We start from the raw sequence: 262096 nt of genomic DNA, 5'->3' as shown, positions 1-262096 counted from the left end.
GGGCTCATCCCTCTAGTTAACTCATTTTATTATTATTTTTAAAGATGTTATTTATTTATTTGACAGAGAGAGAGAATGCAGGAGTAGGGGATAGGGGAGGGCAGATGGAGAGGAAGACACAGGCTCCCCACTGAGCAGGACCCTGGGATCATGACCTGAACCCAAGGCAGACACTTAACCAACTTAACTACCTAGGCGCCCCTAGTTAACACATTTTAAATATATTTTTCATTCTAAATGGGACTTCCTGGGAGTATTGCAATAATATTAAGAATAACTCATATGATGGAAATTTCAGAAGCTGGAATGGGGAATGAATCAAACCAAAGACAAATAAGCCCCTAGGAGCTCTCCAGGTTGTACCACGTAGTTCTTCACCCCACCCCATTAACCCCAGCTATGAGTTTCCTGAGCTCAGGGACTGGGGCTGTCACGTTCAGTGCCTAAAAATCAATAAATATAGGGTGAATGGATGAATGAATGATCCTTGAAACACAGGACTGCCCACTACTTCTTTTAGTCCTGACTTACCCCAACAAATGCACCAACTATTCCCAGTGGTGGGATTTTTATTCCCTTTTGATAGAACATTCCTTTCCATCCCCTCCTTCAGTGAGCTCTGCCAATTTTCAAACAAGGTCAGAATGAACCATGCCTTAGTGAATGATAATGGACTCCACCATTATGAAATATGGAATAAAGCTTTCAAGACCATCTGGAGAATGAAGAACAGATTTGCCTGTGGCAATGAATGCGAGTTACCACAGATAGTTGAAGCAATCACCAAAAATCCAATAAAACCAGTGATATCTTGAGAAACATATACCAGCTTTTCAAAGATCTACAGATACATGGGTGAACTCTTGGTTACAAACCAAAGCAGTGTAAATAAAAAGGGATTTCTTGGTTCATACAAATGAACATTCCATGGCTATTTCAAGCTTCGGAAATGCCTGGATGCTGGTAATCAAACAAGGTTATCATGGACTTTGTTTAAAAAAAAAAAAAGTGGAGTCATTTGCTCCCACCATGACAGCAAACCAAGATTTAATTACAGTCCTTAGGAATGTGACTTTTTAAAGGTCAGTCTGAAATTTCCAGATCAACACTGGTAAGGTGACCTGCATGATAAAAACAAAACAAAACAAAAGCAAAAAAACCCTGCTGGGGCGCCTGGGTGGCTCAGTCAGTTAAGCATCTGCCTTCCGCTCGCTGGGGTCAGATCTCAGGGTCCTGAGACTGAAACCCACTTCAGGGACTTCCTACTTAGTGGGGAGCCTGCTTTTCTCTCTCCCTCTGCCTGCCACTCTGCCTTCTTGTGATCTTTCTGTCAAATAAATCAATAAAATCTTGAAAAAAAAATGCAACCCTGTCCAGACCTTGATTTTTATAATACTCACCCAATAATACATACTTCCCTAAACTGGAGTTTAGTGCTGCCCACTCTTCTCCAAAACAATACAACCCTAAATCTCTTTCAACTTGTATCTCCTCCCTCTATCCTGTCACTTTACCCAATCTGTTGAAGAATCTTTTTGACTCATACAGCTTCCCACAGTCCAGATTTTGCTGATTTTCAACATGTTTCTTTGTGCCCTATATTTCCTGCAAATATGTAGCTGCTTCCATAGACTGAATTAGACTCAGGTTGGGTCTTTTGGCAAGACTATAAGGAGTCTTCAGCAAGACCACAGGAGGCACACAATGCCTGGTTGTCTCACTTTTTTATGATGTTAAAATCCACTGATGGAGCACCTGGGTGGCTTAATGGGTTAGGCTTCTGTCTTCAACTTGGGTGATGATCTCAGGATCCCTGCTTCTCCCTCTCTCTCTGATCCTCCTCCCCACTTGTTCTCTCTCTCTCTCTCTCTCTCTCTCTCTCTCTCTCGCTCTCTCAAAAAAAAAAAAAAAAATTTTTTTTTTTTAAATCCACTGATGTGTAAGGCCCACATCTATTAATGCACTGAGGGCTGGTAAGTGAAGATATTTTGATTTAAGAGTTAGCAAACCCTTGTTATGTGGGCTAAATCTGTCCAGACTTCTCCTGTTTTTATAAATAAAGTTTTATGGTCAGGAAATGACATAAAGGCACTGAAAACCAGGATCCAAACTTTCTGGATGCAAGGGGCTTCTGGTCCCTTCTGGAGTTCTGGAATCTTCTTGAGACAAGCCAGGTTAGGTTACAAGTTCTCAAAGGTCACAGAACCTACAGACTTGTATCCCTCTCCTATCTCAAGGACTCTCCCTACACTGTCTCAGCTTCTACCCACCCTTCCTAGAACCTCTCTCCCTTCCTCCTGAATAATCGTCCCAGGGAACTCAAACTTTTGGAAATCGAACCTAGGGCAGCAGACTGCCTTAAGTAACTTCTCACACTCCTGTAGCTCAAAGTTCCTCTGAGGCAGGAAACCCCGAAGCCTGTCTACCTTTTCAAAACAGGGAGGGAAAATCCCAAGAATAAATAAACAAATGGCTGTTATTCTAATTCTTCCACAACTGCAAAAGCAAAATACATCATCTCAGTAAATTTTCCCGCCACACCTTATTGGCTAGCCTATGCCAAAGAAAGGGTTATTCTGGAGGGCTTTATCTTTATAAAGTCCCCCCTTTTTGCAAATAACGGAAAAATTACTCAAATTAGCTGAAGGAAAATGGGGACTCTATTAAAAGGACCCAAGCACAGGAGCAGTGTGACTTCATTCATGAGGAATGAGATCCAGGACTGGCACAGGGACTCTGAATCCCCTCAGACTTCACATATCCCCATCCTGCCTCTTGGTTTGCATTGGCTTTCTTTGCAAACCATCTCTCCTTGTTTCTCTGCTATCCTGGAGGTCCCAATTCTCTCTCTTCTCAGTTCAAGAGACCAGAAGATATTCACTGGTATCTCTCAGAGGCCGAAGTTTCCAGGTGAACAAATCTAATTGTTCCACAGTTGGTATTTGCAGACTTCCCTTCCACGCACCTCATCTTGGCCAAAACATATTCATATAGCCACACCTAGCTGTAAGGGAGGCGGGGTGGTCATAGGCTCTGTGGGATCTATTACTAAAAGCAAGAAGGGGAAATAACCACTGGAGATAGCCACCTCTGCCATGCTCCACATTGACTGCTTAGCTATTTAAGGCAAAGGTGGGTATGGCACTCCGAAGGCCAAAGACACCTGATAGCTCTAGCTCATGCAGGAAGCTATAACCTGTGAAGAAAGAGAAACCAACACTGCCAGGAAATAGACCCAGTACCTTGCTTTTGTTGAACAGATTCACAAACATGAGACTCTGAGATCAATTTTTTGCAGCTGTATTGAAATATAATTGACATATAATGTTGTGTAAGCATAAGGTGTATAATGGGCTGATCTGATATTCTTAAATATTACAATGTTATTCACTCATGAGAAGGAAGGAAATGCTGCCACTTGCAACAATATAGGTTGACCTTGAGGGCATTGTGCTAAATGAAATAAAATGGTTGTAGAAGGACAAATTTGGGGGGCACCTGGCTGGCTCAGTCCATAGAGCATGTGACTCTTGATCTTGGGATGGTGAATTCAAGCCCCATGTTGGGGGTAGAGCTTACTTTAAAAAAAGAAAAAGAAAGGGAGGAAGGAAGAAAGACAAATATGGTATGATATCACTTATATGTGGAATCTAAAAAAGCCTCTTAGAAACAGAAAGTGAAAGTGGTTACCAGGGGATTTGGAGAGATGTTGGTCAAAGAGCACAAACTTCCATTTAGAACATGAGTAAATTCCAGAAATCTGATGGACAGCATGGTGACTATAGTTAATTCTACTGTACTGTATTCTTTTTCTTTTAAGATTCATTTATTTATTTTGAGAGAGAGAGAGAAAGAGAGAGAGCAAGTAGGGGGAGGAGCAGAGGGAAGGCAGGGAGAATGTCAAGCAGACTTCCTGCTTAGCCAGAGCCAGATGTGGGGCTCAATCTCAGGACCCAAGAGATCATGACCTGAGCTGAAATCAAGAGTCTGATGCTTGGGACACCTGGGTGGCTCAGTCGGTTAAGTGGCTACCTTCAGCTCAGGTCATGATCCCAGTGTCCTGGGATCAAGTCCCACATCGGGCTCCTTGCTGGGTGGGAAGCCTGCTTCTCCCTCTGCCTCTGCCTGCCTGTGCTCGCTCTCTCTCTCACTCTCTGTCAAATAAATAAATAAAATCTTTAAAAAAAAAAAAAGAGTCTAATGCTTAACTGACTGAGCCACCCAGATGCCCTTAATAATACTTTACTATATTCTGGAAAGTTGCTACAAGAGTAGATCTTAAATGTTCCCACCACAAAAGAAATGGCAATTCTGTGATGCAACGGAGGTGTTCTCAGATTGGTCTTATCCATGTGGCCAGACTACTTCCCCAAAGGCTGTCCTAACTGCCCTCTCTATTAGCTGATGATGAGGGTGCCTCTTTCCCCAGGCTCACAAGCACCATATGTCACCAGTGTTTTCAAGTTTTACCAACCTAACATGAAAGATGGCTCTAATGTGCATTTCCCTAATTACAAGTGAGTTTGCATTTTTTTCTTGGTTTTAAGCTGGGTAAGTGTACTTCCTGTTGTTGCTTTGGTCATGGCCTCGGGCCATAGCAGTCTGTGGTATCCTGTCAACTCACCTCCCCATGCAAGGCCTGGGAGGGAGCCCAGCTCTACCTCTCAGTTAAAGCAGCTGCACCATTTCCTACGCATTTGTTCAGCCCTCCTAGAAATCAATTTGCCACCTTTAACCCAGCAAACCCTTCTGTCTTACAGAAATAATCTAAACTTCAGAGTTAAACATTTGCACAAAAATGTTCATGATAGCATTATTCATAATGAAGGAAATTTTTATAACAATCCAAGTAGCCAACACTATTTATTTATTTTTTATTTATATATATATATTTTTAAAGATTTTATTTAATTATTTGACAGAGAGAGATGTCACAAGTAGGCAGAGAGGCAGGCAGAGAGAGACGGGGAAGCAGGCTCCCCACTGAGCAGAGAGCCCGATGTGGGGCTCGATCCCAGGACCCTGAGATCAGGACCAGAGCTGAAGGCAGAGGCTTTAACCCACTGAGCCACCCAGTCACACCTAACCAACACTATTTAACAGAGGTTAGGCAAAATATGGTACATTGCAAACCAAAATCTATTAAAATGATCGTTGTGAAGACTTTGGAATGGGGGTGTCTGGCAGGCTCCGTTGGTGGAGCGTAGAGCTCTTGATCTCAGTGCTGTGAGTTTGAGCCCCACGTTGGGTATAGAGATTACTTAAAAATAAAATCTTAAAAAAAAAGACTTTGGAATGAAATACAAATTATTCATGTTATAAAATATGGATAGAGGACTGCTCCTGTTTTTGCATTCCCTGTCATATCCTGTCTGTTAACTGCCCTTCCCCCCAGTTGTATGGCAACCACCCTGTTCCTTCTAATCCCTGCCTGCAGGAGTGGGCATGTGGGGCAGGCCTAGACCATCACAACACCCTCTTCCCCTACCCACACTGGTTTGTCCAAGTGCACGAGATGGATGGCAGGCCAGTCAGAGTCTCAGCATGATATTTGGTATGTGGCTACTTTATTTTCTTCTGGAATGAAGAGTTGTCAGGACCACAGAAACATCTTCATGCTATTAACCATTCTTCACCCCACAAAGAGAGAGCCCCTTGGATGCTGAAGCCAAGAAAGCAGAGCCAGTGTCTGGAGAGACACAGGAACTTCACATCACCTGAGCACATGAATCTCGCCATTTCAAAAGCCAGGGCACTTCCCAGTTATTGAACCAAAAAACCTCTTTTTTTAACTTGAGCTATTTTGAGTTGAGTTTTAGTTACTTGAAACTAAGTCTGGACTGACACAATGTGCATATGAAAAAAGATGAGAAGAAAAGGCATGGAAGAGTTATTGTGTTAAGGTAAAGGAATTATGGGAGTTTTCCTCTATATTTTCAATTTTGTTTGTAATATTATATTATTTTTATAATTTCAAAAATGTTGTAACTTCATAATTTCAAAAATTTAAATTTTAAAAATTTTAAAATTTCCAAAAAAATGATTTAAGGAAAAAAAAAAACAGTTCTATCCTCTCAGGGCCCATTGCAGTTGAAAATGACTATATCTCAGTCCACAAGTTAGGTAGGTTAAAAGATCAAAGCAGTCTTCTAGGAACTTATGACTCAAGGTCACACAGCTGAGGGGCTGAGATGCAAATTCTGGTCTGCATGTTCCAAAGCCAGTGCTACTAATTGAGCCTCTTCCTCATTCAAGAGAATATCATTAGTGTAAAGAAAATATATAATGATTCCACTCTATTTGATGACACACTTCTGTAATAACTGGCAGTTTAGGTAATTAATTTTTGTTATATACATTAGACAATTTAATTTTATTATATATATTCATTTCCTATCACCACAAATATAGTGGCCTAAACCAACACCCTTCTTATCTCATAATTCTGGGGGTCAAAAGTCCAAAATAGATCTCACTGGGCTAAAAACCAGGTGTTGGCAGGGCTATGTTCCTTCTGGAAGATCTGGGGGAGGCTTTCTGGGGAAGCTCTGGGTGGTCGTTCTGCCTACCATGACAAGTTATATAACTATAAAGTTTAAAACTTGGAGCATGTACCAAAAACGTCCCCACACAGTTCCTCCATCTTCCTAACATCATCACCAATAACATCTCTGTAACTCTTCCCAATCAAATTTTCCTATTTAGTCTTTCACACGGTTATGCTTTTACCATTCTGTGTCTGACTCCTTCACTTGATATAGACCAGAAGGCTTTTCCTGTGCTGCTGCAGGGTCTTTGCAATTTTCATTAGCAATGGCCGTTAATATTCCACCAGATAAATATGCTGTGGTTCATTTAACCAGCCCTCTACTGTTAGACCCTTAGGCTGATATTTAGGATGTTTCTATCTTTTGAGTCTTATACGCAAAGAGGCAATGAACAACCACACTCATACAGCCCTTCCTAAGCTTGTGAATTATTTGTTTAGAATAGAGTCTCAGAGATAGATTTATCAAGCCCAAAGGAAAAAAACCCTTTGACACCAACAGCCAAATGACCTTCTCAAAGGATATAGCGATTTCACTGGCTCCTGTGAGAAGGAGATTGCTTGTCTCACTGTTGACATTCCAGAGCCATGAGTTCAAAGCTGTTTCAAAAATGTCATTTGACTCATTCTCTATGTCCTGTTTGTACCCTAGGAAAATTTGCTCCCAGTCACCCTGTTTGAGTTAAACCTGGGGCATCATGATTGCTCAGGTGTGTTTTCCTCCGTCATGACTAAAATTAGCCTGTTCACTAATTCAACCCTTTTGTCCAAAGACACAAGAATTGAGAAGCCAGTTTCCCAGCAACATTTTTTTAATGGTTTCATAGGAGAGACGTGTGTGTGTGTGTGTGCGTGCACGTGTGTATTTTTCATGGTTTCCTGGGACAGACAGCCCCAATCCCCACTACAACAGCTGTGGAGCATATCTGGAACCTGTCAACATCTCTTCCTTGTCTCTTAGAGCTGTGCCTAGCTGAACCTACCCAAGATCCTCAGGCTGCCTGACCTCCTGGTCCTTGCCAAGCATGTGGTCTCAGGCTGCTGTGACAACATGGAGAAGTAAAGCCAAGTTGCTACCTAGATTTGGGACTCTCTCCAGTCCGGAGTTGAAGCTTTTTCTGAAAATGACAGTAACACGACAGCAATACTAACAACAATCATCACTATCTCCCCAGTAATTGCTGAAGTCTGGGCTGTGTGCTGAGTACCATATACAGATCACCACCTTTCTAAGAGTTCTAGAAGGTATCTCCAATTTAGTGGTTTTCAAAGACAAGGAAATCGAGGCTTAGAGAAGTTATGGAACGTAGACCACACAAGGCCACACAGCTAAAAAGTGACAAAGCCAGAGTGTGAGGCTAAGTTTTCTCTCACTCTGAGAAAGATTCTTAACCACCACATTGGGTGGTAGGGTATGCTAAAAATAGCAACCACATACCGCCTTAGTGTGTTGCTCATCAAACCCTGTGTCTTAGGGGAAAGCCACCTGGTGCCTTTCTGTACATTCAAAGAAAAGAAGCATGGAGGGAAAGAATTACAGAGATGAGGAGGAGGGGTTTGTACATTGCCTGCACATTCTTTTGCTATCTGACCTGTTTTCTCAACTGGGAAATACCATGAAGAAATGAATGTGTACTTGGGTTCAGGATCCTGGTTTGTCTTGCAGAGGAGAGGACCAGGCCTTGAACTCTGGGCTCTTTGACATTGCTGCATGCCTCTGGTGTTTCCCTAGCTCCAGGCCTGGACCAAGGAGGCTGGACCAGACAGAAACACAAATGGAAGGCCTTGGCCAGTGATTCTGAGTCAGGGTCTCAGAGCCAGAAGGCTACACCCCCAGAAACAGACATCTAGCCTCAAGTGCCCTCAGGCCAAAGTCAATTTCAAATAGCAGTTTGAAGTGGCGACTTCCACCCTCTGACCCTTCTGAATCCCAGCCTCCCTCCTCCCCGCTGCTGTCTCTCTTCATCCTTCTTGTGCCACCTGCTCTACTCTTCAGCCACAGATCTGTCTCTTGCCGTTGCTGCCGGTGGTAGGAGTAGTGGGGGCAGAAATAGTCACAGGAACAGTGGTAGTAACTGCAGTGGTGGGAGGTGGTGACGGTGGTGGGAATGAGAATTAGTTCCACTATTAGGTATCCAGGCCTTCCGGTGTCCTAGGCACTGTGCTGAGCACTTTACCTGCATGCTTGTATTTCATCTTCACAACCGTCTTGGGCAAAGGTGGATATTAATACTCCCATTTCAGGGACAAGGAGCTGGGGTTCTGAGATACTGTGTAATGTAGCAGAGCTGGGATTTGAACCCGGCCTATCCGCCTTGAAGGCCGATGCTCTTAGTGGCCCTGTTACTCCCTTTGGATGAGAGATTGGTTTCCTCCTGACTACCAGGCTGTGTGCTAGCTATCTTGGGCCTTGGTCACAAGCTCTCTAGGTTAGTTTCCTATTTTGATAAGTTACCACAAATTCAGTGACCTAAAATGAGAATTTTTTTTTAAAGATTTTATTTATTTATTTGACAGACAGAGATCACAAGTAGGCAGAGAGGCAGGCAGAGAGAGAGGGGGAAGCAGGCTCCCTGCTGAACAGAAAGCCCGATGCGGGGCTCGATCCCAGGACCCTGGGATCATGACCAGAGCTGAAGGCAGAGGCTTTAACCCACTGAGCCACCCAGGCACCCCTAAAATGAGAATTTATTATCTATCTTACTGTGTTGGGGGTCAGAAGTGGATCTTATGGAGCTGAAATCTGGTGTGTCAGCTGTGCATTCTTCCTGGAGGCTCTTGGAAAACCCATTTCCTTGCTTTTCCAGCCTGCATTCTTTGGCTCATGGCCCCTTCTTCCATCTTCAAAGCATATCACTCTAAGCTCCGCCCTTGTACTCACATCTTTTTTTCTGACCCTTAATTACTTTGGGTCCCACCTAAATGATTAGGCATATTTTCCCATTTCAAGATCCTTAATCAAGTCTGCAAGGTCCTTTTTGTCACCTGAGGTAACCTCTTCATAAGCTCAGGGATTAGGATGTGAACATCTTTAAGGCACCGTTAGTCTCTCTACCAAACCAACCAATGGCCAGTTTCTGCAACCCAAAGTCAGGCAGGAAGAGAAAGGCCCACTGAGTGAGCTGCACGCACCTCCCCTCAGATGCTCCCTCACCAGGGTTCATGGAATTTGAACTTGGCCTCAGTCTGAAGAAGGATGTGTCAGGCACAGGGTCAGAATGAAAGGAGAGGGCTGGGCACCCACAGGATTCAGAGTTGAGCAGAGTTACAGGCAACGGAGAATGCATTCCATCCAGTTTACCACAGCAGGCTTCCCCCACAGGTTTTAGACAGATCCTTGCTAGAATACCTCCTGGAACAGGAACCTCACTCCTTCACAAGACAGCCAGTTCCATGGCTGGCTGCTCCACCTGTTAAAACTTCTTCCTTAACTAGAGCTTTCCTCCTCAGAAATGGGCCCAACAGTCCTGGCTCTACTGAGGCCGAGCAAACTCTCCCCTTCTGGAGGTGAGGCCTTCTAGATCAGTGAAGAATCTGAAGGGTGTTTCTGCTAAACTGAAGGCCCCAGTTGCATCTGGGTTGTGTTCTGCCATCCTCTGCCGCCATACCTTGGCCCTGGGAGCCATCAGCATCCCGTGAACCCATGGATAGTACCTGTCTGGTACCTACCAGATAGTAAAGGGCTCTCAAGGGCAGTGCTCTAGACTGGTGTCCAGCAAGGTTCAGCCTTGACAGAGAAGGGCAGAGGCAGGTTTGGAAGGCCAGCCAGGAGCCCCAGATTCCTCTCTCTAAAGCAGTGGCCAGGAATGAGAGACCAGATAAAAATTTTATGTGGTGGTGTTCCGCAGCACCTCCTACTGCTTGAGTCCAAACTGAATGTCTACTTCAGGCCACTTCAGGCCTGATGTTTCCTTCCTGCTCACATTTAAGGCCTCCGCTGTTGCCTCTGCCTTTCCCCCACGTCTCTCTCTCTCTCTCTCCTCTTCCCTCTGGGCCCATCCTGGGCTTCTGCCATTTGCCCTCCACTCCCTTCCTCCTTTTTCCCCTGCTCTGGTCTGTGTTGCAGGAGGCGCCCCCTGCAGGCTGCAGTTTGCAGGCTCCCAGATCAGCTTTGGCCAAGGGGAGAGGCCCTGGAGGGAGGCATTGGGGAAAGGCCAGGCTATTTCTCCCCAACAAAAGCCTCTGACTGCGTCTCTGCTTTTGTTCCCTGGTGAGGAACAAAATATATATTTTACAGGTAGCATTGACAGGATTTGCTGATACAGAATACAAAAGAAGGGATCATAGACAACTCTGCTTTTAGACTCGGGAAACTGAGAGAATGCACTTACCATTTATTAAGATGGGGAAGACTATGGGAGGAAGGAGTATGGAAGGGAAGGTCAGAAGTAAGTCTGTCTGTCCAGGGGCACCTGGGTGGTCAGCCGGTTAAGTTTCCGCCTTCGGCTCAGGTCATGATCTTGATGTCCTGGGATCGAGTCCCGCATCAGGTTCCCTGCTCCGTCAGGAGTCTGTTTCTCCTTCTCCTTCTGTTCCCTCCCCCTGCTCGTGCTCTCTCTCTCTCTCATAAATAAATAAAAGTCTTTAAAAAAAAAAAAAGGCAGTAAATCTGTTTTGGGACATGTTGAGTTTGAGATGCCTGTCAGCTCACCAGGTGAGGTGTCAAGCAGGCCATTGGGTATGAGTTAGTCTGTCTTGCTGGGAGAGGTCTAGGTTGGAGATGGAAAACAGAGAGTCATCAGAGAACAGCTGGTGCTTAATGTCATCAGACATTAATGCCTGATGATCACCTGGGGCTTTGGTGCCAACAAGACAAGAGAGGTCTGAGGACTGAAGGCTGATTTAGACATGAGGAAAATGTAGAAGCAGCAGAAGACAGAGCTGGGAAGGTGGTGTGTATGTGTGTATGTGAGTGAGAGAGAGAGACTGAACGACCCTGTGGGTGACTGCTGTCTGTGTCCTGCCTGTCTCTAGGTTGGGTAACTCTGGGTTTGTGTGACAAAGGGAAGCCACACGGACTCTGAACCCATAGGCCAAGCTCCAGGCCAGCAGCAGGAATTCAGTGAGCTTCCCAAGATGTGTTCATAAACTCAGTTCATTAATCCCTCCAAGAAGACCCCACAACTTGAATTCAGTGTAGTCCCCAAGAACACCCTGCTGTCCTGAGCCCAGTCACCTCCCCTGGACATCCTGACAGTCAGAGGCAGCACGTCTCCCAGGAAGCCCCCTGCTGGAAGCCATGAGTATCCAGAGAGCCTCAGCAGCCTGAACGGATTGCATTTCCCAAAAAGGCCCCATAGCCTCAGTGCAATCCTTTCACGAGGATGTCCTCAGAGCCTAGGTTCTAAGAATTTCTCAAGGGTTCCTGCAGCCTGAGTCCAAAACATTCCAGAAAAAGTTTTTTACAGTCAGAATCTCTCTATGCCCTATGCCTAGGAACCTCCCACTCCATGGCCTGATTTCCAGAGTTCATGGTACCCTTGATCTCCATTACTCCAGGCTCACCCCTCAGGCTCTAAGTTACCAAAACCCAAGTCGTTAGGGCAGCTGAAGCGAGGAGTCTTTTTCCTCAGTTAAGGAAGGAAGCTGGGTCTCTCACCCTGCTGGTTACCTTGACAAAGGCCTCTGTCCTTTGCTGGCAGTCTCGGGTCCCCACTAGGAGATCCTCTGGGGTACCCACAGGCAGATCAGGATACAGGCTCAGGATGGCCATAAAGAAGGATCTCAGGCAAGGAGAAGGATGAGTCACCACCCTAGCCGCTCTATCTCTGTCCCTCTCTCTTCTTTCCCCGGTTCTGCAGAATTGCTGGGCACAACTTCCAAGTCATGCTTCCTGAATGGATTCCAGAGTGGGTGGGAGAAACAGGGGAGAGGATGTGGAACAGGAGTCCCAGATCACCCTAACAGAGACCAGCGTGTTTGCAAGGAGCTGCCAGAAGCCTCTGATGTCAGAGAGCTCTGCAACACCACCCCCCAGGAAGAAAGTTTTGAGCTGAGTGGGCCAAGGGCTCTGCTCTCAGTCTGCTACAGAGAGCAGAGAAATGCTCATTCAAAACCATTCCTGACCCCCTTCATGCCTGGATATTTAACCTGATCACAGCAGGGACTCGGACGGATTTTTAGCAGGTAAGGACAAGATCACAATTGATTTTTTGTTTTGTTTTGTTTACATACGGGTTTTTGCAAGAATCCACTGGCTAGTGACCTGGGGAATGGTCTTGAAATGGGGAATCAGAAGTAGAGAGCACAAGTAACAACGAAGAGGTTGTGCTTGCCCAGGCCAGAGATGAGGAAAGATTAAACGAGGGTAGCAGGAGACCTGCTGGAGGAATAGGATGTGGGAGGATGTGTTAGGAGGCAGGATAGCCAGGTCTTGGTGATGGTTTGCCTGTCTAGGGAAAGGGTAAGCATTTAGTTAGCAAATACTTATTAGGTATCTCCTATAGCCAAAAACAGTTCCAGGTGTTTAAATATAGGGTTTAAAAAAAAAAAAAAGGAAGGGAACAAGGTCTCTGTCCTGGTAGAGTTCACATTTGAGGGAATGACTCCAGGTTTCTTCCTCTGGTGCCTCGGTGGTTGACGGGGCTTGTTACTGAGTTGGGGACAAGGGCAGAGGAACTGACTCAGACCTGGAGAGGATGCTGAGTTCCATGTTAGACATGGTTCATGGGAGGCCCCTGTGGAATGACCAAAGAGGATGGCCTTGTCGAGTGGAGGCCAGAGCTCAGATGGGAGGTCTGGCCTGGCAGGAGGTATAGGTTGGGCACTGGTTGCACACGAGACTGTCTAGGGCAACAAGAACAGTGAGCAGAGCTCTTGCAACCAAACTCTGAGGAACCCCAGCCACTAAGGGCAGGGCAAAGGGAAGGAGGTAGAGGAATGGTCAGAACTGGGAGGATCATAAGAACAGGATGCCACGGGGCGCCTGTGTGGCTCGGTTGGTTGACCAACTGCCTTCGGCTCAGGTCATGATCCCGGACTTCCAGGATCGAGTCCCGCATCGGGCTCCCAGCTCCTTGAGGAGTCAGCTTCTCCCTCTGACCTCCTCCTCTCTCATGCTCTCTCACTCATTCTCTCTCAAATAAATAAATAAAATCTTAAAAAAAAAAAAAAAGAATAGGATGCCATGGGAGCTGTGGGAAAAGCCAGCACAGCCACCAAGAGGGGCAGCCATTGCATGTGGTCACTGGGGGTTACATCAGAGGAGCCATGGGACTGCATCTCGGTATGCTGGGGAATAACAAGGAATGAGCAAGCAGAGACAGTGGTGAGTCCTTCTTTCACACAAAGTTTGGCCAGGAAGGTGGCTTCTTCATGTCCTCAAAGGAGAACCATGACAGGCACAAAGGAGAGCACAAGTAACTCGTTCAAGGTCAAGTGGGAAGGTCAGGTGAGGAGCTTCAAGGGGCCAGAACGTACTCTGTTGTTTCCCTGGCCGGCTCCTGTAGGCGCTATCGAGCCCACCTTCCAGCCACTCTGCCCTGCTTACCTCCAAGGAACTTCTCTGCCTCAGTAGAAGGCCACATGACAGAGACACTGGGAAGAGCTCAGCTTTCAAAGTTGGCCAAATTAGAGTTAGGTTTGCAACTCTACCTGGCCACTTCCTCACCGAGTAACTATGGGTAAATTTGTTAGCCTTACTCAGACTCAATTTCCCATCTATAGGTGTCTTTGCAGATATTCAATGACACAACATCATGAATGTAATGAATGCCTCTGAACTGCATGCTTAAAAATGCTTAAAATGATAAATTTTATGATATATATGATATATATAACTACATAAAAAGATTAATAATATAATATACCAAAAAACATTAAAGGGTATACTTTAAATGGGTATATGGCACAGTATGTGAAATCCATCTCCATAAAGATGTTAAAAAAGCATTAATGCGCAGATTGAGTTAATACCTGTGAAGTGTTATTTAGAAATTGTGCCAACTTACCACCAAAGTTAAAGTTTATTTATTTATATATACTACCCTTTATACAGAGAGTTTAACACTATATTTTTTTATTCTAGGTGTTATAATCAAAGGGGCTAAGACCTCCAAGAAGAAAGAATTTCAAAGAACATCTTGACAGGTCCCTCGGATCCTGAGTTTGGTCCTGGTTTTGGAGGTTGTTGACCACCACCAGCAAAGCTCACATGAGAATACCAAGCTCTGGACAATCCAGGCCTAGGCTCCAGAGTCTTGAGAGACTGATTAAAAAACAGGAAAGCCAGGGGCATCTGGGTGGCTCAGTGGGTTAAGGCCTCTGCCTTCGGCTCAGGTCATGGTCCCGGAGTCCTGGGATCAAGTCCCGCATCGGGCTCTCTGCTCAGCAGGGAGCCTGCTTCCCTCTCTCTCTCTGCCTGCCTCTCTGCCTACTTGTGATCTGTCCCTCTGTCAAATAAATAAATAAAATCTTTAAAAAAACAAAACAAAACAAAACAGGAAAGCCAGTTGATTCACTTACCAGTGGGCATGCATGGAGGGTCCTGGGTCAGGGCCTGCTGCTCGCTGGGTGCCTAGCAAGAAAAGAGGAAGAACACAGGGTGCTCCGTATTTGTCCGCTACCTCCTTCTGACAATCACATCCAGGTTTCATTGGCCTGATTCATTCTATCATAGTAAAAGAGAAGCATAAGCAAAGTAATGCATTAAAAACTTTTGACATTTTTTTCTTTTCTCTAATTTGGCCTCCTATAAAGGCCAAAGTTACATTTGTTTTTGTGAAACACCTGTATCTGCACAGTTTATTATCTCATTAGTTTTTCAAGATTTTATTTTATTTTATTTTTAAAGATTTTGTTTATTTATTTATTTATTTGGCAGAGAGAGAGAGAGAGAGAGAGAAAGAGAGAGAGGCAGTGAGAGAGGGAACACAAGCAGGGGGAGTGGGAGAGGGAGAAGCAGGATTCCTGCTGAGCAGGGAGCCTGATGTGGGGCTTGATCCCAGGACCCTGGAACCATGACCTGAGCTGAAGGCAGATGCTTAACCGACTGAGCCACCCAGGCGCCCCTAAGATTTTATTTTATTTTTTAAGTAATCTCTTCACCCAACATGAGGCTTGAACTCATAACCCCAAGATCCAGAGTTGCACACTCCACCAACTGAGCCAGCCAGGTACCCCTATATCTTCACAGTTTAAAAAGTCCAGTTGGGGACACCCGTGTGGCTCAGTTGGTTAAGTGTCTGCTTTCGGGTCAGGTCATGATCCCAGGGTCCTGGGGTCGGGCTCCCTGGTCATCACGGAGTCTACTTCTCCCTCTACCTCTCCCCACGTACTTTCTCACTTGTTCTCTCCCTCTCTCTCTCTCATTCTCTCATATAAATAAATAAATTTTTAAAAAATAATGAAGAGTCCAATTGTTGTTCAAAGTGTGTCAGAAAAAACATCAGTCCCCCCACTCCTGCTTTCTTACTTTCCAGAGGAAGCCCCATTTTCAACTCTCTTCATGGGTGCTATTTCTTTTTCATATCGACAGCTTCCTGATATTGTACAGATGAGAAAACAGCTGTAGGAAGTTCAAGGAAGGGACCCCAGTTTTGATGGTTGCTCTAACAGAAATGCAAATACTACATCCTAATCTCTTTACCACAGCTCATTGGTTCATATTGCTCTATAGATTGTAAAACATTTTCTCCCATATTATACCATTTCTTTAAAAAAGAAAACTATCACCCTCTAAATTATGGTAAAATACACAAAATATAGAAGTATCATTTTAAGTGTTTTTGAATGTATGGTTCAGAGGCATTAAGTTCATGCATATTGTTGGGCAACCATCACGGTCATCCATCTTCAAAACCTTTTTATCATCCCATACTGAAACTCCACACCCATCAAGCAATAACTCCCATTCCTCTCCCTCACCCCATTCCCGGTAACCATTATTCTAATTTTTTTCTCTATCAATTTGATGGTTGCAAGCACGTCATATAAGTGGAATCATACAATACTTGCCCCTTTGTGTATGGTTTATTTTAAAAAGTATAATGGTTTCAAGGTTTATCAATGTTATAGCATGTATTATAACTTCACTTCTTGTTTAGGCTAAATAGTAGTCTGTTGTCCATAGATACAACATTTTTTAAAAATTAATTTATCTGTTGATGGACATTTGGGCTACTTCTACCTTTGGGCTATTGTGAATAATAATGCTGTGAATATGGGTGTACCAATATCTCTTTGAGTCCCTGCTTTCAGTTCTTTGGGGTGTATACCCAGAAGTACAATTGCTGGATAGTTTGGTAACTCTATGTTTAATTTTTCGAGGAAGACACCTCTTTGTTCCAACAATAATTCTGTGATCGAGATAAAGCAGGTCCTAAGACAACTATTCCCATCAACAAGGCAGGACACTTGGTGACTTGCCCACCCGTGTCAAAGCTTGTTCGAGGGTGGAGCGGGGATTTGGTCCTCTTGCTGTAAGTCTAGGTTTCTCTCCACCATGTTGTGTCCCATATTGTATTGGCTTTCATCAGACGAAAGCACCCAACCAGTGGTCTCAAATAAATATTTCTTTTCCTCCAGAGAATGAAAAAGATTTTTCATTCATATAGGCTACCACCCTTTGTTTGCAATCATCATTAGCATTTGCCATTGGCACATGAACTCTCCATTACAGTTCCCAAATTAGAGCTCATGTCACTCCCATGTAGACCAACTCTGTGAAGGGATATAGGGAGTCTCATCAGCACTTTGGGAAAAAGAGTATATTTGCAAAGATTCATGCCTATGCTGTGTTAGCCTTTATGTCCAGGGGCTCTCTTTTGGCTCCAATTTTGGGTCCCCTCTACTCTGGAACAACTACTTCAATAGAACCCATGGAATTGAAATAACAATTTTCAAGCAGTTGCCACACCCCAGGAACTGCACCAAGGGCTTTGCACGTGTCATTGAATCTACTAGTGACATCCCAAGAGATGGGAAAGATCTCCCTTTTCTAGATAAAGAAGCAAGGCAAGAAGAGATCAAGCTACTGGCCTGAGAGAATGCCCAGGATCTGATGGTGCCAATGCCGCGTCACTATTTCCCTACCTCACAACACCTCCTTCCCAAGGACGTGGTTTCATACCCTATCTGGCCACTATGTGAAACATCCTAATCTAACATCATGAGATTAGTGGGAACAGAAGGCTTTTGGAATGGATGACTTTTTCCCTCTTTTCCTGCTTCAAGTTCAGACTTCATTTTTAATTGGTAGAATTTCCTCCTTCTGATTTCCTTAGACCCTCTTCTACAGGACCAGACACTTGAGTCCTAGTTATTTGTGCCTCTTTTTAATTTACATTCCTTACGCAGGGTAATAATAAGGTACTAAGGAGCCCCCATGGGTCCTGGTATGTAATAGGTGACCATGACCTTTAGGTCTCTGGGCTAAGACCTGTGTTCCTGTTTAGCCAATTCTCACTGATCTATGTTGAAAGAATTAATAAGTACATGAAAATAAAATTGGCACTCAACAATATCTTTTTGTCTTCTGTCTACCCAATTATAACTCTCCTCAGTGTTCTCTGCTTCAAAACAGTAGGGGCAGGGCATGGAGACAATGGGGGTGAGGAGCTGAGAAGGTGAAAGGAGGCAAATAGGATACAATTAAAAGTTCAAGTCCTAAGTTGAAATCCTGATTCAGTCATTTGCCACGTGGCCTTGGGCAAGTCACTCAAACTCTGTGAGTTACATTCCCCTCACTTGTGAAAAGAGAATAACAACCCCTGGCTCCTGGGGTGGTCTTGATGATTAAATTACATCATGGGTGTGAGGGTGTGAAAGTGAGAGAAGTTGCCAGTACGCAGGAGACAACAGAGGAACATTTGATGGGTAAACAAGTGAATGAAAGACCCAGAAAAAAGTATACAATAGAGAGTCTATTTAAAGAAGTGCAGTTTTTAAAAATTTTCGTGCTATGCATATTATCTTTTAGGGCTATAAATGGCATTAAGCAATAAACGAGGTATGTCAATGAACAGTTATGACTCACAGTAGAAATGCCAAGCCTTTAAAACCTAACAGCCAATTACTGGATCTAGCATCAAAGACACACCAAAGGACTTTAAAAAATCCTTAGTCTTGGATATGACAGAGTGGCTGTGTGTGGGATAATGCCCTTGATGCCTAATAAGATTCTGAATAATCTATGGACATTGGGTAGGGTATGTGCTATGGTGAGTGCTGTGAAGTTTGTAAACGTGGAGATTCACAGACCTGTACCCCTGGGGGGGAAAAAAAATATATATATGATTATAAAAAATAAAATTATTAAAAAAAAAAGATTCTGAATAATCACAGTGGAAAATTTTTCTTTTCCATAGCATCAAGTGAGAACCCTATGTCTTATATCTGGATTAGGGCCAATCAAGACATCAGGGTCTAAATGATTTTGGTGATCTCAGCCCTAAAGATTGTAGCCAAATCCCAAAGGCTACATACAGTCTCTTAGTTCCTCCACTAAGGGTCTAGAGTTGGTCTAGACCCCTCCAACCTGTTCTCTGAGGCCTTGGAGCTCCTTGCTGCTGCTGGTCCCTACCCTTTTCCTCTGGGAGGAAACCCCCCAGTCTCCCAAACCTAAGCTGGATACTCAGGCCTGACTTCAGCTGGGTTCTCCATCCTCCCAGCCTGAGGTGCTGTCCAGATGCTGAGAGTTGCGAGCCTCTGCTGCCTCCCAGAATACCACAGGCGCTGTCCAGCGTGGGATCTGGGAAGGGTCTCGGAGCTTAGGCAGCACCTGCACGGCCCAGGACCCAGAGCCTCTGAGCCAAGGAGAGCCCATGCAGGCCACATCCATATGCAGAGAAGGAAACTGGGGCCCAGAGAGGACAAGGGCTGGCTCAGGGACACTTAGCCCAGCAGCAGACAAAAGCAGGTTTTCTACCTCGGAGTCCAGCACTCCTTCTGCGTTGCTTCACTGTGGGCTCTCATCCCCCACTATACAGTATGACACGCTCATAGACCAGTGTCCTTTGGACACATGCCTATCATTGACAGTGGTGCTCACTTATACAGCCCTTTACAAAGTGGTTTTTACTATTATCTCATTTAATTCATACCACTATAATGTGACTAGCTACAGTAATACTAACATCATCAACCCCATTTTCCAGGTACAGAAACCAAGGCACAGAGACGTATATAGGGGACTGGATACACCAAGAGGGGTGGGTCAGGGAAGGCTGCCCAGAAGAAGAGACATCTGAGCCAGACTGGTGAAGAAGATGTTGACCAGGAGGGTGAGGGAAGGGGAAGGGCTCGGTAGGTAGAGGGACCAGCAGGCACAAAGGCCTGGATTTGTTGGGTGGGAAGAGAGAAGTGGAGAGGAAACACAGACAAAGACAGAGAACAGCATGGCAGGATCATGAGGGTGAGGTCAAAGTTGTGGGCAAGTAGAGACTGAGGACTGCCTTACACAGCCGTCCCCAAAGTCTCCCTCTGTGGGAAGATATCCAGTAGTCTGGGGGCAGCAGATGGTCTGTACCCCAGCCCAGAGTGCCTTGTAGCAGAGCTTGCCTGAGCGTCTTCCCCGAGGGTGCTCCAGAGAGGGCATGGTTCACTACCCTGTGAGTCCCCCTCAGTAAGAATGATATTGATCCTGCTGGGGTCTCCCTCTTCCCTGCCCCGGAGCCTAGTCACCGGCTGCAGTCCCATCATGATAGAGGCTCAAGGACCTAGCCTTCTGTGGACTGCACAGGGAAGGGATGGAGAGGGAAGAAGGATGGTTGATGAGGGGCTGAGCAGGAGTACATGTTGCTGTGTTGAACTTGCCACTAGATGGGGTATAACAAGGGAATGAAGGGCATCTGCATTCCCCTGAACATGCACCGGGCTCTTGACTCCACTCCCAACACTACAAATATGCTGTTTTACTTAATCCTCTAACCTGCATTTTGCAGTTAAGGAAACAGACTCAGAGAGGTGAGCCGATTCTCATGACTGATTTCTGGAAAGTAGACTATCTTATTAGCCATCAGAGTAATAAAATAATAATACGCCATTCTTCCTGCCTCCAGAAATAGAGGAAGGGACCACTGAGCCCATCCCTCAAATCTAATAAGTTCTAAACAGCCTGGTTGCTATCTCAAAGCTCCAGGCAGAGGAAATGAACATGATTGTTTTTATTTTCTTAAAAGATTGTATTTAATTATTTGAGAGAGAGAATGAGAGAGAGAACATGAACAGGGGGAGGAGCAGAGGGAGAAGGAGAAGCAGAGCTGAGCAGAGAGCCTGCCACCGGGCTCAACCCAGGGACACCGGGATCACAACATGAGCTAAAGGCAGACTCTTAACCAACTGAGCCACCCAGACGCCCCCATGTGATTGTTTTTAAAGACATCTGTGGCAGGAGGTAGGAGGATACCTAGACCAGAAATACACTGTACTTGGATATGCTCAAGCTAACGTTTATGGGTTCTATGACCTTACCTACTGAAAGTATCATAAACACCTTTTCCCAGGGCTGCCCATTCTGACGTTAGCCTGATGACATCATCCCTTGATCACCCAGGCAAATTATTATAGAATGCCAAGGAATCCGCTGGGACCACAGACAAAAAGGGGTCGTGAAGGAGCTGGCTATCACAAGAATGCTGGAAAACCAGAATGGAGAGGACACCAGGCCCAAATAATGAATGCCCAGAATTATAACCTAGGGTTTGGAAACATATACACCCCAGGCCAGCCATGTTCCCTCTGTCCCTACTCTTCTCTTCTAAGCCCTATCTATCCTTGAAAGCCCAGCTACGGCTTCGCCTCCTCCAGGAAGCCATGTGTGGCCACCCCTTTCCACACTGATCTCTAGGCCCATCCCTAGATTCTCAAAGGGCTTACAGGCTGTTGAGCACAGCATAGCATTTCTGGTTACTAAGCTCTGCCTTTTGCAGCTGCGGTCATGTAACATTTGGCTCCACCACTGAACTGCAAGTTCTTAGAATTAGCTAGAAAGTTTATGTTCTCCTCAATTCCAGGCACACTGTAAATAGAGAGCTTCCTTGGCTTAATGATAGTGTTACATCCCAATTAATCCACTTCTGTAATTTGAAAATATTGTAAGTCAGAAATGCATTTAACACACCTAACTTAACGAACATGAGTGCTTAGCCTAGCTTAGCCCAGTAGCCCACAGTCGGGCGAAATCATCTAACACACAGCCTATTTTAAACTAAAGTGTTGAGGGGCGCCTGGGTGGCTCAGTGGGTTAAAGCCTCTGCCTTCGGCTCGGGTCATGATTCCGGGGTCCTGGGATCGAGCCCCGCATCGGGCTCTGCTCAGCAGGAGTCTGCTTCCTCCTCTCTCTCTCTGCCTGCCTCTCTGCCTGCTTGTGATCTGTCTGTCAAATAAATAAATAAAATCTTTAAAAAATAAATAAATAAACTAAAGTGTTGAATAGGTCCAGTAACTTGTTGCACACTGAGCTGAGAGTGAAAAGCGGAATGGTTGAAATGTATCAGTTGTTTACCCTCAAGGTCACATGGCTGCTTGGGAGCTGTAGTGCGCGGCCACTTCCCAGCACTGTGACAGAGAACTAGCCCGGGAAAAGATCAAAAATTAAAATTTGAAGTATAGTTTCTACCGGATATGTGTTACACTTTGTACCATCATAAAGTTGAAAAATCATAAGTTGAACCATCATAAGTTGGGGGCCATCTGTAAATATTTATTGGCTTGCATACACAGTAAGCACTCCATAAATAACTATAGATTTGGTGTCAAATAGATGCTTAATCAACACCTATTGGTTTGGTTTATAAAAGGTGCTTGATAAATGCCTCTTAGTTTGGTACATAGTAGGAGTTCAATAAATGGCTGGCTTGACCTAATAGACTTTTTTGGGGTCTCTCCTTTCCTCAAAGATTTTACTTATTTATTTGAGAGAGAGTGAGAGAGTAGAATGGGGGGGGTGCGGCAAAGGGAGAAGGAGAAGAAGACTCCCTGATGAACAGGGAGCCTGATGGGGGGCTCGATCCCAGGCCCCTGGGATCATGACCTGAGCCGAAGGCAGACGCTTAACCGACTGAGCCACCTAGGGGCTTCTTCTTCTTCTTCTTTTTTTTTTTTAACGTAAGCTCTATGCCCAATGTGAGGCTTGAACCCACTGATCCTGAGATCAAGGGTTACAAGGCTCCCCAGGGTCTCTTCTATGATGAGAACTAGTTAGGCTGATTGGGGTACCAGCCAGCCAATAGAAAGCTGAGCTGGGATAGGAAAGCTCCCCAAAACAGGCCAAAGTAGGGAGTGAGCTGGTGGGAAAAATCCAAGCCAAGTTCTTGAGTGGGACTCACAGTCAGGTCTGGAGGGCCCAGATACAAATATCAGATTCTAAGAGGTACCTCCAATGACTTTCAACAGCACTTACTCAGGGCTCTTCCCTAATTTCATCTCCCAAAGTAGCCCTGCCCTGCCCTGCCCTATTGATTTCAGGAGCACTACCCTATTTTATTTCATTCTTAGCATTCACACTACTTGGCATTATCAACATCACTACCATTTCCCGCCACACCCAGCACCCACTCCATCTCCCCACTAGAATGTATACCCTAGGGAGATTTTCTTATTCATTGATACTTGCCTCATTCCCCAACATAACCCCATCCTTGCTGGAAGTGTGCCAGCACATAGTAGGTGGTCAGTAAATATATCTTGAGTGAATGGCTGAATGAACTGAGAGAAGCCAGAAGAGAGGAAATCATCAGGAAGTGGATTCAGACAGATCTGGATGGGAACTAGCAAATGTCTGGCCTTTGGCTGTAATTGCCCATAGGCTGTTTTCCACCTTCTTTTGTGGGACTGCATGTGCCAATGATGGTAGTGTCTGGTTGTCTTAAAGGGACAGAGAGGCTGAGGGAAGAGACGATCAGCCTATCCCTTGAACGTTTCTTCTGACCTCTAACGAGGTAATACAATGGCTCCCTATCTTATTCTTAGGGAGCCTTATAGGATTCTCTCTAGTGGACGATATGAATATATCTCATGAAGTACAGCATGCTCATTTTGTTATGCAGATGATAACTAGTAAATCTTATTATTCAGCATATGTTCACTTCCCTCCCCTTGCAGTGGCGTATACTTACTTCCCTGCTCCCTTGATGCTGAGCTTGGCCAACGTGCGTCTTGCTTTAGCCAATGATACATTATTGAAATGATGTAGACAGGGGCTTTCTATATACTTGTACACTTTGGCTGTGTCTTGGGCTCTGGTGACCTGGAAAGAGAAGCAAGTCCTAGCTAGCTGCTGTCCCTTCAGCCAGAGTCCCAAAATGAAGGCCCATGGAATAGACCTGAACCGAAGCCTGCAGTAAGGAGCTGGGCCCAGCTAACCTGCGCAGAGCAGCCCTGCCAAGGCCAGCCCACACCCGTCAAATTGCAGACCACGAGCATGAGAATAGATGCTTGTGATGTAAGCCACTGGTTCCGAGGCTGCTCTGTTCTGTAGCACTGTTGTGGAAATAGCTGATAAATATGTAATTCATGCTCACGGTAGGAAAAACATGAGAAAATATAGATAAGTAAGAAAGGAGAGATATAAGGCATCTATGAGTCCATCATCCAGAATACACACTCCTAACATTATGGCACATGGTGTCCACTATTTATCTATACGCTGCATCCATGGGGACCTACCTGAGGCAACTTTTGGTGACCTGTTTTTGCAGACCAACGTATGATGAGCACCTTTCCAAAGCCACAAACATTACAGTGTTGTCTCGTTGTCTTGCCAACCCCCTGCAGGGCAGGCTCAGAAAGGCAAGCTGATTTGCCAGAAGTCACACCTCTGGGAATCCTCCCAGTCCCCTGTGACTTTCAGTTCAGAGCTCTGTCCACCAGGCAGGTTTCCTCTTGGGGCCTCATTAACATTTTTGGCCCCTGGCAAGGTCAGCTCCTAAGGCAACAGTAACAAAAGGAAACTTTATCTTATCTGGAAGGAGAACAGGAGTGCTTGGTTCCCCCCCATTCGTAAGATTCCAAGGGCTGGAACGGAGCACTGCTGCCGGCTTCCCATCCCGTGTGTCCTGGGGGATTGCTATTTCCTCCCTGGGGTAGAAGGACACAAGGGCAAGTGGTCAGGGAGTCTTTTTTCAGTGGAGCCTGCAGCAGGCCCATAGGTTTCCAGTGTCATGTGGGGGAGAAACAAAGCTCTCGGTGTGCTAATCAGTGAGAATGGAGCAGAAGGTAGCTCCGGTTCCTGTAGGAGGGCCAGCCTAGGACCTGCTAGCAAGAACCTGGGAACTGCATTCCAGACTACAGAGAGCTTCGGGGTGGAAGCTCCATAAGGGGTGTCTGGGTGGCTCAGTCGGTTTAGTGTCTGTCCTCACCTCAGGTTATGATCCCAGCGTCCTGGGATCTAGCCCCACATGGGACTCTGCTCAGCGAGGAGTCTGCCTCTCTTTCTCTCTCTCTCTGCCTGCTGCTCCCCCTGCTTGTGCTCTCTCTGTCAAATAAATAAATAAAATCTTAAAAAGGATGGGAAAAGCAGCACAGGATGACCCCATCAGAAGCTACATTCAGGGCGCCTGGGTGGCTCAGTGGGTTAAGCCGCTGCCTTCGGCTCAGGTCATGATCTCAGGGTCCTGGGATCGAGTCCCACATCGGGCTCTCTGCTCAGCAGGGAGCCTGCTTCCCTCTCTTTCTCTCTGCCTGCCTCTCTGTCTACTTGTGATCTCTGTCAAATAAATTAAAAAAAAAAAAAAAAGAAGCCACATTCACCTAAGCCAAGGGCCGGGACTCAGAGATGGCAGACTTGCCTTCTAGTTGTATGGCCTCAGTTTTCTCATCTGTCAAATGGTCGCAGGACCAAATGCCCAGGGGCTGCTTTCTTCTACCATAACAAAGCAGGGCTGCTGGGAGGGTGGTAGAGTGAGGAGTGGGACAGGGCTGTAGAACCACAGCTGGAAGTCTGCTCCCAGAACCCTGAGGGGCAGAGGCGATGGGGCATGCTGGCTCAGGGAAAGAAAGAGCCTAGATTTGGGGAGATTCAGGTAGAGAAAGTAGAGCCTACAGAATCCTCGAAAGTTTGCAGAAAGTAGGCTCCAGTCACAGCTTCTCCTGTAATCAGGGTTTTCACTGGAGAAAGCACTTTATTTGTATTTTTCTTCTTAAGTTGATTTTCTGACCCTGGGTGGTGAGGGAGAAAGAAGGAAAGAAAAGGACAAATAGAAACAGCCTACTGGGTGGAATGGGGCCAGTGGAGGTGGGTGGGAGGGAGTGCCTCAGACACCAGATGGGACCACTCTGGCCCCCACCCCTGAGAAACCAGAAACTTTGGCGCAAACCCAAGCGATGGTGGGGGACCCTTGCCCCCAAGCCCAGTGGCTCTGATGGCAATGACAGTAAGCCCTCCGGTGGCTTCTCTAGCTGAAGGGCTTCCTTCCCGCCTCCTCCCTTCATCAGGTGAGTCCAAACCTCTTTACAGGAGGAAGAAGAGATGGGAGATGCAGAGACCTGCCCTGTGACGGAAAGACAGCCTCCGCTTTGGAGCCAGAGAGAACCCACTGGAAATTCCAGCTGTGTGACTTTGTGCAATTTACAGATCCTCTCCAAGACACGGTGTCCTCACCTGGGAAAGAGAGAAAACACATTTATAAAAATGGAAAGTATCTCACATTGTGTCTGGCACATCCTGGGTAATAAGTATCACCACATGGGCCCAGAGAATGAGTGGCGGGGCCACTATAGAGCCCAGGCCTCGGAGCTCCACACCCTGGCCCTGCTTCTCTCGTCTCGTTGGCAGCCAGGGGCAGCTGGTGCTCTTAGCCCTGGCAGGGAGGGTAGCTGCAGGTTGAGCCTCCTGGGAACCTGCCAGGCACAACCTCCCTCCCTAAGGATTCAGGTCACCAAGGCCACCTCTCTCTGAGGCCTGAGGACAGGGGAGTCACTCTTCATCCAGGCAAGGAGGCAGCTCTGCGCAGGCAGCCATGGGCCCTCTGGAGTCAGTACTCCCACCAGGCCCCAGGAAATGCCACCAGGAGCCTGGCCTGGTGGCTCCTCCCCAGGGACCCAGATCTCCACAGCTCCACAGATCTCCAGATTTCTGAGTGAGCAGGGAAGAGGGGTTCTCTTCAGAGAGCTCCATAGCATACCCGGGTCCCTCAAGCCTCAGCAAAGCTTGAGAGGACAGTGGGGAACTCAGGTTGCAGCTGTGGTGATCCGCTGCCCAGCTGGGAAGCCACCTTCTAGCTCTTTCCCTCCTGTGTATAGTTCTTTCATCTCGACATGCCAGCCTCTAAAGGACATGTATTTCCTTCCTTCAGGGCCCAGCCACATTTGTCCCATCACCCCATCTCTGGCATAATCCCCCAGCCCCTGGCACAGAGCCGGATACATGGTGCTCAGCAAATGGGTGTGGAGTCCAGGGGAGAGAAACTGAGCTGGAATCTTGGGGGGGTTCTTCAAAGGTACTTCAGGACTCAAAGGACCAAAACGAGCAAGGAGAGGTTGGCTGCCAAGACATTTGAGCGATTCAACCTCTACCTTGACTTACCTAACAATATAGATTGCAGTACTGTCTTTCTGTCTGTCTGTCTATCTATCTATCTCTTTATTTTTTTTTGAGAGAGAGAGAGCGCACAAGCCAGGGGAGGGTCAGAGGGAGAAGCAGACTCCCTGCTTAGAAGGAAGCCTGATGCGGAACTGGATCCTGGGACTCTGGGACCATGACCCGAGCCAAAGGCCGTGGCTTAACCAGCTGAGCCACCCAGGCACCTTAGGTTTCAGGGCTTTAAAGAAAAAGCAACCTAGATACAATTATACAAGGGAAAATGTACTGTTCACCATGACTTTGTTCTCATTATAAATATAATGCTTGTCCCCTGAAGAACAAGTTCATGTGTAGAAAGGAAAAGAAGTTCTGTATGGGCATGGTATGCATGTGTATGTAATACCACTGTTAATATCTCAGCACATAGACTTGGAGTCATTTGCTAAATATAAACCTTGTTCAAAAGTGTACATCTATGGACATCTGGGTGGCTCAGTGGGTTAAGCCTCTGCCTTCGGCTCAGGTCGTGATCTCAGAGGCCTGGAATCGAGCCCTGTATCAGGATCTCTGCTCAGCGGGGAGCCTGCTTCCCCCCTCTCTCTGCCAGCCTCTCTGCCTACTTGTGATCTCTGTCAAATAAATAAATAAAATCTTAAAAAAAACAAAAGTGTACAGCCTGAAGTGAATTCTGTCAGCCATCCAAGGCCCTTAGTGATTGCGCCCCTGAGGCAAAAACAGGAGGAAGGGAGATTTCTGCCATTAGGAATCTGGCTCCTTTGGCATGCTAACCTTAGACCCTAAGAGGCTTTGTGGGTTTGGGGCTGGGGGGTAGAAAAGGACAGATGACATCCATCCCCCAGGCAGGGGAGGGAGGGACAAGTGGGGAAGGTGACTTCCCATGAGGGTGACAGGGAGTTCCTAGTCATTTAACACCCACCACATGCCAGGCTGGAGATGGCCAGCAGATCACAGGGTGCAGACCCTGCCGGTGGACCCCTGCCGGTGGACCCCTGCTGGTGGACCCCCACTGCTGAGCCCCCACACACCTACCCACTGGCTGTCCACACAGCACCCCAGGACACCGCTGCCAGTTACTCACGTTGCCTCCTGAGTTGCTAGACTCTTTCAATACGTTCCCTCTTCAGGCCTCACGGCAGCCTGTGATTAAGGCAGAGTCCCCATTTTTACAACGAGGAAGTCAAGGCCTGAATGATTAAGTCACTCCCCCCAAAGCACTCAGTGGGAATCCCTGGAGCCAGGATTCAAATCCCGTCTGTTGGAATCCATAGCCTGAGCGCCCCATCTCTGCTCAAGCCCAGGGACCTCGAGACGGCCACTGCGGCAGCCTCTGGGAGCTCCAGAGCGCTTCTGCGGGACTCCTGGCTTCCATTTCCAAACCACTCAACTGACGCCAGGCCTGGTGCTGGGCCTCAGATACCTGTAGGTCCCTCTCCTCACAGTGGGGCACCCCATCCCCACCCTCCACTGTTCCCCTCCCCGAAGGATCAGGAAGCCGTTCACAGGCTACAGACCAGCTGGCAATGGGAAAAGCAGAACAGGCCCCAGAGTTGCCACTTCCTTGTCTTGACCTCTTGTCTGGCCTGGGGCCAACCAGGCAGAATGGGTAGGGAGGAAGGTTCTTGGGAACTTTCCAGTGACACCTAGAGGAAAATGCCTTAGCTTTAGGGGAAATTCCCAAAAGAAATTGTTCAATTAAATCAACTTTCTGTGGCCCAGGGCCATCCCGGACCACGACCAGCTCGCCGTATGTGAGACAGAGAGAGGTCACACTGGGGCCCATATCTTGGAACGCCCTGGGAAAGAGGATACAATTAACCTATTTCAGTCATTTTCATTCTAGTATGAATGAGTTCGATGCATTTTCCCAGAAGCTAAAGGGAAAGCTTAAGCCTGAAGGTCTTATGGTGAGTAGGTCCCAATCTGGGAGACTCAGACAGAATGCAGGTTCAAGCCCAGGTTCTTCTACTTGGAGCTGAGTGAACTGGGGCTAATAACGTCTCTCTCTGAACCTCAGTTTCTTCATCCCACAAGCGGAGATTTGTAATAAGTCCAAGGTTGTCCAGACCATGCATAGCAACCCCTGAGTGAAGATGGACTTAGTCATGGTGTTTGCCTACCTGCCCGCCTTCTTCACGGGACCTCAGGCCAGAGAAGGTTGCCACCTCATAGGTGTTCTAGAACAAAGCCGGAGAATAGCCCCAGTGCCCTGAGCCTCAGGCCGAGTTCTGAGTGACCTGGCTGATACTGAAGCTGGATGCTAGAGCAGGGTTCCAAGTGGGTTATCTGGGACTGGCCTTGACTGTTCTTGCTGCAGAGTGGCCTGTGGATGGACCCACTCTGAACACCTGGATCTGACGTGAATGTCAACATCAGCAAAATTGTCCTCACAGAGTGGGGCTGAGGGGACAGGCCTCCCTCACCACCCTGGGACAGCCAGGGATCTGGAATCCCAGGGTTTTTGCCCCAACTTTCCCCCTTGGGTACATGACTCCCCCTCTGAGGTCACTACAAGCCTTTAGTAGGCGGCGGGGTGGGCGGGGGGTGTTCCTTCGAGTGAGGAAAGGGCAGGAGTGGTCACAGACCCTAGGCCTCCACAAGGCAGCCTGGCATGCGGGGAATTTCCTACCGGGGCCGGAGGTAGGTGGTGGTGGGGGGTTTGGCAGAGCAATCAGAGTGACCACTGCTGAGCGCAGCTTGGTTGCCAGGCTCACTCAGCCCTTGCCCAGCATTTTCTGTGGGTTCTCAGATGTGGACAGACCTCCAGTTTCAGGATCAGGATCATGGGAGACAGCTCAGGGCTGCCGCAGAGCTGGCGGGGATAGGAAGTTGGGGAGAATAGGAGCCGTTGTCCGAGGGAGACAGGGGTTTGGCTCTACATCCCCTCATGTGTTATTAAAGAAAACAACACAGAATAATCTGACTTTAAACAAATAAACCCAGTATGCCAGCCGCAGGCCAGACTGTCCAAGTGAGAAACCCAGAAAAAAAACCTGGAGGTCACCATTCTAAAGATGGAGACATTGAGGCCCACATAGGTGTCAGGACTGGCTTGACCTGAGGAACTGGGATTTTAACATCAGTGTCTCCACTTCCCCATCTATTGTAATTTCCACCCCATCTGAAGGATGGCAGACCCCACATCCCTCCGGTTTACACGTCCTCTGCCCCCTCCTGACCACAGTCCCCATTCAGAACCAGTCACCCAGCATCAACAGAAAATAAAGCTATTGTCTTTGGATGTTAGGATGACCAATTTTCTCTCTTTTCAAAGACTCTTCAGTGATAGATTCAAAACAAAAATCACTTAAAGACTGACTTCTGCTGGGAAGCCCCACAGAGCCTTGTGTATACCTCCTGGACGAGTTCATGTGGTTTGAATAATGGTTTGCATACTTGGTCTCTCTGGCCCCCTGGCCCATAATCCCCTCGAGGGCCAGATGGGGGTCCTGTTGGGCACTGAGCTTTCCCAGCGCTTGCTCACAGTAGGCACACGATAAACATTTGTTGAATTAAGATGGAAATGCACACAAAGGGTGTCGAAGGTGCTATTTTGCTCGTAGTGTGATAGGCATGGACAGCAGGGGCCAGGACCCCGGGTGTTGCTCACAACTTGGTCCCATGAAGTGCTTCAGGAGTCAAGTATTTGAGGGTCAAACAAAATTGCTCAGTTCTCAACCGGCAGACAGAAGGAAAGTGATTTGCATTTCCTGACTGCACTGATTTTCAGGAGGGCGTTCATGACATACTCAACACTGCATGCTGTGAGCTTAAATTCAGAGAACTGGCTGGGAGGACGATGTAGCAATCTCACTTAGTAAGTTGAAGATTTTCCTCCCCTCAGACCTCTGGATTCCACTTCTGACCATATACGCTAGAGAAACTTTCACAGACGGGCCCAAGGAGACAAGAATCCGAGCATTCAGTAGGGTAATGTTTGTAAAAATAAAAAAGGTCCATCTACAGGAAAAAGACTGAATTGTGGGTCAGTTCAGGTCCTGGAATACTATATAGCAATTCAAATCAACCAGCTAGACCCACATGTGTCAAGAGGTAAACAAATGTTTGTCATGCCTGGCAGAGTCAATGGGACACAGACAGGAATTTGAACCAACAGGTCCTGCTGAGCCCTGGCTTAGCACACCTCCCTGAGACTCTGCTGCTATCTGGGGGGTGGGAGCGCTCTTCCTGGACCAGGCCCCTTATCTAGATTCTTACAGGCAAAAAAGGGCAAGGCAAAAAGCTCTTTCTGAGTCTTTTGGACCTTGTCTTTGGCTTGAGATAATCCACCTGCCAATATGGCACAGTTTGGGGAGGCTCATTCTGAAATCCTTCAGTATGGTTCAGTCAATTTTTCAGAACACACTTGTGTAGCCAATCCCAGCCAAGCCCCTGAAGACCCCTTGTGTCCCTGCTGGGCACCACCAGCACCTCTCCGACCAAGGGTGAGTCCTGATCTGACCCCACAGATGAGGGCTGACCATTGTCTACTTGATGTAAATGTGAACTTATGCCATGTTACCCTCATTTTTAAGGGGCCTCTCCCATCTCCCTGCCTCTCTAGCCCTTCTCTAAACCTCTGTTTGACATGGTCTGTCCCCAGGGGCCTCCAGAAGGCCAAAGCAGAGGCTTATTTTCTTTAGTACCCCTCACAGGATTCAAGTGGACCAAGAAGGCTGGAGTCCAAGATTGCTGGTGAATTTTCTGGGCCCCAACCCCATGCTAAGAAAAACAAGTCTGCATTCAGCGGGAAGGCAGGCTCACCCCACCCTGCTATTTGGTTTCCCAAGGGAGGTGTTCCTGCTTCCCTCTCTCTTTTTGACCCCTGCTCCACTTCCTTCATTTGGAGGACTTCCTCCCCCCTTGGGCCAGGCCTCACTGACCTTCTGTCAGCACCTCCTCTGAGGGCCAGGGTCTGGGCCGGAAGCCTGGGAAAGCTGCCCCCTGCTGCTCTTCTGTGGGACTGGAGCCAAGCCTAGGGCAGTCTGCTTTGAGGTTGGTGTGAGCTTGGGAGTGGGGAGGGTAAGATCTCCAGGCAGACAGAGGGCCAGGTCCTGTTCTGGGATCAGCTCTTGACACCCAGAAAGCCACAGGGCCTGGGAAAGGTCCCCATAGGCCTGCCTCTGACCTACCCCTGTCTCACATGATGAGATGCAGACCCTTCAGGGACCCCCAGGCGCACACATACACGCACAGAACTCACGACTAATGCCAACAGCAGAGACCTTCTAAGGCTGCTTAAAACTCTGGAATGTTGTATTTATAGATATCATCTTTGTTTTATCGTGTTTTGTTTTAGATTTTAACTTCCAAAGTTTGTTTATCCAGTGCTTTTCCTCCTTCCTTCCTCCCTTCCTTCCTTCTTCTTTCTCCAAGAGAATGTTTGTTGACCATTTAGTCAAGTTATATACCCATGTGGGACAAACTAGGCCCCTTTACAGTGCCATGTGGAGAGAGCGGGGGTAGAGTTGATATTTTCCCCAGTCCTACACCTGCCCCAGCCTGGCTCTGGGGTCATCTCTCCAGCAGGCTGTGTGGCTGGATCTCACGGCTCCCATCATAGTTCACTGACCTCCAGTCTATGCTAAGGTCAATTGTCCAGACTGTCCCCCGGGCTGACAAGGTAGAAGGTGACTCCCAACAGGGCAGGCCTCCTGGATCAGCATCTATTGGATGTGAGCTCCTCCTTGGTTATCTATGAGAATACCAGCCTCACCCACACAGCTGTTGCCAATGGCGGTCTTTATTTAGGGCTGAGTTTTGTCCTCCCCTTACAGGGACTCTTAGATGGCACCTCTCACTGGGGTGAGCTATTGCCTTCCCTTTCCTTCAAACTCAGGACTGTAGAGCCTGAGGAAGAACTTGCTGGAAAATGGGGAGAGGCATAACAAGAGGGCCCTGGAGACAAAAGTGGATGGGGGCTCAATGCCCCCCACTGCTCAGGGGCCTGGTTTGCTGACAGGAATGGGGTCAGAGTCAGCTCTTCTTGTAAAAGCCCATGAACTCCCTGGAAGGGGGCGTCTGCCTGCAGAAATGCCCTTACAGTCCACATACCACGAACACACTTCTTCTCACCACCTCCCCATCATGGACACACTTCCACAGTGCAGCCTCACACACCCCACACCCCACTTTACTCCTACCCTTCTCCACCGCTCTCACCACACCTAGCAAGGATCTTAAAAATCCAGTCATTTTATAGATCAGAAGACAGGCGGTAGGAGGAGAGACCTCCCCAAGGTTGCCTAGGAGGCATGGCCAAGACAGAGCAGGAACCCAGGTCTCTACATGGTTCAGGGAGCTGTGTGTGGCGGATATACAACACCCCATTTCCTCCCCCTGACCTGTGTGACCTTGGGCAGATCACTTAGCCTCTCTGAGCTTACAGTCTTCATCTATGAAATGATAGCATCCACTTCAGTGGACTTTTCTGAGGAGTCATGTGGTATGAGCACTTTCCTTGCAAGCTACAAAGATGGTGAGGGAATGTAGACAGTCTGAATTCTGACCATTTTCCTTCTTTTGAAAGTTCTTCTGCAAATTACATTGGGAATACATGTTGCAAATATTTTTTTCCTCTTAGGTTTTTAAATATTTTTTAGTGCTATTGTTTATTATATAGAAGTTTATCATTTGAATGTAGTTAAATATATCCATCTTTGTCTTTTTTGTATCCTGCCTCATGTTATAAGTGAGGAACATTTTATAAATGACAGATTCTTCAGACAAACGCAGAAAAGATAAATAGATCTTTAAAATATGAAAATAGCCTACAAATTCTCTCATAATAAAATAAATGTTGAGCTATCATTTTTCACATTATCAGATTAGCAAAAATCTGGTATTGATAACATAATCACATTGGTGAAGTTGTTGGGAAACAAGCACTCTCATACTTTCCTGGTAGAAGTATAAATTGGTATAACCTTCATCAAGGGCAATTTTGCTATATTTGTAAAAATTAAAAATGCACATACCATTTGATACAGCAATTCTACTTCTAGGCATTTACCCTCAGATATTACACATGTATGAAATGACACATGCGCAGGGTTGTTCATGATAGCCTTATTTGTAACAGCAAAGGAAACAACTTAAATCTGTTTTTTTCATTCAGTGGGCTACCATGTAATAGTAACAAAGAATAAGCAAGATTCTTTTTTATGAACTGATATGAAAAAAAATCTCTATATTGTTTAGTGAAAAAAGCAAGGTGTAGAACCATGTATATATGTTAACATGTAACACTCTCACCCCCACAATGGAAACAGACCTCCACATTGTGGGAACAGATCCCACAGGTCACTGTCATTGGGGATGGGGCTCACCCCATGCTGAGGATACTCAGAAAATGTAATGTACAGCGAGCTGTTTGGCATTATCCTACAGCAAGAGGTTAAGGACCCAGCTCCCAAAGTGGTGAAAATGAGAACCAAGACTCCCCAGAGCTGAGTGACATCTGGAAAGAACCAGACACAACCATGAGAAGTCGAATGTTATTATATTTCCATATATCGTATTTCCATTAAGTCAAATGAGTGGAATCACTTGAAAGCTGAGTGGAAGAAGCCTAATGACCAAAAGTTTTTGGCCATTCTGTGTAAGTGGGAATCAAGAATTGCTAAAGAGAGACAAAGAAGTAAGGCTCACAAACCTCGTGACCCAGACCAGTCCTAAAACCACAATTTGAGTTAGTCAATAAAAAAAAAAAATTAAGTGAAGGGGCACCTGGGTGGCTCAGTGGGTTAAGCACCTGCCTTCGGCTCAGGTCATGATCTCAGGGTCCTGGGATCGAGCCCCACATCAGCCTCCCTGCTCAGTGAGGAGTCGGTTTCTCTCTCTGTCTCGTCTGCTGCTCCCCCTGCTTGTTCTCTCTCTCTGTCAAATAAATAAAGTCTTTTAAAAAAATCAAGTCAATTTTTATAATAAGAATTATGATTGAGATATTCCTATTCCTACCAGATCAATAGCTACTGCTTGTTAATATTTTTACTTGTGATAACCTATGCTTTGCAAGACCACAAAAAAAAATCCATTATTTTGTCACTTTCATTAAAATCTTTTCTTCTTGCTTCTTTTGTTGGATGTATACATTTCATATTTGTATGTGACCCCATGAAATAAGGCTCAGATTAGTCACTTTATTGGTTTAAATGACAACTTAGTCTTATTTAATGGAGGACTGTAATATAGCTTTTCCTTTTTACAAAACTTGTGATTAGATGTATATTCTGAAATTGAATAAAACAAAATAATAATCAGGTAGTAAAAAGAGAGCAACCATTTGTATTAAAAAGGGGGAAGAATACCCTTATGGATTATTATATTTGTCCTCTTATGTAAAACTTTATACACAGATTATATATAATATTGTATACAAATGTATAATCTCTAGAAGAATTCACAAGTAACTAATAAGAGTAAATACTTGCTGGAGAGCGAATGGAGATTTTTCTCCATGTATCTTTTCATACTTTAACATTTTTGAACCATGTGACTGTTACTTCACCAATTCAAAAAATGTAAACATGCAGCGTAAAAATAGTGGCAGATTCCTGAAACCCAGTTCAGAAGATCAAGCCAGACTCTCAGGAATTGGACCTGTAGCTTTTGGTTAACCAAGATCGTCTTCGCGGAGACCTGGCCTGTCATGGAAGATCCCTGAGAATCCGCAGAGCCTTTAGACCTTGGAGTTAAGGTCCCATGGCTTATGCTGCGCCACCTGGTGGGCTCGGTCAGACAAGAGTCCAAAGCACCCCTCTAAAAAATCTGCAAGGATGCTCCGCAGATACAGAAGAGGGACCGTAACATGGCATTGTGCCCACAGGCTGGGTGGCTCCAGTGAGCACACAGCTGTGTGTCTGGGTCTTGACTGGAAAGAGGCACGGCTTCCCAGATTTCTAGAACCCCTGTGTCCCAAGGAGCCACTAGAGGCAGGCTGCAGGAGCACACAGAGCATGGATTTTAAAGTTAGGCCTGGGTTCAAACCCTGATGCCACCATCTGCTAGCCTTGTCATCTCACATGGCTTAACCTTCTAGGTCCTCAGTTTTCTCATCTGCCAAATGCGTACAGGTATACCTCAGATAAAGTCTGCACACAAACCTAGAAAGATGCCTCTGCATAGCAAGAATTTGATAAATGTTAATTCTCTTCCCCTTTTGTTACTTCTTCATAAATTTACTCCCCCTGACCAAAAGAGGGTAGTCTGACTCCTGGGAGCTTACTGTGACCACATTGCCAGGAGGATTCAACATTGGAAAGACTGAGGGAAAAGAAATCTGTGCCTCTGGTCTTGCTAAACACTTTGCTTCCTTCTTTCCACCTTCTTGCTTTTTAACTACCAAGGAATAAATTCTGGCCTGGCTGGCGAGGGGAGGGAACTCAGGAGGTGTCCCAGATTCCCACAGGCAGGCCTGATCCAGTTCCAGTCATTCCCCCAGGAGGCCTGCACACTCCATTAAGCACTTCCTCTGGCCGGGGAACAAGGCCCAATCCCTGCCTTCAGGGAGCACGCAGTCTGAGGAGAGAGCCAAATAGAGCAAAAAATCACAGTGTATGTGCAGGAGGGTGAGGGCACCCAGAGAGGCACTGAAGAAAATACTAAGTTGGTCATTTGCTCTTTTGGGTTAAGATACTGTTTCTAGAGGCTCTTGATAGCATTGAACTAAAGAGCCCACTAGCCTCTTTCCCCTTAATTCAGAGTAGCATTTTAGCATCCCTCCCAGGTCTTCTCAAAGATGGCAGAGCCCCAGGGAGATGAGACATTAGATGGAAAACATGTTGTTCGAGGCTGTGGGTAGGAATGTTCCGAGAACAAGGCAAAGCAGCCTGGGAGGGGTGAATACTGGGTTCCAAGCTGTCTGGCAGGGGGAAGACGCCAGCCTGCCTGGAGGAAGAGCCTCATTAGAGGAAAGTGGGTAATACCAAGGTCACCTGTGCCACACTTCTGCCCTGGCTGTTCTCCGTACCTGTGGCGGCAGAGGACCTTCCAGGAGTCAGACACTACGGGAAAAGAATCCTAACCTTAGGCATCACCTCATTCACAGGTGAAGAAACAGAGGACCAGCATGGGGAGGGTTTTGCCCCAGTCCCAGGTGGATGACCGTGACCTGCACCCTGAGTATTTTCCCCATTGTGTGGTGGGAAGCACTGGGGCTTTGGAGCCAGATAGGACTGGATTTTGACCAGCGCCCTACTGTTCATTCATTTGCTAAGTGGTCTTAAAAAGTTCATTCTCCTCTCTGAGCCTTGGTATTCCTCATATGTAAAACAGAGACAATAGTTCTTCCTTGGGATTGTTATAAAGACTAAAGATGATATCTGCAAATCGCCCTGCAAATCCCACACATCCCTTCACAGGCACAGGACAGGTGGGACCACTGTTGCCAGTGCTTCTCCCATTCAACTACACCTGGCACAGATAGGTAGGAAGAGAGCCCGCTTTGCACATGGCGATGGTCATGGTGGGGTCATGGAGGTCCGGTTGGGTGTGGGGGGTGCAGGTGTGCCTCATGGCTGGACGGTGAGACTTGCTAACTAACCTGCCTTGCATACAGGCGACGGATTGGGGGGGGCACACGCCCAGCGCACAGGGTGGGGAAACCCAGGAGAAGGCGTGGCGGACATAAGGATAAGGGGTGTGGCATCCTTATTCATATTAAGGCACTTGCCAACAGCATGCTTGGCAGTCAGCAGAGCAGTTGCCAGGGGCAAAAATACCACAGGGAGTCTCTATTCCCCTCTTCCTTCTGCTCCAGTTTCCTCATTTATGTTCTTATTCTTGTTCTTTTACTGTATGACATCAGTGAGAAGCATCGTTGGAGCAGCAGGAACAGCGGTCTGAGTGCAGCGTAACGCACACTTATGATACTAGCTCACACGCATCGGTTCATTTCCTCTAATCCTCACAGCCCCGCAAGGAACATGTTGTCATCCCCATTTACAAGAGGGAAAACCTGAGGTTCAGTTCCTTGCCAAAAGTCACCTGACCAAGAAGGTGCAAGAACTGAGCTTCAAACCCAGAGGCCTGGCCCGACCTCAAATGCAGTGTTTGCGCACCTGAGGCTGACATCTCCTGCTTGGGTAGGAAGGTTCTTTCCAGGGAAGAGGGGCAGCTATGCACAAGGGTCCGCAGGTTTGGGAGTCTGGACTCCTGGGGATGAGTGGGTGCATGCTTGGAGTAGGGGAGCCTCAGTTGCTCCCCAGACAGTTTGCGCTGGAGGCAGCCCTGGAGGAGTAGAGGGCATCCCAGCCGCAGAACATTGGAAATAGTACTGCCCAGCAGGAAAGGGGAAGAGAATGAGGGAGACATTAGGTCCTTCCTGATATCTGTTGCATTTCTCTTGGCAGTGACCTCAGTTCACCCCCATTAGTTTTGGAAGAAGCAGGCTCTATGGCTCTGGGTCTCCGGCCTCAACAGATCACCCTAATGCATCCCCAGTCCCCAGCAAAACACACGGAGAGGGTTCTCGGGGTCTTCAGAAAGAAGCCACCCCACTTCTCTGAGAAAGCTTCCGTGGGTAACTTTTCTATCTGGTGTTTACGCCTCAGGCTTCTGTTTTAAAAAACTCCCCACATAGGAAAGGTGGGAGGCCACAGGGCCCTGTAATACCACCACACCGGCCCCCCGGCCGCAGCTGAAGTGGCAAGAACCCAGCAGAGACCAGAGCAGTAAGGTAAACAGACACCACAGCTGCTCCCCTCACTCCTGGCCCAGAAGAGTCAGCCAGGCACCCAGGCCAAGGCCCGGTATTTTCAGCCTACGGCAGCGTCAGCAAGGTCTGAGAGGCATCAGCCATATTGTATTTCATGTGACCCAGGCACTGGGCCAGCCATGGGGCCATGGGGAGCCCGCCCTTCGTCCTTGCCTCAAGCCTGGGCCCCATCTCCCTTTCTGCTGGTTTCCAGAGCCAGACCCAGGCAGAGGCATGTGGGAGGGGCTCTGGCCAGGTCCACTAAGCCCCGAAAACAGATGGCAAGAGGGACACGCAACTCAAGAACGGGCTTGGGCAACCCAGCAGCCCTACTCCCTACCCATCCCCTCCATAAACATCATGAGAAGTGTTTCTCTCTGGGCACTGCACAGGGGGTGGGTGACTCACTGTCCCGGTTTGCCTTGGATGCTTCTGGGTTTAGCACGGACAGTCCTGTGTCCCATGAAACCCCTTGGTCCTGGGCAGGTCAGGACTCCTTTTTGAAGATGCAGAAGTTGAGGCCCAGGAAAAGCCAGACCTTTGCCCAGGTTCATGCAGCTAGAAGGGGAGGAGCTGGCACCGGACCCCTAATCTGTCCAATGCTTCCTGCCCCCTCCCCACGCCAGGCCTGCTTCCGGCTGGTACAGCTGAGTCCAGGAGCCCTGACTGCTCGCTCTTCCTCCTCCAGAACCCTCCCATCCTGGCCTCCCCTCAGCTGTTCATTATTTTATTTTTCTCGAGATGGCATCAAAATCACCTGCAGGGCTCGTTAAAGCAGATCGTTAGGTCCCACCCCCAGAGTCTGTGATTCGGCAGGTCTGGAGTGGGGCCTGAGAACCTGCATTTCTAACAGACCCCAGGGGACGCTGTGAGAATAGCTGATGTATATCCCAGCTCCGATAAAGTCTCACAAACCCTCTGGACCTCCCCATGGCTCACCGAATAAAGGCCCAGGTCTGCATTCAGTGCCTCTGGGATCCAATTTCCATGGTCCGCTCAGCTCCCCTCCACACCAGGCCCCTGCCCTGATGGGCTCCTCCTGGTTCTGTGTCTTTGCTCAAGCCACTCCTGGCCTGGCCCCCACGGCCCCTCCACAGACACAAATCCCCTTAAAGAAGCTGAAACTCTTGGTTTCGGCTCAGGTCATGATTCATCAGGAGATGGAGCCCCGCGTGGGACTCTGCACTCACTGGGAGTTACCTGTCCCTTTCCCACTGCCCCTCTCCTGATCTCTCTCTCAATCTCTCTCTCAAATAAATAAATAAATCTTAAGGAAAAGAAAAAAAAAGGCGCTGCCTATTTGTAATGTCCCCTCCTCCAGATGCCCCCAGGGCTCCCATCAGGCCCGAGGAAAGACTCCCCCCCAACACCCGCTCAGCTCACAGCTTAGCTCCTATTTCATCCTGCCCTGCAAACAGCTGTCCCTGTCACTGGTCTGTGGAATTCTTGAGGACACGGACTTTTGTCATCTTTGTCTACCTATATTTGTTAAATGCATGTGACCCCAGAAGACAGAACCAGGATGACAAATGGATCTTCAGGGAGACCAGGTTGAGAAAGAACTTGTAATAAAGCGAACGGTTTGACACCAGCTCTTGAAGTCCCACCGGCAGAGTGTGAGTCCCCTGTTGCCTCTGGGTTCCCTCAGTGAGGTTGAATGAGCATCTACAAAGTTGCTCAAGTCCCTGGTTAGGCAGGTACTGATCACTCCAACCTCCTTCTCAGGCCCCTCTCTCCCCAGGGCAGCCTGCCAAGCCCACTCTTCCACATTCTAGACCCTCTCGAGACTCCACAGGCTGGCTGGCACTTACCAGAGGAGAGTGATGGCAGGCAAGCATGAGTTTATGTCTGTGGCCTTCACGGTCTGATTATAAGACATGACCAGTGGTGAGGGACCCTGCTTCAGGCCAACATACCTCCCTCTTTTGATTATGGCCTCCTCAGAATGATTAAACCTTCCTTGATGCACCTGTACCCACTTCCTTCACCTCATCCACACCTGTGTCTCCAGGTTCAAGGGCTAGGGTAAGCAGCTTATCTATGAGTAAGCTGAATATCTATAGGTTTGCTCCCTCTGGGGCTCCTGGGGATCAGTGCCTAGCACCACACCAGGCGTGTCTGAACTCTCAGTCGGTATATACTTACGTCCCATGCCTGCTCAAACCCTTTCCCCACCCATGATGCCTTACCAAGTACACACCCATGGGCGAATGTCCTCTTGCCCTTTCCCATCTGCTCCTGGGAAACATCCTATACAACCCATTCCAGTCAAGGAGGCTGGGATTGAGGCTTCCTACCCCTGCCATCCCTGGGGGAAATTTTACTGTTTGAATCAGACAAGTTCGAAAGACTCACTTGATTGCATTTTGGCTAAGTAAACTGTTGTAGTGCTTTTTGTTTATTTGTTGGTTGGTTGGTTAGTTGGTTGGTTGAAGAGGAAAGAGGAGGATTTTCTGGAGTCTAGACCCATGGCTTGGTGGGGCATATCCAGGAGCAGCACTGATTGTAAGAGTTGGGTGAGGTCCACTATTTGTACCATTCAAGACAACCCTCCCCGGCCTCCTACCCCATCAGGAAGTGCCCATCAGTCAGTTTGAAAGGCAGCAGCTTGGTTGATTGGAATGGCCTGAGAAAGCCGTGACCCAGGGGACCCAGCTGGAGAACACCGGGTCTCAGCTCGCCTTCTGCCAACCTCCAGGTCTCATAAACATTCTCATTTCCACTCCTTCCTGGGGCTGGCTGAGGTCATGACCTTCTGAAAGAACGCAGGGTCAGCCGGCCCAACTGAAATCTCCCCTCCCCGTGTGTGAAAGGAGATACGTCCAACTGTGAACACATACAGCCCACATCCTTATGACTCAGCAGATGTAGCTGTCCTCAACCCTGTCCCCTGGAATGTCAAACAGACCAGCCTCAGAGGTCTGATGGCATCAGAACAGATGCAGCCAAGCCTGGGCCCAGAGGTACTTGCCCCATGAGTCCTTTGGGACAATACCCAGACATCCAGATATACCCACACAGAGATGGACGCACACACCCAGACACACCTAGACACACGAGCAGATGCACACATACAGAAAACTCAGACACAACCAGTGATATGTGTACATACGCACATCTAAATACACCCACAAGGAAACATGCACACACACAGATACCTGGGAACACCCAGAAACACACATGCATGTGTACACACACACACACACACACACACACACACACACACATTCTCTCTCTCTCTCTCTCTCTCTTTTTCTCTCTCTCTCCCAAAGGACTGAGTCAGAGTCCGATCTGTCCTCCATGCTTAACCTTGAATGCTTCTCCAACCCTCACAGGTGGCTACCAGCTCTTTGGTAACTTTCCAAAGTCCAATCATGGAAAGGCATAAGGACAAGAAATCAGAACACAGATCCATACCTTCTTTTCCCTTCTCTTACAGAAACTTATCCATCCTTTAAGGTCAGATGAAAGTCTGATGCACAGTAGGCCTTCAACACCATTGTGCACTGGACTGGGCATGCTGGGAGAAGGTGGCTGCCCATTCCCCAGTCCTCAGAGCTCTGTTTTGGCTTCTTGCTGAGGTCCTCCATCTACACTTGCCATTTTGGATCAACCAAGGAAAGACAATCTCTTCATTAGCTCCTTCCATTAATACCTACTAAGCCCCCACAGACACTACACAGAAAACAGCAAGTGGAGAGTCCCAGTCCTGCTCCCATGAAGTGTATGGCGTGCCAGAGGAGACAGACAGCAAAACCTCAAGTAATTATTTTTTAAAGATTTTATGTATTTATTTGTCAGAGAGTGAGAAAAAGAGCACAGGTGGGGGAGCAGCAGGCAGAGGGAGAAACAGGCTCCTGGCTGAGCAGGGAGCCCGATGGGGGACTCGATCCCAGGACTCTGGGATCACGAACCGAGGTGAAGGTAGATGGTTAACCGACTGAGCGACCCAGGCGTCCCTTAAGTAATTCTTGAAGTAAGTCGTTGTTATGTACTGAATGTGTCTCCCTCCGTTCCCCCTGAAATTCATATGTTGAAGTCCTGAGCTCCAATACCTTCGACTGACCCTGTATTTGAAGGTACATAACCCTTATAAAGAGGTAATTAAGGTAAGACGAGGTCATATGAGGGTTCCTAATCCAATATGACTGGAGTTGCGAGGTTAGGACACAGACATGCAGGGGGAAGGCCAATGAGAGAGGCCTTAGAAGAAACCAACCCTTCTGACAACTTGATCTTGGACTTCTGGCATCTAGAACTATGAGAAAATGAAGTTGAGTTGTTTAAGCCCACACCAGTCTGTGGTACTTTCTTATGGAAGTCCCAGAAAACTAATACAATATTTAATTAAAATGAATGAATGTCGTGAAGGTGTAACATGAGGTTATAGAACCCGGACCAAAGCTCTACTGGAAGTGGGGGAGGGTCACAGGAAGTGTCATTTAAGCTGGGACCTAAAGAATTAGAAATTAATTCCCAAAAGGTAGAAAGTAGGTGGGGCTTGGACAGAGGACAAATGCTCTGGTCCTGAAGAAATCGAGAAGGAGGCCCTGTGGGGAACACAGTGAGCAAAGGGCTCAAAGGCTAAAGCAACAGGCATGGGCCTGATCATGAGTCGCATCATGGGCCATGTTCAGGATTCTGGGATTCAAGATGAGAGACAAGAGAAAGGGGACATACAGAGGATTAGTTTTTACTTAAAGAAATGCTTCTGGAGTTACCTGGCTGACTCCATCGGTGGAGCATGCAACTCTTGATCTTGGGGTCATGAGTTCAATCCCCACGTTAGGTGGAGAGATAGGAAGGAAGGGAGGGAGAGAGGGTTGGATGGGGGAAGGAACTGCTTTTTAGCTAAAGACACAAACCACCATTACTTTTTGAAAAGACGTGAGCTGAGCACTGGTGGCTTTGCACCCAGCCATCGAGTGAGGGAGATGGCTCTGCCAGTCTATGCCTGCCAAAGGAGATCCGTGGAGAAGGAAGGAGGCACAAGTTCAAACTTCCCGGCTGTCTCCCTTTCTCCCCATGTCAGTGCAGGTCCTCTGGGAAGCAGATGCCAGGACAGAATCAGAGGTGCAGGAGATCTGGGTGAGAGGTCACCTAGGAAAGATGAAGGGCAAGGGAGCAGGAGTGGGCATGGGGGAGTTTCAGACCACTAGGAGGTCTGACCCCAAAGATAAGAGAGAGGGAAGGAAGGAGGGTTGGATAGGAAGGGGTTCAGATTGCCATGCAGCTCTGAGAGAGTCTCAGCCAGGGGCTGGGGAGCCCCAGAACAGGGATTAGTGGGTCCCACCCTAGATTAGAGTGCCCTGGTTCTAGAACCTACTGTTACCCTCATCTAGCCCCCAGCCCTGCCATGTTCAGTCATTGGCTCAGTCATCAGCCTGGGGAGAGAATAGTCTGGTGTGAATGGTCTGGTGGATCCTAAAGGTGCTGGGGGGCTGGGGGGCTGGGGGCTGGCCCCTAACAGTGCTCTTTCCTACAGGCTGTCCCTGAAGGAGAGAGCCTCGTGGCCACCTCTGCACCACCCACATCTCTCTCCTTCCTTCCTCCCTTCATTACTCCCATCACTCCCTCCACCCTGCCTTCCCTCCTCAGATCTTTAGTTATCATACCACATTTTTTTTTAAGATTTTATTTATTTATTTGACAGAGAGAGATCACAAGCAGGCAGAGAGGCAGGCAGAGAGAGAGGAAGGGAAGCAGGCTCCCTGCTGAGCAGAGAGCCCAATGCGGGACTCCATCCCAGGACCCTGAGATCATGACCTGAGCCGAAGGCAGCGGCTTAACCCACTGAGCCACCCAGGCGCCCCATACCACATGTTCTGAATGAAAACACAAAGCAGCACGCTCAGTGCCTGTTTCTGCTTCTGGCCTCCCAGCAGGCCCCCTCCAGAGAGGGGAGAGCTGGGTGGCCAGCAGAGAGCCTGGTGTCTGAGGAAAGGCCCCCATGCTCCCCGCTGTGTTTAGTAGATCTTTGTTGAGTGTGCAGAATCAGGCATCATACGGGTTTGTCAGAGCAGAAAAGCTGAGCAAGAGCTGCATCCAGCCCCCAAGGGGCCTTCTACCAAGAGTCTAGGCTACCAGCGTTTGATGCCATCATTGGCCATGGTCTTTCTTTTTTAGCACTTCTCGAAGTTGACTATGGTCCTAGAGTGCAATTAAATTTAAATTTATTTAAAATAAATCCCTTAGGTTTGCCAAGTTCTTCAAAGCTGACAAATCTCCTTTGCAGAATTGTTTTCAACAAGCCGCTCATGACCATTTCACAGATTTACAAAAAAAAGACCAAGGTCCAGAGACACCTGGCTGGCTCAGTTGGTAGAGCATGTGGCTCGTGATCTTGGGGTCATGAGTTCAAGCCCCACGTTGGGTATAGAGATTACTTAAATAAATGAAATTAAAAAAAAAATAAAGGCCCATAAAAATTGAATGACAAGGGGCACCTGGGTGGCTCAGTGGGTTAAGCCTCTGCCTTCGGCTCAGGTCATGATCTCAGGGTCCTGGGATTGAGCCCTGCATCAGGCTCTCTGCTCAGTGGGGTGCCTACTTCCCTCCTCTCTCTGCCTGCCTCTCTGCCTACTTGTGATCTCTCAAGTTTATTCCTCCCCTGCTTAAAAAAAAAAAAAAATTGAATGACAAGATCAAGATGCAACAGATGAAAAATGGCAGGACTTAGTCCAGGTTTTTGTGCTCTGAGTGGTGAGATATTAGGACTGATAAGAACCAGAAAGGGGAATTGAGGAAAGGCACAGGATCACCTTCTTTCAATTTAAAATGAGATAAAGAAACCCAAGTGCAGTCCTGCCCAGGAACAGGGGAATGGCCCAGATGGCTTTTCAGATCCTGTCAAGCTTCTGGGTTTAAACTCAGAGATGTGAAGTCACCCAGAGCAAGAGGTGGTGAGCTCAGTCTACTTGGGCTCGGAAGATGTCCTCGGACCAGGGTCCTTAGGCAAACTCCAAGGGGAGGTGATGAGTGAGGAGGTGGAGCTGGGAGGGGCAGGGGGTGTTTTTTGCCCCTTTTCTTTAAAATGGGCATATGAGGGGCACCTGGGTAGCTCAGTGGGTTAAAGCCTCTGCCTTCGGCTCAGGTCATGATCTCATGGTCCTGGGATCGAGCCCCACATCGGGCTCTCTGCTAAATGGGGAGCCTGCTTCCTCCTCTCTCTCTCTGCCTGCCTCTCTGCCTACTTGTGATCTCTACTGTCAAATAAATAAATAAAATCTTAAAAATATATAAATAAAATGGGCATATGAATGGGGTGCCTGGGTGGCTCAGTTAGTTAAGTATCTGACTTTTGATTTCAGCTCAGGTCATGGTCTCAGGGCCATGAGACTGAGCCCTACATCAGGTTCTGCCCTGGGCGTGAAGCCTGCTTAAGATTGTCTCTTTCCCTCTCCTTCTCCCTCTGCCCCTCCCTGCCTCGCTTGGGCTCTCTTGCTCTCTCTCAAAAATTAAAACAAAATGAGACTATGAACGCAACCCAGGACTCTCATAGGGTAGCAGGATGAACTCTCATCAAAGTGCCAATAAAAGAACAGAGAAAAGCCCATCCTTGAGTTGCAAGGGGCAAGGCCCACCCAGGGGTAGTCACGATGCAGTTTCATGTCCCGTCCATTCAAGCATCGGTTGACCTGACGGCCATTAAGGTCTTCCTTTTTTTTCACCTCACTTCCTCTTTTTAATTATTTTAATGTAATATTTGATAGATGCAAAAGAGTCGATACCTAATATGTAAGTAAAAAAGCACAATAATGAACTCTCAGGAGTCCACCGTGAATGCAGTGTTGGCTAGAACACTGCCAACAGCGTAGCACCCGCCTTTGTGCTCCTCCCCGTCTCAGCTCAGATGAGCCCCTCCTCATCTCAAGATGAGCTTGGCCTTGAATTTTGAGCTGTGTCATTGCCTTGTTTGTAACATACGGTTTTATCATATTTGCATGTATTCCTAAACGATGTATGGTATTGTTTTTGAGCTTTGCCAAAATAATATCATACTGTATGTGCTTGTCTGGGATGCTTTTTTTTTCACTCCACAGGGTGTCTCTGGAACGGAGAGAAGAATGTGGGTTGGGGGTAGGCAAAACTGCAAAACTGGGCTTAATCTAGTTCTCAAGTGCTCAAGCTGTGAGATTGCATGCAAATTTCTTAACTCTGTTGAGTCTCAGCTTCCTCATCTGTATAAATGGGGCTCTTGTTCCCCTTATAAGGTTATGAAGAGGATACAGTATAAGCCTGCATATGAAGGGTTCCTCATATGTCCTTGCAGAACAGGTTTTTAAAAATTACTGTGAGCTTCTATTGTTTTCTTTTCCTCTTGTTTTTCTTCTAGCTCAGCGGTGGAGATCACTGATTCACAAGGGGAAAAATCCTTACAAAATTACTTCCCCCTAGATAATACAATCAACTGTTTTTTAGATTAAGAAGTGGGAACATGAATTTTATCCAGTAACTGAAGACATTACTAAAATATGTACTTGAGCTATATATTATGACTTGCAAATGGATGGAGAGGGAGAGAAAAAGAGAACTAGTGAGAGAAAGGGAAAAACAGGGAGAGAGAAGCTATGAGTGTGTTTCTGCGCTTTTGAAATGTCAATTACCCATTGTTTACCGCTCTTCAATTGCTCCCATCCCTAAGCCCATCAAGGTTTGCTTAGAATGGGATCCTCTCAGCTGACCACTGAAGAAGACATTATTCTTTGGGGTCCAGCTTCCACGAACAGAACAATGATGGGATGACATCGAGCTGGGAACCAGACGGAAAAAAGTTCTACAAGCCAGTGTCAGATAAAATTCCTTGTGATATCTCAGTCCTCAGTTTAGCTCTTTTCATATATACCAATTTTGTCTGTAGAGCACTGGGCTTGACTTTTCTTTCGCAGAGATTCTGTGGTTCACCTCTTATGATATGGTCTGCATTTGCTTCCCAAATAGGGTTTTCACCAAATAAATATGTGAGTGGAAAAAGCAAAAGTGATCTAAGATCTGGAGTCAGGAAGGCTGGTGAGATTGACATTAAAACAGAGAGCACTCAAATATTTATGTGTGCATTTGTGAAATATTAATGCAGCACCCAGCAAAAATACAGAGGCAAACACTCTGGGGCAGGGCTCCCTCAGATCTCTTTGAAGACCTGCCTTTTCAACCTAGCATAGCTTTCGTCACTGGAATATTCCATTCGCCTCAGAGTACACTGTGGTTTCTTTCAGCCTTGAAGTGTCAGCTGGCCAACACAGCCTTCTTCAGAGCCAACCCTACATACCTGGTTAGGGTTCCCATTGCCAGCTGCTCCCTTGATCTTCCCACCTGGAGGGCACCCACCATCTGCCAGCAGAGACCCTGCAGGGACTGAGCCTCTGTATGGGTGCGGCATGGGCACGTGGCTTCTTCTGGCTGCTGGACTTCAAAGGCATCCTCAAAGCGCCCCCCTCTGTTCATTGCCTTTGCCCTGTGCTTCCCAAGGGATTTGGGAAACCTAATAGGGGCCATCAAACACCAGAGAGCTGGGCTAAGGGGACTCGGGTAGCAGGGCTTGACTGAGAAGAAGCCTAGGAGGAACTGTCTGTGGGCAGGTGGGAGTCCTGGATTGTGGACCCCCTCAGGGCAGGCAACATGTCTGTCCTGTTCACTCTTCTAACCCCCGCATCTAGAACACTGCCAAGCACATACTAGTTCCCTGACTGACTTGCAACCCATGGAGATGGACTGATGTCCCCACTTAGAAGCAGTGTCCTTTATTCTGAAAAGATAGAAGCATGTGTGACAATGTCATCCATTTCCAGGAATGAAGTACAAAAAGCAGGGCACAGTAAAGGATTGACGAGAACATGTTTAAAATGAGGCAAAGTGAAAGGTCCATCCTCTTAAGGGTGTACACAGTTCACTGGACTGAAGAAAGGAGCACTATGCTAGGAGTCAGGAAGTCTTGGCTTTCATCAGACATTTTCACAAATGTGCTGTGTGACACAGAACCAGTCACTTCCTCTTTCCAGGCTTTGGTTTCCTCTTCAGTTAAATGTAGCAGCTGGGCCACACACACCCCAAAAGTTTAACGTTGGTCACTGTTCTGCTTCCCAGCAAGAGGTCAGCCCCCTATCCTCTACCACACATTACTTCCTAGGAGCTCCTACCGATCCCCTGTTCAGGAACATTCTCCATTGACAGATGTGCCCTGCCACAGCCCTTCACAGGCCCTGGGGTCCTGGACCTGGTTCCCAGCCTCAGCTGTCCTCCAGAAGCTGCAGTGAGGCACAGAACTGGTTCTGCCCGAGAATGCGGGACACCCAGGAACCACAGGCCAGCAGCAGAGCTTCTTCAACACACTGACAGCTCCCTTCGCTTTCTTCCCGGAAGGTTCTCTGAAACTGGGCTGCCTTTCCATTCCCCTGGAGCCATTTTGCTCTGGATCCATGCACTGACTGAAGGCAGTGTGGCCCACTCCCTCGAAGGATGTGCTTCAAACCTGCTGCTGACTCAGCCTTTCTCCCGGACCCTTTCTTTTTGGCCCTTTTTCCTTTCGCCCTCTCTTCTTCCTGGCTCATTTCCCCCCTCACTCACCTCCCAAAACTTCCCCTTTCTTCCCACATACTTTCTCAGTCTCAATGCTTCACCCTGATCTCTGGCTTCTAAGGCCCTTCTCTCAGGCTTCTGGTCAGTGTCACCATTCTTTTGGCCTGGAAAGCAGGGCCCAGATTTCTACATCATTAAGGTTCCCTTACTTCCAGGATCCAGGTAACCCATCTCTTTTTCCTCTCCTTTCTCCCTGTGGGTCCTTCTTTGCCCTTCTCCATCCACATCTTTCAAAAAAAGTCCCCTGCCCTGGGCACCTGGGTGGCTCAGTTGGTTAAGCATCTGCCTTCAGCTCAGGTCATGATCTCAGGTCCTGGAATTCAGCCCCATGTTGAGCTTCCTGTTCAATGGGGAGTCTGCTTCTCCCTCTCTCCCTGTTCCCCACCTCCCAACTTGTGTGCCCTCTCTTATCTCAAATAAATAAATTATATCTTTTAAAAAAATGCCCCTTCCCCATCTTGGTCATAGTTGGCAGGTGTACTTATTTTCTAGGGCTGCCCTAACAAAGTAGTACAGATGGGTGGCTCAAACAACAGGAATTTATTTTCTCACAGCTCGTGAGGCCATTAGTCCAAGGTGTTGGCAAGGTTGGTTTCTTCTGAGGCCTCTCTACTTACCTTGTAGATGGCTGTCCTCTCTCTGTGTCTTCACATGGTCCTTCTTTGATGTCCTATCTCCTTGTCTTATAAGGACACCAGCACGTTGGATTGGGGCCCACCCCAATGACTTCATTTTAACTTAATTATCCTTTAAAGACCCTATCTCCATATATAGTCATATTCTGTGGTACCGGGGATTGGGAAACACAACTGAGCCCCTACCCACAGGGGTGATGGTAGTAGTGGTGGCCTTATATGCTGTGTCTGTGCTGATTGGGGGGAGGAGGTGGAAAATCTTTAGGGAAGGGTGTAGAAGGCAGGTGCCCTATGATCCAGAGGGAATGGTTCACTGTGGCCTTCTGAGGCACCGTCCCCTCAGCACCCCAACGCTGGGTGCTCCCCTAGAGTCAGGCACCTGAGCTAAAGGAAACCATATGGGGATAGCCCTAAAAGAAGCCAAGCATCAGGCAAATCAGAAGTTTAATAAAAGTGAAAAAAATTATAATACAGTGGGCTGCTTTAGAAGGTCTAATATGTTGGTCAGCCCAACATACGGACTCCATGTGGGTTCTGGGAAGTCACGGGATTGGTTCCTCACACCCTAAGATTCACTCTTCTCACTTGTCTTGTTCCCACGGGGGAGGCCTCTGTCTTTCTGGTGAATTTTTGACCAGGCTAGTTCTGAACTCCCTCATCCTGTGAGGAAACCTGCTGGAGTCTGACCTTTCCCCCATGGTGATGATGTTCATTGACATTGTTTTTTCAAGTCCACACCTCATCCCAGGTTCTGAGGTTGGAAGACAGGTGAAAGCCTGTTTTATGGAGAATAAGAGCTTGGGGACGTTGGGGCCTCCTCCTTAGGAGACGGCCACTGCTCCCAGGGGCTCCTTGCTCCTCCCTAAAGTCTTCTGAATCCTGCAGGCCCATCTGTCTTGCAAAGCGTTCAGGGATACAGAATGCCTGGGCACTGGTAACGACTGGGGACCCAGAGTCTGCGCAGAGAGACCTGGGCCAGCTAGGAGGTACTGCTCCTCCTCCGGGGGTGGAGAGCTTTCCTCTTGGCAATGTCCTCCTCTGCGTCACTCTCACAATTCCTCTGGAAAAGAAAAAAAAAAAAAAGAGACCCAGGGCAAGGGGGTCATGAGAGTCCAGGGACAAGGTTGTGCTGGGCAGCCTGGCTGACACACCTGGGCCAGGGCCTATAAGCCAGGGAGGTGGATATTGAGGCAAAGGCTGTTGCTCTGTCTGGAGTCTTGAGGGGGACTGGGTGGGGGTGGGGAGGGACTTGAAATGGGGCCAGACCAATTGCCTGGAGGCCTCCTTCTCAGGAGGCAGGAAAGCAGGCAGCACATCTAAGAGAAACCAGGCACCAGGAGAACCCAAATCATAATAATAATCAAGATAATATCTGGTATTTGTTATAGCTGCCACGTAACAGTTGACAGGTCTCCCAAACTCAGCCTGAAGAGAATGGGGGGACAGGGGTGAGCCACAGGGACCTCCCCAAGTTCTGATGGCCGCTGCCCCACACCCACTCTGCTCTGACTGGCTCAGGCTGCTCTTCTTCTGGCTTTTGTGCTCCATCTTTATGAAAGGGGAAAAAGAGTAAAGTGTATTCCATGGCTGAACCAGAGTCAAGGCAGCCATCCTGGAGATCACAGTGTCTTTTTTATTCAGGTCATATCAGTCTAATCAAAATTTTTTGAAGATTTTATTTATTTATTGGTCGGAGAGAGAGCACACAAGCACGGGGAGTGGCAGATAGAGGGAGAAGCAGGCTCCCTGCTGAGCAAGGAGCCTGATGCAGGACCTAAGCCACATAGGAGACCCCAGTCTAAACAAATTACTAAAATTTATTAAGAGAGGTACTAATTCAGAAAGACTTCAGTGTCTCATAAATAATCCGTTGTTAGATGTTCAATTTTAAGGGTGCCTGAACAAAAGAACTTATCATCATCATTATTTAAAGGAAATTTCCTCTGAGAAAACTGTATAATAGATGTCTAGGACCCAAGCCTTCCTTTTCCACTTGTAGAATGAGGCATTGAGCTGATGGCACTGAATGTTTAAGTAAAAAGAAGGCTATATTTAAAAATGTGTGCACAAGGACAAAAACTAAGAAAGAAATTTACAGGGATGTCTGGGTGGCTCAGTCATGAAGCGTCTGCCTTTGGCTAGGTTATGATCCCGAGGTCCTGGGATCGAGCCCTACATCTGGCTACCTGCTCCACGGGAAGCCTGCTTCTCCCACTCCCTCTGCTGTGTTCCCTCTCTTGCTGTATCTCTCTCTGTCAAATAAATAAATAAAATCTTTAAAAAAATTAAGAAAGAAATTTACGTTCTTTCAACTAGTCTCTGGTCCTGTCTTCCCATGGCCTCCATCATATCAGAACAACTCACTTGCCATGTGCCTTCCCGGAGCTTTCTCTCTCTCTCTCCTTCCCCTGGCCTAAGCCAGTTGAAAATCCAAGGTCAAGATTAACTTTAGCCAAGTACATCCTGGACCAAGCCTGGCTATAACAATAAAAATAACTCAAGCTCTGCTGAATAGCAATTTTTTAGCATGAGTCAGAGCCAAACAATGAAAAAGTAAGCTAGGGGAAAGTCTGCCTGTCATTAACAGGGATTTTCAGAGGGAAAGTCCAGTCCCCTTGAACAGCAGGTGAGGAGAGCTATCAGAGAAGGGACACAGCTTTGCCAAAGCCACACAGTTGCTTGGGGCCTCTGGTGCCACAAATCCTCAAATCAAGGGTAAGAACCAACAAGAGCTTCGGCTAACGAAAGTCGACCCCAGGACCTGGCGCAGAGGGAGGTCCCGGGATGCAGCCCAAGCACTGCACGTCCTGGGACTGTTCAGGGTTGACGGCCCCATCCGTCTTAGGCAGCTGCCCTTGCTGTGCCATTCCAGACACTTCTGGGGCCTCCCCACTTTGATGGAGCAACAGGGAGCGTCCGTCCTGGGGACCTCTACGGCCGAAATACTAACTGCATTCAAAAGCACTTGGCACTGCCTTTTAGACTATGGGGAGATTTTACACAATCACAACTGTGAATACACACTGAGCACTTCTAATGCCAGGCTCTAAGGATAGGTCCTCATTTAGTCCTCGTGACTACTCTTCGAGGTAGGAACTGTTGTTAACCCCATTTTACACAGAATAGCATTTTGGCACAGAGAGATTAAGTCATTTCCTCAAGGTCACACAGCTAGTAAGTGGCCAATATGAATTCTGAAAGTCTAGTTCAAGAGGCCACGCTCCTGATCAGAGTAAGTTCATTTTAAATGTACATGAATAGTTACAAGCTAGTCAAATATCATCTAAATATTATTATTGTTGTTGTTGTTGTTATTGATGGCAATCATAAAGCAAAACAGAAATGGACAAATTGAAAGACAAATATTGAGCTTCCATTCTACAACAGATCTTTGGATTGTCAGGAATATATTTTGGGTTGACTCTGGTAGTTGCATTATTCAGAGCCCTCAAGGTCTCCAGCAGGCCACAAGTCCTCAGGGAAAGACTGGGGCAGTAAAGTCCCTTTGATGTTCCACTAGGCAAAGATTCAAGATCCTCCAGAAGCCCATGCTGCCCCCTTGGAGTGCTCCCCTTCCAGGACTGCCCCAGGGGTCCCCCTGAACACGCGGCCTCCACCAATCACACAGTGCTGAGGAGGACAGAACAAGCAGAACCGGTGGGAAATAGCACCCACATGATCCCTTCCACCCCCGAGCTCCAGGCCACCCCAAAATCCTGCCCAACAAGAGAACACTGCATTTCCCTACCAGGTCCTCATCTGGCCGCAGGTTCACCTTCTTCATCAGGGAGCGGGTGAGGTGGTTGCACAAGGAGACGATGCTGAAGGAGAGCTGAGGGAGAGAGGAAGAGAGAGGGACTGCCAGTTGAGACTGTGCAAAGAGACCCACCGGGGTCCCCTGCTCCCCACCCCTTAACCCTGACACACCTTCCATCGCCTGCGAACATACTGCTTCTTGAAGTTCTCCAGGTTGACCACAGACTCCCTGCGGACCAGGGCTTGCTGGTTGTCCACCGGCTGGGAGACAAAGCAGAGTTTGGTGGCTGATGTTGGGCTTGGGTCGGCAGCCACCCCGCTCTCCAAACCCCCAGCCACATAGCATCCTTGGCCTGACTCTGCCACCTCCCCCAGGGCAGGGCATGCAGGGGGACATCGCATTGAGGCCAAAGGTTGCAGATGTCTCAGCTGTTCCGGAGATGCCCCTGGGGCCCCTGAGCTATATTATAACACAGCCAACACACACTCTGGCTGGGCAGGAGCCGCGTCCCCCCACAGTGGAAGAACGGGAGGCAGGGCCTTCAGGCATTGCTCACTTTGGGGAAGGGTCACCGGACAGCAGTCTAGGATGCCCACTGTGCGCTGGGCTGTCACTGGGCTTAGCAAAATAGAGGGCAAATAGAACACCAGGACTCCATTCACAAGTAAACTGAAGGAAACAGGGGCTTCGGCAGGGGAGAGGAAATGGGATGTAGAGTTGCCTTTCACAGCCTGGCCGGTAAAGCTCAGCTTAAATCCTGACTTCTCCAACAAGCCTGGCCTGGCTTTGCTAAGCCTCAGTTTTCTCATCTGTATTATGGGGATAATTGCTTTATTAAGGTAGAGATGACATATAAAAAAAACAGGACATGTTTAATGTACACAATTTGATGAGTCCATTCCCCCTTAAATTCCTCCCTTCCTGTAAAACAAGGTTTTCCTAGATCAAAAGACAGCTTTCAGAGGTTCTATGAACCTCCCAAAATGGTTTGCAAATTTCAGTGTGTAAACTTGTACATGAATCTTCCGAGCAGCATTATTCATAATAGCCAAAAAGTAGACACAACTGAAATGTGCACCACCCAACGAGTGAACAAAATTCCATACAATGGAATATAATGCAGAAATATTATTCATAATATAGTTGACCTTCAACAATTCAGGGGTTAGGGCACTGAACCCTGAGACAGTCAAAAACCCACATATAACTTTTGACTCCCCCAAAACTTATCCACTAATAGCCTCTTGTTGACCAGAAACCTCCCTGATAACATAAACAGTCAACTGACATGTTTTGTATATGTTTTATGTACTGTATTCTTTAAATAAAGCAAGCTTGAGAAAATTAGAAGGATGAGAAAATACATTTACAGTGCTGTACTGTGTTTAGAAAAAAAATGTGGACCCCCGCAGTTCAAACCTGGGTCCACTGTTCTGACAGATGCTACAATGTGGATGAACCTTGAAAATATTATGTTGAGTGAAGGAAGCCAGACACAAAAGGCCACATATTGTATGATTCTATTTTCATAAAATGCCCAGAATAGGCAAATTGATAGAGACAGAAATGAGATTGGTAGTGGCCAGGGCTGGAGAGAGGGGTTGCTGGGAGAGGATTCTGAGGGGGTATGAGGTTTCTTTTTGTTGTGACAAAATGTCCTGGAGTTGGATGGTGGTGATTGTTCCACAACCTTGTGAAGATACTAAAGACTACTGAATTGTATTCTTTTAAACGGGGAATTTTAGGGTATGTGAATTGTATCTCAATAAAAAATTTAATTTAATGGGTGTGTACAGGCAGGCAGTTCTTCCGAGGAGAGTGGATAGATTTCATCCATTCTCGGAGAACTCTGTGACCCCAAGAAAACGAACTGCCGGAGGTGATCCATAGGGGCCCATCCAGCTTGATTTTTCTCTCTGCTCTGACAGCCTCCTCACAGCAATGCCTCATGTGGCTTCCCAGTGAATGCTGAGTGACGTAGCTCGTGGGTTCCTGAGCGCTAGTCTTGTCTCTCATCCATATTGGAGTACTCCTCCATTCTCGATTTCTCATCATGGCGCTCAGCACTGGGGAAGCCGGCACATAGGGCTGGCCCACACAGCAGGGGATCTAAAATGCAGCAGGAGGCGCACTTTCCATGTCCACCCAATCCCTGCTCTTGGAAGGCCCCCATGTGTTTCAAAGCCCAGTTCAAACACGTCCATTCCCCAAGACAGCTTCCGAAAAGCAATGCCTCCCTCCCCGCCATAACCGAAACACAGGTGGGCTCCCTCAGTATTTCTCCCCAACCTTGACCAGCTCTGCAGTGGGGCCATCTCCCTAGCGAAAAACAACTGGAGGGCACAGAAAGAATTTTCTTCATGGTTTTGTCAGTGTCCTCTGCCCCACCTCCTCCCCATCCTGAGCATACACCGGTAGGTGCTTAACAGCTGTATCCTTAGTTTCCCCGAGTTGCTGAAGAGACACCTGACACCTGCTCACTCCTACCAATGACAGGGGCAGGCACCTGGATCAGAAGCCATGACAGCATGGCTCCCCAGGGCTCTGCCTGGGAGTCAGCACAGCTCTGTGGGGGTCAGGGAGCAAGGAGGAAAGTGTGCATACTCTTGACATTGGAGGGGGGATGAGAAAGCCAGGGGCTGTTCACTCTCCCGAATTAAAACTCTTTGGGCCAAAGAGTGAGGAGGAATGAGGGGAGGGGAAGGAGAAAGATGGAGAGGGAAGAGATGAGAAGAGGATGAGGCCACTGAAGGGACCATGCGGCTAATCTCTCCTAGCTCTTCCCTTAATCGACTCTCACCTCCTGTGCTGTACCTGCAAGCCCAGTCCTGGGTCTAGGTCTCACCTGAGGGCAGAGCCTGACTTTTCCCGGTATCAAAGCCTTCCAGCAGCTTCTTTCCTGCACTCTTGATGGAAACCAACAAGCTCACCAAAATCCCCAAGGCCTGTACCATCTGGGTCCTTCTCCAAACCTGATTTCCTCCCTTTCTCCTTTCTCTTGCTGTGGCTCCTCCAGTCTGCTTGCTGGCTCAGGAACCCAAAATCTCAGGGTCTTTGCCCTTGCTCCTTCATACATTCACTTTGTCACTTTGTTCAGTCTTTGCTCAAACGTCACTTCCTCAGGAAGCCTTCCTTGACTACTCTGTATCAAACAGCATCCCAACTGCCCCATACAATGCACTGTACCCACACCCTACTTCTTCATAACAGGTCCCACTACCTGACATTTTATTCTGTACTTATTTGTTTTTTGTTACTCTCTCTCTCTCCTGCACCTCCCAGCAACTAGTATCTGCTTTCCAGGGTGATTTCCTGCCTCCCCAACCCACAGAACATTTCCACCTCTAACTTCACCAATGTCTGCATTCACTTTTGAGCCTCAGGCCTGCCAGGAACCCTTGTACTTTACTTCGAGAGTTTGATGAGGGATCAGCAGACTCTGGGAGGGAAGGGACCTCTTCTTATCCACTTCCTGATCAGCACTCTTGTCAGAAGAGAAATGCCCAAACCCCATGGCTGGAAGGTCAACATATAGTTGGGGGAATCCCTTTAACAGGCATCCTATCTTCCAACTGGTCCAGCAGTGCCAGCCATGGAGCAGAGGGGCCCAACTAAAATATGGGGTGGGGTGACCACTCCCAGGGGCCATTAATGGGAGGTGATGCAATTGCTTCTAGGGCCCAGTCTATGTGCTACACAAACAGCATGAACTCTGAGAAGGGGGCCAGCCAGGCATAAATCTGTCAGGCTGGACTTTCCTGATCAATGGGTCTCCTTGGTTGCTAAGAGGCTCATCACATGCTGACACTACCGTCGAATCTTTGAAAGTCAGAGGCATAAATTCTTCAGTGAAATCTGTTCCCGGAAGGAATGTGGCACCAACACTTCTGATTCAGTGAGGGGTGTTGGGAGGATGGGGCTGTGTTCTGCCTTCTCCTGGCCCTTCCCTCCCTGCGAACACACACTACCCACTTTCCACCCTGAGGTCCTTTGGCTAGAGCATGGGCAATTCTGACCAGACTCCTAGGAGTATGTTTAGTGTCTTGGAAAAATGTCGGGAAAGGAAGCAAGAGGAGAGAACACTGTGGCTGAAGTCAGGTTTTGTTTATGGAGACGCAAATGGCCTTAGAAAAGTCCAGCAGGGTCAGTACCAATGCCCACAGAGCAGAGAGATGGTGTAGCAACTATCCCCCAGGCACAAAAAAGGAACTCTCTTTATAAGAAGAGACACTCCAGACTTTCTCTCAGTATCAGGCCTCCTCTAGAAACCGCAGACAGATTGCACTTCTCAAACATCCATCTGTGCCGTTTCTCCAGCTCCATCCTCCACGTAAAGTCAAGGACACCTGAGCACCCACTTCCCTCTCCAGCCTAGGTCTGTCTGTCTCCAACCCCACCAATCTCCCCAAATCCAGTCTCTCTATAGGTGGCACCTCCAACTCTCCCTTTTGGGGGCTAGAGCCTGGGCCCTACTGGTTCTCACCTCCCAGTCTTCCCAGGAAAGGAGAACGTGAGGCTTCTGAGAGCCTGAGTGTCTGCCTCCTTATGCATGGATAAGCTGGAAGAGCTGTGGAGAGAATGTGTCTCCAAAGGTCGTCCTGTACTGAAGAAGACAATGGAAAGCAGTGGGAATGCCCCCTTTCCTTGCCTGACCTGGTCTCACTTCTCTGAGTTAGGTCTCTGTACTTTTAATCCTCTTTCCAGGACCTTCAGTTTTCTGAGTAATTTTTGGTCCCCAGGAAACGCTTCCAAAGCTCTCCCTCCTGTACTCTTAGAGAAGACAGGAGACCTGAGAGATGTCACAGCCAAATGCTACACATGGACTGTGTTTAGATCCCAATTTGAACAAACCATGCACCACAACAGGACAGCCTCGAGAAAAGTGGGGACATGGGAACATAAAATATCTATTCACACGATATCAAGGAATGATTCTTGCTTTTGTCAGGTGTGATAACGGTACAAGAGTAGCATTAAAAAGAAAGTGCTTAGAAATTCATGCTGAAGATGAGTGAAATAAATAAGTCTAAAGTTTGCTTTCAGATAGTGCAGAAACAGCAGAGTGCAGGTAACATGGGAGATCACTGGCCATGACTAGCTCACTGCTGCAGCTGGGCAAGAGGTATCTGGAATTCACTATACCATTCTGGATATTTGTGAAAATTTCCCATAACAAAAAGTTCAAAATGAAAACAGCCCTTCTCTTAAATCTCTGTAAATCTCCTCTTTTATCTCCATTTTACAGGTCCAGGCTCCTGACTCCAATCTGGGCTCATGCCCATCCCCCCCAAATTCTACATGGCCTCTTCTCCTCAGGCTACAGCTTGGGAAGGAGGTGTTGAGGGGGTGGGGTCCCTCCCTGAGAACACTTCTGCCCTCTGCTGCCCCTCTGACCCTTTCTTAGTCCAAATTCATCTCTACCATTTTCTGGAATACTGGGTACCTCTATTTATGACTCGGCATGGCCTTTCCCATCTCCTAGCTTGGTGGGGGGGTGGTACCATGGTTCCCATCTGTCCCAGACTGAGTGCTTTATTCAGGGGTTGTCTTGTCCTTATCTGTCACCTCCCTCCAGAGCCAGAGCACAATCAGTATTTGTCCCAAAGAACTGGTTCCTTCTGTTCCTCAAATATGCCCACTGCCGGGTCTCCTCTACGGGGCAAAGAATCTTCTCCATGGGCCAAGAGTTTCGCAGACAAAGGAGAAAAGGCCACGGACATTTCCAGAGACAGACAGTGGGGTTGGAAGCAGGCACACAGCCACCTCCCACACGGGCCAGCTATACTGTGTATCAGAGTGAGGTGGGGGTCACTGTCTTCATAATCACATATAGGGGAGGCTGGGCAGTGTGGGGAGAGGGCTCGTGGGGGAGACCAGCTTCTCCTGTCATTATCACTTCACTGTCACCTCCTGCTGCTGCAGACTCACCGGTTGCCATGCTATCTCCACCTTTCCCAACGCAAAGCTGAGCTATCACATGCCATGCACATTGGCCTCAGCCCGGGGGGACAGGTTCCTGCCTTCCCCAGGTGCCGACTTTCCAGCTTCCTTGGGAATCCGTAATCTGGAAGATGTCAGCCTCCCCTCCCCAATAGCCCAGCGTGGCCTTTGCACAACCGCTCAATACCTGGTGAATGAAAACTCCTCCTTCACGGCTGATAATGGCCTAGCAGTGCTCCCCAGGCCCGCCTCCCTCTATGTACCAGTGAAACATTCCTTTCCCGACACCCCCATCCGGCCACCGTCAGCCCTGTCCTGCCCTTGACTCCACTGTTAAAACGCCAGCTATGCCCAGGTGGCAGGGAACCCCGGGTCTCCTCTGGCTGGGCGTTCCACCATACTCCTTGGCCTCTCCCCTTGGCATCAAGTTCTGATGCCAAAGGGCGATAGGAGTCAGACTGGCCAGGTGACAGAGGAAGGTCACAGTCCCCTCTCATTTCCCTGAAAGACTTGGGGGCATTTCTCAGGTCATTTCGATTTGTGTTTACAAGCTCTTAGTTACAGAGAAGGGTCTGCTTATAAAACACCTAAATAATAAATAGCTACCAATGACCAGACATGAACCGAGAGAGGACAATTCCACGACTGTGAGGAAAACCACTTATAGTTCTGACTCCAGTCTGCAGATGACCAGCTGGCTGACTCCAGCCAGGTCTTGTTCTGTCATATGCTGTGAAATGAGGATGTCTGGTGGTTGGCCACTCAGTACCTCCCAGCACGAGCAGTGAGTGGCCGATGCCACGATTCTGGACTAACTACTTTTCCCTCCCTGTTCCCAGTCTCCTTCATTCAAATCAGCATCAACGCCTTACTCCTTTAGTGCATTTTATGTCGACCTTCACAAGGAAGTTTAACCTGAGTTACTCAACTGGGGACTTACTTTCCTTAGCAAATCTGGTTGTATGAGGTCAAGGTCTATTGACATGGCCAAAGGGACCTTTTTATAGTTGTAGTGTCTTATCTTACGGAAAATGAGTGCATTACATCTCAAGACAGGGCAAATAAGTTCTTGGAGAGACTGGAGACAGGTCACTTGTACCCAGTCTCCCAGGTAAGCCACAGGAAACAGGGCTTTGCTATCTTCCACTGATTCCAAATACACACTTTTGCGTCTCCGAAATCAGGATTTCTCTTCAAACCAATGGCATCATATCATTACTGTCGGTCCGAAGTGAAGGCAGCTGTTCCAGGAGATAACCACACCGCTTCTGCCAGACCTCAGGGGTCCCCCAACCTCAGACCATGTGACATCAAATTCTCTGCTTGAGGTTCATTCAGATCACACCGATTGGGCAAATACAGAAAGTACCCCTACGCGAGGACCACCCATCTGGGCTCTTCTTCTCTAGCATTAAGAATGAAACACACGGGGGTGCCTGGGTGGCTCAGTGGGTTAAAGCCTCTGCCTTCGGCTCAGGTCATGATCTCAGGGTCCTGAGATCGAGCCCCGCATCGGGCTCTCTGCTCAGCAGGGAGCCTGCTTCCTTCTCTCTCTCTGCCTGTCTCTCTGCCTACTTGCGATCTCTGTCTGTCAAATAAATAAAATCTTAAAAAAAAAAAAACAAAAAAGAATGAAACACACATTTCCTTGCTTTCCCTTTTTGCACGATGGCTTTATTTCTGCTTGCCCTCTCAGGGAGGGTGTCCCGGCTTTGGTGGGGAGGTCAGGCGGTCTCCTATCACACCTGGCTTTTTTCTTTCTTATTTTTGGTATGTAAAATAACAATGCATCGTATATTTGATGAAAATATGGTTTCTTACATTTGATGGAAACTGTTTCTGTTATAAATATTATATGTGATATTTGAAATGATCTAGCATGATAATGGAAACAGAGGTAGGTTTGCATGGGGTCAAAAATCTCATGTCTCGCCCCAAACCACTTGCCCTCTGTGCCACTATTGGCCATCCCCTCCCCCACCCAGCTCTGCAGGCTGTTGACTAGCCTGGCATCCATCATGGATCCCCAAGACTCTTAGGACGAAGGCAGAGCTCTTAAATCTGGCAAAGTACTACTGGTCATGCCTTCTCTCCAGCCACATCTACACCATCTACCCACCCTATCCTCTCCCTTCCAGCTTCCATGCCCTCTCCACCACCGAGCCCTGGCCCTGACAGCTCTGTTGTCAGGAAACTTCTTTCTCCCTGTTTTGCTCCCCAGACCTCGCCTCCAGCATCACCACCTCAGGGAGGCCTTCCCCAACTAGATCAAACCCCACTACTGGCTACGCACATTTCTTTCATAGCATGTGTTCCACATGCAGTCTTGCACTTGTAGAATGTTCTTGATTAATGTGGGAATCCTTTACCTGACTGTGAACTCCATGAAGGCAGGAGACGAGCCTGTTTTTACTCAACATTGTAACCCCAGTGCCAACCAAGTGACTGGCAGTTGGCACGTGCTCAAACATTATTTGTCAATAGATGCTTGGGTGACCCTGGGCATCTCTGCTCTGGAAGCAGAGAGTAAACTCCTGGAGCCGGGGGCGGTTCCCACTGACTGTGGCCTTGGGCAAGTCAACCTCTCTGTTTCCATATCTCCAAATTGGGAATAACACTTATCCTGCCTATCTGACAAGGGTGTTTTGTGAGTCTGTAAAGTCACTTTGAAATGATACCATCTGGTCCCTCACCCCCAAGCTTCTAGCCCAGTGCTGGGCCCACACTCCACCACGCTCTGTCCCTATAAGCTGGCTGACCGGCTCCTCCAGGGAGATGACCTCACACAGTCCTCAGGGAGGTGTGCTCAAAGCTTGGGGTCAAGAGGGGACCCCTGAGCTTGTGCTTCCCAATCTTAAACTCTCAGAGTTTCTCAGCCCTTTCAGGGCCCCAATGCCCTAAGTACATAAGAAAAGGGACCTTCTTGTCGATTGCTTTTGGTCTTCATTCCTAAAACAAGGTTGGGACCTTTGGCCAGAAGGGGGAAAGGGGGGAAGGGGGAGATGCTGCCCCTTGCCTCCTGCTTGGCACACTGATCTGCAGACAGGGACAGGGCTGGATGGGAACAGCAAACAGCACCCTTCAGGACCCACTTCTTGGGACAATCATCTAAAGGTATGGGGCATTCTACTCTACCGGGCAGAATACATGAACTAGATGAAGTTGTTAACTTTACCTCTGGAGCTGAACATTACTGTGAAGGTGGACACTTACAGCAAAGTCTCACTATTGCTTCCCATAGACCTCATCTGAGGGTCTGTCTTCCTGTATCAACCAGCTATGAAAGACCTTGAGGATGTCACTTTCCCTCTCTGTATCAATTTCCTCACAGTTACGTGGAAACAATAGTAACAACAATGCTACTACCACCCACCTTCCTGCTCACAGAGTTCTTTTAAACATCAAAGACGTAAGTGCTCCTAAGTGAAAAGTCAGTGCCAGTAAAAGGTAATATTTTCTCCATGCATTTTAAATCCCTCCTTCCATAGCAGGAAAGCAGCACACTGGCTTATTGTTATCCCTAAGTTAAGGCAAAGATTCCTCAAGGTCTGCAGTCCCTAAGGCACAGAGGTGGGAAGTGAGATGCGAATGAATCCAAGATCACAAATCAATTCTCGAGCATCCCCCTAGGGCCAGCCATCCTCCCTCCATTGCGGAGGGGTATTGACTCGCAATTGTTTCAACAGCCTGGCCTCTCTGCCAGCCACCCTTCCAGAAATCCAGGCTGGTGAGAGGAGGTGCAAAAGGAATAACTAGCTAGCACCTTCCTGATTCTGGATCTTGTGAAGGGGGTGGAAGGCTCTGCTACAGACACACACCCAGAGGGCTAATTCTAGCTGACATCCTGGCAGGGTGCTCAGAGGCATGCTTCTGCAAATCCTCCGGGATGCATCACGGACTAGATTCTGGTACTCAGGGCTTCAGGCTGGCCAAGGCTTCCTTGCCGGCTGATCTGTCGAGCAGCCCCACTAGGGACTCCCTGGTATCCCTGTGGAACATGGAGCCCAGGCCATCTGTGTTCTTATCCTCCAGCTGGAAGCTGCCTGCCAGTTCCTGGATCCACTGTAGGTCTGCTGAGAGCTCCTGCCTTAAAGCTTCAAACTGTGTCTGAAGATGGTCCAATTTCCTGGCCATGCTTCCGAGGCCGGCCCCTGTGGCCTGGAGGTCTTCTCGAAGGAGCTTCTTCAAGGACTCCACTTTGCGGAACTCATACTTGAGCTGGGATAGGTCGTGCCGGGCATTCTCGCTCTCCTCTCGGTACCAAGCTTCCTTCTCGTTGTATATGGAGACTAGGGCCTCCACGTCATCCTGGATGGTGTTGTGGGTCCCTGCCAGGGTATGGCAGCCCTGGTCGACCTGTGCCACGTCCTCTACTACACGGGCGAAACGCTCGAAGTTGACGTATGTGTTATTGGGGGGCATGCTCGAGTGGCATTTGAGGGTGTACTCTCTCAGGCGCTTGGTCTTCAGCTGGGTGGGCTCTGTCTTCTGCTGTTCCTGGGCTCTGACTTCTCCTTTGGACTAGTGGGTGTTTGGATAGAACAGCCAGAATTAAGTTGATGCCCAATCCAAAGGGCAGTTCAAGGTGCAGGCAGAAGGCACACAAGCAGCCTTGTAGTCATTTGCTGCATGCATCAGGCCACAGGGAGGACCACGGTGGGATGAGCATCCCCACGGACAATGACAAAGATTCAAGACCACAGGGGTGCTGCCCACATGCTCACCTCAGGGCTGGGGGGACAGGGATCTATGGCCATTAGAGAAGGTCTCCACACACATAGCATTGAGGGAGCTCACACAGACAAGCAGGTGATAGTCAGAACTCTGCAGGCATCCGCTCAAAGGCAGGAGCAGACAAGGCCATGGCTGACTGAGGGAGGCTGAGGGACTGCGCTCCTTCAGGGCTGGCTGGCATGCTGGGTCTCAGCAACTTGGTACACTAAGCCCGAGGAACTTTCTCACTCTGGGCTCAGGGCCCACTCCAAACCTAGAGGGCCCTTGGCCTTCCCCATCCTTTAATGGGCAGATGAACCTACTCCAAAGCATTCCAGCCCTCCCTGACCTCCATCTTCCACAGGACCTACCCTTGCCCGTCTGCTTGCTCAGATCATCCTAGCCTCTCCTTGAGATCCAGATGAGTGGGACATCTGGTGATGCCCAGGGAGTGCGCATCTCATCAGTTGGCAGAAGTAGGGCCATAATCCTGGTCTCCTGATTTGCACCCCAACAAAGTGGGGTTTTTTTGTTTGTTTGTTTGTTTGTTTGTTTGTTTTTATAAGTAATCTCTACACCCAGTGTGGGGCTTGAAGGCTTGAACTCCCAAACCCAAGGTCAAGAGTCACATGCTCTATACCTGAGCCAGTCAGACATTCCTGGGCAAAGTGCTTTTAACTAGTATTTTACTGTAATGTGCCTAGAAAGCAAGACCCTCCCCAGACTAGTGGCTGGAAGGCCAGTTACAACACAGGTTAGGTGGGGCGTCACCTTCGCGCCCCCACCTCCCCAGAGGGAACAGCCTTGCACTGAGGATGACTGCCTGTCCTCCACACTAGGCTGCCATCTCCGAGCCCTGTCCCCTAAGGTTTCAAGGCGCAGGAGAAAGCTGGCTGACTGGTCAGCATGTCATCCTTTACTCAGAGCCCCGAAAGTCAGAAAGAAAGAGGTTTGGTTACAGAATTGAGGTTTCTAATTGTCTTTGCTTTCTCTCTACAACTTGGGAGTCCTGATTTCTGCTTTGAGAATGACAGTGACATGTCCTCCAAGAAAGCACACTTTGTAAGACAGCCCCAAAGATAAAGTGTTTCAAGGGAGGTTTGTGAAGGCTTCATTTCATAAGTCACCCGAACTTGTGAAATATTAACTTAAACCTATGAACCTATTTGAGCAAACCCAGACTATTTAGCACCCCTGCCTGGCTTTCCTCTATCTATGCCCAAGGGTGGGTGTTTCTAGCAAAGGTCTTCCCATGGGCCCTCTGCATCTGGCCACCCCACCTGGCCCTGGCGATGGATTGCGGACCTCCTCCTGACTGGCACTCCACACCATGCCCTTACCGTGATCCAGGGGTGTCGGAGAGCCTCTTGGATTGTGAGCCGTTTCCTGCAATGAGGATCAGAAAACAGTGACGATCCAGGAGGACAGAAGCTGAGAGCAACGGTCTCCATCTTCACTCTTTGTTAGACCAGCCCTGTGGCATTCTTTGACCACTGCCATTGAACCAGAATGATGAGGAACGCAGAGCTGGTTGGGGAACTGGTTGAACTCCCTGCATTCCAGACAAAGTGGTCCAGGCAGACCCCCTCCGTAGAGTGACAGTATATAAACCCTCATCTTTGGCCGCAAACTCAAAGGGCCTAACAACACACTCTATGAGACTCACAAGTGCTCTTGTGAGCTGAGTTCTACACAGACCACTAAGCCTCTGTGCTATTCTATTTGCTTCTCAGATCCCTTCTCAGCCCTTCCCTGCTCTGGTAGGGATCTGAACTAGCACTGCCATTCGATGGGGAAACCAGGACCCTACTCTTTTGAGGACCCCATTCTGGCTCTCTCTGAAGTCTGTGGGACCAAGAGGACATGGCCTTCTAGAATCTGTAGATCTCATTCCTGTCCCATCTAGTCCATGCTCTGGGTACCCAGCATCTTACCATTCCCTGCCCACCTCCTGCTTTGACTCTGTAGCTACAGGGCTCTCCCTAGGCCCTAAGAAGGGGTAGGATTAGCATGTCTCCTATTTTCCCACTTACTGACACCTCTGAGTCCGCCTCCCCCCCCAACTCCCATCTGGATTGGTTTAGAAACTCTGCCACTTCCTTTTTCAAATCCTAGTTCTAGGTGCCTTTGGGACAGACTGGAAAACATAATGTGCCCTAGAGAAATGCAGGCTGACTTCCAAACACATGTGTGTACGTGCATGCACACACACACACACACACACACACACACACACACACACACACGCACACAGACTTATTTGTATTTTGGCAGGAAAGAAAGCAGAAAGACCTGAGCAAGCAAGATGAATGCCAAGTCTCAGCTAATCCACGCTTCTCAGCACTTGCCCAGATTAGACAACGGTGGTGAATGTGGCAGCCCGTGGCAAAGTAGGGACAGACTGACATGTCTTCAGGAGAGGGGACAGGAGAAGATCAGTACCTCAGAAACCCATGCCTTTCTCTGTTATCTTACCGGGTCTCTTTAACCAGAAGCTTCCGAATGAAGTCCTTGGCCAGCTCGCTGGTCTGGCCGAAGAATTCCTCGTCAAAGTCATAACTCACGGCTGTGATATTTGCTAGCGTTTCCTGCTTCGTGTCTCCCAGGAAAGGAGATGCTCCACTTAGTCTGAATACAGAGAGAGGGAATGTGTGACTACTGTAGGTGAGTAGAGGGAGTCAGGGCTGAGGGAGTGAGGGAACCCTGACTCATACTATTGCATGGGGATGGGAAACTGCCGGAGGCATCAGCTGCCCCCTCTGGGCAGCCAGTCAGCACTTTCTCGACTAACTGAGTCCGACTCAATCTACTTCATGGAGCTCCCAGTAAGTACGTGATAGAAATGTGTCCCAGGAACTTGGAAGAGGAGGGGAGAAAACACAGCGAAGACTCTTCATAATCTCAACAGAATAAAACAGAATATAACAGAAGACCAGACGAAGGTCTGGGGGGAGCACAGGACAGAGGGGACACCCAGTGCAGGCTCCACGGCGGAGCTGACATTAGTATCAGCTGTGTCTTGAAGAATGAAGAGGTTGTCAGCAGTCAGGGGAGATGAAGTCTTCTAGACTAAGGGAGCAGCCTGAGCCAAGCCTGAGAGGTGTGGAAACAGATGGGCCATTAGGGCGGGAAGGGTATGTGAGGTTCCTCTGCAGGGTTTGTCAAGAATGTGTCATTCAGATAGTGACTCCCAAATCTACTGTTTCCTGACTCATATTCCAGCTTATGGGATATGTCTCCCTAGATGTGTCATTGTCACTGTGCCCTAAGCTCCCTCCATGAGCTCCCTGCCTTGATGAATGATGTCACTCCACAGATACTCCCAAGCTAGAACACAGGGCTCACCTCTGACCCGCCCATCCCTTTCCTCACCACATCTAACCAGCCTCAAACTCTTATTGGTTTTACCTACTAAATATTTCCTGAAGGCCATCCCTATCCCCACTGTCACTTTCTTGGCACAATGGCAGCAAGGTGCACTGGGAAAATTTTGCTATTCCAGACCTGGATTTGAATCTCAGCTCCACTACTCAATAGCTATGTGAACCTAGGTAAGTTATACAACCTCTCTGTGCTGCAGTTTCCTTCTCCATAAAATGAAGAAAATAAAAGCCTCCACTTCACATGATTGTTACAAAGAATAAATAATACGCTGACAATGCTCCAGGCAGTCTTGCCCATACTAAGTGCTCTGGAATCAGTGGCCATGATTTCTGTCTTTGAACACAAAGAACCTTCTATGTCTCCCCATTTTCTACAGGATCACATCTAAACTCCTGAACAGGACATCAGAAGTTAGTCCCTACCACCTCCTCAGTACACTTCACCACACTTACCAGGCACACTGTTTCCTTCCTCAGCAGACAGCCCTTCCCTCCCTTTCCACCTGGAGAATTAATCTCATTCTGTATAGCCCAGCTCAAATGAATCTGTCTCTCCCTCATTAAATCTTCCACAGCCCCAGCAAACCAGTGCCTCTCCCAGCTATGTCTCACAGAGGCGTGTTCATACACCCAGAGTGACTTTGGTCCCACTGAGTGCGACTTAGCTGTGTGGTGTCTCTCCCGACACGGGAAGCTCCAGGCAAGCAGGGCAGACCTCCTTCATGGCAGCATCCTGAGTGCCTGGCCCAGAGCCCACCATGGAGCAGGCACCCAAGAAACAAGAAACTGTGTGGGACTCAAATGAGCTGCAAGAAGGCTATGTGCCTGGTACACACTCAAATTCCTCAATATTTCAGTATGGAAATCAGAGTTTTGAAAAAAAAAAATCAAGGTTTCAAGAGCTGCGCAGAATCTGGAAACATGGAGCAATGGATCCAGTTCTCCTCTGTGTCCAGTTCCTCTGGGGCTTTTCAAAAATACTGATCCCTAGGGACTCCTGGGTGGCTCAGTCCATTAAGTGTCTGACTCTGGATTTCGGCTCAGGTGATTATCTCGGGGTCCTGGGATGGAGCCTTGTGTGGGGCTCTGTGCTCAGCTGGGAGTCTGCTTGAGTCTCTCTCCTCCTCCTCTACCCTCCCTTCCCCCACTTGTGCTCTCTCTGTCTCTCTCTAAAGAGAAATAAATAAACCTTTAAAAAAAAACCTGATTAAAAAATACTGATGCCCAGACCCCATCCCTAGCAATTCTGATGTAATAGCTCTGCAGGGGGTTGAGGGCAGTGGTAGGTATTACAAGGTCTAATGTGCAGCCAGGATCGCGACCCTCCACATTGTACAGAGCTCCCAGTCTGTGGGCTGCTGGAAAAGTCAGAGAACTGGTGGACAGGGGTTCTGGATGCTAACGCCCCCACATCACCTCTGGCAGCCGCTAGACTCTGACCCAGTGTGCCCTAAAAATAGCACGTCCCAGGTGCGTGGTCAGGGGCAAAGTGTGGGAAAGCCCCGCTGGAATGAAGACCTACTAATCAGCCAGAGCTGCCCGGGGAGTTTGCATGTGTCCGCTTCCTTAACCCGCACAGCACACCCGCAGGCAGGAAGTTTGAGATTCCTATTTTCCTGAGGAGGAAAACAGGACCAGAGGTTAAGTATCTGCCCAAGGCCACACAGATCGAAAGTGGCAGGTTCCCTGCATGTGGGCTACACAGGAAATGACTGCTTGAGCAACTTCATACTTTGGGGCTGGGAATGAGGCTCTGGGGAGAAACGAGAGAGGCTGTGAGAGCCGGGGAAGGCAGGGGAGACCGGGGAGAAAGACTCGGGGTCAGGGAAGGCATGGCCGCCAGAGGGCTGGACCAAGGCTTCTGGGTGAAAGCTGACTTTCTCACGGACATGCAGCCCGGGTGAGGCCGAGCGGGGGATGCTGGGAGGCAGTGGAGATAGGGACAAGGCTCAGCCTCCACGCTGGGGCCAAGCATCTGAATCGGAGCTGAGAGCACAGACCACGAGGTGTGAGGTGGGGATCGAACACATCTGGCTCAAAATAAATGAGTAAATGGGGAAAATCATTAAATTCAGTCTGCCTGTCTGCCTGTCCCTCTCTGAGTCCTCCCTGGTCCCCTCGATCCAAGCGAGGTCGGGGTCCCGGCATCAGAGATACTTACAGGATGTAGGTGATGACGCCTATGCTCCTGCAAAACAAAGAACAGGCCAGTCAGAGCCATGCGGCTCTGACCCCAGCCCAGCAAGGGACTCCCCTGCACGGTCCCCAGGGGATGTGGTCACCTGCCCCTTCATGGAGGCCTAAAGATGCCATCTCAAGTCCATGGCCCTCTCAGTCCCACTCTTCAGCAGCAGCCTGGGATGTGTGTGGAGTCACTGAGCTCTGGACATTCAGGCTAAGGACCCAAGTTCAGACTCCTGAACTGGCAGGCTGTGACTGGGTAAGTCCCTTATCGTCTCTGAGCCTCTTTCTCCTCATAAAAGGAGCATAATAACTACCTCACAAAACTCTGGAAGGATTTTAGAAAACCAGGCAATCAAGGTACTTGGCCCCTATCAGGCACTGTTGAGTGAAATGAGTTCTGTCTGTGCAGAAAATCCTCTACAGTAGCCCTGGGCCCCACACCGTGGTTAGAGCCTAAGAGGCTCTGGGCAGTCACTTGGTTGATTAACAGAATGAGCTATTGTTACTATTTCTTTATAATGACTACGCCAGGCCTCAGGGCTGAGCCTGCACCTGCAGCCTCGCCTCTCCCCTTGTCCCTGCCTCGGCCATGTTCTAAGTGGCCTCAGGTCTGGGCCTGGCTGCCTCCAGCTGCCAGGGCCGTGGGTCCAGCACACATGGAGCAGCCAGAGGCTCTGAATGTGTGGAGAAAGGGGTTTTCATGGTCGAGGGGGATGTCAGCCAGAGCCGGGGTCTGAGGCCTGCTGACCTTGAAAGAATCCCTAAGGCACTTAGGTGGCCTGCACAACTTACCACATGTCAGCCTCCAGTCCCAGGGGCTCGTAGTTCACAATTTCTGGAGCTGAAAGAAGCCAGATTGAAGAATCAGCAGGAGAATGAAGATGAGAAGATAATGCTAGAGAGAATTTTAGGGTGTTTGGTGACAAATGTCTCCCTCCTGAATCCTCACTAAGGAAAAATCAGAGCAACAGATGGAGATAATTCTGGGTCTAAGAATCTTGAGAATTGAAGTTGCCTGTTATTCTGGTGGGAAGCTCTTACACAGAGGCCTTGATGCTGGTGGAGAGGAACACCCTGAAGAGGAAGCGCAGGGTAGCGTGAGGAAGATGCAGGAAGGGGAAATGGGGCCTAGCAACAAGGCCTGCTCCAGAACTCTCTGGTGGAAACCAGGCAGGTCAGCACTGGAAGGTGATAATGAAGAAAAGAAGGCAGAAAGGGAATCCAAATCCCTGAGTCTGGTCTGAAAGAGGGGTACCTCCCTACTGAGGAGAATGAAGACATTCTGGGGCCAATGAGATAATGAGCCTGAGGTGCCCCAGGGACATCCAGACAAAGATGTCCTGGGAACAGGAGAGGGAGGCAGAGCCGTCAAATCTGAAGTCATTGTACAGGTGGAAACAGGAGATACGTGGATGATGTGGTGACCAGGAGTGGGTGCAGCGTCTAGGAAAGAAGATTCTACCCACCGCAGAAGAGGGCCGAGTGCTGCGTGAAGGTCAAACACACGAGCACTTGGAAAGTGAGTAGTGTCTAGAGAGTGATGGGATGGTAGACGTCGAGATAAGAGTGTAGATGACACCATAAAAAAAAGCTTGGCCATGAAATGGAGGAGAAAGAGAGGTGAGTAGCTAGAGAAGAGAGAAGGGCTGAGCCTGTCTGATCATAATGGAAAAAAGGGAGAGAGCAGGAAAGGCTACGTTTGTTCATCTAGAACAACAGCAAACCCATGGCATCTATGGGGTGTGCCCACCTTCCCACCACTCTACTTCAAGACACAAGGAAACACTTTTCTGGCTCTGCTTATTTGTTAGCTTCTTAAAAATGATGTCTTACTGGATATGATGTAGTCACCTGCCCCCCCAACCTAACATTATGCTTCTAGCGTTCATTCAGGGTTCATCCGTGGTCTTTCTTTTTCACTGCTATGTAGTAGTCCACTGTGCGAACATATAGCGTCTTCTCCTCAGTGATCATTTGGATGGTTTCCACTTCTTTTCTCATCAGAACAACACTGTTATGAACTTTTTGCACACGTCGCCTCACAAACACGAAAGACTTCCTCTCGGACAGTGATTCAAGGGGCAGTCTGAAGACAGTCACTGGTCCAGACACAGTGGTACAAAAATTGGGAGTAAGCATTTAGAAACCCACAGAGCAACTTGACGTTGCCATGACATTCAAATTGTGATAATTTTTCTAGGGGTTTATTTTTCCAGTATCTTACTGAAAAAGCAGTCCCGGACAGATTGAAAACATTTTTTTTTTTTTTCAGTCTTTCACCACAGAGAGTTTGAGAAACACAACTCACTTTCCAGGCTTGTCTGCTTGATATGCATATACACTCAATTCTGTCCTCTGTGTGCTTTTATTGGTCCATTTTCTTCTGTGCTTTTCTTCTTCTTTCTTGTTTTTTTTTTCTTTGATAGTTTTTTAAATTAATTTTCCTATTGTTTCTTCCTCTACTTACATTTTTGTAATGGCCACCCTTGAGACTTTGGGATGGCTATCTAACAAATTCTAACATAAAGCAGTGTTTTGACCTTCTTCTAACAATACAAGAACCTTAAAACACTCATTTAAGCCCTCTGTCCTAACATAATTTTCTTCCATTTTTAGTTCTTTTTTTAACCCCACAAACATCATCATTATTTTAAACAGAAAATGTTTATATTTGTCCAATGTTTACTCATTTCTTTGCTCCTATTACTTCTTGCATTGAGACTTTCCCTCAAAAGGTCATTAATTCACAAGCACATCTTTGGTAGTTCCATTAATACATGCTTGTTGGTGGTTAATTATTTCATGGTTTGTCTTTCTTGTTGTTCACTTTTGATTTTTTGTTTTTTGCTGTGTTTTGTCTGAATCATTTACCCTCTTTCTTGAAATATAACATTCCTGGGTATGCAGTTAGGGGTCCTTTTTTTTTTTTTTTGAGTATGTAATTGACTTTATTAAGCAATTCATGAATCAATCAGCATCCCATCTAGCAAGTAAAGAGATGCTCCCTAATTACTGTTTTTTTTAAATTTTTCCTCAGTTCTTGGAAGATAATATTCTATTGGACATTGGTTTCCATTGTTGTTTTGAGAAGTATGCTGTCAGTCTAATTTTTTTAAAATTTGTATTGATTGATTGATTGATTGATTGGTGATCTGTCTTTTCTCTCTGGCTGCTTTTAAGATCTCTTTGTCTTTGGTACCTTATAGTTTAACTGTAATGTCAACTATAGTATAACTATAATGGATTTATTTTTATTGTTTTCTGTTCGATATACATTGTCCTTTCTGTAGCTGGGCGTGCATGATTTTACAACACTTCTGGAAATTCTCAGCCATTTTCTTCAAATGCTGCTCCTCTTTTGTCTTCATTCCCTCCTCTGGGATTCCAAACAGACCTATGTTAGTTAAGCTTTCCATTTTTACCCTCTTACACTTGTCCTCTATTTCATATTTTCATGTCTTTGTCCTTTGGTGGTATTGTAGTTAATTATTTTTCAGCTCTGCCTTTCAATTCTTCAATTTTCTCTTTAGCAGTGTAAACCTTCTGTGTAACTCATTCACTGAATTTTAAATTTCTAGGAGTATATGTTAAATCTCTCAAATTTCTATCTGGTTCTTTCTAGAATTTGCCTGTTCATTTTTGACAGCCTCTTGTTGCTCATTCTTGTGTTTCTTTTATTTCTATATACATTCCATTTATTTTATAGTCAACCCGTGATAATCTCAGTATCTTATGTCCTCAGATGTCTAAGTCTTGCTGGTCTCTCATTGAAATGCTGATAAGCACCTTTGGGAGAGGTCCTCCTACTGAATTCCTCTTTGGCTCCCAGACCCAGCTCTAAGTTCATTTCACTGGCTTTGGAGGTGGGGTTAGTTGTGCTGGAGGAGTTACTACACTTAAACACTTCTCTTATTTGCTATGAGTCCAGAATTTCCTTAAAAAGAATATTTTCCTCAAGAATCCAGTTTTGTAGCAGGAAGGCTTTTGGAAGACTGGATCCACTACACTCCTAGAGGCTGACTAGTTACTTTTCAACACTGTGTCTCAGGTTCAAATTTCAAAGGAATGGCGGGAGGAGGACAAGTGATTATAACCTTACTTCTCAGGAGTCCTAAGTAAAGAAAGTCATTCTAATTTGGACACGGACCTAGAAAAATCACCCTATATATCTGTAAGGTACAAACAAAACCATTTCTGGGCTAGAGCTGGGTCATATGGGCTCACCAGAGTCAACTGTGGGCATCTTTTTCCAACTCTGAATTCAGTGACCGGTTAAAATTGGTAGCTTAAAATTGGTAGCTTAAAATTGGCAAATGCTATAAATTAGGGTTGTGTTTTGTGTTGAGACCCAGTTATTAGACATTTAACAGCATAGCAGTGGAAAAAACCCTCCACAGTTTGGCCTACTCGTCAATATCCCACTCACATGGCTAGTCTGATGCGAACTTCCTACTCCATCCAGAGTGGACAGTGAACCATCCCCAATAAATGCACTAATTCTGGCCCTACGCCCTGCTATAAACGACTGAACCTGGGATGTGCTCCTCCTCTACCCTGACTCTGTCCCCATCCCTCTTCAGACACTTCTCTCATCCATAACACCAGCCCTTTGTCTCTGTTTGACTCAAGGGCATGACTGATCCCACTGACTCTGCCAGAGTGGACATCTTATTTGAACAGGCTTCCAGAGATAACTCCATCATTCACTTTATAATTAATCATATGCTGTCTTGTGTCACTTCTTCCACTCTTGCCCTGAATTTCTAGCTGAACCATTTACTGTTGATTAACACTTGGTCTGAATTTAACCAAGTACATATACGCATTTTACCACACACGTGAATAGAGGACAGCAACTGCTATCTTGGACAAAGTTCAAGAATGGTTGTCTTGTGCCCCGGGTTCAAGTTGATTGTGCCACCAGCTCATTGTGTGACCTTGGATGTGTCATTCTGAGTGTGCCTCCTTGCCATCACTGTGTCCCCAGTATCTCACCAAACATCTGTCATAAAGTAGATGAAGAATAACCATTGGTTGACCTCAACTGACATCCCGTAGCCTTCCAATTCTACACTTGTTAAACTGATGACCCAAACAGATCCTTCTAGCACTGTTACTTGGTGGTTTGATGTCTTATTTCAACAACTAAATTGCACGCCCCCCTGGGGGCAAGATCTTTTTAGAAAGACAACCCAGTGTAACCAAAAGAGCACAGGCTTTGATGTTAGATGTATCTACATTTGAATCTTAGCTTTACAACCTACTCGTTGTTTTGCCATGAACAAAGCATTTGATAGAGAAAATAATTAAATCTGCTTTATGAGGTTGTTTGAAGATTAACTGAGATAATGTTTGTAGGACCCCCAGCATAGTGCCTGGCACACAGCAATGTTCCCCTACCCTGGGGTCTCTGGGTCCTTGACAGCACCCTTCTAGAAGAGCGTAGCACTGGCATGTGTGACCCGAAAATCCAGCAGAAGGGATGATCTGACACATTCTGTTTTCCTGTTTTCCTCCTGATTAGATTGTGGTCAGAAGTTTCCGCCTCCAGGTTTTGGGGAGACCATGCCCTCCCTCCATTTCCAAGACCACTCCATCTCCCAAAGCAGAGAGAGACAGTGGTCCTCGATTCTCATTCCTCTCCCCTCTTCAAGGCTGCCTCTCTAGGACCCCCAACCTGCACAGTCCCAGTCCCATGAGGGGGCTTCTGGGGCCTGAGCCAAGGCTGAGAGAATGAGAGGGAAGACACAGCTGCACGAATAAAGGCCAGGCACACAGGAGAGGTGAGTGGGTGGATCTGGCATTTGGCAGATGATTTCCCTTTTCCTTTTCAGGAAATCAAAAGCTGCTCCAGAGAAACTTGAGTTTATGGGAATGCCAGAGGGCAAGTTAATTTTAAATCTTCACAATAAATTCAATGAAGAGCAGGGGGTGGGGCCAGCTCACAGAGAGTTTGGCTCTGCAAAGGCCTTTTTTGGCCTCCCCCTCCCACTGGGTGCTCAAAGCCAACACCCGGACCCTTACCCAGAAAACCAGCAGGACATTTCCTTCCCGACCCATTATATTTCTAAGGGGGAGGGTCTCCAAGGCACCCTCTCTCAGCCTAGAGACCACAGCCCTAGACACAGGAGGTTTGTTCCCAGACTTTCTCTACCTTTGGATCCCAGATGCCTAGGTGGGAGAGAAGCAGGCCTAAAACTCACCAACAAATTCTGGCGTCCCAAAAATGTTCTTAAATTCAACTCCATCTTCTATTTCATGAGCCAGGCCAAAGTCAATCAGCTTGATGTGTGGAATGGGAATATTCTTGTCTAACAACATAATGTTTTCTGGCTGGAGAACAAAAAAAGAAAAAAAAAAGAAGGAAGGAAAGAAAGGAAGAAAAGACATTAATTAAAGCCCTGTTTTGTGTTTTCACTTTGGGGTTAGGGTGGAGTTTGGTGTTCTTTTTTAGAAGACTCAAACTCTTTCTTGGTTTTGTGTCTTGTCTTTTCCTGTGAACTCAAAAACAGGCACAGCGCTGAGGGCAAGGCCTGGGTTGCACCAAACCTGCTGTTCACAGCAGAAGCGGAGACCTTAACTTTGGTCCCATTTCTTTCTCTTAATGGCAGATCCTTTAATGCAGTACCTCTGTTTCCCGATCTGTTAAATGGGGCCAGGGAAAAACTTGCAGCATTTCCTGTAAACAAAACCACTGCCCCTGTGTGAGGATGGGAGGGGTGGGAGCCTCGCAGTCTAGCCTCGGTTTACACTTGGCTTATTAACCTCTGTCTTCCTGACCACCTCTTTTCCCTGGCTGGCCAGCTTCCTGTTGACAAACTCCCCTCCTCTGGACTGTGTAGCTCACACTTCTCTATGTGTGTAACTAATTTTGGCCCTCTGCAGGACACAGGAAAAAAATGCACCTGATTTCCAGGGAAAATACCAGCTGCCCAGGCTATTCCCAGTGTCACAAACAGCTGTCAGATCGGATGCAACCCTGCGGGTACGTGTCAGTAGGGGGATGGTCCTGCCCTGGCCTCACGCGCCATAGGCTCTCCGTGAGGACAGAACAGGAGCCTACCCTTCTCACTCCCACCCAGCTGCCCAGAGTTCACAGTGGGGGAGCAGGTCGCTCTGCTTCACCAGTCCCATCCCACTCCCCACCATGATAGTCTTAGACTCCATTCCAAGTGGAACGTCCTGAAAACATACATCCGCACCAAAACATCAAATGTCACAGCCGCATATTCATAATAGTCTCAAAGTGAAAACAAGACAAATGTCCATCAACTGGTGAATATGGTATATCCATGTATACTATTCCACCATAAAGAGGAATGAAGGCAAAGAAAAAATAAAAAGGAATGAAGTATTGATATTTCAACACGAATGAATCTTGCAAACATCCCACTCGGGCACCTGGGTGGCTCAGTCCCAGGGTGCTTGGATAGAGTCCCACATCCGGCTCCCTGCTGAGAGGGAGTCTGCTTCTCCTTCTCCCTTTGTCCCTCCCCCCACTTGTGCTATTTCTCTCTCTCTCTGTCAAAGAAAAAAATAAAGTCTTTAAAAAAAGGAAAAGAAAAATTCTTAATGCCAAGTGACACAATCAGTCACAAAAGACCATGCATGGTAGGATTCCACTGATACAAAATACCCTGACTAGGTAAATCCGTAGAAACAGAAAGTGGATTAGTAGTTGCCTGGGACTGGGGGAAAGGGGAGTGACTACTAATGGGTAACAGGACTTTTTTTTTTTTTTTTTTTGAGTGACAAAGATTTTCTAAAATTGATTTCGGTGTTAGTTGTACAACTTTGTAAACTGTACACTTTACATGGGTGAGTGGTAGAGTATGTGACTTATTATCTCGATAAAGCAGTTTTAAATAAATAAAGGTAAATAAATAAATACATGTTTAAGAAAATCAAGTGTCCCTATTTCTCGAAATCCTGAAGAATTTCCCACCTTTGCTCACATTATTTGAGCTACCTAGAAACCCTTCTGCTTGATCTGCCCATCAAAATCCTAGCTGGGCTTCTAAGTCTAACTCAACTCAGCTTGTCTTAAAAGCTTTCCTCAAAGGAAGGAACTGAGTACCGCCCCCCACCCCCGGCCACACACACAGCCCAGAAATGAATTCTCCTCCCCAGTCGCCTTGGTGCTTATTTTAACCTTTTGGTTATGACATTTGTCACACTCTCCTTTGCCCACAGTCCTTGCTGTCACTGTCCTAGCTCCTCTACCGGACCCTCAGCTGGAGGGAGGTTTGGGGTCTTTGCTTGTTGACCCCTGCAGTGCAGAGCACAAGAGACTGGCAGGCTGAGGGTGGTCCTAACTGTTAGCCGAACTGATTCTCAGTCTGGCTGGAAGACAGTCCAGGTGCCACATCCCAAACTTCCTGGCTCCCCAAAGTCTCTGAGACCTCATGTCAGAGTGGCTGGAAACTTTCACTCGAGGAGGCTGGCTGAAGCCTCCCCTGACTTTGAAAATAAATAATACATTCCCTTTTGCTTTTTTTTTTTTTTTTTTAAGCTTGTTTATCCTTTTTCCCCTCTGGAGATTTCTCTCCACTTTATTTTTGAAAATGTGTCAAAGTCCTTTCCCAAGGCAAAGCAGGGTCTTTGGCCCTGCAGAAAGGAGAGTAGGGACAGGGGAGGTCAGGAAATAGGACCCGGACAGATGGCCCCACTCCAGTACCCCCAATATAGCCCTCCAATGGCTGCGCATGGACTCCAAGTGTCCTGGAACCCCATTCAGGGAGCTGTGCCCTCCCCACTGCCCACCATCACCCCGGCGGGTGGGGGCGGGGACTTCTCCTCCCCCCATTCCACCATATTCTTTAATCACATTATTGCTAACTTCCCCTTCTTTCCAGGCAATGGCCCTGAGGCTTGTCTCTGGGACTGAGGGTCAGGGCCCGAGGCTTCCTGATGAACAGTGTGCTCAGGCCGCAGCCCACGCTACATGGGGACGGGAGCTGCAGCGGACAAATGCAGTCATGCCAGACCCCCAGAGATGACCCCCAGAATTATGGAGCAGCAGGAACAGGGTGGGGAACATCACGGAAGAAGGAAGAACCATGTGAGGCTGAATTCTCCCAGGCAGCACTGCTCTGAGAGGTGAGAAGCATCCTTCCCTTATGGCCTCTCACCTCTGCGACCCAAAGTCCGGAGAAACAACCTCTCCACCGGCTTGTGAAAACCTCAGGGCCAGGCCACGTTTTCTCACCCAAGTACTACCTGGCCTCACAAGTTCTTGTCCACCCTGAGAACCTAACACACAGCAGGTGACTTCACCCCCACTTGGAACATTCTTCCTGCACAGTCCCAATCCCCAACCTGCTTTATTTCCTCTTCACATTTCAGTAAAAATAGTCTCTCCTCCAGAAGGCCGACACGTGGGCGCACACATTCCACCCCCCCCGTCCCCATAACACCCCGTGCCTCCCCAATTCTAGCGTCTCTTCCCCCGTCTCAAGGTGACAGCTTACTTCTCTGTCTCCCCACACCGAGCTACAAGCTTCCTGAGAGTTTTGTTCCTCCCCTTGCTACAGAGCCTGGCATCCACCAGGTGCTCAGTAAATGTCCAGGGAGTGAGGACAGCTGTCATTTGGCTGCACTGTGCTAACCAAGCACATGACACACTTTACACCTCATCGAACCCTCCCCCCCCCCATCTTATGCAGTGGATGCCATCATTCCTCGGTTTCAGAAAGAGAAACAAAGACCAAAAGACTGACTTGTGAAGATAAGGCTTAAACCTCTATCTGTTGAACTGCAAAACTTCTATTCCTAACAATAGAGGAAAGGATCTCCCTTCCCTGGGGCTCAAGTGCCCTGGGAATCTCTCCCAGGGAGCAGTGGGAATGCTGCTTGGGCCTGGCAACCTAGGGCAGCCTTGTACCCTGGCACAGCGGGAATGTTCTGCTGGGTGGGCAGGCCCTGGACCCCCGTTCTGCCCTCCATCACTCACACCCTGGCCCATTTGGACCAAATGTACTTTTAGGTTCAGACCTGCCCTGACTGGGAGTAAACAGGAAAATAGCTCCTATATCTGTAGCTCCTCTTGCTTTCGGAAGGGCTTCCTTCTTGCTATCCCAGCCTCCATGAACCCAACCTGATGCCACCCAGGAGGCAAGGCAGGGGCTGACATCTTCTGAACAATTTCCAAGGCAAGCAGCGAACAATAGCTCCACATCATCTTTGCAACCGCTCTCAGGGGTAGGCACTGTCAACATCCCCACTTCACAGATGACGAAACAGAGGCTCAGGGGGCTAAAGCACTGGCCCAAGGTCCAACACCTCATAATGGCAGAGTCTCGGGGTGGGTTTCCCAGGCAGTCCAGGCCCCGCTTGCCACCACATCACCCAATTTGGTTAACTACCTTCAGTGGTCCCACTGACCAGGAGAGAAAGCTCAAATGCCCTGCCTGATATTTGAGGCAATGAGGCTCTGCACTGAGGGTTCCATGCCACCTTCCCAGCCTCATTGCCCCTCATTTCCTTGCACCTGCCCCCTTTCCCCTCCAGGTGGCTACTACCACACCCAGGGAGACAGCTTGGTTCCATCCTTTGCTCGGGCTTTTCCCCTTGCCTGGAATGCCTTTCCTACTCCTCTTCACACTTTCAGGGACTATGCCTCGACCCTGCCTCCTTCTACTGCCTTACTCTTCAATGAAGCGGCCCCTGACCTTGGGCTCTAACCCCCTTGGCGCTGACAATGCTTATGAGCGAGTGGTCCTCAGTTGTAGGCTGTCTCTCATATTGGGACATCGCTGCTCTCCCGGGTGGTGGCCTCCCTGGGAAATTTCAGATCAGTGCTAAGTTTCTTGGCGTCCCCTATGGTATCTTGTGCCCTGCACATGCCCCTGAAATATGCTGACATGCACTGAAAGAAGTGGGAGTTAGCGGTCCTTCTCTTTCTGCCCTGTGGAAGTCCTCCACCACCCTTAGGGGGATGCCCTAGGGCACTCCTCCCCACGGGGCCGCTGTAGGGCTGGGTCAGGAGGGACCATGACTGAGGGAGGATCCCCAAGGGTAGCCTGAGGGCCAGCAAAGCAGCAGCTCCCCCAAGGGCTTTTTCTCAGCTTCTCTGCTTCCCCCTTCCCAAACAGGGTAGGGCACTAGAAAAGATCCCGGGCCTGCGTACTGGGAAATTCCGGGTTCACCTCCACCATACAAGGCCATGTGAACTGAAGCATGCCACTTCCTCTCTCTGGGCCTCAGCACCCCCAGTTCTAAACTAGACGCTGGATGAGATCTAGAGCCCCTTCGAGCTCTAGCCTCTGCAGTTGCAAGGTGGCACAACATCTCGAGCTGGTTGGGCAAATTCCCACTCCTCTGGGCCCCAAGTAGGACATACGAAAGTCTCAGGTCTCCTGTCTCCGGGTCAGGAAGGAAGAAGAGGCCACTGTGACCACAGACTGCTGGGTCTAAGCCAGGCTGCCCTCTGGGGTAGTATGATCCTATCCATCTGTCCTTCTCCAGCTTTATTTGCTTTGACCAAATACTACCCACACACTTGACATCACCTCCAAAGCATGGCTACAAGGAGGGATTCCTACAGGTGCCACCACTGCCCAGCACAGGGCTTGTGGAGTTGCTACCATGAGGCGAAACTGCCCTCACCTGTCAAAACAAACCCACCCAGCTCAGCCCAGGAGGCAGGCAGCTGTGGGAGAGGCTCAACATGCCCCACCGTGTCCCAGTGGATTTGATCAGAGGTGCCTGCTATGGCACTAAACCGGAAGCTGGTCCTCCAGGCAGGACCCATGTGAGTGGGTGATGCCCCCCTCCCCCGTCCAGTATAGCATGTCCAAGAGCCTCTACAGGAGGAAGGCAACCTCGGGGGCTATACAGTAAGGTGCAAAAGGCTTGAGCTTAGAGTCAGGCGGGTCTAGGTTCAAATCTCAGCTCTGTCACTCACAGTGAAACCTGGTCAAAGTCAATGGACCTCTTGCAGCCTTGGTTCCCCGTCTGTAAAATGGGACAATACCTCCATGGCATAGGACTGTTCTAAAGATCCAGAGAGATGGTCCATGGAAGGATCCATGCCCAGCAAGATTTCAAGTAATGGTGGCTATGTCCATTCGTTCCTCTCTGGGATGGAGCAATGACAATAGTCATCCCCAGGAAACTTACTGAATCCCTGCTGAATCACCTGTGCACCACTGTAGAATATGCCCTCTCCCTGACCTGCCTCCTGTCCCACACATCCTCACCCCCATGTCACCCCTACACTGTTCACAGTGTTGAAGCTGCAAGGGCCCTCAGAGATCATTAAGTCCCATCATGCTGCAGAGCAGCTCACAGAGGTCAAGAAACTGCCAAGGTCACTGAGCGAGAAGGAGAGCCCAAGTCTGTTGACCCCCGCCCAGTGTCTTCTCCACATGCCTGTCACTGGGCGAGGCTGCTTAGCTCAGCCAAGCGGGGTACCGGCCAGACAAGGAAGCTGCTTATGAACCTTCATTGCAAATGTGGAGCATGGCCCCAGGAAGTGCTGGGCAACCTGAGCCAGCAAGGATGCCTGCTGCCCAGCCTCTAGGAGTAGGTTTCCATGGAGATGCAGCAAACTCTTCCCCTGGCACCCTATAGATGAGACCACAGTCAGCCTCTTCCCACAAGCCTCCAGTGTGGCCCATGCACAAGGTCCCCTCCATCTGGCAGTCAAGGCTCTCCTACCTCTGGAAACTCACCCCTCCACCACATCCCAACCAACCTCCTAATCACCCTTACACCACCCTGCAGTTAGCTCTGCTGGAATGGCCTTCCTCACGAGCTTCTACCGGTCCCCACTGCCAGCTCTGACACATTAATTCCGGAACAAGTTCCATGACCCCCTCCCCTCCAATACCTCCAACTAGTTGTTTCCCCCCAGCACCTGCCTGTTAACCTGACACACCTCTGGCGGCAAATCAACTGCACTATAATTCCTTGTGTGTCCTCTCCCCACCGTTCTGAAGCCCCAGGAGAAGGACAGGGGTCCTGCCTCTCATTTCTACCCCTTGCACCCAAAAGTGGCTAGCATTGCAATTCCTGCGTGCTTGGGAAATATTTCCTGCCCGAATGAACAACTAGCACAGTCACATATGCATCTCTTGCACCTTCTGCTTTTAGGCAATCAAGATAGATAATGGCTAAGAGCCTTGGAACCTGGGTTCCAATCCCAGTTTGGCCATTTACCAGTCTGACACTGGGAAAGTCACTTATGACTTTCCCAGGTGGGCAGCTGCAGGTTGCTCACCCATTAATTAGTAATGATGATCCAACTACCTCACGAGGGTTACCAAGAGGATCAAACAGGACCTATAAAGTGACCGGTAGCTGTTAGCATTCCCTCGGTGATTATTTCCTTGGCCATGTCTCTTCTTCCCAGAACGAGGGTCTTTATCATCTGCCTTCCTTCTCAGCCAAAATTCTGTCTCCCCCAGCAAGTATCATCTAAATAGCCAGCCTAGTGCTCCTTCCTTCTCCCACCTTCACACGTGTGCAGCAACCTCACCCCACGGCCCCAGTAAGGCCAAGAGCCTGGGTGTTCGTCCCACCTTCCCGACCAGATTGCCCAGTTGCAGAGAGCAGGCCTGTTTTGCATGCTCTGTGTTCCTAAAAGCACCCAGCCTAGGGTTTCTGTATAGCACAGCCTATAGCATTTAGTTTCCAAAGCATTCATACTCATTTGATTCTCACTGTCCAAGGCAGGTACTATAATCACCCCCATTTTACAGATGAAGTAACTGAGGCTCACAGAGGTTAAGCACTTGCTCAAGGTGCCTCAGTAATAAGTAGTGCAGCTAAGGTTCAAGCTCTGGCAGACTCCAGATCCTGTGTGCTCTCCCGTCTCTTCTGTCACCTCCTTCCTCTAGTTGATGCAAGGGAGCCTGCTGGGGTCACCCCTGCCTGCTGCCCAAGTGGGCATGTCCACCTTGGCTCTGGTGCCTCAGCAGCTTCCTATCCTAGCTCCATGTTATTTCCCAGAAAACCCACAGAAGCGGCTTCGGAAAGGACCCCAAACTCGGTCGCATTTGGATTTTTTTTTTTTTAAGATTTTATTTATTTATTTGACAGAGAGAGATCACAAGTTGGCAGAGAGGCAGGCAGAGAGAGAGGGGGAAGCAGGCTCACTGCAGAGCAGAAAGCCTGATGTGGGGTTCAATCCCAGGACCCCGGGATCATGACCTGATCCGAAGGCAAAGGCTTTAACCCACTGAGCCACCCAGGTGCCCCTCGTACTTGCATTTGTTAAACCACAGCTTCTGGCCACACACTCATGGCCTCCTCCTCTAGGAACGCTGCTGCATGGTTCTGACCGCCCATGCATCCTCACTCCCATGTCACCCCTACACTGCTCACAGTGTTGAAGCTGCAAGGGCCCTCAGAGATACATTAAGTCCCATCAAGCTGCAGAGCAGCTCACAGAGGTCAAGAAATTCCCAAGGTCACTGAGTGAAGAGCAGAGCCCAAACCTGTCTGGTAAAGCAGAAGGGAAAACCTACTCTAGCTACCTACTCTGTCCCTAGGCTCTGTGACATGGAGAGAAATAAAAATTCACTTCCAAGGGCATTCCGGACCACTGGCTTTGGGCCTTGGGCCAACTAGCAATGTTGGCCCTATGGTTTGTGCCAAACTAACATTTGGGGTGGGCTTTCCCCACACATCACCTTGTTGGATCCTCACAGCCACCAAGCTGTGGATGGTTGGTGTCCCCATCTAACCAGTGAGGAAACTGGACCTAAGTCAAGACATTCTGAGCCCCCAAGCTGTGCTTTGAGGGGTCCCCTTCTGAGCTAGTTGCCCACTGGAATCCCCTGGGGGACTGCGTTAACAACACCAAACTGGGGAAATCAGTTCACCAGGAGTGAGGGTCCAGTGTTGGTTTTGTAAAGTAAGCTCTCCAAGGAAGTCTGAAGCAGACGGCGCCATGTTTGGGAAACCAGTGCTGAAGAGGACGCCGGCGTCTGACAGACACACGTTAGAATCCCACTCTGCCCTGAGCTAGCTGTATTGCCCTTGGTGAGGTACTCACCTCTCTGAGCCTTGGCCCTTGGTCTGCAAAACGGGAATATTACTGTGGTAAGGTTCTAGGAGCCCTCAAGTAACCTCTTCTTTCTATAAAATGCGCATGACAGCAGACCCTCCCTCACAGGTGGCTGCATGGGTTAAATGGTAAACACATGCCCAGCACTCAGACAGGAGTCTTCATGTTTTCAAGGTGCCCAGTAACCACCAGCTGCCATTGTTGTTACTACACCACTGACAACAGTCAGCCTGCATATAACACGATCCTGTTTACAAAGCGCTCTCACGTTGTGGGCAAAGGCTCAGAGAGCCAGGGAGGTACTGGAGCTGGTGCCTACTGGCCCATGACAGCCCAGGAACTGTGTGAGCCGGCTGATAAAGAGAGCCACATTAACTATATTATTTTAATATTAAAATTAAATTTTATAAACTGATATTGAAATAAGTCAGATGAAAAACAATACTTAAAAGTCATTGCTTCCTAATTTTTTAAATCATATTCTAGTATTCTCTGTGTTTTGGAGGTGATCTCTGTCCCTTATATCTGAATTGGGGAAATCCTAAATAAGGCTATGCTACTGTTCCCCTCTTCCAAACTCTGGTCAGTGGAACGTTGATACATTGAAATTGTGGGCCGGGGTGGGGGGGATATTGACACCATGGAAAGTGGCAGACACTACAGATCAGAACCTGATTTATTATCTTTTTGATTCTAGACTTAAGACGTGCTGGAGAAGATCACTTAATAATGTAGCTGAAACTTAAAAGGGTGCCATGTATGTAGCTGTTGTTTTGTGAATAGCACAGAAACAGGACATATTTTTTTAGTATTCGGAAACTATTATCTAATCCAGCCAAGAAGTCATTCCAGTCATTGACAAATGAGCAAAGTTCTAACACATGTCTTCATTGTTTCATTTTCACCCTACTTGTTAAATTTTGTTAAATTTTGTAGGCAAAAATATCAACCAACATTCTGGTCAGAATTACACTCGGGTGTCAACTGCATCCCTAGGTTGGCTCTTGATACAAGAGTTTGGCAGAACCCAAAGGAAATGTATGAGAAAATTGGCTCTCTGGGATTTACCAAAAAAAGTATCATATATTTTTATTGTTTGTAGGTTGTGTTACAAACCTTTACATCATAAAATTCATGATGTGTGTGTGTGTGTGTGTGTGTGTGTGTGTGTGTCCATACACTTGATTTCTGGAGATCTGGCTGTTACCAGAATACTACTGCACAGAACCTCAGGCTAGGAGATGCTCAACCCCCAATCTTCTCCTCTTTCTACTTCACCATGCAGCCCCCTGCTGTATCTCGTAAGAGTCACCTGGTTGGCTTAATGCTTCCTGTTGCAAAGTATCTGTATTTCAACTCTTTCATTTTTTGTTTTCTTTCTTTCTTTCTTTTTTTTTAAGATTTTATTTATTTATTTGACAGAGAGACACAGCGAGAGAGGGAACACAAGCGGGGGAGTGAGAGAGGGAGAAGCAGGCCTCCCGCCAAGCAGGGAGCCTAATGCAGGCCTCGATCCCAGGACCCCAGGATCACAACCAGAGCCAAAGGCAGATGCCTAAGGACTGAGCCACCCAGGCGCCCCTCATTTTTGTTTTCTTAAAGGTTTTTGTTGTTTTGTTTTGTTTTGTTTTGTTTTTTAAGTAATCTCTACCCCCAACGTAGGGCTCCAACTCACAAGCCTGATGTCAAGAGCTACACGCTCCACCAGCTGAGCCAGCCAGATGCCCCTCAACTCTTAATTATGCCTCTCCGTAGCTTACTATTTGCCACATTTTGTACTTTCCCTCCACTATTTAGAAGTTCAGTTTCCTCAGTTCACTCCTTCCGGGGTTACCCTAAGGGGGCCTGGCAAGAGTGGAAAATGCAGCCAACATTTATTTCTAGGGCTCTAGGCTCAGTCTGATGCATGGGGTTGCGATGAAGGGGCCCAAGAGGTACACTCTGAGGCTGGGGCACAAGCTAAGATTGGCATCTGAGGAACAGGAAACAAGGTCTGCCCCTCAAAATGCACCGAGAAGGTAAGGCAATCAGAAAAGACTTGTATAAAAGTTCCTACAGCAAAGTAAAATACTTTAGAGCACATGTGGGCTCCTCGGGTTAAAATGTAAAGTAGAAAAAAGCATAAGAGAAAATTGTAAAAGTAGTATAGTTACAAGCATCCTAAAATGAACACATACACACACCTGTTCAAAAAGCTGGAGAAAATAGACCAACTGTTAACAATGGTTGTTTTGGAGTAGAAAGTCTATGGGTAACTTCTTTGCAAGTTTCTGTGTCTTCTATGAGCTACTACTTTATGACAGCATAAAAGACCATCCTTCAGTTAAAAAATGCTAAGGGGTACCTTTGGGTCATCCCTTTCCCATGTTCTTGTCATTACTGGCCTACTCTCTCCCAGCTATCCTCTCTGCACTGCCAGAATTTTCTTTCAAAATCAGAAATAAAATCATCTGCATCCATTCATGAAAGGTCTTCTACCAATTATTAATTTTCTTAAGTGTGATAATGGTAGTAGGTTGGTAGGAGCCTGACCTGAATCTTGGGAGATGCCTATAGAAATACTGAGAGTGAAATGTCAGGATGGCTAGAATTTTCTTTCAAATTATACCAACGTTTTTAAAAATCACATATATTTTTTATTTTAATTTTTTATTTAAAATGTTTTTAATTTTTTTAAAGATTTTATTTATTTATTTGACAGAGAGATATCACAAGTAGGCAGAGAGGCAGGCAGAGAGAGAGGGAAGCAGGCTCCCCACTGAGCAGAGAACACGATGTGGGGCTCGATCCCAGGACCCTGAGATCATGACCTGAGCCAAAGGCAAAGGCTTTAACCCACTGAGCCACCCAGGCGCCCCAAAATGTTTTTAATTTTAAAAGTATACCTGTACTATGTGTACATGTCTGTGTGTAGATATACATATATAAAAATACTTTTATATAAATACACATTTTTCTTTTTTAAAGAGAGAAGGAGGTAAAGCAAATGTGCCTCCATGTCGAATCTAGGAGAAAGGTGTAATGGTGGTCATTGTATTCTTCCAATTTTTCTGATATATTTTCATAATAAAAAATTTTGAGGGAAAAAGCCTTCCGTGGTCTGCTTTGACTGACCGTGGTCTGGCCTGCATCTTCACAATCTCACTGTGCTCAATCCCGACGGTGAAATCTCTGCCATGACTCGCCTTTGCTTCATGCTACCAGGTTTTGGTATGGAAACAGCCTCCTTCTTATAAGTTCTACTTTCAAATGCATGCACATTGTATAGCAACTAATAAAATATACATTTTTTAAAATATGAGGAATAACTTATTAGAAATAAACAATGTAACCAGATGAGAAATTAACTGTGTGAAGGAGAAATGCATGGCATAGTACAGACCTTTGGATTGATAATATGTCAGAGGCATGGCCCAAGGAAGTCAGAAATTTATGCTGTTCAGAATCTGGGGAAAGAAAAGCTCGTGGCACCCAGCTTGGCTTAGTGTTTCCTCATTGGCTGAGTTCAAGCCCCAGCTCTGTCACTTAATACCTGTGTTATCCTGGACAAGTTATTTAACCTTTCTGAATCTCAATTGCCTTGTGTGTAAAAAAAAAAAAAAAAGGGACAATACTTTGTACCTCCATGCATGGCCATAAGGATCAAATGAGAGAACAAATGTATAAGCATGCTATATTCTAGAAAGTGCCATAAACATTCAAAATATTATTATCATTCCTATGAAAGCTTGACGAGCAGACCCCATCAAGTCACGAACGTAAAATATAGCTCAAAGGATGATCAGAGCATTGAGGAATTTGGATTTTGGGTACTTTGTTTACAAATTCAAAATTCACTTCTTAATGCTATTTATATAAACCAAAAGCCCCATGAGAGTTCTAGGTTCCTGGCTTGCATATAATTTCATTCAATCCTCATGGCGTGTTCTTTTTGCTGAAAATACGACCTTCCATTTTTGAATTCTCCAGCTGGTTTGGGGTGTAGGGGAGACACACCCATACTCAGAAGGGAAACTCCCAAATCTAAAATAAACACAAAACCACACAAACCTGCCCTCTACAAGACCTTCATTTGTGCTGGGATGGCATGCCAGGGTGAGGTTTCCGGGCAGTACTGAGGGTAAGCCACCATGCAGACGCCATGTCTGAAGGCACACCAGGTGCTAGGTGGTACTGAGGGGCAGTCAGCCCTAGGGTTCCTTCCATCCAGGCAAACACAGGGCAACATCATCTACCTTCACCACCTACAACCACCCACATCAATGGGCCTTTCTGGGGTATATTTACAACACACACTGGCATGGTATTCCCTCTGCTGAGTCAGAACACTTACCCCTGGAAGTGAGATTTTGCTGGTGAGAGTCATGGTTAGCTTTCATTTCAGAAGGTGGCCTCCCCCCTGAGTCCCACCATGGCCATCTCCTAGTAGACAGTGGGCCCTTGGAAAGCAGGTGCCCTATTGCACTGATGTTTGACACTCTACTCCTGGGCATATGAAAGTCCCTCAATAAATGTTCACATCATGGGACTAAAACCTGCCTGTAGCCTCTCTTGCATTTTCCAGGTGACATGAAAGGGCCATGACACATCTGGTCTTACCAAGGCATTCATCCCTTTATTTACTCATTAATTCTTCATGTGTCAGCGACGGTGCTAGATATGAGCAGCAGAAAGTGAGTGAGAGCGACAGATACTCCCAGCAGAAGGCTGTACAAAGGGCAACAGAATCAGAGAGGCAGGTTCATTCTAAGTTATGGTTTGGGAGGTAGCAGGGATGGGAAAGGCTTCCCAGAGGAAGTGGTGCTTCTGCTGGGCCTAGAAGGGCAAGCAGGAAGGAAGTCTATGGCCAGAGAAAAGGAGGAGCAGCAGCTTCCTGGATGGGAACAGCATGAACAAAGGAGGAGAGAGGCCAGAATAGGGATCTGTCATCTTGTTGCCTGGGGCTAGAGTTTTGGAGGGGGTGGGGGGGTTGGGGAAGGTAGATGAGGTCAGAATCAGACCTGAATGTCATGCTGACAATGGGTTCATTTATCCTACAGATGACAAGGACCGACCCATTACAAATTTCTGGGCAGCAGCCTGCCTTGATCTGTTTTCCCAAGACTGCTTATCATATGGTAATTGGTACATTTATTGTTCTCTGCCACAAGGCTGGGAGCATGTCAGCTTTGACATGGAGCCGGGAATGGGGCCTCACCTCTCTAGCCTCTCTAGCACCGTGACTGAACAGGAGGAGCTAACTGGCTAGCAGTCCCAGGAGAAGCCATTCGTATTCCAGAGGCCGTTGAGCTGCCCCTCCTCCATCATCTGCCCCTTCAAGCTAGAAGGTGAGCGTGGAGAACAGGTCACAGGTAGGGGCCTGGAGACAACAGGGTGGCTGTGTTCGTGGGACCACAAGACTAGCCTGACTCACTTGGTGAGGAGTAAGAGAATACAAGTGTTGAGGAAAGCAGAGGCACCTCAAAGAGAATGAAAATCAGGAAGAAAAATATATCTGTGAAAAATGATTTTTAGATGGTGGGAAACAACATGGAACCACCCCCCACCCAACCCCAAGCTACCAGCTGGACTTTCTACATCATCCCCTCTAGCTGGTGGAAAGTTCCAGCCGGGGGCACGCCTACCCACATTCTGGCTCCAGGGATGTCTACCCCATCATGAGGTAACACAGCTACTCATCACTTCCTGGAGTTGCTCAGCTGGGCCTGGGCCAAGAGACCACAGATGGGGCGGAGGGGCCAGAAGGCTCGGCGTCTGCACAGCTCTAAGGACAGGAGGCCAAGATAGGGGTTAGCAGCAGCCTCGCCCTGCGCACATCTGAGGCAACCCAGACTGTCTCTAGGTGGTGGAAAGCAGCCAGACTGAGCCCAGGAGCCAGACATGCCCCAGCAGCCTTCAATCTCAGCTCTCTGCTGGGCAGTTGAGAACTGCATTAGCAGGCCTGTTTTCCTAGTCTGATGGGCCCAAAATCCTGTAACAAGAGTTGTGTTTTCTTTTCCTCTCTGCTGGGAGGGGAAATAACAATGGCAGGTACTATTACAGAGTGCTACCGGGGAGTCCGCTAACTCAGCTTCTCTTTAACCCCTGCGGCAACTGTGCCAGGTGGGGATTATTACCTGCGTTGAAGCTGAACGACTGAGGCTCAGGGGTATCCTGGTATCCAGCAGAATGAAGACCAAACCCCGGCCTGGCCGCCTCCAAGCCAACACTCCCCTCCCCACAGCAGCCACACAAGCAAGTTAAAGACTTTTCTTTTCTTCTTCTTCCTCTTCTTCTTCTTCCTCTTCTCCTTCTTCCTCTTCTTCTTCTTCCTCTTCTCCTTCCTCCTCTTCTTCTTCTTCTTTTATTTATTTATTTGACAGAGAGAGAGACAGTGAGCGAGGGAACACAAGCAGGGGGACTGGGAGAGGGAGAAGCAGGCTTTCCACGGAGCAGGGAGCCCCATGTGGGGGATCATGACCTGAGCCGAAGGCAGATGCTTAATGACTGAGCCACCCAGGAGCCCTGCACACAAGCAAGTTAAACAGCATGAAGGGGCTACCGTCATGGTACCTATGGGATTATAACTCCTCCTACCTCTACCAGACCTGGTAGAGAAAAGACAAAGAGTGAGGCCAGGCTCCTGGAAGCAGTAAAGACACAGAAAACAACAAGTTAACTCTCCTCAGTACTTTCAGGAGGGAGACACAAGAGCAATCCAAGTAGACGGTTTCCCACTCAGAGTGTTACCACTCCGAAGGCCAAAGGCCCGCTCAGGCCACACCCTCACCAGATTAGGGCACTAGCCTCCCAGCTAGGCCCCCAGCCTCCAGGTGTCCCCATTCTATCCAACCTTTCAGCCAGAGAGAGATCCTTCGAAACACACATCCGCTCATCTCACCTCCATGTTCCCCCCCACCCCACTCCCTATTCTGTATCCCTCAGGGTAAAGTTCAACCTCTTTGGTTTAGCTCTCACACCCTTGTGTCTGCCTTCTGCTCTCCTCCTGGCTTGTTCATTCAGTCATTCAGAACATCTACTCTTTGCCTGTACTTTCCTGAACACACTGTGCTCTTTCCAGACCATGTACACTGCTAGCCTCTCTTCCTCCGAAGACCCTTCCCCTTTGGTAACCCCTGCCAGTCCTTCTTTTGTTTGTTTATTTATTTATTTATTTATTTATTTATTTATTATTTTTTATTTTTCCAGCGTAACAGTATTCATTATTTTTGCACCACACCCAGTGCTCCATGCAATCCGTGCCCTCTCCAATACCCACCACCTGGATCCCCCAACCTCCCACCCCCCGCCCCTTCAAAAACCTCAGATTGTTTTTCAGAATCCATAGTCTCTCATGGTTCACCTCCCCTTCCAATTTCCCTCAACTCCCTTCTCCTCTCCATCTCCCCTTGTCCTCCATGCTATTTGTTATGCTCCACAAATAAGTGAAACCATATGATAATTGACTTTCTCTGCTTGACTTATTTCACTCAGCATAATCTTTTCCAGTCCTGTCCATGTTGCTACAAAAGTTGTATGTTCATCCTTTCTGATGGAGGCATAAGACTCCATAGTGTATATGGACCATATCTTCCTTATCCATTCGTCCGTTGAAGGGCATCTTGGTTCTTTCCACAGTTTGGTGACCGTGGCCATTGCTGCTATAAACATTGGGGTACAGATGGCCCTTCTTTTCACTACATCTGTATCTTTGGGGTAAATACCCAGTAGTACAACCTGCCAGTCCTTCTAAACTCAACTCAAATATCACCTCTTCCAGGAACCCTCTGGGATACCTCAGTCTGACTCAGATGCCCTCTCCTTTGAGCTCCCCAGCTTCCCTATACTTCCTCCTATCGCAGCACTTAAGAGTTGTTGAGTTTCTTTCCTGTCTCCTATACTAGGTTTCCTAGAAAAGAGGAACTGAGCCTGGACAGGTCCTTAGTTGGTTTGTGTATCTGTAGAAATACCTAGGCACATGGCACAATGCTTGAAACACAATAGGACTTTCTGGATAGAAAACTGAACGGGTCTTCCCCCCACCCCCCCCCAGGTAAAAAGGTCTCTCTGATCCCGGGTTAGAGGATCTTTATGCTTCGGGGGTCTGTAAAGGCTCATCAGTCCACTAAACTGAGCTCAGTTACTACAGGAACTGATCCTTCTACTTTGACCACATTCTTGCTTTCTGAGCTCCTATGTGGTCACAGTGAACTTTCTCAACCCTGAATACCACTTACCACAAATGATCAGTGCCCCTTGGAAGCAGCTTTGTGGCCACGTTAGAAGATGGGAACAGGGAGGGCAGCTAGCGGTCCCTAGGCTCCAAGACTGATGACCTCTGGGCCAGGGGCCCCGGAGGCTGTGCGGGGCCCAGACAGCCAGCCAACCTCGGCAGTGCTCACCTGAACGCTAACACTTCTGCCTCTTCCTGAGTTAGTTCTTGGTTACTGAAGAGTCCAGCCTTGTGACACGTGTTTGGTTTCACGTTTCCTGTCAGTGGTCTACTATTTAAAAATGACACACCACCTACTACTGTCTGAAAGAGATAAGGTACCTGTGGTCTGAAGAAGCAGCTTCTTGCAGCCAGCCCCTCTGTGAAAAAAGCCTGATAATGCAAAATGAAACCGAGGGACGCCTCCTGAGGCATCGTATTTTTCTTAGATGCTCAGAGTTTTCCATGGCGAGTTGAGGGAGGATGGCCAAAGGGGCGCTGATCCCTTCCTAGCAGTAATGTCAGAAGGGACAGGGCCCGTTCTTCCTAAGACGATTCTTCTCCCACATCCCCTCACTGACCTTGAGATCAAAGTGAGCAATTTTCTTGGCATGAAGGTAGTTCACACCATCCAGGATTTGCTTGATGAAGCTGGTGGCCTCTTCCTCACTCAGCGACTCCTTCTGGGCCAGGAAGTCAAAGAGCTCTCCTCCTGACACTCTGCAAGACACCGGTGGTGGGGTGGGGGCCGGGCCATGGGTGCAGCTCCTAACCATGACCCCCACCATTTGGACATATGGCAGGATCACCTCACCCATCTCTGGGGTTCTGTCTAGCCAGCACCAGGAACCAATTTTGCTTCCATTCACTGCATTCTTCCCTTTGGATCACAAGGGCAGGAACTGCTCTTAGAGAGTCACCAGAAGGATCTCGGGTTACCCTTGGTATTACCTCTCCCCAACCCATGACAGGGGACAGAGGACAGAAACAGTGCTGTGCAGTGACAAAGAGGAACATATGCTGGGCCAGAAACTGGAGGCCCAGGTTTTAGTCCAGCTCTGCCACTGACCTTGGGCAATTCACTTTCCCCCTTCAGGCAGATCTTGGTTTCCTTACCTGCAGGATGAGCAGATTGAGAAAGACGGCTCCTGAGCCCTTTCATTTTACAAAAGATGGCCTCCTCAAAGCTCAAGGGAATCTAGGCATGGGTTCTAGACCCATTTAAAAACCTGACCATGTTACTCTTGTCCTCACCCTCCCCTCTCTTGCACCTTATGGTAGATATGACAAGAATGGAGGCCCACAGAGCAAAAACAACCTCCCCTGTAAATACTAGTTTACAGTGTTTTTTTTCTCCCCCACCCCCCCACTCCTGCCTAGTTTACAGTATTATCAGAATTAGGGATTTGGGGTTGCCAGATAAAATAGGGGATTCTTATTCACTAAATCTGATAGCTCTACTGGGTTTGTTTGTCCTCTGATGGATGCTAGGGTATCCAGCCAGGATGTGCTTCTCTGGGGCTGGGACAGACCCAAGGGTCATCCCAGGGAAAGATATTAGGAAGAGATCTGGACTGAAGTGTCCAAGAACTCAGGATCACCTGGGAAACCTGCTTTAAATGCAGATCCCAGGTCCTACCACAGACCCTAACAAATTAGATTCTCCAGCCCCTAAGCCTTGGAACCTATATTTTTACAATAAAAAAAATAACACTAGTAATTCATATTTATTGAATACTTACTCTGTGCATAATGTATACTTAAGGCATATTATCTCATTTAACCATCACAATACCTTACAAGCTAAGAACTAGTATTTCCTACTTAAAAAAACAGACGCTCAGTCTCTGTGTTTGAAAAAACAGAGGCCCAAGGTCACAGAGCTAGTAAGTGGCAGTCAGGATTCAAACCCAGGCAGGATGACTTTCAACCACTCCATCATACTGAATGTCCTCAGATGATTCTTAAATGGCCAGAATGGCTTCTGTCCCAATTTGGGGACTCACTTATTCCCTACTGCCGAGTTCATCCTAAACAAAGAGCACCAAAATGTCCTTTTTCTCCTTTCTTTAAAAATGTCCAGAAGCACCCACGGAACCACTCTTCAATCTCAGCGTCACGAAAAACAGAACCCCTGGATACGATGGGGTACCAAGAACAAATATACAGCAACACCCATGACGTTATCTCACACCCACCTCTGCATCAGCCTCTCGCTCCGTGCTAGCTAACAGAACTTTCTGCTGGGATGGAAATGTGCTCTATGAACACTGTCCAATATAGCCACTAGTCACATGTGGCTACTGAGCATCTGAGAGGAACTGAATTTTAAATTTTATTTCATTTGAAATCATTTTGATTCAAAAACTGAAGGGGTATAAAATAGTTTACTCCAAACACAACTTTATTGTTTTGATAGGATCGTATTTCACGCTAACCATTACATTGAGAATGAGCTAAATGTGCTGTAAGTGTAAAAAACACACTAAGTTTTGTAGATGGAATATGGAAAAAAGAATGTGAAATATCTCATTAATGATTTTTATATCGATTACATATTAAAATGATATTTTATATATATATAGGAGTAAATAAAAAATGATAAAAATTAATTCACCTATTTCTTTTTACTTATTATTCAAGGTGGCTAGTAGAAAATCTCAAATCACATATATGGTTCATATTATATTTCTCTTGAACTGTGCCAATACGGAGGTTATCTCCTTTAGATCTAGCCATTAGGTTACAGGAAATGCAAGACATAGAGGAACAAGTTGACTAACAGCATGAGGAAGGAATAAGCCAAATCCAGGCTGTGAGACAATCAACGGGACAAATGACCTAGTTTTTTCCAACAAATCAATAGCATCAAGGAAGAAGGGGAAGGAGAACTGCTACAGGAGAAATGAGACAGAAGAGACAAAAGAACCAGATGCAGTGTGCAGACCTCATTTGGATGCTAATTCAAATAAAACAACCATAAAAAGATATCTCTGGGTCAATCAGAGAAACATCACTATGGACTGGAGCATAGATAGCCTCGGTGGTCCTGAGGCCCGACTGGATAATTCTGTCATGGGATAGATACACGATGGCCACATTTTAAAAAACTGTCATCAATGAGAGATGCACACTAGAGTGTTTATATGTAAAGTGACATTTTGTCTGAGAGTTGCTGTACAATATTCCAGCAAACAATCAGCTGGGGTAGGGGCAGGTGGGGGAGTAGGAGTTTTATATAAAACAAGAATGGCAAAACGTTGATCATTCGAAGCTGGGTGATGGGCATATGAGCGTTCCTTACATTTTTCTCTCTACTTTTGTGTATTTGAAATCCACTATAATCAGAAGTTAGCAGTAAACTTCCACAGTGGGGGGTGGGGGCAGACTCTGGGATCTCCTTCAGCTGCCCTCCCACATTATGACCATCATCACCTGGCAGTTCCTCCATAACAGATGAGGAAACCGAGGCCCACAGGAGGGAAGTGGCCATGCAAGGTCTCTCAGCAGGGGAGCGTGCGGTCAAGGCCATGTCCAGGCCCCAGCCACTGTCCAACACCATCTCCTCGGATGAACATGTGGCTGTAGAGGAGCTGCCCTAACCCTCTCAACCATGCCTGTCAGGGACTGGGGGTAATGAGGATGTCTACATGCTCACCTCGTTCTGAAGAGCAAATGGGCTGGTGCGATAAGGAAGGCACTCAGCCCAGTGACCAGCATGTGTCAGCACTCCACCAGCAGGGCTTCCGCCATGAGTTATTGTTTGTCACATGTGGTTAGTGTGGGAGAAGGCGCTGGGGATGCAGTGAGGCTTGGGGAGGGCCTGGCCGGGGGAGTATGGTAAATGAGCAAAGGCCCAGAGACAGGGGCGGGAGTGGGGGGATGCGTACAGGGCATGTATGTGGCAGGAAATCCCTGGGTCCTGGCCAGCCTTGGAGGTGAGGGGCATGCCTGCTGGCGCGCTGGTTCTGTGGCTGCCTAGCACGTCACTCTCCACCTTAGTCTTCTCTCATCTGTCAAATGGGGTTAAAAATATCTCCTCCTGGCAGACAGATGAATGTCAAAAAGAAGACCCTGTTCCTGCTGGGGTGTGAGCTTCTCAAGGGCAGGAGCCATAATCAGGTCCTCATCTTTCTGGCATAAGAGATGCTGAGTCAATATTTAGAGAAAGTGGGGGTGGTGGTAAAGGGGTGAAGAGAGCCTGAGAGAGGCGCCAGTGAGATGGCGCCTGAGAACTTGTCGGCTGCTATAGCCGCACTGCCCCTCTACTCCCTCAGCTGGGCACAGCCTGAGGTGGCTGCCTCAGTGTTGGGATGAGGCTGGTGCACTATTTCTCCAAGTGTCTTGGGGGTGAGGCCATTCTCTGCCCTACCCCCTCCTGGGCAGGTGCTGGAAAGTGGAGCCCCCTCTTAGCTGCTGAAGGAGTAACCCTGAGTCCAGTCAAAGGGCCAGGACGGTGGTCCCAATCCTTCCCTAACATAGATCCAAACTTCCCCTGAGGGTATGGCACGGGAGAGCCCCTGGGCCTGGCTTTTCTTCTTGCAAAACAGGAATGAGGATGGGGTGCCCGGGTGGCTCAGTGGGTTAAGCCTCTGACTTCGGCTCAGGTCATGATCTTGGGGTCCTGGGACTGAGCCCCGCATTGGGCTCTCTGCTCAACAGGGAGGGAGCCTGCTTTCTCTTCTCTCTCTACCTGCCTCTCTGCCTACTTGTGATCTCTCTCTCTCTGTCAAATGAATAAATAAAATATTTTTTAAAAAACAAATTAAAAAAAAAAAAAGAGTAAAAAGAAAAAAAAATACAGGAATGAGAAAAAAAATCCAGCCTATGGCCCCCGGGAGTGGGGAATCTTGCTATAGGGTTGGACAAGTGCTATGAGACCCTTGATGAAGTCCTGGAAGTAAATACCACACACCATATCATCGTCAGGTGTGCCGGTGGTGGAAGGGCATTTGACTCCAAGTCTACTCAAAGTTTGCCACCTGTGCTTCCCCTGAGCATTCTCTCCCTTGAAACTCACATCCCCCCAGAGGGGTAGATGGAACTTCTGTCCTGATTATTTCAAATGAGAAACAGAGGCCCCAAGAGAGTGAGACTTGCCCAACGTCACACAGTAAATTACATGACCAGGATTCAGAGCCGGATCTTCTCAGCCCCAGTCCACCATGTCTTTCTCACCGCACTGTCTCCACATTATAAAGCCTGACTTAGTGCCATGAGGAAAGCTCAAAGCCTCCCCAAGTAGTGGGCGGTCCTCTGACATCCCTGTTCAGCCACACTCGCTTTCGATCCCTCATATCACACTATTGTTAGCTGTCTGTCTCTCTCCCCAGCTACGTTATCTTTGCTTCCACAGCACCTTGTGTAAAAAAGGCATTCAATAGAAGGTAGGTGGGTAAAAGAACAAAGGGGAAAAAGCATTAAAACTCTCAACATGATATAGGATATTCCATATCATACAGAAGTGACACCGTGGCATCGGCAAGAGACCTGTCCGGAGCCCTGTGCCAATGTTCAAATCCACAGCGTCCCCTCTTGCTGGCCCTTGGTTTCTGTCCTTCCAGCCCCTGCTGGGTTCTGTGAGGCTGCTGCCTCGGGCATATCCTAGCCTTCTTACCTTAAATAGAAAGCTCCCTAAGTGTGAAAGAATCTCATGATAATGGGGATGTGTCCTGTCACCCAGAGCCACCGATGTGAAGGCCCAGGCTGGGTGAGGACTTTGGGAGACAATTATCAGCCACTCCATTTGAAGGTGTGATCTGGGCAGGAGACCGGGTAACCCATGGTCTCCTTCGCATAAAGGAGGGAATAGCCACAGGGGTCCTCAGACTCCCCCCGAGAGTCCTGGAAGGGTGGAAGACTGAGGAGGTCACCACGGTAAATGTCCAAGTCTGGACACCCAGGCTGGGGACACTCACATCAGTGCCCTGGCAGCTCTCCTCAAGGTTTTGTTCATTTTCCCCTTAACACAGCTTTTCACAAGGGCTTCTCAGTCCCCAAACCTCTTCCTTGGAGCTCCCTGTCTCCTCCCAAAAGGTCTCTCCTCTCACATCCCAAAGCTCCTTAGCTTAAAGATGAAAAGCAAAACCTAATAGTCTGAGCCTCTTGTCCTATCCTCTCAGCATCCCCAGGATCAGTCCCTTCCTGGTCCGTTGATCTCCCTCCTTGCAGGTTGTTTTGCCTGCTGGAAACCCTTTTCTGACTGTTTCGTGAACGTGCGCTAAAATGACCTGCGTGGGCAGTGACTGAGGAAGGATGCTGCTGGAGCTGCTCAGGCCCAGGAAACAGCACTCAATCTGGGGCACTGGGAAGCACTGCCGACACGCTGGGGTGCTCTGCCGGGTCGTTCTCTCCAATGCAACTGCCCGGGTCTTGCTTTCCATTCGCTGGGGATCCGGGAGGTACCAGAGCCATCAGGGGCCTGGATGGAAGGCCTGTCCAACCTCCCAGGGCTGACTTACATTTTCCAGAACACACTCCACATATGACATGAGTTAATCTACTGAGATTTTGAAAATATTCTTTATGGTATACAGAAGTCAGCTTATATGGTAAAACCGAATCCCTCCCATCTTTGCCTTCAACAGTCCTAACTGGAGGCAGCTGCTGCTAAGGAGGTCATGGATGGGGGAACAACAGCTAAAAGGGACTCAAATCAGGGCTGGGCATGTCCTCTGAGAACCGGTCACTTTTTTTTTTTTTTTAAAGATTTTACTTATTTATTTATTTGACAGGCGGAGATCACAAGTAGGCAGAGAAGCAGGCAGAGAGAGAGGAGGAAGCAGGCTCCCCGCTGAGCAGAGACCACCCCCCCACCGACGTGGGGCTCGATCCCAGGACCCTGGGATCATGACCTGAGCCAAAGGCAGAGGCTTTAACCCACTGAGCCACCCAGGTGCCCCGAGAACTGGTCACTTTAATAGAAAGCAGAGCGTGCCAGGCACCAGACCACAGTTGCTGAGAGGGGCAGTGGGATTGGGGTAGACCCATCCATAAAACCTGCCATTTCAACTGAACAGGCAGGCACTAATACTCATGTTCCAGCACTGGGCAAAACCACTGACCTATTAGGTTACCATGAGGACCGGGCTGCCAAAGGCTGCTGAACAGCCCAACCAAGTCCAACCACAAAAAAGCCCACAAAAATCCTTTCTCTGTCGGGACATCCTCCCTCTCAGACCCCAGTGAGAGCAGTGAGACAGCCTGAAAGAAAAGGAGGAGACAGAGAAACTGTAAGTACACAGAACTGAGCAAGCATGGCAGCTCACGCTGGTGACAACCGGTGGTATGGACAGTGACAGCTCACTAGAAGAGGGCACACAGCTGTCACAGACCAGGAGCCTTGCTGGGAGAAACAGAGACATCTCAAGAGCATCCCAGACCCCAACTCTTAGGGTTCTACAAACAGAGAGAAGCAGGCAATTTCCCCTGCAATTAAAGAATAAAATTCTTTAATTTTAATTTAATTTAATTAAATTTAATTTTATGAAAATGATCCCCTTCCTGGGGACTGATCCGAAAGGATTATTTCAAACAAACAAACAAAGAAACAAACAAAAAGGTGGGAAATTATGAGAAGAAAGTTGTTTCATGGCCGTAAAATCTGTAATGGTTAAAAGCTGGGAAATAAAAACCAAATGTCTAACAATAAAGATACACAAGTATGTAATTCAATGAAACATGATACACTCAGTTAAAAGAAAAAACCCTTTTTGTGAAATTATGCTGAGGGGGGAAAGTAGACCAAAAAATTGTACAATTACAATGATTGTATACAAACAGATAAAGACTGAGAGGAATCACAGAAAAACATAAATAGCTATGTTTGGGTGGTAGGATTATGAATGTAATTTCTTTTCAGATGCTGAAAAGTTTTTTAAAGCAGTGGCCTCGCCTTCCCAGCAGAGATGGGCTTCTCACTCTACTAGGAACCAGTGTGCAAACTGCTTCCCCTAAGCCCCGTAGGATGCCACACCTCGGGCTGTCCACATGGCTGACCACAACTGCAGGACACCCCCAGGCTTGCTGAGTCAGCAGTGGCATTTGCCAGCTAGTGTGACTGGCTGAGAAGACCACGGGAGAGACATGAAGGACGCTCGAGTGAGAAAGGAGTAGCACGAGTGATTTTATGCATTTAAACAGAGAGATGGATAATTTAAGCATCCAATGCAAGAGTATGCAAAAGGCCATCTGCTATGTAAATCTATATCCTGGTAATACAAGGGTTTAGCTCTTAAACTAGAATTATTTCAAATGTCAGGTGGTCCATCCAACTTGTAGGCAGGTGAAGGGTGGCTGCTGCAGTTATGGATGAAAGCTGAAGCTCAGAGGAGGGAGGTGACTGGCCTAAGGTCACAAAGTCAGGGATTACCAAAACAAATGCCACCACCCCTCTGTTAACCGGCAGATGCATAGATGCCTGTGAGGCTCAGAATATTCCCAACACGGGTCTTGCTGCTTGACTGGACACAGCCATTGTGCCACAGTCCAGCTCAAACTCTGTTGTCTGCCAGAGTCCCATCTCCGCATTCCATGGCCACACCTCTGGAGGGACACCAGGTGGCCAACCCCTGGAGTCTTGGTATCACCAGACTGTGACATCTTCCCCCACGAGGCCGGCATAAGGCCATTCCACCTCACACTCATAGCTGTCCACACAAGCCTGTGGACTCAGGTCCTGGCCCCTCCTCTTTCTGGCTTTGGGGTCAAAAGTGATCTGGCCTCTCAGTGTTCTTGTCTGTAAAATGGGAAGAATAAGAGCTTCTGTGTGCTAAGATTGTTAGGAAGATTAAGTAAGGTAAAAGAAGTGCTCGGTACAGTGAATAAAAAGTAAGCCCTCCAGGCTAGTAGGACACTTCCCTCAGGAGCCTGTGAGGACTGAACAAGACGGCAAACATGAGGCACCTGACAAATAGTTGGCTTACCATGGGGGTGGGGAGCTCTCGATACCAGCTATTATTAGGATAATGAAGGCATCAAACAGCACAAATGTGGAGATTTTTTCCTCAGGAGAGGGCTGGAGAAGGGCTCTCTGGAGCCTGGAGCATGTCTGCTTCTCTCCTCCTCATAGAGAAGACCCCTCCGAGACTGCCTCTCCTTCCCTCCCACCACCTTCTTACACCCCATCCCCCACCGTCCCCGCCCCCCCCCAACCACGTCCTCCCCTAAGCTCTCCAGCCAGGAAATGACCCCAGCACCAGCCACTGCTTCCCTTTTATCCCCAGGGTCCAATGAAAGCCAGACCTAGACTCTTGCCCTGTCCCCACTACTCAGCAAACCCACCTACTTTGACCCAGATTGCAGGGCGGCAGGGGGAGGGGGGACGGTAACCAAGGGAAACAACCCACCGTTGACTTCATCCGCTTGCTACTGACCTCTGGGACCTGTGGCTGCACCATCCAGCACCCTACCCGCCCCCACCAGGGGTCCCGGGCACCCACTCACAGCTCCAGGATGAGCACCACGTCGGTGCGGTTCTCGAAGACATCGTGCAGCGTGATGACGTTGGGATGCAGCACCTGCCGCAGGATGCTCACCTCCCGCTCGATTTCTTCCCGGCTCACGCCCCGCCGGCTGGCCCGGCTCTGCCGCTTTTTTATGAACTTGGCCGCGTACTCCAGCCCTGTGCTTTTCTCTCGGCACTTCTTCACAATGGCAAACTGGCCGCTGTGGGGACACAGACCGGCACAGTCTGATTGTTACTATGTCCATCCAGGAATTGACCCAGTTGCCAGCCCCCAGGCCACACTAATTCAGAGTCATGCTGCAAGGGTAGGACAAATCATGCCACCAGCCAGCATCCTCACCTGCCTGTTAACCGTGGCTGAGATGGGGCAGGTCCTGGGCTTCCCTTTTGTTCATAGGAATCCTTCACCTTTACTAGGAATGAATGTTAGTATTGTCATTCCCAGTGTACAGATGTGACCACTGAGGCCCTGGAAGGTTACTGATTTGATGAGGATGACACAACTTCATCATTCCTAAGTCTCAGAACCTGAGTCCAGTATCCACTAGATAAAACCACAGGGTCCAGAAGCTTGTATTATGTCATGTAAAGTTTAAAAAGGAAAAACATAAAGATCAGATCGGCATGGTCAAAATACTAAAGGTAACAGTTAATGTATTTCCATCCTTATCTGGATACAAGTACAAATTCATCCATTTATAACTGTGATATCTCCATATTCCCTATATTCTTATTCTACCTTTGTTCCCAACCTCCTCCCAACAAATAAAATCTCAATGACCTGATCAAAGCAGGTCTACAGTAAGGGAGCAGAGCCAAGATGAGGGTGATGCCCTTAAAGTAAGGACAAGGCCAGAGGACATGCTGGATGGGTTGGTGGAATATTAGTGGAGGCCAGGTGGATGGAGGCAGTCTAACACTGTTAATAACAGTAAGTGGGAGCTCCCCATGGTGAGAGAGCTAATGGGACCACAGAGTTGTAAAGTGTTAGAAAACTGCTGCGTAAGAGAGGTCAAGCGACAAGTGTGAGGTCATCACAAAGTTAATGGCCAAGCCAGGGGCCCATCCCACTGTCCACAAAGCCACTAAGTAGTTATAGAAGTCAAGACCGTGCTAAGTGCCCTTCAGGTTTGAGCCTAGAAATGCTTCGCTCTGAGAACCAATACAGTAACCATGAAATGGTGTCCCTCCCAATGGCAGGTGGCCCTGAGCCAGCTTCTCTGAGTGCTCCAAGGACAGGGAAGGGCAGCAGCCTTCTGTTCGCCATCTCAGTTCAGATGGGCAAGGCAGGTGGGCAGCTCTAAGTCCCCGGAGACTACCCAGGGGTCGCCCCCTTCTGGGGTCCTCTCACTCTTCTTCCATCATTTTCCACAAGTGCCCCATGTTTTCTCACCCACAATACCCACTTCTTAAGACAGAACTCAGAAAGTGTTCAGGTTCAGTTTAATGGCTTAATAAGGGAGCACCATACTCCACAGGCAGGATGTACTCTCTTAGTGGCTCTGGGTAAGAGTTATGCACAATGAAATTCTCCAGATATTTGCCTCAACCTCAGAAAATAGCATCACATCTGAACCACTCCATTCCTAGAATAATTCTCAGTGAGAGAGCCTTCAAAATAAACCTAAGTGGAAAAAAAAAAAAAAAAGTCAAGTAGAGCAAGCAAGGAATAGATATGCCAACACTTAAATAGCATTCTATGGCAACCACCTTAGAGACGTCACCAGACACATATTCCCGTAACTCTCCATCCCCTCATCCTCCATTCACTCAGTGCTGCCTGAGTGTCTGCTCTGTGACAGGCCCTGTGTGACAGAATAAGGAGCAAGGACCAAAGGCACAGACAACAGATACAGAGGAAGCTCTAGGGAAGGAGAAGGTCCTGGGAGCTGGTCTAGGCTGGGCAGGGATGGCTTTATGGAACCAAATTTATATTACACGTCTACTAATTCTAAAGTTTCAGCTATTTATGCCCTGAATATTGGCTCCTAGCTGTCTACACACTAGGGGTTGACGCAGGTGGAGGGAAGCCAGGCCTCTCAAAGCCAGAGTGAACACAGTCAGTGAGATCTCTAACACAGCTGGTCCCCTGGAGCTACTTTGGGCCTCAGGGACACTGGGTCCCTCAGTCGGAGGCAGCAAACACCTGACAAAGCTTCCAGTCCCAGGCAACTGTAAGTCTCAATGTCAGGACGGCCATGTTTTTCTTTTCTCAGACATCTCAGGAGCCTGGCGTCAGCAGCCCTCAGGGCAGACAGGGCTCACTCCTTCCAGCTGACTGATGGGGAAACCAAAGCTTAAGGATTTTAAGCATTTTGTTTAAGCTCACAGAACATAGATGTGGAGGTACAGAATTTTTGTAAAGCTGAGAGAAATATTTCTAAGTCACCTTGAGAAAGCTCCCCCTCTCTGACTTATGAGGGAAACAGAGCCATTTTTCTATATGACATGACTTAAAAATTCCTCAAAATCTCAAAAAAAACAAATGAGTGTCTGCTTTTCCTGGTTGAGTTTTCTCCTTGTTGAGAGCAACTATGGCCATGAGAGGTGACTGGGGGGGTCAGTCCTAATATACAGGCCATTTCCTCCCACCAAAAGCAGGTATTTTGACAGTGGGTGAATAATGAAGCCAAACACCAAACACCACCACTCATCTCCCCTCTCTTCCTGGGGGAGGGTCCTCCATTCAACCTGCCCTCGGGAGTCCAAGGGGAGCCCAAGGAGAGCTTAGGCCACTGATGCCCTTCTTGGTGGACCATTACTGGAAAGAGGGAGAATAGCTCCATGAGGGCCAGCCCCTAGGCTGAGAGGTTTGGGCAGCAAAAGCAGCACTCCAGCGCAGACAGGCCTGGACTCAGGAAACCTACGCTGTCCCCTGGGGCAAGTGGCTACCTGCTCTGAGCATCAGTTTCCTCATCTGTAAAATGGGAATCATGACTTCCTACTAGGGACTCGTGGTGACTGGAAATATCTGCGATGCTGGCCCACGGTCAGGTCTAATGGATGATAGCTCTTCTGTTACCAGTTTACTGCTCCTCTGAAGGTCAAGCTAGAGACACCATGGAAGTCACTGATCTACATGGTCAGCAGTGTGTGGCCAGGGAGTCGGTGTCATTTTTAAAGTCCTCCTCATGATTCTAGTGCATAGCTAGATGCAGGGATATCTTTGTTCTAAGCAGTTAACCAACTCTCTTGACCCTTTGAGGAGTGGTTCTCAACTGGCTGTACACGGGAATCACCCAGGAGATTCCAAAACTGGCTGCCCGGGTCTCATCCCCAGAGATTCCCATCTCCTGGGTCTGGGTGGGCTACCATCTGGGAACTGAGATATTTAAAAACCTCCCAGGTGACTGGTGCAGGCGGGGGCTGAGAAACCCACTTACCACAGTCTTCTGATTCTCTGCATTTTACGGAAGAAGAACCCGTACTGCTATTACTCATTTTATTCCTTGTCCTTTTCAGTATTCATTACCCTCTCCCTTGGTTCTTTGATCTGACATTCAAGGGAAGGAGGATGGGGAGTAAGGGAGGGAGGGAGAGGAGTGTTGTCTCTCCCACTAGGGCCATTTCTGTCTGACAGGTCTGGTGCTGAACTGCTCCAAATCAAGACAGAAGGTGACCCTAGGCTTTGGGGGTACCAGGAGTAGAAGTTTACATTCAGACTCACCCTGGTCACTGTATCCACAGCAAATGCAAAAATCAGAGTGGGGGTGTAAAAAAAAAAAAAATCAGAGCAGAGATGCCTCTCTGTTATGCCCTGTTGACTCATGGATGGGCCCTCATCTGTCCATTTGGATGTTCCAAAGCCAGGGGTTCAGGCCACACAGCACAGAAGTTACCCAGTTAGGCTATGAGGGCAAAGGGTAGGCAGTGAGGGCCTCTCTAGGCCAGGTTAGGTTAGGACAGAGCCACCCGGGGTGCCATCCAGAGAGGGAACAGAGAGGAGCCACTCATTAGCCAATCTCTAATGAAAATCATTACCCATATTAAATCAGAAATTCTGGGAATGCTGAAACATTGACACACACGTGCAAAGCATGCATATTCCAATCCTCCTGCCTCCCCTTTCCCCTCCCCCCCAACATTGCAGTCAATACCCAACCCATGGTCTCACGCTGCAAAGGGCTGGCAGTCTCCTGGTCCTGCCATCAGAGCCTCATGGGCTTGGGCAAGGCACTGCCTTCTTGGTTTGTGGTTCTCCACCTGCCCCCTGAGGTCTCACCTCAGAAAGCTCCAAAGAGCCCATGACAAACTGAACAGAAGTAAAGGCTTTCCCTTTATTCTCCATGTGGGTTCTAGTCAGAGCCCTACCCCCGACCCGGGACAGCTCAACTCCCTGGGCTTCAATTTCCTCCCTTGTCAAGCAGAGGTGAGAAACCTTGGCCTGGCCATGTCACAAGAGAAGTCATAAATGGTGCCTGAGAAAGGACTTTATCATCTAGCACTGTAGAAGGGCAGGAGGCATGGGGCGGAGTGTGTGTGCGCGCGCGCACGTGTGTGCACGTGTGTGTGTGTGTGTGTGTGTGTGTGTGTGTGACTCTGAGCCTGGGGCTGGACTGAAGTCACGTAGCACAGTTTAGTGACAGACATGCAATCCACCAGACACAAACTAGCCTCCATAATTCTGCAAGCACACTCTCCTGTAATTAAGTCAGGAACACACCCCTCTTCCCAGCCAGAGGACTCAGTTCCTCACTCACTCAGCACCCCAGAAAGATGGAGGAGCCTGCATAAAGAGCGAGACAGATGGGCCTCGTTCAGCAACTCAGCAGGGCCCAGGGTGGTACTCCACAAGGATGTCCTATTGTCTGCCCAGGAATCAGATGAAAAGGCATAAACCTAGAACAGTCTCTCGGTGCTGAAAACCATGTTATCTCTCCAACACCAGCTTCTCAATTTCATGAAGAGCCTGGCTCGATCACCCCCAAATTCTTCACTGCCAAAGAAGAACATCCTGAATGTGACCCAGATCTCACACCATTTAGATTTTGTACAGCAATGTGGATACCACAACATTGATATCCAGATTTTCTCTTTATAAGCTAATTTTATATTTATTTTCTCTTTTAATATTTGAAGGTCTCCTTCATAGTTCCATTTCACAGAAAAGGAAACAGAAGCTTAGGGAAGAAACTTGGTGGTTGGGCCAGGGAGCCAGCCCTGAGAGCTGGGCTAGGACACAAAACCACATCTACTGACTCTAGCTTCAGTAGTATACCAAGCAGTGGGGAGAGGGGCCCACTCCAGAAAAGAGGAGTATTTCATCACTGATATTATTTAGAATTGCACAGGGACAGTGAAAATTAAAAAGCAGACTTTTTTTTTTAATTTTATTGTTGGTGTTCATTTTCAAAAGAAAATGCACCAATCATGACCTGCCTCAAGGAGACCAAATCCCCAGCCCACCCACCCCTATCTTCCATAGAAAGCAGCAGCCAACCAGACTTGCTCTGGCACACTGCTAAACATGTTTTGTAAGGTCTAGGAACAGAGCAGACCTAACTCAGTTCCTTTCTCAGTCAACTGTAAAGTGTCCATGAGTTTAGTAATCTGACCCAAAGTCACCAGTTTATTAAGGGAGAGATGAGGCAGGGCTTCCTAGAACGTAAACCCAGGGACGAGATGCCATGTGTGTGGAGTGGTAGTGAATGGGAAGTGTTCCAAGGCACGGGGATGTGGAGACCCGGTTCCTCCTTCTACTTCCCCCAAGGGGTCACTGTAGTTCCTCTTCCCACACTGCAGAACAATGAGCCACCATTCCTTTGGAATTGCCCTGCAAGTTTTCAGGGTCAAGGAGCAGGTATAATGCTTAGATGCTTCCAGTCAAGACCTTCCCAAAGGCAGCCCAGCAGGTGGGGGAACAGGCACTTGAGCTAACATATCTCCAAGGCATGGGCCACGGGGCATCTGGGGGGCTCAGTTGGCGAAGCATCTGACTCTTGATTTTGGCTCAGGTCATGATCTCAGGGTCCTGGGATCAAGCCCCACGTCAGGCACTGCGCTCAGCATGGAATCTGCTTGAGGAATTTGCTTGAGGTTCTCTCTTTCCCTCTGCCCCTCCCCAATATGTTCTCTCTTTCTCTCTCTCTCTCTCTCAAAATAAATAAATTAAAAAACAACAACAAAAAAAGGCATGGGCCAGGAGCACATCAAATCTGTAGTCAGTAGGAACCAGATCAGCCTGATTCCAGAGGACACACACCCCATTCCCACAGCAACAGCCTGTCTGGGGATGGTGTCATGGAACCCCCTCACCTCCCCTATCTGCTTGACCATATTTGACTGTGGACCCTCTGTGGCTGCCCCTGCCTCTTATCTCCCTCCCATTACCAACACATCTAACCCCTAGTCAGGCCACTTCTAAATCCCATGAACAAGATCCTTGTCATTGTCTTGGCACTCAACCTATTCTTATCTCCTCTACCCTAGCCCAGGATATAGAGTCCAAAGATCTGCATTCTACTTCTGGTTCTACCTTCAGTAAATCACATCTCTTGTGTGTAATATAGACATAAGAATGTCCCAGTCTCACCATATTGTAACAAGAATGAAATGAGACTGTGTATGAAAGCACTATGTGAAACATAACTTCTCCGTGCAAGTAAATTCTTTTTTCTTTTCAGCCAACAGACTCTGGTCCCCACGTTCCAACCCAGCCTATCCTTGAAACTGATTCAGCCCCAATTAACTGGATCCTCAGATCCCAGCTTAAAAACAGATAATGCTGGGGAGGGCCATGGCAGATGAAAAGCAGGGTTCCCATGTGATGCCCGCATCCAGGAAGACGGAAGACACCTGGGACATAGTTACTCAAGGGCGAGCCAGGAATCCAAAATAGGGCAAAGAAATATAAAGTTGCCAGAAGTCAGAGCAGGAAGCAGGTCAGAATTCTGGGCCACAGAGATAAGGATAAGGAGCAAAAATTTACCAAAATCCAGGTGGGCAGTGCATCAGGAACTAGGTGGACAAGCAAGAAGTACGAGGCACCCAGGAGCAGCCTCCAAGCCAGTCTGAGGTGAGTGGAGACTCTGGAGTGGACAGAAACATCAGCACCAGAAGTGCAAACACCAGAGCACCCAGAGACCTTCAAATGGCTGTTTCTGCCAGCTGGCAAGACAAGCCTGCGGGCTGATGAACCCGTTTCTCCTCTCTGACCATGTTGCCAATGTCTTCATAGTCTTCTGACATCGGTGCTTAAAATTTATGTGAAGTGTGGAACCCTCTCTCCAATACATCTTGCCCAGAAGCCCAATATGTAAAAAAGATAAAAAGCAGTACTTCTTTTTGGGAGGAGGGACACTGGGAGCCCACTGACTCAGAGCCCACACCCTATGCCTAACAGGCTTCGTAGAACCCCGAGAGCTCCAGGAAACAAAACTGGAGAAGCACCCTGTACAACATGAAAACATGCCCTTTGCTGGTCCCCAAACATTTCCAAACTGTAAGTGGGAGAAAAAAAAGAGAGTGAGCGAGAGATAAGCAGAAAACACCTACGCTTCTCAAAATTATCTAGTCTTTCAAGAAGTTCACTCCACCAAAGCCAAGCTCAGGGTCAACAGTAAGGAATACACAGAGGATAAGAATCAGGGACCAGATCAGGGAGCTGAGCCCTGACCTACCAGTGGCCTCCATCCACAGAGTCACAGGTGTCTGCTCACGCTGGCCAATGGCAGCTGGGTTCGCAGGTTAGCTTACTTGATTCCCTGCAGGCTAACTTCCTTCCTATGGCCTGTTTTGTTTGCCTTTTTTTTTTTTTTTAATCCTATCAGAAAAAAAACTCCTAAAGCATGAAAAGGAAGGAATTGTTGAGCACAGCCAAGTCAAACTGAGGTATGATTACTTTTCAGAATCTATTTTTTTTTTTTTTTTAAAAAAAAGACACATTTATTCAGCGTCATGATCAGACTATTACATTTAGCAATCAACAGCATGGGTGCAAAAAAAAAATCTACATTAAAACCCTTTGTTGGAATGCTTTACACTTTCCACAGAACAGAAACTAAAATAACCTGTTATACAATTAGTCACAAATACAGTCCTCGAGTTTTTTTTGCCCATACACATGAGTATTGTCTAAAACATGTCTTCTTTGTAGCAGCTAGGCCCTGCCACCACTGTGCTTGGCTGAGTTCACAAATCTGTTGTAACCTGTAGCTTCCCTGTCACTTCTCTGGCTCTCCTCTCCTGCTAAGCTTTGTTTCCTGGCAGTAATTAAAACCTTCTGCCACTGCCGTAGCTGCTGCTGCTGCTGGAACCACCATAGCCACCTTGGTTTCGTGGTTTGGCGAAGTACTGGCCTCCACCACCATAAGGGCCAGAGCTTCTGCCTCCAAAATTGCCTCCTTTCATGGGTCCAAAATTTGAGGATTGATTGTTGTAATTGCCAAAATCATTATAGCTTCCGCCACCTCCAAAGTTGCTTCCATCATTACCAAATCCGTTATAGCCATCCCCACTGCCACCATATCCACCACCACCTCGACTGCCACCAAAGCCACCTCGACCACTGAAGTTTCCTCCGCGACCAAAGTTGTCATTCCCACCAAAACCACCTCCACGACCACCACCAAAGTTTCCAGAACCACTTCGACCTCTTTGGCTGGATGAAGCACTAGCCATCTCTTGCTTAGAGAGCGCTTTCCTTACTTCACAGTTGTGGCCATTCACAGTATGGTATTTTTGAATGACAATCTTGTCTACAGAATCATGGTCATCAAATGTTACAAAAGCAAAACCCCTCTTTTTGCCACTGCCTCGGTCAGTCATGATCTCAATCACTTCGATTTTCCCATACTGTTCGAAATAATCTCTTAGATGATGTTCTTCAGTGTCTTCTTTAATGCCACCAACAAAAATCTTTTTCACAGTTAAGTGGGCACCAGGTCTTTGAGAATCTTCTCTTGAGACAGCCCTCTTTGGTTCCACAACTCTTCCATCCACCTTGTGTGGCCTTGCATTCATGGCTGCATCCACCTCCTCCACAGTGGCATATGTGACAAACCCAAAGCCTCTGGAGCGCTTGGTGTTTGGGTCTCTCATTACCACACAGTCCGTAAGTGTTCCCCATTGCTCAAAATGGCTCCTCAGACTCTCATCGGTTGTTTCAAAGCTCAGACCTCCGATGAAGAGCTTCCGCAGCTGTTCAGGCTCTTTAGGAGACTCTGACTTAGACATGACGGCGGTGGGAGGGGAGACTTTAACGATGCTTACTCGGCGGCGTCCACGGGCAGAAAAAGCCAGAATCTATTTTTAAGTATAGCCACATTTTGATGTTGTTGTCAAATGAACCTGAGCCCACAAAACCAAGACGTGAAGTAAGTGAGACCTGGTTTAAGCTGGACTTGGCTATACAGAGAACAGTTTTGACTGAAAATACAGCTCAGTGTCCTCTGGCGTAATCCCTGGTGTAGATTCTAGGCTCTGGATGCCGACATGATGTGGGTTACATAATATAGTGTTGGGCTTGGAGCCTTCCACACACTCACCTCCTATCTCCTCAACCCCACAACTCCCACCATCCATCTGAGGGCCCATTCCTGTCTGCATCCCTTCTCTCATTCATTCCTCCATTCCTCACTTGTCAATCAGTGTCCTGAGTGCTCTAAGCGTAACACATTCCATAACTTGAAGGACTTATAGTCAACCGGGGAGATGAAACACACATTAAGGAAAAAAGAAACACAGCATGGGTGTGTGTAAGAGGAACATGCGTCATGGTCAGTGAGTGGGCAAACAGAAGCTGCAGAGAAGGACAACTACCACCTGACGGGGAGGATGGTCAGGAAGAGCCTTGTGGAGCTGGCAGGATTCGAACCAGGCCTAGCAGAAAAAGCTGGATCCAGACAGGCAAAGGGGAAACAGTTCACCAAAGCTGGAAAAGCAGAGAGGGGGACACAAATGCTGTATTCTATGGAGGCCCCAAGTCACCACCTCTCTACCTCACTTCCTTGCTGGCGAGTGGCCACTTTGTCGAGAATATACATTACAAGGCTATGCTTGCCCTTTCCTCTCCTCTGTGGGAGCGGAAGGAAGGCAAGAGTAAGAGGTCAGCAGACAACGATGTTCACTTGGGCTGGGCCCCCTTCTCACCACCTGGTTCCTGACAATCAGATGTACGTTTGATTTGTGAAAGAACTTCCACAGAAGGGGTCAGCTAGCTCGATCCTAGAAATGTCAGCCCATTGGCCTTCAGAGCCTGGCAAAGCCCAAGAGACTGGACCATAAGAGATGAGAACTTAAGTGTGAGCTCACTGTGCAGAGCAAGAACGGCACAGCCAAGGAAGACCAAAAAATCCAAGATGGCGGAGGTTCTGCCATTCCTGTGGGGGTACAAGTTCATCCTCAAGAAAGGGCGAAATAAGCAGTTTATCTTCTAGAATCCCCTTGAGTGCAGAGTTCTGTGCCTATCCTGTCTTCTGTGAATATTCACCTCCCCGTGGCCCACATCGCTCTGGGATTCTTTCCATAACTCACAGAAAGTGTTAAAGGATTCCCAAGGGTTCATCTGACCTCCTTCCAAAGCAACACATTCACATTTTAACAGCGTCCTTGACCAAGGGGGACTTTAAGGTGGCAGGTTTAGGACCACAGTGGGAAAGTGGAGAAATTCCTTGGAGATAAAAAGGTCTTTCCACTTTCCTAAAATTCACACCAAATAAGTGGCTCTACAGAGAACTGCCTATGTGTGTCTGTGTATGTGAATGTGGGTGTGTGAACGAATCATGACCAGTTATTTCTTGGTGGTTCTCTTCTGTACCTCTGGATCCTATTTTTTTTTTTTTTAGATTTTTAAAATTTATTTGAAAGAGAGAGAGAGAGAATGAGCAGGGAGGAGGGGCAGAGGGAGAGGGAAAAGCAGATTCCCCGCTGAGCAGGGAGCCCGAGGCGGGGCTCCATCCCAGGAGCCTGAGATCATGACCTGAGCCAAAGGCAGACGCTTAACCAGCTGAGCCACCCAGGCGTCCCTGTCCCCCTGGGTCTTAATGTCCTAGGAATTCTTGTTGTAACTTCTTCATTGATACACTCAGTTCCTTGCCATTCTCTGTTTCTCAGAATTTCAGTGAATTTTTTCTCCCAAAGTTCGCTTCCTTGCCATTACTTGACAATGGCCCAGATCACATCTCCCAAACACTCAGGGCTGACTGTGGGCAGAGCACAAGTTTAGGAGTCCTGGCTCTGTTACCAACTACCAAGTTCTCTTCTCTCTTGGGGCCTCAGTTTTCTTCTCTGAGAAATGAAGAGTTAGACCAGATGTCTCATTCAGGTCCACAGGGATGGAGGTAGCTCCATCCCAGCTGGCCCTCTTAGGATTCTCTGATGCAGGTCAGTAAGTCACATGGATCTATCCTTTTGAGATATAGATGGTGACTTCCTAGTTTCCCACAACACAGGGCCCAGCCATGCGCTGAGGCTACTGAGAATTATCAGTCCTGTGTTAACCAAATAAATTTCCAAAGAAAGAAGAGGATTAGGGTTTGGGGCAAGAAAACCAGATCTCAGGCACTCTTAGCAAATGCCCCTATACCATCTTTATATCCAGCAAAATGCTGAACACACCAAAGGCCAAAGGCATGTCTATAGCAAATGATCTAGACCTTAGCCCTTCACGGCTAACCAGCCCCTAAGAACCTCGAGAGTAAGAACTCTCACAGACCCCACTCAGCACTCAGCACACAGCAGGGAGGCAGCCAGGGCTTGCAGAAAGGAAAATTTTTTTCATTTTAAAAAATTTTCTATTTAAATTCCATTTAGTTAATATGTACCATATTATTAGTTTCAGGGATAGAATTTAGTGATTCATCAGTTGCATATAACACCCAGTGCTCATTACATCAAGTGCCCTCCTTAATGTCCATCACCCAGTTAGCCCAACCCACACCCACCTTCCCTCCAGCAAGGGGGATTGTTTCCTACAGTTAAGAGTCTCTTATGGTTTCCCTCCCTCTCTGTTTTTGTCTAATTTTATTTTTCCTTCCCTTCCCCTATGTTCATCTGTTTTAGTTCTTAAATTTCACACAGAGTGAAATCATATGTATTTGTCTTTCTCTGACTTATTCCGCTTAGCATCATACCCTCTAGTTCTATCCACGTCACTGCAAATGGTAAGGTATCATTAATTTTTGATGGCTGAGTAACCGTCCATCTTAGATATATACCACATCTTCCTTATCCATTTATCTGTCAATGGACATCTGGGCTTTTTCTGTATTTTGGCTATCGTGGACATCGCTGCTATCAACTTTGGGGTGCATGTGCCCCTTTGAATCACTATGTTTGTATCCTGTGGATAAACACCTAGCAGTGCAGTTACTGGGTCGTAGGGTAGTTCTGTTTTGAACTTTCTGAGGAACCTCCATACTGTTTTCCAACCTCCAAATGGGCTGCACCAGTTTGTGTTCCCACCAACAGTGTAAGAGCGTTCCTCTCTCTCTGCATCCAAATGGCTAACAGACCCATGAAAAAAAGCTCAACATCACTTGGCATCAGGGAAACACAAACCAAAACCACAATGGGATACCACCTCACACAAAGACTAAAATTAACAACTCAGGAAACAACAGATGTCAGCGAGGATGCAGAGATTGGAGAAAGGAAGATTTAAATGGAGGCAGCAGGAAGTGTGGTGAAGTGATCACCCACAGCCAGCCCTCAATGTAGCAGGAGCATTACTGGCAGAGTCACTTAAAAAAGAACATGTTCCTGGTATTTTTTTTTTTTATTACAAAAGCAGCATGTTCATTATCTAAGAGAAAAGAAAGCAAACACAGAAAAGCACAAAGAGGAGGCTAAAAACCTCCTTAATCACGCCTTCGTGAGACAATCATTGTTATTTGGTGTCTGTTCTCTGGATTTTTTTCAGTGCATCACATAGTATTTTCTATTGGTTTCTTAATTTTTTTAATATAACAGGAATGATACCTTAAGTACTATTTTGGAACCTGCTTTTTTACATGCTTCACTTAACAATATATCCACTTCACATTTTCCTACATAATTAAAAATTCCTTGACTACCTGATTTTAAATGGCTACCTAATAACCCATTTTACAGATAAACTATGGTTTTAAAAGCAAATTCTTAATTTTGGACATCTATTTTACCTCCAACTGTTAATGTAATTAATAACACTGTTCTAAATACCCTTACATATAAATCTTTGTATATGTCCCTGATTTTCTTTCCTTAAGATAAATTCCAGGAAATAGAGTCCTTAGCCAAAGGTTATGTACATTTTTAAGGTTTTTCATGCTGACAAATTATTTTCCAAAAAAGACTGTGCTACTAAGATTCCTAACAGCCATAAATATTGTTAACCCCTGCATTTCCCACTATATGCATCTCGCCAAATACTGGCTCATTACTTTTTTCGGCTTTACCATCTAGATACTCGAAAGATGATATCACATTTGTTGTTTTAACCTGAATGAAGTTAATTAACTTGTAAAAAGAAGGTAATTGACTTGTAATTGATTATTAGTGAGAATGAACATCTCTCCTATGTTTATGGGTGATCTGAACTGCATACTCATATATGCTTTGCTAATTTTTCTACTGGAGTGTTGGCCTTTCTCTTAGTGTTTACGAAAGCTCTTTATGTACTTGTGGTATTCATTTGTCACATACATTGCAAAGATCTTCCCCAACTGATTGAATTGTCTACAGAGGAGTTTCAGGTCTTCTCAGCATCAAGGTGGTGTTAACCAGTTTTTCCCCTTTACCTCTCCCTCCCCCTGTCACTTCAATCACCCAGATGCTGTGCTTTAGGGGCACCATGAAGGGAAGTGGCTTGAGCCCTGGGGTGAAACTCTTCACTTGGTTGGTTACCTAGGGACCTGATTCAGGCTATACCTTCAGACTCACTGAGCAGGCCCAGAAGAACCACCGCCATCTCTCATCCCCCACACGTGCTCCTTTCCTCAAAGTCACCTCACTTTTCCTCCTGGCAATGCCCCCTCCCCACTGACTGCAGGAAGGCATGGCATCTCAGAGTAATGCCATGTCCTAAAGCAGAGTGGGCCTGGTGCCCCCTACAGGGGCCACAGCTGCGGGGTGGCTGGCACAACAGACCTTGAGGGACACAAAGCATCTCTCCTGCCCCCCAATTATCCATTATGTCATTTAGCATCCTTTGTCCCAGGATACGCCTAATGGCTTTCTTTCAGAAATCAGCTCCTTGAAGATGTCTGGCTACCCTGAAAAACTGATACCCTTCCTCATTTCAGAAAATGAAAATGACATTACCTTATTTCCTTCTTGTTATCTTTGTGGTCAGTGATGACCACTGTGAGGGCCTAGATCTTGGGTGTACTTCCTTCTTCCTTCCTTCACACCAGTGGTACTTAGACTTGGGGGTGTTTCAGAATTATCTGGGGAGCTCGTTTAAAATAGATGCCCACTTGTGCTCTCACTCTGTCTATAAATAAATACATATATAAATATAGAACTAGATAGATAAATAAATAAATAAATAAATAAAGTCCTTTTTTAAAATGTGGAGCCTGGGTGGCTTAGTCAGTTCAGCGCCCAATTCTTGGTTTCGGCTCAGGTCATGACCTCATGGGTTGTGAGATCAAGCGCCCTGCCAGGCTCTGCACTCAGCATGAAGCCTACTTGGGATTCTCTCTCTCCCTCTGCCCCTCCCTCAGCTCTAAATAAACAAACAAAGTCTTTCAAATGCAGATCCCCAGGCCTTACCACAGATTTGATAAATCATAATCTTTGGAGGGCTTGTGGCTTTTGGATCTTCTACTTTCATTTTCCAATTCTGTCTATGTGCCTCTTATCCTATGTTGTCTCCAACCGCAACACACATGAACAAGAAGAACTAACTGTAAGTGGTTCTGTGTCACCATCCCTCCAGCAAGAGAAAGACAGTGAGCTGGGGAGCACACCTGCAAAGACGGAACTCGGCCCATTTCACAGCCTCCAAACTGTTAAAGGTCCAAGACAGAACCACCCAAACACTTAAGGTTCATCCCAATAGCCAAGATGATGGATCTCAGAGAAGGAGCCATTTCCCACAGGAATAAGATGGTGACGCTTCCATCCCCCTTCTGTCCCCAGCTCACAGGTGGCCCATCCCCTCTTCCCCACCCTCAGATGGATTTGACTTTAGGTCCACACCCAGTCTCCCACAAGCCTGGAGGTAGGGTGGGTGTGGAGGAACAGGTCCAAGGCCTCTTGGAAACAAGATTTCTCTCTCAACCCTCCTCCCACCCCTCCCTGTCTCCCCAGCAGAAGCCAGAAAACTCTGCTGGGCAAGTGGCTCAGCGTTGAGGCTTTGCCACCTCCTGTCATCACCAACCCCAATTACCAGCTACCCGGCGCCCTCGAGGCTGCCGCTCCTTCTCAATTCCTCTAACTAGGCTGCTCTAAGTCGGCCTGGCACGTTGCCTCTGAACCTAATTGTCAGAACACAGGAAGCGAACGGGTCACATCTAATGTGATTCATTTTTACCTCCGTCAAGCCAAATTGCAATCTAGAACAGTCCCCCAGCCCAGGGCCTCTTCCCTCTAGAAATCCACCCACATGGCCTCCCTCACCAGCTGCTTCAGTGCAGCCTTGTCCTTGCGCATGTGACCCATGCTGGAGTCACAGAGGGCCAGAGGTTAGCCAGCAGTGCTCTGAGGGAGCAGGGGGCTCGGATCTAGGAAGGACCCCCGGAGGACACCAGCCCGGTTCCGTTACTGGCTCTGGAGACTTGGGTGGTTTCTTAAGTTCTCTGTGCCTCTGTCTCTTCCTCAGTAAAATGTTATGACAGCCACCTCCCAGATGAGGATTACCCACATTGACAGATCTAAGGGCTCAGAACAGCTTGCGCCGTATGGTAAACATACAAATATGGAGGTCAGAAATATGACCTCAGTTTTAGCTCTCTGGGCTTCAGTCTCCTCACCTGCAAAATGGAAAGAATACACTTACGTTGCAGGACTGCTGAGAGATCTTAATTAGAGAAATACAAGGAGCCTGGCATAACCTTCTTGCCCGGTGAACAGTTTCTGAATGTGAAAGATGAATAAATCAGACAAGGAATATCCTAATTCAGAGAAGATGTTTTCCCCCATGGTTGCAGGCTGCCCTTTCTTGCCCCCTCAGGATCTCATAAAATCACTTCTACCCTTAGGGAAACAGGCCAACAGAGCAGTCACCCGTCCCCACAAGGGCCCCACATGGGCCCCACATGTGTCCCGCACGGGCCGCAGACTGGCCAGACGGGTACATTCTTGGCTTATCTTGAGAGCTGGCAGATTCCAGCTTTCCCTCCAGAGTAGAGTGAGAAGCCAGGCCACGTCTTGACCCATCAGAGATCAGGACAGCCAGGGGACAGACTGTCTCCCTTGGGTCTTCTGCCACTGTACCATTTCCTGCAGGTCAGGGCTCTGTGGGGTATTCTGCTGGATGCTGGGTCTGGCTGGTGAGCTTTATTTACACACAGAGGAGGGTCCCCGGATCACCAAAGCTCTCTACCTGGGTCCCTGGGTCTCTGTTGGGTGGCCCACCCCCAGAGAAGACCCTGGGGAATTGCCAGGGAGTGCAGGCAAGAGGGCTGCCATTGTCATGACTGTGGCAACAGGTGCCCTCTATGTACGCAACACAGCATTCACCACAGTTCTTCCTGCCCTGGGCTAGTCTGAGTGTCTACTTGCCTGAATCCCACCTGCCATGCCTTCCTCCCATCCTTCGGAGATATAAACTCCTAAGAGGCAATGTCTTGCTCACTGTTGTGTTTCTGACATTTATCAATGCTCAGTGCATGTGAGTTGTGTAACTGAGTCTGGAGTGTAGGCACCAGGGACACCGAGAGGCAGCGGGAGCAAGAGGCAGGTCCCGACTCATGTAAGAACCACAACATATTCGAAGAAGGCACCCTCGCAAATCTCTTTTCTAAACATGCTGTGTGTCTCCTCTCCCGTGCTCTCTGAGGACAGAGCTGTTTTGTCGAGCCCCTCTTTACCTCCAGGATACCTAAGCTCACATGGGGTACACAGTAGGTGCCTCTTTGACACACACTAAACTCAGCTCAGGAGCATTTCATGTATAGTCTGCTGACAACCCACCCAGTCCCCTCTCTGTTTTGTAAGGAACTTTCTCATGATCCCAGCAGCAAGTAAGATGGAAAGTAATTTGGTCAATTCCCCTTCCCCTCCAGCTGAGGAATTATCTGACCAGGCTGGGACCAGGGTCCAGGCGGATCCACAGGCTAGGTGTCAGACCCCACCCTGGCCAGGGCACAGCTGGGGAGTGGGAGGGACCGTCCTGCTTCCACAGCTGCCAACAGCTGCTTCTCACGAACTGCAGGGTCAAACCACAGGGGAGAGGAAGGACCCCTCTGACAGTTGAGGAAACACTCAGAGCTTGTCCAAGGTCACAGAGCAATTCACACAGGAGCGGCCTGAGACCCTGGATCTCTCAGCACCTGTTCTAGGATGGCAAGGATTTCCAAACTTTTTCTGGTAGCAGAGCTCTTTTTCTTTTCATTCTTTCTTTCTTAAATTTTTAGCAAAGTAAGACCTATGACCGTAGCTAAATAAAAAAGAAATTGCACACAAGGCCTTAGAGTAGCATCACGCGCGCGCACACACACACACACACACACACACACAGGAAAGCCCCATAAGACTCAGCGGGAAACCACACACCATACCCTCTACAGCGAACTTCCCTTTACAACGCAGCCTCCTGCTTTTCGCTACAGAGGCAGAGGGAACTCTGCTCCTTGCACAGACACCCCAGCAACCAGGTATGCCTGAGTTTTTTCCCCACGGCTCCTCCCATACTCAGACTCCTGAGGTATCAATATCCATAGCAAAAGAGACCTCTACAAAGCCCCAGGCTTTCCTGTGGCTGCGGCTCTGGTGAGACAGAAGTAGGAGTCCACCTGCGTCACAGCTCATAAAAACATAAGTAACTAATGGTTAGTTCGCTTAGCAGTCACGCAGGCCTAAATTAGTTGAATTAGATTACTTTCCTACCAACTGGCAGAATTCAGCCCTGCTGGGGAAGAAAAAGGAAATTTTGATGCCAACGAGAAGAAGGGGTGAACTGGGAGTGGGGAGAATTGGGGTACTCAGGAGAAAGCCGAACAAGATGGGCCCTGCAGTGGAGGTGTTTTGGGTGCCAGAGGTCAGCATGAGGGCACCCAGAGTTGGCAAGCTGGGACTAGAGGGTGACAAAATGTGTTAGAGGGATGCAGAAAGAAGCAGGGGGAGTATCCCGATTGCTTACTCCTCAGTCCTTCCCTTCTCCAAAACACTTTAAGTTCACATTTTTCAACCACCTCCAAGACTGGCAAAGTTAAAAGTTCTGGTCTACACTGCATTATGATTCGGCTGTTGACCTTTGGATGCTGAAGGTGGGAACTGGCTCATTCTGCTCTCTCTGGATCACTGCCCAGCCATGAGGAAATGCAGCTCGTCACCTAGATAGGACAGTTACCCTCTGAAATGGTGTAATCTCCTTCCTTCCTCCTCCTTCCCCCAAGCATTCATAAGGCACATTTTCTTCCTCCAAAATGCAGAGCAAAGACACAGCCCAGGAAGATAACAGCCTGTTCCAGATGGGGATAGGAAGGAAAGAGGGGCAGACAGTTGTAATCACAGCTCTCAACACAACCTTCCTGGAAATCTCCCTCCCAGGGCCCTCGGCTGCACTTCCTCTCCTTTGCTCACCACTGAACCTTGTACCCCCGAGAACATTGCTCCTCATAGTTTGAACTATGGACCAGCAGCATTAACTTCACCTGGAGGTGGTTAGAAAAGCAGAATTTCTGACCCCATGCCAGCACTACTGAATTAGAATCCGCATGTCAACATGACCTCCCATGTGAGTCACCCACATATTAAAGTTTGAGAAGCAGTACTTTAGAAAAACTTACAGCAAGCCCCCAGTCTACTACTTAATGGAATCCTGGGTACCCGAAAATTCATTTCATCGAGAAGGTTCTGGACCTTCTTGCTGGAAATCTGGACCTAGAAGACTGTTTCATACTTTGGTAAAGGCAGAATGGTGAGCAAACACAAATTAATAAATATCCATTGAATGACTTCTTTCTTGAATGATAAACGAGAAAGAGTAGCATTATGATTTACAAAGTGGCTTTATGTGTCTTCTCTTATTTCATATTCACCAAATCCCTAAGAAGACCCTGGGGACAGGTATTTCTGACTCTGATTTACAGACGAGGAGCCAAGCCCAGGGGTCTTGGAGAGAATGACACCAACAGCCTCCAATGTCACACTTAGGAGCCAGATCTGGTGGAAAGATCACAGCTCAGCACGGACTAACCATACATAGTGTTTGGAGGGAAGGATGACCTAATTTTAAAAAATGTTTTAGTAACAAAGTTCATCAGATTCATCAGAAATTCCTTTTTTATTTGGGCGATCTTGTTGAGAATATGAATCAGCTTTACCTTCCCTGGTAATGAATAAGATCCTATATATGTGCTTTGATCAAATATGTTTTTAAAGATTAACAGATCTTGAAAGGTCTTCAAGTTCTCCCACTGTCATGTCTTCAATAGCATCTATCACAGTAATCTGCATGTAACTGTCGGTAAATATTTTGAATGAATGAATGGTAGATATATAGATGTGGCAAATTTGTCAGAACATATCTTTTCATCTGTCATTGGAGAAGGCTGTAAACTGACCTATAGGTGTGAGAAACTGGGGACTTACCCCTAAAATATGAACTAGATTTCCGATATCACCTTGTTTTCTTTTAATCTGCCTATTTAAAAGGTCACACATATATACATGCTCATAATTCCACTTGGCAGAGGATTATAGTTAAATGAAGTTTCATAGAATGAGACCATAATGTGTCCAATTGTCTCATAAGGTTTGCAGTCTGGCACAGAAGGCAATTTCCAGGAAGGAGCTTCAGGACTATTTTCAGAATTGACAGCATCCTTAGAAGATTCTCCAGTTTACTTAAAAACAATAACAACCGATTGTTCATTATTTTGTAGTTATATCTTGCTCTATTTACAAAGACTTTTCACTCTTTTTAAAAAATAACAGCTACCATTTATTTCCTACTATATTCTTTTTTTTTTTCCAGGAAAAACTCATTTTTTATAAAGATTTTATTTATCTATTTGACAGAGAGATCACAAGTAGGCAGAAGGCAGGCAGAGAGAGATTGCGGGGGTTGGGGGAGCAGGCTCTCTGCTGAGCAGAGAGCCTAATGCGGGGCTCAATCCCAGGACCCTGAGATCATGACCTGAGCTGAAGGCAGAGGCTTAACCCACTGAGCCACCCAGGCACCCCTCTTGCTATATTCTAAGCACCATTCTAGAATATATTAACTCACTGGGTCCTCTTAGTGATCCCATCAGGGAGGTATCATAATTGTCCCATTTACAGATAAGGCAGCTCCTGGAGCTCAGAGAGGGGAAGTAATTTCCTAGTCACACAGCTAGGAAGGGGCAAAGCCGGAATTTAAACCCAAAAGAACTGGCTCCAGAGCCTTACTCCTGACCTCGATGACCTCATCTTGAGTTGGTGGGAAACTGGTAAGAAATGGAGTCAGCAGCCTGGGGAAAGATGATGAGACAGGAGGCCAGGATCTTGACCACTTTGAAAACCAAACAGGACTGAGTTTGATCCATTCTTGAACATCACCAGAGTGTGCTGGGAACTTGGCCATGACAGAGCTATCAACCCAAGTTTTCACTTACTTGTTCCACAGAAACAAATGTCACCAGTGGACCCCTGAACCTGAATGCTCCTTTCTACCTCAGTCACAGGTGATTGGAGACTTTTAGGGCAGGCCTGCGGAAGCAGAGCACCCATCCTGAGACCTGACAGCCACTTGTCTACAGCTGGGATGTGGGATCCCAGGAATCAGGTGGCCTGGGATCTTGTAGCGGCTCCCTTGAGAGAGCTGTCATACTCGGGATAAGTCATAAACTCTCTGAGCCTCTGCTTCCTCTTCTGTAAAATGAGGGTAACCCCTGCCTACAGGAGGCTTCTGTGAGGCTCACAAATGACAATAGAAGCAAACACACTTTGTAAACTGCAAAAGGCCATGCAGACACACGGACCAGCTCCCTGGGTCTCATGCACAGGCAGTGAGCCGCCATTGCTAAGAGTTCGGGTGCCTCTGCCCCCACAGTGCATTTCTTTAAAGTAGTATTCCTTACAGTTCTGGAGCTTTTTAACAGAGAATCATCCAGCTAATGAAATGGAGCAGAGGATGTGTGTTGGTGGGCGGGGGGGGGGGGTTGTGCGCGTGCACGTGCCTGTTGCTGGAGGTGGTGAGGTGGTGGGGTAGGGTTATGGCCAAATCCCTTATCAACTCATCCAAAGCAGGAATTCGTAAGAGTGGGACCTAGGCTGGGAGGCCAAGGAGGGCAGGGATGAATGCAGGGAGGTGAGATGGGGAGGAACCGTCTTTGGGAGAGAAGACTGGGCCTTCCTGCTTTAGGAATACGGACAAACCCTGCTGGCTCTCCTTGGCTCCCGCCAGGTCACATACCCAGATTCTGTTACTCTTCAGTGACTGAGTGTTAAAACTCAGAAGACCAATACCACCAGAGTGTGAAATCAACCCAAATTCATGGAAATGTTTAGTGACTGTGCCCCACTATAGCCAGTGCCATTGCTGGCAGAGACCTAGATATACATTGTAGACTGTAAGGTAAGATCCTTACAGGACATCCAATGCTTCCAGCATGGAACTCCTGAGGGAGTTCCACAACCCGGGTTTAATCTACGTGATGGAAGAGTAAATCAATCATCCTCTCTGGACCTTAGTTGTCTCGTTTTGGTTTTTGTTTTCTAAATTTATTTATTTAGTTAAAGAGAATAAGAGAGTGAGCACGGTGGGGAGGAACAGAGGGAGAAAGAGAATCTCAAGCAGACTCCCCGCTGAGTGCAGAGCCTGATATGGGGCTCGATCCCACAACCCTGAGATCATGACCTGAGCTGAAATCAAGGGTTGAATGCTTAATCGATAGAGCCACCCAGGCACCACTAGTTGTCTCATTTTAAATGAGATGACTGACATAGATCCAGTCTTCAAACTTCTCAACTAGTAAAGCCCAACATGTAAAACCAATAGAAACAGAAATTCTAGGTGTGGAGAAGCCACATACTCAATCCCCCATTCCCTTTCCCCTGTGGTGTCCCTGGTCAGTGGGCAGGGGGAGCCATGGCTCTAAGGAGCACAGCTTGAAAATCACTAGGTCAGATGGACTCTACGTTCCTGTCTATCTCTAGCCTATGGGACTCCGTGATTTATCCTGGGAGCTGGTGACAAATGTCAGGGTGAAGTAGGAGCCAAAGTGATTCTTATGGTCAATTCTGGCAACCAGACTATACAGGAAATTAGTCAAGCTTGGAGCTGGGGGATTCACAAAATTAAACAGATATGGTTTGCAGTGGCCCATGGAGAATTCATCCCTTGGGTGAGCTAGCTTGCCACTGTGCCAGTTCCCTAATCTTTAAGGTTATCCATCTTCCTTACAGAAGAACCCCAAATAATATAGAGAGGTACTCCCCTCTCCATGAGACGGAGCCAAATTCCCTTCACCTTGAGTGTGGGCCAGACTCAGTGACTCATGAACAGAGCATGGAAAGGGAAAAACAGTGACCTTCCAGTGGAGAAACCTGGCTGACACCATCTTAACTGAGTCATCAAGATTAACAATACCAGTGATAAGTCATGCTGATGCCAGGTACCCCCTACTAGCAGGTGATAAGAAGGGTACTTCACCTTTGTGGCATTCTTCCCTCCCACCCCCAGTCCAGAATGTCATGAGGAAAACATCAGACAAACCGAAACTGAGAGACATTCTGCAAATACCTGATCAGTACTCCTCCAGCTCCTCAAGATCATGAAAAACAAAGACAGAAATAGTCACAGACCAGAATTCCTTTGTCCCCTGTATCTCCTGTAAGTCAGTAGTTGGGTCTAGAGGTTTGCTCAGATTCAGGTTTGAATTTCCAGTAAAACTCCATAGGTGATTCTGTGTCTAAGGAGACATGACAACTAATGCACAGTGGAATCATAGAGGAGACCCTGGAATGGAAAAAAGAACCTAATGGAAAGACTAGTGAAAGCCACAGGAAGTCTGGAGTGTACTTAATAATAATGTACCAATGCTGGTTCCTTAGTTTTGAAAACTATACCAGGGGTATGCAAGATGTCATTAGAATTAGATGGAATTGGGTGAGAGGTATCCAGGAACTCTCTGTGCTTATCTTTATAACTTTTTTGTAAATCTTAATCTGTAATCTAAAAAATTTTAGAATAATAGGATCTACCTTATAGAGTTGTGATGATCCAATGAACAAAGGGCATAGAACAGCATGTAATACACAGTAGATCCTCTACTGATACTAATTGCTCTTATTATCACTACTACTTTGTGCCAACCCAGAAAATCTATTTCATGATTCTATTTCATGTTCTATTGTACTAGAGTTCATTTGGTTTGCAAATATTTAATAACACCTGTGACACCAAGACTTGTGGCACATCTTCTGAATAAGGTTTCTGAATCAACTTGGGGGTTAAGCAAAAACTTTTAGTTTTTGTCCAATCTCATTAAAACCAAATTTTTCTAATTTCCACAATTATCAGTTCATAGCCATCTCATTTCATGCCTACTTACCCTCCACTCTGCTGGAGTATCTCAAAGCAAATCCCAGATATAATTTTATGTCATCTGTAAATATTTCAGTATGTGTGTCTCCAAGGCAAGAGCTCTTTTTAAAGAACTATAGCCACAGTACCTATCACACTTTTTAAAATAACAATAATTCTTAAATATCATCAATATCTTGTTGGTGCCAATATTTCCCCTATGGTGTCATAAGGATTTTTCAAAATTTGTTTCATCAAATCAAAATCCAAATAAGGTCCATACATTGCAACTGATTGAAAATGTCCTTAAATCTTTTAATCTATAGGTCTCCTCCTCTCCTCCCCTTTCCCTGCTTTACACACCCACACACTTCTCTCTTTCCATCTCTCTCTTTTTCTTAAAATTCATTTGCTGAATATACTAGGTCTTGTGCCTGGCAGAGTTTTCCAGTTCTGGATTTTGCTGACCATAGTGTTGCTGAACATGTTCCTCTGTCCCCTATGTTTCCTACAAAGTAGAAGCTGGGTCTAGACGTTTGATCAGATTGAGGTTTGAGTTTCTGGCAAAACTGCATAGGTGCTTCCATCAGGAGGTATATACATGCATGGCTGTCTCTCTCTCTGTAACATCAGCAACTTTTGATGACCAACACCTAGAGCCATTCATTCAAAGTGGGGGAGGGAATTCATTTTCTAAAAAATTATCATCACTGGGGCACCTGGATGGCTCAGTTGGTTGAGAGTCCAGCTCTTGATTTCAGCTCAGGTCATGCTCTCAGGGCTGTGAGATCATGCCCCGCATCAGGCTCTGCACTGGGAATGAAGCCTGCTTAAGATTCATTCCCTCTCTCTCTCTCTCTCTCTCTCTGGATTCCTGGGTGGCTCAGTCAGTTAAGCGTCTCCCTTTGGCTAAGGTCATGATCCCAGGGTCCTGGGATCAAGTCCTACATTGGGCTCCTTGCTCAGCAGGTAGCCTTCTTTCTCCCTCTGCCTGTCGCTCCCCCACTTGTGAGCACTCTATCTCTGACAAATAAATAAAATCTTTAAAGATTTTCTCTCTCTCTCTCCTTCTGACACTCTTCCCCTCTGGAAAAAAAAAAAAAATCATCATTCTCATCCCATGATTGGCCTCATGCTGATGCCTTTGCTTGGATGAGACAGCTTTTTAGACCAGTAGAATGTTCTGAGGGTTTGGAGCTCCTTAGTGGGGTATAGGCTTTCAAAGCTGTTACTGCCCCATTGGCATGGGGTCGAAGTCAGAGTCTCTACTGACCGGTTTGGTGGGGTCTTCCCCTCAGCTTTGATCAAAACAATCACATGGTAGGCTCCAAGGTTCAGCACAGGCTCTGGGGGTGCGTATAGGCTCTTTTTCACAGGGTCTCACAAATGCACTGGGCATGGGCAGAACTGCCTCCCGCATCAGCCGAGGCACAACCCAAGACACAACTCTGAAAGCCACACCCTCCCTTTCAGCAGCCACAAGTTGTTTTTTGACCTCACATTCTTGGCTTCAGGGCCAAAATAATGATGACTTCTCTTTCTTTCCTTTGGAACATTAATTCCTTCTACTCCCATAACTCCTTGTAGATGAGGGTTTCAAGAGCTTTCAAAACACTTTCTTACCTAATCCTCCCACCACTTAAGTGTGTAAGGAAGGTGACTAGCAGAGAGCTCCACTCCCCAGGCAGGGAAACTAAGCCCAAAGAGCTTGGCTGGACTTTTTGCTGTCCTGCTCTGGCCTAAGGCCTGCGCTTCAGATCTTGTCTACACCAAGAAAAAGACATGTCTTTGGAGTAAGTCCAATACCCACCCCCAAGGGATCTTCCTACCTGTGGTACCGGAGGAGCTAAGAGGCTCTCAGCAAGACAGGTTCCAGTCAGCTCACAGCAATTTATCCAGCTAGATTTCCCCCAAATAGCAGCAATTGCAAGCACTTGTCCTACTCTCAGGCTGTGTGTGTGATGCCATGTGTTTTGATCAAGGGTTTAGTAAACACAGTCACCACAGATATTGGAAACAAGAGCAGAAATATTATCCTCCCTTGACCTAAATCCCAGCTGCCAGTCCAGAAATACCACACGCAGCTCAGGAAAGCTATGCAGGTGCTGGAGAAAATGGAGAAAGGGATGCCCGAAACAGCCCAGGAGGCGGGAGGACAGCCACGTGCCCTCCCACGAAGGGAACGGGCTTGTACCGATCTGCCCAGAGTCCCTCATGCTTGAGGCCAACAGCAAACACTAGGAGACAGATGGCCAAGGCGGAGGCGGGAGGGGGGAAAAAAACAAGAAATTATCTTGCCCACAAAGGAAGGGAAGTGAACACAAGGACTGGATCCAGGAGTAGAACCAGACCCAGCCCACATAAATCTCTGCAGTGTGGGCAAAACCAACCTGCCCAGCATGGCTCTGCCTGCGCCCTCTCCTGGCATCCCAACAAGAGGGCTTCAGCACCAACTTACACTGGGAGATCCCAGCCCACCATGCGGGTCCACCCAGCTCCCCCACAGCCAGCCCTGACCCCTCTGTTACCATAGCAGCACCTGCCACCAAGGTCTGTACCAACCCCAATCGGACCCATACAGCTTTTGCCAGTTTACTGAAAACAGATCAGAGTCAGAGAATCAGCTCTTAGCAGCAGAGGCCCCAGGCTTTCAGGGTGACTGCTCAGGGAGCAGGAGACACCAATACAACTTCTCTCCTCATATCATGTCCTGGTTTATACAATACATGTCAGCCCCTGACACTCCCCAGCTGAGGATGCGCCATCCCTATGTCAGGACCCTCAAGGGAAGCCACAAACCCCCAAAGCAGGACAGAGCCAACCAAGGAAATTGTCCGAGATCTCCCCGTGCTCAATAAAACTTGGCAACCTCATGGAGCCATGGAAATAAAGGGAGCTTCTCACCATCACCCCTTACTTTACAGATGGGGCCACTGAGGCCCAGCAGAGGGAATGGCCTTGCCCAAGTCCCCTGTTCTCCCAGACAGTGACAGATCCCAGACCAGACAGGTCTCCTGACCAGCATCCCAGGTCTCTCTCATCTCCAGCACGCCTCAGGTTTCAGACAGCCCAGACCTGGCGCCTGCATGGGGAAGGCCAGGCAGCTGGGAGAGGAGAAGGCCAAGTCCAGATTACATCAATCTCACAGGTCGCCAAGAAGGAAGTGGAGACTATTCTTCCTTCCCACCCACACGGAGCCCAGTGCAAACTAGTAGCCTAGCTCCAGGTAGCCACTGAAAATGCAGGAGGCTCAAAAGCTGAAAACCAGGGGTGGGCCCATTCCCACTTCCTCATGCTCATTATCACATGACCCTTTCTCACATATCCCCCAAATGAGGGGAAGGCATAAGATCCCTTCAGCTCACCATGTGGCCAACCCAATGCCCCCAAGTTCTCCCTCAGCAATCCTATCATGGCAACCTGTCTCCTGCTTACACCTGTCCAAGAAGTCTGCCTCCTCCTAGTTCCAGCCAGAGCTTTCTATCCCTCTTTAGGGGATAGAAAGTTGGCAGCCCCCTCCTCCAGGCAGCCTTCTCTGTCTCCTGAAGCCCTTCCCCTGATCTCCCAGCCCTGGATAAAGTTGGTGCAAGGAAGGAAGGCAGAGGTATCATCATAGAAGCCGTGTGCTTGCTTTGTCTGGGATTCCTCCTAACTCCCTAGAACCGTTCTCTGATGGGTCTACTAACAGTTACCTAATTTCAGTGGTTTGCTGTTAATGTTGAAAAGTGTCCAAGAGTAAGACCAAGAGGGTGCCTGGGTGGCTCAGTGGGTTAAGCCTCTGCCTTTGGCTCAAGTCATGATCTCGGGGTCCTGGGATGGAGTCCCACATTGGGCTCTCTACTTGGCAGGGAGCCTGATTCCTTCTCTCTCTCTCTGCCTGCCTCTCTGCCTACTTGTGATTTCTCTCTGTCAAATAAATAAATAAAATCTTAAAAAAAAAAAAAAAAAAGACCAAGAGTCCTACTTCCTGGCACATCCAAAAGCTTGGCACATGCAGGAGTGTTTGATAAATGCCATTTAGCACTATATATCTGGTAGAACCTAAATGACCATCAGTTGGATAAATAAAATGTGTTATGTCCATATACTGGAATATTATTTGGCAATTAAAAGTAATGAGGTTTTTGATGCATGCTAAACATGGATGAGTCTTTTTTTTTTTTAAGATTTTATTTATCTATTTGACAGATTGAGACACAGCTTGAGAGGGAACATAAGCAGGGGAGCGGGAAAGGGAGAAGCAGGCTGCCCCCTGAGCAGGGAGCCCGATGCGGGGCACAATCCCAGGACCCTGGGATCATGACCTGAGCCAAAGGCAGACGCTTAACAACTGAGCCACCCAGGTGCCCAACGTGTACCAGGTGCCAAGACAATGAGTCTTAAAAAACATTATGAGAAGTAAAAGAAGCCAGTCATAAAACACCACATATTGTATGGTTCCATTATATAAGATGACCAGAATAGGCAAATCTATAAAGACAAAATTAGATTCATGGTTGTCTAGGGCTAGCAGAATGGGGAGACTTGAGGAATGATTCTTAATAGGAACAAGGTTTCTATTTCGGGGTGATAAAATGTTCTAAAATTGATTGTGGTGATGCTGTAACTCTAAATATACTAAAAGCCATTAACTTGTGTAACTCTAGATGTTGAATTGTATGGTAGGTGAATTATATTACTTAAAGGGATTAAAAAAAAGAGGAACCATAAAAATACTCACATTACTTTACTGGGTGATGTCAATTAAAGAAGTAAGTATTTATGAAACACTTCCACACACATCTGTCCTGGGTCCTATCCCAGCACCCTGTACAGTCTCTATTCTCACCATCTTACAGATCAGGAAGTTGAGGCTCAAGGAGTTGAGGTCCCATTGCTAACTAGCCACAGACCTGGAACCAAAAAATCAGATGATCTGAGTCCAGGTAAAATCTTCTCTAGGAATGCCAGGTATGAAGAGACTTTGAAAGAAAAAACACAGCTTCACACACAAGGAAAAGCTGAAAACAAACAAAACATCTTCCGGAGGCACCTTGGTGGCTCAGCCGGTTAAGCGTCTGCCTTCAGCTCAGGTCATGATCCCAGGGTCCTGGGATCGAGCCCCACACCAGGCTCCCTGCTCAGCGGGGAGTTTGGTTCTCCCTCTCCCACTTCCCTTGCTTGTGTGTTCTCTCTCTCTGTCAAATAAATAAATAAATCTTTGAAAAAAAAATAACAACCCTCCTCCGCTAAGGAACTGCAGTGGCCCCAAGTTGTCCCGGATGCAATGGAAGAGTACACACCAACATTAACATGATAAACAGGAGGCTGATGTGTTATAAAATAATGTCAAGTAAACATGTGCAAGTGGTACGTCAGTTTGGTTATCGTTTTTTGTTTTGTTCGAAATACCCTTGTGTGGCCAAAACACAGTAGAGAACACGGATGCAAAAATGTGCTGGGGTGATGAATAGTTCAGTGAAAACTTTCCTTTAAAAATTTCCTGTGTTGTTTTAACAGTAAAAAAAAAAGAGAGAGAGAGAGAGAGAAAATAAACACTTGAATGGACACCCCCCAACCAGCACAGCAGAGCACAGTAATTATCCAAACAGGGGTGATCTCCCTGGGGGTCGGCACAGGCCACTGAGCCACAGGGTCACAGAGGGCCTTCCAGGCAATGGGGAGGAGAGGGCAGGACCCCTTTTTTAGTCTGCAAACATCAGCTCAAAAGGAATACAGGGGAGTCAGCCAGAATGTACTCTGTCACTACAGATCTTTCCTTCAGAATGTTCCTTGTGTCCTGAACAGGGGATGTTCTCCTGTCTTCAACTCCGGAGCATACCTCCTCATGACATTCAGCACATTTTACTGGAATTCTCTCTTTATATATTCTTCTTCCTCAAGAGACTGTGAGGTCCTCAGGCAGAGCCAGTCATCACTCATCCTTGTACCCTCAGACACCTGATAGAGCGCTGGACACACAGTAGGTCTACAGTACACATTTTCTGAATAATGGAATTGGCTAGACTCTCTTCATACCCGCCACACTCCTGAGCTAGACTTTCACACACAAATACACTGAACACCACCTCCCGATCAGCATTCCTGCCCGCCGTCCTCCACCCACACATCCCCACGTCCGCCTTCCAGAAATGCTGATATCATCCCATTCTCCCCTGCTCGAGACCTGTTTCCCCCTTCCCATCAAGCCTGGGCACCTTGGCCAGGCCCCAGGGCCCTTTCATCACCTGGCCCCACGCTACCTGGCTTCCCAGCAGGCACAACCCAACACACTCATTCCCACCTCCAGGCTTCCACTAGCCCTCTTTGTCTATCCTGAGATAACTTCTACCTCCTCAGCTCCCACCTCTGCTGAAATTCAAGTTCCAACTCCTCCTGAGGCCTTCCCTGACCATGCCAACCCCTGGGGATCCTCGCCTCTGAATGTGTCAGCTCCAAGCTGAGTACACTTAATAATCTTTTTGTGCCCTTTTCTTTCTGTGTTTGTCTTTTTCCCACCCTCGAACTAGATTAATCTTCTTAAGGGCAGGGCAAGGTTACACTTCATCAGTGTGACCCACCACACCCAGTGTAAGACAGACACATTCTAGAAGCTCAACATTTACTGCTGGTTACATCTCAAAATCGGAAACACAGCCTCAGTTAGTAATGACAATAGTGTTTTTTCTTCCAGGTGGTACAGAGGCTTGTTCTAGGCAGCCGTGCAACGTGGGGCGTGGGTGGGAGGATCTTCACAAGAGGGGTTTAGAAACTTCAATCTATGCCACTGAGAAACAAGGGGAGTCCTCTCTAGCCCCTGATGGCACCCAGACCAGGAGCTTCCTCATCACCTGGAAACTTGTGAGAAATGCAGATTCTCAGGCCCTACCCCAAACCTCCTGAATCAGGAACTCTGGGGGTCAGGTCCAGCCTCTGTGGTTTAACAAGCCTTCCAGGGGATTCCAACGTCCAGCAACATTTGAGAACCACTGGCTCAAACACTTAAGAGGAATATCCTGATATATCAGAAAGAAGAATTCCTTCCGTCTCTAAAGACTGCCTATGGATATAATTTTTAGCTCATGTCTTCCTGTTTACTATTATCCCTACTGCTCCTAAAATCGACAACTATAGTTGGCGAGCATAGGCAGAGCATACAAGCAGTTGATAACTATTATTACTAGTTAGTACTACTACCAGCAGTAGTAGTGACAGCAATATCACTATTACTAACTACTAGTACCAGCAATAACACCAGTTACTGACTGCATAGTACCCTCTGTCAATTTTCCCAGCTAAACAGTAGTTTCCAGGAGTGAGAGGTCGAGTACAGGATAAAAATCTATGAGGCATGGGGTATATGCATTTGTGACCCTTTCAGGATGACCATGTTCCCCATTTGTTTCTCAGTTTTAACCAGTGGTTACCCATCACTCCCTAACCCCAGAGGACAAATGAAGACCAAGGCGGAACTGGCTGCCTTCTCAATCATCTTGACTTGCAGTTTGAACTCTTTGAAAAAAAAAAAAAAAAGATTTCATTTATTTATTGGAGAGAGAGAGAACACAAGCAGGCAGAGTATCAGGCAGAGAGAGAAGCAGGCTTCCTGCTGAGCAGGGAGCCCAATGCAGAGCTCGATCCCAAGACCCTGGGATCATGACCTAAGCTGAAGGCAGAGGCTTAACTGACTGAGCCAACCAGGTGCCCCTGCAGTTTGCACTTTAATCGTTCTAAGTCCCTACAGAATACTTTGGTCTCTAATTTGGGATGCTTGCCCCCATATGTGAAATCACTGGGTCAGTTTGCTAACATCTCCAGTCGGACCCCATCCATGAGGACAAACTGTACATGCTCTCGTTCTTCAGCACCCGTCCGTCCCATGGCAGATTGCTGGGTGGGGTGGGCTTGCGCGCACAGCAGCGGCCCAGCTTCCTGTAATCTTGTTTATAAACTGTGGATGCTTGTCCTGACCTCGTCAGAAGAGGGTTCAAGAGGAGGCCTGCAGTCTGGGGGGAGAATCTGCAGGGAACAGCACTGCCTTGCAGAGTGCAGGGAACAGCATTGCCTTGCAGAGGTGGCTGGCTCCTCCGTCTCCCGGTCTTGGGAACAGAGTGAGAACACAGACCTGGGGCTACTTGGCAGAAGGCACCTGATCTGGGCCCTTTGGTTCAGCCAGGGGTCAGGGCAAGGGAACAGATGAAGCCACAAGCGAAGGGGCGGGGGGGTCCTCAGGAAAAATGGGGCAGGTTGGAGCAGAGGAAACACAGGAAGAGGGCTGGCTCTCGCTACAGCTTTGCACATCCAGCTGTGTGACTGTGGACAGCCAGTCTCTCCCCATCTGTGAGCCTCCTTTTCCCTACCTATACAGCCGGAAAATGAAGACCATCTCAAAAATTCCTCCCTCAGATATCCAAGCTGATGCTACAGCCTTATTGATACTCTAAGCCAGCGCCGCGGATGATGGAATGTTCTGTAACTGCACTGTCCGACAGGCTAGGCGCTAGCCATGTGGGCCTACTGAGTGCCTGAAATGCTGCCTGAGGAACTTAGTTGTAGTTCTATTTCATTTTAATTACTTTCCATTTGAATTTAAATCGTCACGCGTGGCTGGTGGCCCCTGCACCGCACAGCACAGCACAAAGGGAATTCATGAACCACAAGTCCTTTAAAACTCTATCACCACATTGTAAGTGAAAAGAAAAAAACTAACTTAATCTGCCAGTTTTAAAATGCTGTAATAGATTTTTTTTAAGAAAGTTTTTATTTTAAAGTCATCTCTATACCCAACATGGGCTTGAACTCACAACCCTGAGATCAAGAGTCACAGGCCCCACTGACTGAGCCAGCCAGGTGCTCCAAAGATGTTTTAACTTAAAGAGCAGAAAGTCTGAGTGCTCCCTTAAGAAGTCCCAGAAAGCAGAGGCCCTCTTCCTGGGTCCTCATCCCAGCCTTGTCCCCAGCCAGCTCTGTGGGAGCTGGGAGTCCCATGACCAACCTTGGTTTCAATCTTATCCCTCTGTGCCCCAGTTCGTTCTGTGAAGTGCACACCAGTCCATCTGAGTCTTCTACGCAAGCTGTGAGGATACACTGCAAAGCTGTACCCTAAGGAATCTTAAAAGTGCTAGCAAACACATTACAGTCACCACTCACTAGCCATGAATGCTGTCACAACCTTCCGGAAGCCTCACTAAATGGCCCCTCAGCCACTGGGAGGCTGGGGAGAGGATGATGATAATACGGCCAGGGACTGTGGGGAGAGGGTAGAGGTGGGGGGGGGGTGGAGAGAGAGTATCAGGCAGCCACTGATTTATCAAACATTCAACAAATTACAGGCACACCTCAGAGATAATGCAGGTTCAATTCTAAGAGCACTGCAATAAAGCGAATCAAATCACTTTTTCAATTTCCCAGTGCACATAAAAGTTATATTTACACCACACTGTAGTCTACTCACTGAACAACGGCATTATGTCTTAAAAAACAACATATATACCTTAATGAAAAATGCTTTATTGTTTTTAAAAGTACTGTTTTAGGGCACCTGGGTGGCTCAGAGGGTTAAGCCTCTGACTTTGGCTCAGGTCATGATCTCAAGGTTCTGAGATCGAGCTCCGCATCGAGCTCTCTGCTCAGCGGGGAGCCTGCTTCCCCCCTTTCTCTGCGGCCCTCTCTGTCTACTTGTGATTGCTCTCTCTCTCTGTTAAATAAATAAGTAAAATAGAATCTTAAAAAAAAAAAGATTGTTAAAAAAAAAAAGAAAAATGCTTTATTGCTAAAAAATGCTAACCATCACTTGACCTTGCAGTAAGTAGTAATCACTGACCACAGATCAGCATAACAGATATAAGAATAATGAAACAGTTTGAAATATTGCAAGAATTACCAACATGTGACATGGAAACATGAACTGAGCAGATGGTGTTGGAAAAATGGTGCCAACAGACTTGCTCGAGGCAGGGTAGTTACAGACCTTCAATTTGTAAAAACAAAGCATCCTAAAGCCAAGCATGATAAAAGGAGGTATGCCTATATTCCCTGTGGCTTATATGCACTCAGTAAATGGAGTAAGTCAATCAGCCAACAATTCTACTTTGAATTTATCTGACAGTTATCCTGTATGAGTGTGGCACAAGAATCTGTCCTGTTGACTGTGGAATCTCAGCGCCTGAAACCATACTTGGCAGTTAGAAGGTGAGTAAACGAAATAGGCAGATATGCAGATGTCCAAGGATGCTCGCTGTGGTAGCAACTCCATTGTCTACCAACAAGGGCACTAAAGTCATTACGGTCCATCCATAACAGGCAGTACAAGTAGCTGTGAAGAGGCATGTCTCTTTCTCTCTGTCACACACACATGCACACACACACACAAACACACAGAGATCTGGGAAAATGCACAAAACGAAAAAGCAAATTGCAGAACCACCTTCTGATCCCACCTATATGTACAGTCTCATCCCAACTACATTCTAAAAACTACAGGGGCGCCTGGGTGGCTCAGTGGGTTAAAGCCTCTGCCTTCGTCTCGGGTTGTGATTCCAGGGTCCTGGGATCGAGCCCTGCATCGGGCTCTCTGCTCAGCAGGGAGCCTGCTTCCTCCTCTCTCTCTGCCTGCTTCTCTGCCTAGTTATGATCTGTCTGTCAAATAAATAAATAAAACTTTTTAAAAATATATAAATAAAGACTACAGAATGTGCAGACATATGCTTGTCTATGCATAGATAATTTCTGGAAGAATACATAGAAACTAACAGTGGTCACCTCTGAGGAGGGGCTAGAGAGGTTCAGGAGGAGGGGGGCAGGACATTTCCAACGCATAGATTTTTTTTTTATGGATAGTTTTCTTTTTCAACTATAAAAGTTAAACATGCTCATGTTAGAAATCATATCTGCAATGTCACACAGCATATATATGTATATACTGAGGGAGTGACAGAAAAAAATGTTCACGTCATAATGTCTTTGGGGGAAATGGGATATAAATTGTGTCTTTGGTGTGATTCTAACGTCAAATAGACAAAAAAGAACAACACACAGAAGCAAAACCATCACACAGCCGCTTACAGTCTAGACCTTGAAGGCCAGAGGCTCCTGCCATCCCCACCCCTAGCCGATCCACAAGGTGGCAACGAAATCAGTAAGGAGCCTCTCCCTCCACAACCAGAGCACAGGAGGCAGTCATGGTAACATTACAAATGTCCTGCAAAGTGACGCAGGTCCAATTCCTGCACTCTGAGGGAATACGGAGGTGGAGCAAAGCTTGATTGGACAGTCCCCATCGACTGAGACTTCGTTCTTCGTTACTGAGATTTTAGGCTAGAAGCTTCAAGTTGGAAGACCTTAAGCAAATCTGTGTAATTGTAAAAGACCAGAAACTAGCAGCTTAAACTACACTAGGTGCCTTTGAGAGTTAGTGATTGGCAGGAAAATGAAGCCAGGCGCAAGGCTTCCAAGCAGCTGGGATGTCTCTGATTACCGCCAGCAGCCCTATGGAAGCAAATACCTTAGGAAAACAGAAGGGTTTGCTTCGGGAAGGGGCAAGAATTTAAAAGTAAGGAACCTCAGCGGTGGAAGGCCCAGAGATACTATCTAGCCCAACCCTACATTGCCAGAGAAGGAATGGAAGCCAGCTAAGAATGCATTCCTTCTAAAATGACTGCAGACCCAGGAAAGTGCCCCACTTGCAGGCGTCCTGGCAGTGACTGGGCAAGCAGGCTAGATTTGAGAAATTATCCCTTCTAGAAAAATACAGTTGGTTGCACATCACATGGAAACCACAGGAAACAAGGGCCCAGTCCCCCAACAAGTGTTCCAGGCTCACATGAATAAATCATGATGCCATCACAAGCAGATAGAAATCTCCAGCTTCAGGACTAATTAGTCATTTTACGAAGTAAATCCCAGACTCCTTAGGGTGTGGCTGGCAGCTTCCCCAGAAAGAAACACCTTCCAGGTAGGGTTCTGGGCTGGGCTCACAGTCCTCGTGGTATTGCAGTGACATAAATCACATACATGTTTGGTTACCTCGTTTTCCTCTCATTGGGCTCTAGAATAGTCTTTTTTGGTCCCAGAGAACCAGATCCTAGGGAAGTGGGGTTCTCACAAAGACTCCTTGGAGAGAAAAGAGTGCATGGCCCCTCCTGGAGTTTGTTTTTTCAGGGGTATTACCTGAGGAGGTGGAGGTGGAGGAATGGTGTCTCTGACCGACCACCCCAGGCACAAGGAGAACTTTCCCATTGGTCCAGGCCCTGCCATTATCCGACATGATCCCTCAGAGACCTGGGGGCTGCTGGGCCATCACACAATGTTCAACCTGAAAGGGACCTTCCACAGTCGTTAACAGCCCAACACTCTGGTTTTCCAGAGGACAAAGGGAGGACTGAGGAAGTGAGTGACTTGTGCACAGCCATCCGATAATTTAGGAACAAGTCACCCACTTCCTGGGCTTTCATTTCTCCCTACAGCCCTCAGGCCTCTGAAGGAGAGAGACCTCAGGTCCCAGATGAAGCCCAGAGCCCACACCTTCCTATGCCAGGTGAGCAGCCAATGGCCACCAACGGCTATTCATCAAAAACCACAAGCAAAGTATCACAGGGGAGCTCACTCTACTTGAAATATAGACCTGATCCCTCAGAAAAGTTAGTGCCATTAAATAAAAACAAAACTTGCCACCATGGAGGGAGGAGAGAGAATGACCAGACAAGTGAGAGGCATGGAGGAAGGAGGAATTCTAAGAAGAGGCAGTCAGAAAGTATAAGGAGATCTGGGCAGAGGAGGAGAGCAGATGTTTGGGGGGTGGTCAGTCGGGGGGAGGCAGCATGAGAGGGTACCATATGGTCAAGGGCGTTGCCAGCTGCCGTTGGGCAGGAAACAAACAGCCTGGCTGCCCCCTGGAGCCCTGTCATGCCAAGGATACCCCCTCTCCTGCCTACGCCGTACACAACAAGGACAGCATGTTCCAGGTGGGAATTACTCCTCTGAAGTTCAAAAGCAGCTAACACCAGGGCTCTATGCATTTTATAACAAAACCCCCCATTGCCACTCTATGGGGGGCCAAGGCCCACTCAACCATAAGGCCCAACCATAAGGCTTCTTGGGGAGGAGAGGCAGGTGCGTGGGCAAAAGGCCAAGCCTGCAGTGAGAGCACTGACCCCAAAGGTCTCAGACAACTCCAAGAAGAAAAAGGGGTGGCAGGCGTAGTAGGCTTAACAGTGGACCCTAAAAAGATAGTCCACGTCCTAACCTCCAAAACATATATATGTGACCTCATTTGGAAAAAAGATCCTTGAAGATGTAACTAATTGAAGGATCTTGAGATGAGATCACCCTGAATTACCAGCGTGGGCCTTAAATCCAGTGACAGGGGTCCTGATAAGAATGAGGCAGAAGGAGACCAGACAGAAGAGGAGGACACATGGAGACACCCAGGGGAAAAGGCCAGGTGAAGACAGAGGCAGAGTGACGTGGCTGCAAGCCAAGGAATGCTAAGGGTTACCAACAGCTGCCAGAAGCTAGGTGAGGGGCATGGAAACCTCCCTCAGAGCCTCCAGAAGGAACCAACCTTGCCAGCACCTTGATTTTGGACTTCTGGTCTCCACAACTGTAAGAGGATAAACATCTGTTGTTTTAAATCACCTAGTTTCTGGTGATTTGTTATGGCAGCCCCAGAAAACTAATATAGCAGGGCAGTGGGTGGGGAAGCAGGCTGGGGAGTCTCAGGAGTTCTGCGAGATGATGTCACTCATGTTTGTGACTTCTGAGTCACTGGCTCCTGAGGACTTCAGGCTGGCTGGATACAGGGCCCATGAACAGAAGCCCACCCGGCTCTCTCATCATGCACGGCTACCATAGAGGGGCTCACTGCATTTTGGGGTCTCTCCAGAGCTGTGTTCCTGTCCACCCAGCCTAGAATTTCCATACTGGATCCATGAGCCCCCCCAAAACTAACTGGCACCATCCTTGTCCAATGAGTTTCTCAGAGTCCATTATCATAGACAGGGAGTGTAGTTTAGTGGAAAGTGTTCTGGCTTTGGAGTCAAACAGACCTGGGTTTGGGTTTTTTTTTAAAGCCTATTATTATTATTATTATTATTTTGTAATCTTTACACCCACCGTGAGACTCGAGGTCACAAGCCCAGGATCAAGAGTTGCATGCTGTTCTGAGTGGCCAGCCAGGTGCCCCAAACAGACCTGGGTTTTAATCCCAGGGTGACTTGGGATATGAGTGACTGACCTCTCTGAGCTTCAGTGTTCTCATCTGTAAAGTGGAGTAAGTACTCACTACCTCACAGGGCTACTATGACAACTAGAAATAGCCATGTAAGATGCCCAGCCCACGGTCTGCTAGGTAACAGGAGCGCAATAAATGGTAACAATTATCATCATTATTTACATGAATAATGAAGTTTTTCTGGAACATTGGCCTGAGCCCCCCCCCTTGTTCTCATCGCTGTGGTGAATACAAAGAGAACCACAACCTGGGGCTCTCCTCAAGGGCTCCCACTCAGCAGAGCTGGTGAGCACCTACCGTGTTCCCTCTTCTTAGTCCCTCCTTCCCCAGTCACCGTATATGACCCCAGTCCCTTATGTACCTCCAAGAGGCACCCAACACATACTTGTTTTGCGAATAACCAAAAAAAATGACATTGAGTGAATCACCCAACCTCTGAAAACGTTTTTATCATCTGTAAAACGGGGCTAATAGCATCTAACTACTCTGCTGCCTCATAGGGCAAATGTAAAGACCAAACAGAGACAGCAGCCATAGAAGGCCATAGAAGCAAAGCCCCACTGTGCCTGGAAGCCTGCGGAGGTTGGCTCTGCTGGGCCTGCAACCATCATAGCGAATCTGCATTTTGGGACAATGGCAGGTCCACGTCTTAAACTGGGTGTAAACCTCCCCCACGCTTTCTGGCCTGGAGTCAGAAAACCTTGACTCTACTTCTGACCCTCCGAGCCTCAGTTTTCTGTAAAAGAGGGTTCCTTGCCCCTGCGGAGCTAGAAATGTAGCCACGAGGACCAAATGCGATCGTGTATGTGAACGTGTTTTGTAAACTGTTAGGCGCTATACAAACACAGGTGATTATCATGATTATGATTATCATTATCATGTCAGAAGCAGACCCTCCACACTGCTGTGAGCCTCAGAGGAACACAGACTCGTGGGCCAGAGGGAGGAAAGCACAGTTTCTGCTTTCACCCACTCCTTTCAGTTTGGGCAACTTTGAAACCGTCTCCATCAGATTTCAAGGTTCTATATGGCTTTGCCAGGAAACCAAAAATATTCTAGCCACAACCCTGGAGAACCACAAAATAAGCCATTTCTATAATAGGTGCTGCTGGGCTTCAAACAACTCAGCTGCTTAGGACTCAAAAAAAAAAAAAAAAGTTTAGTTTTGTTGTTTTTAAACACCACATACCACAATTCCGCTTCTCCCCGCAAAATACACATTTTTTCTCCTAAGAAAATAAAACAAGTAGAAACCAACTTTAACAGATGAAGTCCAACTCTGAGACATTCATTCTCGGAAGGCAGGCCTTCCTGGGTGAGGGGGGCAGACAGAGCTTTCTCCAGTTATAGTTTGTAGGCAGAGAGATTCCCAGGGGAAGTGGGTGAGGAAGTGGGGTTCCTGGCCAGTCCTAAGGGCTGTGGGGACTGGATCTATGAGCCCAAAGAGACAACCGCTGCCTCAGACTCAGAAATTAGCTCTACTAACCCAATAAAAGACCTAAATAGGCATAAGACTCCTTTAGTGGTTATTTTCATTCACTGGGCTTAAAGAAGTCCAGAAACCAATTTCTCCTCACCCACAGGCCTTGATGCCACAACCTCAAGTTCCAGCTCCTTTCTCCTCAACAATTCCCCCCTGCCTCCCATCTCACAGCAGTCCGCAGACAAAAGGCCCTCTTGACTGGCCAGAAGTAATCTCAAAGGAGGTCTACCTCCCCTTGGTTCTCATGGCCTTATCAGCCCCTTTGGGTCACCCCAGGGCCGAGGAGGGCAGACACATTCAGTCCTGGGGTCAGGGCTGACGCACCAGGATCCTGCCTGTAGCTACTCGCCCATGTTTACACTTGGGGCTGCCTCTTCCTCCCAAGACCCTCAGTCCTGGGTGAAGGCTGCATGCCTCTTGTTTGTTAGCTCATGTACCCTGTGGAAGTTTCTGTTCTCTAGTTCAAAACCCTAAATCGCTTGAGAGGCATGGTGGGAAGAGCGAGGCAGTCAGGCAGACGTGGGTTTAAATCCAGGCCCACCGCTGACTGGCTCTGGAGCTTTGGAAAGGTGACTGTCCTGGGCCTGGTTTCCTCATCCCTAAAGGGTAGCTAGCTAACGTCTATCACACAGTTTTGCAAGGATTTGTACTCAGACATGGGAAGCTCCTGGTATATGATTGGTGCTGAATGAGCAGTGGTTATTATATTAATGGCATTGTCATCGACCCCCCACCCCACCAAACTCTAAGGCCTAGTCCCTCCAGACCTGGCTCTTGCCACTTCCAGCTCCCACGTAATCATCTAGCAGAGTGTCCTATGCTCGGACCTACCAGTTCTGGGCCAAGCCAGGCCTCGCCACTATGGTACACAGAGCTGGCAAACAGAAAGCACTCAGAGCAATTAAGTGTTTGTTTACAGAGAAAAAAAAAATCCTGAAATCTCAAATGACTGGAATTTTTCCCACCTCATTCCGCTTTCATGCGCACAAATCAATAAGGAAACAAGCTTAGATCAGGGTTTATTCAGAAAGAGTAACTTCTCCCTGACAGACTTTTCTCTTGATGACCCAATGTTCAGCAGGCAAAACACAAAGGTCTGAGGTCCTTGGGAGATTCAGAAATTTCCTTCAGACTCATCACAGAAAAATAGTTTATTTCTAATACGTTGCCCTTTTATAATTGTAAAAGCAATATCGGATCCTTGCAGACGGTGTGGAAAATGGGAAAAGTATATGAAAAATCCAAACGAGGAACAATTTAGCCATCTCTATAGAATGTCGTGGGGGATGTTTTGGTGTATTTCTTTGCATTGTCTTCTCTATAGGCCTCAAGCATGTAAGTATCCATTTATTAAAAGTGAACAGATGATAATCTCAGGAAACAAACTGAAGGTTGCTGGGGAGTAGAGGGGGAGGGACAGGGTGGCTGGGTGATGGACACTGGGGAGGGTATGTGCTCTGGTGAGTGCTGTGAAAAGTGTAAGTCTGATGATTCACAGACCTGTACCCCTGAAGCAAATAATACATTATATGTTAATTTAAAAAAAAAAAGTGAACAGATGAATATGCAGGCCAGCCAGTGGCCTCAGGAAAGCAGCGGGGAAACTGCCCCTGAAGGCTTCCTCGTCCTGTTTTCCCTTCTCCCTACCCCTAAACAACTGATTTGTTAATGACACTCCTCCACATTGCAAAACTACATTTCATCTTATCAGGACCTGGTGAACTCTGACCCTCTTGGAGGTGTTAAAGTAGTCATCTCTGCTTTCCATTTTCGTGTCACAGGGTCAATATTAACTAGTTGTGTTGCTAAAACAGGCCCTGGGCATGGCCTCGGTGCCAAACGTCACTGTTTAATCTCAGCAGCAGAGGTCCCAGTGGTACCAGATGCCTTCCCATGCCGCCAAGGGCCCTAGCGCCAAGTCAGTGACTCCTGCCCCAACTGAGCATGTGGCCTCCAGCCTAGCAAGGTTGCCTCATGTAATCATAGTCCAAGAGGCTAGTGCCAGGTGACACACAGATGTTAGATATGGGGGGAGGGGTGCCTGGGTGGCATAGTGGGTTCAATGTCCAACTCGGTTTTGGCTCAGGTCGTGGTCTCAGGGTCTTGGGATTGAGCCTTGCACTGGGCTCCCTGCTCAGCATGGACTCTGCTTGGGATTCTCTCTCCCCTTCCCTCTCCCCTCCTGCTTGTGCATGCGTGCGCTCTCTCTCTCTCTCTCAAATCAATAAATAAATCTTAAAAAAATATATTAGAGATGGGGAAATTGAGGTCATGAGGACTTGCCTAAACACATGCAGCCTGGACCCATCCACTCCACACCAGCACTCTCTCTCGCTGTCCTTTCGTCAACTGCCTTGACATGGAGAAACAGCAGAGACAGAGATGGCAGGTGTGCACAGACCCTCTTTTATCAGACCTCTCCTTGCCAGGTAGAGGTGCTGCTCTGAGATGGTCCCTTTCACAGGGCGGGGGGAGGAGGGGTGTCTTCCCAAGAGTGGCCTGGTCTCTTACAGTGACAATTAAGGCTACATCATGGCATCATCAATTCTCCTGTCTCCTGCTGGGGTCACATATCCCTGCCTCCTCTGGGAAGGATCTCCCTGTAGCTATTGAAGAACACAGACTGTCCGGTAGCCCCAAGGGAGTCAGAGGCTTAAAAGGAAATACCTATAGGAAGGAAATGTGGGAGAATTATGGAATTATGTCAGGGGTAGATCCCTGACAGCACATCTCTGGAAGAAAGCCCCTATTCTTGAGAATACCTCGAGTACTGAAAGGAGTAAGTGTTTCTGTGCAGTAGTAGAGAGAGCAAAGGACCTGGAGTGGAGAGACTTGCATTCAGGTTCCTGTCGCACCACCAACATGCTCCATGGCCCAGACAGGAACACTATCTTGCCCAGGGCACAACATCTTAGTGGCCCAAGTGGGACTTGCATCAAGTTCTCTACTCCAAGTGCAGGGCTATTGGCTCGGATGCCACAAATGAGGATTTCTGCTCCTCTTAACCTCAGCCCCAGGAATGCCCCAACCCCATTCTGGAACTTCCACGGCAACAGGACTCCTCATCGTCTCCTCAGCTGCGATTGATACCTGCACAAGGGGAAGCGCCTTCACTTTCCCTCCCTGGAATCAGATACCGGGCTTGGCTTCAGAGAAGCAGGTTGCGCCACTTCCCTGAGAAGCAGGAACAGGACAGAGGCCATCAGGCTAACCCCAGTGCAGGAAGAAGCTGTGCTGTGGAGCCGTTCTGGCCCACGACAGGGAGAACAAGCGAGCATTCTCTACAGCTGCTGGGGTGTCAGACAGCTCTGCACACTTGGCCTGCTCCCCTGCTCCGCCCCCTCCAGGCAAGAAAACAAAGAGGGTCGTGTGAGCAGGGCTGTGAGGAAAATGATGCTGCATTTCTACCTTCTCTTGGGCTTGTAGACACAAACAAGCCCTTGGGGCTCAGCATGGATTATGGTTGTCCCAGCCCCTGTGTTTGTTGACTGTCTCCTGTGGACCCACCCCTGCTTCAGATCCTGGGAACACTAAGAAAGATACACCTTGGCCCTGGTCCTCAAAGGGTTCACAGTCTGGCTTGGGATACAGAATGAACTTCCAGAAAGCCTTCTGCTTTAGAGCAATTATGTGCGAGGCACAGACTCTAAGGGCTATGGTTCCTCGAAGCTGGAGAGATGGACAAGGCTGGGGGAGGTACCATGAAAGGCTGCAGTAATAGGAGGCATTTTCACTGGATTTGAGGACTCAGGAGAACGAGGGGAAGAAAGGAAGGGAGATGAGAGAGAAGGTGCTCCAGAAGGAAAAAAAAAATTTCACTAAGAGGCTTGGATATGGGGACGCCTGGGTGTCTCAGTTGGTTAAGTGTCTGACCCTTGGTTTCGGCTCAGGTTGTGATCTCAGAGTCATGGGATCAAGCCCCAAATAGGGCTTCACGTTCAGTGGGGAGTCTGCTTGAGATTCTCTCTGTCCCTTCCCCTGTTCTCTCTCTCCCTAAAATAAATAAAATTTTTTAATCTTTTAAAATTTTTTAAAAACTGGGGGGAAAAAGGCTTGGACACAAGAAACAACAAGTGTTAGCAAAGATGCAGAGAAAAAGAAACATTCATGCATTGTTGGTAGGAATGCAAACTGAGATAGTCACTCTTGAAAACAGTACAGAGGTTCCTCAAAAAGTTAAAAATAGAAATACCCTACACCCAGCAATCACACTACTGGGTATTTAGCCCCCAAATACAAAAACATTAATTCAAAAGTATATAGGCACCCCGATGTTTACAGAAGCATTATCTACAATAGCCAAGATACAGAAGCAGCCCAAGTGTCCATCAACGGATGAATGAATAGATGTGGCATCTATATAAGTCAGTCAGAGAAAGACAAATACCACATGATTTCACTCATATGTGGAATTTAAGAAACAAATGAAAAAATGAGCAAAGGGGAAAAAGAGAGAGAAATCAAGAAATGGGCTCTCAGGGCACCTGGGTGGCTCAGTTGTTAAGCGTCTGCCTTTCAGCTCAGGTCTTGATCCCAGGGTCTGGGGATCGAGCTCTGTGTTGGGCTCCCTGCTCAGTGGAGAGCCTGTTTCCCCCTCTCCCACTCCCCCTGCTTATGTTCCCTCTCTCTCGCTGTCTCTCTCTCTCCATCAAATAAATAAATAAATAAATCTTTTAGAAAGAAAGAAAGAAAGAAAGAAAGAAAGAAAGAAAGAAAGAAAGAAAGAAAGAATGAAAGGAAGGAAGGAAGGAAAGGAAAGGAAGGATTCTCAATTATAGAGAACACACTGATGGTTACCAGAGGAGAGGGGGTAGAGGGATGGGTGAAATAGGGGACGGGGATTAAGGAGGGCACTTGTTGTGATGAGCACTGGATGATATATAGAATTGCTGAATCACTATATTGTACACCTGAAACCAATATCACACTGTGTGTTAACTAACCAGAATTAAAAGTTTTAAAAAATGTAAAAATAAAAGGCTCGGACAGGGGAGCATAGCAGCTAGAGTACAGAAAATATGGGAAGTATTGAGACTTTATTTATTTGAGAGAGAAAGAGCATGAGAAAGAGAGAAAAAGAGCACAAGTGGAGGAGAGGGAGAGGGAGAGAGAGAAGCAGGCTCCCACTGAGCAGGGAGCCCGATTCGGGGCTTGATCCCAGGACCCTGAGATCGTGATCTGAGAAGAAGACAGATGCCTAACTGACCAAGCCACCCACACACCCTACATCCTTCAGTTTAATCAGCCAGGCACTTATTCCTGACTCTGTGTCTAACAGATGATAGGGAAGACATAGCTTCGACATAGTCCTGAATCACTTTCCCTGCAAAGAGGACACAAAAGCAGCAGCGAAAAGCTAAGGCAAATAAGTCAGAGCCATATACCTGTGGGCACAGAGTAATCACCCAAGTCCCAGTTAACATCTGGCTACAGGGCAATCTCACATTGACAACAGAAAAGGCCCAACACAGTCATCGGTAAATGAGCGCCTGCTGCCATTAACAGTTTAAGTTCTATTCTCAGTTAATGGCCGTGTTCCTCAAAGTCCTAGGCAAAGTCTTCCCAGACTTATTTTGGGAAGCTCTTGTTCAGAAAGAGCTTCCAAAAGCCATCATTAGTGGGAATTAGGACTTGAGCTAGAATACATACAGGTATGTGTCACTTCACCTAACAGACAGGATCCCTAGAGTGAATTTCACCTGACTCCCATGCCTCCTTTTCCATCCAGGTCCCATGAACCTTTCTTCTAGCTTAAAACCAGCAAAAAGTCCAAACATCTGAGCATGAAATACTTAAAAAGCAATATGTTCTCTATAATATAAGAAGTACATGTTGAATGTTTTTTTCGAAGATACAGAAAAGTATAAATAAAAAACTGTTGCGGGGCACCTGGCTGGCTCAGTGGGTTGGGTCTCTGCCTTCGGCTCGGGTCATGGTCTCAGGGTCCTGGGATTGAGCCCCACATCGGGCTCTCTGCTCAGCGGGGAGCCTGCTTCCCTCTCTCTCTGCCTACTTGTGATCTCTGTCCGCCAAATAAATAAATAAAATCTTAAAAAAAAAAAAAAAACTGTTGAATCATCCACAATCCTACCTTACCCTCCTTCTCCGCCCTGGCCAGGCCTGTGACCAATACCATTACATCAGCTAGCTTAGATTTTTGTCCATCCTGTGTTTGCTATCCTGGACTTTCCCATGGCTTGCCAGCCAGAACCAGTCATCTAGCTTCCAAGGGACCCACCCCCTGCAAACATACCTTGCATGCTCCTGTCCCTTTGGGAAGCTCTTTACTTATTGATATCTGGAATGCCCATCCTCCCTACTCAGCCTATCCGAATTTCAACCACCCTTCAGTGCCCCACTTTTTTCCTACCTCCCAAAATCTTCATCGGCTATGCCAGGTCATGGAGGTAGCCATGTTCTAAACTGGAAAAAGGGGACTGCGGACCAGAGAAGAGGAGAAACGTGACCAAGGTCACAGTGCAAAACCAGAATAGAGACTACAGAGTGGAGCCAACTGAAACCAAACTCATCTGAACACTTATGCTGCGCCTACCTCACGTGGATCACCGTGTGAGGCTCTAGGAAGTAAAACAGAGTGGCCTCCAGACCCTGTGATCAGAAAACTCACCGGACTGTGACCTGGTTTGGGGCAGCTTTTCGTCAAGGGGTAGCACAAAACTCAGTGAAAGCTGACTTGCGGGCAAATAATGACAAGGGTGGCCGCATGTGTTGTGTGAATGTAGCCACTTCCAACCAGCCCATAGTCAGCAGTCAACGCACAGGCAATAGTCTGGGCGGGCCTCAAGAGGAAGCAGCTGGACCAATGCTCCATGCTCGGATGAGAGTGGGTAACACAGGAAAAGCCTGCTACTTGAGTTCTGTGAAGGAAAGGTAGTCACTGGAATGATCCATGCAGGAATGGGAAGTGAGCCTAGAGGCCACAAAGGCATTAGCTCGTGGAATCAGGCCTCCTCAGTGGCTGCTCCATTCCCTCCTCACCCTCCGAGTCAAGTCTCAGAGAGAGGCCATTTAATTGGCTTTTAGCTAAGTTATCACGGCTCCTAGTAGGCAGAGCTGTTTAAGGCCAGCCATCTCATAGGATACCAGCTAGCCAATGAATGGGGTCTCTTGGGGTCAATCGGGGGACTACCCCTGCACAAGGACCAGCCCAGTTCCACTCTACCAGGCAGGGGGCAGTGAGGGGCATGGAGTAGGGGAGAGGGAAGAGAGTAGTTCTAGCAAGAAAGGAATGTTGAGTATGGTAGACACAACGCACAAGCAGGGGTGGGGAGGGCAGGGGGGAGGAGGTGGGGTGCATGGCATCTCAGCAGGGGTCTAGTGTGAGCAAAGGCAAAGAGGTAAGATGAACATAGCCAGGAGAGGATAATACGGAGACTTGCTCCATCAGGAGTCTCATGATCAAATGAGGTAACAGAGAAGCTGCCCAACCCAGTTCCTCCCCATAACGCCTTCAAAACAACTGACTGGCAGGCTTTTAGCAAAATGGATGAACATATTGTGACCATTTGCTGGACACTTCCCAAATGCCAGGCCACGCCCTTACATCTATGGCAGGAATGGGGAAAGTGGTATTTTGAAAGCCGCTCTGAGCTGTTACCGTGGAGAGAGAAGATTCCATCATGGGGGCAAGGTGGGTACAGGTCAGAGATAGCTTTTGTATGGGAAAAAACTTTAAAGGGCCTTTGATTCAGGATTTAAAAAAAAAAAAAGCCAGGGTCCACTCAGGGACAGGTTGTCACAACAAGGAGCTAACTTGTCTGCATCTGAAGGAAAAACGGGTCTCCATTGGTTAGTAAGTATGAAGGATGGTAGCAGATTTGGGCCCCGGAGAAGGGTCCTAGAAGGCCCCAGCATCACGGCAGAGGTCAGGTATCAAAGGAGCAGAGGGGTCTGCTACCACCCTTTAAGCCATCTCTGTGGAGAAATTCTTCTCATTACCCCCAAGCCTTGTGCGAAACTCAGCATACCCTGCAACCAATCTTGGTGGTGGGGGAGGCCCTCAGAAATGGGCCCAAGTCCATGTGTGAGACAAGGTCACAGAGGGAGCCCAGCCTTGTCTCCAAGGAGGAAAGGGTCCCTGAGCACAAGGCCCTGAGACATGGAGGAGGATGTGAGTCCTCCCTGGGGAGAGCCTGAAAAACTAGATGAGGAGGAGGTCTTCCTGTTACCCAGGAATGGAATGCTCATTATTTTTATTTGGACATTAAAGAATGGGACTCCAGAAGGCTGGAAAACATGGAGAGACTCAGACTCCACCATGTGGTATTTCAACAATCCTGTGAGACGGGGACCATCTTAGGACGAGGAAACAGAGCCTACAAGAGTGCAGCTGCCTGAGGTCTAAAAGCTCAAAGTGGCAGAGTCAAAGTCAAACCTGGGCCTGGTGGCTCTCGCACCCTGGTCCCTGCCAGATTAGGGCTCGTCAGTCTCCTGCCCTGAGCCTGTCCTCCTGTTGACACCCCTCAGCTGCCCTTCTCCCCCTCTGCCCTGTCTTCTCAGCTGGGAGAGAAGTGGGGCTCTCCTCCAAAAGATTGGTAGGAATGCTTTGCCTTCTAGAACCGAATTGTAGCTAACCTTGCCCCTTTAGCTTGTGGGTCCTGCCCAGGGTGCCAAATTAGCCTCACCCCGAGAAAAGAAGGACATTTCATCACCCTCCACGCTCTGTGGCCAGGCCACCAGGGGCCAGTAGCTCAGGATTCAAGATTAGGGTTCTGAGGCCTCAGGGTTAGATGCTAGCCACCAAGGGCCAGGGATGAGCAGGGATGCAGTGCCAGCCCTAGAGACACACCAGATGCAGGACAACTGGGCTTTCAGCAGCTCTCCTCTAATAGCCCACAAAGAGTAGGAAACAACTGTATAGACTTCCCTCCCTGTTCTCTGGAGTGGGCCTGAGGGTCTCAGGCAGAAAGAAAATTCTGGGCAACTTGGTACCACAAAGGGAGCACCAGACCAGGAGTCAGAGTCATGGGCTTAACTCCCGGCTCTGACACTTACCACGGCAAGTCAGCCAAGCTCACTAAACTCCAGCTTCCTCATCTGCAAAATGGAAGAAAGACCTATCACCCCATAGGCTGCAAGAGGATTAATCCTGGTAACGAACCCCTGTGGCTAGTGCAGGACCAGATTTAGAGGAGACACTCAATTCCTAATGCCCAGAGTGCCTTTCCCTTCTTCCCACTCCAGCACTCTCTGAGGAAGACAGGATTAACTTAGTCAGTGACTCTGAAACCACCTTCTCCGAGGTTCCTCACAGGCTCTGAGAGGAAGGGCAGGGAAGAGGGACAGGTAGACCTCTGCTTACCCCTTCTTCCTTCTTTTCCATAATGGCCCCTTCAGACTTTGATTGGTTTACAGCCTGACCCCCACCCCATAATAATCCACCTTTTAAAAGTCTTGTTGCGGGGCACCTGGGTGGCTCAGTGGGTTAAGCCTCTGCCTTCGGCTCGGGTCATGATGTCAGGGTCCTGGGATCGAGCCCCAAGTCGGGCTCTCCGCTCAGCAGGGAGCCTGCCTCCCCCTCTCTCTCTGCCTGCCTCTCTGCCTACTTGTGATCTCTGTCTGTCAAATAAATAAATAAAATCTTTAAAATAAAATAAAAGTCTTGTTGCTTAAATAGTAAACTCTACTGAAATAAATCAGGAGTAGTCAATTTTTTTCACAAAGAGCCAGATAGTAAATAGTTCCTGCACTGTGCACCAAGAAGCAAAATCAAGGTATGTGTATAATGAGGAAGAAAACAACATCTACACAAATTTTCAGTTGATGAAATTTAAAATATAATAAGGAGTTTTATTTTATTTTCATTTTGTGTGGTTTTGGTAGTACAGATCTTCCAAGGAGAAGAATGGAACATTTTTGGCAGAGGAACAACATTTTGTTTATCTGGGGTCCCAAGTCAATGTTTCCTCTCATCAAATCTGTTGGAACTCTTCATCTGTAAAACCCATTCATAGTTCCAAGGCCACTCAAACAGGTGGCAGACCAGGTGTAGCTTGAGGGCTCTACTTTTCCATTCCCTGGTCTAGACAATGTAGGAGCCCTTGCAGATTGGAGTTCTTGGGCTCTAAAGGCTGGTGAAGGCTGCTTGGGAGTCTGGGGTAATCCCCCAGAGAGTCACTGAAGGCCACAGCCATCACCCCTGTGGGAAAATCTAGAAGTTTCAGGGTCTCCCACGACCTCCCACCTGCACTGCCAGAGGCTGGGTTGGTTTACTAAAGCTAAGGGGATGAGTATCTCAGGACCAGATTCCTACCACTAGCCTTGCCTCTTCTCCTTCATGTGGGTTTCCTCAGCAAGAAGTATAGGGAAACAACACTCTCTTCTCCTCTGCCCTCAAAAGCAGTCCCCTCCCCAGGAAACTGCTCTGCCAGAGCTCTCAAAAAGCTTTCTTAGAGACCCCTTCCAGCCAGTTTCTATAAGTATGGACAAAGACACGGAACCCTCTACTAGAGTTCTGTGGTCTGAAGATCTTGTGTCACCTCTGCCTCTGAGGGGAGGGAGGCCACAGGGAAGAGCTCTCGGCCTCTGGTTCTGGCAAGGCTGGGTCACATACCTTCCCCAAGCCTCACAGGCATCATTTATAAAATGGGAATGATTATATTTGCCTTACCTGCCTTGTGTTGCTCTCAAAACTTCAAATTATCCAATGACCGGAAATGTAATGAAATATAAACACCATGAAGGAGGGCAAAGTCACAGAGAGAAACCAAGTTTGGAACTGAGGGAGAAGCACAGAAGACCTCGACCACTTTAAATTAACCCCACTGTGAAAACACAAATGTTCCTTTACGAAACTCTGTAAATACGAAAAACACACAAAAACAATGAAAGCCTATCGACAAAGCCACACGGAAATAAGCACCTCCTGGTGACCTGGTAAACTGATTGAGTATCTAGTTTCAACCATTACACAAATCAGTCATAACCTTCGACCTGGTATTCCACCTCTGGGCATACGCCCAGCAGAAATAAGGCAGAGAGGAAAGTAAGCAAATGTGTCCACAGAAACATTTATTTTTAGTAGTGAGAAACAACAGGGGAACTTAAGTACACTGGCAATGTCTCTACAGCAGAATGCTATGAAGTTAACAGATGTATATGGACTGTACTGTGTCTATTTTTTTTTTAAGGCTAGCATTCTTCAAAAATGTCAGTGTCATGATGGCCCTAAGGCACCGTTCCAGATTAAAGAAGACTAGAGGGACGCCTGGGTGGCTCAGTTGGTTAAGCGGCTGCCTTCGGCTCAGGTCATGATCCCACATTGGGCTCCTTGCTCGGCAGGGAACCTGCTTCTCTCTCTGCCTCTGTTGCCACTCTGCCTGCCTGTGCTCACTCGCTCTCTCTCTCTCTGACAAATAAATAAAATCTTTTAAAAAAATAAAATAAAATAAAGGAGACTAGAGATATGACAACAAAACTCAGTGTATGATCTGCACTGGATCTTGCTGTGCAGGGAGAAAATGGCCATATAGCACACTAACAGAGGGGTGCCTGGGTAGCTCAATGGGTTAAGCGTCTGCCTTTGGCTCAAGTCACGATCCTGGAGTCCCGGGATCGAGTCCCACATCAAGCTCCCTGCTCAGTGGGGAGTCTACTTCTCCCTCTCCCTCTGTCCACCCTTCTGCTTGTGCTCTCTCTCAAATAAGTAAATAAAATCTTTAAAAACAAACAAAAATAACACTAATGGAATCATTGACAAAACTGGAATGAGGTTGACAGTGTAAATAAAAATATTATATCAGAGTTAAGTGTCCCGAAGCTGAAAACTGTTCTGTAGATATGGAAGAGAGTAGTCACGCCCTTGGGAGATCCATAATCAAGTCGTAGGGGATAAAGAGGCATCATGTCTGCAAAGTGCTTTCAAATGGTTCAGAAGCAATAACAGATGGTCAGATAGACAGAAAGGAAGGAGAAAGAAGGGAGAGGAGGAGGGAGAGGAGGAGGAGAGGGGGAGGGAAGAAGGGACGAAGTGACAAAATGTTAAAAATCAGTGCATCTGAATAAAGGATATGTGGGATTTCTGTTATTCTGATAACTTTTTTATTAAATTTGAAATTATTTTGAAGCAAAAAATGCTTAAGTTATATGGACTCGGGATACATGGAACGGTGTAAATAAAACAAGGTCGAGTGAAAAACAACCCAACACAAATATCCATGCTGGTGGTGAAGTAGAAAAGAGAGTGTACACTGTAGATATAGGTATATAATGGTTTCAGTGACACCCCCACCCCCAGCTCTTAGAGTTTTCCTAATGCAAACTGAGCTCAATGACACCTACCCCTCAGGGCCAGCGATTTGCCCCGTGTGCCAGCTTCTGACGGAAGCGTGGGCAATGCAGCCACTTTGTTCGAGTGGCTCTGTGCTTTGTTTTCCTAACAATGGGTAATGAAAGCGCCTCCCTCCTTCTTCCATGGCCTCTGGCACCCAGGGCCCTCTGCTGTCGCCTGTCCTCCCAGCAGCCCCACCCTTCAACCCCCACCATGTGTCCTCTTGCCCAAGCCCAGGCCTGCTGCTCCCCAGTCCCTGGCAGAGCCCTAATCTTGGAGTGGTTACCTGCCGTCTCCTGGACTAGACTGTGAGGAGCTGTCCCGCGCAAGTGATGACTTCCTCCTCTGAACAACTGGCACATGTTTTTGGGGTCCCCCTATTAGCTCATGGCCTGTTCCATCTCATTTCATTTGAGGACAGCACCCCTGTGCCCCAACTGAGCCTAAGCTCTTCTGGGGCAAGGCCTGAGCCCCAAGTGTCCTGTATCCATCATGGTGCCCATTGCCAGTGGGTGCCAGGAAGGATCATTGGACTGTGATAATGAGTATGTACATGAATGTATGCATCCACACACCCCACTCATCTTCAGAAACCACTGGCTTGCTCAGGGCGTAGCTACGGCCCAAAGGCTACCTTGCCACTAGCACCAAGCTGAGAGCTTCCTGGGCCTGAAGAAGACAAGCTTGGTGCTAGTGGCCGGGAAGCCTTTAGGCATGAGGGACAGAGTCCACTGTAAAAGTTCTCTGAGCCTCAGTTTCTTCATCTGTGAAGTGGAAATGTGATCCAGCTCATACTGTTCTAGAACAATAGGAACTACCCGGCACAGACATTGATGTGAGAACAGAAGATCTTACCACATGTCAGCCACGTTCACCTTCCCAGCAACAGGAAATATAAGCATGTATGTGATCAGAAAGGCACAAAAATCCCAGCCCAGGGCAGCAGATAGGGCTCTGCCCAGCAAAGTTCCTGGCTTTTATTTCTGTCTTTCTCTGAGTTTTGCTGTGTTGCACAAAATGTAATTTCCCAGTTGACTTCTCCTTCATATGGTAGATCTGAATTTCTTGAGGCAGGTACCTAACATTTTGGAGACTGAGTCTCTCCAACTGTAACATGGAGCAATAACTACTTCACAGGATATGACAAGGATTAAATATAATAATGTGTGTCCATGAAATGGAGGTAATTATTGCATTTTGTTTTCTGCTTGGTGTTTGCGAAATCCTAGACGTTCATGGATTTCAAGGTCTGTGGTACTAGGGACATGTGGCTGAGATTTTCTGCCTCAGATTTAACTCAGGGGAGGTTCCAGACAGCACTGCTGCTCAGTGAAGGGTATCTGGGGGAGGGGAGCCCTTCTCAAGTGTAAAAGGCCTGCTCTGGACACTACAGAGGGAAGCTCAGTCGGGAGGAAACCTCGGTGGGGAGACGGCTACGGGAACCCTTTCAGGTAACACGAAGTATGATGACCTGAGCACTTAATAGGGATGTGGGTCCAGAATAAGGGGTAATTAAATACACAGAAGGGGATAGAGTAGGTTGGGGTGGGTCAGACAGCTTTGCTGGGGAGACAGCATTTGACCTAGACCTTGAAGGAAAGAGCAAGGAGACGTCACAGAAGTTGTTGGACTCTCTGGCCTCCGTCTCACTGCTACAGTGATACTTAAAATAAGAACCTGGGCAGGGAGGAGACAGGTGATAGGGCTTAAGGAGAGCGTTTGTCTTGGTAAGACCTGGGGGTTGCATGGAGGTGTTGAATCACTCTATGGTACACATGAAACTAGTATTACATTCTCTGTTAACTAACTGGTATTTAAATACAAACGTAAACAAACAGAAAACAAAATAAGAGAACCTGCCTTCAAAGAGCGGACAGCCTGGTACACACAAATGTGAGAGAGGCCTCACCTAGGCAGTCCCAGGGCCATGAATGCTACCCTGCTCTCCACGGCCTCCCCAGCCTGCCCAGTAGCCCAGCACCGGAGGGAATGTTAACTCTGAACATATGTGCCTCAAGCAGACACAAAAGAGGAGGGGCTGTGTGGGCATGAGAAGTAGCCCTGGAAAGCACCTGGGTGGCTCAGTGGGTTAAAGCCTCTGCCTTCGGCTCGGGTCATGATCCCAGGGTCCTGGGATCGAGCCCGCATCGGGCTCTCTGCTCGGCAGGTAGCCTGCTTCCTCCTCTCTCTCTCTTTGCCTGCCTCTCTGCCTACTTGTGATCTCTGTCTGTCAAATAAATAAATAAATAATCAAAAATTAAAAAAAAAAGAAGAAGTAGCCCTGGAAAAATAAGAAGGTAGAACTCAGAAATAAAAATAGTTGCTGAGTTAAGGCTGCTAATCTCTCATTGGTTTAACTTGCCTTCTTCAGTTCCTTATGTAAAAAAAACTTTCATCCAAAATAAGTCTCATAGATCTCTATATAGTGCTATAAAAAGATAGTCAATGTATTTCATTAAGCGAAAAAACAAAGTTGTAGATTGCTATGGTCATGTGATCCTATCTGGGTCCCTGTACACACTTGCTTTACTTAGAAAAGTTCTGAAAGGTGACAGAAGAAAAATTATCATCAGAGTCCAGCTGTGGGCATGAGACAAGGCGGAAGGGTGGAGGGAGGTGACTTTTTACTTGAACTCTTCAGAACTTTATGACATTTGCCATGCATTGTTTCTATAATTTAAAAAGGAAATTTTTAATTTAAAAAGAAATAATAAAAGCTCCTTTGCTTCAGAGGTCACCTCAGAAACCCTTTTCCCAAGGACTGAGACAGGTCAACCTAAACACCTGCTATTGTAGTTTCCTATAGTGCTTTGTGGCTAGACTGGGCTATAGAACCCATAGAACCCAGCCTGGGTAAATCTGAGCATTACACATTCCTGGAGGTCTTGTTTCTCTCCCAAAAGAGGTTGCCCTGGCTAAGCTGAGTATGTGATCTTAACCACAGGGAACCCCATCAGGTAACTCGGGTCTGGCAGGCAGCCCTATCAATATGGATGTCACAGGGAATTCCTTCGTGCTGCTTAGGGAGGGCGAGGCTGGAGAACAGTGGCTCCTTCCCTGACCCAAGGCTCCTATCCCTATGAAAGGGGATTCTGTACGTTACATGCCTCGCAGGGTGCCTTGCACACATAAGCCTCCTGTAAGTAACAGGGCTTGTGGCTGGTGTCTTCGCCAGCAGAGAGGAAAGGGGGTGAGGGTACGTGTGGGGTCATGGTGGGGTAGGCTCTTGGACAGAGCTGGGGCTGCAGAAAAAAGTTGAATGAACATATTGATAAATATTTGTCTGTTTATTGAAACCAGCACAGTGTGGTTGAAAAGCTTCTTTAAGCTCCACCTTCTATGTTGCTTAGTCTGTGACCTTGGACAAAATCACCCCCCACTCCATCAGCCTCACTTTCCTTGTCTATAAAATTGAGATTGGGACTAACTTCTTTTTGAGATCCAGTTGAGCATAACGTTTTACGATTTTTATGTTAATGCAACAGTCTAAGTAAAGGAAAGTAATGTAAGCACAAGGAAAGAAGAAAGTGCTGATCATTATAGGACAGACATCAAATACGTTAAAAATAGTTTCTATTCTCGGGCGTACATTCCCAGAGGGAGGGCTTATCTACCAGTGCCCTCCCTCTGAGGACCACCACTCCTTCCCAAATGCTCACCTTCCTGACCCTGACACTGCTACAATACCCTCAGGGTCAAACAGAAAAGACCACCCTGACATATATTCTCCCCACTCACTAGAAACATTTGAATGAGAGCCAAAATGAGTTTGTGCTTTGTGAGTTCTTAGGGTGTGGTAGCCAGAAGAGTCAGACCACCTGTCCCCACCCCCAAGTGACCTCAGACAAGTCACTTTCCCTCTCTGGTCCTAGCCTTAACTAAAAAGGAGGAGTTGGGTGGGTTTTTCTTTGTAAATCCTTCCTCTCTCCCCTATTCCCCTGCTCTACCTAGCCCCAGGTACCAAGGCTGGGAGAAGCCAGAATCTACAGGCCAGCATTACTCCAAGCATTCCCAGAAATAGAAGATGATCTCCAGCATCCCCAGCAGGCTGGTCCCGAAATGGGAGCACAGCCAAGTGTCTGTACTCGGCGCCGTGAGCCAGAAATCAGGCAAGATGCAGGAGCTCAAACGGGGCCACAGCCCAGGACCCTCCAGCCACGGCACACTGTCCTGATCCAAAGGCAGATTCTGCAGCTTTTCTCACAGATGTCCTCTTACTTGTAGGATCAAGACATATAAGGCCTCCGAAGGAATCAAAAACTTGTGCTTTGGGCACCAGACCAGGACCAGGAAGAGAGTGAAAGATTCCTTGTTGGTTAATGCATGGTTTTAATTAAGGTTTCACACGCCTACAGGAAGATGGACCTAAACATGTATGACTTGATATATTTCCATGAAAAGAATGCATCAGTGAAACAAGCACCCAGGTGAAGAAACAGAATGATACCCACCCCCCGGAAACCTCCCTCGTGCCCCCTTCCAGTCACTAGTTCTTCAAGAATAAGCACTATTCTGGCTTTTAGCACCACTGATTGATTTTGCCTGTTTTTGAACTTTACACAAACGGACTTAACGCAGTGTGGACTCATTTGAGTCTGGCTTCCTTTGCTCAACATTGGGTTTGTGAGCATGGACACCAGTGTCAGTCATGTTCACTTGTGCATAGTAAGGACTTGAATGAGGAGTTAAAATCAGTAAGACATCCATGGGTCTAGCCTAAGGTGCTTACCAAGAGCTGAGAAGCCAGGTTTATGCTCTTCCCAAAATCAGAATGACTCAACCCCATTCTTCCTGCAGACTCCCTCCTAGGGGGCTGCAGAGGTGAAAGGCAGGGCCTCGGTGCCCCAATCAGACTTCAAAGGCCAGAAGCTCTTGTTCATTGAACACTTACCCCATGCCTGGCTCTGTGAGGGGCACCATAGACTCAGTAGCTCACTTAATCCCGGGAACCATGGGCTACATACTGTTGTTATTCCTATCTAATGGGTACAAGAATAGAGTCCCAGAGAGGTTGAGTAAGTTGTCCTAAGGTTGCACAGCTAGGAAGGGGACACAAATTCCAATCTTTGTTGACCCCTAAGACCTAACATGGCCACCACTCTGTGCTGACAAGGAGCTCACTGGCTGGCTCTGGCCTCCACCCTTGTCTCCAACCCCACGTACTACTGCTTGCCCACAGCTCACATTTCAGCAGGCTCTACCCCACCTCTGGACCTGTGTCCATGCTGTTGCCTTTGCCTGCATGTTTACCCCTCAGCTTTTAAATGAACAGTCACTTCCTCTGAGCAGCAGTCCCTGACCAGTTGGTCTCAAACTTGTGCCCTATACTCTCACAGTCCCTCCTGCTCTCCCCTTGCACAGCCCTTAACACATGTTATAAAAAGTTATCCCTTTGGGTCCCCTGTTCATGGGGTTATTACCTTTCTTCACCAATGGATCACAAGCTTTAAAAGGACAGGAATGTGTCTGTTTGTTCACCACTGCCTTGGACAGTAGCCGGCACATATTAGCTCCTCAATGGCAAGTTAAGTGAAGAAAAGGAGAGGAGGGAAGAAAAATAGGACTGTCTCTTCTGAATCGGAGCACTCATCTGCAGACAGCTCTAGCTCCAGCCTACTTATGGCTCCCGGCAAGACCTTCCCTCCTCCCTGAGTGCTGGTCTCCTCAGTTTTCAGATGAAGAACCTGGAAGAAAGGATCTCTAAAGCCCTTCTAGCTCATCTGGCCTCCTGACCACAAACCCTAGGAGGTCAAGCCATTCCAAAGGCCTCAGGGCTCTGCAGCCTTTTACCCACACCATGTCAGAGGCGGGGTTGGTGGGGTGGGGGGGGATCCAAAGCATCCAGTCTGTGAGGTACGGACCCACCCACCGGAGAACAAGAGGCCTCTTCCAGCTCTAACAGCCCTGATACACAAAGGTGGGGAGAGACAGGACTAAGAAGGTATAATAGGTGAATTCCCTAGGAACCGGCCTCGACTTCCTTCTTCAGAGCCCCCCACCCCAACAAGGTCCCTTCCAACTCTGCTCTTGGCATGTGCATGGCTGCGCCCACTACCAGGCCGGAGCTCCAGGAGGGCAGGAACTCTCCGTGTTTTGTTCATCTTTGTGCCCAGAGCACTTGGCACAGACCCCTCCATGTAGGATGTGGCTGAGGTGAGGCTACTGAATCAAATGCCATGGGCAGGACCTGCCAGGGTCTGCTGCTAGGCTTGCCACCTTCCCCCCCTGGGAAGGACCTGGGAGCACCACGTCAGGAGAATCACGTGGCTTCCCATTCAGAGGTGGACTCCCACTGACCACCTCCCCACCTCTGGCCCTGTCTTCTTCCTATACCTTCTCCAGGCCCTGGATTGTCAGTGGCAGTCAGCTCAGACAGAAGGCTAAGGACTCGTGCCCCTCCTGGGTCTCTGCAGGCCTTCTCTCCCCCACCCCGCCAGTCAGCCAGGACAAGCACTCCCTGGGCTTGAAGTAATGCACCCTCTTTGTGAAGTAAGCCTCCTCTGGCTTTGAAGCTCTTTCTGTTTTGCCTTTAAAAATAAAAGTAAGAGGTGGAGCACCTGGGTGGCTCTGTCAGTTGAGCATCCAACTCTGGATCTCAGCTCAGGTCATGATCTCGGGGTTCTGGGATCAAGCCTGGCATCAGGCGCCACACTCAGGGGTGGTCAGCCTGAGGATTCTCTCTCTTCCTCTCCCTCACTCCCCTCCCCCACACATTCTCTCTTTCTTTCTCTCTCTCAAATAAATTTTTTAAAATAATAAAAATTTTAGGGGCGCCTGGGTGGCTCAGTGAGTTAAGCCTCTGCCTTCGGCTCAGGTCATGATCTCAGGGTCCTGAGCTCGAGCCCCACATCGGGCTCTCTGCTCAGCAGGGAGCCTGCTTCCCCCTTTCTTTCTGCCTGCCTCTCTGCCTACTTGTTATCTCTCTCTCTGTCAAATAAATAAATTTAAAATCTTTTTAAAAATAAATAAATATTTTAAAATAAAATAAATAAATAAAAGTAAGAGAATATTGGGCCTGAATCCAAGACTTCTATAAAGAGGGAAGGCCTCCTGTTTTGCATCATGGATATAGTGACGGCCTTCAACCCCCACGTTTTTATTCTGCTAGGGATGTGAGGGGGTGGTGAGGCTGGGTGTACTGGTGGGCTCGCAGGAATATGCAAGTGCTGTACTTATTGGAAAAGGCATAACAGGTGTGCAGGTACAAACTGGACTGACCAGACCTTGGCCATGTCACTCTCCAGCTGAGCAACTTTGGGATTTGCTTAAACTCTCTGGACCAGCTTCCTCACATGAAAAATGAGAGTGAAATTCAGACTCTAGGGCTGGTGTTCTGTAATCACTGAAGAGCCATTTAAATATTAGCAGATTCTAGAAACGGAAGGCAAGAAGAGAGCTTTGGGGGGGCGTCTGGGTGGCTCAGTGGGTTAAGCCTCTGCCTTCGGCTTGGGTCATGATCTCAGGGTCCTGGGATCCAGCCCCAAGTCAGGCTCTCTGCTCAGTAGGGAGTCTGGTCTGCTTCCTGCCTCCCCGCTTTGCCTGCCTCTCTGCCTACTTGTGATCTCTGTCAAATAAATGGATAAAATCTTAAAAAAAAAAAAAAAAAGAAGAAGAAGGCCTCGGAACATCTTCATTTCTTTCCACACAGTAACTACTTTCCGAACTCAGAATTCATCCCTGGCTGCATTTGGGATTTAGCCAAGCTAAAAATGCAACCAATAACTCAGATCCTAGGAACCTTCCTGATGAGGCTCGAGTGGCCTCTTACTCAAGACAAATCCATTTTCAGGAGGATTACTTCACCTCCCATTCAGGCGCTGGGCTTATGAAACAAAATCCCGAGAGCCATGGAGAATCCCAAGTGGGACTCAGAGAAGAAAACCAACAGGCCAGGTGTCGGTCCAGAGTCTGGGGAGGGCTTCGTGAGCAAAGGAGCAGATGAAACAAGAATCCTTAAGATTTGCCCTTACTGTCAGCCAGGCAATTCGGAAACCACAGGGCACAAGAATTGTAGTCCCCTCGGCTGGCAAGTCGTTATTTCCACAGAGACTGCTATTTGCAGAGCCACACCTGAAGATGAATTCCTCAGGACTGTTTTTAAAGCTTCCCAGGAATCGCATGACAAGCCCGTGCTTACCTGATCAAGCAATCACTGCCCCAGGAGAGGCGTCCCCTCCACCTCTCCCAGCCTCTTACCTGCCCAGCTCCTCTCCGATGTCATAAAAGTCCTCCACCTTCTGCTGCTTGAACGTCTCCATGTTTGGGCTCCTCATTGAGGCCTGGAGCATACAGCCCTGAAACCAGAGGAAACCTGAGGTCAGGACAGCCAGGAACATCGGCACAGGCCTAAGAGTCTGGGCCTAAAAGTAATCGGCTGCACAGGAGCTCATAATTTAATGATAATCCACAGCCCTAGTTCCTCAAGGACTAGCCTGCCCAAGCCTATTCTCACCAGTGACTGACAAAGTATGGTTCTTATTGATTTCTATCAATTTGAACCTGTTACGGAGACAGGAAAGGAGGCCTCCTTACTTACTTAGATCTGCTCTGAACACGTTCAGAGAAACAGCCCCATGGCCAGCTTCAGTGATTTGTTCTCATGAAATTCAGGCTGGCTGAGAAAAAGAGGCAGCCACAAGGCAGGAAAGTGAGCACTCATCTTTGAGTCAGAAGTTCTGGGTTCGAGTCCCAATTGCCTGAGTAAGTCATTTAAACTGCCACACTTAGGTTCCCCATCTGCTAAACAGGTTTATCCTGTTAAAAATCTGCAAATCATGAAATTATTTTGTAAACTCTAAAATGCAGTGGAAGTGTAAGGGATTTTCATGACCTCAGCTCCCGGAGGGGCTGCGCCACCCAGCTGTAAACTCTCACTCATCACTCCAAGGGAAAGAGGGACAGGAGTGGCGGAACAAATTATAGGAGGCACCAGCAGTCAGGGGCTGGAGGTTCTGATTTCAAGGCAGCCCACAACTAACTCTGTGACCTCATCTCTTGTCAGAGAGCCTCACAGTCCTCATCTATAAAATGGACCAACTGCCCGCCCAGAGCCCCTCAGTGAGAGCCAGAGGACAACCCTGAGCCATGGGGAGCGTTCACCACCCCACCAGATGAAGACTGTTTTCATCCTCCCCTGGGATCTCCCTGCCCCAAAAAGCTCACCCATTCCTGGGACAGCCCCATGCCACCCTGGACAGCACCCCAAGGGAAGGACCCAGGGCACAGTCTGCAAATGACAATGTTACAACCAGGGGCCTGTGGCTGTGTGTCTCAAGAGTCATTAGCACAGGCCTCTCCAAGCTCATTTTGGCTAGTATTGGCAACTTTTCTTCTGCCTGGCAATCAGATACCAACCACACCCAGGGCCCCATGAGCCCCAAAAGACTGTTTTCACCAGGCTGGGTGGAGGCAGCCTCACACAAGGGTGCGTCTCCTCGATGCCACGTAGCTGAAGCTGTTCCAACTCCCAGAGAATGTATACATTTCACACTCCTTCCTCCGGCGCTGCCCCCTGCACACTGTAGCTCTATTACCATGATGCCGCCTGCCTCCCTCCCTCCCACAGGCTGCACACCCCTGAAGTCCCCCAGGCAGAGCCGGCCTGGCTCCTGAGCCTGACTCACAGTCACTTGCCGAACTACTACCTGTTGATGCCCATGGTCCATCAGGCAGCCTCCCTCCTGCTCCGGCTTCCCCAGTGCTAGCCTGAGCCCAGCAAACATGGGCCACAAAAAAGAGCAGGTTCCCAGGGCCCCAGTTCTAGACTAGCCTGGGTATGTAGCAGCTGTCTAACCCACACAGGCTGGCACCCTCTGGGCCTCAGTCCCCTCATCTGTAAACGCATACTTCACACAGCCGTGTGTGGATCCATTTGTGATTGGGGCATAAACTCATAAGCAAATAAGAAAGGTGATTATTACTGTTAATACGTGACTCATCCTGGGCCAGTCTTTGTGTTTCTGCTTCCCACAGCAGTGGAGAAAAGCATTTCAATTCCCTTCTAGGGAAAAGGTTTTGGGATCCTCCTAGAAAGTTTGGCTTGACCAAAATCTGAAGCTATACCCCCTCACTCACACACCCCCCAAACCCCCATCCTGGCAAATTTCCTGAGACTAGCCCAGAGGGTGGCAGAGGACTGCTATCTACCACCTTCTTTGGGGTCAGGCAGGTCCTAAGGGGTGGGGTTACTCATTTCACATACCTAGAGGGAAGCAGAAAATTCCAAAAAATTCTTTTGACAGATAACCCTGAGACCAGTCCCTAGAACAGCAAAGACCCTCCCCAGAGTAGCTAAGATCCTCCATTAGGCAACAGGCCAGCTCCATTTGCTCTCGGGAGCTGAGCTGGATTCCAAGCAGCCCCAGCTCCCAGCAAAATGATGAGCCCCTATGTTGGGCTCCAGGTGTAGCCAGGGGCTAGGAGACAAGGAAGCACCCTAAGGACAAACTAGGACCACCAGTTTGGTCCCAACTAAACTTTCCAGACTTAGCCCCCTCCCCCCACATATCCTATATTCCAGCCAAATGAGACCTTTCCCATTCCCTCAAAACTTTCACCCCCGCCATGCATCAGCTCAAGCTGGGCCCTTTCCATGGAAGGCCCACCTGGAGAGCCCTCCCAGCAAAACCATTCCCTTCCCACAAGACCTGGCTCAAATGCCACCAACTCCGTGAGGCTCCGTGACTCTATTTCTTATCAAAACAGATTAAATTTCCCCTCCCCCTTTAAATTCCCAGAGCGGTCTCTTCATACATATTTAGGGTTAGAGCTTTCAGATTTTGGCTCATAACTGTCTATGTCTAACCCCAAAGGAGAAGGCACAGACCCTACAGGCACACAGGACTGAGCTGGAATCTCAGCTCTATCACTTCTGCACATACTGAGCACAGGACAACTTTTCGGAACTTCAAAAGACTGACATGGAAAATAAGTCTGGACAGTGCCTGTTGGTCACTGTTGGTGACTATGTGGAGCAGATAGAACTCTCAGACACTGCCATGAGAAGCATATTCTGGGACAACCACTTTAGAAATCTGTTGGGCAGTTTCTATGGACATACCCAAGAGAAATGCATGTAGATGTTTTCCAGGATGGTCCATGGTAGAATGTTCACAGCAGCACTATTAGTAATAGCTACAAATTGGAAACAACCCAAGGGCCATCAGTAGAAGAACAGATAAGTAAATTGAGCTATACCCATACAATGGAATTATTCTATAACAATAATAAACTACCCCTACGTGTATCCAAATGGATAAAATTCACAAGCATAATGTTGAATGAAAGAATCCAGACACAAAAGACCACATACTTAAGACCACAAAAGACCACTTAGGCAAAACTCATCTATGGTGCTAAAAGTCAGAATAGTGGTTACCCCTGGGTGGGGGGTTATGTCTGGGAAACGGGAGTTTCCTGGTGCTGGCAATGAATACTGTTTCTTGCTCTGGGTCGTGGTTACATGGATATGTGAAATGTGCACTTATTTTGTATGCAATCAAAATTTTACATAATAAAAAATGAGACTAAGAGCTACATTATGACAAATGAGATAAACATGTAAAATGACCTGCATAGTGTTTGGATGGTTCCAACAAAAATGAATTCCTTCCTTCCTGCCTCCTGTCTTAGAGCCCCATGAGGGCAGTGGTTGTCACATTCTCACCTATGTCTCCCAGTCACTGCTGGTATACAATAGGCACTCCCTAAATATTTGTTGATTTAAATGTAGGGCCCAGCCTCCCTTCTCAAGGTCACTGCTCAGCAGCTTCATCAGGTAAAAACAACTAATAACAACTTAAAGCATTTTCCTAATTATCTCTCCCCAAGAGGAATTTGCATTTTATCAATTTATCAATTTTATCAATTTAGGGACATAAAACTAAAGGGGAGAAATTCCAAGGTGAAAGTATAGTCACCAGTTAGGACCCAGAGAAGGCCCCAGGGCACAGGTACCTTTCTGGCCCTGAGAAGATGAAACAACATGGCAGAGGGGAGGGACATAGCTACAGCTTTTGGTCAGAAGCACAGGATGTCTGCTCCAGACATTCCAAGGGTGAAACCCACCTTCATGCCCACATTTCTCTTAATGGAATCACTAGGACTCACACTCCTGCCCTCAACCCTCATAATAGGCAACCCTTCTGAAGTTTAACACAGATTTCCTAGAACCTCACAAAAGGGAATCTCAAAGGTTATCCAGGGGCTTTTTAGACACCAGCATGAGGAAGGAGAGGCAGAGCATCTCCCCCTTTATCTATACAATAAGTTGGGGCTCTGGGTAAGAATTCACTGGGGGCAGGAGGAGCTTGACAAACCACTGCTATCTGGTCTATAATCCACTCGTTGTTGGGTTTGTTTTTTGTTTTTTTTAAGATTTTATTTATTTAGTTGACAGAGATCGCAAGTAGGCAGAGAGGCAAGGCAGAGAGAGAGGGGAGAAAGCATGCTCCCCGCTGAGGAGAGAGCCCGATGCAGGGCTCGATCCCAGGACTCCAGGATCATGACCTGAGCCGAAGGCAGAGGCTTTAACCCACTGAGCCACCCAGGCGCCCCTATAATCCACTCGTTTGACAAAAGAAGGAAATTGAGGTCCAGACAGGGGATGGGACTTAAAGTCCCACAGCTAGCCCACTCCAGCTGTTCTTGTCTCGGCTTCTGATGACAGCCCCCTCAACCCTCCAGTATAGCACCAGGGTTGGGGAAGCCAGTGGCCTCCAGAGGGACAACTTAGGAGGAAGCCTCCAAGGCTAGAGGATCACCCTGCAGGGAACCCTCTACCCTACTAAATCCTCTCACTCACTGGCCCCAGCTCACTCTCCTGGTCATTTGGAGATCCTCGTCCCACCTCACCCAGTGTCAGTCAGTGAAATGGGACCGTTGCAAGGGGGCAGGCAAGCTTTTCCTCTTATACCTTCCCCCACATTAGGAATCATCACACTCAGGCTGTGAGGAGACTGCCCACAGAAGGGAAGGAGCTCCAGCATTACAGAGCCCCTCCATGCAGTCAAGCCTCTGACCAGCCCCAGTCAATCTCTGATGAGGAAGCTCAGGCCCAGAGATCAGCCATTTGCCTAAGTTGACAGGAGAAAACCCATTTTTCGAACGAAGGTCCAGCTCCACTAGACAGCCTGCTTGTTCACCCTCATGTCTAATAAGGAGGGAAACCTCAGCGGGGTGGTCAGGGTCAGATCAGGTCTCATTCCTGCCGGCTGAAAACTTGCTCCAGACCAGCACACACTCACCCCCAACCACACATACCCTGCACCCCCTGCCCAAGCCTCTTCCAAAGCAGCTGAATTATCAGTGGGGCCACTTTACAGTTAAATCACAACTTGGGAGAAGAGCAGGACTCTGAAAGTACTGGTGAAGAGGCCAAGGCACCAGCTCCCCTTAGTCACCAGGAGTCTCCCAGAAATACCTTACATGGAGGCAGATGGGAAACAGAGTGGGAAACCAGATCAGCAGCCCCCAGCTGCCCTCCACTGGATTCTAGAGTACAAGGTGCCAGGGGCTGTTCTCTCCACCTGGCCCCAGGACCTTCCCACCTGCTTCTGAGGCAACCAGCTAGGACTCCCTCTCTCCCGGGGTGCACCCCCAACCTTCCACTACCTGCATGGCCTCCATGCTCACCTTTCTGGGACTTTTTCTCACTCCTAATGTGAGAATACTAATCGCCACCTCGCAAAGTTACGGTGAGGACCAGCCAGACCCACACATGCCATGAGACGTCCACAATGCCTGGCCCAGAGTCAGGGTCAACTACTGACGACGCCCTCCTATGCCCTTCTATCCCAGCCTGCTGCAAACTTACAGGCTACCCCCATTGCCTCCCTAGTGGCCCCGGGCCCATGACGTCGGGGACCACAGCTTCATTCTGCCACAAGCAAGCTGACTGTGTGTGGAGCAGCCTTCTGGAATCACGTCCTTGTGCAAATGGGAGAGGAGGTGTGCGAGGTTGCTGCAGAGAAGACTAGCCCTCTCCTCCCCGAAATCTGTAGTGCTCTCCCCATCATGGGGGCCCTAAATTGATGAAAGTCTGTTTCCTATCTCCCCCAGATCCTGCCCTGGGTGCCAAGCCTCGGCCAGTCGCTCCCACCCCGTCCCTCGTCCCTAGGGTCAAAGTGCCAGGCTTCAGAGAGCGCCCGAGAGCACAGTGGACAGTCCCGGGCCGGCCACAGCGCCCGAGGACAAGGCCGGCCAAACCCCCCAGACGGGGTGGAGGGGATACGGTGTGAGGGACCCGGGCGGCAGGCTCCGGGAACCCGAGAGCGCACCCCGGAGCAACCTGCCCCCGCCAGCCCCAGCCCCGCGCGCCCTGTGGCGCCCGTCGAGCCCGCATACGGGCGCTACTCACGGCGAGAGGCTGCGCTGGGCGGGCACGGCGGACGCGACGGGGTGCGCGGCGCTGGGCTAGGCTCTGCTCCCCGCCCGCTGCCCGCCCGCGGAACCGCGGAGGAGCCGAGGGGGCGGAGCGGCGGCCTGGTCCCAGGCGCCGGCTGGAGGCGCGCCCGGCGTCCTGGGACAGGGGCTCGGGGCGCCCCCTGCTGGGAGCCCCCTCTGGACTGCCCCGAGGTGAGCGTCGAGAGCCTCCTGCCAGGTCCCCAGACACCTCCAGGAGTGCCGGGGAGAGCCAGCAGCGAGACTCTCCCCGCGTCCTTAGCGTTCTGCCCCTCACAGGCTGTGTGGCCTTGGACAAGTCAACTAAGCTCTCCAAGTCTGATCTGGAAATTGCTTTAAATGAGCCGATGGTAATCTGATACATCTTGGCACAATCGCTCAGAAAATGGTATTTCCTTGTCCCCTCACTCCCGATCCCTTGCCCACTCACCCCACCCCGCTCAACGCACACACCGTGAGAGAGGAAGTCCCACGAGGGAATAGGCCGTTTCCTCCCTCCCAGCCGGGATGCTCTTCTGCGGACATCACCACTGGCTTTCACAGCTGGGTGGGGGCTGAGATGGAGAAGGACACTCCCCTTGTCCCCACCAACCCCCAGCTTGGGAGTGGCCTAACCTCGGAGGCCCTCTATGTCCTCTCCCCCAAGCCTCTGCATGGTTGATGAGTGAAGCCCCACATCACCGTCAAGCCTTCCTTAATAAAGGACTTGGCAGTGGATTCCTCCTCTTTTTCTTCTGCCAAAAATCCCAGGAAGAAAAGAAAAAAGAAAAAAAAAAAAGGAATGAGAGTGGAGCGGGTGATGGGAAGAAGGAAGTGGAAACAGAATCACAGCCAAGACAGAACTTATTTGAAGACAAGAGACTGTTTAGCGAAAGGAAATGGAGGCCCCTTCCCAGAGTTTCCCATCCCTAAGTCACCAACAGGGCTCCTCAAGGGGTCCTAGAGGAAAAGGTCTTTGATTTGGAGTTCTGCTCCTTGGTTCAAAGCCCTGCTCACCATTCCCCACGTATAGTCTTGGGCATGGCACCTGAACTTCTCCTTCATCAGTAAAATGGGGCAAACACCCCCCCCCCCTTATAGTTTCTAATGGAGCTACTACGGGACTGAAATGAAACATGTGCAAGGGATGCCTGGATGGCTCAGTTGGTTAAGCATTTGCCTTCAGCTCAGGTCATGATCCCAGATGTGCAGGGATCCATTCCCACACTGGACTCCTTGCTCACTGGGGAGCATGCTTCTCTCTCTGCCTGCCGTTCCCCCTGCTTGTTCTCTCTCTCTCTCTCTCTGATGAATAAATAAATAAAGTCTTTAACAACAACAAAAAAAGTATAGGATATACCTAGAGGACTTTCACCAGTGTAAGTAACCTCCCCCACACAGACTGGGGTACTGACAAGTACAGATGAGCCCTGTCCCCCAGCTGACCAGAAAGACCAAAGAGCTTCCTTGTTTATAAACTTTATCACATCCCAGGACAGTGCAGACTCTGAGTCTCCTGTCCCAAGAGCACCATGCTACCTAGAGTAATACCCAAGACCAGAGCTGGCTTCCAAAGTCAGTGACAGAGGAGGCCACCCACAGAAGTTTCACCAGTGTAGGGAGACCCTTTATCCTCAGACTACCCTCAAAACACACACATACCCACTTCCAGTTATCTATTGCTATGTAACAAGACACATCAGCCTTGGTGGCCTGAAACAGCAATATTGTCAGGATCACAAATTCTGAGGTTTGAGAATTCAGACAGTGCACAGGATGGCTTAGCTCTGTTCCGCAATGTCCAGGGCCTCAACTGGGAAGACCTGAGTGGTGGGGAATAATTTGCATGGCTGGGAGATAGAATATTCTGGAGGTTTCTTCATTCACATCATAGCCTGGGCTATGATAAAGCCAAGCTGGAATCAGCCAACACTGCCAGAATACCTACATGTCGCCTCTCCATCACTTCCCCTGTGAGCCTCATGCTTAACACCTAATTTGCAAAAACAACATCCCCTCACATGAGGCAAAACTGACATTCTTAGGTTTGATACTTGGCAAATTAGTCGAAGGACATCACAGCAGGAAGGGTCATTTTCAGTCATCCCATCCAGCCTGTCATTTTCAGACAAGGAAACGGAGGCTCAGAAAAGAAAAAGTGACTTGTCCAAGGTCACACAGCTGGTGAGAGGCAGAGCTAGGATTAGAACAAGGCCTCTGCCAGATTCTGTCTGGTGCTCTCTGCATCGTTCTTGCCAAATGCAATTGCCTAGGGAGGTACCATCTGGAAATGCATTTTTTGCTTAAGGTTGAGTGAACGTATCAGACCTTCACCTGAGAGCAGCAACAGGACACTGAGCACTGCACATGGCACCAAGGTGGCAGTGGGCAGAGAAGGAAAGACCCTGAGGGTGATAGCAAGAAGTGCATCTATTCCAGAATGAAACCAGAGGAGGGACTGGGTATTAAGAGCTAAGAATCAAGCAATTCTGCTCCAGCTCCTGCATGCTTCCCACGGCTGGCAAAATAGCACAAATGCCTCACTCTGGCAATTAAGGCTCCAACCTGCAGTTCCCAGGCCCACACATACACCCTCTTCCCTCGTATGCCTGCACAGCCAGCTCTCTTGCCGGGTTGGATTATTGGCTGTTCCTGCCTCCGTGCTTTTGTTTAAGCCACTCCACCCACCCCCAGTCCCATCCTACAAAATCATATCCATCCTTCAAGGGCCCTTGAAGGATGGGTATCCTTATCTTCCATGGATACCATCTCCCTTCCTCTCCAGATGGCTTTCTCCCCAGAGCCCCGCCACTCTTGGTTTGTACCAAATTGGCATTCTCCTTCCCCTGTTTTAGTTATCATCAGTGTCCACTTCCCTTTGCCTTTAGGGCAAGGACAATGTCTTGTTCATCTCTGTACCCAGGCAATGGCTGATAGCCCAAACCTGATAAAGTTTGTTAGATTGGATTGCTAGAATGTAAATAGCACAAGATGACTGTCTTGTTTTCTGTTGTCTCCCAAGGATATCCAAGTCCCTGGCCCTTAGAAATTTTATGTTGGATGGAGAGACGTTTAAGTCATTTCAATAGCTGCCACATAATAGCATTTCTTCCAGCAAGTACCTTCTCCATACCAGGAACTTTACTTCAGGGTGGATGCAACGATCCCTTTCTACAGATGACGTAGCTGAGGTTTGGGAATGTTGACTTGCCCAAGCTCCCCTAACTTGTAAGTAGCTGAGCTCTGCTGTGAATCTGTCCTGCCCACCTCCAAAGACCAGGCTCTTTCTGCTCCCCTGACCCTCCTACACACTGTCTTCTCTCAGTGGAAACTTCCAAAGATTCCAAAATGGTGTTAATACAGGGGTTCTCAGCCCAGGCTGCACATCAGAATTGCCTGAGGGTGTTTAATGATCCCCGTGCTCAGACCGCACCCCTCACCAATGACATCGCAACCTCTGGGAGTGACGTCTGGGCATCAGCAGTGGTTAAAACTCCCAAGTGATTCCAGTGGGCAGGTTGAGAACCACTTTGCTCATGTCACAAAGATCTGGGGAAATGAAACCACCCTCCATCAACCCACCAAACTGCAAACTCATCAGAGCACCTGCTTTGTTCAAGACACTCCAAGGGACCATGGGATGGGTGAGTCACAGGAGCTTGAAGCTTCCACAGGGAACAAGCCCACAGGGAAAGAGGTGACCATGGCAGGCAGCAAAGGGCAATGAAAGTGGTGATATCCTAAAGCACACTTTGGTGCCTGGCAAGTATACAGAGCCTAGCAACCTGTGGACAAGGAGACAGGGCAGGGATTAAGATGCTGCATGTGTTGGCTGGGGCAGCTGGTCCTGGGGACAGCCCAGAGGGTGCATAGTGTGAGGACAAATGATGCCAGGTGCCTGCATGCAGTTTACTTACTGTGTGATCTAGGGCAAGCTTCTTTATCTCTCTGTGCCTCATTATCCTCAGTGGTCCAGTGGAGCTAAGATTTGTCTCCTAGATTGTTGTGAACGTTCAGTTCATCAGGGATCCATGCAAAGGACTTAGACTGGTACCTGCTGCATGGCAAAGTGCTCAATGAGTCTTAGCTCTTTTAATTTTTCCTTAAATGTCTGCTGTGAGCTTCCCTAGAGGAGGAAATGGAATTTAGCCATCTTTTCACCCCACCCTCCTACAGCCTGGCCCAGAGCACGTTCTTAGCAAGTGTCAAATGAAGTCTGGAATGCAGGCTTCTTGACAGTGGGCCCAGAGTGGACTCGTAGGCTATCAGAGCAAGCCAGGAGAGGGCACAGGTGGTTCCTCCCTGGCTGGCTTGCCTCCGGGCTGGAAGGCAGGCCGGAAGCCTCCTCCTCCTGTGGCCTGACTTCTCAGCCCTTCCCAGTCCTGCCTACCCTTCCCTGTGCCCTCTGTTCTCCCACACCCAGCTAGGCAGGGCCAGGGGGTGTGGAAAGGGCCCAGAAGCCCTTCCTGTTTCCTCCCTCAGAAGGCCCACTGGCTTCTGCAGTCAGAGGTGACTGCTTCGAACTTTAGCCTTACTGGACTCAGCAAGGCCTTGACCCCACCAAGAAAGGGGCTGGGTCATGAAAGGCCTTGCCTTTTCCTGGAAGCCTAGAGAATGGGGATTTCCTGGGCATATACGTACACCCATTCACTCTGCAAATGTTGGAGGACACCTCCTGGGGCTGGGTGCCATTAAGGGTAAGCAGAGAATCAATGCCCAGAGGTTTATAATAGCAATGTCCACAACAGCCAAACTATGGGAAGAACCTAGATGTCCATCAACAGATGAATAGATAAAGAAGATGTGGTGTGTGTATATGTAATATATACACAACACACAATCGAATACTATACAGCCATCAAAAAAAAAACCCAAAATCTTGCCATTATGGAACTAGAGGGTATTATGCTAAGCGAAATAAGTCAATCATAGAAAGACAATTATCAAATGATCTCTCTGATATGAGGAATTTGAGAGGCAGGACAAGGGGTCGTGGGGGGTAGGGTGGGAAAAAATGAAACAAGATGGGATCAGGAGGGAGATAAACCATAGGATACTCTTAATCTCAGGAAACAAACTGAGGGTTGCTGGAGGGTGGGGGGGATATGGAGAGGGTGGTTGGGTTATGGACATTGGGGAGGGTATGTCCTATGTTGAGTGCTGTGAAATGTGTAAGCCTGATGATTCACAGACCTGTACCCCTGGGGCAAATAATACATTATATGTTAATATAAAAAAAAAAAAAAAGAATCAATGCCCAGAAGTGTCGGTCTACTCCAGCAGGCATCACGAGGGGCTTAAGGGGAAGGAGAGGCTTGGAAGAAGAGGACCAGGTGAGTAGGAGGTGACAGAGAGGGGAGCACATCAGATGGGAGCAGCTGTGTGCACAAAGGGAAGGGGGTATGCAACCACTTGCCATTTACTGTCCCGACTCCCACCTAGTCAGCATGGGGGTCACACTGTCAGATCATGACCCAGGTATTCGCCATTGCCTTCAGTTTGGGGTAGAGGTTGGTGTCATGTGCATGGAGTTCTTAGAGATGCCCCCCAAGACTGTGCCTACCTTTAGGGCTACAAATTTCACCTACCTGGGTCTCTAGCTTGAGGAGTCAGGTAGGCCTATTTATAGACCTGTTCAGCCACTGTTTTGAAAAGTCAGCTTTCCTTCTCTGAGATTCAGTTGCCTCATCTGTAAAATGGGAGTATCACACCTTTCCCTCAGAATTGATGTGAGGACCAGACAAAATATTTGAGAAAGAACTGGGTACAAATTTCACCTCCCCTCCCAAAACTGATGTGTCCCTCTCTCAAGATAGTCTGTCACTTGTGCCGTATCTCTCTAACCATGTTGTTACCACAACTGTCCCTAAGATATTTTCTTCCCTTCACCTTCATTTATCCAAGACTTAGCTCAATTCTAGCCTCCTTTACTGTTCAGATATTTCCTGGTGCCATGGGCCAGGCTCTGGGCTGGGCCCTGAGAGAAATGAGACACAGGCCCTGCCCTTCAGGATCTCCAAGCCAAGCAGAGAAGCTATCCTGGAAATGAAGGTCCAGAACCCCATGGTTTGGGGCCAGGCAAGAAGCTGGGCAGAGACCAGAGGAGACCAGAGGTGGGAGGGATGGTCCCTGAGCGCTGAGGGCAGTGGCAGGAAGGCTGCTCTGAGGAGAGAGCCCTTCCTCAACGTCACAATCATATCTGCTGAACTGAAGATAAGATTGCACCTTCCCCTGTTTGTTAATGGGTCCTTTGAGTCACTCCTGCCATCCTTCCCACACTTTGCTGGTGGTGTGGTTAGACCCACCATCAGAGGCCTTGGGTGGATCCATGAGGGAAGGATGGGGAGGACAGAATTTCCTCCCCATCCCAAGAGGAACTTCAGGGCCAAACCTGGTCCCAGTCTGCTCCGACTCCTTCCACACCCCTGGCTGATCCCCGACCTCTGTGTAGGCTTGCCCTCCCACTCAGGGCTCGTGCCCTGCCCTCCCTGGTCTATCTCCCTCTCAGCTGAGCCCAGGTCCCGACCCAATTACAAGCAGCTGCATCCGGGAAAACAAAGGCAGAAAAGGCCAAGTCCGGCCATCTATAGTGGTCTCCGTCCCAAACAGAACTGGGCCTCCATCCTCACCAGAACTGCTCTCCAGGATAAGGAACCCCGGGACCCCACGGCTCTTTCTTTCTAGGTTTTTCCAGCCTCTCATGCTTGGTTTCTGTCACTGTCTCCACACAGATTATGCTCATCCCTCTGCTTAGATCAAACCAACATTTATAGAGAATCTATCTGAGCCAGGCACTGTACTAAGCATTTTCCTATTATTTCATTTAAATTCCAGCAAACACTGTATTATTATAATCTCCATTTTACAGATGAGACTTAGTGAGACTCACAGAGTTAATATGTAGCAGAGACAGGGCTCACACTGCACCAGTTATGTCACACCACCAATCTCCAAGTTCTGCACCGAACATTAGGAAGAGCAGAAGTTGGGGGGCTGTGTATGGTGTGACAGAATCACTCACGAATTCCACATCAGGCACAGAAATGCCGGTAGGCTCCTCCCTTACTCTTCCACCTCCCCACTGGCCAGAGGATACAGCTTTGGATTTGAGATAAATCCGGAATAAGAATAACTCTGTGAAGGACACCTGGGTGGCTCAGTCGGTTGAACGTCTTCCTTCAGCTCAGGTCATGATCCCAGTGTCCAGGGATCAAGCCCTGCCTCTGGCTCCCTGCTCAGGGAGGACTCTCCTCCCTCTGCCCCTCCCCCTGCTTGTACTCTCTCTCCCTCTCTGACAAATAAATGAATAAAATCTTAAAAAAAAAAAAAACTGTGAAAAAGAGAACAACCTACCCAGGAAAGCCTCCTGACAGGGCTGTGGAGACCCTCAGGAGAAGTGGAGCAGAGATAAGTTTGGTCCTCTATGAGAGACAGAGGGCTGAAACGATAGCTTTATCTAGAAGTGAAATACACCTCAGCGTGCCATGCTCAGGGAAAAGCAAAAGAAAGAAAGAAAGAAAGAAAGAAAGAAAGAAAGAAAGAAAGAAAGAAAGAAAGAAAGAAAGAAAGACAGACTTTTTTGGCAGTTTGTCCCCAACCTTGTGTTCCGAATGCAGTCCCCAACAAGAAGGCTAGACTAACAACTCATCCAACCCACTTGCACAGTTTGTAAATTGAAAAATAAAGAAGTCAAAAAGAAAGAAAGAAACAAAGAAACAAAGAAAAGAAATCTCCCAGAACAAAACAAAAGGACAAGAAGATGGATAATATGAAGAAATGTTCAGAGGCATAAAGAATAGATCTAGGGAGTCCAACATTTGTCTAAAATGAGTATTAAGAGAGAATTAAAAGGAAGAAATAATAAAAGATATACTTAAAGAAAATTACCTTTTTTTTTTTTTTAAAAAGGTAAAAATCTTCAGATTAAAGGAACCCACCAAGAGCCAAGTAGGGTTAATTGAAAAAAGTATCTATACCAGGGCAAATCAGGGTGAAAATTTAGAACCCTAAGAATAAAGAAAAACCCTAAAAGAATTCAGAGGAGAAAAGCATCTTGTCTCAAGAATACAAAGGAGACTAGCAACAGATTTCTCATTTGAAACCTGTGGTTTCAAGCCAAACTGTGAATGTGAGAACAATATGAAGCAATTTTTTGCAAAATGGCTCAGAAATCTTACCACATCCATCTAAGATGAAAAAAAGAATCACTCTGGAAAATGTAAAAAAAAAAAAAAAATGCCTGGGCACCTGGGTGGCTCAGTTGGTTAAGCGACTGCCTTCGGCTCAGGTCATGATCCTGGAGTCCCAGGATCAAGTCCCACATCGGGCTCCTAATAAGCAGGGAGTCTGCTTCTCCCACTGACCTCTCTCCTCTCATGCTCTCTCTCTTTCATTCTCTCTCTCTCAAATAAATAAATAAAATCTTTTTTTAAAATGATTAAAGGATCCAAGAAAGTGGATGATATGAGATACAAGCAGTAGCTTGCACTGAGTGGGACCCAGAAGAATGGAACACAGCCAGAAAGAAAACAAAAGAATTCTTAAGGGGCTGACACTTGAAGGCTTCTCAATTGACATGGGTTTATATTTCCCTCTTTATCCAGCCAGTACTACTTCACAAGGTCTTAGAATCACCAGACACCTTAAATGAATTGATTCAGAACTTCTGGGGGTGGGGCTGAGGAATGTGCATCTTCAACAGGCCCCTTAGGAGATTTCATATCTACACTAAAATTTGATACCCAAGGTGTATTTGTTTCTAAAGAGAATTATATATGATCATAAAGTATATCTCATTTATTGGCTTTTAATTTTTAGAAACAATGCTTAAGCCAAGAATGAACTAGTTTAACTGTAGTACTGATTAAGATATAATGCTATAGATCTTGGCAGCAAAAAAATATATATAGCTAACAAATTTGGGAAGTAGAAAGGGTAGAAGGAGAGGCATTTGCTCTAGTTTATATTATATTATTTTTTATCATAACGGAAGGCTCCTAATGGAAATGGCTGATACCATTGGGGCAGGGACAGTACAAGGATGAGAGCACAAGGCAGGGAGAGGAAAAGATGTTTTACAACCCAGAACACCTTGTGCCAGAAAGTAAAGAAGTGCTCAAAAATGGATGGTAACAAATGTGTTGGGGACAAGGGAGCCAGCTTGAAGGGGATCCCACTGATCCAATTTGGAATAATTTGATTATTGAAATAAATAATGATGGAAACAGGTTTTAATATGTTGATATAACATATTGAAAAAAATTTTTAATCCATGTGTTCTAATCTGATATTTAAAAATAAAAATTATGGGTCCCTGGGTGGCTCAGTGGGTTAAGCTGCTGCCTTCGGCTTACGTCATGATCTCAGGGTCCTGGGATTGAGTTCCACATCAGGCTCTCTGCTCAGCAGGGAGCCTGCTTCCCTCTCTCTCTCTCTCTCTCTCTCTGCCTGCCTCTCTGCCTACTTGTGATCTCTCTCTGTCAAATAAATAAATAAAATCTTAAAAAAAAAAAAAAGCCTGCTTTTATAAAAATAAAAATTAAGGAACACCTGGGTGGCTCAGTTGGTTAAAGGTCTGACTCTTGATTTCAGCTCAGGTCATGATCTCAGAGCTGCGAGATTAAGGCCCTCGTTGGGCTCCACACTAGGCATGCAGTCTGCTTAGGATTCTCTCTCTCCATCTCCCTCTGCCTCTCCCCTTTCCCTCTCTAAAAAAATAAATTATTAAATAAATTAAAATTAAAATTAAGGGGCCCCTGGCTAGCTCAGTCAGCAGAGTACAAGACTCTTGATATCAGTGTCCTGGGTTCAAGCCCTACACTGGGGGTATAATTTACTTAAAAATAAGTAAATAAAAACTTTCTTAAAAAGTTACATCTGTTAACCTCACAGAGATTTTAAATTTTTATTTTAAAAATTAAAATTAAAGCAAAGGGAGGAAAAGAAAGCAATTATTTATTTATTTATTTATTTATTTTCAAAGATTTGTTTATTTTAGAGAGAAAGAGAGCACGTGCATGAGCAGGAAGGGCAGAAGGAGACAGAATCAGACTCCCTGCTGAATGTGGAGCCCAACTCAGGGCTCGATCTCACAACCCTGAAATCACAACCTGAGCCGAAACCAAGAGCCAAAGGCAGAGGCTTTAATCCACTGAGCCACCCAGGTGCCTCTGGAGAGCAATTTTTTAAAGGAAAATGCCAACTCATAAATGAAGAAGACTTGATGGAATTAGAAAAATCACCACTTCCCCACCGCAGAGCAATGAGTGTTCAGGCAAGAAAGACTCATCACTGGATATTAAAACCGCTGAGTGAAAGATGGTCAGAAAACAAGATATTCCCATGGTTTTTAACTACTAGGCCACAGACTACTCATTACTAATGAAGAGAAAGGGGTCCTCTTACAATGAAGGAATGTGGCAGATACCACTTCAATAATTTGTCCAAACTGAACCTCAGTAATAATGGGACAAGCTGACATCATGTGTTGTGCTGGGAAAGAACATCACCCATTTAGTATTTCTGCCAAAAATGTGGATGCTGAATCTGGTCAAGAGGAAGCAATCAGACAAATCCACATCCTGTGGGACAACCAACCTATACTCTTTAAAAATATCATTGTCACGAAAGAAGACATGACTTCTCTACATTAGAGAGACCGAAGAGATGACAAGTCTGTGCACTGTGTGACCAGTGAGTGGATCCTGGATTTTAAAAAGAAGTTAAAAGGGACATTATCGAACAATTATGGAAATTTGAATATGGACACTTCATTATGTAATCTATCAATGCTCCATCTTCCGAGTGGGAGAATTACATTGTGGTTATGGAAGAGGATGGCCTTATTCTTGGGGCAGCATGTTGGAATATTTGGAGGAGAAATGGCAGTAAGTCTACAGCTGCTCCACAAATGGTTCAGCAAAAAGGAGAATGCGTTTTTGTAGAGTATGAGAAAGTTATTAGCAGCTGATAAATCTAGATGAATTCTTCTTGCAACTTCTTTGTAAGTCTGAGGTTTTCAAACCCAAAAGTTGGAGAAAGTAAAACATAACATTTATTATGGTGATTGGCAGAAAAACTAAAAATACAAATTGTTGAAGCTGGTCGTCTTTGGGGAGTGGGCAGAAAAGGACACTTCTAGTTTTCATTTTATACTTTCTGAACGTTTTTTGCTAAGCTTCGATATTACTCTTGTGATGAAAGAAAACTAGTAATTAATTAATAAAACAAATATGTACAACAGAAGTTGCTCTGAGGATGTAAGCTTGTATCTGTGGAGGCCTCTTCATTCCAAAAAAGAATTAATAAATATCATGTTTAGTGCCCATTAATGTTCATTAAGCTTGTAGACCTATTAATGGTCACTGAGGTTCTTAGAGCTCCGTCTTGCTTCCTTAGTCTCGTTTCTGCTCAATAACAGCACTCATTAAAGGGCTTGCATTATTTTACTAAACCTTACAAAGAGGAAAAAATATTGCTAAGAATATTAAATATCACTAATGCGAAGACCTAGTAGGATGTAAATATCTTTCAGAAATTGATGAAAATGAAAGAATGAATTGAATCATATCTTGTTTCTCATGTCCTATTACGTCCTTTTTTTTTTTTAACCAGGGGGGTCCTTTGTCAATATACTTAGCCCGTATTTTTTTTTAAAGATTTTATTTCTTTATTTGACAGAGAGATTACAAGTAGGCAGAGAGGGAGGCAGAGAGAGGGGGGAAAGCAGGCTCCCCGCCGAGCACCCAGGCACCCCACTTAGCCCATATTTTAGTCTACAAAATAATTAAATAATCTAGAAAGTTTCGCATTTTATTCTTTTAATTCACTTTAATCTGTGCAGCAAAGTGTTTTGCCCAAATCATGCTGATTATCAGCAAATCCCCGGTCGGAATCCAGACCTCTTTCCATATATCCTAAGCCCACAGTCTTGGCTCTGAGTTTTCCAGGCTGTGTGAGTGTGGATAGGTCACTCAACACCTTCCCGCTATTTTTTCACCTATAAAATCAAGTAGTAGGATTAGAGCCCCCATGCTCGCCAATTGTAACCAAGTATTTCACTTGGCGAAATGAAGGTCCAGCAATACTCTGCAACTTGGTAAATTTCACTCTGCAAGGCAACCTCGAGCTTGGCATATGTATTCATTGTATATTCTGACTCATCTGAGCAGACCTCACCCTGACGTAGCCACAGAACACTGATATGACAGCCTCAGGAATCCAGTGACAAGGAGACTCAGATGATGTGACCCAATTTAGCTTAATTAGCTGAATCAAAACAGAAATAACATCATCCACCCCCCCCACCAAAGAAGCACACACTCCTTAAAAGCAACAACAAACAATAAGCTTTGCTATATAAATCACTCTTTGATATATAAATCATTATTTGCTATATAAATCATTCTCGGGGTGCCTGGGTGGCTCACTGGGTTAAAGCCTTTGGCTCAGTCTCAGGGTCCTGGGATGGAGCCCCTCATCGGGCTCTCTGCCCAATGGGGAGCCTGCTTCCCAAACCCAGCCTTCTGCCTGCCTCTCTGCCTACTCGTGATCTCTCTCTGTCAAATAAATAAGTAAAATCTTCAAAAAAAAAAAAATCATTCTCAATTCTGTAAAAATCAACAGATTCACAACTGTGGACCAGGCTAAACATTAATCATGCCTGTGGTTGTTAAGGATGTTAATAAATCCTTGGAAGCCTCAGAGAGCCAGAACCCACTATGGCTTCTAATAGGTAGAAATTTAAACCGAAAGGTTTAAATCTAACACTTTCATTTTATAGAAGGAAGAAGGAAACCCAAAGCAAGGGAAGTGACTTTTACCCGAGTTCATACCTGTCTGGGCAGAGCCAGGATTAAAGGTCAGGTCTGACCCATCATTCAATGGACATCCCTTCTGTGCAATGCCAAAGGCTGAAACCCTGTGTGAAGCTGAAACCCTTCATTATGACCAAGGTCAGCCTGAAGTAATTCATCAAGGAAACACTGTACCATGAGCTGTGGGAGACTTAGGGGGCACCTAAGAAGATAAGAAATAAAAAACAGGCTCAGGATAAACAAGAAAATGAGCAGTGTGATACAGTACTAGGCCCTAGGAGTTTGGATAGAATCAAAGGAAACTTCTCCAAGGGGGGAAATAACATTTTACTTTACTTACCTCCCACCTTAAAAATATACTTTTTAAAATGGCTTTATGAAGGAGACACATGCCGTAAGATGTGTGTGTGCATGTTTAGTAACATTTATTAGGGGTTATCATATTATTAAAAGAAAATATATTCATTGCAAATAAACTTTTTTAAGGCAGAGACAACTACTCTTAAATTTTTAATATATTTGCTTCTAGCCATTTTTATATGTAAATGCACTCCTTTGTTTTTAATTGGGATAATTTGGCATAGATTATTTTATATTTTGCTTTTCCTCTCTTATCTTGAGAATTCTCTAATGGAATGAACAAGTCTTTGAAAACACTGAATCCATTAAAAGAATGTAGTATTATTTAGTTAATACTTTACCTATTGTTAGACATTAAGTTTTACATTTCTCATTATAAAAAATAATGTGACCAGGGATGCCTAGGTGGCTCAATCAGTTAAGTGTCTGCCTTTGGCTCAGGTCATGATCCCAAGGTCCTGGGATCACCTCACATCAGGCTCCCAGGTCAGTGGGGAGCCTGCTTTTCCCTCTCTCTGCCCCTCCCACCTCTGTCATGCTCTCTCCCTCTTTCTCAAATAAATAGATAAAATCTTTTTTAAAAAGTAATATGATTACATGGTTTATAAAGTAAGATTTGGAAATAACGGCCATGGATAAGATGGACCATTCAACAAAGAGTGCCAAGACAATAATTAGCCATGTGGATAAAAAGAGAATTGGGTCCATTCCTTATGTATATAAGTATAAATTCCAAATGGCTCAAAGACTGAAATACTAAAGAATAAAATCATTAAAGTATTAAAAATGAACATAGGAAAAATGTTTTATAACCTTGGAGAGAAGACAATCTTTCTAATTATGACCAAAAAATCCAGGAAACATAAAGTTAAAGATTGATAAATTCAGTCACATAAAAATAAAACAAAACAAGAAACACATGAAGAAGAAAGCACTAAAAAAAAAAAGAAAAAGAAAAATATTCATGGCAATAAAAAATGAGAAAAATCAAAAGTAAGTGACAAACTGGAAAAAAAAATCTTGCAACACCTATCACTACTCTAATTTGTGAAGATCTACAAATCATTAGGAAAAAGATTAACCAGAAAAATGGACAAATGTAGTAAATGGTTCACATCAAAGAAAATACCTCTAACTCATATAAAAATGGTGCATAACCTCACTCATGCTAAGGAAAATACTAACTAAAATTCCACTGAGATAAAATTTTTCACCTGTCAGTTTAACAAAAATCTAAAAGTCGGAAAATGCCCTATTTGGCTACAGTGCAGTCAATGAGGACTTTCATCCATTGGAGTGCAAACTGGCACAATCGCTACTGAGGGCAATTTGTCAGTATCTATACAATGTCAATGCATAGATCCTTTATCCAACAATCCCATTTTCAAAAATTTATCCTAGAGATCTACTTGTAAATGTATGATATGAGGTATATGAATGGTTGTTCATTACAGCCTGGTCTGTAATAGCCAGATAACAGAAATAATCTAAATGTCTATCAATAGGAGGCTTGCTAAATAAAATATGATACATACAATGGAACCCTGTAACACAGTGAAGAATGAGGAAGTTCTTTGTAGATTGTTATGGGAATATCTCAAAGATACACTCTTAAGTAGAAAAAAAAAAAGCAAGGCATAAAATAGTGTGTCTGGCAAGATGTATGCTACAAATTGTGCCCAAAAGGGCACACACACACACACAAACACCCTTTTGGGCACACAGATATATATATATATATATATACACATATACACAGATATATATATATATTTATATTGGCTATTACAGGCATAAAAACTCTGTGGAGCAACAAGAAATTAATAACCATGAAACTTATTGGGGAAGGATGAAAACCGGGTAGACAGGGTTGTGAAGGAATCTTTTCACCATATACTTCAGACCATGTTTTTTGATGTTTAAACCACCTGAAGGTGTTACTCATTCTAAAACTAATTCATGTTATTTATTAATATGTTAATTTAGTTTACATTAGTTAGTAGACATTAATTAAACGTTCCTATGCAACCAAAATTCTGGGAAACATATTTGCAGTATTATGACAGAAAATGCTAAAACCCATACTGTATAGGTTTTTTTGTTTGTTTGTTTTAAGTGAACATCTCAAGGGCACCTGGGTGGCTCAGTTGATTAAGTGTCTGCCTTTGGCTCAGGTTATGATCCAGACACCAGGGATCAAGGTCCACCTGGGGCTCCCTGATCAGTGGGGAGTCTGCTTCTCCTTCTGCCCTACCCCTACTCCTGCTCTCTCCCTCTCTCTCTCACATAAATACATAAAATCTTTTAAAATAAAAATAAATAAAAAGTGAACATGTCAATAGGAAAATGGGCAAAGGATATAAACGGGAAATTTTTTTAAAAATCCCAATAAAAATACGTTTAAATGTTTAACCTTAGCAAAAAATGTGAATGGAAAAAAGTTAGCATTTAAAAATCTTCCACCTAGTGCTAAGATTTTTTTTAAATAATAATACCCTCCCCCGAATAAATAAAATAACAATGCCCAGTATTAATGTGCGACAGAGACACAAACCCCCATTCTTGGTAGGATGTCGATCAGTACAATTCAGAGGGCAATTCAGCAATATATATCAAATGCCTCAAAATTACTCATAACCTCTGGCAAGGTAATTCCACATCTAAGAAGTCTTCCGTGATAATCACCCCAGTCAGAATTAAGTATGGTGTAGCCCAGTATGGTGGCCCAGTATGGTGTAGCATTTAGCGCAGCCGGGTGGCGAGGGCGCCCTGGGGTGCGGGGGTAGAAGGGAGCGCTGCTCGGCAGGTGCTGCGAGCCCCGCGGGCCGCTGAGGCTCAGCAAGCCATGCTCTGTCTTGCACCTAGCTGTTCGGCTGGAAACCTGAAAACTGACACTAAGGAGTCATGCTTTGCTGCCACCTAGTGCTCCCCAAGGTGATTGCACCCAGCTGGCGGGGGAAAAAGGTCCCTCCGTTTAGTAATTTAGCCACCAAGGGGCCCTATTTTCGCTTAGTATACACTATAATAAAGCATTTACTATGTTCCAGACATTGTGTTCAGCACTGCCTAGTAATCCTCTTAACAGCCCTCTCAAAACCCAACTTTACAGATGAGAGAACTAAGGTACAGAGAGGTTAGGTAACTTGCCTAAGGTCACACAGCCACCCAAGTGGCTAAGACCAGAATTAGAGCAAGGTGGCCTGTTGGGACCAGGGACTGTGCTCTGAACCACCTCCTTTGTGAGGGGCAAAGGTCTGTGTGATAATAATAGTACTCGAAGAGAACCTCACAGCCCGTACAGCAACTGCTAGCCCTTCCCCTAGTACATCTGGCCCAAATAAGTTAGCGCAGGGACTGAGTCGGTCTCTGACAGATAGGCAGTCTAACCTGAGTCAGGGACAACCTACGGCCCAGGCCAAATCCAGTGGATTTACAAAAAAATATATATATATTTGTGAAATACTTCATATAGACAAAAAATAGATAAGGAATAACATAATAAATATTCAGGACCCACCAGCAGCATTTAAAAAACTGTTGTCTCCAGTAGCAATGCATCAGTGATGTGTTTCAACCCTTAGTGCACTGGCTTGTTTTCTGCCACTGTATTAACACACAAGGGGCACCAAGTGGGCTCTCAGTGCAATGCGGTTTTTATAGCAATCCTTCACCTTCCTAAAAACAGTCCTCCCCGGTTACAGCTAATATCCTGCTGGAGACATCTGCAGTTTGGGTAACAAAGCAGTTGCTTCGTGGTAGAGCTGAGAAAGCTTCTCGATTATTTGCTATGATCTAACAAGGTAGTGGCTTCCAGTCACAGCTGTGAAGCCTGGGGCTCTGAGGAATTATTGAAAGAACAGGAAGCCCAAATGCTAAGGCAACATTACTTGCAGACCAGAGTTATAAACCTGACCTCCCCTAAACTCCTTAGCAAATCCATGCAGCACAGGACACCAAGTGTCATGTGAGTATGTTTTTTTCCTTTCGGAAAAGGAAAAGGATCAGTTCCCTACCTTTTATCAGATTCTCAAAGAGGTCGGAGACCTTCCAAAAAGGTTATGAATCATTCCTCCAGATCAGGGGAGGCGCCGGCAAATGGCCCACAGGCCAAATTCTTCCTGATACTTGCTTTTGTACAAGCCTCCAGCTGAGAATGGTTCTTTTTGGTTTGGGTTTTGGCTTTTGGGAATGGTTTTCATATTTTTAAATGGTTGAAAAAAAAACAAAAGAATAGTACTTCATGATACACAGAATTAAATGACATTCAGATTTGGGTCCATAAAAAAATTCTTACTGGAACACAACGACAGTCACTCATTTACATCTTGCCACGGCTGCCTTTGGGGGACAAGAGAGGAGCCGAATAGCTGTAACAGAGACACAAAACCTAACAATGTACCATCTGGACCTTTCCCGAGAAAAGTTTGCTGACCCAACCAGAAATGGGACTAGATAATACATCCTGCAAATATATGTGCCTCTACTTTGCACTTGTGTGTAGATGCTGTTGTGATTAAGTACAACTCATCTAAGTATATTACTAATGTAGGGGACATTAGCCAGTGGTACCCTCTTAATGAATCTGGGGAGCTCCCACATGAGGCCAGCCTCTCCTTTCTCCCACCTCCCTGGCACGCAGGGCATACACGAAACCTTTGGCATTAGAGACCTCACCTAGGGCTCTGAAGCTGGAGTGAGTCACATGGAACAGCAGGGAGAGGAGAGATCGTTCTGGCAGTAGCAGAGACATGGCAGTCACATCTAACTTTCAAGAGCAGCAGGACCAGCAGGATGGGAGCCCTACAGCAACGACCCATTTCTGGCTGCATGTCAGTGGTCTCTTCACTCAACAGTTCCTAAGGAATGGCTTTGTCTTTGCTTCTAGCTGTCTAGCCTGTGTGTCTACCCGGCCAAGCCAAGCTCAGGCACTAGAAGAGACCAGCACCATTGGCCAGCATCATTCATTGCCTGCAGCAGAGGGGCTAAAGGCAGAGGTTGGTTAATTACAAGCTTCAAGGGGACAGAGAGTGGCCAGTCCATCTTTGTACCCTCAGTGCCTGATAGTGCTGGGTACTGAGAGGGCTCACTGAGGTATCTGTTGATGAGAGCACCAGGGAGTAAGTGTGTGAGTTGGAGAGAGCATACACTAGGGATCTTGACTCCTTTAGATTCCAGCCACCTGAAACTGGCAACGAGCTTTTCATGTATCAGGGTCTCTTAAGAAGGGACTAGAAAGACAGCCCTCCTCCTTTAACCCTAGCTATGGCTTCCTGGGTTTCCCAGAGTCATTGACTTTGCCTCTCTCTTGCACTCTAGACTTCCGAGGCAGATCAGCCTGCCTTTGGCCCAGCCTTCAGTCCACTTCCACCTTCTTCCTCGGGCCCGAGTCAAGCACCGGTTTACTGGATTCCCCCAACTGCAAGAAATACATTTCCAAACTCTCTAAGTTGTCCCCTTGGAATTCCCCTCAGCAGGTAGTGGTAGAAGGTGTCCCTTCCCTACTCCTCCACCAAAATGGGGGCTGGAACTCAACACAACAACAGCTTTATCCAAAAAAACCTCTTCATTAATCTTCTTATAAAAGCCTCTGTTCTTTCAAAACATATACTCTCGAAGTGGATAAAAGGGTTCAAGAGCCAAGGAAGAAGTTCTCCCATTTTCCCCTTTGTATCCTCAATTAAATTTGAGGCAGAAGAGTTCCATTCTAATAACCTATTCGTTACTTAATGCTATATAACAAATTACCCCCAAACTTAGTGGTATAAACAATAGACATTTATTATTGCTCACAGCTTCTCTGGGTCAAGAATTTGGGCAGCTTAGCTAGACAGTTCTGGCTCAGGGTCTCATGAAGTTCCAGTCAAGATTTCAGCTTGACTGAGGCTGCAGTATCACTTTTAACACGGTTCACTCACATGGTTTGTAAATTGGTACTGGTTGTTGGTGCAATGCCTCAATTCCTCTCCTTGTGGAATTCTCCACAGAGTTGCTCGTGTGTTCTCATGACATGGTAGCCGGATGCCCACGGAGTGAGAGATTCAAGAAATCAAGATGAATGCAACAACACCTGTTATGATCAGCCTCAGAAGTCACACACTGTCCCCTCTGATTCTTTTTTTTTTTTTTTTAAAGATTGTATTTATTTATTTGACAGAGAGAGACACAGCAAAAGAGGGAACACAGCAGGAGGAGTGGGAGAGGGAGAAGCAGGCTTCCCACCGAGCAGGAAACCCAATGTGGGGCTCCATCCCAGGACCCCAGGATCATGACCTGAGCCGAAGGCAGACACTTAATGACTGAGCCACCCAGGTGCCCCCCACTCTGATTCTTGATTAGCCACACCTACCAGCTCTGATTCAATCTGGAAGGAAACTATATAGGGGCATGGAGACCAGGAATGGAGGATCATTGGGGAACACTCGGAGGCCGCCTTCCACAACCTGTTATACCTCAAATGATAATTAGCCTCTAAAACAAAATGAACAAAGTTCAAATAAAGAAGAAACCATACATTTAGTTTGGTTTAATCCAAACTTCTTTAGGGGGACTTCTTGATCTTCAAAATTATGTATATTATCTGGCCCACTCCACATTCATTCCTTATCTACAGATGGGTCCAGGACTCTCCCTGAAGGAAGGCAGGGCCTACGCCAGCTTTTAAGCGTTCTTTCTGGTTCTCAGATTTCTGATTATTATGTAGATACCTTTTAGAGTTGACATTTACCTAAGATTTACAATTCAACGTAAACATTCTAAGGTACATCATTACAAGAATCATCTCTGTTTTATTTATTCTACAAGTAATGATTTAAATTGAATACATCTGGGCACAGTAAATATTTGACATGAAAAGTAGTTGTATCAGAAGAGGCGTCAAAAAATTGCAAGTCATCTGACACATAATCACTAGAAAATATTTTTCTGTCCGATCATTTAAGTGTTACAAATCCTGAGAATGTTATCCACTGAACAAACTAGGTACTGCTTATAATTAAATCTTGCTTGCAAATCATCCGTTAAAAAAAATGCCTTGAGGTACAAATCACCTATGTATTAAACATGAGTCTTTTACATTTTACAAAGAATTTAAACAAATATATCAAACAATTAAAGGTAAGTGGCTCTTAAAACAGTTATTAGTCGGGTTCCAGAACACACTGTTCCACAATTTCCCGTAAGTTGGGGTTTTCCATTGCAGCTGCCACTCGCTCTTTGTCATTTATCTGCTTGTTGACTGCAAAACACAGACAAAAGTTAGCAGAGGGACTGTGTCAACATATAGTGACAGACAAAAATTTCATTAGCCCTTTAAAACAAAATTGAACTCCTTGATAACTTAAAGCTGGTTCACTTTTTCTAAGTTCTAGAAGGGAGATGTACAGAGAAAAATACCCACTAAATTCCTACTACTCTACAACTATTTTCATTTCTTTCTTTCTAGTCTTTGTCCATATACACTATTTCCATATAGAGCAAAGAGTAGATACAATTTTGAAAATTGTTATTTTCCCCCGTTAAGCCTATTTTTTCAAACTACAGGGTTATTTAACACTTAATGACTGAGCCACCCAGGTGCCCCCCACTCTGATTCTTGATTAGCCACACCTACCAGCTCTGATTCAATCTGGAAGGAAACTATATAGGGGCATGGAGACCAGGAATGGAGGATCATTGGGGAACACTCGGAGGCCGCTGTGTTATTTAACACAGCCCAAATCATAAGCCTTCTAAATTAATTATGAAGACTATGCTACATGGAGTACCTTTATATATATATATAGCCTTCTTTTTGGAAAGATTCTTAAAAGTGGCATTATTAGATCAAGAGGTCTGAATATTTTTTTTATGATTCTTATCATTGAATTACTTCCCAACATTTTTTACCAACAACAATACATGAGTTATCAGTTTGCAAAAAACATCCAATACTATTAATAAAAACAAATATACACATATATAAAACAGTAGGTGAAAAACAGCTCATTATTATTATAATTTGCAATTCCTTGATAAATAGTGAGAGGACATTTCCCCATGTTTATCTATTAGTTATTCTGTGAATTTTCTGTCCATCTCTGTTAATCTACTGCGTGTTTTATTTTTTAATGAGTTTGCATGGCTCTTGATATAATAAAGGTATTGGCCCATATCATCTGTCTATAATTTGCTAAAAGCACTCTCAACGTAAGAGTTCAAAAGAGAAATGTCCATATTCTTTTCTAGATCTTCAATTTCAATTTCAAGTACATAGCTCTCTATCCTGCACCAAAGAAAAAAATCAAGCCCTCTTTAGAGTTTGTAAGTCAAGGTCCCTAAAGCTGGATGTCTTTTAGAGAGGTGCAGCTACTCGCCAAAACCAGCCAATACTCACAGGGCCTGCCTCTGGCTCACCTAGAGTCCTACTGAAAAATTACTTTCTTGAAAAACCTATGTTTCCCCACCTCATAGAAGAGCTAATAACTAATTCTTCACTTTTTTGCAAATGACCCAAAGATACTTGGATAGCTGAATACCAGTATCCAAAGTGAAGTACTATCGGAAGTTGTTTTTTAATGGGTCAAGATTGACTTACTGTCTTCCTCTGTTGAGTGGGTTCCTTCAGAAATGTAGATTTCCAACTAGGAAGAAAAAAATATTAAAACCAAAATACTTAGGACACTCTAAGATGACAACTAAAGTGGAATGCACAGTGGACTAAAGAGTCTAGGAATGAAAGCCCAAATAGTTTTCTTAAGATCAATGACTTAGTGACAAATCCCTCCAAAATAGGGACTGAAATTAGTAGATTCTTTTTTTTAAGATTTTATTCATTTGTTCATGAGAGACAGAGAGAGAGAGAGAGAGAGACAGAGAGAGAAAGAGGAGAAGCAGGCCAGGATCCTGGGATCACTCCCTAAGCTAAAGGCAGATACTTAACTGACTGAGCCACCCAGGCATCCTGAAATTAGTAGGATTTTTAATTTTGGTCATCTGTGGAAGGCCTGCAGGGGGTATTCCCATTAATCACCTTCTGTAATGAATACACACAAATAAAATTTTACACAAACGAGATCTCATACATATTTTACTCATGGAATGGATCTCTCTACTCTACACTCTATCTCTTCCTCCCAAATCAGTACTAAAGTATCTAAACTTCCTCTCTGCCCCAAGCCCCAAGAAAAGCCATACTAATAATCTAGTGTAGTTTCTTCCATATTTTTCTCCATACCTACATAATGGAATACAAATTTTATACACCCCAAAGTTGTAAGTTTCTTTTCTTTGCTTATTTTACAAAAATGGGATCACAATATAGTTTTCAGTATCCTCCTTTTCTCATTAACTATTATCTTGCTAAATTTACTTTCAAGTATAATATTGGTTAAGCTAAACCTCCTGGCCCTGCTGCATTCCCCCAGATTAGCTAACCTCTAAGAACTAGACCTTCTGAGACAAACCCACAAAATCCTGTGACAAATAAAGCATGCTATATGATAAAGACATGTCTACTCCCCAGAGAACACTGGAGTGTATGAACTAATTCTTATACAATTATTTTGCTACTTTCAAGAGTGAAAAAAAAAATCATACTTTATTATGGCTAAAAGAGACCCTAGAGATCATATAGAATAGACTTTTAAAAAACAGAACACTTTGGGGTGCCTGGGTGGCTCAGTCAGCTAAGCACCAGCTCTTGAGTTTGGCCCAGGTCATGGTCTCAGGATTGTGAGATTCAGCTCAACGCTGGGCTCCTTGCCTGCTTAAGATTCTTTCACTCAGGGCACCTGGGTGGTTCAGTGGGTTAAAGCCTCTGCCTTAGGCTTAGGTCATGATCCCGGGGTCTTGGCCTCGAGCCCCACATAGGGCTCTCTGCTCAGTGGGGAGCCTGCTTCCTCCTCTCTCTCTCTCTCTCTCTCTGCCTGCCTCTCCCCCTATTTGAGATCTCTGTTTGTCAAATAAATAAATAAAATCTAAAAAAAAAAAAAAAATTCTTTCCCTCTGCTCCACCCCCGCAAAAAATACCTTATGAATTCCTACAGTGGCTAGAGGCATAATACTAACTCTTATTCCAGACAACAAAGGAACAGGTATAAAATCACTCCATATTCATTTACTTTGGTTTAAAATTATGCATGACTCAACTCTGAAAAATGGTAAATAAAGGGGAAAAGTCAGGCATTTACCCTGCTATTTCTGTATTAACTATACTTCAGGGAGACCACCAGTGGGCTTGGTACCTTGCAGGCATAGAAGACTCTAAATCTGAAAGGTTACTTGTGGCCCTTTCTTAGTGGTTCTTCCTTGCTTTTAAATTTTTGCACATGAAAATATGTTCAACATTGTTAGCACCAGGCAAATGGCAATCAAAACCACAAGTTATTACTTCTAACCCGCTAGAATGGCTATAATGAAAAAGACAGATAATATTAAGACAGAAGTGTAAGAACCCTCATACACTGTGGGTGGGAATGTAAAATGGTAAAGCAGCTATGGAACAGTCTAGCAGTGCCTCAAAAGTTAAATCTAGTTAGCAAAAGACATAGCAATTCCCCTCCTAGGTGGAGGGAAGATGAAACATATCCCCAAATGAAAACCTGTACATGAATGTTCATAGCAGCATTATTCATAATAGACAAGAAGTGGAAACAACCCAAATGTCCATCCAGTAATCAATGGATAAACAAACTATGGTATATTCATACAATGGAATCATATAAGGCAGTAAAAAGGGAAGAAAGACTGACACATGCTACAACATGGATGAATTCTGAAAATAATGTTTTAAGCGGAAGAGGCCAGTCTAAAAGACCACAAACTGTATGATTCCATTTAAATTAAACATTGAGAATAAGCAAATCTATAGAGTCCAAAAGGAGATCAGTGGTTGCCTGGGAATGGAGGAGGGTTTCAGGAAATGGGTATGGGGTTTCTTACTGAAGTGATGAAAATGTCTTAAAACTGGGGCAGCTGGGTGGCTCAGCTGGTTAAGCGGCTGCCCTCAGCTCAGGTCATGATCCCAGGGTCCTGGCATCGAAGCCCAAGTTGGACTTCCTCAGCAAGGAGTCTCCTTTTCCCTCTCCCTCTGCCCACCCCCTATTAGTGATTGCTCGCACTCTCTCAAATAAATAAAATCTTTAAAAAAAAAAAGTGATAGAAGTGATGGTTGCACATTTCAGTGAACAAACTGTACACTTTAAACAGGTGAGTTGTGTGAAATGTGAATTAAATCTCAATAAACCTGTTATGAAACAAAATCTTCCTTACCTTATGTTTAAACGGTAAACACCGCTGAAGTTTTACTCTTAAGCACAGCCCTGTAGAGGGAAAAAAGGAAAGACCCCAATTATTTCTTCCCTTATCAATTCCTGAAAAAGTACATACAGCTGTATGTAGGTGTCTCCATACAATACAGTTGCTGGAAACAGCTTTGGCTCAATCCAGTGCAGGTCTCCTTTGAATCAGGAACCATGCTAGCAACGTTAATATATATAGTCTTACATATTCCTCACGGTAATCCAGTGAGCCATGTATTACCAAACCCTTCTACAAATCATGAAACTAAGGTCACAATGTTACTTGCCCAAGTCACTGAGCTAGTAAAGTGGTAGCTGAGACTAAAACCCAAGACCACTGCAAAGCCTACGTCCTTTCTACTACATCAATTTACCTTCAAGCAAAAGTCAATTCACTCTTTTAACTTTATTGAACACTCAGAACAGGCCAGATGATGCAAAAATTTAAAACCAAATAAGAGCCTCTTAAAAAGGACCACAAGGATCTTCTCAAATTTGGAATCTTCTATGCCTGCAATGTACAAATAGAGTTCCCTAAAACAAGATCCTCTGAACTTCAGTTTATCACCCAATGTCAAGTCATATATATATATATGACCTGGCATATATATATATATATATATATATATATATATATATATATATGACCTGGCATATATATGTATGTATATATATATATATATATATATCCCCCAGTTGAGACTTATGAGAAATTAAAACTGAGCCTAGAACAGACCCTCAGTGTGTCCATGTTCCACTTCTCTCCCACCTCAAAACAAGGAAGGAATTTTTATCTAAATCTACACCCCTAGACACAAAAAGATAAGTCAAACTGTTCTTATGCACAGGAAGTGTTTCAGAGTACTTAGAGTCTAAAACACAGTAATTCCATAATAAATATTAGAGAACTCTAAAGACAATATATAGTTTCTGTAAGAAGGTCCCCTTTAGAAGATCTGCCTTAAAACATATCTGGAGGGCTCTTCTCTTCCCTCTGCCCCCGACACTGTCTCTTTAATTTGTTCCCTGTGTATCATCTGAGCCTCCTCATGTGTTCTACTCACTGTCGGTAGGTGTTTTATCCACATAGTAAATAACAACCATTTCACAATTCACAAAGCACTTTCTTGACCATCAATATCCTCAAGAGAGGCAGTACAGTGTTACTGAGATGGATAGTCTGGGTTCAAAAGCAGCTCCACTATATACAAGCTATGGGGCCCTAGGCAAGTTACTTAAGCTCTCTTCAGCTTCAGTTTCCTTATCTGTAAAGTAAATATAATAGTACCCCTACAGATAGGGTTGTTATGAGTGGTAAATAAATTATTATGCAATGTGCCTAAAATAGGACTTGGTACATAAAAAGTATTTAATAAATATTAGCTATTACTACCGTATCATTTTCATTTTACAACCAGGAACCATGATAAATGATTTGTCTGACCAGCAGAGAGCTGGGAGCTAAATATAGACCTTCTGACTCCAAATCCTATGCCATTCATATTGGACCACACCTGCCTTCAGCTATTCTTGTCCGGACTAAGTCAAAACAAACGGCTATCAGCTGGTTTCTCTGCCTTACCCACTCATTCCCTTTGAGTCTTCCTTGTCTTTGCAATTACTTACCAGGATAACTCTAAGTAGTTGACGATCTAAGCAGTCGGGCTGCAATGCTTATCCAGGTGCCTTCTGCTGGTTCGCACTACCTGCTCATAGGAAATGCCTCCCAGATGCCAGAAATAGGACTCTCTTCATTGAGTTTTCCAATCATGTTGATTGAACACAGTTACTACACTAGTATACTAACTTCTAAAAAGCCAAGGGTCTTAACTGAAACTCATATTAAAAAGGCCCCAAAAAACCTGACAACACTTTGTTCAAGGAGTGGACAGATCTGAAGTAGCTACCATAATCGGATCTCGGTGCCTTTAGAGTTACTTTTATTTCATGGGTTTTCTCAATCTTTGTCCACACAAACATGGTTTTTTGATAATTACAATTAGAATGCAAATGCAACTTAGCATTCCAGTTTTTTCATACATTTCTCAAACAGATACTTTGATTCCTTGATCATATTTATCATTTTCTTTTTTTTTTTTTAGATTTTATTTATTTATTTATTTGACAGACAGAGATCACAAGTAGGCAGAGAGGCAGGCAGGCAGAGAGAAAGAGGGAAACAGGCTCCCTGCTGAGCAGAGAGCCCGATGTGGGGCTCGATCCCAGGAATCTGAGATCATGACCTGAGCCGAAGGCAGAGGCTTTAACCCATTGAGCCACCCAGGCGCCTGATCATATTAAATCCCATTATATTGGTGCCATTGCCTTATTAATAGACACCAGAGTTTCTTCCAGGCTTTATGATTACAAATTTACTATAAACATTTTGTACATGTTACTATTTTCTTTAATGGAATTATTTCCTTAATTCCTGGGTCAAAGAGTAGAAATCTTTTCATAAGGACTTACTAATATGTACCCAGAGGCTTAAAATTACTTATACCATATGACCCAATAATTCCAATTAAAGGAATTTATCCTGAGGCAATAACTAGAGATATATGAAAATATTTATGTATAAAGTCATTCATCATAGTATTATTTATAATTGTAAAAGCCTAGAAGTGGTATAAATGATTATAAAAATTATGATATACTGATGTGATTAGCACAAACTTCTATGGCTATGTAATTAAAAACTAATATTTAATGAAGAATAAAAAATACTCCTTATCTATTTCATGCTTTCTATTATCTAACCTTTATAACTCGATACTCTTATTATCTCTACTTTACAGATGAGAAAACTGAGGCTCAGAAAGGTTAAGTAATTTGCCTAAGGCCACAAAGTGGCAGACCTGACAGAGCTGGAATTTTATATTTTTATTTTTATTTTTCTAAAAATTTTATTTATTTATTTGACAGAGATCACAAGCATTTAGAGAGGCAGGCAAGGGGTGAGGAAGCAGGTTCCCCACTGAGCAGAGAGCCCAATGCGGGGCTCGATCCCAGGACCCTGAGATCATGACCTGAGCCCAAGGCAGAGGCTTTAAGCCACTGAGCCACCCAAACTCACTGGGACCCCACTGGTACCCCAAAGAGCTGGAATTTTAGACCAGAGCACACATTCTTTGATGACAGCTGATTTTTACTTCATTCTTTATGCTTTTGTGGAGTTTCCAAATTATTGCCAATAAACACATTACTTTTGTAATGTAAAAAAAAAAAAAAAAGCACAAAATAAATGTTACTTTTTGAAAACTCAATTTGCTAAAGGCTCTTACAGGAACAGACCCTCTTTTTAGGAACTCTTATATATCAAAATATTTTAAGATACTCCCCTTCCATTCAAGAGAGTAGCAGCACTTCTGATATCTGTTGATTCAGAAACTGTGCAATGACAAAAAAATAAGTACACATTCAAAAATGCATTTTCTGGTATGGAATATTAATAACCACAGTATTATCAAGACGCCTGGGTAGCTCAGTAGGTTAAGTGGCTGACTCTTGATTTTGGCTCAGGTCATAATCTCATGGTCCTGGGATCCAGCCCTGCCTTGGGCACCATGCTCAGCAGAAACTCTACTTGAGGATTCTCTCTCCCTCCGTCCCTCCCCTGGCTCATGTTCTCTCTATCTCTCTCAGATAAATAAATAAATCTTAAAAATAAATAAATAAATAACCACAATATTATCTATGGATTCGTGGACCCTTTTGTCCCTCAAGATACAGCCTATATGCTGGAAATCACTAATAGGAATCCCAGATCAACAAGTGAGAAGAGAAAAACAGAAATCACAACAATAGAAGTAATAATAAAACATTTATCTTTTCAGTCATTTTTATAAATGTATCTATTTTTAAGTAGATAATATATTCGCATAGTTCAAAGACTTAAAAATATAAAGAAGTATATAGTAAAGTCTTCCCCCATCCTGTCCCCATCCTGCCCAGTTCCTACCACACTGCCCTTCACAGCTAGTCATTTCTTATGTATTCTTCATGTATACACAATCAAATACAAATTTGTTTTTGCCCTTTTTTACACAAATATAGCAATATTACAGTTGCTTTCATTTCTTAACAGTATGTCAGAAAGATCTTTCCATACCAGTACATGGAGACCTTTTCCACAGCTGTATAGCGTTCCGTTGTTAATAAATATCATCAATGATTACTTCAGCATTCCCCTACTGATGAACATTTGGTTTGAAATAAACTTCTTTTATCTTCTATATTTTTATTTATTTATGTTTTTAGACAGTGGGTGGGGAGAGGCGCAGAGGGAGAGGCAGAAAGAGAATCTTTAGCAGGCTCCACACCTAGTGCGGAGCCTGAACAGGACTCAATCCCATGGCCCTGAGACCATGACCTGAGCAGAAATTAAGAGTTGACATTTAACTGAGTGAGCCACCCAGGCACCCCTCCTTTATTTTCTCTATAACAAAGTAGTATGTATTCAAAGACATCTCTTGTATATCTTACTGCTAACTACTCCAAAGTATTAGGAACACTGCCTCTCAAATAGAAAACCACATCAAAAATACTTTAAAAACAAAACAAAACAAAACAAAACAGAACTCTCCCACTAGGACTGATGCCCATATTGCACTGAAGCCAACAGAGCAGCAAAGGAGAGGAAGGTGATGGCAGCAGGGTTAGGCTGACAGCAACCACTGCAATCTCCAGAACTGGGGAGAGGACTGGCCCACATCCACTCTCGTAACTGTACGCATGTACAGGGAAGACAAGCAGCATGGTATAACTAAGGAGATCTCACGTCTGAAGTCAGGGGACCTGGGTCTGAGCCTCAGCTTCATCATTTCCTGGCTATATGATTCTGAGCAAGGCACTTAAACTCTGAGTCTCGGGTTCCTCATCTGGAAAATTCTCTCACAGGCTGTGAGGGCTACAGAAGATACACGTCTGAAAAGAATCTGTGAACTACAAAGTGTGACACATGACACTAATTGTTATTTGGAATCAATAACAGTAAAATAATTTAGAATTAAAAATATATTTGTATATAAAACCTTACCAATAAGGGTTGCCAAAGAGCAGTGAGGTACTGTTGGCGTGAACCTGATAATAACCAAATAGTCGTCTTCGTTTCTCTCCTGAACCTCCACACTACTTTCTGTTACCACTTCCAGTTCTTCTAAAGTATTGGGCTTCTCTGGGTCCCGGATAGTTCGAATCAAATCTAAAGAATCATCAGAGACAAGGTATTATGTTAAAACATGAATATGCTAAATAAGGATGACTTTGCCAGTCCTAATCTAAACATGGACTCCTTTCTTTTTCTTTAACCAAATATTAACAGTATCTGCCCAGATTTCTCACAGCAGTTTCCACAACCAGTTTCCTTTTGAGAAAACTGTTTTCTTAGATTCTTAGTGGATCATAACCCGTTTCTTGGATCCAACATTGCACAGAGAATAAAAAAGAAGAGTGGGCCGCCTGATGGCTCAGTGGGTTACGCCTCTGCCTTCGGCCCAGGTCATGATCTCAGGGTCCTGGGATCAAGCCCCGCATTGGGCTCTCTCCTCAGCAAGGAGCCTGCTTCCCCCCACCTCTCTCTGCCTGCCTCTTTGACTACTTGTGATCTCTGTCAAATAAATAAATAAAATCTTTAAAAAAAATAAAAAATAAAAGGAGGAGAGTGTCATAGAAGCTCCAGAGGAAGAAAGAAATAACTTGTAGCTTGGGAGACTGTGGTATCAGGATTTATGAAAATTGAATCTAAATCAAGGCTTTAAAAATATCAATATTTGATACTGAAGGTGAAGGAAAGGAAAGGAAAAGAAGTTTAGTGCACTGGGCTGGCTTAGTCAGCGGTGCATGCAACTCTAGATCTTAGGGTTATGAGTTTGATCCCCACGTTGGGTGTAGAGATTACTTTAAAAAAATTTTTATTAAAGGGGCGCCTGGGTGGCTCAGTGGATTAAGCCGCTGCCTTCGGCTCAGGTCATGATCTCAGGGTCCTGGGATCAAGCCCCGCATCAGGCTCTCTGCTCAGTGGGGAGCCTGCTTCCCCCTGTCTCTCTGCCTGCCTCTCTGCCTACTTGTGATCTCTCTCTCTGTCAAATAAATAAATAAAATCTTTAAAAAAAAATTTTTTTATTAAAAAAAAAATGTTTAGTCTGCCTGGAACCCAGCATAAGTGAGTATGTAAGAGTTCAGGCCAGACCATCAAGGATCTTTTACAGTTAAGCATAGGCAATAGGGAATCCTCAAGACGTTCTGAACAAGGGAGGAACAGGGACAGCATTACACTGTCAGCAAGGAACTCATCCACTAGCTGGTAGACTCAGGAGGAAGAGCAGGGCCAGCTGAAAACGCTGGGCCCAAAACAGGCACATGACAATAGTAATGGAGAGGAGGGGACAGATGGAGAAGTAATCTCAGCGTCAGAATCAACACAATTTGACGATTGTTTGGATGTAGAAGACAAGGAAAGGGAAAAGGGAAGATGACTCAGATTTTAACTCTGTCTGGGAGAACACTGACAGAATGAAAAAAGAAAAACTGGAGAACCCAGGAAGAAAGTTGGGTAGAGGCTGGGAGAAGTGGGTTCAATTTTATAACATATTGATTTTGAGGTGCTTAAGGGGCAACCCAGTGGGACATTCCAGCAAACACTGAACTGTGACGTAAGGGTTAAGAGAGCACCAAGGTTAAACAGACACATGAAAAGATGCTCAACATCACTGGTCATCAGGGAAACGCAAATCGGAACCACAATGAGAGATCAGCTCACACCTGTCAGAATGGCTAAAATCAAAAACACAAGAAACAAATGTTGGCAAGGATGTGGAGAAAAAGGAACCCTGTGCACTACTGGTGGGAACGCAAACTGGTGCAGCCACTGTGGAAAACAGTATGGAGGTTCCTCAAAAAATTAAAAATGGAACTACCCTATAATTCAGTAATTCCACTACTGGGTATTTACCCCCAAAATACAAAAACACTACTTCAAAGGGGTACATGCACAACTATGTTTGTAGCAGCATTTTTCACAACAGCCAAGACATAGAAGCAGCCCCATATCCATTGATAGATGAATTTATAAATATATCTGATATATATGCAATGGAATATTATTCAGCCATAAAAAAGAATGAAGTTTTGCCATTTGCAAGGACATGAATGGAGCTAGAGAGTATAATGCAAACCAAAATAAGTCAAAGACAAATACCACATGATCTCCCTCATATGTGGAATTTAAGAAATAAAACAAATGAACAAAGGGAAAAAAGAGACATACAAACCAAGAAACAGACTTTTAACTATAGAGAACAAACTGATGGTTATCAGAGGGGAGGTGGGTGGAGGAACAGGTGAAATGGATAAAGGGTTTGAAGAATACACTTACCAAGATGAGCACTGAATAATGTACAGAATTGTTAAATCATGCTGTACGCCTGAAACTAACATAAGCTGTATGTTAACTGTACTGGAATTAAAATTAAGAATTTAATTAAAAAGAGAGAGATCGCGCACCCAAGCTTGAGTGGTTGATGAACTCATGGGATCCACAAAGAATGGGCAGAACAGTAGTTTTCAACCTTGCGTGAACAATAGAATCATCAGGACTGCTTTAAAAACAAAACAAAAACTGATGTCTAAGCCCTACCCGCAAAGATCCTGATTTAACTGATTTGTAGTATGGGCTGGGCATTAAAACTTTTTAAAAATTCCTCCGTTTGGGGCGCCTGGGTGTCTCAGTTGGTTAAGCCACTGCCTTCAGCTCAGGTCATGATCCTGGAGTCCCAGGATGAGTCCCATATCAGGCTTCCCCTGCTCTACAGAGAGCCTGCTTCTCCCTCTCCCTCTGCCTGCCACTCCCCCTGCTTGTGCTCTCTCTCTCTGCCAAATAAATAAATAAAATCTTTAAAAAAAAAAAAGTCCTCAGATTGCTCTTATGGGCATCTCAATTTGAGAACCACTAATGTAAAGGGAGAGACCCAAGAATACATTTGTGGGAAACACCTAATTTAGGGATCAGAAGGAGAAAGAAAAGCAAGAAGCAGAGATGGAAGTGGGGGGAGGTTAACGACATTAAATGCAGCAGAAAAATTCCAAATAAAGAGAGCAGGAAAAGGTCTTTGGATTTGTCACCCAGAAGATCACCTGTAAGAAAGCAGTTTCAGTAGAGAGATAAGGCAAAAGCCAGCTTGCAAAAGGGGGAAGTGAGAAGAAACTGAAAATGTAGTGCTAGGACTTTGGCAGGGAAGGGAAGGGCAAAGAACCAATAGGGGGTTTAGACAAAGCTAGAACAATGAAAAAAAGTCAGGGAAACTTGATTATGTTTTATAGCCCAAGGGGAAGGATCAAATAGAGGAAGTGAGACTGAAAGTATAGGGGGTGGATGGGGGACTGGCAAAATAAGAAGGGAATGAGACCAAGGATGTGGGAGCCTGGGTTGGCCTTGGAGAGGACAAGATTTCCTTCTTATTCTGGGGTAGAAAAATATGGAAAAAGAGAATGATGGAGAAATGGTGAGGTAGAAAGGAGAACAGAGGGAATTCACATAGGATGAGCTTGATGTTCTCAAGCCTAAGGTTTTGTTTTATAATTGATAGCACTCCTGTAATCAAAAATGCTACTGGGAAAAACAAATCAATCAAACTCTACCTTCTCCCCGACCACTCCTGGGCTTATCACTTGATTAGCCACAGAATTTGAAAATGGAGGCAGGAAAAAAAAGACAAAGCTTTCTCTTCACAAGACTCTATCAACATGGGGCTCAGGGAAACGTGGCCTTTTTTTTTTTTTTAAGATTTCATTTATTTATTTGACAGAGATCATAAGTAGGCAGAGAGGCAGGCAGAGAGAGAGAGAGAGGGGAGGAGGCAGGCTCCCCGCTGAGCAGAGAGCCCAATGCCAGACTGGATCCCAGGCCCCTGGGATCATGACCTGAGCCGAAACCAGAGGCTTTAACCCACTGAGCCACCCTGGCGCCCCAAACACATGGCTCTTTAAAAAGAAATTTGCTGCCCCTCATCCTGGGCATTTTCCCTATAAGGCTCATTTATACAAGCTGCATTATATTCTTTAATATGCTACCTAACCCTGAAATTAAGTCTCATCCCTTATTAAACTTCTCTGGTTTTCTATTGATTTGAGAGATTTAGATTTATTTCTTTAGAAAGATTTGGATTTATTTCTTTAGAAAGAGCAATGTTGCTCTTCTCACATTACTCCCCTGATGAAAATTCTTCTATGGCTCTGCACTGACATTCTTTTTTTTTTTTTCCCCTAAGAATTTATTTATTTGAGAGAGAGAGTGAGTGACAGAGGGAACAAGTAGGGGGAGGACCAGAGGGAGATGGGAGAAGCAGGCTGCCCGCTGGGCAAGGAGCCTGATGCTGGGCAAGGAGCCCAATGTGGGGCACGATCCCAGGACCCTGGGATCACGACCTGAGCCGAAGGCAGACACTTAAACAACTGAGTCATGCAGGTGCCCCTGCGCTGATATTCTTTATACATTTAAATCTTCGGTATCCAGTACTGACCTGGTATCCAAAATAATTTTTGACCACACTTCCACCCTTAACCACACTCTATCCTGAAGCCCCACCTATCTGCCATTCTCTAACATGTTACTTTGTCACCTCCATACTTTTGTTCCCTTTTCTCTGCTGAGTATGCCTTCTACCCTCTATACATCCAGAGCCTACTTATACTTCAAGGCCTAACTCAAGTAACTCTTCCTTAAAGTTTTTCCAGATCCCCCACTCAGAGATTACTATCTCTCCTTCTGAATTTCTGTATCTCTTATTCAGATCAATGGCTTTCTACTGCATAAAACAAAAAATAGTGTATTTTCGCATACACAGGTCTCCCTCAATATAAGCTTTAGGACAAGAATCCTCTCTCTTCCAAAGCTGTATCCGCAAGTGTCCTTCTGTCCTGAGATGCTGTAGACAGAAGTCAGGACAGGAATGTGTCTGTTTTGTGGAGATCATTCCACTCATAATCATCTAGCTGGGCTTAACTCCTGCCTCTAGTAAGAGAGAGGTAAATTAGATTGGCTCCAAAGATCTTTTCCAACGCTGGCCTCCTTCTCCCAGCCTATAATCATTGCCCACATTTTATTTGTATTCTTATGGTTAGATCTTTCACTCTCGGTCAGCAGGAATAGCTTAACAGTAGTTAGAGCCAGTCTTCTTAGTTTACAAAAACAATACTACGTAAGTTCAAAAACAGGGAATCACAAGGCAATTGTAAAATGGTGTAAAGTGCAGAAAGTTTGGAATCAGAAGACATGGGCTTGGTTTTTGCCGTTTCTTTACTGGCAGTGTGACCTCCAGGTAGCTGTTTTAACCATTCTGAACCTTTGTTTCTCATCTGTGCAATGAAGCTGGCCCCAGAGGGTTAAAAAAAATGTATGTGTCTCTGTGTGTGTGTGTGTATTCGTTTTTTGCACTGCTGGTTTGGCTGTAATAAGAACTGTGATAAGAAACTGTAAGTTCGAGGCCTGGGTACAGGGAGCCAATTTTGTCCTCTTCTCTCTGAGACCTCTGCTTTTTTTTTTTTTTTTTTTTTTTTTTTTGGACAAGAGAGCGGCTGTGACCTTAGGCCAGTCCCCATCTCGTTAGTCACCCAGCAGTGCTGGCGGGAGGGTGGCAGGAGAAGGAATGCGTGTCCAAGGGGCTCGGGGACGCAAGGAAGGAGACAAGTAGTGTAGTCCGGTTTGGTTCCTAACCAAGCACCCTAAACGCCTGTTCTGCCCAGAAGTCTTGAAGAGGGCGTGGGGCAGACAGGGGAAACGAAGCGTTTAAGACCTCCAGGCTCAGCATGCCCCAGGTTTAGGAAGAGCCCGGGTCCTAGAAAGATCCACATTCCAGCGTGACTCAGGAACCCGGAGAAAAGGCTTCCCAAGCTTCGGACGAGACCCAGCAAAAACCGGGGTCTGTACCCCCAGCCCTCAGGTGAGATCCCCGTTACCCCCATCTCCACGTACAACGCCAATCGCTTCCCTGGGTAAAATTAATTACCATAAACCTCTAGCGCTTTCTCTTCCATGATCCGGGGCTGCCGGGCAGCTCCCCGCTCAAAGAGGCCGGTGAGCCACGGGACTCTGCTCAGCGTCCAGGAGAACAGCCCGGACACCCGCTCCATCCTCACGCTCCGCCATCCCTGGCGACTGTCCCACCCGAGCCACCGTCTCTCAGCAGCGGGCCTCGCGATTTATCAACTTCCTGGTCTTCAAATGCGCCAAGACCGGCCTAAAGGTCCAGGACAGCAGAAAATAGGCGGGACCCGGCGGAGTAGCGCGGAGGACCTAGGGAAGGGCCCCGCGGAGACTACAAGCCCCGGCATGCTTTGCTCGGTTTCGGCGGGACAAGAAGGAAAAAAAGTTCCTTCCAGCACGTGAGGCGCATTGCGTGCTGGGACGAATGGAACAAGGGGATGTATTCTGGTATTTGTAGTCTATGTCGGGTAAGAGCGGGTAGATAACGGTCTGTTACCCGCCACTGTTTGCCTCATTCATCGCCCTCGATAAGCTGAAAATGAATCCTGAAGAGGTAGGGGAAAGGAGATCTGGATTTCTTTTGGTGGAGGAGCGTATGAAAGGACATTCTACTGTTATATCTCTGAGGGAGCCGCTTCCAGCCAGATTCTTACTTCCTAGTCACGCCGGAAGTGAGTTCCGTTGCCGTGAAACGGAAGGTCTTGGGAGTCTAGTAAGGTTGGTTAGGTGTCGCGGGGCGGGGAGGGGTTTTTGATTTTCCTCGCCTCAGAGGCTTTTAGGCCAGCACCTTTCCTCACTACGAGCTGCGTATTTCTGTCAGTCGCCTTCAGAGACAACTAACAACGAAAGAGCTTTCCTCGTGCCCAGGATATCCGGTAGTGACATACTGGAAATCCTCATCCTAAAAAGAATGTTTTAAGTCCTCTCATGTTCGTACCTGTGATGAATGCCAGGAACAAGGTTGATGATGTTAGTTTTATCCATCCCTCCCTCCAAGCTTCAAACTTTTATTGGCCACTTACTTTGCCAGACTTAGTGTATAGGCAGTGAGAATGCAAAGGTAGGAGGCGGCCCCTGCCCTCAAACAGCTCATATACCTGTGAGGGAACTAATCTCTGATGTTGAAGAATTTGCAATTAGAAACAAACCTTTTGTCACACTTGATACCAAATGTCATCTCTTCTCTATTGAAAAGAAAGTCAGGGTCATTGTGCAGAATTACCCTACGCTAACATATCCCGATTATCTTTAAACTTTGTTTGGCTGATTTAGATTTTCGGCTCACCAGACAGGTGAGTAGTTTGGGTCCCAGGAAAATTGTGTTCAGAGTTTAAGAATTTCCCTGCCATCTGTTCCACTCCACTCCACAGCAATGAAGAGGATATCTTTAACTTCCTTGTAACCAAATTTAGGGCATTTAGGTCTCACCTCCTATGAGGCCTCCCTACATCTCCAAGCATAACTGATACCCTCTTTCACTGAGCTCCCAGAGCACATTACAGCACTGAACACATTGAATTTGTTCATTTACACGCCTGTCTCCCTCAAGTACCTAGTGATCAGGAGCTTATTTCTGTATTTCAAACGCATAGTAGGGTGCCAGGCACACAGTAGATGTTCAATATATATTTCTTGAATGAATTGACTAAACGCTGCCCGAAGAATAAATGGTGAAACTACTGCCGCCTGTTGAGAGACCGCAATCAAAATATTTACTGAATCTCAACGAGAGCACTGTGCTTGGCAGAGGTAGGCGGCATGTAGAGGAGTTTTCAAACTCCTTTATTTCGAACATCTTCTTAAGGCTGTTGGCTACAGCTACCCAGAACACAAAGGGCCTTAGCAATCTGAGCATTCTCTACCCAAGCTAGCTCCTCCTTATCCGCCCCACTCTCCCCCTTGGTTAAGATCTCAGCGTCCGAATGCCGGGCTCGGATTTGTTGGGTAGGAGTTTGGGGCCGCCCGCCCCCGCCCCCAGCGTCCAGGCTCCGCCCCTGAACCCCCGCCCTGTGCGTCCCGCAGGGTTGGTCACGACGATCCCACTCCTCGTTCATCTGGAACGTTTTGCTCGCGGCGCTATCTCTCTATAAAGTTGTTGTTGCGGCTTCCGCCGCGGGTGGAGGAAGATGGCGTCGGGTGGTGGTGGTTGTAGCGCTTCGGAAAGATTCCCTCCGCCTTTCCCCGGCCTGGAGCCGGAGTCGGAGGGGACGGCCGGAGGGTCAGAACCCGAGGCTGGGGACAGCGACACCGAGGGGGAGGATATTTTCACCGGCGCCGCGGCGGCCGTGAGTTCCCACCCTTCGGGGCGGGCGGACGCCCCGAAAGGGAAGAGAGGCTAAGGGAGGGTCGAGGTAGCTGGGCAGAATGGGCCCGTTGAGACCCTGCGTTGGTGACGGTAGTCGCGGCTTGAGAGCTCTTAATGAATGCTAAGATGTTAGGGGCCTGACTCCCAGGTCCCTGGGCCGGACGGTGAGGAGCGAGGGGTGTGGTGGCTTCTCCACCCTGGTCCCTGACAGCGAAGAGACGCCCAGGCCGGCATTTGGCCCTGCTGTGTGTTGACCCCAAGGACCCAGGGAGTGGTTTTGTGGTCTTTTCCTGGAGGCCTGATTTAATAGGTCAAGATAAGGAGGTGCGATGTAGACTTTTCTTTCCCTAACCTTACTGCTCCTAGGACAAATAGTCTTATCTGGAGTGGCTCAGGACAGTGACCCGCCCACAAATCCTTTCATTAGCTCAAAACTTAACCGTTAATTACCAAAGGCCCATTGTGGATCTAGTTTATAAGCGTTAAGCTGACATCCTCTGATCTCTAAGGAAAATCCTGCCAGAAGTCTGTTGAAAAAAAGGCCCTGCCAGATAAATCACTGCATAGATGACAAGCTTTGTCCCTTTTAAATAGATGTATTAAAATGCTGAAGTACCTCTGTGCGATTAAATCTCTAAACGTGAGGAGGAAATGGTGTTTCCCTTAGTTAATATCCAGGTTTCTAATAAGAGGTGTTGGGGGAAAAACTGATATTTATATGTGGAATGTGAAAATCAGTAATCAGTTCTGGAACCAGTGAAGATGTTTTGGTTGTTTTATAAGAATACCGACTCATAACCACTTGGTACAGTTCGTTCCAGTTTGAAAACTTCTTCAGGGCTAGGTCTGTGAATTTATGTACTATTCTCTTTTGGATAATACTTTTTGTAGTAGCTGTTCAGTAAGTAAGTGACTAAATAAAACAGCTGTAAATTCTTTATGCGCCATGTGTCTGAAAAAGGTTGAGGCTTGTATCATTTCTGTCAGAGGTTAAGTTTCTAGGAAATATCTTTGGTGACATCTTTAGAGTTTTCCCTGTACTGTTTTCGGGAATTGAATTCATAATCCCAGTTCAAGAAGTACTTGTTGATAACTAATATAAATGCTTAAACTGTCTAATGAAGTCTCTATTATTCTAAGAAATAACTTTTGCTGATTAATTTAGTCTTTCTGTATCTCACTTAAAACAAATTTTTGGTCTTTTCCTTTGGTAATTCTCCCATAAGTCATGGAGAAGAGCTACTGTTAATAATAGCTACTGGGATGGTAGATATTCAGACCAAATATCTGAAAATAGACACTCTGACATTGAAAGTGACAAGTCACATAGGCAAATGAGGATTTATTTTCTAAAAAGGGCCCTGAAAGGGCAAGGAGTTGTTTTCTAGAGGTTTCTAAAAGAAGTTGAAGAGGCAGTGACTTGCTTCATCAGATTACTTTACAGAGGCGTCAGTACTTCTCTCGTATTAGACTGTGTGAAAGTACTTTGCTTTTAATTTCCAAAGGGAGGAGGAAGGACTCTGAATGAACTTGTTCTACCACAGAAAGCATTATTTTTAGTTAGATTTTGATCCAGGAAAATTGAGTTGCTGGGGAAACTAAAATGCCACCTGTAAGCCATTTTTTGAGCTGCCTGTTCTGATGTTAATCTTTAGGAAGCCAAGACTCCCAAAATTTCTCACTAGTTAAACTGTGAATTTCTTGTTTAAAAGCCATTAAATACAAATTATATTCCAGTAAATGTTTTAGTTGTGAGCCAGTGTGAGAAGTTAAGGGATTGCAGTGCTTCTGTGTCTTAAGGAATAACATTGAAGAATAAGAACAACAGCTTTGAAGGCTTATTTAAATCCACCCAGGTTCTTTTACTTGGGCAAGATACTTAATTACTCTATGTGGTTTCCTCACCCATAAAATGTGAATAATAGCATTTATGCCCACCATTATTGTGCAGATTAAATTTGAATCAGTGAAACACTTGTGAAACAGTTGAGCATTGTAAACTAATTACTGCAACCCATGGAATCTAATAATGGGTTAGAAAAGTTATATTTATTAACTCTAAAAATGGTTAATATAGTTTATCAAAATCAAACTAGTAATAAGATTGATTTAACTAAAAGTCATCAAAGGCATTTAATGACTTCAGTGGTATCTTATTAAGTTTACCTTCATATATTGTGTTTTGTTGGGTGTTGGCGGTAGAGGGAGTGGTATTAAAAAATTGGGAAGCTGAGGCATATAAAATTTAAAATTTATGGTATGCATGTAATTTCCTGGACATTGATGTAACAGCTGCTGTTGTTAATCATCCCATCTGCTCTCTTTTAGGGCCCAAGAGGCTTTGTTACTACAGTAATAAAAGTACGATTTATAATCAAAAGAGCAGCCCATGATAGGCATTTCAAAATCAACAAACCACAGTTACCCAAAAGGATAGACTGGAGTTCAAAGGATTTTTAAAACAAATCTGAGTATTTAAAGGATTACTAATCTAAAACAAATCTGAAAGCATTGCCTTAAGATTGAGAACCAGCTGGGAAATATCTTAAGATGATTCTTAAGAATACTTAAGACCTTACATCTTTCTGCTTCTTACTTTGTGGGCACATCTATAAAAAGGTTACAATTCTAAATGTATTATCTGAATCTTTGACTAGACCTGAATCTAGATACACAGCTTTTTAGTTAAAACTTTCTTAGTTCTAGGATGGATTACTTTTTCTCCTTAATTAAATGAGCGAGCCATTTTTTTGGCCCTCCTAAATCTTAAAATTACATTAAAAAGACTGAATGGCATACATATTTCTGTGCTTCATTTGACTTCAGTGGTCTTACTTGCATACTTCTAACACTGAATGATAGAGTTGAAGCAAGTTCTTTATTTGCCCTCCCAGGAATTCTAATATGCCCATCTCTTTTTAGCAGAATGCCAGGACCACAAGTAGATATGCCCTCTAAATGAAAGAGAACTGCAGAGGCCTTTCTAATGCTAAGAGGAAGGAGGGAAACATTGATACATGATAACCTCACTTCAGATTTTGGCCAAATCTGGTAACTACTACTTCCAGTGATCCATCAGACCAATTAGAGTTTTTTCCCACTACTCTTAATCTTGAATTGAAACTCTAATAATTACAGAAATGGCTAGAAAACATAAAGAGGGGGGTGCCTAGGTGGCTTAGTTGGTTAAGTGTTCAACTCTTTATCTCAGGGTTGCGAGTTCAAGCCTTGCTTTGGGCTCCATGCCCAGCATGGAGACCACTTAAATTAAAAATAAATAAATAAAAGTAAAAAAAAGAATAAAGAAGAAATAGCAGGAGACTTCAAAAGTCATGTATTGAACACTTAGTCTTTGATTAATAAAGACTTATTTACATGGTCTCACTGATGTTTAAATCAAAAGAATAACATGGGGCGCCTGGGTGGCTCAATGGGTTAAAGCCTCTGCCTTCGGCTCAGGTCATGATCTCAGAGTCCTGGGATCGAGCCCCACATCGGGCTCTGTGCTCAGCAGGGAGCCTGCTTCCTCCTCTCTCTCTGCCTGCCTCTCTGCCTACCTGTAATCTCTGTCTGTCAAATAAATAAATAAAATCTTAAGAAGAATAACATAACTTTTTTAAAGATTTTATTTATTTGGTAGAGATTACAAGTAAGTAGTCAGAGAGGCAGGCGGAGAGAGAGAGAGAGAGAGAAGGAAGCAGGCTCCCCGCTGAGCAGAGAGCCTGATGCGGGGCTCGATCCCAGGACCCTGAGATCACGACCTGAGCTGAAGGCAGAGGCCTCAACCCACTGAGCCACCCAGGCGCCCCAATAACATAACTTTTATTGGTATTCAGAAGTCACAGATAGCAAGTGGCTTCTGATTGACAGTGTTTTATAGACTACAGGGAATTATATAAAGGTAAGTTATGTATTAACATTTAGACAGGAAAGGACATGTTATTTTTAGAATCCAGCCTACATCTGTGATCAATATAATAATGTATCCTGAAGGAGAATAAATCAGGTTTTCTTTATTGTGGTATGAAACATACAACAAAATTTACATAAAGCTTTTTAATTTTACTGTTCAGTAGTGTTAAGTATACTCACATTTTGCAACAGATCTCCAGAACTTTTTCATTTTGCAATTCTGAAAATCAGTACCCATTAAATAACAGTTCTTTTTTCCCTCCACTCCTAAGCCCCTAGTAACCACCATTCTACTTTCTGTTTCTGTGAACTTGACTAGTTTAGATGACCTCATGTAGGTGGGATCATGCAGTATTTGTCCTTTTGTATCTGGCTTATTTCACTTAATACCCTCAAGAGTTCATCCATGTTCCACTATTCATCAGAATTCCCTTCCTTTTTAAAGTTGCATAATAGGGGCACCTGCTCTGCCTTCAGCTCAGGTTATGATCCCAGCATCCTGGGATCGAGCCCCGCATCGGGCTCTCTGCTCAGCAGGGAGCCTGCTTCCACCTCTCTCTCTCTGCCTGCCTCTCTGCCTACTTGTGAGCTCTGTCAAATAAATAAATAAAATCTTAAAAAAAATTTTAAAAATAAAGTTGCATAATATTCCATTGTATGTGCCACATTTTATTTACCCATTCATTCCTTAGTGGACATTTGGGTTGCTTCTACCTCTTGGCTCTTGTGAATGGTGCTGCTGTGAACACAGGTGTGTAAATATCTTTTTAAACACTTCTTCAGTTCTTTTAGGTACACACGAAAGAGGGATTGCTGGATCATATCATAGTTCTATTTTTAATTTTTTGAGGAATTTCCCTACTATTTTTCATTTTGTACTCTTTTTCAATCCCAGGACCAGTTTATTTCCTTTTGTGTGTTTATAGGAAAACTTCTTTAGGTCTGGACAGAGTATGGTAATTTTATTAAAGGCCTAAAGAGATTGATAGTTTAGCTGGCTAATATTTTAATTCTGTTCTGCAAAATCCATGGTGACTGTTCCCAAGTAAATAACATGTCCTCAATAAGTTTTTTATAACATCCCTTCTCTAGTCTTTTTTTTTTTTTTTTTTAAACTATTACTCATTTGAGAGAGAGAGAACGCTCACAGGCGGTGTGGGAAGGGACAGAGGGAGAAGCAGACTCGCCGCTGAGCAGGGAGCCAGATCCAGGCCCAATCACAGGATCCCGAGATCATGACCTGAGCTGAAGCAGATGCTTAACTGAGTGAGCCACCCAGGCACCCCCCCCCCCCTCGATTCTTAAATAGACTTAGAAAGTTAATCTAGGTAACAATATAGTTAAACAACAGTTTACTTCTTAGTGTCTTTAGTTAATGGTGTCATAGCAATTAGTCATGGATAATTTATTATGTTCCTCTAATGTGTAGTGTTTTCTATAGGCATATTTTCTCAAACACTTGATTTTGGAGCTAATATCACATTAGGTGGTCAGATCTAACTACTAAATGATCAGTAGTTGGTCCCTGGGTGGCTCAGTCAGTTAAATATCTGCTTTTGGCTCAGGTCATCATCTCAGGGTCCTGGGATCAAGCCCTGCATTGAGTGGGGCTCCTTTGCCTTCTGCCCCTTCTTCCTCCCACCCTTCCCCCCTGAACACTCTTGCTAGCAGGCCTGCTCAGTCTCTCTCTCTAATAAATAAAATCTTTAAAAAGATGGTAGTTGAATTTCCTCATTTTTCACATAGGTCTGATAGATATGTTCTTGAAAAAGTCAGCAAAACACCAAAGATTCATTTTAATGCTCAGCTCCAATTGTAAACAAGTTTCACTTCTAAAAAGTTTAGATTTTCTTGAAGTACATAGAATCATTAATTTCTTGATCTTGATCCTATGATCTTGATCATAGGATTGTGCTAGCAGGTAACCTAGCCTTCAGGATTATGCAGGAAAACTAACAAAAGTAGTTACAAAGCACTTTTGGAGGTAGAAGAATGAGAAAAGACTTTTAAAGATGACTAGCAAGAACTCAACTTCAGGGGCACCTGGGTGGCTCAGTTGGTAAAGCGTCTGCCTTCAGCTCAGGGGCTCAGGTCATGAACCTGGAGTTCAGGATCAAGCCCCATGTAGGGCTCCCTGCTCAGCAGAGAGCCTGCTTCTCCCTCTGCTTCTCACCCTGCTCATGCTCCATCATTCTCTGTCTCTCCCTCTCAAATAAATACAATAAAATAAAGGGAAAAAAAACGTTAACTTAAAATTTATTTAAAATTATACTTGGGTGGGGGGGGCGCCTGGGTGGTTCAGTGGGTTAAACCTCTGCCTTCGGCTCAGGTCATGATCCCAGGGTCCTGGGATCGAGCCCCATGTCGGGCTCTCTGCTCAGCTTGCCTCTCTGCCAACTTGTGATTTCTGTCAAATAAATTAAAATAAATTAAATAAATTAATAATAAATAAAAAATAAATTAAAATAAATTAAAAATAAATAAATAAATAAAATTATACTTCGGGGCTTATGGGAGAAGCAATAAAGGTTGCAGTCAGATTTCTGGTTTCTGTAGGGAATTCTGCTCTTTGCTTATTCAGGTGTTGGGGTAGTTCTGATGACCTAGCCATTTGTGATTTGTTTGGTTGGGAGGGGAGAGAGGAAAAAGAATACTCTAACTTCTCTCTTGGTCCTCACATCTTCTCTGCTGTCTTGAGTAACTGTTGGCATAAATAAATCATGAGTAGTTGATAGTTACTAAAACAAGTAGCCATTAGTATCTCATCTCCAGGAAAAGCCTGTTGCTCAACTTTTCTGGCTTATTCTCTTGCTTAGTCAAGTGAATTGCTGGGGCTTCATTCTGCTTTCAGAGCAGATTTAAACGGGTTTTGCTTTTTCAAAATGGAAGTTAATACACTCGTTCGGACTCTGATCCTTCTGCAGTTTTCTGGGCCTTCTAAGTTATATTAGTTTGAAACCCAAAAAGTTTAGTAGGGAAATTACACCATAAAATTCAGTAGATTATAGCTAAATTTTGGTAGACCATAGTATGCCCTGTCACTTTGAGGTCTCTCATTTTCCCCACCCTTCCAGATTCCCCTTTTCTATTTTCATTAGTCTTAGAGGGACTAGCTTAGAGGTTATTTACCTTTTTGTGTCGTGGACCCATTAACAGTCCAGTGAACCCTATGGATCCATTCTCAGAATGTTTTTACGTTTATAAAATACATAAGATTACAAGGAAACCAGTTACATAGAAATGCAGTTAGCAAAACATTAAAACAATTTTATGTTTGCAACATGTGCTTTTTAATGCTTTACATATTAAGATGTAGGGATAGTTATAACTACCATAATTTTTTAAAAATACAGATGACCATAAATGATATTTTGAGAACTGTAACTATTGTGATATCAAATAAAAATATCTAATTTCCATTATAGTGTAAAATACTGCTAATTACTGTTGTGGTTTTTTGGCCTATCTTTTACCTGGAGAAAATGCTGAATCTCAGAAATTAGTGAAAATGAAATTGTAATTTTATTCCCATCTAAGTTCTAGACATCTCCTGATCCCAGGATAAGAACCCCTACTTAAACTCCTTTAGCTGTGAAGGGGGGTAAAATTGTGAAGTCCTTTGGGTTAATTGAATGTTTAACCAGTTTGTAGGGTAAGATGCACACTATTACCAAATTTAATGTACACTAAATTCCATTCCCCCAAGTCCAGAAGCTTTTAGTGCATCTGTGCCATTTTTGAAATGTGGCAGTGGCATGTGAGAGTGGAGTCACTGCCTGTGGTAAGTAAAATAATTGCCTTCTCCCTAAGATGTCCACCTCCTAATCCCAGAAGCTGTGGATCTATTAGGTTACAAAGCAAAGAAGGATTAAGGTTGAAGATGGAATTAAGATTGCTCATCAGTTGACATTAAGGTAGAGAAATTAGCCTGGGTTATCTGAATGAACCCAATATAATCACAAGGATCCTTTAAAAATAGAAGACTGGGGGCACCTGGGTGACTCAGTGGGTTAAGCCTCTGCCTTCAGCTCAGGTCATGGTCTCAGGGTCTTGGGATCGAGGCCCACATCGGGCTCTCTGCTCAGCTGGGATCCTGCTTCCCCCTTTGTCTCTGCTTGCCTCTCTGCCTACTTGTGATCCCCCCCACCCCTTGTCAAATAAATAAATAAATAAATCTTAAAAAAAAAAAAAAGAAGATTGAAGAGTGTCAGAGAGTGGCTGTGGAAATGAGTACCCGCAGAAGAAAGGCAAAGAGAGATGTGACATTGTTGGTTTTGAAGATGGAGGAAGCAGGCCATGAGCCAAGAAATGTGGATTGCTTTTAGAAGCTAGAAGTTCAAAGCAACAGATTCTTCCATAGTACCTCCACAAAGGAACATAACTGTGGTTGACCCTTGATTTTACCCCAGTGGTTTTAGCCCTGTATTGACTTCTACAGAACTATAATATATTTGCATTGTTTAAACTGTTAAATTTGTGATAATTTTGTGTTGGAGTGATGATAGAAAACGAATACACCACTCCACTTAGTTTATTCATCTGTAGAAATAAACGTGGCAAATAGAACAGTATTCCATGCCAGAGTCTGCCAGGGTGATTTTTAAAGACTTTGTGACTGCCCTGTTATCTAGGTATAACTTCTGGGCGTGACTTTTTCCTAATTGTCCTTGCCTTGTTACATTAGTATGATCACACAATTGTGTAGCTATATCTTGCCTTACTAAATTACATTAATTTTTCACTAGAAGATGAGTACTCACTCTAGTTCTCCAGAAGCACAGTTTTATCATAGCTTTTAATTTGGATTCACCCTCTAAATGCAGTTGAGAATTTTAACGGTACTTGTCTTTTGAGGTCCCTTGAAGAATGCAAGGATTCAGCATAGAGCAGTTGAGCAACATAAGGAAGAATCACCACTCAGTGACCTAAAGGGAAGTGATACAGAATCACAGCTGTACTTTTGAGGACTAAATGGCTCTGTTAGCTGTGAGGGAGAGTAGACCCAAGTCTGTCCTTCCCTGAGCTAAGAACGTTGTGTTAATGTCCTGGCCTCGTGGTTTGAGGCTGCTAATTGATGAGGAATACCTCTTTGCTCTTAACACAAGTGCTCTCTTGCTGTAGCTCTTTCTAGTACCTCTCTGAGAGGTAGATTTGGCTGTCTGTGTGCCTTCTAATTCTGAACAGAAATACTTAACTTTTAAGTAGGCTTATCAGTGGAACCACCTGCTAGAATTAACAGCCAAAAGGAGTCAGCAAGGGTTGGGTATCCTAGCCTAGGATTCTCTCACTAAAGAAAGTATATCTCCTTTATTTCAGAAAAGGGAGCAGGAGAAGGTGGCGGGACAAGGGGAAGCAGGCAGGGCTAGCTATAATTTGCTTTACTAACTATATCACAAACACACCATTTTCATCATAGAAAATAGTTTTATCTGTTGCCTAGAAATTTAGCTCCCCTTAATAGAGGGATAGTTTTGTGATGTACTGGTGATTCAGAGATTTTTAAAATATGAATTATAAGTAAAGGTTATTTTTAGTATTGAGTTTGCAACTCAGTATAATCTGTGTGCCTCTTCCCTTCCCTCAGAATGAGTCCTTCCTGAAATTTAGCTGTTGATTTTAAATTAGCTTTTTATTTATTTTTTACTTACTTTTTTTAAGTAGCTGTCATACCTAGCATGGAGCCCAGCATGGGCCTTGAACTCTCAACCCTGAGATCAAGACCTGAAGTGAGATCAAGGGTCAGATGCTTAACCAACTGAGCTGCCCAGGTGCCCCCAAATTAGCTTTTTAGTATAAATCAATAATAATGATTAAAGATTAGACTTTTAAATCTGGGGCAAAACATATGAAATGTGTTATAAAGCCCAGATAGATACTTATTTTGATAAGCTATTATTATAAACTCAAGTCTCATGGAAGACTTGTTTTCTATTAACAGTTCTGTTAATCTAAAGATTAACAGGGAAGGAAGAATACTTTGTCCATTTCTTATATGTAAAAGTAGTTTTCAACGACGCCTAGATGGCTCAGTCAGAGATGGGCTTTGACTCAGGTCATAGTCTTGTGGTCCTGGGATCAAGCCTCACATCACGCTTCCTGCTCAGTGGTGAGTCTGCTTCTCCCTCTCCCTCTGTGATCTCTCTTGATCCTCTGTGATCTCTCTTGATCCCTCTTTGATCACTCTCAAATAAAATTCTTTATTTTTTTTAAAGATTTTATTTATTTAACGGAGAGAGGGACAGCGAGAAAGGGAACACAAGCAGGGAGAGTGGGAGAGGGAGAGGGAGAAGCAGGCTCCCCACCGAGCAGGGAGCCCGATGCAGGGCTGGATCCCAGGACCCTGGGATCATGACCTGAGCCAAAGGCGGACGCCCAAGGATTGAGCCACCCAGGTGCCCCTAAATGAAAATCTTTACAAAAAAAAAAAAAAGTTCTTAACTTTTACTGAATCTGATTTTAAGTAAAACTTGAGAATAGTATGCCTCCAAGACTTACTGTGTGCTGAGTACTTCCCAGCCTAAAGAAATAAGCTTAGCTTGTCCAAATTACTCATCTGAAAATAAATTTCGTCAGGTCCAAAATAAAACAGATGTGAAAAGAGATAAAGTTGGGGAGAGGAACTATACAATATGCCCTAGAGAGGGTTATGTAAGAAACTTAGGTAAACTTAGATACACTTATGTAAGGAAAGTGTACATCTAAGTGTTGACTTGGAAAAATGGGCAGAGGATATCAAGAAAAGTCACAGAGATTCAAATGGCCAGTAAACATGTGGAAGCAAGACTTTTCAGACCTGTCAACCTGGCAAAGATTTTTTAAAAGAAAGAATTTGGGGTACCTGGCTGGCTCAGTCAGTAAAGCACGTGACTCTTGATCACAGGGTTGTATGAAGGTAGTTGACAATTTATGAGGCAAAAGGGTACTGTGGGTTTTAATTTTGTTCTATTATTTGTTGTCTTTATCTCTATAGTAATTTTGTTGATGAAGATTGTGGAAGCACCTAGAAAACAGGATCACTGTCTCTGAGTTGGTATAACATTTAAGCATATATAAGTATTAAAATACTTATTCATTAAGCTTTATTAGCATAGAAAAGTTTCAGTAGGAGCATTGCTTATTAATATAAATCGTACATATTGGTAGCAGTTTCTTTCCCTGAGGATGGCCCCAGTATTGGGATGGAGCTGTTTGCCTGGCAAATTCAGAATACCCAACAGATCTGTCATTTTACTTTGTTTTGTTGGGTCAGAAAAGGCCTGTTTCTGAGGAACAAAGTCCCTCAGATTTGCTAAGGAAATGTTTCATAAAAGATTCCTAAAGTCAGGTCATTTAACTGATTTGGCCTTGGGGTTTGACTTCAAAACCCTGCAATACCACACCATGGCTTTTGAAGCCAGATTCCCAGCATTTTGTTCATGTTCTACACAATCCAGCTTTGTTCATTCTGGTACCGGTCTGGGGCCCCACCCAACACTTGTTTGTGGGTGATCACTGAGCTTTTGATGAAGGCCATCAACTGACTGTATTTTTACCATGTGCCCATTAGGCTAAGCATGACTGGTTTTTATTCTGCTAGCCTGGCATGGGCGTGGTTGAAAATTGTGTCTGTGGGGGCGCCTGGATGGCACAGTGGGTTAAAGTCTCTGCCTTCGGCTCAGGTCATGATCCCAGGGTCCTGGGATCGAGCCCCACATCAGGCTCTCTGCTCAGCAGGGAGCCTGCTTCCCCCTCTATCTCTGCCTGCCTCTCTGCCTACTTGTGCTCTCTGTCAAATAAATAAATAAAATCTTAAAAAAAAAAAAAGGAAAAAAGAAAATTGTGTCTGTGTAAGTTAGGGATAACATATTTGTGAACAGCATTAGATGTAAAGTGTTATACCTTTCTTTGCCTGTTGGGGGGCCAGTAATACCTGCACAACTGCGTTTCTGTGAACTGTTTAGCCAAGGGCATACAGTAAGCCAGGATCAGAGCTTGAATTCTGCACCCTAGTGTCCTGGTCACTAGAATGTGCCTCATCAGCATTTGAAAGAATAAAGGTCATCAAGTGAGAAGGGGAAATGCATTTGGACAGGTTTTTTAGAAAATTTTCTGTGTGTACACATAGCCATGTCAGTATCACATGCTTTGGGGTAGGGCATTACAGCAAGGTTATGGTGTTAGAAATTAACTCTGGAATGTATGAGTTTATGTTAGCTCTGTGATTACTTGGGCAGCACTTACATCACTAATGATGATTTGCTGCTAAACACCGGTGGATACAACTGAGGAACGCATTAAAAGTCACTTTATGGGTTTGTTTTTAAAAGTACTGTTTTAGGGCACCTGGGTGGCTCAGTGGGTTAAAGCCTCTGCCTTCGGCTCAGGTCATGATCCTGGGGTCCTGGGATTGAGCCCCACATCGGGCTTTCTGCTCTGCGGGGAGCCTGCTTCCCCCTCTCTCTCTGCCTGCCTCTCTGCCTACTTGTGATCTCTCTCTGTCAAATAAATAAATAAAATCTTAAAAAAAAAAAAAAAGTACTGTTTTAGTCAGATTATCTCTTCATTTACAGAGTAAGCCCCAGTCTCCAAAGAGAATCACTTCCCTTCCCATCAACAATGGCTCCAAAGAAAATGGGATCCATGAGGAACAAGACCAAGAGCCCCAGGATCTCTTTGCAGGCAAGTATGGACTCAACCTATCCTAGGAGTCTTCTAAGTCACGGAACTAAACAAGCAAGGTTTCTATTGGAAACATAGCTCGTAAGAATACAATCATGGGAGATTTCAAATCATGTAGAAAGTAGCCATCAAGAGGGTTAAGGAGTAAGACCTAAACATACAGATAAAGTTAGGCTACTAAACAATGTAAATGTGGCGAGAACAATGCTAGAAATACCAAGTCTCACATCTTCGCTTGAGACCAGACTAAAGTAGTGTCTAGCCTTATGATCAAGACTCATAGTGAGAATTACATTTTGTGTCATAATCCAAAATATATGCATAGTTATATAAAACTGAAACAAATTTTATTAAGTGACTTACCTTTATTTCAATACAATCTGAAATGTCCTATTGTTTCTCCCTGTTTTTTAAAAGCTATTTGCATCCAATTGAATTGTTTTCACAGTTCACCAATGAGCTACATCTTGCAGTTTGGAAAAGACTAGTATGGAGTGAGGTTTCTTAACCTTGGCACTATTAACATTTTGGGCCCAATAATTTTTTTTTTTTAAAGATTTTATCTATTTATTTGCCAGAAAGAGAGCAAGAGAAAGCAACACAAGCAGGCAGAGAGGCAGGCAGAGGCGGAGAGAGAGGCAGGCTCCCTGCCGAGCAAGGAGCCCGACTCGGGACTCAATCCCAGGACCCCGGGATCATGACCTGAGCCGAACGCAGCGGCTTAACCCACTGAGCCACCCAGGCGCCCCTTGGGCCCAATAATTTTTAGTTGTTTTAAGATTTTTTTTATTTATTGACTTGTTAGAGCACAAGCAGGTGGAGCAGATTGAGAAACTGGTTGAGTGCCCTTGGAAGACTTCCTAGAAGAAGGATTTATGTAGGAGAAAAGAAGAAAATTTACAGATGGTGGGGCAGGGGGTGCAAGGTACATTTGAAGGCCATTCAGTAAACTAGGTGGGCCAGAGCAGGGAATTCTGAGAGAAGGCATGGAAGTAAGACTTGAAATGTAGTTTAGGGGACTTTAGACATCAATAATAATTACAGTTTGAATTTTCATTCTACTGTCAATTAAGAGCCATTGGCAGTTTTGAATAAAGAAAGTGATAAGGGTAATGTTTTAAGAAGACTGATCTAGTAGAATTATATAAAATGGATAGCAGTAGAGAAAAACTGGATACTTCAGAAGGCAATCACAAATTTGTTCAAGAATGAAATGGCAGGGCGCCTGGGTGGCTCAGTGGGTTAAACCTCTGCCTTGGGCTCAAGTCATGATCTCAGGTTCCTGGGATCGAGCCCCACATCAGGCTCTCTGCTCAGCAGGGAGCCTGCTTCCCCCTCTATCTCTGCCTGCCTCTCTGCCTACTTGTGCTCTCTCTGTCAAATAAATAAAATCTTTTTTTAAAAAAAACCCTTTGGGGCGCCTGGGTGGCTCAGTGGGTTAAGCCGCTGCCTTCAGCTCAGGTCATGATCTCAGGGTCCTGGGATCGAGTCCCGCATCGGGCTCTCTGCTCAGCAAGAAGCCTGCTTGCTTCCCTCTCTCTCTCTGCCTGACTCTCCATCTACTTGTGATCTCTGTCTGTCAAATAAATAAATAAAATCTTTAAAAAAAAAAACAAAACCCTTTTATTAGAAAGATTTTCAGATATTACAACATCTTTTTATCCCCTTTGGACAGCATGTATCAAACATAATCTTAGGGGCACCTGGGTGGGTCAGTTGGTTAAACATCTGATTTCGGCTCCGGTCATGATCCCAGGGTCCTGATATCAAGTGCTGCATCAGGCTCCCTGCCTAGTGGAGATCCTGCTTCTCCCTCTCGTCCCTGCTCCTCCCCCTGCTTGTGCTTTCTCCCCCTCTCTCTCTCCTCTCTGTCAAATAAAGTCTTTTTTAAAAAAAGCTTTGCAAGATGGTCTAAAACTATAACTGTAAACAATTACTAAACTGCAAACTACATTGCCATCCTCAGGTGTGGCTAATAGTGCCTTTCCCCAAGTGTTACTATGTTTGTATTTGGGGCTGTTTTTTCTTTTTTTTTTTTTTTTTTTTTTAATTTTTTTTAAGATTTTATTTATTTATTTGACAGACAGAGATTACAAGTAGGCAGAGAGGCAGGCAGAGAGAGAGGAGGAAGCAGGCTCCCCGCCGAGCAGAAAGCCCGATGTGGGGCTCGATCCCAGGACTCTGAGATCACGACCCGAGCCGAAGGCAGAGGTCTTAACCCACTGAGCCACCCAGGCGCCCCGGGGCTGTTTTTTCTAGCTTACCAGTTTTCCTGACTTCCTTTGATGTCATTTTTTGCTATCTGTGTGCCTACTGCCTCTAGCTGAAACTTACTCTTCTTTTCCAAACAATTGTAATAGGAATAAATAGTTTACATAAGATTTGGAATATTCCCTATCCCTAACCCCCCTAGCCCAGCCACCGTGGGCATGAATAGAATTTAAAAAAAAATTAAAAAAGAGTGGTTGCTCTTGTTTTTGTCTCTTAACTATAGAACTGAAATTTAGCCACCAAAGACCAATTATTGATCTTCATCGTAGAATATCTACTTCTTTTTAGATGCCACAGTAGAGCTCTCCCTGGACAGCACACAAAATAATCAGAAGGTGCCAGCCAAAACACTCATTTCTCTTCCTCCACAGGAAGCTATAAAATCTAAATCTCAGCCAAGCTATGAAGAGGTGAGAATTTGTGCCTTTGGTCTTGTTTCTTTTGGATTTTTAGGACTATGCTGCCAGTGTAAGGTTCAGTTGAGTATGAACCTTGAGAAAATATTTGTGACTTTTGAAGACCTTTGTGGTTAATGGACAGCCACAATCCAATACCTCTTTCTTGGGCAGAGGATAGCCCAAAGGATAGCACAGAGGCTTTCAATGAACACTAATGATACTTAGTATCTGAAGCTCCCAGATTCAAGAGTGTAGTTTTTCCTCATTCCTTCCTTAGCCCAACAAAGGCAAGTCTTGCAAATTCCTAGTAATTATGCATTATGATCAAAATAATGTTATAAGCAAATAGATGTAACAAAGACCTTTGAACAGGCTTAAAGTTGTGGAAGTTGATATTGGAATTGTTGGGAAGGGACAGAGTTGAACACTGATGTATAGAAGAATATAGCTTGATGTTGTTATATTGATACAAAATAAATGCAGGATAAAATTAATAGCCTTTTTCATGTATTAACTCTCATGGTTTATCTTCTCTTTAAAAGCTAGAGGAAGAAGAACAGGAAGACCAATTTGATTTGACAGTTGGTATAACTGATCCTGAAAAGATAGGTGAGTGTACTTGGGATTCCTTCTGATGTTAGGATGTGGCCAAGGAAAGCATAGCTAGCTAATTTCTACACAGTTGTCTCTAGAGCTGAATTAGCCGACATGAAGTGCTTCATCATTATCTTTCCTGCAAGATTATACTCCTTGCTATTTTATTAGGCTTTTCTTGGCTTTGGAGGGGAGGAAAATCAGAGACATTAAATACTATTAGAATTCTTTTTACGGGACGCCTGGGTGGCTCAGTTGGTTAAGCGGCTGCCTTCGGCTCAGGTCATGATCCCAAAGTCCTGGGATCGAGTCCCACATCGGGCTCCTTGCTCAGCAGGGAGCCTGCTTCTCGTTCTGCCTCTGCCTGCCACTCTATCTGCCTGTGCTCACTCTCATGCTCTCTCTCTCTCTGACAAAAAAAAATAAAAATCTTTAAAAAGAAAAAATTCTTTTTAAAAGATTGTATTTTATTTTTATTTTTTCTTTTCTTTTCTTTAGAACAAACATGAGTAGGGGAAACTGGCGGGGGGTGGGCGGTGGCAGAGCTAGAGAAGGAGGGAGTATCTTAAGCAGACTGCACGCCCAATGCAGAGCCCAACACGGGTCTCACCATCTTTAGAGCATGACCTGAGCTAAAGTCAAAAGTCCATCTCTTAACCTACCGAGCCACCCAGAGGCCCCAAAGATTTTATTTTTAAGTAATCTCTATACCCAATGTAGGGCTTGAACCTGCAACTCTGAGATCAAGAGTTACATGTTCCACTGTCTAAGCCAGCCAGGAACCCCAGAATCCTTTTTTAAAAACCCAAACATTGCTTTTTCCCAAAGAGTTGATGAGATGGTTTTACTCTTTTTGAAATCATAAATTCCATTTACACATCCTAAAACACATGTGCTAAAATTTGAGAGTACTGAATTTGGTTTTCCCCCCATAAGTGTGGAATTCTTGTTATGTATCATTTATCCCTTGATAGCCTAAAGAAGTATGTAAGTCTGCATCTCTCTTTGATAGATAAAAACGAAAGGACCCAAGCTGAATTTTGGTCATATTTGGGGGAAGTTAGATTTTCAGAAAGCACAATGCTTAACTCTGGGCAGAACTTGGATTTTCTGGATAGCCTTCCCATGTTCCAAGCTTGTAAAAGCTATTCGCAGAGAGCAACAGGCCTCAACTTTCCTTGTTCTGTATATAGTCCCTGAAAAATGAGGCTTTACAGAGTTTTTCCTCCTAAACAGTGATGATGTTTATAATGTTAAGAGGAAAATAAAATCAACCCTTTTTCTGTTCTAAACTAGGAAGAGGAATTTATAAAGTATAATTAGATTTTTATGCCAAAAGGTTTGTCATTGAACTGTTGACTTTGACTTTCCCTAGACTCTTGGACTTGTAGGATGTTTATGAGCATCTTTCACAGTTTCCTCATCCAATAGTAGAGGAAACTGGGAACCAGTAGGTGAAATGCAGCTTTCCTGTCAGGTCACAGTATGGCCCATGGTAGAGCCTGGACCAGTACTTTGGATTGCGTGTGCAGGATTATTTTTTGCCTCTGTAATATTTTAAATATTCTGTAAGCACATTGATTTTTTTTTTTTTTTATTTGACAGACAGATCACAAGTAGGCAGAGAGGCAGGCAGAGAGAGAGAGGAGGAGGAGGCAGGCTCCCTGCTGAGCAGAGAGCCCGATGCAGGACTCGATCCCAGGACCCTGGGATCATGACCTGAGCCGAAGGCAGAGGCTTCAACCACTGAGCCACCCAGGCGCCCAGCACATTGATTTTTAAGCTAGTTATTACCTGCTTTATCCTTGGTAGAATAAGAAAAATTATAAGTAAATAATACTGATCGTTTTAATATTTTAATAAAAATTTTAATAAAAATTATGTTTAAAAAAATTAAAGATCATGATGCTTAATAAACCAGGAGAGGGAGGAAGTATATTAGTTTCCTAGGGCTACTGTAATAAAGTACTACAAACAGGGTGAGTTAAAACAACAGGAATATACTCAGAATTCTGAAGGCCAGAAGTCTGAAATCATGGTGTCAGCAAGGCCATCCTCCCTCTGAAGGCACTAGGGAAGATTGTTCCATGCCTCTCCCCTAGTTTCTGGGAGCCTCAGGCATTCCTTGGCCTATAGATGTATCATTCTAATCTCGGCCTTAATTGTCACATGGCATTCTCCCTGGTGTCTTCACATAGTCTTACCTCTATATTTGTCTATCTCTGTCCACATTTCTCTTTATAGGGACACCAGTCACATTGAATTAGGGCCTATCCCCTCTGACCTCATTTTCACTTTACTTCTATAAAGACCCTGTTTCCAAATAAGGTTTATCACATTCTGAGATAACTGGGGCCTTAGGACTTTAAACTTATCTTTTTAAGGGGACAGAATTCAATCCTTAATAGTAATTTAAATTTTCCATGGATCAGATTTATTTAAATACAAATCACTCAGGTGATTAGCTTTCATTCCCTGGCACCATAGTCTAGATTCTTAGTCATGTTGATGCCAAAAAACCAGCTACTTAAAGCATATTCATATTCAAGACGTGATCTGTGGGGGACACCAGGGTGGCTCAGTCAGTTAAGCATCTGCCTTCAGCTCGGGTCATGATCCTAGGGTCCTGGGATCAAGTCATACATCGGGCTTTTCCCTCTGCCTGCCACTTCTGCTTGTGCATTCACTTGCTCTCTGACAAAAGAAATAAATAAAATCTTTATTTAAAAAAAAAAAAAAAAAGACCTGATCTTGGGGTCCCTGGCTGGTTTAGTCAGTGGTGCGTGCAGCTCTTGATCTCCGGGTCATGAGTTTGAACCCCACACTGGGTATAGAGATTACTTTGGAAAACAAAAACAAAAACCCACCTGATCTTTAGAACAATACCTTCTGTTTGTGTGGGCTGTTTATATTCAACATGTGCTTCTCACTCCTACAGACAATCTAGATAAGAATCCAGGGCGCCTGGCTGACTCAGTCAGTGGAGCATGCAACTCTTGATCTTGGGGTCGTGAGTTAGAGCCCCACATTGTGTGTAGAGATTACTTAAAACCTTAAAAACATTGATTAATTAATTGAGGTGCCTGGGCGGTGCAGTTGGTTAAGCGGCCAATTCTTGGTATCTGCTCAGGTGGTTGATCTCAGGGTCATGAGATCGAACCCAGCCTCACATTGGCATGGAGTCTGCTTTAGATTCTCTCTCCCTCTGCCCCTTCCACTCATGCGCGCGCGCGCGCACTTTCTCTGCTGAAAATCAAGTAAAGAAATCTTTTTTAAAAATTAATTAGAATCTAATTAATTAATTAGAATCCCACTCATACCAGGATGTGCTTTTTAGAGCCTTGGTAATTGTATAGGCCATCTCCAACTTTCTGAAATTATTTAGGAAATTAACGTTAAATTTAAAACTGCTATATTACTTGCTCATTTCCATATTTTATGAACTCTGTATGTACATGCAGGTATGTTTTTTCTCATTGTCTCAGTAAAAGCAGCAGATACACTGGCAAACTGAAGATCCTGCTTTGCTCTTACGTTTTATGGATGTTTGCACTTAGGCTTCCCTTTATTCTAGGCACTAAATTATGGGATTGACCTTTTGGAAATTTGACTATGACCTCTGAGTGAAATTCTGAATACTTCTTTCATAAAGTAAATTTAGATTTTTTTTTCCTTTTATAGTAAACATTCTTAGTAGTGTTACACAATGTAGCTTAAGTGATTTAGAAGAGAACTAACAGTGGTAATTGATACACAGTGATTTCTAAGGTTTAGCTTATGATTTCTGTTTCATACACACCCTTTTGGTAGGATTAGAGAGGTAGAGAAGACAAGCCCTCTGTTCCTGTATAATCTCCAGCTCGTCTGTGTACTTTATAAAAGCAGGCATTCCTAGCCATGTCATTGAAACCAAGTCGTAGTATGGGACCCTGCTGATCTGGTACTGTACCTTCTTCCCCTGGGCCCTCTCCCAGGACAAGTTCAGAAGCTTAAGCAGCTAGTAATTGTTGACCTGGGTTTTCCTGTTTGGTGTGGGGAAATAATTGAGGGGTTGGGAAGAAGGGAACAAAACCAACCCAAAACACCAGATTCTAGCACTGGAGCTTTGTCTGAGTCCAGTGTATGTCTTTTCACTACTCAGGGAGTCAATGGCGCCTTTATGTCCCTAAGTGGTCTAGGTCAGGACACTACCACAGAGAAAAACAATTGCCTGAATCCCAAATTATTTAACAAAGGCTTTTTCAGAAAAATAATTCCTCCAGGAAAGAGATTTGTGTGACATCAGGCAGCCGGAGCGTCTTCCTGCCAGGCCCTTTGCTCTGGGTGAACATGCTAAATGAGAGAGGTCAGTGTCCCCGGGACCAATGGAGGGGTCCGTGACAGTATTTCTGAAAGAGCAAACCGAGCCTAGAGCTAGCTTAGGGTAGAACTGCTTGTTTCCTTTTACATCAGTTGCTTCCTTCTCCTCCTGCTGCTTTATACAGCAAGAGAATTGTTTGGTTTTAGACAGATGTGTATAACCAGCCCAAATATTGGCATGGTAACAACCAATGGATTGTCAGTATCCAGTGCTGCTTTGTGGAGGGTATAAATGGAGCCTGGCCTTGGAACAGGGGGCTGACTCTCTTGTCTGTCTCAACCTGGGGCCCTGCCAGTATCTGTGGGGCCATGATATGTGACACAGAGACCCTAAGGCAAAGTAGAAGATTGTAGGATAGTATATAAAGCTTGGGGATGAAACAAGTATCCCTTCTTATACAGGGCTCCTGTGGCTTATGATTCCTGGTTAAATGTGAGCAAGATCAACCCTGCTTTGATTCACAGAATAATCCTCTTGTGCTTTCTTGTTTTCTCACAGGGGATGGTATGAATGCCTATGTAGCCTACAAAGTTACAACACAGGTGAGTCCAAGTGACCCTACTGGTGACCAGCTTAATAGATTTGGGTGTTTATACCAAGAAGGTCATCATTCAGATTATTTCTGGGTATTTCTTTAGTTTCTTTGCCAACATCCTCCTTCAAGTTTACTCAAGATGGAGCAAGCCTGCATCCCTTTGGTAATCTCATCTGAGCCTTTCCACTTTTCTTCCAGAGAGCTAACACTTCAGTATGAAACTTTGTAAGTTTTATTAAGACATGTGGTATATCTGATATATTCCCATCCCTCTTAGGACCTTTGTGGCTTAGAATTAGTTTGGTGGATTGCCTCAAACTATATCACCTATTTAAAAATCATCAGTTCTTAGGACTTTCCTGTGTGGAGCTTCTTTTAATACTTTCCCTACCCTTTTACCCCTCGGGTCTGGTCTTCCTTTTTTATATAACATTAATGCATACAAAACTTATACGATGTTGTATGCAGGTTATGAAGCATAAAAAATGAAGCCCCGAACCTACCACCAGTCTTAAGATGAGTACCATTGAATCCACCTGCGTGTTTCTCCCTGTCCTATCCCCTGCCTCACACCTTCAGGGCAACCACTCTCCTGAGTTTCTCATTTCCTTTATAAAGAGTCTTCACATACGTATCTCTGAACAATATACTGTTTTGCTTTGTTCTTAAATTTCATAAAAACGGCATCATGCTGAAAATAGTGCTTTCTTTACTAGCATTGTTTCTCAGACCCATCCATGTTTTGTGTAGCTGTAGTTAGTCTGTTGTGTGATTATAGCATAATATATTTACCCATTTTCCTGTTGTGAATATTCGGCATGTTTCCAGTTTTTGTAATTACAAACCATGACCTTTCTTGCACATGTCTGCTAGTAAACACCTGGAAGGGTTTCTCTAGGGTCTATAACCAGGAGTAGTTCCCCTGGGTCATAGAGCAAATGTTGAGAAAAGGGAATACAAACTTTCATTTTTGTTTTTGGAATACAAACTTTTTAGAAATCTTTGTACCAGTTTATACTCCCATTGGCATGTGTAAAAGTTCTCCTTGATATACTACTTTGCCAACAATCGGCAAGGACAACCTCCTTTAATTTTGCCTACCTGGTGAGTATTAAATGATCTGTCATTAGGATGTAGGCCTAGTCTTTTTTACTAGAAGTCTCCTTTATATTGTCTCACTACTACTTGTTGGCAGGCCACCTGTGAGTTCTAGATTCAGTGACACTTTAGAAGTTAAAGTATCTACAGTGTGGACATTTCACCTGGTATGCCCCCTTTAATCTGTCTTTAGTTTTGCTGCTTTAATTCCAGCAGCCAGTATCCTTAATAAAGCAGTGCAAGATGAATGGGTTATAGGTGACCATAGATTTCCACTTTAAACTAGACTTCAAAATCTATTTCCTTTTAGAGCAAGGGTTCTTAGCCTGGAAGTAGAACTGGATTTGAATTCAATTAGTTGCCTTTATAATTCTGTACATTTTATGTTATGCATTTAAAATCATCATTCTGAGCAGGGCTCTGTAGACTCCCAGACAGCCAGGGGGTACTGAAGTTCAAAAAGTTTAAGAATCTCAGCCTTGGAGAGAGTTATTTGCCAGGTGGCTAAAGGATAGGGATCTGGGAAATAGGTTCCTTTCACATCAGCCAGATGACTTTAAAGGTACTTAATCATCTTCTGTTTGTAATGAAATCACCTTGTGTTTTTTCTGTCCCCAAGACAAGCTTACCAATGTTCAGGAGTAAACAGTTTGCAGTGAAAAGAAGATTTAGTGACTTTCTGGGTCTTTATGAGAAGCTTTCAGAGAAACATTCTCAGAATGGCTTTATTGTCCCTCCTCCACCTGAGAAAAGCCTAATAGGTAAGCTGTGTGGTCTTTATTCTGCTTGGAATCATTTCCTTTGCATTCTTTCTGTAATATACTTTCTGATTAGTACATGAGACTATTAACAGTATGGAATCTTATAGGTAGGAAAGAGATATTTCCAATGTTTTCCTATAACTTACACGAGGTATAGAGGGATAGCATGTTTTGACATGTACTCTTTCCTCAGGTGCAGTAGGAGGCTCTGCTTTGAGCTTTCACAGCTCTGTGTGTTTTCGTGTGGTGTGTTGTGTTGTGTTCATGTTTGTATTGGTATCAGGAGTCTTAAATGATTTCTATTTCCTTCAGACTGAAATGTACTAAGTTGAAGGGGGATCGGCAGCAGGGGAGGGGGACTGAGGAACCCTTTCATTGCCATCATTTGATGTTTGTTAATCTATACTCAGAGTCCTGTGGCCCCTTTTAGAAAACGTATAATGTTCTGCAAGTCCCAGAGTTACTAACCTTCAGCACTTTGAGACTAGTTCAGAATATGACTCTCATGTAAAGAACCTTTTGTTCATGCATTCTCATGACATAGAAGCGTAGAAGTGGCCTTTGGTTGTTTTTTGTAATGCTGTTCTCATTGCCTTTCTTCTTGTGGACTTTTTTACAGGTTATTACTATTTTTTTTAATTCATGATGATTTATTTACATTTATTTCTACTTTTCAAATTCCATTTCAGGCATGACAAAAGTAAAAGTTGGGAAGGAAGATTCTTCTTCTGCAGAATTTCTTGAAAAACGGAGGGCCGCTCTAGAAAGGTAAGTGCCATACGACCATTTTCCTAAATGACATAAGAACAGGTGAGAGGCTGAAACTGAGACTTAACCATGAAACATTCACTGAAGTTAGTAGAGATGAGACTTGACTGAATTAAAGATGCACACCTCTGCAAGCTCTTTAATCTTTTCTAAGTCCCTGACCTTCCCACCTTAGGAACAGACCATCTTCTTTTCTTTCCTCATCCCAAGTGAGCAGACAAGGATATCCCCTTGGACAATCAAATATGAACGGCTCCGAGTTCTCTTTCTGAGCAGTTATTTTTCTTCCCTTTTTAGAAAAGTGAGGAACGTGAATTTAAATTTGCTTATAAGCAGAGACTCACTTAAGTGCCTTATGTGAGGACATGTTAAAGTAATGAAAGATGTACCCTTGCCTACACTGTATGACACCCAAAACTTTGTGAGGCCAGGTTGACTAGCCAGATAACTGCTTATACCTTGTAGGTACCTTCAGAGGATTGTGAATCATCCTACCATGTTACAGGACCCTGATGTCAGGGAGTTCTTGGAAAAAGAAGAGGTTAGTATTATACAAACTGAATTTCATGATTTCTCTCTGCCTCTAGTGAAATGAAACCAGTTCACTCAACAAACACTTGAGCACTTTACATGCATTTAGTTTAGTACAAGACTATATCCTAATTTGTAAGCCCCTCAAGAATGACAGGTATTTTTCAGCCTTTGAAATAAAAGAAGTTCTACCTGTATTCAAAAGCAACTGGTTTTAGAGGTCAGACTGCAACCTAGTTTTATCTTACTGGAACGACACAACGATCTGTTTGGCAAGTCCCTTTCATGTCTTTCATAAGTTACTACTTGGCTCAGATTGAATGCTTGTTTTATAGCAGGAGCTGAGGGGCATTGGTTCAAAACGGGTTACCACACACCACAGAACTGTCATGTAGCAAAAGTGTTGATTCAAGTAGACAGTCTTTTGTACAGGCTATGCATAGGCTATTCATGATTGTGAAAAATTGGAGATGGTCCAATTACTAACAGTTAAAGAAGTAAGTGAAATATACAATGCAACAAATTCTTTATTCTTAACAGAATAATTCTGAACAGAAAATATACAGAAGTGTTTATATATATTCATTGGAAATATACATTAAAAGAATTACATGGGGTGCCTGGCTGGCTTAGTTGGTAGAGCATGTAACTCTTGATCTCAGGATCATGAGTTCAAGCCCCATGTTGGGTTTAGAGCTTACTTTAAAAAAATAAAAATAAAAATTTATGGAAAGTGAAACTTGAAATAGCATGTATATAGAGCTATAGGAACATGTTAATCATTAAGGATCTCTAGAAACACTGGATTAAAATAGTGTTGTATCTCATATGAAAAAAACTGGAAGGAAGGAAATGACAGGGTAGGACTATCATTTTGTATTTGTTTTTTCATTTTGTTATTACTTTTAAAGGTTTTATTTATTTGTTATTTTAAATTTTTATTTGCATGTAGTATGCATTACTGTCATGAAGAAAATGGTACTAAGTATATGGGTTTTTTTCCCCCCAAAATGAAACTTTTTAATTACAGTTTCTTTACTGAATGCAGAAATCTTTTCGGGTGCCTGGGTGGCTCAGTGGGTTGGGCCTCTGCCTTCGGCTCAGGTTATGATCTCAGGGTCCTGGGATCAAGCTCCACATAGGTTCTCTGCTCAGTGGGGAGCCTGCTTTCCCCTTTCTCTCTCTGCCTGCTGTTCTGCCTACTTGTGATCTCTCTCTCTGTGAAATAAATAAGTAAAATCTTTAAAAAAAAAAGAAGAAGAAGAAGTCGTCTTTTCATTCCTCTGAGATTCCTATATCCATTTTTCTTTTTTAGTCCCTCATCCCCACTTCATATCCCTAAAACAGGGTTTGTCTCCAGCAGCACTTTTGACACTTAGGGCTGGATCATTCTTTGCTCTAGAGAGCTGCCCTGTGCATTGTAGGGTTAGCAGCGTCCCTGGCTTCTATCCAGTAGATGCCAGTATTACCTCTCCCCAGTCTGAACAGCTAGAATTATGTCCAGCCATGGCCAGATGTCCCCTAGGGGACAAAATGGCCCCAAGTTGAAAACTACTGCCCTATAATCTAATTTTTCAGCATGGTGTACTATAATTACTGTAGATTCTTTAGCATCCATTCCATACCTTGGGAAAGTAGTGGTAGGACTGAACCAACCAAGTTGTTTCTAAATGTTTGGCATGCTTGACTTAACAAGATCATCCCTAAAAGTAACCTCAATCTGAACAAATAATGCTCCTGTCCTTAGACCTTTGTTCACTGAGGAAAATCCAAATGGAATCATAGGACAGCTTCAAAGCTTCTCAAGACCTTATATCCAGCTGTGTGCAGAGTATGCTAACCCAGAGGATCTTTTAACAAAAGTGTTAAAAAGTGTGTTTGAAATTTAAGCAGTTCATGCCTAGGATGACAGACAGTCTCAACACGAGGTCACCTGGCCACGTAACCATCCTACTCTCATTTCTTTCCGCACACTATATCAAAAGCTGAAAATTTTGCTAATTCTGCTTAACATAGTCCTTTGATTTTTTTTTTCTTTCTATATGTACTAGTTACAGATGTGTCTAACTGCTTTTGAAAACAGCAATCTACAGTTCAAATAATTTGTTTAGCAAGTTTTGGGCATACCATCTGATGGATACTAATTCTTCTGAACCTAAAATAGGGGCAGCAGATAACATGCCATCCCGCCTTCTTGGTCTTGTAGCTGCCACGCGCCGTGGGTACCCAGACATTGAGTGGCGCTGGTCTCCTCAAGATGTTCAACAAAGCCACAGATGCCGTCAGTAAAATGACCATCAAGATGAATGAATCAGACATTGTGAGTAGCCCTGTGTCTCTCAGCTTCCCCTGCTCCCTCAGTCTTATGGGTCAGAAGCCCTGAAGAGTCCTGAATTTCTCAGAGACTTTCTTTTTAAGAGAATTCAGTCCCTTTTTTAAAAACAACTGCTAAGGAAATGCCATGCTGGATGCCTATATGAGTCCCCTCCATTAAAGATCTGGGCTTTTGTGTTTCAGTGGTTTGAGGAGAAGCTCCAGGAAGTAGAGTGTGAAGAGCAGCGCTTACGGAAACTGCATGCTGTTGTAGAAACTCTAGTCAACCATAGGAAAGGTAACAACCTCGGAAATGTTCTTGGAGCTGGGGGAAATTGATGTTTGCTAGTGAGCTGGAGATGGGAGGACATCCTGTCCCTAAGTCTATCAGCCATTCAAGTGGAAATTCTCAGCCCACCTAGTCCTTGATGTGCTCATCAAAAAGGTATGCCCTGCACCTCCCACCTCAGCCACTGTGATCATTGTACTTTCTACCTGGGAAGCATACAGGGAAGCCAGCCCACACTCATGGCCTTCAGATGGTATGATTTGAATTGGTGGCTTTTATCCAAAGTGATGTCACACACTTCAGCTACATGATCAGATGGGCAGTATGTAAATTTATGGAAACCATGTATGTCTCCTAACTTTTGCCTAAGAGCTACTAAAATTTGCCACGTTTGAATGCATTCCTTCCCTGCCTTAAACATGGTAATAATCAGAAATCAAAACAGGCAGAAAACTGTTAGAATGAAGACAATGTAAGGGTTGGCAAAGTAGGGCCTAACCCACAGGCCACTTCTGGCTCTCAGCCTTTGCTCCAAGGTGGGAATGGTTTTTACATTTTTAAAGAGAAGAGTGAAAAAATAGAGTAAGTGAGACTGTATGTGGTCCACGAAGCTTCAGTCCTCAGGCCCTTCACAGAAAATGTTTGTCCTGCTCTAGAACATACAAGACTATGGAGTGTGCACATACATTCACTCTCTGTCTTGCAAACAGACTGCTAACAGTGAGCTTTAACGTGAAAATTAGAATCATTCCTTTGGCCTATTTGTATTAACTGCCCCTACTTCTCCAGGAATAGTGGAGCTGCTTCTTCCAGGTAGGCCTCAACCTAGTGATCCTTAGGCCAGTAGGTGCCTCTCCCTGCTCGTGTGACCACACTGCACTCCGCTCACTCTATTAAGTCTGAGTGGCCGGGGTGTAAGTGACTGGGTCACAGAGCCCCCCCATTGTTAGATATGCAGAGGCAGCTTTGCTAAGACATGCCATGCAGTGCCAGCTGACTTTTCCCTTTTCCTTGTGAGATCAGAGGCCTCTGCTGTCTTCTTCCAGAGCTAGCGCTGAACACAGCCCAGTTTGCAAAGAGTCTAGCCATGCTTGGGAGCTCTGAGGACAACACAGCATTGTCACGGGCACTCTCCCAGCTGGCTGAGGTGGAAGAAAAAATTGAGCAGCTCCACCAGGAACAGGCCAACAATGACTTCTTCCTCCTTGCTGAGCTCCTGAGTGACTACATTCGTCTCCTGGCCATTGTCCGCGTAAGCTGCTTTTTCCTTTCCTCTTTCTCCCTGCTCCCATTGATTTAATTTGTCTTTCTTTTGCTTTTCCCCTTCCCAAGACATTTCCATCCATTATAGCTGAAAATAGGTGTAGCTTTATTCTCTCGGGAGAGAAGGTATCTTTTGAACCAAAAATTCCATTTAACTGTTAGCTAGTTATCACAGTCATTTTGAGGCCTATAGCCAGTTTTTAAAATACTAAAATATTCGGAGAAGAGACTACTCTTGAATTTCCAAGTAGGCCCCTCCTTATTGTTGAAGCTGGACAGTGCTCCTTTCTTCAAACGAGGCTTATTATAGACCTGCTGTCTTGGCCTTCGTGGAGCAGTGACTTCCTCAGTCTTTGGTCTTTGCCTCCTTAACAGTCAGCAGCAGCTTTGCCCTGGTAAGAGCTCTTGCTGGCTTCCACTTATCCCTCTAATGTGGGCAGTCAGGTAACTACACGGAACTGGCTTGGCATTGCATGGAGGAGTGTGGCCAGGGGGCTGAGAGAGCTTGTCACCAGAGTCCTTTGTGTGCTGTGCTGCCCACACTGGTAACAACACTGCAGCCTGCCTCTCAGGTCAAGTACCTCACCTCTTCTCCTGGTAACCAGGGCAGTCTGGTTTCCCAAGACCTTTTAGGGTGGCCAAGGAACCTTTACTGGGCAGTGGTATTCACTCTCGCATGGTCCCATGTGATAGAGGAAAGAGCCAAGAGGGATCCTGGCACCTGCCTTATAAGGCCTGGGTCTTCCCCTGACCAGCTTGGGACCAGAATGGACCTCTGAGTTGGAACAGGGCCATCTTCACTCCCCATCTCCAGCATTCCCCCACCAGGGAGCTCCTGTGTTGTCAAGAACCGAGCTGTTCCCAGGGTTCTCATTTCCTCCGTGGTAGAGTTGCTCAAGGTGGCATGTGAGGTTGCTCATTGTCCTCCCCCTCAGCTGTCTGGTTTGCTGCTAACTCCAGAGTGATAAGAGGCTAGAAAAATAACCTGCTTTGGAATTCCTAGAACTGGTCCGACTACAAAAACTGGAGCGGCACCTCAGGGACATGCCCTCTCTGGGGAAGTCTTCAGAGGGGGGCATTGTTTGGAGTCTCAGGAGAGCACAGCTCTGGGATGTGACCATCTCCCCCTCCCCCCGCCCCCAGGCTGGGTGAGCCTCTGTGGACAGCGATGAGAGAGGCCCAGCCTAGAGCTCTGGGCAGGCGCTGGGGCAGCATGCCTGCGTGCAGAACTACGAGCTAGGCTTCTCTCAGAGACCCTTCACCTGCCCATGAGGGTAGGCAGTAGGATTGAGGTGATGAGCAAATATTTCCTTTCTGCTTTTCCCTGAACCTGGAGCTGCACCACTCTTAACCCAGAAGGTTAGGCTTGAGTCTTTCGTGGATACAAAGTTACCTTTACCTGTCCTTTGACATTGAGCTGCTAGGAAGTTTCAAGTGAGCACACATGACAGCGCTGGAAAAGGTGAATGTGGTGGCAGTTTCACTCCCTAGGGTTCAAACTTTGGTAAAAGGCTGCACTAAGGAGACCTAGAAAACATCCAGGGCACTTCTGCAGCAAAGGAGAGCAAATGGAACAGGGCTGGAAGGCTGGCCCCAGGTTCAGATCTCTCATCAGGCTGCCTCTTGAAGTCTTACTGAGCCAATGGGGGTGGTGGATGGCGTGGTTAGGCCACCAGCTCTCCTCTGGAAATGCGATCAAGGGACTGGAATGAGGGCAAACCAGCAAGTAGACCTTGGGGAGCTTCTTGTGAGCCTTGATAGCCTTCCACAGTTGAATATGTAGATGAGATAGAATCTGTGTGTCCCATGGTAGCTGCAGTTATTTATTTAAAGATCTGTTAAGCTAACCATGTATACTATTTGGTGTTCATTTAAAGGCTGCTTCCTTAGATTGGCCTTGCGTGGTGTATCTTCCAGGCTGTCATTTGGTTATAGGTCCCCTGCTTGTTTTCTCTGTACTCTGCATACATGTAATCATTTATTGGTAATTATTAATATAATGTTAGCCTTTTCTGTTAGATTATAAGCTCCATTAAAAGCAGAACCATGTGTTTCATTACCCACTGCCTTCTTAGTTCTGGCACATGGCAGGAGCTCAGGAAGGGTGTGGAGACCAATGGACTAATCTGAGGGAAGCAGTTCAGAAGCCATAGTACTGGGCATTGGCATCAGGCCACCTGCTGTGCTCCCAGCCATCCAGCCTGGGGAGTCGCATGAAGCAGCATGGCCTCCTGGAGGCTGGGAGAGGAGTCTTAGCCAAGCTTGTGCATTTTGATATTAGGCTTCCGGCTGGGCACTAACATGTGGCTGCAGAACCTGCCCTTGCTCCGTCCTTCTCTAGCACAGCTGCCCACACCCCCCCACCCCTGGCAGAGCCGGTGGCGCTCCTGCAGGGCTGGTTGTGCTCTTCCCCAACCCCCCGCTCCACAGGCTGCCTTCGACCAGCGCATGAAGACCTGGCAGCGCTGGCAGGACGCTCAAGCTACGCTGCAGAAGAAACGGGAGGCTGAGGCTCGGCTGCTTTGGGCCAACAAGCCTGACAAACTGCAGCAGGCCAAGGATGAGATCTTAGAGGTGAGGCCCCCCAAGGCAGACCAGTGCGGGTATTCGACTGACTCCTGAATGAGCCCAGGTTCCATCCCCCCCAGATGCTTGAACCCGCACAGCAGGCGAGGGAGCTGTTTGAGTCTAAAGGCGGTGGCTGCTGGGGAAGCCTCGGAGGAGTCCCGGCTTGCTCCGATACCATTCCACCCCTGCTGGTCAAGTCAGAATCTCTGAGGGAGGGGTCTTGGGTGGGTCTTCAGAAAACTCCAAGGTGGTTCAGATATGCCCCTCTGGTGGTGAGAATGAAATTCAGTTCTCTGAAACTCCCAGCTGTGCTGGTGGGTGCCTGAGCCAGAGGCTACAGAGTGTCGGAACTTGCTTAGAGATTAGGCCTGGCCTGGCGCACACAGTACCTCTTTTCCAGCCAGATGGCCTTACACACTGAATCCCGTATGGTTTCTGATCTTACCCAGAGGGATGGAAAGACATAATGACCAATTCAGGTCTCATATGTAGAATTGCTATCCAGGGGTAAAGACTCAGTAATGGTACCATAATATTAAGTGACCCTTCCTTTCCCCTTTCTTCCCAGTGGGAGTCTCGTGTGACTCAGTATGAAAGGGACTTTGAAAGGATTTCAACTGTGGTCCGAAAAGAAGTGATACGGTTTGAGGTGAGATAGAACATCCTGCTTCTCACACGTGTGCAGTGCCTGATTTTAGTGGTAGTGTTGGTTTTGTTCACGTCTGTCGAGTAGGGAGATAAATGGAAGTGCTGGTGACTTGGTACTTGTGAACAGACGTGGTGTGTGTGTGTGTGTGTGTGTGTTTACATGTGTGTTCTGAGGCAAAGTAGCTGGCCTGTGTCGTTAGACCAGAGCAGTTAGACGCAAAACAAAGCTTGCAATCGTCCTGTGTCCTTTGGTCCCCTTTCCTTGCTCCTATCTTCCTTCATCCCCCAACCCCCCACCCCCGCCACCATGAAGAAAACTTTGCAAGGCCTCAGCAGAAGCTGTGTGACTGGAAATTATAGCTGTTCCAGCTGCTGGCTCTAGTTTCCGGGGCTGTGTTTGGCCTTGGTCAGCATTACACACCACCATCCCATCAAGAGGGGTAGGAGCAACTGTCTGGATGATCACTCTAGAATCCTGTCTCCTGTAGAAAGAGAAATCCAAGGACTTCAAAAACCATGTGATCAAGTACCTTGAGACACTCCTGTCCTCACAGCAGCAGGTATGTACGTTATACATGACTGCCCTCCTCTGCCTGCTCCAGAGGCCAGCTGCCTTCTGTGGGCTTTGGTCACAGGATGGGATGGGCTGGCCCTATTGCTCAAACGTGGAACATCTAACAGGGTCTTTTGCTAAGCAGGATTGCCCAAATCTACAAGAAGTTAGTTTTTAAGGACAAACCCCAACTCTCCCTATAATCCCGTGGTACCACCTAACCCTCTTTTTTTTTTTTTTTAAGATTTTTTTTTTTTTTAAGATTTTATTTTACTTATTTGACAGATGGAAATCACAGAGAAGCAGGCAGAGAGAGAGAGGAGAAAGCAGGCTCCCTACGGAGCAGAGAGCCCGATGCGGGGCTCGATCCCAGGACCCTGGCATCATGACCTGAGCCAAAGGCAGAGGCTTTAACCCATTGAGCCACCCAGGCGCCCCAAGATTTAATTTATTTATTTGACAGATCACAAGCAGGCAGAGAGGCAGGCAGAGAGAAAGAGAGGGGAAGCAGGCTCCCCACTGAGCAGAGAGCCCGATGCGGGGCTCGATCCCAGGACCCTGGCATCATGACCTGGGCCAAAGGCAGAGGCTTTAACCCACTGAGCCACCCAGGCGCCCCTCACCTAACCCTCTTAAGGCTGAGGCCCCAGTCTGTGTGGTGGACAGTGGGCCCCATTGTAAGGAGCTAACTGAGCTGGGCAAAGCTGTGGTCCCCGCAGGGGTACTTCCTAGGGCAGAACCACGACTGTCTTTAGTGATTTCCCTTGCACTTGATGATTCCTCTCAGTCCAGAGACAGGTAAGGGCAGTGTGGCTTGCTGGCCAGTCTGGCCCAGGGTCCACTCAGCCTAGCCGTCTCCCGCGCTTGGCCTGAGCTCCAGCCTCCCTTTAGGTGGCTCAGGCGTCTGGGGGAGTGCCGAGGCACTGTGCTTGCTCCCCTCCCAGGCTCAGCCTCTGGCTCTGCCAACGCCGCTAGGTGGGGGCACTTGCTTACTGTCCCCACTTCTTTGCAGCTGGCAAAGTACTGGGAAGCCTTCCTTCCTGAGGCAAAGGCCATCTCCTAATGGACCAAGGACATCAGAACCCACCTGCCTGACGCTGCCTTTTTATACACTGTCCTCCACCTCTGCTGGACTCCAGTGATGCATCCTGCCTAGCCTGGACTTGACCCTTTCCTCCCTGTCCCCACGACCAACCTGTCCCCATTCTAACCGTCACTTCATTTAGCTTCCATATATATTTTCTTACCTGAGAGAATAGTTTGTTGCTTTAAGCAGAAGACCCACACTAGGTGGTGGAGTTAGGGGATAGGGGTGGAGTATTGATATAAATATATAAATACAAATGTATATTTTTCAGGATGTGGTTAGGAACTGGGAATAACGTTTTCTGTTACTCCTGACGGTGCCATGAAAAGATTATGTAATAAAATATTTTAAAATCAGATTACATGACTCAGAATGGTGGTGCTTTTTGCTTTAGGTGGGGGAGCAGTTGGGAAGCAGGTCCGGAATGCTCTGAACCAAGAAGTTACCCAGGTATAGAGTAAGTTTCTCTCCATAGGAGTTTATAAGCTTTTGCTGATGCGGTCCCTATGGAGCTAGGATTTCTTTTTTTTTTTTTTTTTCTACCTACCTCAGGTACCTGCTCTGAGGGTCTCTTAATCTGTTTAATTCTTATTTCTACTTTTTTAGGGAAGGAGTTGTAAAGACCTTTCTCACAGTAAGAGAGGCAAAATGGTTTCTCCTACAGAGGAGGCCGACTGTCTTTTATTCCTGCTGTTTCCCTTAGCTGCCCAGGGCTTTCTGAATCTTGCACTTTGATAGCAGTCTTGTGTTCTAAACTTCTTTTTGCCACAACTACAGTAGATGGATTCATGTGAAAAGTGTAAAGGGGTGATAAGGACTTAACACTTTTATCTCCACTGATGACAGAGCCAGGCATTCTGCCTCTATAGATAAGATGATCCAAGAGTTCCTAAATTTTTTGAGGTTCCAAGAAGCTTTACTGTCTGTCCCAGGAGGGAGCATGCCAACAAGAGGCCGAGTGTTGTCCACACAGGCCACGGACATTCAAGGGGGTCTCTGTCCTGGCCTGGCGGGGGTGGGGCTCGAGTCTCCACTGCACTGTTGCTGGGCTTCCCCTCAGCTGTGTCCACAGCTGCTTAAACTGGCTGCTCAGAGTAGACCGTGGAGCTGCTCTGCGGGGCAGGGTTGGTGGACTGCCTGCTGTATAACTTCGCCACTCCCGGGCCCCAGCCCCAGCCCGAGATGCCCTTTTCTTGAAGGCGCTCCACACCTGCTCTGTTAGTTCTCTTTGGTGGGTGCTCAAGATTTGGGGAGGGCCAGCCTGAGGCAAGAGAATACAGTCAATACCACTGCTTTCCAGTACAACAGGCTGGGGAGTGGGGGATATGGGGGTGAGGGGTGGGGTGCAGTGCTGGCAAGTATCTTTTTCAACTGGTTGATTTTTTTGGAAGAAATCACTCAATCTCTTCCTACCCCCCAGTATCCTCATTACCACCCTTGATTTTATCCTGCCAATTTTTCTTGTGTGTTTGTTTTTGCCTAGTTGTAATAATATACACAAAATATTTTGTATCCCGCTTTTATCACTTGGCACTGTATATTTTATAAGCATTTCTTCTATATTGTTATATATCTTCACAAACTTTAAGTAATTTTGAGGCTTCCACAGAGCTACTGTACCATAATTCTGACTCATCCCTTGTTGTTGAATTCTTGTTGTTTGGTAAACTTTAAATTTTAATAGAATTTCAGTCTTATAGAAAAGTTACAGGCTATCACAAAGAATTCCCATATATCCCTTACCCAAATTTACTGAGTCTTTACATTTTACCTTATTTGCTTTATGACTTAGATTATCTATATTTATATATTGTATTTTCTGAAGGATTTGAGAGTAAGTTGCAGACATTGTGCCCCTTTACCCCCAAAATCTTTAGTATGTATTTCCTTAAGAACGAGGATGCTCTCTCAGAACTTAAAGCCAGAAGTACAGTTATCCAAATCGGGAAGTTGAACGCTGAAATAATACTGTGATATAAGCCATGGTCCATATTTAAATTTCATCACTTGTCCCGGTAATGTCCTTTATAGCGATGCCCTTTTTCCTGGTGCAGGATCGTGTATTACACTTACTTGTAACACATAATTACACGTGTCTCACTCAATCCAGAAGAATTTCATAGCCTTTGAGTCATTGCTTTTCCTTACCTTGGCATTTGTGAAGAAGACAGGCCAGGTATTTGTAGTATATTCCTCAGTTCGGATTGGCCTCATGGTTCCATATGATTAGATTAGGGTTTTGCAGTCAGGCAGGAACATCACAGAAGTGGTGCATCCTCAGTGAATTTTAAGTTGGCATATGATGTCCCGTTGAGCTGAAGTAACTCTGATCCCTTGGTTAACTATTTTCCCTTTTGTAATTAACAAGGAATTTGTGAGGAGATACTTTGAGATCCTGTAAATATTTTGTTCCTTGTCCGTTGTGCTTTTTTTTTTTTAATTTTTTAAAAAGATTTTATTTATTTACTTGACAGAGAGAGAGATCACAAGTAGGCAGAGAAGGGGCTGAAGCAGGCTCCCTGCTGAGCACAGAGCCTGATGCAGGGCTCCATCCAAGGACCCTGAGATCTTGACCTAAGCTGAAGGCAGAGGCTTTAACCCACTGCCACCCAAGCACCCCCATTGTGCTTTTCTAAGTCCATAATCTGCATTTCCTGATTGGCACTCTACTAAAGAAAAGCATCCTTTCTCCCGACTTAATCATCTATGTGTTTATCAGGATGGATGAATGGATTCCTACTTTTCTCAGAGTTGCAAGCCATTGCTTTGATTTACTTTGATTCTCAAATCATCCCTGATTTCTGGGAGGGTCCTGTGCCTTTTTAACCTGTCTCCTTCATTTCTGAACACTTTTGTTATTTTCTAGAGTCATAAAATGTTTCTGCTTCTCTTGTATCTTCCTTGCCCGAGCCCTGGAATCAGCCATTTCTCCATGGAGTCTTGATTTCTTTTGATGGAGGCTTATATTTAGAAACCAAGGTCTAGGTGCTAAGAGTGCTCATTGCTCCTGCAGTGTCATTGCTTCTAGGCCCTTGTTGGCCAGAGCTAGAAAATAAGGAAGGATAAAGATGTACAGCAATAGTGAGAGAGAGAGAGAGATGGCATAAAGCATTAGATACTAGAAATCATGAACTCTCAGGGATACTTCCAGTTTAGCCCCATTGGGTTTATCCTAGTCTCCCTTTTCTGTGTTTGCTAAGTCTCTTCTAAAGAAACTTAATTTTAAAACTTTCTCCTTGCTTTGTTATCCAGTGATCCAATGATTATCTTGATGAAGTCTATTTTTATCATTTCCTTGGGATAGATTCTCTGATTTCAGAACTTCCTTATCAGCCTCTGGCATCCAAGGCTGACAGGGCCCCTGCATTTCTGTATAGAGCTTGCAGACATGGAAATTGCAAAGGCAGGTTAGGCGTACTGAGCTGAAAGGCCAGCACAACTGTAAAAAAGGAGTCATTCTATCTGGGGAGTCGGGAAGAAGAAATCTATAGAGAAGAGGATGCTTGAACTGTGTCTTAAAGGTGAAGAGGTGTTCGCCCCTTCTGCTGGGACCATTCTGCCTCCCTGTCTCCTGACAGTGGGAAGTAGACACATCTAGGGAAATGCAAGTGGCTCAGCATGGCCAGAGTCAAGTCCATGGGCGGCCTGCAGAGAGTGATGAGCAGGAAGCAGACTGCACTACTTGGTACAACTTGCAAGTATGACTTGCGAGGTGCGTGGAATGTTATCCTGAAGTGTGGGGAGCCACAGAAGGGACTAAAGCAGGAAATAACAGATAACGTGGTCACATTAGAAGGTGTGAGACTGGAAGCAAGGGGAGCAGCCAGGCTCATCCCAACCAAGCAGATTGCTGAGGGCAGAAGGAATGGTCTTGGAGCTCTGGGGAGAGGCTCAGGAGGTGGACATGGACCCAGCATCTGGTCACCGAGATGATGAGAGGCCTGAGGGAGGGCAGTACTAGCCAGACCTGCAGGTTTCTGGCTGGGATTTGGGGGTACGGTAAAGCCCTTCATGACACAGGTAACACAGGAGGCCAAGTAGGTTTGGAACAGATGGGAGCAGAACAGGGAGGACAGTAGGTGCTGACCATGTCCTATAGTGTAAGAGGCTCCTCCCCTCATGGGAGGCCCATGCTGAGAGGTGGGAGAGAGAGGGCATGAAAGGAGCCTTAATTTAAAAGTGGGTCACACGTAGCGTGTTAATAAATTCAGAAGAGAGAAAGGGAATCACCATCAAAGCCATGTCTGGGAGAAAATGCACAGAGTAGGGAGCCTCACTGCCGTTCAAGGAGGTGAGGAGGTGTGGGGAAGAAAGATACAGTGGGCCAGAGAGTAAGTATCTCTGAATATTTACCTGCCTGACTATTATCTGCCTGATAATTACAGCATTCTCAAATAGGGATATTTTGTTTTCCTACTTTGAGTCAAATAGTTTAGAGAAGTGTGGAGGTAAGTGTGCGTTTCCCCCATTTCTCCTTGTGTTATTCCCCCTAAGAATCTCTGGGCTCCAGAGTCTCGAGGATGAGGACTTTGAGCTAGAGGGACCCCAACATTCAATATGAATAGTGATAGAATAAGTGAGAAGTACGAATGATAGTGTCACACATAGCTATTTGTAACTTTGAGCTCTTTCCAGAAGACTTGCATTCTGGGGCACCTGGCTGGCTCAGCTGGTGGAGCATGCGATCCTTAGGGTTGTGAGTTCAAGCCCCATGTTGGACATGGAGTCTACTTAAAATTTAAAAAAGATTAAATAGACTTGCATCCTGAGTGCATCTGTAGCTGGGAACCCTAAAGAACATAAAGAATGCCTTTGCAGCTCAAAGTTGAAAAACAGGGAGATGATGATAAAATCTGTTAAGGGTGGGACTGGGAACTGGTGGAGGAGAGAGCACGGTGATAGAACGAGTGTCCATTGCTGAACATGCTGGGAGCCCACATGGGAGTGGAAACCATGGCTTGTGAGGGGCATCAGGCCCAAGGTGGTGGGATTTCCCCACAGCAGCCTAGGGAAACAGGAGGGAAGAGGAAGAGGATGATCCCTCCCACAGCAAAGAAGGGCAGACCTTTGCTGCAATTGGCATGCGCTTAAACCGAACACTTTATCTTTGGAGACACTGGCTCAGATTTTCTGCTCCGCGCTTGCAGAGAGTATTTTAAGTATTTTAAGTATTTTAAGTTGGGCCTGAGCTGAGCCTTAGGGGTGTAAGGTCACTCACCCCTGTCTTCTGGCTGGGGTGGGCGGGGGGGTAGTGTGTATGTCATCTGCCAGTGTCTTACGACGCCGGATGTGTGGTTGATGATGGCTTTCTCTGCCAAATAGTCCGCTCTCTGAAGTGGTAAGTCTTTGTAATTCCATGGTCCCCAGCAAATATTTGGGCTCAAAATAGGTGCCAAATAGCTGAATGTTGAGTCGTCTCCAACTGCGGGTTCTCCCACCTGGCATTCACAGCCTTCCGTGAGAGGCCACCGCTCACCTTTCCTGTTTATCTCCTAGTGCTTCACAACAATACCAACACCTCACAGAAACTGCCTCCAAACAAGCTCTTTCCTTTGGCACTTCCATGCAGCCCCAGGAGCCTTTTATTAATGGTGGGCTTTGTACCCGATGCCCCCTGTCTCCGCTCCCATCCCTCTCTTCAGTCTCAGAATTACACCTGTCTGAATGGGAGTATAATTAGGTAGAGATGGAGGGCACAGGTGAATGTGTCAGAACATTCTTGGGGGATTGCCATAGACACATCTAGAAACCAAGTCCGTGAAGATGACTGTGTAAAGGTGCCCATCTTAGCATTATTTACGGTTGTAAAAACCGAAATCCATCTAAATGTACAGCAGGAAGGGATTAACTGAATTATGGTACATTTGGATATTATATAGTCATTGGAGATGATACATAGCTATATCCATTGACAAGAAAAACATTTTTAAGTGAAAAAAAGTAGGTTATAGAATTACATGTATAGTATCATCTACCTTTATACAAAATTATAGGTATTTGAGAAGGATGTTGATTGAACGGTTATCTGCAGTTGCCTAGCGGGATGGAATTTTGCATTATTTAAAATTTTTATACCATTTTGTGTTGCTTGGAATTTCTATGTATTACTTTTATAATCATAAAAATTAAATAAAGTGTTTTCATTATGGGAAAACAACTCAGCGCATCCTTCAAAGCCTACTTTATATATGTACATTCTCCAGGAAGCTTTCCTTGATGCACTCGCCACTCTACCCCCAAACTGGAAGGGCAGCTCTACCTCCTTTGTAGCCCGTTGTCATCCTCTTAAACCTCTGCTCTTTCTCACTCTTATGTGCAGTAGATCATCTGAGATCTAATCAATCTGAGATGTTCTCATTAGCCTCTGGGGCTCGGAACTCCTTAAGATCATGGGACTGTGTTGTTCCTAGCCATCTCCATGTTCACCCACAAAGGCAGCCTAAGGGGGCAATGGCTGCCATTCATCTCTGGCAATTATTGTTTTATGAGCTTGTAGGTCCAGATCTTGGGGTTTTTGAAGAGACCCAGAAATTAACCTGATTTGGGTTTGGCAGGAATGGTGCTTAAGGAGGGGGTGCCTGCAGGCTCGGGGATAATCACCACCTGCCCCATGCTTGCCCTAGACAGGATTCCTTCCCTTTGTTCTTGTCTATTATGGGAATGCCCCTCTGGCTGGGATGACCAGACCTCAGGAGCAGAAAGTACCCCTCACCCTCAAGGCTGCCTGGAGGGAGCCAGCTGCTCAGCCTCCATCAGATGCACTTCGGGTCCAGAAAAAACACAGAAAACCACCGTCCCATCTGAGTTAGGACACCTTTCCCTCCAGGGATGTAACCATTGTTTCCAAATGACTGCCCCCTCCTAGCTTTAGAGCTCTCAGCTTGTTCCTCTTCCATTTTGAGTGGCAGCGGTGGTGACCACAGGGGCCCAACCAGCAAGTCTCCTGGCAGCCTCACCAGAAATAATGATAAGGCACCTGGGAGGCAGGAACCCGAGTCGGGCCAGGGTAATCTCTTCCCACCGTGGAGCCTGATGATAGATGTCACGTGTTAAAGGCCTACTCTGTGCCTTTGGGCTTTGAAACATCTTTTTTTTTTTTTTCATCATATTGTATTTGTTTTCAGTGTTCCAGCATTCATTGCTTATGCACCACACCCAGTGCTCCATGTAATACGTGCCCTCCATAATACCCACCACTTGAAACATCTCTAATCTAGCATCAGGAACTTCCAGATGGGCATCACTCTCTGCATTAAAAGACTGAGGCTTTGAGACTGGAAGCAGCTTGCTCAGGCTCACCACCACCACCACCTCCATGTCCCCCTCCTTCTCCGTCCCGCCCCCCACGCTCAGAAGGAAGACCTGAACCCAATCTGCTTGACTCAGCTTGTCTGCCACACCATGTCGCCCATGTTCTAGGCAGGGATGGACAGGAGGAACCTAGATAATAATGAACTAAGTTGTTCTTTTAAAGACCAAAGGAAGCCACACAATAGACCTGTTAAGGACATGTTGCCCACCTGACTTTTGTAGGCATATGAACTTCTCTGACCTCTGTGAGGTAGTCTCTCCTCAGACATGCACAGCATGTGGCCCATTTGGGGAGCAGGAGCAGAAGCTGGAACACAGGGCAGCAGCTTGGGTGAGTACCCCGGGGACTATTAGTAGCAGAGACGAAAACCTCCACTTGCTGAGAAACCACAGACAGCACCCAGAGCTAGAGTGGGAGGTGAGAGCATCTCAGTCCCAGACCTCAGGACCTCGGGCTGCGGTCCCTCCCAGCCTTTGGTCTGGCTTTCCTCTTGGCCTCAGTGCTTGGACCCACAACTCTTCACAAGAAACCCCTGTGACCTGAGGATTCCCGAGCCCATCTTCATTCTGGAACCTGAGCACTGGGCACACCAGAGGGGCCGGCTGGTTGGTCTCCTGACATAATCATTCTAAGTAAGGGGTGTTGGGAGTTGTTGTAGCACCAGAACAATCTCCCTGGGAAGCTGTGCGGCCTTCGAGGCCTCTGTCAGTGTCCCCTCCAAACCTGGGTGGTGTCTGATGCAACTGAGCTGTCCTTGTCATCTGGACAGGGGAAAGGGATGCGTAGTAGTGACACTGTTGGCTGGAACCCCAGGGCTAGAGCCTTTGTGTCCCCCGAGAAGCAGCTACCCTCAGTCAAACTTTGCTTTCGGGGCTGTGGCAGGACATGCTCGCTGGTGAAAGGTGCTCTCCTAACACAACCAACTCCTGGGCTGGCTTCCCCTTCCTCACACCTCCATTTCCTCACCTGTAAAACGGAGAGTTTAGACTCCTCTATAATTTAAGATGTTTCAGCAGCACTACTATTTTTTTAGACATCTACACCAAAGTCCAGTATGCAAAACATAAAGGTATGGTGTTTTGTTTTATTAAAGATGTACCCATTAGGGGGTGCCTGGGTGGCTCAGTCGGTTAAGCATCTGACAGGCTCAGACCATGATCCCAGAGTCCTGGGATCCAACACCACCCCGGCCCGAGCTCCATGGGGCCTCTGCTTGGGTGGGAGTCTTCTTCTCCCTCTCCCTCTGACTCCACTCATGTTCTCTCTCTTTCTCTCTCTCAAATAAATAAAATCTTAAAATAATTCTTTAAGAACAAAAAATGTACCTGTTAAAAAGGCAATTAGTAAGAACTGGGAGGCCATAAGGATGAACGGGATCATTGCTGATTTTTACATCAAACTCTGCTCCCAATTCTGCCGTTTTTTGGTTGTACAATATCAACAAAAATCAGGATTTTTTTTTTCAGATTTTATTATTTATTTGACACACAGAGAGCACAAGCAGGGGGAGGAGCAGAGAGAGATGGAGAAGCCGACTCCCCACTGAGCAGGGAGCCCTGATATACCGGGCTGCATCCCAGGACGCTGGGATCTTGATCTGAGTTGAAGGCAGACGCTTAACTGACTGAGCTACCCAGGCGCCCCCAAATCAGGAAAATTCTGATCACTGAGTAGTTAAAAACTCATTTTTTAACTTAACCTTGCAATCTCAGGATACTGAAAGAGGAAGAGTAAAGCTTATTTGTGTTGTTTCAAAGTTGAAACAGCAATGTATTAGGATGAACCCTATGTAATTGCCTGTATCCTAATGTTGTAACCTACAAAAACAGCAAATTCGTATAATTCAGTAAATAATAAGAGCTAACATTAATTTACTATGTGCCAGGCCCCCGCTAAATGTTTTGGAAGCACGTTGTCTTTCAGCCCACACCCAACGCTCCGCCGTGCAGATAAGGACCTTGAGGCAGGGAGCTGTCTGAGCTTGTCCAGGTGACCAGAGCCTCCGGGGTGAAGCGATCTGGCGGCCCGGGTTGTGGGGGCTGGGCCCCCTCGGGCTAGTCCGCCTCCTCCGGCCGCCTGGAGGGAAGAATCCAGCCTCTGTGCCCTGCGGCGCCCACCAACCCGGGAGCTGTTTGTTTTCTTAAAGGGCTTAGCCAGCTCCTGAGCAGCGGCGGCTCTGCAGAAGCCGGATCCGTGAAAGGGGCTTTGTGTGCCGGCTGCGGAGGGCCGCGGAGAGCCAGGGCCCAGCCGGGGCGGCAGCTGCGGTCCAGCCCACCTGCGCCGTCCCCAGAAGGGGCCGGGGAGGGGACGCTTGTGCCCGGGGCCCTCGCTGCCTCCTGCTTGGCGGTGACCGTCCTCCCCAGGGGCCCGGTGTGGGAGGCAAGAGACTGGTGCCTACAACGTGGCCGCCAACCCAGGAGCAGCCGCAGCGCTCGGGGCAGTTGTGGGAACCGCCCACGATCTCAGAAAACTGGACTCAGAGCCCTCTTTGCGATTCAACAGGCCTTGTAGGTGATGAGGCTGATGCTGCCTTTGGAGGCCTGAGAACCACTGCTCTGTGATCTGATCTGGAAATACTGGGGCCAAGAAACCAGGGCTTTTAAGCCCCTTTCTCCCAGAAACTTGGAAATGAAATTCATGTGTTAGAGAGTGATGGAGAAAAGACAAAGATGCTGGTGCAGTTAAATTCATTCTAAAAACAGCAGCCACTTTGAAGGTCCACACACCCCTCATAGAGTGTGAGGAACTTAGCTCCGTGCTCATCTACGGAGCTGGCCTGTGCTTAAAGTCTACAGAAAATAAGCTTTTCCCTTGACTGTAATATGGGCTTTGGAGTCCACAGTATGTCATGTATGCTTCTTTACAGGAAAATATTCTCCAGAACTGATCTCCCCAGAGACATCCTAAAATATCTCCAGACCAAAGATCTTGTCTTTATTCATCTGGATCTTCACTCATGTATGGAACACGGTGGAATTAGGAGCTGCCGGTTTACTACCAGATGTTTTACAAGTCAGTTGCCTCTAACTAATCTCCCTGTAAACTGGTGATGAAACTCCATCAATTTGAGGTTTCTCAGGAACACCTGAAAATTAAGCAAATAAATAAGGTGGATGACAATCTTCGGGGAGAGAGAGGTGTCCAGCTCTGAAGGTAACCCCCCACAGGCCTTCCTCTAACTCCTCCCTCCTGCCTCTCTCCCAGGCCTTCCCTCTGCTCCCAGCCTCTTCCCAACATCCTCTTCTCCATTCATTCATGGAGGCTTTTTTTTTTTTTTTAAGATTTTATTTATTTATTTGGCAGAGATCACAAGTAGACAGAGAGGCAGGCAGAGAGAGAGAGAGGAGGAAGCAGGCTCCCTGCTGAGCAGAGAGCCTGATGCAGGGCTCGATCCCAGGACCCTGGGATCATGACCTGAGCCGAAGGCAGAGGCTTTAACCCACTGAGCCACCCAGGTGCCCCTCATGGAGGCTTTCAACCCACAAATGTTTTTTGAGTATCTCCTACATTCTTGGCACCATGGCAGCAAACTCTGACAAGACCAGGTCCCTGGCCTGATGGCAATGAAAGCCTGGGGCAAAGTCGGGAGAACCAGGGAGGCACACAAAAACCAAACATTATATAATGGAAGACAGGGTGATAGGATAGTGGTCAGGTAAGTGGTCAGGAAGGAAGGTCTCTTTGAGGAGGTTTAAGGCTAAGAATTGCAGTTTTTAGGCTAAGCCTACCAGGTAGGTAAGGAGTCAGGGAAGAGTGTTCCAGGGAGAGAAAACAGCAAGCGCAAAGGCCCTGAGGCAGGAAAGAGCTTGTTGGGTTTGAAGAGCTAGAAGGTCACTGTGGCTGGAGCTGGTACATGAAGAGGAAGGAGAGGAAATGAGATGAGAGATGGAGGCAGGGCTGGGTCACTGAGAGCTCTGTAGACTGTGGTAGGGAGGGTGGGTTTTGTTCTCAGTATAACGGGAAGCCTTCTGAAGGCTTGAAACAATGCCTTGATGGTGGTTTGTTCTAATTAGAGAATGGACCTTATATGAGAAAGGGAGGCAAGGAAAAAAAGGGAGATCCATTACGAAATGTAGCTGTTTTCTGGGTGGTAGGATCAGAGACAGAGGGCGGTCATTAGGACAGGTGACCAAGAAGTTTAGAGGTCCTAGGGTCCTGGGAGAGGATTCCCTGGTAAGTAGACACGGAGAACAGGGTCTCTGAGTGATGGCGCTCCAAAGTGCAAGGGAAGAAATGAAACCCCACCACTTCTGTTCATAATGGGTCATTTCCCTTGCGGGAAGTTTCAGCTTCCTGATTCTGGGGCTCTTGTGTGATGGAATTTGGGGGAAGAACGTGTGGTACATAATATTGGTGAGACCTGCTTGCTCCCTTTGGGGTCATCCTCTCAGCCTCTCTCTGAGAGCAGACTTTCTGCTCCAGCTCAGAAGCCCCTCTGCACTAGCAGGTGAGGAAGTGAGTCAGTGGTCCCCCAATCACCAGCCTCCACCCCTAAGACAGGTGCTCTTGCTTCCTCCTTCCCACCATAATTCCTCCAGCCTGCCCAGACCTTTGTTGGGAGAAGTCAGAGGAGTCCTGAATGGGACTCTGCTAAATGGGACAGCTCCCTTAGGGCTGAAGTGTAGGGCGCTCCGTGGGGGAGCAAAGGCCCTTTTTAGCCCAAGGGTGAGAGATTTCTGGATTAAATCCTGCCCCATACTCAGGAAGGCCTTGTCTGAGGGGGTGAGCAAGAACAGCCTAGTGCTCTCTCCCACAGTCCCTCTTCCCTGTCTGTTGCCCTGTACACCACCCACCTCTGCCTCCAGGACAAGCCCACAAGCTGCCATCTTCTCAACACCTGCTCTGCTGAGGGCTTAACAGGGATCATCTAAGTTTTTATACTGAGGGAGCCCTATAATCCCAATTTTGTAGATGAGAACGGTCTACACAGTTCAGGAAAGCCAAGCTATCTGTCCCCCAAAGCAGAGCCCAGGGCCCTAAACTGCTTCTTCCCGGCAAACTGGACCTGAAGCAGATTGGGGCTGAAAGATAAATGAATGGATGAAAAAAATAAATGAATGTAAGGGCTCATGGATGCTGGGAGAGGCAGACATCAAAGCCAGATTGTCCAAGCCTTCCCAGGTGAGGTCTTGTTCCCAGGGTCCAGGTGAAAAGTGGCGGGAAGGGGATGAGGGGCAGCCTGGTCCCGGGAATGGGTGTGAGGACGCAAAAAACATCCTTGATTGGCCCCCAAGGTAGGCGCCAAGGTTTGGGCCTTGCGTCCCTCCCTGTCCAGCACCCACAGACCCTAGTCGTTACTAGGCGCTCAATAAAGAGCAGATGAAATTTTGGCTCATCAGAATTCCTGGCAGTCAGCGGCTACTTAGTAAATATTGACAATTGATAATTGTCCGACGAAGGGTCCCCACCTGCGGCCCACTAGGCTCCGGGGGCGGTGCTTGGCCCCCGCCTCCCACGCGCGGTGCCTAATCGGCCCCTCGCAGGACCCGGCAGCGCGAGGGAACGCCCGGGGCGGGGCCAATTTGGGGCGGGACCTGACCGAGGGGGCGGGCCCAGGCCAGGCTCGCGGGGGTCTGCGGTGTGAGCTGGGAGAGGTCTTGCTTGCTGCTTCCCGCTCGGAGGGGCTGGAGCCGGGGTGCGGATGCTGGAAGTTCACATCCCGTCGGTGGGACCCGAGGATCCCAGGCAGAGCCCAGAGAAAGGCCACATGGTGAGCAGGGACACTGGCTGGGAAGGGGCATGGGACCCGCCGCATTTCCCCGCGCCACGCGTAGTGGGGATCCCGCGCCCCGGCTGCAGCATCCGAGCGCGGCGGGTCAGGCGGTCCAGAGACCGCCAGCCGAGGGTCTCGGGCCGCTTGGATTTGGCAGCTCCGTGGACGATGGTCCGGGTTCACGGGGGACTGCACGTAGCAGAGGGGCGGGTGCATTCTCCCCATCTCCCCAAGTGTGTGGGCAGCGTGGGAGGGTCCCCGGGGATTGGCTGGGCTCCCAGGCCGCTTTGTGCCTTTGAGCGCGGGAGGGTGGGCGAGTTGCGGCCGCGGGTCCTGTTGAGCCCTCCCGCTGGGCCTCACGCGCACCTGGCCGCCCGCCCGCGCCCGCCAGGTGTTCCGAGTGGAAGTGCTGTGCCGCGGGCGCAGGCACATCGTGCAGAGGCGCTACAGCGAGTTCCACGCGCTGCACAAGCGGGTGAGGTTGCGCCGCCGACCGACCGACCCCGGCCAGGCTCCTATCCAGCTCCTGGGAGACGGGCGGACGAACTGCGGCCCCAGCCTCTGCCACCCCCATTACCGCCCCGCTCCCTCCGGTCCTGGGCGCAGACCTCCCTTCCGGCTTCGGAGTGGACGCAGAGGGGCAGGGCCCAACTTGTATGGTCAATGCCAATCGCGTGGCGGGCCATCCCTTGGGCGTTTGGGGCGGGGGATGGGGGAAGACTGGGTCCTGTCCCAACCATCACTCACTACGGTCTGCCCCGGGGTAGAGCCTGAAGTCTGGCAGTGGGGGCAGGGAGGACCGGGGGAGACTCTTGGGCGCAGTGAGCTTGAGGGCTCAAGCAGAATGCTGTGATGGCACCGCGGTAACCTCCTGGCAGATCAAGAAACTGTACAAAGTGCCCGACTTCCCCTCAAAACGCCTGCCTAACTGGAGGAGCAGAGGATTGGAGCAGCGGCGGCAGGGCTTGGAGGCCTATATCCAGGTGTGCAGGGGGCTAGCTCTGTTAACCCCCAGCCTGCTGGACCAGTGGTGTGGACCGGGGTGGGGGGGTGGTGTGCGGGTACAGGGAGTGAAGGGGACCCACTCTCCAGCATGCTATGTACGACCCCAAGCCTCAATTTTCTGAACAGTCATGGGTCCAAACAGCTGTGTTGAGAGAACAGGATGAGGTAACACATAGGCAGGTGGTTTCTGCTCAATGAAAGCTAGTTCTTGCTTTCCTCCAGGGTGAGAGCCTGGGCTACCGTTAATACTGAGGATTTGGGTGGGGACCCTTCTCCCTCTTCCCCACACAGTGATGCCAGATTCCAGGCCACGTTGGCTTCCTGGGCTTAGGACCCATGGAGTCACCCAAGGCCCAGTGTTCAAAAGGTACCCAAGCTTGGTTTAATGCTCTGCTCGTTCTTGAAATTCCTGGTCATTTTAGAACCCCCACTCCCTCCATTTTGCACTGGGCTCTGTATGTTACACAGCGGGGTCTGATTACAGGTTCCCTCTGATCCCTCCAGGGTGTCCTGTACCTGAACCAGGATGTGCCTAAGGAGTTACTGGAATTCCTGAATCTTCGGCATTCACCGGCAGACTCTAAGGCCAGCAGCTGGGGGTGAGTGCCTCTGGGGGCCATGGCCAGGCAAGAGAGAAGGGCCCCAGTGCTGGGGGCACAGGGTCTCTTTGCAGCAAGCAGGTGAGGAAAGGTTTTACTTATTATTTTTAGATTATTTATTTGAGAGAGAGTATGAGAGGGGAGGTCAGAGGGAGGAGCTGACTCCCGGTAGAGATGGGAGCTGGAAGCCCAACTCAAAGGCAGGGATCATGACCCCAACCAAAGGCAGTTGCTTAACCAACTGAGCCACCCAGGCGCGCCTTATTATTTATCTTTGAGGAAAGGTTATAGAGGGCAAGTCCTTTTTCTTCTTAAAGCTGTCAGGCATGGGCCTGTTTCTTCTTTGAGACGTGACCTCCCTCATTAGCTTTCTTGGCGGCGGGGATAGAGTGCCTATTTTCTCGACAGTCTTGGTTACCCCAGCCACCTCCGGAACTGAGCTTGTTACAAATAGAAGCAGTGGTCCCCTGGGAGGCGAAGTGCTGGGCGTGCGTGTCTCCACCCCTTCCTCACGCGCGCGCCTGCCTCCCCCCTACTCCCCCATCCCCCTCACCAACCGCAGTTCACAGTGCGTCTCCTCTTTTCAGAGCCCTGGGGGAGTTCCTGCCGAATGACAGCAGGCAAGTCAAAGCCCCTGCCGCCCCCTAGTGGCCGTGCGCAAGGAGGTGGCCTGAGGCTGTCGGCCTATCTCCCCAACTGCTAACTCCCCTCCACCCCACCCCACCCCCGCCCCCAGCCACCATCCTGGTTTCTGTTGGTGCCTCCTGAGCCCACTTACAACCCACCTTTTCCTTTTGGGATCCCTAGTCTCTCCCCTGCCTCTCCCTCACTGTTCTGGACTCTTCCCTCCTAGTTCCCAGCTGCACCACCGGCCTGTCATCAGCTTCTACACGGATCCCTACATCTGCAGCCCATCCTCAGGTGAGGGGTAGGGCCTAGATGCCAGGATGGGAATCCAGGGTGAACCTGCCATTTTCAGCTCAGGACTTCAAGGCAGCATCTCAGGCCTACTGCCTGCCTTTGGGGCCATACCTGTCTTGGGCTGCTGTGGCCTGCTTTGTTTTCCTTCAGAAAGCGGATGTGGGGAGATAAACTTGGCACTCCTGGTCTCCATTCCTCACCAGCCTGGCTTTACCAAGCTAATGTGAACAGAATGTAAGCAGGACATGCCAAGGCCTCATTTGGGATGGCCAGCTTTTCTAGGGCCTTGGCAGGGACCTCTATTCCTGAGGAGGGGGCTGAGCCTATGGGTTCAGGAGCTCACCTAACTACAGACCTGAGGCCAGGCCGGCCCTCCATCTTTTCTTCCCTTCCAGTCCCCTTGCTCCTATTTTTTTTTCTGTCCCACAGAGCCTCTGCCCAACGTGGTGGTGAATGGTGTACTCCAGGGCCTCTACGGCTTCAACAGGCCAGCTGAAGCTCAGCCAGAGGCATCTTGTCATCCTGCTCCTTTGCCAACGATGCCCTGACCAGCCCAGAGGCCTATGGGCCACCTGCCAGGACAGGCACATGCCTCAGTGTATGTGCCCCCTTCTCAGAGGAGGCGGGGTCCCCCCTGGCCCAGACCCAGGACTTACCCACCCTAGGTGTCAGGGCAGGGACAACAGGGGATAAGGAATAAAGGGAGAAGTCCATTTAGAGGCAGGCAATGAAAAAGAAGAGGTGTATTTCTTCCCCTATACCAGAAGAGGGCAGGGGACAAAAAGTGGCACCTTAGTGGCAAAGGTTAGAAGCAAGGAGCAAAAAGTTTCTGGTTGCTATTTGTGAGTAGTTATCAGGGAAGGAAGGGTCAGATCAGAGCCCCCAAACAGGGGACAGCACCCCCTGCCACAGGATCCCAGACATTCTGGGACAAGGACTTCAGCAGCTGTCGCAGGCCCAAGAATCCAGCCCACACAGTGATTATAAAAAAAAAAAAAAAATCATTTTTTTTTTTAATTGGTCAGCATTGGTAGGACTTTGTTACAAAACCAGGCCGGTAGGTAGGCCTGCGGAATGTGCGGGGAGGGGTCCACTCTGTCAGAGGCCAGCACTGGGGCCAGTGCAGCACGGAACCCTGCGGCAGCCAGTCTCCACCCAGGGGAAGGCAACAGGGCTGCACAGATGGTGGCTCAAAGGGAAGAGGTCCCGGGGGCCCTACTCCTTGGCGATGGCGAAGGGCTTCTCCACCTCGATCTTGCCACAGTCTGCAATCGTCACATCCTTCAGGGGCTTGTCCCGACTGTCGGTCTTGGTGCTCTCCACCTTCCGTACTACCTCCTGGGAAGGTAGAGCAGAGCTGAGTCAGGAGGTCCACCCCTCAAAGGAGAAGAGCCCCAGAATCTGGCCGGGAAAATCTGCCCCCATGGGACAAAGAGCAGGCAAACCTTGGGCCCCCCCCAAATCGTAATGGAATCCTAGCTGGGGAGAGCCTAGCTGTAACATGAGGCAGTAGTTTTGATCCTCTGCAGCGGGACTAGGCAGAGCTAAGGGAGAACAAGAGGAGGGTGGCTGGGGAGTGGTACCCAGTGGCCTCTCCGGGATGACAGTGTGTTCGGCTGGGTTCTGCACAACAGAGGGTAGTGCCAGCCTCTCACTGAGCAAGTGAAATAGAGGCTCCTGTCCCTGTGCAGGACACAAAAATTGAGAACTTGGGGGCAGAGACACATAGGGTAGTTCCTGATTCCCCCCAGATTTGGACATAGGAACACTGGCAATTTATGGGTCCCTACTGGGAAAGGGATAAACTACATGGTGTCCCTGCCCGTGGATATCCATTTCCTGGGGAAGGCCACCCAGGTTTAGCCCTTGCCCCCCAAACTCACCATGCCTTCCAGAACTTTGCCGAACACCACATGCTTGCCATCTAGCCAGGCTGTCTTAACCGTTGTGATAAAGAATTGGGAGCCATTGGTGTCTTTGCCTGCATTGGCCATGCTCACCCAGCCAGGCCCGTAGTGTTTCAGCTTGAAGTTCTCATCGGGGAAGCGTTCACCATAGATGCTCTTTCCTGGGAAGAAAGAATAGAGCAAGGAGCTGAGGTGGCCCAAATCAAGCACATCTTTGGGGTGAGGATTCCAGGGACTCAACCTGTCTTTGGTCAGGCCAGGCTCCAGTGGATTATAAGGACATAAAAGCTGTTCACTTCCTTCCCTCTGGTCTCAGAGCCAAACCATGCTGACAGACCAAGTGGGGCATGAGGCCAGATTGATTTAGTAAACTCCCTATTCCATTGGTTACTTTGAGAACATAACTGAGTGGCTTTTAAATAAGGCAAAGATCAACAGCTACTCTTGGCTATGGCCAGAGAGGTCTGCCACAGGAACTGTGAAGTACTCTGGTATAGAGAGGTGCTTTGCAGAAGCAAAGAAAAGGACAACTGTGGCTGATCAGCTTTTCTTTCTCACAACACAGAAGATAACTGAGATGAGTGGGGAGGGGCTGCCACTTGGGTTCTGGATAATCAAGCGCCTCTTACCACTGAACACAAAATAAAAGCTGGGTGTTGATGTGTATAGTGTGTCTATCCACAAAGGATCTGAGGCCCAGGTACATGACGAAGGGAGCTGGGCAGACCCTGACACCATTTCAGAAATCCTCATAATTAAGTTCCCAGAGCTGCTTTCAGGAGAAATCTTGCCCCCTACTTTCTCCCTGTCTCCTCTCGGGAGATTCACAGTGTGCATTAGTGACTATAGGTCCTGGAAAAACCCAGTAACGAGCTTCATTTTGTTTTACCCAACATCTTTCAAACTCATGTACAAAACCTGTACCTATTTGTGGCAACTCCTGGGTCAAGTGCTGGCTCAGAGTCTCCTCTCCATGAGAGTCTTCCTTGTAAATCTCCAGCACCTGCAGGGTTTCTGCCAGAAACCCACCACAGCTCCCTCCATGGCTCTGATCACTTTCCCAACTCATGGAAGAACTCTTCATTTTAAACTCAATAGATTTCATCATTTTTCCCTCCAGACTTCAGTTATTCTTTTGACAACTTTTCCTTTGCCCACTGTCCATGCAGCTCCCACCTGCATTAACTACTCGTCCTTCCTCTCCTGCCAACCCCACTGCAGTAGTGACTAATGCTCAGAGTGGGAACCGTGTACGCCGGAGACAGTCACGAGCAGTTTACACACAGAAACACGGCCCCATTATCCTCCCTCAAACTCCTTTGCGCCTAGGTCTTCCTCCCGTTCAAGCTCTCCGTGGATCCTCCCTCCACAGAGGACAAGGCCAGGCCCCCCAGGCCTGGCCACAGCCCAGCATGGGCTCCCCGTGTGATGCGTGCTCTCCATTTCCGAACCCCACCTTCAGCCAAGCTCCTGCACAGAACAGCAGTGGGTTCATCTTAGCCCCGCCTCTTTGTCCAAGTTCTCCCCGTCCAGGACCCTGCCCAGATACTCCCTCACAAGCAAGAGGCCACTACTGACCAGCTGGGCCGGAGCGACTCTTCTGCTTGCCAGCACCTGGCAGTGGCTGACTTACCACGCGCCAGGCAGCTACCCTGCAGCACCCCAGCTCTGCCCACTCTACACAAGAAGGTGAAGCTCAGAGGACTCACTTGCCTGAGGTCACAAAGCACGAGGACGGCAGACCTCACCCAAATGTGTCTGACCCCAAGCATACAGTGCTTTGTATGGCGTCTGCTCCGTCTCAGGCACTGTTGCCGATGGCCATCACTCACATTCCGTACTGTTCCACAGCTTCCATGTCCTGTTCCCCTGGCTCCTCCCACCTAGACAGTGAACAACCCAGCAAGAGCCTGACCTAAAGCCACTGACCCACGTGTTTCACTTTGCTCCCCACCCCCAGGGGGTACCTCAAGAAAAGTCACCAAGGCTGTGGGCCCTGACCGGCAGGGGTGAGAGCCACACGACCCCCCCACCCTTCTCCTCCCCTTTGTCCTGGGGTCCCTGTACAAAGAAGGCCAGAGCTGGTCCCCATGAGGGTGCTAGTCCTGCTTCTGGAGCTGGGAGAGGAGGAGGCTCGTCTGCCCAGCACAATCCAGCCCTCCCAGCTTAAAGGCTGCACCAAGAGAGCCTGGTGCCCAGAGGGCCCGAGGTTACCTCCAGTGCCATCTCCCCGGGTAAAGTCTCCACCCTGGATCATGAAGTCCTTGATCACACGATGGAATTTGCTGTTTTTGTAGCCAAATCCTTTCTAGAAAAGGGAAGGCGAAGGTGAGAAGTGGCATGTGACACCAGGCAGATACTAGACCCTCCATGAACCCAGCCCACAGCTCCACCTCCCAAAAGAGACACCCAGCCCACAGCTCCACCTCCCAAAAGAGACACCACAGATTCGTCATTCAATGTGCCATACAAGCAGTGACCAACAGGCCAGGCACACAGCACAAAGACCCAGGAGAGGCTAAGACTGCACACTCCTCAGCCTTTATACAATTCTACTTTACATGTCTCCACCTTTCCCCCCTCATTTTCCTCTAATCTTAAGAACAGATGCAAGATGGGCCAAAAAACAAGTTACCTGCTGAGTCACTGCAGGGTTGGAATACAGACATTTTTTTTCTTTGGTAATTTTTTATTCTGATTCCAGTATATTAAGATACACCATTATATTAGTTTTAGGTGTACAATACAGTGATCAACAATGCTATACATCACTCAGTGCTCATCCTGGTAAATGTACTTTTTTTTAAAATATTTTGCAGCAGTCTTTTTTTCTTTTCTAAGATTTTTATTTATTTATTTGACACAGAGAGAGAGAGAGAGCGTGTGATCACAAGTAGGCAGAGAGAGAGGGGGAAGCAGGCGCCCCCGCTTAGCAGAAAGCCCAATGTGGGGCTCAATCCCAGGACGCTGAGATCATGACCTGAGCTAAAGGCAGAGGCTTAACCCACTGAGCCACCCAGGTGCCCCTTGGTAAGTGTATTCTTAATCCCCACCACCTGTTTGTTCTCTAGAGTTAAGAGGAATACAAACTTTCTTAAACAGGGCACTCCTGTTTCTTTAAAAACCTGGGAAGCTCTGGGCCCCTTACCCTTAAGAGAAAGTTCTGGTGTACAGGCCACAAACTAGTTTCCACAGATATGTTTTCCTCGATTACTGCAATGTCTTAAATTTTTTTTTGTCTGGGAGCCTGGGTGGCTCAGTTGTTAAGCATCTGCCTTCAGCTCGGGTCATGATACCAGGGTCCTGGGATAAAGCCCCACATCAGGCTCCCTGCTCAATGGGGAGCCTGCTTCTCCCTCTCCCACTCCTCCTGCTTGTGTTCCCTCTCTCACTGTATCTCTAACAAATAAATAAACAAAATCTTAAAAAACCAAAACTTTTTTCTCAAAAAAAAAAAAAATCCGTATTTCTGGATTTAGTTTAAAACCTCCAGAAGATACGATAATACCAGGTTCCTAGAGCCGCAGGACAGCGGTCAGCTGCTGGTACTCCGTGAGGGTTACCGCTGTAGATGGGCCACTCTCTGCACTTCAGTTCACTGCCAGCTTTACGTGCCAACTTCACTTGAGTTCAACTACCTCTGTTCCAGCCACTTACCTCTCCCGTGGCTAAGGCCACAAAATTATCCACTGTTTTTGGAACTGTCTTTCCAAAGAGACCAATGACTACCCGGCCTATATCTTCATCTCCAATTCGCAGATCAAAGTACACCTGAGGAAGAAGACCATTTCAAACTCAGCCTTTTTGAAGGGGTCTTGCCAGAGAAGCCAGGGCCCAAGAAGTTAGCGTGAAGGTCGTACAGAAAAGAGCCCTATCTTGAGAACAGTGGTTCTGAACCGGATTACGGTGGTAACAAAAACCCTATGAGAATGTAACGAAGGCTCCAGACACCTCCCAGAAAATGTCTGTCTGCACTCCCTTTAGACTATAGGGTAGCAAACAACGTTTAGTCTACATAAATAATGAGCGCAGATTCTAGAAATGAACATCAACAAACTGTAAGAGGGAAATTTAACTTAGCATCATGCAAGTCTGAACGAGACTGCTGTGCTTCCTAATTGCAAGTGGGTAACATCTGGCCTGAGTAAAGAAAAGGATTCACAGTTTGCCTGCCGTGATCCTTGACTATTTTCCCAGCGCTGAACGGTATTCGCAAAGACTGCTCTGAGGCGGACAGTGTCAGCCCCGGCTGCACATGCCGGGCGCCCACTCCTGGGTCAAAGCAGGGGCTGGGGTGTCGGGGAGGGCCGGGCAGTCTCTGGTCTGAATGAGCAGAAAAGCCCAGACGCCACGAGGCCACAGCCGGGAACCTAGGCAGGGCCTGAGCCAAAGCCAAGGACGCCCAAGCCTGAGATCCGGGAGCTTAAATGACTCGGACACCAGTGACTTGCGGCTCTGAGGCCAGAAACGCCGGCGACGGGGGGTGGGCTTCGCCAGGCAGGTCAGAAGAGGGGAGGACGGACCTTGACGGTGACTTTGGGCCCCTTCTTCTTCTCGTCGGCCGTGGAGGGACCTGGCAACAGCAGGAAGAAGACAGACCCCACGATGAGGGCGGCGGCAAAGAGGACCTTCATGTTCCGCTCAGAGAGGCGCAGCATTCACCGGGCAAAGAGAGCGCGGCCCCGGCAGCCGAGGGCCGGAAGAGGGTGGGGACGCGTCGGCGAGAGCACCGGCGCCACCACCGAGAGCGACTGAGGGGGAAAACCGGGGCTCCTGCCAGTCTTCTGGCAGGAGGTCGTCCCTATTTTCCCCCTCTGGATTGGCGCCGGGTAGTAGGGCCTTGCGGGGGGCGTGGCCCGGCTCGCCAGCAGGGCCGGCCAAGACGCGGGCTCGTGGGTGGCTGCCACGTTTCTGTGGCCCCATTGGCTCCCCACCTCGCCAGGGCCCACCAACAGGAAGAGGATCCCGGAAGGCGGCACCGCCCCGAAGAGCACGCGGATTGGGTCTCTGAGGAGACTACAAACCCCAGCATGCAGAGCGGCCAATCCCGTGACCAGCCTTGCCTTCGCGGAGGGAAGCTGTCTGGAGGGTTAGTTATGTTAGAAGGGCCGGGGACTGGAAGGAAAGACGGTTTGATATTTTCCCACTTGGGCCAGTCAAGCATTAGCCACCACTAGCTTGGGTTTAAGTATGGTAGCTTCCCAAAATTCGGAGCATACTTCTGCTAACCCAGATTTTTACCTTATACTGCGCCTTCTACTTGTCTTGCTTCAGAACCTTTCCTTTTTGACTTAGTCCCTGTCACTTTAGTACCTGTTTTCTCTGGTTTTAGAGTGGTTATTGCTGTATGTATGAGTCGGAGCACACTATTTTTGTATACTCTGGTTCTTAACTTCCTTTACCTGTTTTTCCAAGTAAACTGTTTCTGTTTTGTTTTGAAGTAGGCGCCACACCCAGCATAGAGCCCAATACAGGCTTGGACTTCCGACCCTGAGATCAAGACCTGAGCTGAGATCAAGAGTAAGACACTCACTCACCTGACAGCCACCCAGGCGCTGCCAACTAACCACTTTTTTTTGAGCAATGAACTGTGTTGGATGTGTTGCACTTTTGTGTACATCTCTCCCAGCACTCCTGCAGGGCTAAGTGTCCAACAAATATTGATGGCAATAGCATCATTAACAGGGAGGTGGAAAATCATATAAGTGGAAAATCATATATATAATCATATATAATATATAATTATATATTATATAATAAATAT

The 262096-nt window shown here is 46.6% G+C and overlaps 5 protein-coding genes across 14 annotated transcripts; 2 read left to right on the top strand and 3 right to left on the bottom strand.

The window, feature by feature from the left end:
- Nucleotides 1-50355: 50355 nt before the first annotated feature.
- On the bottom strand, nucleotides 50356-169109 carry DAPK2 (death associated protein kinase 2). 5 transcript variants are annotated; one of them, XM_032864753.1, is made up of 12 exons: nucleotides 169006-169104; nucleotides 162349-162446; nucleotides 102554-102775; nucleotides 93691-93829; nucleotides 76109-76238; nucleotides 70698-70746; nucleotides 69883-69909; nucleotides 66814-66966; nucleotides 65679-65724; nucleotides 53856-53945; nucleotides 53677-53760; nucleotides 50356-50988 (listed from the first exon to the last, which is right to left on the bottom strand). In XM_032864753.1, the coding sequence occupies exons 1-12, from the start codon at nucleotides 169075-169077 to the stop codon at nucleotides 50908-50910; spliced, it is 1191 nt and encodes a 396-aa protein (XP_032720644.1). In that variant the 5' UTR covers nucleotides 169078-169104; the 3' UTR covers nucleotides 50356-50907. The 5 variants fall into 5 exon arrangements, with proteins under 5 accessions (XP_032720644.1, XP_032720643.1, XP_032720640.1 ...); XM_032864752.1 differs by lacking the exons at nucleotides 50356-50988; nucleotides 53677-53760; nucleotides 53856-53945 and adding an exon at nucleotides 55731-56018 and having other exon boundaries at nucleotides 169006-169107; XM_032864749.1 differs by lacking the exons at nucleotides 50356-50988; nucleotides 53677-53760; nucleotides 53856-53945 and adding an exon at nucleotides 61546-64146 and having other exon boundaries at nucleotides 169006-169108.
- Nucleotides 169110-187459: 18350 nt separating this feature from the next.
- On the bottom strand, nucleotides 187460-204274 carry CIAO2A (cytosolic iron-sulfur assembly component 2A). Of its 2 annotated transcripts, XM_032864754.1 has the most exons (6): nucleotides 203986-204272; nucleotides 198021-198185; nucleotides 192954-193003; nucleotides 190279-190324; nucleotides 188027-188940; nucleotides 187460-187811 (listed from the first exon to the last, which is right to left on the bottom strand). In XM_032864754.1, exons 1-5 carry the CDS (start codon nucleotides 204107-204109, stop codon nucleotides 188843-188845), a joined length of 483 nt encoding a protein of 160 aa, XP_032720645.1. In that variant the 5' UTR covers nucleotides 204110-204272; the 3' UTR covers nucleotides 187460-187811; nucleotides 188027-188842. The 2 variants fall into 2 exon arrangements, with proteins under 2 accessions (XP_032720645.1, XP_032720646.1); XM_032864755.1 differs by lacking the exons at nucleotides 187460-187811; nucleotides 192954-193003 and having other exon boundaries at nucleotides 188886-188940; nucleotides 203986-204274.
- A 111-nt stretch (nucleotides 204275-204385) lies between these two features.
- SNX1 (sorting nexin 1) lies at nucleotides 204386-239233 on the top strand. Of its 3 annotated transcripts, none has more exons than XM_032864747.1 (15): nucleotides 204386-204430; nucleotides 218730-218838; nucleotides 221398-221519; nucleotides 222050-222116; nucleotides 226960-227003; nucleotides 228714-228855; nucleotides 229545-229623; nucleotides 230089-230164; nucleotides 232361-232474; nucleotides 232672-232765; nucleotides 233803-234008; nucleotides 236450-236593; nucleotides 237156-237236; nucleotides 237724-237795; nucleotides 238801-239233. In XM_032864747.1, exons 1-15 carry the CDS (start codon nucleotides 204401-204403, stop codon nucleotides 238849-238851), a joined length of 1431 nt encoding a protein of 476 aa, XP_032720638.1. In that variant the 5' UTR covers nucleotides 204386-204400; the 3' UTR covers nucleotides 238852-239233. The 3 variants fall into 3 exon arrangements, with proteins under 3 accessions (XP_032720638.1, XP_032720639.1, XP_032720637.1); XM_032864748.1 differs by lacking the exon at nucleotides 204386-204430 and adding an exon at nucleotides 204487-204516; XM_032864746.1 differs by lacking the exon at nucleotides 204386-204430 and adding an exon at nucleotides 205997-206248.
- Nucleotides 239234-251753: 12520 nt separating this feature from the next.
- Nucleotides 251754-255303, top strand: SNX22 (sorting nexin 22). 3 transcript variants are annotated; one of them, XM_032864740.1, is made up of 7 exons: nucleotides 251754-251897; nucleotides 252292-252375; nucleotides 252779-252883; nucleotides 253410-253504; nucleotides 254092-254124; nucleotides 254358-254425; nucleotides 254855-255303. In XM_032864740.1, exons 1-7 carry the CDS (start codon nucleotides 251829-251831, stop codon nucleotides 254971-254973), a joined length of 573 nt encoding a protein of 190 aa, XP_032720631.1. In that variant the 5' UTR covers nucleotides 251754-251828; the 3' UTR covers nucleotides 254974-255303. The 3 variants fall into 3 exon arrangements, with proteins under 3 accessions (XP_032720631.1, XP_032720633.1, XP_032720632.1); XM_032864742.1 differs by lacking the exon at nucleotides 252292-252375; XM_032864741.1 differs by lacking the exon at nucleotides 254092-254124.
- Nucleotides 255304-255419: 116 nt separating this feature from the next.
- PPIB (peptidylprolyl isomerase B) lies at nucleotides 255420-261051 on the bottom strand. Its single transcript, XM_032864739.1, has 5 exons — nucleotides 260856-261051; nucleotides 259990-260103; nucleotides 258547-258640; nucleotides 256309-256493; nucleotides 255420-255763 (listed from the first exon to the last, which is right to left on the bottom strand). Exons 1-5 carry the CDS (start codon nucleotides 260988-260990, stop codon nucleotides 255641-255643), a joined length of 651 nt encoding a protein of 216 aa, XP_032720630.1. The 5' UTR covers nucleotides 260991-261051; the 3' UTR covers nucleotides 255420-255640.
- Nucleotides 261052-262096: the final 1045 nt, after the last annotated feature.

This window comes from Lontra canadensis, unplaced genomic scaffold, assembly GCF_010015895.1.
Source record: "Lontra canadensis isolate GAN:19392208 unplaced genomic scaffold, GSC_riverotter_1.0 scaffold28, whole genome shotgun sequence".
In the NCBI taxonomy this organism is placed as follows: Eukaryota; Metazoa; Chordata; class Mammalia; order Carnivora; family Mustelidae; genus Lontra; species Lontra canadensis.
The sequence above is the reverse complement of the archived record's forward strand: the minus strand, read 5'-3'. Positions and strand labels throughout refer to the sequence as shown.

Bases quoted from the DNA above. Each gene is read 5' to 3' on its own strand.
- SNX22 (XM_032864740.1), top strand. From the start codon at position 251,829: ATGCTGGAAGTTCACATCCCGTCGGTGGGACCCGAGGATCCCAGGCAG. The intron at 251,898-252,291 runs GTGAGCAGGGAC...CGCGCCCGCCAG, and splicing joins GCCCAGAGAAAGGCCACATG to GTGTTCCGAGTGGAAGTGCT. The intron at 252,884-253,409 runs GTGTGCAGGGGG...TGATCCCTCCAG, and splicing joins GCTTGGAGGCCTATATCCAG to GGTGTCCTGTACCTGAACCA.
- PPIB (XM_032864739.1), bottom strand. From the start codon at position 260,990: ATGCTGCGCCTCTCTGAGCGGAACATGAAGGTCCTCTTTGCCGCCGCC. The intron at 256,494-258,546 runs GTAACCTCGGGC...CTTTCTTCCCAG, and splicing joins CCGGGGAGATGGCACTGGAG to GAAAGAGCATCTATGGTGAA. The intron at 255,764-256,308 runs GTGAGTTTGGGG...CTACCTTCCCAG, and splicing joins GCAAAGTTCTGGAAGGCATG to GAGGTAGTACGGAAGGTGGA.
- CIAO2A (XM_032864754.1), bottom strand. From the start codon at position 204,109: ATGGAGCGGGTGTCCGGGCTGTTCTCCTGGACGCTGAGCAGAGTCCCG. The intron at 198,186-203,985 runs GTAATTAATTTT...ATGATTCTTTAG, and splicing joins GAAAGCGCTAGAGGTTTATG to ATTTGATTCGAACTATCCGG. The intron at 193,004-198,020 runs GTAAGGTTTTAT...TTCCCTCTACAG, and splicing joins CTCTTTGGCAACCCTTATTG to GGCTGTGCTTAAGAGTAAAA.
- SNX1 (XM_032864746.1), top strand. From the start codon at position 206,090: ATGGCGTCGGGTGGTGGTGGTTGTAGCGCTTCGGAAAGATTCCCTCCG. The intron at 227,004-228,713 runs GTGAGTCCAAGT...TCTGTCCCCAAG, and splicing joins CCTACAAAGTTACAACACAG to ACAAGCTTACCAATGTTCAG. The intron at 230,165-232,360 runs GTTAGTATTATA...TTGGTCTTGTAG, and splicing joins AGTTCTTGGAAAAAGAAGAG to CTGCCACGCGCCGTGGGTAC.
- DAPK2 (XM_032864749.1), bottom strand. From the start codon at position 169,077: ATGTCCGCAGAAGAGCATCCCGGCTGGGAGGGAGGAAACGGCCTATTC. The intron at 93,830-102,553 runs GTGAGTGGGTGC...GGTGTCTTGCAG, and splicing joins GTGGTGCTCATCCTGGAGCT to AGTGTCAGGAGGAGAGCTCT. The intron at 65,725-66,813 runs GTAAGATAACAG...TCCTCATTGCAG, and splicing joins CTTCTGGTTAAAGAGACCCG to GAAACGGCTCACAATCCAAG.